This window comes from Staurois parvus, unplaced genomic scaffold (assembly GCF_062004578.1).
Source record: "Staurois parvus isolate SC_StPar_1 unplaced genomic scaffold, SC_StPar_1.0 ptg000375l, whole genome shotgun sequence".
NCBI classification, from domain to species: Eukaryota; Metazoa; Chordata; class Amphibia; order Anura; family Ranidae; genus Staurois; species Staurois parvus.
In genome coordinates, this window is record NW_028318171.1 from 534,040 (window position 1) to 822,397 (window position 288,358).

General features: G+C 42.6%; 3 protein-coding genes and 3 long non-coding RNA genes across 8 annotated transcripts; 2 read left to right on the plus strand and 4 right to left on the minus strand.

Moving 5' to 3' along the window:
• Positions 1 to 7,621: 7,621 nt before the first annotated feature.
• On the minus strand, positions 7,622 to 70,053 carry LOC149456119 (serine/threonine-protein kinase 38). 2 transcript variants are annotated; one of them, XM_089685412.1, is made up of 15 exons: positions 69,869 to 70,053; positions 51,525 to 51,603; positions 50,788 to 50,920; positions 47,855 to 47,906; positions 37,623 to 37,745; positions 35,534 to 35,617; positions 33,590 to 33,713; positions 32,311 to 32,465; positions 28,910 to 29,012; positions 25,597 to 25,658; positions 22,998 to 23,115; positions 18,812 to 18,935; positions 12,288 to 12,383; positions 10,983 to 11,077; positions 7,622 to 8,813 (listed from the first exon to the last, which is right to left on the minus strand). In XM_089685412.1, the coding sequence occupies exons 3-15, from the start codon at positions 50,916 to 50,918 to the stop codon at positions 8,686 to 8,688; spliced, it is 1,395 nt and encodes a 464-aa protein (XP_089541538.1). In that variant the 5' UTR covers positions 50,919 to 50,920; positions 51,525 to 51,603; positions 69,869 to 70,053; the 3' UTR covers positions 7,622 to 8,685. The 2 variants fall into 2 exon arrangements, with proteins under 2 accessions (XP_089541538.1, XP_089541537.1); XM_089685411.1 differs by having other exon boundaries at positions 50,788 to 50,923.
• LOC149456120 (uncharacterized) lies at positions 18,661 to 59,062 on the plus strand. The gene is made up of 2 exons (XR_016313957.1): positions 18,661 to 18,776; positions 58,486 to 59,062. It is a non-coding gene; the product is annotated as an uncharacterized LOC149456120 (long non-coding RNA).
• Positions 70,054 to 99,031: 28,978 nt separating the features above from the next.
• Positions 99,032 to 142,383, plus strand: LOC149456121 (uncharacterized). 2 transcript variants are annotated; one of them, XM_089685407.1, is made up of 4 exons: positions 99,032 to 99,413; positions 128,664 to 129,307; positions 137,994 to 138,161; positions 140,738 to 142,383. In XM_089685407.1, the coding sequence occupies exons 2-4, from the start codon at positions 128,674 to 128,676 to the stop codon at positions 140,947 to 140,949; spliced, it is 1,014 nt and encodes a 337-aa protein (XP_089541533.1). In that variant the 5' UTR covers positions 99,032 to 99,413; positions 128,664 to 128,673; the 3' UTR covers positions 140,950 to 142,383. The 2 variants fall into 2 exon arrangements, with proteins under 2 accessions (XP_089541533.1, XP_089541534.1); XM_089685408.1 differs by having other exon boundaries at positions 140,741 to 142,383.
• A 16,339-nt stretch (positions 142,384 to 158,722) lies between these two features.
• Positions 158,723 to 163,033, minus strand: LOC149456122 (uncharacterized). Its single transcript, XR_016313953.1, has 2 exons — positions 162,906 to 163,033; positions 158,723 to 161,084 (listed from the first exon to the last, which is right to left on the minus strand). It is a non-coding gene; the product is annotated as an uncharacterized LOC149456122 (long non-coding RNA).
• An 81-nt stretch (positions 163,034 to 163,114) lies between these two features.
• Positions 163,115 to 231,716, minus strand: LOC149456123 (synaptonemal complex protein 1-like). The gene is made up of 9 exons (XM_089685401.1): positions 231,678 to 231,716; positions 227,587 to 227,703; positions 225,140 to 225,250; positions 209,978 to 210,070; positions 186,968 to 187,042; positions 172,122 to 172,172; positions 171,852 to 172,043; positions 165,290 to 165,433; positions 163,115 to 163,120 (listed from the first exon to the last, which is right to left on the minus strand). The coding sequence occupies exons 1-9, from the start codon at positions 231,714 to 231,716 to the stop codon at positions 163,115 to 163,117; spliced, it is 828 nt and encodes a 275-aa protein (XP_089541527.1).
• A 9,932-nt stretch (positions 231,717 to 241,648) lies between these two features.
• On the minus strand, positions 241,649 to 254,695 carry LOC149456124 (uncharacterized). The gene is made up of 3 exons (XR_016313954.1): positions 254,631 to 254,695; positions 245,424 to 245,486; positions 241,649 to 241,715 (listed from the first exon to the last, which is right to left on the minus strand). It is a non-coding gene; the product is annotated as an uncharacterized LOC149456124 (long non-coding RNA).
• Positions 254,696 to 288,358: the final 33,663 nt, after the last annotated feature.

A 288,358-nucleotide genomic window follows, 5' to 3' on the forward strand; every position in this document is an offset into this window, starting at 1 on the left:
AGAAGTATATGAACGCTTTGGGAGGTGGGATGGAGATGAGGAGAGAATCTCTTCAGGCCCATGTGGTACTTATTCACAAGGAGGGAAAATATCCTTCTCAGTGCTCCAGCTATAGACCAATTTCATTATTGAACACTGATACCAAGTTGTACACAAAGGTTCTAGCAAATAGGTTGAAAGATCTAATGCCTGAATGGATTCATGGAGACCAGGTGGGTTTTGTCCCAGGGAGAGAGGGTAGAGATAACGGGCTGAGAACTCTGTTGCCTATCCAGAAAAGTAGAAAAGGGAAAGCCCCGGTGGTGCTCTTATCAATTGATGCCGAGAAAGCGTTTGATAGAGTGGACTGGGGCTTTATGAAGGACAACTTAGAAGCGCTGGGGATAGGAGAGAGAATGCGTGAGTGGATAGGCAAATTATATAGGGAGCCCACAACAATCATTACGGTAAATGGGGAGAGGTCGGAAACCATTGGGATGTCTAATGGAACAAGACAGGGCTGCCCATTGTCCCCTTTGTTGTATGTTTTGTCATTGGAACCCCTGTTGTCAATAATAAGGAATAGTGGTGCGGTAAAGGGAATTCAGAAAATATAGAACATAAAGTAGCGGCCTTTGCGGACGACCTATTGTTTTATGTGGGCAACCCCCGAATAACATTACCAAATATAATGAAGAGCCTGAAGGAGTATGGTGAACTATCAAACCTAAAAATTAATCCAACAAAAACAGAGATTCTGAATATTAATATATCAAAGAGCGAAAAAGAAAAGCTACAAAGGGAATTCCCCTTTATATGGAGAGAAAGAGATATAAAATACCTAGGCATAAAACTTACTGTCTCATATAAGCATTTATATAGATTAAACTATATTTCTTTCATAAATGAGATCAAGGAAGAATTAAAAACATTAGAAGGAGGAAATCCATCATGGATAGGACGTATAAACCTAGTTAAAATGGTAATTATACCTAAAATACTGTATAGATTTCAAATGGTTCCAATCAAACTCCCAGAGGTTTTTTTTAAGATAATAAAAAAAATGTTAACAAGATATATATGGAGGAATAAAAAAACAAGAATATCATACGAAACATTAAGTAGGACTAAAGAGAAAGGGGGAATGGGACTGCCTGATGTCAGGAGATACTATAAAGCAGTAATCTTAGCAAGAATTTATGATTGGACATTTAACCATAAGGGGAAAAGTTGGGTAGAAATTGAAAATGAACTTAGTGGAATTAGTTTGAGTAAGATGATATGGGTTCCAGCACATTATAGAAGAATTAAAGAGAGCACAAGTATCTACACTTTAAACGTTTTAAGAGTATGGGATAATTTACACAAAAATATGAAATGGGAATTCAATTCTATATTAATGCCTCTTGCAAACACTGAGTATTTCCCCCCAGGAAAGGATGAGAGATCAGGGAGATGGTTTAAAAAGGAAGATATCCAACTAAGAGACGTTCTGGTGGAGGGGGAATTGAGACCATTTAAAGACTTAAAAGAGAAGGGAGATATTTTTACTAGAATAGATGAGTGGAAATACCATCAATTAAAATGTTTCATTGGAAATCTCCCAAAACCCCTGAGATTAAAAGAGGAGTGGAATATGTTTGAAAGGTTGTTAGAGACACGTAGGGATGGGAAACACGGTATCGCTAAAATCTATAGAATACTCACAGAATTAGACACAAACACAAAGTTAACTTTTATAATGAAATGGGAAAGAGACATGGAAGTGGTGTTAGATGAGGATAAACAGAAAAAGATATTTAGATTGATACACGAGAATGTTAGTATGAGAGAGGTGGAGATTAATTATAAGTGTTTGACACAATGGCATATTACACCGAGTATTGAGCACAAGATGTGTGCGGAAAATTAAAAAATGTTTTGGAGAGGATGTGGGGGGATGGGCACGGTGTTTCACATATGGTGGGAATGTCCGAAAATTCAAACTTTTTGGAAGACAATAGTTAAATTGATTGAAATAATAACTGGAATTGACATAGGGTTAGACACAACGATGTGTCTCCTACATAATGTTGAGACATCAGTAAACAAATACAAAGAATCAGGCGTATGGTATTATTTAAACGTTGCAAAGGGTTTAATACCCAAGTTTTGGCAGAAGACAGAGGTGCCGGAGGAAGACTGGCTCAATAGAGTAAACCAGATTAGTAGAATGGAAAAATTTTACCATATGCAGGAAGATAGGATGGGAGTATATGAGATGGGGAAAAATGGGAAAAATCAGGATTGAAAGAGAAATACATAAAAATATAAACTAGGACGTTACCTATAGTTATTAGGCCCCGAGAGATTAGAGTGGGGGAGAGCTTGCAGAGGGGAGGGAGGGGAAAGGGGGGTGGGAAAGGGCTGGGGAGGGGCGGGAAAGAAAAGAGTTTTTAGAAGGGGAAATGTAGAAATGTAATGAACATGTATATGTGTTGTGTTTCCTTTCTTGGATTTTTTGTAATAACATGAAAAACTAATAAATATTTAAATTAAAAAAAAAAAAAAAAAAGAATCGAAAATAAAATAGATTAGAAAATAAGGGAATAGAATAGAACATAATAGAGCAAAATAGAAAAGAATATAGAGGCCTTACGAAACTCGAAACAAATAGAAAAAATAAAATAGAATAGAAAATAAAGGAATAGAATTAAAAAAGAATAGAATAGAATGAAATAGAAAGACTATAGCCATCTTCTGAAATTTTAATTTTAAAAAAGAATAGAATAAAACAGAATAGAAAATAAGGGAATAAAATAGAACATAAAATAGAATAGAATAGAACAGAACAGAAAAAATATAGCCGACTTCTGAAATTCAAATTTTGCAAATAGAATAGAAAATAAAGGAAAAGAATAAAAAAAAAAAAGAATAGATTAGAATAGAATAAAATAGAAAGAGTATAGCTGTCTTTTGAACTTTGAATAGAATAGAAGTAATATAGCCATTTTGAAAAGAATATAATAGAAATTAACACAGTAAAGCAGAACAGAAAATAAATCGAATGGAAAATAATGGAATACAATAGAACAGAATAGAAAAAATTAAAACAGAATAGGAAATAAAATAGAATATAAAAAAAATTAATTAGAATAGAAAGAATATAGCCATCTTCTGAAATTCAAATTTAGAAATGAATAGAATAGAAAATAAAAGGAATAACATAGGATAGTAGAAAATGGAAAGAATATAGCCATCTTCCAAAATTTGAATTTCAAAAATAATAGAATAGAATAAAAATAGAATAGAATAAAAACAAGAATATATAATAAAGGAGAAAAGAGAAAAAATAGAATTTCGAAAGGAATGGAACAGAATAGAAAAGAATAGCTAAACAGAATAGAAAAGAAAATAAAAGAATAAAAAAAAAAACGAATAGAATAGAAACATCTTCACAATGATTTTGGGTTGGATATTTTTCTAATTCACTGAAAAAATTTGAATTTGGTCGAAAGCGAATAAACAAAACAAATTTCATTACGAATGCAATTAAATTAAATTATTAACTTAACGACTTTATCCAAAATGAAAAAATGGTTTTCATTCTGCACATGTCTAGTAACCATGCAAAAAATATCCATACTTGGAATTTACTTTGAATGTTAACTTATAAACAAAAGAGATAAACTGTATATACACACACACATATAAATACCAAAAACAGATATAAAACAAGACTAAAGAGTATATGAGTTAAAAAAAAAAAAAACCTATTAAGCCACTGCTGCTTAAAAGTATACCAAAAATAGGGATTTGTTATGGCAATGCAGATGACCATTGGGATGTGCAAAGTTTAGTATTCTATGTATCCTTCACAGTACAAACATTACTACTAGTAGATGGTCACAGTCGACTTTTTTGAAGTTCCACTTGAATGTTACTAACTACTACTAGCTATACTATGACCTGGACAGAAAGAACCTTTGCAGACATAGCACTGAAAGATGAATTCTGACTGCTTCTATCAGTCACTTCACTTTCTGCTTTAGTAAATATGCCTAATGTTATGCATGTGATGCTGGGTTTTCGTCAAGTTCCAACAGGAAATCCAAAAGTGTATATTATACAACATACAAGACCATGAGCAGTTAATAATCAATTAAATCTACCAGAAAGGTAACTATAAAAAGTATTTTATTCTCATTTTTTATTATTTTTTAACTACATCTCAAAACCATGGAAAATATTCTTTGTCTGAGATCTGAAAGTGACCCCGTCAACCAAATTGCACATTGACAGGTGAATATAATATCAGTAAAGTATGAAAGTAGCACTTGCTCAAGTTCTTTATCCTGGTAATCAGTTTCCCAGTTTATGTGTAAACTGCTCTGAAGTTCTCTTCAACCTCCGACATTTCTGCAAGTTCCCATTTAGAGCAACAGCTAACCCAAACCTCCCTACTGGACCTTGTGCTCCTGTAATCTGCTGTAATCACAGTTCAGAGTCTGTGCGCCTGCCAGCGACAGCACAGATTAAACACATTCTAACAATAAATCCAGGCAGAGTTTGAGTGGTTTGGGTGCTAAACTGGAAACTCTGCTTGTGTTGAGATCAGCCACAGACTATGAAAGACAAGTCTTCAGGGACAGTGGCCAGCAGCACTGGTGATCCCAAGGTCATGGGGATTTAGATCAGTTGCTGTCCTCAGACACATCTGGAGATTAACCCTTTAATGTCTAACAGTCAGTGATTCCTAGATGCCCAAGTCAAATTTAGCAGTACCAGCATGCATCAGTTAACTAGACTTATTCTAGATTATTCTTTAATTATTTTGTATACCTAAAATAGTAAAACATTTTTAAAGGACATGCATATACATTTGATTTGGTTTACAGTTTAAAGTAATTTTAAAAGCTGAAAGTTTTACTTTCAATTCTATGCATGAAGAATAAAAAACCTTCAGTGTGCAGCTCCCCTAAATACTTGCCTGAGCCCCATCTCAATCCAGTGATGTGCATGCCAGCAATGGCTTCTCCCTGGTCTTTCGCCTCACTGGCTGAGACACAGCAGTGGAAGCTATTGACTCCCAATGCTGTCAATCACAGCCAGTGAAGAGGGAGCGGGTGGTAGGACTGAGCCACGCCCTGTGTGTCCCATAGACAGAGCCAGCTCCGGAGCACTTGCCCTAGGGACACTCAGAGAGGAGTGGGGCCATAAGTGCTAGCAGGGGAACCGAGCAGAGGATTGGGGCTGTTCTATGCAAAACCATTACACAGAGCAGGCAAGTATGTTTCCTTTAACCACTTGCCCTCCTGAGGATTTTACCCCCCTTCATAGCCAGGCTATTTTTTGCATTCCAGCACTGCATTAATTTTACTGACAATTGCGAGGTCATGCAACGCTGCACCCAAATTAAATATACGTTCTTTTTTCCCCACTAATTGAGTTGTTTCGGTGGTATTTGATCGCCTGTGCAGTTTTTATTTCTTGCGCTATAAGCAAAAAAAGACCGACAATATTGAAAAAAAAACCCCCAAAACAATATTTTGGACTTTTTGCTATTAACCACTAGCCTACAGGGCACTTATTTCCAGCTTTCAGCGCTGTCACATTTTGAATGACAATTGCACGGTCATACAACACTGTACCCATATGAAATTTTTATCATTTTTTTGTGACAGATAGAGCTTTATTTTGGTGGTATTTAATCACCGCTGGGTTTTTTTTTTTTCTTAAACAAACCAAAAACCACTGAAAATTTTGAAAAAAAAAACGTTTTTTCTTAGTTTTTGTTATAAAAGTTTGTAAATAAGTGATTTTTCTCCTTCACTGATATACGCTAATGAGGCTGCAGTGGTGGGCACCGATAGGCTGCACTGATGGACACTGATAGGTGGCACTGATGGGCTTTGACAGGCATCACTGATGCGCACTGATAGGTGGCACTGAAAGGCAGCTCAGATGGGCACTGATATGTGGCATTGATGGGCACTGGCAGGCACTGATATGTGGCAATGATGGGCACTGGCACTGACACAAGGCACTGATGGACACTGACAGGTGGCACTGCTGGGGCTACACTGATCATCAGGGCACACTGATCATCAGTGCCCTGATGATCTGTGAACGTGTCCCCTCCGCAGAAAGCTGATTACCAGCTCTCCTCTCCTCTCCTCTCGAGCTATCATCAAAGGAAAACTGCCCCAAAATAGTAAAACAAAAAAAAAACCCATTTTTTTTATTTAGCTGTGTGTTTCTTGTTACTACCATAACCTACCACCAAAGAACAACCCAAAATAAATTCTCCAGCTCATGATTATTGCAGCGATAGCATATATGTGTATGTTATTTGTTGTTTGTACCTGTAGTACAGCCCAGAAGCAATAGTGCATATTTTGTTTTTTTTTTTTACCTAAAACACATTGACACTGACACCGATTACCAATTTATTTATTTTTTTTTTTAATCCTGACCTTTGACCCTGACCCAAACACTAACCCTGGCACTGAACTAGATCAAACCTTGATCTAGGTATTTTTTCTTTTCTAATCTCTCTAACTCCTCTAATCCTGACCTTTGACCTTGACCCAAACATTAACCCTGGCACTGAACTAGATCAAACCTTGATCTAGGTATTTTTTCTTTTCTAATCTCTCTAACTCCTGGCAAAGAGGGGAAAAAATGTTTGTAATTAAAAAAAAAAAAAAAAAAAAAAAGATAAATATAAAAAATATTTATCTTTTTTTTTTTTTTTTTTTTTTTTTTAAATTACAAACATTTTTTCCCTCTTTGCCAGGAGTTAGAGAGATACAATGCATCTCTCTCCTCCATTCATAGAGAGAGAAAAAAAACAAGGGGGCCGGGCTGTAGTGACTGATCACTGTGATAGCCAATCAGAGGCTATCACAGCTATCATGTGACCCGGAATTAGGAGTCCCGATCGATTGAACGGGACCTGGTGCTCTCAGTGACACCGCGGCCTTTGACAAGTACGCAAATATGCGGCCCCATGTAAAAAAGCCCAGTTCTGTGAGGCCGCATATTTGTGTTACGTCGGCGTCAAGGTGTTAACTTGTGGCAGTTGGAGTGAATGAGCCCTAAAACATTCTAATCATATATTCAGCCTGCAATATATTATTTGGTGATAGCATCACCCTAGAGTTCGATCACAACAGCCCTGTTGATTTGCATTGCTCTACGGATAGACAAGGCAATTTGCATTATATCTTACTGCTTCAGTTCACACCAACATGCTGCATGGGTGTGTGCTGAAAAAAATAGGACATTTTTCTGTGCAGTGCATTCTGGTGTGCTATAATGCATAGCAATGTTCTGCTGTGCATAGATTTAATGCAGTGACAACAATGCATGCAGAAATGCACACCAGTGGGTATGCATTATATGTGCCCTAACACGCTCCTGCTGGTATGAATGAGCCCTAAAGTGTTTGTCTATATTTAACTTTAATTTTTTCTTGAGCCTACTGATTATTTAATGATTACAGTTGATAAAGAAATAATCCTTCGCTTTTTTTTTTTCACATTGTAGCCAAGCCTCTGCCAAGTTAATCTTTGCCCTGCATAGAATTGCGCATATCTGCTCAAGAAGAATGGCACAATTTCTGCCTACATCTCAATATTTTTATGAGCCGAAAACAGAATTCCAGGAGAACGAGTTTTATAATCACAAAAAACAGAGGACAAAGTGTACAGATCGAATGCTACTAACATCAGAACAAATGGATCCCTCATGCATGCTTTAATTTAAATCTGCTTACAGCTTCAATTGCTTAACAACATATACAATAAAGAGTGGTGGCTCAGGCACTTTTGTATTTTTTGGTAGAATCTGCAGTTTCCCCTTAATACCCAACCTCTCCGCACATGTAATAAATAGAGTAATATTCAATATGAAGTACTCTTACATGCTGATTTGTTCCATCGCACCTTTCATGAAAAAGGCAAAAAGTGCATACAATAGTTTAATGCTGTAAAAATACCAAATATAAAGCAGAGTTTGCCTCGGTGCTATTTTTAAAGCACTTGAAATTCCACAAAGCAAATTACAAATAGAAAAAGAAATGCAAGGTAAGAAAAATTCAAATTTTCTTCACGGTTATTTTACAAACATGTGTCCTAGAAATCAACATAGAAAAAAAGCTAAATAAATAGTTTGGGCTCCATGTTCTTGAAACAGTCTAGAGTTTGTCTTTTGGAATAACAAGTATGCCGATCCAAACTGGTGCAGACACAGTCTGATGTGGACAAAGTGCATGATGCTGCTGGTGCTGAGAGTGACTCTTAAAGCTGCAGAGGCCTTAGCGTCAGACAAATGTGAATCAAATATCTGGAGTACCAAAAGAATCTTCCATTGGGGAATAAATTTACACTGGACTGCAAAGAATAAGTAGAATACAAATGATACATCATTTTGTAAAGGTGACCAGGAATGGTAGAGGCAGTCACATGATCACAGATCACGTCTTGAATGTGAGACTAGATTAAAAACAAGTAGTTGTGCAAGACTAATCCCTTTGATGGTGAAATAAGAGTTTATGGCATTTTCCAGAGGATAAAGGCTAGGACATAAGAAGGCATGGAAGTAGAAAACTTTCCAGTGGTGCATACAGTCACGTTAGAAAAAGCACCAAAACAGGCCAGAGTCCTAAGGCAACCAAGTTAAAAATACTAATAGGTGAGCACTTGTGTCACAGTATAGAAAGATTTATTTCCGTGGTCTGATAAAGGTTGGAAGTGCCCCTCTAGCCGTTAGTCCTTCAAAGCGCTTGTATGTGTAGTTAATGAAGACCCAATCCTTGTTCTTGAAGTCGGACTCAGGATGGTTGCTTGCACCTGAGGAAAAGATGGTTGTGAGAGGTCAAAACAAACAATCATCCCCATTGCTGCTTAAACAAGAAATTGAACCAAGAGAATTTAATAGAAAAACAGTATAGCAAGAGTCTCTGAACTTTCTAAACAAAGGGCCAGTTTACGATCCTTCTGACTTAAGGGGGGGCAGACTGTGGCCATTGTGAATAGAAAGGGTCCTGACATCAGTGGGAATAAACTATGCCCCACCTTTGGTATCAATTGAAGGAATAGTACCCCATCATTAGTGTCAGTGGGAAGAATTGTGCCCCATTGTTGGTATTATTGAAAGGAACTGGGCCCCATTGTTGGTGTCATTGGGAGGATTTGTGCCCCATCTTTGGTGTCATTGGAAGGAATTATGCCTCTTCATTGGTGTCAGTGAGGGGAATTATGTCCCATTGTTGGTATCAGTGGATGAAAATAGTATCCCAAAGTCTGGATAAAAACATGCAAAGGGCCGCATATGGCCCCCAGGCCACAGTCTGGGGACTACTGCAGTATAGTAACTAGTAACTAATATTTAGATTTTTTTTGTCTTTTAACAAATTTGCTTACAAAGAAAATTAGACAGATTTGTTACTGAGAGAAATATGGAGGCTACAGTTGCTGACCTCCTAAAGATGCTAATTGCCTGCCTATCACTGGCTTCAGTCACAGACCAGGAGTATGCCTCCATTGAAATCAGAACTGTTAAGGTGACACTAAGGCAGCATGAAATTTTATCCAGTGCAATAAATATGCTCAAGAGTATTCCCTGGCTTTCCTGCACTGCAAAACTGTCCCTAACCCTTTGTTTGTTACTCAAAGAGAAGCAGCAGTGCAGAGAATATGAGAATCTCATGGTAAGCCATAAATACGGGAAACAAATCTTGCCTCGGGATTTGAATGGCCATGTCTACATAGGTGTGGAAAATTTAGTAGCATGAATACACAATCCCCCAGTATATCTTTACATAGTTAATAAGGTTGAACAAAGACACCAGTTCATCCAGTTCAACCTGTGTGGGTGTGGATGTGTGTTTATGTCAATATCATTTTCCATATCCCGGTTCATTGCGTTCACCAAGATGCCCATCTAAGAGTTTTTTTTAAAAACTATTGACAATTCCCTCTGAAATCACCAACTGTAGAAGCGAGTTCCACATCCTTACCATTCTGACAGTAAAGAACTCCCTACGCAGTTTAAGGTTGAACCGCTTCTCCTCCAAGTGGCCACGTGTCTTCTCAAGCTCCCTGAAATGGAATAGTTTTTTTCCCTATGCTAAAATAACCATTTATGGTATTTATATTTCACTATCATATATCCTCTCAAGCGTCTCTTCTCTAAGAAGAATTTGTTTAATGCTTGTAGTCATTCCTCGTAACTGAGGTCCCCAAGTCCCCTTATTATTTTTGTTGCCCTTCTCTGGACTCTCTCCCATTGCAGCACATCCTTCCTGAGGGCGGGTAACATGAACTGGATGGCATACTCAAGATGTGATTGGACCAGCAACTCTTCCAATATTTCCCATTTTAGTGAGCCAAGTTCACACCATGCATGTGGAGAAGATGAGGTACATGACTGAAGACACTGCACAGCAAAAATTACTGAAGACCTACATTGTAAAATGGTTGTAAACCTCAGACATGAAATCTGAACAAAGCACATCCTTCAATATTGTGTACTTGCCTCTCTACAAAACTACCAGTTTCATTTCTCTCTGCTTCCTGGTTCTTCTGTTATCAGCATGACTCTCATCTGACAGCTTTTCCTAAGTGATGGGGATGTGATATTCACAGCTGTGCTTGTTCTCTGTGTAGAGTGAGGAGGGCAGTGCATCACCGCTGTTCTATCAGGTTTAGGAGTTCTTCTCCCTTAGCTGTGCACTGTGTGAATTCAGATCCCAGCCTCCTGCTTTGTGCTGCTGAGTTGAGCTGCCAGATTTTGTGTTGTAGAAGAATATATATAACAAATGGCTGCAAATAGACAGGTACAACCTAAGTAGGAGGATTTGTTTCCTCTGTGTGTATCATCTGAGGCTAGTCACTTCACTGGGTATATGGAAGGGTTTAAACTACTTTAGGTACCTTCCGTTATAGAAAAATGGGGAAAAAGAGGCCCTAAAATTAATAACTGCACTACAAATTCACTTGAGATTATCTAAAACTTACCCATTGGTTTAAGAATATCTGAATCTGGAAATTCATCAAAATTTGAAGTGTCATCAATACTTTTTATTTCGATAGGAATAGCAGCAGGTCTCTCCCTGTAAATGAAATAGTAAAAAAATATTTAAAGAAAATAAACTATGTAACCATAACAGTTAAAAACAGAAAACCAATTACATATACATTTAACCACTTGGTAACAGCGCTATAGCTAAATGATGTCTACAGCGCGGTTACCCAGTTCTGGGAGGGCATCATATAATGTCCTCCCAAAATGCCCCCCCAGGGGTGCGCCCTCTGCGATCTCCATGATCGCTGTGTCCTACAGACACAGCTGATCACCTGATGAGGTACAAGGCCAATCACCACGTGATCAGCTGTGTCCAATTACTCAGCAGATCATGGAGTAAATACAGTTGCCAGTTATTGGCAGCACTTTCCTTACGCTGTCATAACCGGCAGCTGTCACAGAGCAGATTGGCACTGATCATCAGGGCACTGATAACCAGTGCCCTAAAGGGTTGCCCAGCAGTGTCTCCCATCAGTTGCACTCAGCAGTGCCGCCAGCCAGTGCCAAGTCAGTTCACCCCAGTGTCAGAATGCCTGCCACAGCCCCGCTATGAGTTGCTGATCGCCGCCACTACTAGTAAAAATGAAAAACAAAAACTTCCAGTATATATACCGCCATTTGTAAACGCTATAACTTTCATGCAAACCAATAATTTTACACATACTGTGATATTTTTTTTAGCAAAGATATGCAGCAGAATACATTTTGGCCTAAATTTATGAAGAAATTAGATTTTTTACTGGACATGTTTTTTTAATGGATTTTTAATGGACATGCAAAAAGTAAAAATAATTTTTTCTCAAAATTGTCAGTCTTTTTTTTTTTTTATAGCGCAAAAACTAAAAAACGCACAGGCGATCAAATACCACCGAAAGAAAGTTCAATTCATGGGCAAAAAAAAAGGTTGTAAATTTAATTTGCTGCAGCGTTGCATGACCGCACAATTGTCCATCAAACAAACGCAGCACCGTAACACAAAAAATGGACTTCTCAGGAAGGGGGGAAAATCCTCAGGAAGGCAAGTGGTTAAAGTAGTTGTTGTTGTTAATATTTATTTTTGCAACTTTATAATGCATAAAACATTTAACAGTGTCATGTCATGAGATAATTTACGAGGGCATGTTTAGGGGCGAAATTAGGGGCAAGGAATGGTAGGGGTTGGGTGGGGCAACAGGTGGCAAGTAACTCTTAAGGCCTTGCTAGTAGCTCAGGACTTGAAATTTTGAGCCCTGACTTACCTAATGTGTTCCCAGTCAACACCTTCAAAGAAAAGGTTAGATTTGATCTCTTCTACACCAGAAGCACCAATTCGTTGCTCTGACTCACAGCAGAAACTGGAAGAATACAACATAATGAAAACGTGCCATACAGAAATATTTCCTCATTCCATTATTAGACAAATACACAATATATATCGACATTCTAATTGCTATGAGTAGCCATGTTTTTTTCTTGCTTTTTTTCTTTAAATACCCTGCGCCACAAAACATTTATATAAAATGAATACATACCTTCTGACAGTTATATGTGGCAATGTTAACATTTTTTTGTCTTTGTGTGAACCCATTCATGGGGTGTTTTTTTTAATGAGCAACCTGCCAAAAATATATGGACAGCTCAAATTTTACTCTACAGGCACACTGCAGTGAGAACATTGTACAGTCCCATGACATAATACTATACTTACAGCGGGTAAAATAAGTACTGAACACATCACAATTTCTCTCTGTAAATATATTTCTAAAGGTGCTACTGGCATGAAGTGTTCACCGCATGTTGGCAACAACCCATGCAATCCATACATGTGAAGAAACCAAAACAAATAAGTTCAGAAATGATGTGTAATAAAATGGAATGACACAGGGAAAAAGTATTGAACACATGAAGAAAGGGAGGTGCAAAAAGGCATAGAAAGATAAGACACCAGCTGAAATCTATCAGTAATTAGAAAGTAATCCTGCCCCTTGTCATTGCAAATTAATATCAGCTGCTTCAATCTCAAATGATGGCCTATAAAAAGAGGTCTCATTACCAAGCTGTTAAGAAATATCTCATGATGGGTAAAAGCAAAGAGCTTTCTCAAGACCTTCGCAACCTTATTGTGTGTATAAAGCCTTGTAAAAAATTCCAAGCATATCCAGCGCTCAGATGATGATAGAATGTGGTATGAATGATGAACTTATAAACAGGTCCATATAAATAGTAACAATTGTAACCAAATACAATGTAGCCAAACTTGCAATTATGCAGAGGATATCATGTATGAAATGATCAGTCCTTCCAAATGGTTGTTGAATGAGGAAAGGTGTGGGCAATGAAGACTAAAACACACAATCACCAGAAGCTCCTTGCCAAGGATGGGGGATCACTCAGAAGACATGCAAAAGAAAACACATCAGGCAGCCAGGTCAGCATGAATGAAAACAGTAGAACTTTATTCAAGAGGCACTTACATGTAAATACTCTACAAGTCAGTATCCTGATTGATAAAGGAGGCGCAGCCTCGGAAACGCATTGCGGCCCGCCTACTGGTCATTCACGGCACCTGTCAGACACCACGGCCATTTGGCGGGAGCACATGGAGGGACGCCGTGTACCTCCACCTCCAGGGGGTCTCTCCCCACTCCCTACAGCGATTGTCGGCTCCAGCACTCTGAAGAGAGAGCTGTCTTTGCTAACTGCACTGAATCAGGATACTGACTGTAGAGTATTTACATGTATTTACATGTAAGTGCCTCTTGAATAAAGTTCTATTTTAATTCAGGCTGACCTGGCACCCCGCTGTGTTTCCTTTTGAAACATTATTGTGGCAAAACATACCGATGGCATTGGTTACAAAAGGACTTCTATATTTCTGAATGTTCCAGTGAGCACTACTGGGGTCATAATCCAGGAGTTGAAAGACCATAATTTCACCATAAATTGGCCATGCCTAAGTGCTCCTCACAAGATTTCTGACAGAGGAGTGAAAACAATTATTAGAAGAGTTGTCCAAAAGGAAAGGACCACTTGTGGAGAGCTTCAGAAAGACCAGGAAATGGCAGGTACAATTGTCTCAAAGAAAACAAGTAATGCACTCAACCGCCATGGCCTGTATGCACGCTCACCACGCAAGACTCCATTGTTGAAGAAAAAGCATGTTGAAGCTCGTTTAAAGTTTGCTGCACAACATTTAGACAAGTCTTTTAAATGACAGAATATAGTTTAGTCAGATGAGACCAAAACTGAACCCTTTGGATGCCATAATACACACCATGTTTGGAGGTCAAATGGCACTGCACATCTCCCCAAAAACACCATACGAACAGTGAAGTTTGGAGGTGGGAACATCATGGTGTAGGGCTGTTTTTCAGCATACGGTACTGGCAAACCTCATATCCTTGAAGGAAGAATGAATGGAAAAATGTACCAAGACGTTCTTGCTAAAAATCTACCGGGATGAAGAAGATGAAACAAGGATGGACATTTCAGCAGCACAATGATCCCAAACACCAAGGAAATTGTTTTCAAAGAAAGAAAATAAAGCTGCTAGAATGGCCCAGCCAATCACCTGACTTGAATCTAATAGAAAATCTATGGAAAAAAACTAAAAGATCAGAGTTCATAAAAGAGGCCAACGGAACCTGCAAGATTTGTAGACTGTGGAAGAGTGGGCCAAAATCAAACCTGAGCAATGCAATTGCAGCTGTCACTACCAACAAATGATTCTGTATAAAGTATTAAATACATTTCAGTTAGCGTGTTCAGTACTTTTTCCCTGTGTCATTCCATTTTATTACACAGAACTTAATTTCATGCAATGTATGGACCGCATGAGTTGTTTGACATGTGGTGAAAATTTCATGGCAAAAACACCTTTAGAAATATATTTACTGAGAAAAATGGTGATGTGTTTAATACTTATTTAACAAGCTGTATGCGTGTATTTATACTTAATAAGGTGTTTTTTTACATTAATGTATGAAATACACAGCATTATTGGTTTGTTATATTCATATTGTTTTTGTATTATAGTCACACATTATAGATGCCTTTTTCATTTTTGCATATTTTAGTGATTGCTGCTGAACTGTCAAGCGTCCTGAAGAAGCTAATAGAGAGAAATGCATTGAGTCATGAGGACTCTCGATCTAGCCACACAATTATCTGACAAATTATGTAATGGTATTATACTAATAGTGGCAATATTGAGCCAGTAGCTGTATTGCTCATGAAATTATGCACATAGTGTTTTAAATATATAGCTCAGCCTGAATGATAAGTGGTTTTAATATGGTTGTAAATAAACACTATATTCTATTTATTTATAAGTATCGTCAGATTCCCTCTTTCATTGTCAGTAGAGTCCATTATACAGTGGATATAAAAAGTCTACACACCCCTGTTAAAATGTCAGGTTTCTGTGATGTAAAAAAATGAGACAAAGATAAATCATTTCCTAACTTTTTCTACCTTTCATGTAACCTATAAACTGTACAACTCATTTTAAAAACAAACTGAAATCTTTTAGGGGGGGTAAACAAACTAAAATAATGTGGCACACCCTCCTGTAACTGGGGATGTAGCTGTGTACAGAATTCAGCACTCAAAGTCATGTTAAATAGGAGTCAGTACACACCTGCCATTTAAAGTGCCTCTGATTAACCCCAAATAACGTTCAGCTGTTCTAGTAGGCCTTTCCTGACATTTTCCTAGTCGCATCCTACAGCAAAAGCCATAGTCCGCAGAGAGCTTCCAAAGCATCAGAGGTATTTCATTGTTAAAAGGTATCAGTCAGCAGAAGTGTACAAAACGTTTTCAAGGCATTAGATATACCATGTAACACAGTGAAGACAGTCATCAAGTGGAGAAAATATGGCACAACAGTGACATTACCAAGAACTGGATGTCCCTCCAAAATTGATGAAAATATGAGAAGAAAACTGGTCAGGGAGGCTGCCAAGAGGCCTACAGCAAGATTAACGGAGCTGCAGGAATATCTGGCAAGTACTGGTTGTGTGGTACATACAGTGAGGAACAGAAGTATTTGAACACCCTGCAATTTTGCAAGTTCTCCCACTTAGAAATCATGGAGGGGTCTGAAATTCACATTGTAGGGGCATTCCCACTCAGAGACAGAATTAAAAAATCAGGAAATCACATTGTATGATTTTTAAAGAATTTATTTGTCTTGCACTGCTGAACATAAGTATTTTAACACCTAAGAAACAGCAAGAATTCTGGCTCTCAAAGACCTGTTACTGTGCCTTTAAGAAGTCCACCTCTACTCCACTCATTAATCTAACTTAGTAGCACCTGTCTGAGCTCTTTAAAGACACCTGTCCACCCCACTGTCAGTCAGACGCCAACTACTACCATGGGCAAGACCAAAGAGCTGTCAAAAGACACCAGAGACAAAATTGTGGACCTCCACAAGGCTGGAAAGGGCTACGGGGCAATTGCCAAGCAGCTTGGTGAAAATAGGTAAACTGTTGGAGCAATTGTTAGAAAATGGAAGAGGCTAAAGATGACTGTCAGTCTCCCTCGGACTGGGGCTTCATGCAAGATCTCACCTCGTGGGGTATCACTGATGATAAGAAAGGTGAGGAATCAGCCCAGAACTACAAGGGAGGAGCTGGTCAATGACATGAAGAGAGCTGGGACCACAGTTTCAAAGGTCACTGTCGGTAGAACACTACGCCGTCATGGTTTCAAATCATGCATTGCACGGAAGGTTCCCCTGCTCAAGTCATCACATGTCCAGGCCCGTCTGAAGTTTGCCAATGACCATCTGGATGATCCAGAGGAGGCATGGGAGAAAGTCATGTGGTCATATGAGACCAAAGTAGAACTTTTTCATCTAAACTTCACTCGTTGTGTTTGGAGGAAAAAGAAGGATGAGTTGCATCCCAAGAACACCATCCCTACTGTGAAGCATGGGGATGGTAACATCATGCTTTGGGGGTGCTTTTCTGCGAAGGGGACAGGACGACTGCACTGTATTAAGGAGAGGATGAATGGGGCCATTTATTGTGAGATTTTGAGCAACAACCTCCTTCCCTCAGTCAGAGCATTGAAGATGGGTCGTGGCTTGGTCTTCCAACATGACAACGACCCGAAGCACACGGCCAGGATAACCAAGGAGTGGCTCCATAAGAAGCATATCAAGGTTCTGGAGTGGCCTAGCCAGAATCCAGACCTAAATCCAATAGAACATCTTTGGAGGGAGCTGAAACTCCGTGTTGCTCAGCGACAGTCCGGAAACCTGACAGATCTAGAGATCTGTGTGGAGGAGTGGGCCAAAATCCCTGTTGCAGTGTGTGCAAACCTGGTCAAGAACTATAGGATACGTTTGATCTCTGTAATTGCAAACAAAGGCTTCTGTACCAAATATTAACACTGATTTTCTCAGGTGTTCAAATACTTCTGTTCAGCAGTGCAAGACAAATAAATTCTTTAAAAATCATACAATGTGATTTCCTCAATTTTTTTTTTAATTCGGTCTCTCAGAGTGGGAATGCATCTACGATGTGAATTTCAGACCCCTCCATGATTTCTAAGTGGGAGAACTTGCAAAATCGCAGGGTTTTCAAATACTTCTGTTCCTCACTGTATGACAATTATATTCTTCATATGTCTGGGCTATGGAGTAGAGTGGCAAGATGGAAGACTTTTCTTACAAAGAAAAACATCTAAGCCCGGCTAAATTTTGCAAAAGCACATAAGAAGTCTTCCAAGAGCATGTAGGAAAATGTGTTATGGTCTGATGAAACTGAGGTTGAACTTTTTGGCCATAATTCCAAAAGATATATTTGGCGCAAAAACAACACTGCACATCACCAAAAGAACACCGTACCCACAGTGAAGCATGGTGGTGGCAGCATCATGCTTTGGGGCTGTTTTTCTTCAGGTGAAACTGGGGCCTTACTCAAGGTAGAAGGAATTATGAACAGTTCCAAATACCAGTCAATATTGGCACCAAACCGTCAGGCTTCTGCTAGAAAGCTGAACATGAAGAGAAACTTTATCTTTCAGCATGACAATGACCCAAAGCATACATCCAAATCAACAAAGGAATGGCTTCACCAGAAGAAGATTAAGGTTTTGGAATGGCCCAGACCTGAATCCGATCGAAAATCTGTGGGGTGATCTGAACAGGGCTGTGCACAGGAGATGGCCTCGCAATCTGACAGATTTGGAGTGTTTTTGCAAGGAAGAGTGCCATGCTGATAGACTCATATACAAAAAGACTGAGCGCTGTAATAAAATCAAAAGGTGCTTCAACAAAGTATTAGTTTAAGGATGTGCACACTTATGCAACCGTATTATTTTAGTTTTTTTATTTTTACTTCCCTCCACCTAAAAGATTTCAGTTTGTTGTTCAACTGAGTTGTACAGTTTATAAGTCACATTACAAGTTGGAAAAAGTTCTGAAATTATTTATCCTTGTCTCTTTTTTACATCACAGAAACCTGACATTTTAACAGGGGTGTGTAGACTTTTTATATCCACTGTACATTTATTTTTTGGTTTCATGGTATTATCATTATTATGGATGTGGCAATTCAGCGGTATAGTTTATAAATTACACACACCTCTACTAATCAATTCCTGTTCAATTTTGTATTTACAGTGTGGAAACAGAAAGATCTAACTCTCACTTGGGAGAATAAATATAACAAAAAAAGGAATACCACTAGTTTTTACATAATCATGTAGTATTATCACATCTAAATTTCTAAATACAGGTAAGTAACAGTCATTGTTTCTCAGTATCAGTTACCGTAAGATGAGGTCCTTTGCTTTTTCTGATATGGGAACCTCTGGAGGAAATGTAAGAGTCTCTTTCCAGTTCATAACTTTCTTATAGGTCTCTTGGGGAGTCTCAGAGCAAAACGGAGGATATCCTTTAAAATAAAAGAGGATTCGTGTAAGCAAAGAAAACAACAAATTTAGTAGAGATCAAAGATGTACTGTGGAACTGTAAATGACAATTTGTAGCAGTTAAAAGGTTGGGGGGTATTTAAAGTAGACCTGTACTGGAAGAAATATGGTCTGTCAAAAGGTCTGCTCCTAAAAATTATAGACTAACTTCAATACTTTCTGAGTTAGTGATTCAGTGTGAATCACTGACTTCCACAAGATTTAGACAGCGCTGAAGCTGTTGGACAAGCATGACAACCAAGCAATCTTTATTTTCAAAGGAGAGGTCAGCAACAGCAGCATACATATTTTTCACAGGACAGGTTTGCTTCAAGTAGAAACAAAAAAAAATACATGGAACAAAATAATCAGCAGCTAAAGGGGATGTAAACCCAATCATTAAATAAATCATCTTTAATATGTTTTTTCAAATGCAATTTACAATCTTTTAAAACCAACAGCTTTCAATAAAATATTTAGGCATTTCACAATATCACATTCTTTGTGTGTTTAAAAGCAGACCACCACACGGCGCACAGAATTGTCATAGGAATGCTGCAAAATAGTAAACAATCTACTTGCTTCAGGCAAACGAAACAGTTTCCGAAACTCTTGCCCACCCTATTCACTGACCTGACCACTATCAAGTTTAGCAGCCCTTAATGAGTTTCAACTGCTAATACAAACTGGGTATTTCAAGAGGAAAGGCAAAGGTTGGCATGGAAGCCCAGTGAGAGAACTCCAAAACCTCCACCTAGATGCAGAGGTGTAATTAACTGAAAGAAAGCACAGGGCAGATTGACGGGCCCTAGAATAAATCTTACTGCAGAAAGGAGAGAACTCTCTGGTAGGGCCAGAAGTGTAGCAGAGGAAGCTCCAGCTAGGGTATACAGGTGCCAGGACATGCATGAATATGGCCAGTATCAGGTGATGGCAGCAGGACTCCTGACATCAGCAAGCATCCATTCCCACTGCCGGGCTACTCCCTCGACCTATTCATTTCAGTTTCCTATACACAATCTCACTTTAGAGGAGGTAGATAAACCAGCAGCCAGTGGTACTTGAAAATATGAATCCACTGCAGAAGGGGAGTTTCTGTTCTATAATGAACATTTAAGAAATAATTTCATCAAGAAATGTTTTGGATGCTCACATAGACAAAATGCTTACAATTAGCACTTACTGTAGAAAGTGACCAAGTGCTTAGGATAAATAATTTCAGAACTTTTTCCAACTGGTAATGTGACTTATAAACTGTACAACTCAGTTGAACAACAAACTGAAATCTTTTAGGTGGAGGGAAGTAAAAATAAAAAAACGAAAATAATACGGTTGCATAAGTGTGCACATCCAGTGTCTTAATAAATATAAAATAAAAATCACAGTGAATAACCATAAAAAGTGCCAAGTGCTTAAATAACAATTAATATACATATAGTATAATCATGTGCAAAAAACATGCTATCACTCTTCTGTGAAAAAAAAATTAAAACATTATATATAAAATATATATATATATATATATATATATATATATATATATATATATATATATATATATATATATATATATATATATATATATATATATATATAAAGTGCTTCTTCATTCAAATAGTGCTCAGACCAAATTGTCACTCCAGTGAATCAATCCTAAATATCCAGAGTGATCCTGAAGAAGCCACGTGACAGTGGTGTAACGCTTGGAGCTCATTGACGTCATTTCCAGGTGGAGCTCGGTGACGCACTTCCGGTGATGCACTTCCGATTTCCTATTATACCCATAGGATATGGGGGAACTGCTTGTATACTTCTAAGAGCATGTGAGTTTTCCATCTGTTTTTTCTTTATAATAAAACTACATATTGCGCTATGGAGATCTCTCTTTGTGCTTAAATCTTCCATGGTCCATGGACATATGGCTGAGGCATCATATATATTGAGATTTTGAATCGTGGGGCAAATTATATCCTGGTGTCGTTTTTGGAACATCATTTAAATAAATGATTTGTGACCTCTAGGGGTTGAATGTTGGAGGTGAGGAGGCACTCTGGATATTTAGGATTGATTCACTGGAGTGACACTTTGGTCTGAGCACTATTTGAATGAAGAAGCACATATATATATACATATTTTTTTTCACAGAAGAGTGATAGCATGTTTTTTGCACATGATTATACTATATGTATATTGATTGTTATTTAAACACTTGGCACTTTTTATGATTATTCACTGTGATTTTTATTTTAGATTTATTAAGACACTATTTATGTACCTAAGCACTTGGTCACTTTCTATTTTGTGTGTGCACATGTATAACCAGTTTTAGCTACTTGGGGGCAGACTGGTCTTATATGAATTTTTTTATATAATTTTAACACATATATTATTTAAGCACCAGTCACTTTTACATATGTGTATAAAATTTAGATTTTTGTATATAGCACTATTATAGCAGAGCGCTTCATCCAATATTTGATATTTATTTTGTGTGTCCCATGGTATAGGGTGTAGATGATAGCAGCTAGCTATATTTAAGGAGTCTGTGGAGCGCAGGTGGATATTTTTATTTAATTAGCACTTACTGACCCTGCCTTTGTAAGGCAATTTATTACAACTTTTGTCAGTAACAGCAAAGTCATTTTCTTCACTCTCTAATACTTTTGTTCAGCCTGCTCTGCCCCTTCCCTCCTGGTCCACCAAGATGCCAGGCTGCAGTCTATAAATCCTCCAACTCTTGTAAGAGATAGCTGGAAACAGGCTGGAGTTTTGTCTGCCTGTACCAAGCACCACAACTCTCTATGGTCACTGATAATGTGCAGGCTCCCACACACATTTTCAGGTGTTGAAAGTTTCAAATGAGGGCCAGTATGTGGTCTACTACAAACAGCCTCTGACACTTCCTAAAGTGTCAGTGGGTGAAGAAAACTACAGGGCGCTTAGTGACAAAAAATATAAATAACTGCTATAGGACGTGCAGCATCATTAAAGTGGTTTAAAGGCTCCCGGTTTTTTAACCTTCATGCATTCTATCTTGATCCAGCAATGTGCATGAGAATCTTAGCTCTACTCTACTGGGTTTCTTCCTCCTCAATGGTTGAGATAGTAGCGGAAGCCATTGGCTCCCACTACTGTCAATCACAGCTACTGAGTGTGGCTGCAGTGAGCCAGTGATGAGAGAGGGGGCTGAGCTGTGCTCTATATGGACAGACAGAGCAGCGGCTTGGGAGCAAGCCTGCATGGGTGCCCCCATAGGAAGTTGCTTGCTCTGGGGACACTTGGCAGGAAGGACGGGCCAGGAGCACCAGCGGGGGACCCTAGAAGAGGAGGATCGGGGCTGCTCTAGGCAATACCACTGCACAGAGCAGGTAAGTACAGACATGTTTGGTATTTTTTAAAAATCTACCTTTAATATCACTTTAAATGCTAATTTCAAGCATTCTATGATGGTGAGCAGACAGAAAAGTGTTACCTGATGGCAGTGCCTCTTTAAGAACACAGATTCAAAAAACATACAAACATTTATTAATCAACTGTTGACTAGATAAAGTTGTAAAATAAGCATTCATTTTAGACCTATTTAGTACAGCATCACTAAAGATACAGATTAGAGGGAACCAGTCAGGAATGAATATGGAAGCTGGCATAGCTGACATGTTCTGAACAGGGAGAACTCCAGTGCTGACAGATTTGTAGTTTATACCTTCCAAAACATGCCAGTAAGGGCTTCTCCCATATGCCCTTCTGGACCGGTTCCCTTTAATAAAAACAAAAGTGCAGTAAAAAAGGGTGACGCAAGCATCGGCCATAAATAATACATTAGACAATAGGAATGTTTATTAATTTTGCACCAGACTTTTGTTTATCCTGAACCAATTTAATGTGCACAATATGAGCTGAAAATAAATCCACAGATTTGCAGATTTTGCGGTTTACGAAAATACATTTACAAGTATAAAAGGTGACCATGACAGAAAAGGCTCTGGAAGATAAGTAAGACAATTACAATGCATTCCAGAAAAGGCAAATCAAAAAACATGTCTTACCGATCAACATCTCATACATTATGACTCCTAGTGACCACCAATCACACAATTTATTATAGCCAGTTTGCAAGAATACTTCTGGTGCTATATAATCTGGAGTACCCACAGTAGAGAATGCCTAAAAAACAAAACATAAAAATAAAAAACATAAAGGTAAATTATATTAAATAGACAATATTGTGTGGAATGGAAGCTATTAGGGCCAGTTCACACCATAAAAACGCACTCTGGATGCATTTTTTGCTCACAGTTCACACCACACTCCGTTCTTGCTCAGTTGTTATGCAGTTTGCTATGTTACAGTACAGTTCTGTGCAGAAAACAAATGCAGCATGTTCTATTTTTTTTTTCTGCACCGGAAAATGACTGGAGCTGACTGCACTGGTGTGAACTAGGACCGTTGGAATACATGGAAAACACTGTGCATACATTTTTAATGCTGAAAAAAAAAAAGCGCACTGGACTGCATCTAATTTGAACTAGCCCTTAGGGCACCAGATATATAATATATGTAACAGTGAAGACAGGCCACTGTGAAGTTCCTCTAATAATTCCATACACAGGGGGCTACTGCAATTTATATCATTGTGCTAGTAAAAATTTTGGAAGACCTAACCACTTGCCCTCCGGAAGAATCACCCCCCCTTTATTACCAGGCCATTTTTTGCTGTTCGGCACTGCACTATTTCAACTGGCAATTGCGCGGTTGTGAAATGCTGTACCCAAACAAAATTTATGTCCCTTTTTCACACAAATAGAGCTTTCCTTTGGTGGTATTTGATCCCCTCTGCGGTTTTTATTTTTTCCACTATAAACAGAAAAAAAAAAAAAGAAGACTGAAAATTTTGAAAAAACCCCCCGATATCTTTCACTTTTGGTTATAAAAAATATCCAATAAACTCAAAGTTAATCATAAATTTAGGTCAAAATGTATTCTGCTACATGTCTGGTAAAAAAAAAAATCCCAATAAGTGTATATTAATTGGTTTGTGTGAAAGATATAGCGTCTACAAACTATGGCATAAATATTGAAATTTCCCCAGCTTTTACTTTCTGCCTATCACATTTCTTGAGGTGCTAAAATGCCAGGGCAGAATAAACATCCCCCAAATGACCCCTTTTTGGAAACTAGAAACCCCAAGGATTTAGCAGAGGCATGTTGAGTCCATGGAACATTTTATTTTCTGGCACAAATTTTTCGAAAATTACAATTTTTTTTTTTGGTTTTTACACAAAGTTGTCACTTAAATGATATATTGCTCATGCATGCCATGGGTATATGTGTAATAACACCCCAAAACACATTCTGCTACTTCTCCCGAGTATGGGGATACCACGTGTGAGAGACTTTTTAGCAGCCTAGCTACATACAGACCCCCAAAATCCAATGACCACCTCCAGGCTTTCAACGGCATATTTCCTCATATCACTTCCCCACTACCTATCACAGTTTTGGAGGCACTAAAATGTCAGGATAGTACAAACACCCCCCTCAAATGACCCCTTTTTGGAAAGCAGGCACCCCATGGAATGTGACAAGAGGCATTGTGAGTATTTTACAGACATAATTTTTGTCACAGGGTTTTGAAAAATAAAAAAAGAAAAGAAAACTTTTTTTTTACTTTTGAACCTAACTCATTCATGAACTGTCCTGAATGAGTTAGGTTTTTGACAGCTCAAGATCGTGATCTGTGATTGGCTGGAGCTGGTCACATGGTACAGGGTGCTGTGATTGGCCCCATATATCATGTGACAGCGGTGGGCCAATCACAGCTCACTAGGAAGAGAAGCAGAGCTGTTGTGAACAAAATTGATTCATAGCAGCTTTGCTTACACTGTGATCATGTGATCGGACAGTGATCACAGATTCACCGGGATCTTCATTCCGCTGTGTCCGTTGGACAAAGCAGTCACGCAGCGCCCCCCTGTGTTAGTACAGCCACAGCGATGTACCCGTACGTTGCTTTGCCTGTAGCTGCCGCCCATCCACAGTATATTTCGGGCAGGTGGTCTGAAACGGTTAAACACAAAAGGACTGTCATATCTATTGGCACAGGCAGCATGGAGCAAACAAACATTACAAAGGAGGGGGTCAGGAGAGCTTAGTACACAGCTTGGTAAGCAAAAGAAAAGATGTTCATACAGGAAACAAAAAACTCTGCCAAATCCTGCTGAACCAAATGAAATCCGTTGCATGGATGACCCTGTTGGCACCACCTGGTTATGCAACTCGATTCTTTTACTTTTGTTGCAGGAGCTGGTTAGAAATTGTTTGTCTGGGCAGCTCTTGCATTCAAAAAACCTATGAAGCCACATGGTTTTGGTATCGGTGGATTTTGCTGGCTTTGTGACATTTTTGGTTCAAACGGTTATTTCTAAGCATTTGTCAAGTTGCCCTATGACGATCCTATATATTTTTATCATTGGCCATTTTGGGGGCCAAACTAGCTCTAAGAAAGAGTGGCAGACCTGTAACAGAATATGACTTTAGAAGACAAAACATTTTATTGTACATTTACAATATATGTTTTATATGTGTTCAAATTAGAAATAAAAGGAGCAGTTTGCAAAATATGAGTTCACATTGATGTCAACATACCAATTGTCGTCTAGTTCTCTTCCATGTCTCTGCTTTTCTCTTTGAATTCATATTTTGAAAATCTGCAATGATCAAAAAATTTACATTGTTATTGTTAAATAAGGTCATAAAAGCAAAGCATACAACAATCTTTTTTTTTTTTTTCTGTTTCAATATTTTTATTAAGAAAGTTTTATTTTAAGAACATAAACAAGCTCAAGACACACCCACACAGGGGCAGAGCAAAACAATAACACTTAAACAGATACATGCTGCTGACTTGTATTAGCCAAATAACAAAATGTCCAATGACATCAAGGAGGGACGGCAAAAAGCCGAACCAAATAATAGCAGCAGTAATCCAACATAGTACCGGAAAAAGAAGAGAAAAGAAAAAAGGTTAGAAGAAAGGATAAAGAACATAAAATGACCAAAAAAAAAAAAAAAAAAAAGGAATCAGAAAAAAAACATGGAGAAAAGAGAAACTAGAAGAATCGGATCCAGGGTTACAACAATCATTTTTATACATCACTTCTAGTGAAATTCGCCAGTTCAGTCATTCAAATTGGAAATACATATAGACATGCAAAGCTAAACTAGAACAAATGAAAGATGAGAAAGGCAATTTAAAATTAGGTCTTGTAATAATGTAGGGGTGGTCAGGATGAACCACAGTGGCTACTGGGGGATCCAAACTCCAAAACAACCCAAAGCATCAGAGCACAATAGCACTCCACAGATTTTCAAGACGGAAGTTTCAACACACCACTCACCAATGTTTGTTCACAAATTATCTCAACAGAAGAATACACTGCATCTTAATAGTGTACGAGTCTGCAATTAAACTTTAGTAAATCAGTCCACTGTAGGTGCCTATGAATGAAAATTATTAAAACCTTACCCTAAATACTGACGCAAATACTTCACCGGGGTCATCTCCCACCTTTTCAAACTCCCTGAGTCCTGGGACGGGCCTCTTTTGCCCAATGGATGGAATACGGGCAACTCTGTTCTTTCCTACGTACCTTTCCAACGCAGACCTGCTGACCAGAGATCCTACACCTCTAGAATCCTTGCCCCTTCAAGATCTTCCTCCCGAGCCCCCTTTCCGCACTATATCAGATCCTCCTCTCTACAGTCCACCCCGACCTCTCACCATACTCATCTAGATGGGTCGCTGATATTGATGCTCAGATATCTGATGAGGACTGGACGAAGTCATTTGCTCTTACTCATCATTTGTCTCTAGCCAGCAAATGCAGGAAACCAACGTTAAATTGCTCACTTGGTGGTACAGATGTCCCGCCCTACTCCACAGGATTTTCCCCTCCACCCCTGACCTCTGCTAGCATTGTCACACTGCCCCTTGTTCTTTGCTCCATGTTTGGTGGGAATGTCCTCCTATCCACGCCTACCTGGGATCTCATCCTGCGTGTTTACATCGTGGTTACAGATCAGACAGTCCCCAATATGCCACAGGTTGTTCTGCTTTCTGTTCTCTGTCTCTTTCAAAGATATTAAATGTGGGCTTTTATGTCATTGTCTGACTGCTGCCAGACTGACTATCTCTCGCCATTGGAGATCACACTGTGTTCCAACCCTTCTAGAGTAGGTCGAGGGAATGGATCATATTGAATGTATGGAGTCACTCCTGGCATAAGAATCGGGCACTTATGAATGCTGTCACCGGACCTGGCTCCCCTGGAATATGTACAGAGAATCTTCTGCTTTACCAGACCTCTTGGTCGCTTGAATGGGACTCTTCTTTTATCTCTGGTCCCTACTGGTTTGTTATTGCCCTGGGTGTCTTTTCTCGCGCGATGCTATTCTTGCTCCCCCATCCCTTCTAACCCGCCCCTTCAACCCCCCTTTTTTTTTTTTCTCTGGCATTGGACTGGATGGGACAATGCGATGGCTATTGCTAGTACATCCCGTCCTTTCTCCCCCTGGGCTGGTCTCTGTTTTCAGCATGGCAAAGCTTTTAACAGTTCTGATATTGATTTGTTGATCTCCTTGCCTTTGCTGTCTGTACCCCCTTTGGGCCTAGATTTGCCTATACTGTATAAGCCATGTTATATACGGCTGCGGGCTCTGTACTTGACGTTGATTATTGCCGTCATATAGCTCCATGGTGTTATTGTTTATTTGTGTTTACTTTTTTCGTATTATTTATTCATTTGTTTTCCCCTCTCTTTGTTTACTGTGGATATTGTGTTCTCCTTTTAATTCTTACCACCCAGACCTAATTCTGTATTTTCTGTTTTGTATTTTATTATTGTTACTGTCTTTGCTGATGGCTTTTACCTTTCTATATAAATTTTATAAAACTTCCATAAACCCAGATTGACCATAAATATAAAAAAACAACCTTGCCCCACAGCACCACACTTTTTACCATTCAACAAAAGCTCCAAAAGATAACATTTTCATATCCAACATCAAGTGAAAAAAGTTTAAAAAGCAAAAAAAAAACCAAAAAAACAAAATCGGAAAAACACACTAATGCAAAGCGAACTTATGAGCTGGTTATAGCTTGTAAAATAGGCAACAGTCAGGCGCCTCTGATACAGTACAAGGAGTACCTCTCTGTCTGCATACATTTTTCTGAGTACTTTCTTATGCAAACAGCAACCAGAATTTGTGTGGTTAGCTTTTGTCCACACTGTTTCTCCTATTGCGCACTAGAAGAATTTGCTTTCCAATTGGCTATTATAATAGGGCTCTTTGTGTGTTGGAGGTTTCACTGAACTTTGAAAAAAAAAAAAAAAAGTAACCAACGAAGCACAGATCAACCCACAGAACCACATTAAAGGCAATGTGCAGTCTATCTATCTATCTATCTATCTATCTATCTATATATTATTATTATTATTATTATTATTATTCAGTATTTATAAAGCGCCAATAGTTCGCTCAGCGCTGATATATATACATACATATATATATATATACATACAGACATCGTATTTCAACGGTATGAGTTTTTGCCCCCTCTAGTGGTTAAAGCGTAGTCAGCGGTTACAAAAAAACTAGCTGGTGACTTTAAAAAAACAACCATTCATCTGTCCTAGGGAGCTGGAGCGGAAGTGGGAGTAGGTACCTGTCAAAATCGGGTACCCATTTAAAAAATAACGGTTTTTAACAAAATTTTCATGCCTCTTTCTACTGATGGAAAGAAACAAACTTGAAAAAAAAAAAAAGAAATAAAGCAACTTTGCTAGGCAGCACATTTCTAGCTGTAAAAGCAAATTTGTTAAAATGAATAGACTGAACAGAGTGTACTAATGGGAATGTCAGCATAAAAATTAACACTTCAAGAAAAAACAATACTTACTAAAGTCATTTGGCAGGCTGTGGTTCAGATTTCTGTAAAAATCTGTCCGATGGGCCTTCTTAAGTCCTGTACATAATCCAAAGTCTGACAATTTTACATGTCCCTTAAATAACAAAAAAATAAAATCACCAAACATTTACTGTAACTATATATGACTTTAATAGAATAAATGATATAGAATTTATTTGTAAGTAAAGAAAACACAAACTGAACTAGTAAAAGGAACAAAAATATATTACTTTTGGCTAAAAGTTAAAACTAAATTATTCAAGGCAACTAAACTAAACATATATGTATTTATAATATTACTCAAAGGGAGCAAGGTGCTGCACATTTTATACAATAAATATGGCATAGCTGAAGGTGCTTAACTACTTGAGCTCTAGAAGGTTTTACCCCCTTCATGACCACAGCAATTCTTTTTCTACAAATTATGGTATATATACTGCAATTTATGCAGCTATGACGCAATACTTGTATTGGTGGTGATCAGCAACTTGTATACAGGGACTGTGATACTATGGTGGGCAATCTGGATCAATCTGACACTGGCTGGGAGGGACACTAACTGACATCAATACTGATATTAATACACTGGTCAGTGCTAATACTGTACACTGTACTGTACTAATGAAACTGACTGAAAAGGGGTTAACATCCAGGGGCAATCAAGGGGCTAATTGTGTGCCTAACAATATGTATTGTGTGCTGCCTTCACTTTACTATATGGCTGTTTTTAACAGCCACATCGCTGTTTCCTATACACAGAATAGGGTAAACAGAGAACTGTGTGTGTGATTGGACACAGCCAATCAGCTGACCCGGAAGTAGGCAGTCAATGTACTGTGATGGGAAGTGGTTTAAGATTGGAGAATGCAATCCTTTTTGTAGACTGTGTTAGAAGTATCCTGTACTCAAACAGTGGTTTACAAATATAATACTTTTGGGAAGGAATTAGCCAGAAAACAACCTCTGGATGTTCATTTCTCTCTTTTACCCCTTTACAGTCTGGCTTTCGCTAACTACACTCCACTGAAACTGCCCTACCAAAACTCACTAATGATCTACTAACTGCTAAAACTGATGGCCACTACTACGTACTCTTACTACTTGACCTCTCTGCGGATTTTGATACTGTTGACCATCCCCTCCTCCTCAAAAAACTCCACTCTCTTGGCCTCTGAGACTCTGCTCTCTCCTGGTTCTCCTCCTACCTATCGCAGCGCTCCTTCAGTGTTACCTATAACTCTGTCGCCTCCTCTCCACTCCCTCTTTCTGTAGGGGTCCCTCAAGGTTCCGTCCTTGGACCCCTTCTCTTCTCCATCTACACCTCCTCCTTTGGTCACTTGATAAACTCCCATGGCTTTAAGCACCATCCCTATGCTGATGACACACAAATCTATCTTTCAACTCCTCGCCTCACCCCTTCAGTCTCCTCTCGCATTACTAACCTACTTAGCGACATATCGGCATGGATGTCACTCCACTTTCTCAAACTAAATCTTTACAAAACAGAGCTCATACTATTCCCTCCAGCCCATGCCCCCTCCCCTGACTTCTCCATCAAGATCTATAACACAATCAGTCCATCCCCTCATGCCAGGGTACTAGGTGTAATCCTAGACTCCTATCTGTCCTTTCAGCCCCAAATTCAATCACTGTCCAAATCTTGTAGGAATTCACCTCCGTAACATCTCAAAGATACGGCTGTTCCGAACCTCGGAAACCACTAAGCAACTTATTCACTCCCTTGTTATATCTCGCCTTGACTATTGTAACTCCCTCCTCATTGGCCTACCTAATCCGCAGGCTATCCCCTCTTCAGTCTATCATGAATGCTTCTGCCAGACTCATCCACCTTACTAACTGTTCCATATCTGGATTTCCTCTCTGCCAATCCCTCCACTGGCTTCCCATTGCCCAATGGATAAAATTCAAAACATTAACAATAACATATAAAGCCATTTGTAACTCTGCCCCAAATCACATCACCAATCTGGTCTGCAAATATCACCCAAACCGTACTCTCCGTTCCTCCCACGACCTCCTGCTCTCTAGTTCCCTTGTCTCCTCTTCCCATGCTCGTCTCCAGGACTTCTCCAGAGCCTTCCCCATCCTCTGGAACTCTCTACCCAAATCTATCAGACTATCGCCTACTCTGCCCACTTTTAGGCAATCTCTGAAAACCCATCTCTTCAGGGACCTATCCCACCTTCAGCTATATAACAGAATCTTCCTTTCCTCCTACCAGTTCATCCCCCACATTTATTACCTTTTGTACCACCAGCCCCTCCCTCTTAGATTGGAAGCTCCAAGGACCCTCTTGTATTGCACTGTATCATTGCTGTATTGTCTCCCTTTATATTGTAAAGACCTGAGCAAACTGTTAGAGCTATATAAATTCTGTATAATAATAGTTATGAAGGGCTTGATTTCACTACTTTCTGGACTAGATAAGTATGTTACTAGGATAATTATAGATCTGTAAAACCACCTAAAAAAGGAAGACTTTCCACTTTTTGGTTTAAAACAATACAGGCTAACAGATACTTTTTTGCCAATATTTTCTTTAAAAAACCAAATTATTGAAAGAAATATTTACCCCAATAATGACACAACAAAATTATTCTATCCAATTTATGAAATTATTTTCAATTATTTGGAAAAATGCAATATCCTATAACAAAAACCCTTTGTATTACGCAAGGGAGAACAATTTTCTGGAGGATTGACAAATCGGGTAAGTATAGCCTTTATGGGTGCCCCTGGACAAAACTAGCAGTTAACCTATGCAGTGCAGGCACAGCCCCACTGCACGAGAGAACATTTTTTTCTTTAAGTGAAAAACACAATACACAAACACTGAACAAGACAGACTAATGCTTTGTGTACATCACCAGGATCACTAAACACTGCCTAACTTTAGATGGGCCATAGCTTTCTTATTCCAATCCCAGAGTGAAATGGGCCATAACTGGGTATGGAGTGGTTTATACTAAACTTTTCTTCCTTGTAGCTCAAAGGAGACATCTAGTCATTGTTTGGCAGGCTTACAAATCTTCTTACCAAAGTCATAGAAAGCCCATTAGACTTTTTGACTTTCCAAAAAAGTGTCTAAAAAACAGCAACAAAATGCTTACCAAACTGCTGAACATAGATGTATCAATTTGTACTTATGTACTGTATACATATCTACGGGTTTTCAATTTTAAGCATGCAAAGTATTATTTTAACATCAAGCTACACTATATTTATACAAAAAATAAAAATATTAAACTTAGAAATAAGATTCTGGCTATTCTGTTGATGATGCAACAGCAAATCATGAGTGATTTTGGTGAATATGACTTTATCTGTTTATGTCAGAGACAAAAATCGAGGACTGTATGGTATAGTATTACCTTGCTATCAAGTAAGAGGTTATCTGGCTTAATATCCCTATGTATGAAACCAAGCTGGTGGATTGAATCAATTGCAAGTACAGTTTCAGCAATATAAAATTGGGTTTCCTCTTCGGTCAAAGTATCTTTTTTCATCAGCAAGGTCATCATATCACCTAATATGGGAACAAAGAGCATTAAAATTACCTTTAAGGCCAACATATAATAATAATTTTAAAAAAATCAAATGTCATCGAATGTACAAGTTGAAATTTGAATTCACTTTTTTATTGGCTTACTTTCCAGGAATAGTTCATTAACATTCATAAGCATGTACAGGTGTGATTTTTTTTTTTTTTCAATCTAAGTCAATGGCAGCACATGTCTAGACTACTTTTTTTATAACGTTATGGAGGGAAAAAACTTCTTCAGGTTTTTATTTCTATCTGGGTGTCCTGTTAAACAGATAGACAAAAGCCTCCCTTGAAGGACAAAGACATCAAAAATCTGACAAATGTTTTAACTGTTACCAACTCTACTAAATAAAACCTGCTTTCATTGCCATCTGTCCTAATTGGAAATCCTCTCACTTTCTACCCCAAGCAGCACATAAGATGATATGATAAATACTTCAAAGCAAGGGCAAAGATGGTGATGTAAACCTCTCCCAGGACATTTCCATGTAATCAAAAACTTTAGAAAAGAAAGAAAAAGTTCTGCTTGGTTTGGAACTATAAATTGTATTTATATTTTTACCGGTTCAAATCTCAAACTTACTGGTCAAATATGTGAATAAAAGGCTGCACAATTTTAGTTTTTCTTGATTTGTATCCTGAAATCTTATATAAATAAAAAAATGTATAAATGTAATTATTATTATTTAAGGCCCCTTTCAGACATGGCAAACTACATCAAGCAGATCCGCCTGCTCAGCGGGGGATCTCACTGCTGATCCCTGCTGAGCGGGCAGATGACAGGTCTGTTTCTGCTCCTTTATGCAGACTGGACACAGACACAGCCCACTCTACTCTATGGGGTGGTAGGATAGAAACGGTTTGCCTGTCCGTTTCCATCCGACTGTCATCTGATCCGCCAGACGGATGGGGAATGGATCAGTTTTTAGCATATCGGATCGGAAGCCGGTCGATGTCAGTGGACACATGTCCGCAGACTCCCACCACTCCATAGAGAGCTATGGATGATCCAATCAGGTTGGCCTGAAAAACTGACAGGCGGACCCGAACGGACAGCCAGTGTAAAAGGGGCCTAACGGTTAACTATGATTATGTATCCAAAGTACCTCCAGGTAAGAACTCCATGATCAGGTAAAGGTTCAGTTTGTCTTGAAAGCTATAAAACATTTTTACCACCCATAGACTGTCTGCTTCTACCAAAATATCTCTTTCTGCACGAATGTGTCCAACCTAGAAGCAAAAATACAGAATAATATTTACTAAATAAAAATTGAGACTTAAAAAATAACATATCAAACCAGTTCATTATAGATTTCTTCCTCAAGAAGGTAGCACAATGACCAAACCCAAGTAGCAATTTGCCATATCCTGCAACAAAATGTCATTTTTGGTGAGATAATCCCAAAGGTAAATCATGTATAAAGGGATGCAGACCATGCCAATTTTCTCATTAGGGTCCTGCAGGTGCAGCAGCAGATTTATAATTATAAAACCACTCCCATACAGATTCACTCTGCACATGGACACAGGCAAACAGCTATATAAGTGGAGTTACTTTTTAAACAAACTAAAATACACAAATACACAAATACACATAAAATACACAAATGACAGATGCTGCTAAATCTAAACTGGCATTTACAGATCTCAATCATTTTTTGTAAGTTCCCTACAGTGAGTGTATCACTTGTTCTATAGTTGATTCGCTCTAAAACCCTTGGTGACCAATTGCTAATCTTTAGTACTATATTGCACTTGAAACGAGCAGCCAGCATTTTCCCTGTCCAGACATTCCTTATTCAGACATAATCCGCATATGACCCTAGTAGAATGAGAAGTGGTCCTGGACTGTGGCTTGGTGACGTAGTGAAAGTCTAGGACCACCCCTTCACTGTTCTCCAGGCCTTGAGCAAATGAGTAGGTCAGGGTACATGCCCTCTGTACCAGCATATGCGCACTGTTGCCCATCCAACAGTACCTGTATTCACAGAATTAGCTCAGGCTAATAAAGCAAAACTTCTAGACTGGCTTCTTAATAGTTTGGTTTGTTCATTTTATAATTTATCATCCTTTCTGTGATACTTCAATTTTCTTTTTCTCCGATTTCTTTTTTTAGAACATATATTGGTAATTGAACATAAAATGTGTGGATGGAAATTGTCATAGTGGGTATTGGGAGCACTGATCTGTAAAGGGACTATAAAGACAATGGCCTCCAAAAAGTCTTTTGCATCATGTTCATATTTTCAGTCTCTGACTGCCTTCTGCACACGTCTCTATTGTCAAACCACATTTGGACCTTTTTATTGGGCAAGGAAGCTCTGCATGACCCTGTTTTAGAGGGCAAGAACAAATAATACACGAGCAGCTAGCTCTCATTTTACCAACGGAAAAACAAAGGATTGCTTAGATTTACATTATGATTACATTATCAGATTGAGCTCAATCTTTAAATGTGTGTAACCAATTTTTTATACTAAGGACGTGGACTTGGGTGAACTATTTTGAATTTTATTTGGTACTATCTGAACATTTAAGCACCATATGCATTGGTTGACTGGTCAGTTGAACTGCCCCAGTGACAGCTTCCCTCAGACTGTTGGTGCTTAGGATTGCTATTCAGCAAACATCCAGGAAAATCTGTGCACCAATTTTCATTAACCATTGCACATATATGTATGTATATATTACAGAGTATATAGCAAAGAGAAACATTTTATATACCCATCTGAACACAAGTGGGAGAAATGTAGGTAAACAAAAAGGCAGGAAAAGGGTAGACTAAAGTAGTTAAGAGTTTAGCATAAACTAGTCTTTAAATGTAGGAAGGACATTTAAATACTCAACAGATGGTTGAGAAACTACATACATCATTACTGAGCAAAATACAAAAAGCAAAAGGTTTGCTGTTGCATTTGGCAAAAAAAACAAAAACACAGAATCTTCAGTAAATATATTGTCTATATTTTTAACACCAACATAACAAGTATACTTTTCAAATGTAAAAGGGAGAAAGGTTTCTAAAATACATAAAATTAGAAGAAGGCTACCTGTTCTTTCTCCAGCATGTCTGCCTTCCGCAAAATTTTCATTGCATATACATGGCCAGTGTCTTTCTTTTGAACTAGCCGAACCTAAAGGAAAATAAAAAACAGGGATTTTTATTTTTTTTTGTAGAGCATTATTTACCTAGAGTCAAGGTCAAAACAACTTATCCAACTCTTGCCTAATGTACTAAAAGACTGCTTTTATTGTCACCCATGTCCATGTTTTCCTCCCTCCCCACATGGCGACCACATAGGAAGTTTGTTTTTAGCTGCCAGTGCCACCGATCTTTACTTTGTTATGAAGGTACGGTGACTGAAAAAAACTTTTGCATGATCCCAGCTGCACAGTGTGATTCCTGCTGCCAGTTACTACATCATTACTGTAGTCCTGTAGTGATGAAGGGGCAAGGGAATGAAACCAAAGCACAAGGAGGAGAATCAGGCATCTGAATCTCCCAGAAGTACCAGATACTGAAGATTCTTCAGACACTGTAGCTCTGCAACAGAACAAACACCTGTGTTGCAGAAGCAGCAGAATAAGCAATCGTTTTCGCTATAGTGGGAAAACTGTTTTTGTTAACCATTAGCCGCCTGGCCAATGACCGTTTGGCGGCCGACAAAATCCTTCAGCATTCCGGGTGGACACCATATGGCGTCCTCCAGGGCATGTGCAGTTTGCGCGCCTGCAGAGCCGCACAACGGCACGATCTGTCACCGGCCGCGTACCTCGGACACAGCCGATGACAGATCTGAGTACCGGCCCCGTTGCCGGGACCATGTGACCTGCTGTGACCAATCACAGCAGGTCACATGACAGTTGTATACAATGGATGGCTTCATTCATGCCATCCATTGTATACTAGTGTGCCTAGCTGTGAATGGTCACAGCGATCACATGCACAAGCTTGGCCAATCACAGTCCAGCTGTGTCATGTGATTAGCCGTGGCCAAATCACAGCTAAGCACAAAAAAAAAAAAAAAAAAAAAAAAGCCCTGAATGAATCGATGTCATTCAGGTAAATGCTTGCTTATAGCAAAGTAATTCTTTGCTATGAGCAAACTGTGTAAAGACAAAAAAAAAAAAATGATCACTTCCCCAAAGTAGTACAATGTTACTATGGTAACATTGTACTACTTTGGTCAAAGTGAAATATGAAAAAAAATCTTAAAAAAATAAAAAAAGTAATAAAAAATTAAAAATAAAAAAAAATTTAAAAAAAAAAATTATTTTTTTTCATACTGTCACCAGTCAGTGTTCCTGATCACCGCCATGCCAGTTATATGATGATGCTGTACTGCACTGGTGACAGTATTTAATAAAAAATTGGGAAAATTACTGTCTACTTTGCAAAAAGGGGTCATTTGGGGGATATCTGTACTGTTCTGACATTCTTGGACCTCAAGAAATTAGATTGGCTGTCAGTACTTCAGGATTGATCAATTTTCAGATATATCCCATAGTTTGTGAACTCTATAACTTTCCTACAAACTAAAAAATACATCCTAATTTGGGTTATTTTCACCAAAGACATGTAGCAGAATACATTTTGGCCTAAATTTATGAACAATTATTTATTTGCAAACTTTTATAACAGAAACAAAGAAAAACTTGTTTTTTTTCCCAAAATTTTCGGTCTTTTTTTGTTAATTTAGCAAAAAATAAAAACCCCAGTGGTGATTAAATACCACCAAAAGAAAGCTCTAGTTGTGTGAATAAAATGATAAAATTTTACTTTGTTTACAGTGTTGCATGACCGCGCAATTGTCATTCAAAGTCTGAGAGCGCTGAGACCTGAAAAATGGTCTGGGAGGGAAGGGGGTAAAAGTGCCCTGTATGGAAATGGTTAACTGACGATAGAGTAACCTTAATGCAGAAGACAACTGAATCTTTTTTTTTGGCTATAGATTAGTGTTTCAAAGTGTCAGAAAAGAGGATTCCATTTGAGCCCGTATGCACAATCCAAAACTGTCCCCTCCATTCTGGTGACTTTCATCAACTGGGAGAGGAACTGAGCAGTAATGCCCCACAGGAACACTGACAGCAATACAGACTCTTTAGTTGTGTTTGGAAGGGTTAACTAACTAGCCTTACCTCTCCAAAAGCTCCTCTTCCAATTACTTTCAAAGATTCAAAGTCCTCTAACCCCAACCGCGTCCTTTTCAGTCGAAGAAATTCTGTTTCTTTTCGAGCATGTGCTGATCTTCTCATCTTTTTCTGTATGAAATAAAAAAATCAAAATGCAAATATGTATTTTTTTTTATTAAGGGGCAGTTAGGGAGCAACAGAATATTTTTTACTTAGCAAGTCTGAACCTTTCAGCAAAAGGTGGTTTTTAAAGTAGTATTAAACACTGCTTGGACACTTACAGGTAAGCTTATAATTACACTTACCTGAGTGTACAAGGAATATCTCCTAATCGTGCACCATTTAGGAGATATTCACTGTTTCTGCAGCCAGTGACATTATTGGTGCATATGTTCTGAAGGGATGGCATACTCATGCTGTCCCTTCAGAGCTCTATGCTGCAGCCTTGACTCCTATGTACATGTGTGGGAGTAATGTTATCATGGCTCAGCCATTCAAAAAGCTGGAGCACATAAACCCAAAAAGGAAAACCAGGTGAAGATGGAAGCCCTGTCACCGGTGACAGCATATCATTGCTGGGCTTTGTTTTAAGGCAAGTCTTTCATAATGTGTTATTATGCGATGCATACTATCACATTATGCTCTTATCTTGCAGGAGGAAATTGTTGTTTGTATGTTTTTTCTGAAAGTCAACATTTAAACATTTACATTTAGTCTAAAAATTGAAGGAACAGTTGAGCCTAGAATCAAAAAAATGGATCAAACGGTTAAGCTCAGGATCTAAGAATAGAACAAACATTTGAACCCAGGATTTAAAAATAGAACAAAACAGTTGAGCCTAGGATTTAAAAAAAAGATCGGTTGAGCCTGGGATCTAAAAATAGAACCAGCAGTTGAGCCCATGATTTAAAAATAGAACGAGCAGTTGAGCCCAGGATCTAAAAATAGAACGAGCAGTTGAGCCCAGGATCTAAAAATAGAACGAGCAGTTGAGCCCAGGATCTAAAAATAGAACGAGCAGTTGAACCCAGGATTTTAAATCTAAAATGAAATGTTGAGCCCAGGATCTAAAACTAGAACAAACATTTAAGCTCAGGATCTAAAACTAGAACAAATAGTTGAGCTCAGAATTTAAAAATAGGTCAAACAGTTGAGCCCAGGATTTTAAAGTAGAATGAACTGTTGAGCCCATTATTTAAAAATAGAAAGAACAGTTGAACCCAAGATTTAAAAATGGACCAAACAGTTGAGTACAGGATCAAAACATTGATCGAATAGTTGAGCCCTGGATAAAAAAAAAAAAAAAAAAAAAAAAAAAAAAAATCGATCAAACAGTTGAGCCCAGGATCAAAAAATAGCATGAACAGTTGAGCATAGGATTTAAAATTGATCATGCTATTGAACCCAGGAGGTCAAACAGTTGAGACCACGGGCTAAAAACAGTTTTGATTTTCAAGCATCTGCAAAACAATCAAAGATGCAGAAAAGAGGTCAAATGGGCTCAAAAATTATGCATTTTAGGCAGTTTTAATGGCCGCCATTTTATGACAAGGAATTTATATCTGTGGCTACCTACCACTTTGTATGATCCTTTTTGTGAAGTTAACAGGAGATGTGGGCCTATTACACCATTTAGTGTTTTCATTTGAGGAGGACTCATCCCTGTCTACTTTGGTGGGTCTGACAGCAATTCTTTTGACCACTGCTTTTATGGCTAGGCTGACTATGTGTATATTGCATCCTTGTTATACAGACTACTACTCCACCCCTGAATATTATTCCACATGTGATCTTCTGTCAAAATCTGACATATTATTGTGTCAACATTGTAGAGCACATAATTAAAGTAGATAGAATCTTATGTAGAGAAGCAGGAACCTTTGAGGAACATGTCAGCTATTGTACTACTGGTGCCCTAAAAGTCCCACAAATACCAATTTTAGTTTTTCTGCTTATAGAGTAGGTATAGAAAAGAACCACCCCCCTTTAAAACAATCATATTTTGTTGCTTTGCACCCTGAGATGAAGACAGACACAGTTTTCGTTTTATCCAGCTGTATTTACTGGACTTAATTCTAAAATTCCAGAGCCTCCATAGTAGGAGCACATGCAGGTGAAACTCAGAAAATTGGAATATCATGCAAAAGTTCATTTATTTCAGTAATGCAACTTAACCACTAGCTGCCCAGCCACTGTATAAAAACGGTGGCAGGGCGGCACGGCTGGGCAAAAGCACATTTTAAAACGTGCTGTTTCAAAACAGGTAGGGGCACGCGCGAGGCGCGCCGCCGCCCTACCTTCAGCGCCGATCTCAGCCACGGGTGTCAGTCGCCAGGTCACAGCCGGTTATTATCAGCTGTGTCCCGGCGATTAGCGGCAATCAGTGACAGAGAGCAGGGCTGCAGTAGCTCTGCTTTCTGTCAGTTCCCTGACAGTTCCTGACAAGCTGACCAGGCGAAAAGAGTTTCTCTGTCCCATCAGTTTGTCTCCCTGCAGTACACACCCTGCCCCCTAGTAAAACACTCCCCTCACACAGTTAACCCTTTCAGTTCAAAAAAAGTTAACCCCTTCCTCCCCAGTGCCAGTGTTTTTTTTTTTGCACTGATCACTGTATTGGTGTCACTGGGGATGTCAGTGACCCTAAGTCAGTTCCCCCCCAGTGTCAGAATGTCCGCCGCAGTCCTGCCATAAGTCGCTGATCGCCGCCATTATTAGTATAAAAAAAATTTAAAATCCGAGTATCTTTCCCGCCATTTGTAAACGATATGACTTTCACGTAAACCAATTAATTTACACGTATTGGGTTTTTTCTTAGCAAAGACATGTTGCAGAATGCATTTTGGCCGAAATTTATAACGAAATTTGATTTTTAAATTTTTTTTACTGGACATGTTTTATAGCAAAAAGTACAAAATATTGTTTTTTTTTCTCAAAATTGTCAGCCTTTTTTTTATAGTGCAAAAAATAAAAAATGCTCAGGCGATCAAATACCACAGAAAGAAAGCTCTATTTGTGTGAAAAAAGGACATAAATTTCATTTATGTACTGTATTGCATGACCGCGCAATTGTCCGTTAAACTAGCGCAGCACTGTATAGCAAAAATATGGCATAAATTGCAGTATCTATACCAGTGATGGCGAACCCGTGGCACGCGTGCCACAGCCGGCACGCCGAGCCTTATCTGTGGGCACGCCAGGAGAATCCAGCGGCACGCTGTCTTCCCGGCTGTAGTGTGCGTGACAGCCGGGTCCCAAGTGCGCATGCACAAGAAGCAGTGCTCTTTGTGAATGGTAAGGCGGTACCTGGGACACATGACAGATCCCAGAAGCCGCCGGACCAATCACAAAGCGCAGCGATTCTCGCGCATGCGCACTGGGCATCCGGCTGTCCGACGAGCGCCCACACTACAGAAGCCGGGAAGACAGCGCGCGGCTGGATAAAGGAACAGGTAAGATAAAAAAAAAACTCTGCGGAAGAGCGGGTACCTGTCAAATTCAGGTACCCGCTCCCCCTCCCTCCCCAAAGGTCAGCAGTCATCTCTGTGCTGTCCGCAGTCTCTGGTCATCCCTGTGCTGTCCGCAGTCTCTGGTCATCCCTGTGCTGTCCGCAGTCTCTGGTCATCCCTGTGCTGTCCGCAGTCTCTGGTCATCCCTGTGCTGTCCGCAGTCTCTGGTCATCCCTGTGCTGTCCGCAGTCTCTGGTCATCTCCTGTACTTTCCGCAGTCTCTGGTCATCCCTGTACTGTGTCCGCAGTCTCTGGTCATCCCTGTACTGTCCGCAGTCACTGGTCATCCCTGTACTGTGTCCGCAGTCTCTGGTCATCTCCTGTACTGTGTCCACAGTCTCTGGTCATCCCTGTACTGTCCGCAGTCTCTGGTCATCCCTGTACTGTTCGCAGTCTCTGGTCATCTCCTGTACTGTGCCCGCAGTCTCTGGTCATCCCTGTACTGTGTCCGCAGTCTCTGGTCATCCCTGTACTGTGTCCGCAGTCTCTGGTCATCTCCTGTACTGTGTCCGCAGTCTCTGGTCATCCCTGTACTGTGTCCGCAGTCTCTGGTCATCTCCTGTACTGTGTCCGCAGTCTCTGGTCATCCCTGTACTGTGTCCGCAGTCTCTGGTCATCCCTGTACTGTGTCCGCAGTCTCTGGTCATCCCTGTACTGTGTCCGCAGTCTCTGGTCATCCCTGTACTGTGTCCGCAGTCTCTGGTCATCCCTGTACTGTCCGCAGTCTCTGGTCATCTCCTGTACTGTGTCCGCAGTCTCTGGTCATCCCTGTACTGTGTCCGCAGTCTCTGGTCATCCCTGTACTGTGTCCGCAGTCTCTGGTCATCCCTGTACTGTGTCCGCAGTCTCTGGTCATCCCTGTACTGTGTCCGCAGTCTCTGGTCATCCCTGTACTGTTAATTAGTTTGCACTACTGTACGAGTTGTTTTTTCTAAACCAAAAGCTCGATATTCAGGTTTCATTGCAGTGTTGGCACTTTGAAAGAAATAAGTTGGTTTTGGGTTGCAGTTTGGGCACTCGGGCTCAAAAAGGTTCGCCATCACTGATCTATACCATAGTTTGTAGACGCTATAACGTTCACAAAAAGCAATCAATATACACTTATTGGGATTTTTTTACCAAAAACATGTAGCAGAATACATTTTGGCCTAAATTTATAACTAATTTTGAGTTTACTATATATTTTTTATAGCTGAAAGTAAAAAATATTGTTTTTCTTCAAAGTTTTTGGTCTTTTTTTGTTTATTGCGTGAAAAATAAAAAGCGGACAGGTGATCAAATACCACCGAGAGAAAGCTCCATTTGTGTGAAAAAAAGGACGTAAATTTTGTTTGGGTGCAGCATTGCATGACCACGCAATTATCAGTTGAATTAGTGCAGCGCCGAGTAGCAAAAAGAGGCCTGGTCAGGAAGGGGGGTAAATCCTCAGGAGGGCAAGTGGTTAACTACCTGCCGACCGCAGATAGCCGAATGACGGCTGCACTGCGGCCGGCCAGTTCTGGGTGGACGTCATATGACGTCCTCCCAGAACGCTCTCTCCTGCGCGCCCCAGGGGGCGTGCACCCGGCGATCTCCATGATCGCTGTGTCCTACGGACACAGCTGATCACGTGATGTGGTAAAAGGCCAATCACAGCGGCCTTTTACCACGTGATCAGCGGTGTCCAATGACACGCTGATCAGAGGAAAATGCAAGTGCCAGTTCTCGGCTGCACTTTCCTCACGCTGTCAGATCGTGAGGAAAGTACTGCCGAGAACCGGCAGTTGTCAGAGCGGGGATCGGCACCGATCATCAGGGCACTGATGATCGGTGCCCAGCAGTGCCACCCGCAAGCTCCGCCCACCTGTGCCCAGCAGTGCGCCCACTAGCTCCGCCCACCTGTGCCCAGCAGTGCGCCCACCTGTGCCCAGCAGTGCACCCACCTGTGCCACTCTGCAGTGTCACACACCTGTGCCCAGAAGTGCCACCCACCTGTGCCCAGCAGTGCCACCCACCTGTGCCCACCCACCAGTGCTGCCAGTCAGTGCCACCAGTCAGTGCTCAGGGGTTGTGCCAGTCAGTGCCGCCAGTCAGTGCCCAGCAGTGATGCCAGACAGTGCCGTCTATCAGTACCCATCATCAGTGTCACCTATCAGTGCCGCCTATCAGTGCTGCATATTAGTGCCGCCTATCCGTGACACCTCATTAGTGCTGTCTATCAGTGCCGCCTATCCGTGCCACCTCATTAGTACTGCCTATCAGTGCCCTTTAGTGCTGCCTATCAGTGCCCATCAGTGCTGCCTCATCAACGCACATCAGTGAAGGAGAAAAACTACCTGTTTGAAAAATTTTCTAATAGAAACAAAGAAACTTTTTTTTTTTTTTCAAATTTTTTGCAGTTTTTGTATTTATAGCGCAAAAATTAAAGCGCCCAGTGGCGATTAAATACCACCAAAAGAAAGCTCTATTTGTGAGAAAAAAATGATCAAAATTTCATATGGGTACAATGTTGCATGACCGCGCAATTGTCAATCAAAGTTGCGGCAGCGCTGAAAGCTGAAAATTGGCCTGGTACATAAGGGGGTATAAGTGCCTGGTAGGCAAGTGGTTAAAAGGTGAAACTAATATATGAGATAGACTCATTACATGCAAAGCAAGATAGTTCAAGCCGTGATTTGTCATAATTGTGATGATTATGGCTTACAGCTCATGAAAACCCCAAATCCACAATCTCAGAAAATTAGAATATAACATGCAATCAATAAAACAAGGATTATACATAGAACAATATCGGACCTCTGAAAAGTATAAGCATGCATATGTACTCAGTACTTGGTTTGGGCCCCTAATGAGTCTCATATATTAGTTTCACCTTTTAAGTTGCATTACTGAAATAAATGAACTTTCGCACGATATTCTAACTTTTCGAGTTTCACCTATATATCAATTGATAGGTTAAGGGCAGCTGCGTCTGGATGAGTCCATCCCCTCTTAGAGGTACAGAGACACACGACACCCAACTATAATAAAATTACAGCAAAGGCCTTCAGTGCGACCCTGCATCCAAATTAGCCATCTGCACAAAAAATGGCAACCATCCCACCCTTTAACCAGCCTTAGCATTTTTTTAATCATGATTCACACAAACATTCATGTGTCGCACATAGAACAGCTCATTCACTTGAATGGGCTGCCCTATGCGCATCTGTCGTGCTAAAGAAGCCCCTGCACCAGTTTGGGCTATGAGCTTCGTGTACGTTTTTCCATGATTCCTGTATGTTTTTGTTGCGTGACAATAACCGTAAGATCGCATCGCATTTGGAGTGCCATTAAAGTGTTACTAAACCCAGGACCCTGCATTCACTATATCTAGTCTCCCACAGTACACACAACATGGAAATGCAATTATTTTAGCAAATATAAACTGCAAAATACCTTTTCTCATCAGCAGTTAGAGCAGTCTTGTGACTTCTATCAGTGTTCAGCAGAGCACCTGTTAAAGCTTGTAAGAGGAGTTTTGTTTCTGCTCTAGAAAAATGCAAAACCTCTGACCTTTGCACAGGCAGTGCTGATTGGCCCTGTGTTAATCACATGCACTCTCCAAAAAAAAAAAAAAAAACCTCTCTAGCAATACACACTAAACTGAGCATGTGCAGAATGGCTATGGTTCAGTCTGTCGTATCAGGAGAGAAGACGTGGAAATTTGAACAAGAGGAGGTGCAGAGAAGTCAGGATCAAACAGCCTTTTTACACAATGTAGAGGATTAACCTCTTAGGTTCCACAGTGAGTATAACAAGCATGCTTTACTGCATATACAGACTGATTTTACCATTGTGGGTTTAGTAGCACTTTAAGCATGAATGGCACCCAAACACGCATTTCATGTTTTGCCACACGATTTGGAAACAAGGGCAGCATTGTGACAATTCTGCCTGCAATTCCAAATCGCTGAGTGTGAATGCAGTCTAATCTTTACTGAAAATAAAGTTTGGGGTTCCCCCTTATTATTCATACCAGACCCTCATCCACAATTATGGTTTGCTATGAATATAAAGGGTAACACAGCCGCAAAACTAAATTTTGGCGTTTCCCCCAATATCCACACCAGGCCCTCATCCAGAATTTGGGTGTTATTATTATTAAAGGGAACGCAAAATCAACAATTAAAAGCTATGTAGGGTTCTCCTTTAATATCATAACAGTCCTTATCCAGGAATAGGATTTCTTGAAAATAAAGGATAACTCCACCGTAAAAGTAAAATTTGGGGTTCTCCTTTAATATCCATACCAGACCCTCCAACAAAAGTACAGTCTGCTAGGATTATAAAAGGGAACTACGTAGCAAAAAAATAAAAGCCGTGTAGAGCCCCCCCCTTAAAATAATAACAGGCGCTCATCCAAGAATAGGGTATCATATGAATATAAAGGATAACTCCATGAAAAACTAAAGTGTGGTGTTCCTTTTTATATCCATAGCTTACCCTCATCCAGGATTAATGTCTGCTAGGACTATAAAGGGAAACCCCGCCACAAGACTAAAGTGTGGAGTTTTCCCCCAAAATCCACACCAGATCCTCATCAGTATTCGGTTTGATATGAACATAATGGGTAACTCTGCCACAAAGCTAAAAAGTGTGGTCTTCCCCTTTAATATCAATACCAGACCATCATACAGGATTAGGGTCTGCAATGATTATAAAAGGAAACTCCATGACTAAAATTAAAAGTGGAGTTCCCTTTTAATATCCCAGCCCTCACCCAGGATTGTTACTTGCTATGATTCTAAAGGGTAACTTTACTGTAAAAGTAAAGTGTGGTGCTCCCCTTTAATATCCATGCCAGACCCTCCTCCAGGATTACAGTCTGATATGAATATTAAGGGTAACTCAGCAGTTTACACAAAAAAGTAGGTTCCCTCTTAATGTTCATACCTGACCCTCATCTAGGATTATGGTCTGCTATGATTATAAAAAGGGAACTCAGCGGCAAAAAATTCAAAGCTGCATGGGGTTCCTTTTTAATCTCATATCAGACCCTCATCCAGGAATAGGGTCTAATATGAATATAAAGGGTAACCCTGCCACAGAACTAAAGTGTTCCATCCCCTTTAATATCCATACCAGACCCTCATCCAGAATTATGGTCTGGTCAGGTATCGTCATAAAGGGAAACTCCACCACAAAACTAAAGTGTGGTGTTTCCCTTTAATATCCATACCAGACCATCATCCAGCATCAGAGTCTGATGTGAATGTAACGGGGAACCCCACACCAAAAATAAAACAAAATCTGGTTCCCCTTAATAACAGGCTCTCCTCTAAAATTAGGTTCTGATATGAATATAAAGGACTAGTCTGCAGGAAACATTAAAAAATAAGGATGGGCTTTGCTGACATTCATACCAGACCATAATCCCAGCATGCACTGTCAGGCCAGAATGGGGAGGCTGGCAGCATGTGAGCAGTCTTAGTCTGTGTACCCTTTATGTCTGTGATTGCACATTTCCTGTCTAGGATTTTATCTATTTATTTCAGGTACTTATATAGTGCCATCAATTTACGCAGCGCTTTACATATATATGGTATACTCACATCAGTCCCTAACCCTCAAGAGGAGTACAATCTAAAGTCCCTAACTCACATTCATACATACACATATTAGGGACAATTTAGACAGGATCCAATTCACCTACCAGAATGTCTTTGGAGTGTGGAAGGAAACCGCAGGAAATCCACGCAGGCACAGGGAGAACATGCAAACTCCAGGCAGGTGGTGCCGTGGTTGGAATTCGAAGCAACGACCCTAATACTGCCAGGCGGAAGTGCTAACCATTTAGCCACTGTGCTGCCCATGGTTTGCAAAGCTAGAGTCCCTGCTAAACAGCAAACTACTCACTGCAGAGAGGGATGGACTGTGGGTGGTGATAACAGAATTCTATTATTTCACCACCTGTGTGAAGTTCCAGAAACGCCCACAGTAACCCTAAAACTCAAACACATCAACTCCTAGAACTGGTACAAGTGACTCCCAGAGCCCGCCCTGAAATCACAAAGGTTCAAAGGATCCTGGGATATGTAGTTTCAGGGCTGGCAAAGAAAGGAAGCAGGAAGTCAGATCACTTTGAATTGTAGCCATGAGGAGGAGTGACATCACAGACACAAAAACCTGCTGTATACAGCTAAAGCAGGTAAGTTACACACAAACTGACAGTGTGGTTGTGATTCATTCACATGCATAAAGAATCTGTTGTTTCGGAGAGGAAAACCTGGAAATCATCTTTAATTGCTTCTTGTGCTTAGTGAGGGAAGTTGGCACAGATTACGGACCTCTACAATTCAGTCTGCTTAAAGCAGAAGTCTATGAGAATCACCAGCAGAGTGTGCTGCCAACATACCTGCTGAAGAGAAATGGCACACTACCCTAATTTTACACAATAAAATTGCTTTGCAAAATTAAAATGCAGTATGAATATTATTCACTGCCCCAGAAATGGTATGTGGCCTGGGGTCTTACCCTGGCAGTCTTCACCTGACGGTACTCACACAGTTATTTTACTTTACAAGAGATTTAGAAGAATTTTTACTTTTTCTTTCAACCAATAAAAAGGAGCGGATGGGCAGACCTTCTTGTTCAGCAGTGAGCACGGTAACAAGATTTTGTCAGACAGGAGAGAAGGAGATACTGTCATTTGATCCAGAGATGTTTATTTATAATTAATTCAAGTAATTACTGTAGGTATATCATTTTCTTTACCTCTTCATCCCGAAGGCCCTCCTCCTCCATCACTTTTTCCAGCCTCTTCTGTCTAAAAACAGAAAAGAGAAATCGGAGACATTAATATAAGCTGTTACTGTACACTGGTGTTCAATTCAATTTCACTATACCATGAAAGAGCTTATTATATGGCATGGTCAGCTTTTCTTCCGAGCTCACATAAATGACCTGAGACAGCAAGGAATACCTGTGTCTTACACCCAGTCTAGCTCAATACTACTGCATATGGTATAAAATGCATTACAAGTATTATGTAGAGAACAAGACAAATGAGACGTTATCTGGTAACAATATTTACTTCGCTATAAAAGACAGTAAAGAATTATGATGATACTGCAATAAAATAGGAGGGTCATGGCTGGCTGTGATGATCACTGCATCATACTAGATAATAAAAAAGATGTTCCTTCTATTGCCAAAAGGAATTCTGTGCATGGACATGCAGAAAATCATAGACAAAACTTTTTATAACCTTTCAGAAAGTCATTTGTTTAGCCATGTAGAAAACAATTAAAGGGAAATACAGTGTATTTAGTGAATACTTACTGTTTCTCTGCCAGTAAAGTGTAATGTACTTTAGACAAGTTACTTTTTGCTGATCCTTAGTGTTAAAGTGATACTAAAACACACACTATTTACATTATCCCTTCTCTTTCTATGGAAGATGGCACTAAAATAAGCCATACACAGCTTTCACATGACCAAACTCTTTCTGGGCCTATCTGCAGGGAAACAGTGGCAATAGGGGCTTACAGTCCTCTGCTGTTGGTCACAAGGTCAAAAAAGAAAAAAAAAGCTTTTGGAATACAGAGTAAAAATAATCAATAAACTCTTTTAAATTGTCATTAATATATATATTTGAAATCAAATCTTTATGATTTTTCACAATAACATGGTGTGGGCAGATTTCTCCAGCCTGTGTCTATTGTGTGTATGTGCTTAGAAAACAGGGAGTAATATCCCACCCCTACTGTGTTATGCTGGTTAGTGGGCATGGGGAAAGAGGGACGGAGTGAGGTGTTATTTATCTGGAGTGTAGATCCCCACATGTGTGACTTTATAGTCACATGGGATGCTCATATGTGATCATGGAAAGAATGCTTAGTATAGAAACTCACTGAAAACCGAGCATGTGCACTAGTTGGCAACACTCTTCTGCAAAATCCCCAGTTGCATTGGGGACGTTGACAGGAGGGAGCAAGAGAATGTCACCAGCACATTAGATTGTGTGATCACTGCATAAAAGCTTTGGACCAATTCTGGAAATTAGTGGTGTGCTGGTGACATTCTCTTGCCCTGATTACCGTCAGTTCCAGCCAATTGTTGCTGCAGCACCCAACCCCAACACCTGCTGCCACTTTGCAGGAACGTGAGCGCTGGAAATGGTGTGTTTGAATGGACAAGAGGGAGGAATAGTGAAAAGCAGAATTAAAGTTTTTTGCAGAATACAGAAAATGACCATAGTCACCAAGCGAGTATGAATAACATGTAATACAACAATTTAATAAGTTTTAAATAATGCGGGTTTAATTACATTGATTGCATTTAATATAAAGATTTGTAGACTAGACTCTGGCAGTTATCTGTGTGTCAAAGACTCCTCACAGCAATGCTACATAAGTAGTTGCCTAGAATTTGAACTGTTCAGCCAAGCTCGATACATGCCCACCAACACAAAGGAAAAGTAAACACTTTACACAGCTTGATAAGGCCTCACTGAAGACCTCTACCAAGAACCAATTGGCTACAGGACTTGCTGTTGAAGGTGACAGAAAAATCAGGTAGATGGTCCTGGTAGATGCCACGAAGAGATTTACTGCATAGTGGATGCGCAAGTCAGTTGAAAAATAATGAAGTCATTAAATCATGCTTTCATATAAAGAAGTTTGTGTCCAAGCACTTTCATGCCTAGCATATATCAGTATTGTTTCATTTTCTGTCACTGTTACAGTGGAATGAATCTGGTAGAGATTGATCCTGATGCTTTAGAGGTCTGGAGAGCTGATGGCTGAGTTAAAGCTGTTAGTTTCCAAGAAATTGTGACACAGTTTCAAAAGACCGCCTAAGTCGGGTAGGCCTCTTGTTGCAAACTTGAAAAAGATCTAGATACAGGTGCAGAGACCAGTGATAGTAAGGTCATGCTCCAATGCCAGTAAAGCATTGTCACTCTTGAGTGTTGAACTGGCCATCAGCAGAGCAAATGTTTACCTGATGTTTTGTCATGACTCGCTTTTGCCAGGTTTCCACCATTGCTACGGATGAGGGTATTACCCTATGAAATACTCACAGAGTAGGGTGAGGAAATAGGGTAAGCATGTTCTGGAAGGATAGTGCAGCAAACCAGGTGTAGACCATCCTGTAGCAAGTTCTTGTGCCAACAGGGCGAGAGGAAGCACCCGAGTACCTTATAAGGGCTCTATATGGAAGTGCCAGCAAAGTGTGCAACCAGTGGTGCAATGTAAAACTTGAGACCACCAAGTTTGGCATGTTTACACATGGTGTAAATTTTTCAAACACAGACCCGGTTTCCTGAGAAACACGGAGCCTGAATCAGCAAAAGGTTATAAAACCAAAAACCCAGTAATACATCTAGATTGTAAGCTCCAAGGAGCAGGGCCCCCGAACCCCTCGTGTATTGCATTGTATTGTTATTGTACTGTCATATGTTCTGTCTCCCTTTGTAATGTACAGCGCTGAGCGAACTGTTGGCGCTTTATAAATACTGTATAATAATAATACTACAAGCAGCAAATCTAGACCTGCAAAACTACTGCTTTGTGCTATTCTACCCTCCCCGGTTTTTTTTTTTATAAGGCCAGTCTCAAGACACCTCTAAGCGCTAAGTATACAGCCTTAGTTAGTATAGAATGCTTGGGTTTGAGACCCCATCCATAAGAGAGATATAGACTTACCTTAGTTCTCTCTCCTCATGCTGTGCAATGAGGTTACTGTAGAAGTTTTCCAACGTCATCTTCGTCATGGTGACACGCTCTTTTGTGTGGTTGCTCATTGGAAAACATGGTGTTTGTTCAGTCATCGCCATTGCTGCTGTTAAGTATAAAACAATCAGATGCTAAAATTCAAAAAGCTTTTAAATAATTTCATAGAATGAACGATTTTTTTGCATAGTCTGCACAACATCATATTATCCTTACTGCAACAAGAAAACTGCTTAAAGAAAACTTGTGCTTTCCTCAAACAGGCAAAGCAACAGTTCTGCTTTAAAGCTTGATCCCCTAGCAGCACCTACTTAAAACATTTTTGCTCTACCTGCTTATTCATAGAAATACTTGTAATTTTTGGTTATGGCACAGCAAATGACTCACTCATGTCACAGCATTGGTGTTTGGTGATCAGTCCAGCCTAGTCACATGGAGGCAAGTAGATAGTCAGCCTTGTGTAAGCTCCAGCTGCAAATCCAACTTAAACTTTACAAAAGGGATGTTTTAACAGGCATTTGAACCAAGGAGCAGTGGAGTGCAAGAAGACAAGCATATAATGATAGGGATGGGGTGGGCATAAAGTAAAGCTGTTGCTTTGTCCTGCACACTCAAGGTTCTCTTTAAACCAGAACTCCAAGCTTACATATAATAAATATCCATGTAATGCTCATTTTACAGGGGGATGATCAAATGCAGGTACTGCTTACCCTAATCCAGGATCCCACTGCAGTTGACAGTCTGTTCCTCCACTCTCCTGTGGGCAGGCACTCCCATACAAACCAGAACCTGTGGTGGCAACAACATATTTTATGTAGAGAGAGTAAGGCTTGGTAGCCACAAAGGAGATATTATATATAGCAAGTGAGGCTATTGAAAACCATGATTATACAATGGATCTTTTTTAACCAAATATGATGCTGCCCAGGTAACAGGTCAGAGCAAACGTAGGAGGTAAAACACTACTAGCTCTGATATCAATAACATCTTTACTGTACAATTTAAGTAGCTAACTTTTTCCAAACTACACCATCACCATGAATAACTAGCAAAAGGAAACTATAACCGGCTTACCATTTTATATTTTGTATTTAGAAACAAATTTTTTTTTATATTTTTCATTATTTGTTTACACTTTTCAAAATATTTATTATTCACTAATAATAACTAGTAAAGAGAAACTATAAAAAGGTACCATAGACACCTTTGCATTTTTTAGGCAATCCCTGAAAATGTTTCTCTACAGAGAAGCCTACCCTGTTTCCACGTAATAACTGTACATGTATTTTCTCCATCAACTTATCCCTCAAAGTTATTACCTTTTGTATCACTTGACCCTCCCCTTTTAGATTGTGAGCTCTAATGAGCAGGGCCCTCTGACGACTCCTGTATTGAAATTGTACTGTTTGACCTCAAATTTTAAAGCGCTTCAAACTGTTGGCACTGATGATCAGTCAATAGATGCCCTCCTAGAACTGAATAACCATGCTGTAGCCTTCTTTAGGCTATAGCACGGTTGGCAAGTGGGAGGCGTATGCAGATGGCTGACAAAAGCCCAGGCGCCAGGAAGCAATTACTAGTCGCCATGGCGACCTGGCTCCTGGGATTTGTCGAGCCCTGGCTTAGATCACCCTGTATCCTCACATTTATCACCTGCTGGCTGCAAGTAAATATTGAATTCTGTAGTCCTTATTATATTAATAAGGAAAAAATATACAAGAGTACTATAAATTTTCTGAGGAATTTTCTACTTGCAGCAAAATGCATAACAATACGGAACTAATGTGCGTTATGGTGCACATTGACATCAAATACAAAGTTCATGGCAATGCACCTTAACACCCTTTTACATGCTGTTTGATGCACTGAAAGGGAAATAAAAAAAGAAAAAAAAAAAATCACGTGTGATATGTCTCTTAAAGTGAAATTCCAGGGTCAACTTTACTAATCTTAAAACACACACACACTTACTAAGCTGAACAATGTATACACTTACTCATTTTCTGACCACTCCATTCTGGCCACGTGATTCTGCACTCCTGTGTCAGCCAGCACAATTTCAGGGGAGAGGAGAAAGTGCCAGTGAATGGGCATTGACATCTATAGGTGACATCATCACTGCAGTTCTAACCAACCAATGTCAGAGCACTCTCTCCTCTTCCCTGCAGCCACTGGCTGACATAGGGGAGAACACATGACTGGACCGGAGTAGGCTGAAAATAGGTAAGTATGTACATCTTTCTTACACAGGTTAGTAAGCATGGGCGTTAGGAGGAGGGAGGGAACAGTTTTAAGAGTATGCAGGGTTATCCCGGAAACTCCACTAAGTTTGGAAGGCAGCGAAATCAATCGGCTGTGGCCAATTAATATAATACAATACAATAGCCAGCAGATGACATTCCTCTAGCCACACTGTGGATAGGGAAATCAATAGATTTCTCTTGTTCGGCCTGTGGGCCCAGCATAGACAGGCTGATGAAAAAGCCGACCAGCTTTAAAACTTGTCCCAGGTCTACAGCACATATATCAGAGATGTCGAGGATTCCATTCCCAGATTAGATACCAGCTGCAGTGACAGCAGCTTCCTCCATCTTCATTAAGCTTCATCCCAAGCCAGTGGCCAAGGCTGGTGGTTCTCTGGTCCCCCCTTGGACATTTCTGGTTCCCAAGTGAACCTTTATGGTAAACCCTGCACATGCGTACTTTTTGTGAGTGCTTTCCAATTTTTAATATATTGTGATTTATTTTTTAATGCTACACTATGGACTTGTGCTGTTTCTTTTGTTTTCTTCCAGTAGTTGGAAAGTGAGAACTTTCTCTGGTCTTCCAGCTGCAGCTCCTAGTTTTAGCTATGTTTAGCACTCTGGGCTCTCTTACGCAAACCTTTTAATACTGTTGGCACATATCATAGTATTGTCATTTACCAATCATTATTTTCCTCAATTTTCACCCCTTATTTCTTATTTGGTACTTTGTAGTTTTTTTACCCATTTTGTATGATCCATCCATTTGGTAGATTTATTACAAATTACAATCTACGTTATGTCTGGTTTATCAGACCGAGAGCTGTAGTTTGTCTGGGCTTGACAAGCTCATTCATTCACATATTTATTACTCATTTAGAATACTGTGTTTAGTCCTGGAGACCTCGCATACAAAAAGATACTGATAAGATAGAACTAGTCCAGAGATGGGTAAAAAAAAATGGTGAAAGGTCTGAGGGATAAAAACATATCAGGAGATACTTCAGGAACTTTATACAGTGAAGTATTTGATCCCCTGCTGATTTTGAATGTTTGCCCACTCACAGAGAAATGATCAGTCTAAAAATTTAAGGGTAGGTGTATTGTAACACAGAGGCAGAATAGCAACAACAAATTCAAAAGAAATGCATGTCTAACAAATTATGCACTGATTTGCATGTTCATGAGGGAAATAAGTACTTGATCCCCTTCACAAAACATGACTTAGTACTTGGTGAAAAATCCCCTGTTGGCAATCACAGAGGTCAGACATTTCCTGTAGTTGGCCACCAGGTTTGGCCCACTTCTCTTGGCAGATCCTCTTCAAGTCATTAAGGTTTGGTGGCTGACGTTTGGCAACTCGAACTTTCAGTTCCCTCCACAGATTTTCAATCGGATTAAGGTCTGGAGACTGGCTAGGCCACTCCAGGACCTTAATGTGCTTCTTCTTAAGCCACTCCTTTGTTGCCTTGGCCATGTGGTTTGGGTCATTGTCATGCTGGAACACCCATCCACGACCCATTTTCAATGTCCTTGGTGAGGGAAGAAGGTTCTCACCCAAGATTTGATGGTACATTGCCCCATTTGATGCGGTGCAGTTGTCCTGTCCCCTTAGCAGAAAAACACCCCAAAAGCAGAATGTTTCCACCACCATGCTTGACAGTTGGGATGGTGTTCTTGGGGTCATAGGCAGCATTCCTCCTCCTCCAAACTCGGCGAGTTTGATTGCTCCTGTGGACAGGTGTTTTTTTTACAGGTAACAAAATGAGATTAACAGCACTCCCTTTAAGAGACTGCTTCTAATCTCAGCTTGTTACTTGTATGAAAGACACCTGTTAGGCAGAAATCCTGCTGATTGATAGGGGATCAAATAGTTATTTCCCTCATGAACATGCAAATCAGTGCATAATTTGTTAGACATGCATTTCTTTAGAATTTTTTGTTGCTGTTCTGTCTCTCAGTGTTACAATACACCTACCATTCGATTTTTAGACTGATCATTTCTTTGTTAATGGGCAAACATTCAAAAACAGCAGGGGATCAAATACTTATTTCCTTCACTGTATGTACATTCTGGAGGAAAGAAGGGAAAGGGGAGACTTGAAACCTTTAATACTTGGAATAGACTTCCAGCAAAGGTAGTGAGTCAGTAGTATGTTGACTCAAACATGCTTGGGACAAACCAAGATCTATACTCAGACAAAAAAAATGCTGCTCCTAGTGGAGTTTAGCGTTTTGCCTGTAGTCCATGCCTATGCGTCCATGCACATTAGGCAGAAAAAAACCAAATACTTTTGTTTCGTGCTTTTGCAAGCGTTTTTTTGGCAGAAAAAAAAAACACTAAACAATGCAAGAATCGCTCAAAATTAGCAGTTTTCTTTTTGTTTCTGCCAAGAGCACTGACGGTTTCTTAAGCTAGTGTGCATAGAACCATATAGAAAATTGTTTGCTTCCCCCCTACCCTCAAAGGTCCCAGAGGGTTGGCTTAAGTATATATGAAAAAGGAAAAAGAAAAAAAATCCCATATACGATACCCCAAAAAGCCAGAAATATGAATAAATAGACCTCCATATGATACCAGTCTAGCCCCCTCTGTATAGACATACCTAAGGATATAGGTCTCTCCAGGCTCACTCCACCAGACAAAATGCCAACTCCCAGGGTCCAAAGGGTACAACAATCTATTTTTATACTGCCCAATAATGAGATAAAAAGAGCCCCAAGCTGGGTCCCCTTGTCCCCCACACCCCGCTGGCATGACGATGCACCATGTGGTGCATCAATGTCAGCGGCACGACCTGCGCAGATGATGGCACTTCCGGCACAACGTGTGTGTAACGTCATGATGCACACGGAATCACGCCCGACAGTATAGAAAGAGCCCGGAACTCCAGGATGGTGAAAGGCACAAAGTGCCCAAGAAGGGGAAAGATCTCAGCAATGAAACAAAACATGCAAAAAATACAAAAAATGTCCAACAACAATAAAGGGGGCCAGACCAAATAACACTAAAGTAAATAAAACAATAACATATCTATATAACCATGCAGACATGGCTCGCCACATGCCAGCCAACCCTCCACTGAGTGACAAAAAAAATAATAAATTATTATTATCATACAGGATTTATATAGTGCCAACAGTTTGCTCATCGCTTTACAATATAATGGGAGACAATACAGCAACAATACAGTTCAATACAAGAGGGATAGGAGGACCCTGCTCCTTGGAGCTTACAATCTAGGAGGGAATAATGAATATTTATATTTAAAAAATCTCTCCAAAGTCTACCAATTGAATCATAAGTATATACAAACACAACACAATCCTGACCAATTTGATAAATCCAGACATATCTTTAATTTCCCAAACAAAGCAGATCATACCTGCCACATTAACCAGAATACTATTGATGTTATAAATAAACCTAGTACTGACAAGAATGGATAAACAGAGACCTAAAATAGATGGACTCTAGGGGTAGCAATCCTCACCTAATTTACAATAATTTATAATATAATTTACCCCACAAAAAAGGGGGAAAAGTACATTATATCAAAGCCTATATCTCATAAGAATATTTACATTTATTTCATAAAAAAGGGGAAAAGCTTATTTTTTCATTGAGCCCTGGTCTCTTAAAAGCTTTTAGCATGAAAATGCTGTCGGATGGGGGTGAATTCTCTCCAAAAGCTCTGAACCATATTCCTTTTGGACTAGAATTGTGGTGCTGAGCAAAGTGTCTAGCTACTGGGCTTACTAAATCACCCCCTTTGATGTCATTAACATGGTAGCGTATACCAGGGCTTGACAAATTGGCTTTGAATCTAGGAGACAGCTAAAGAAATTAGGAGCAAGTTTTTTTTAACCACTTGTCTACTGGTTACTTTCACCCCCTTGATGCCAAAGCCAATTTTCAATTTTCAGCACTGTCACTTTAAGCCCTGGTACACATCTGTGCGGCCTTGATTTGCACGGGCACAAGAGCCCATTCATTCACTGATGGGGCACTGATGAGGCTGCACTGATGGGGGCACTGATAAACGGCCACACTGGCTGTCACACCGCCGGTTTCTGCTCCAAGGTGAGGCTGAGAGTCTATCCAGAGCAGTAGGTGTCACGGAGAGCCACACAGGGGACACTTCATGCCAGCTCTGCTCCTCCTGTGACCGGCCCTTCCTAGTAATGTATAGCCCCGCATCTCCCCTAACCCACTCTTCACATTCCCGCTGCTCTCCTCCATTAACCCACCCTCACAGCGCCTCTCCTCCCTACCCCCTGGCCTCACACATGTGGCACCTGCAGGCTGCCAACAATGTTGCGCCCAACTGTGCTCCCCTATGCTGCACCACTGGGGCTGACAAGGCACCAGGCTGTATTTTCTAGTCACCATGGTGACCTGGCACCCGGTATTTGTCAAGCCCTGTGTATACATTTCCAAAATTTACATTTAGTCTTCCGCACATAAAAACAATTACAGGGGCATGTCAACATATAACCAGTCCCAAAAGTTTGACAACAAAATGTCTCATATGGAGAGCTTTTCCTTTTGGTAAAATACATTGTGGCTTTTGATCAATAAATTTACAGAAATTGCAATTCCCACATGGAAACGTGCCATGAGGAAAATCAAAAGAAGGATCAATACCTCCATCCAATCCATAATGACTAGAAACAATCATATCTCTGATTGACGTATTCCCGCAAAATGTATTTTTAGGTGTTGTATCAACCAGTTCCCCCAATATTTTGTCGTCTGTCAAGATATGCCAATCTTTTTTTTTAAAGATATCCAAAATGTATTCTGATTGGGCATTAAAGTAGTGATAAATCTAATTTCTGTGAGGGAGCAGGTGTTTCTCCCTGAAAAAGAAATAACTCCCTTGGGCTACTTCTTGCCCTTTGATAGGCTCATTTGAGAGATTTTTTACTATATCCTTTCTTGAGAAATCTATCTTTCAATTTGGAAGCTTCAATTTCAAACACAGCCTGGTCCGAATTCTCTGAATTCTGGCATATTGGTCTGTAGGTACACCCTTCACCAGATGACGAGGATGCGTGCTGTTAAAATGCAGTAGCACATTACTGGCCCATTTTCTAATTCCACAAGTATTGTCAACATTTTATAGTCTTTCCTCACAAAGTCCCGCCACTCCTTTAATAAACCTCCTAGTGGGGCTTGTATAATTTTGGGTGCCTATCTATAAGATTTAAAATTTAAACTCTGATTAAAAAGGTTGAGGTCCTTGCCTACCTCAAATTTGTCTAAATCCTTACTGGGGCAAAAGTTCAGACCAAGTCTTAATATCATTTGCTCATCTTTAGATAGAGGATATTGAGATAAATTGATTATTTTGAAATCTTCTCCCCTTGATTTCTGACCGAATAGATCCAATGTGGAATTTTTTTATGTCTCCTATCATTACAGTTTCTCCCATCTAAGATGTCTGTTCTAGATCTAAAAAAGCAATGTTCTCATGTTTTGGAGTGGCCCCCAAGTTAGACGGGCCTACCTGTTGTGAGGTACCAGAGAGTGCAAAACCACCACCAAGATTGTGAACAGCAGAGGGAGCCTCTACTTCATTACTAATGGATGTACTGCAACTTTGATAGCTTGTGAAATGTGAGATCCCTGATCAAGGTTACCATCACCACCTGTGATAAGGCACTCATCTTTTTTTCCAAAAAATATTTTTCTCTTCTCTCCACTGTTTTCATTAATTTTGAATTGACATATATTGTATTTTCCTTTCTGTAATGTCAATGATATCATGTATAAAATTAAGTTTTAATCTGTATAGTTTGTGAATGGCGGGGATCCTGATGAAGCAATGTGAGCGAAACGCGTTGATCCTGCACACTTATTTTTATTTATGATCAGCACAGAGATACTACTACATTACATGTATTAATTCTCATCAAATTTGTCCAATGACATATTATATGCTTCTCTATAGACTATAGTTTTAAGTATTGTTGTTTTGTAATAAAGCTTTGTAGATTTATCAGTTGTGTTTTAGTTGATATATTCTGACTAGTGGTGCAATGAAATGAGAATTCTGGTGCCGATACCAAAAACTTAGAATGCACGTGGTCGAAAATCGAAACTGAAATGTCTGCATATGTGCAGGTGGGGAGGCTCAAATTTATTTATTTTTTTTTAACTTTAATGTGTATTTTTATTGCATTTTTTTTTAATTTATGACTTTATTGACATCACATAGGGGACCAATAGTCCCCTATGTGATAGCTTATGAGTGAAAAGTCCTCTTTTTAGGGAAGGGGATTGGGAGGCAGTGTGCGCAAGGAGGGGGCAGGAGAGAAGCAGTTTATATAGTGAGGGAGAAGTGTATACACTCAGGCCTCCTCACTGGCTGCACCTATGTCACTGCCGGTTTTTAAATGCAATCACCGGCTTTTTATTCCCTTCACTATAGCTCCGAGAAGGAGCTGTCAGTCTACTCTCCACTAAGGGAAACTAAGGAGTGGGGTCACCCAGTGACATTACCCAGACATTAGTGTCCTTTAGTGGAGGGGAGAATGACAGCTCCTTCCCGAAGCTATAGTGAAGGGAAAAAAAAAGCCAGTTACTGCATTTAAAAACCAGCAGTGACATTTAGCTGTATCTCACTATATACACTGCTCCTCTCCTGCCATTCTCTGCCCCCTCCATGAGCAGTACACACAGCCTATCAGTACCTGTATCGGCTAAAATTTTCCTATGGGCAAATTGCCGCCGAGTTTTGTTGCATCCCTAATTTTGACACATTTAAAGTCCCGTTTTTCATTTCTTCTCCTCCCTGTATAGGGAGAGGGAATCATTTTGTGTAATATATTGTTCATGAGGATGGTGCCTATATGCAGCTAAGATCTTATCCACATACATTTTTCTCAAAATACCTTCAGCCTTTAGGACATTAACTACAGTGAAGCTCAGGTAAGGATTTGTAAATACATACATTTTTGAGTAGCTCTACAGCTGCAAATACTCGAACACATTTTATGTGCAAGTGTAATTGCCACAACAAGTCAGCCTAAACAACCTGATGACAAAGCCTGCTTGAAGAAATAATAGCATCTAATAAAATGTAAACTGACTTGCCTTCCATAAGGTGCATGAGACATCAGAGGATAGTTGGACGCGCAGACATAATCCAATGAAAGACGTTTTTAACTCCAGCTTTAGGTACAAACATAATACATGCATTACTCAAGTATTCATGCTTCCACCATGAAGCAGAGAGGGCAGGACATGCAGCCGCAAGTCTGTTTACATGCCATACTGCTGAGCCATTATACTTAGGGCCTGTTCCCAACATATGAGTTGGGCAGCCTTGCAAAAGATAGAATAGGTAATCTGCCTGGAGTCCTATGCATCAGTTCACACTACTACATTGCCGTGATGCATGCTGAAAAAATGTAGGGCAAGGCAGTATTTATTTCAGCGTACAAAGTGCAATACATTGCAGCCCATCACAGTACATAAAAATGAATGAAATTTATAAAAACAGTGCAATGCATCATTTATGACGCTCCAAAACCACTCCCTTTAGAGTGCACACCAGCCACCACAGTAGATTGTACTTACTGGTGTGACGGGGCTCTCAGGGCAGTAGCAGTGAAAGTGTTAACATACATGCACAAGTACTATAGACCTATGATCTTATCTTTTACTTAACCTACGAGCTCTGTATCAGGTTCTGTACATAGTTATTACTACAAGCAGAAAATAACAGCGAAGACTGACTGCAGTATGGAAAGACCAATACGTGAAACTTAAAAGACAATTCAATTAATATGCATACGGTATATTGCCATGTTGTCTATTTGTATACTGTCATATTGTATAATGTACAGCATATACCGTACTTCAGGAGTCAAAAGATACAACAGAACATGCTCAACAAAAAATACTGGAAAAACACACACACAAACAAACAGAATGAACCTTAAAAAAACCATGCAAAAAAAAAAAAAATATATATATATAAAGAAAAGGACTACCATAAATCTGGCCATACACAGCTCAAATTTTGGATGATTCCTGCTGAATTGGACACAATTTGGGATATGGATGGTTTGATTGACAAAAGTTGATATGAAAATCAAAAGGAGCAAGTTGGAAAATTGTCAGCCGATGCAGTCACTGATCGGGGTATTCAGACAGCCACAGGTGTTGCAGCTGTCTGAATACAATAGCTAGCAGTGTAGCACCCACACTGTTTAAAGTGGATGGGATAACATATTGATTGCCCAAGACAAAGTGTGTATAACTAGCCTAACAATATGGCATTTAAAGTGTTACTAAACCCAGGATCCTGCATTCACTATATCTGGTCTCTCACAGTACACACAACATGGAAGTGTAATTAGTTTAGTAAATATAAACTGCTAAATACCTTTTCTCATCAGTAGTTAGAGCAGGCTTGTGACTTCTATCAGTGTCCAGAAGAACAGGTTAAAGCTTGTAGGAGGAGTTTTCATTTTGCTCCAGGAGGATGCAGGAACCCTGACCTCTGTCTGGACTGTGCCGATTGGCCCTGTGCTGATCACATGCAACCTCCCAAAAAAAAAAAAAAAAACCTCCTCACTGATATGTCTTATCAGGAGATAAGAGGGGGACCCTGGAAGAAGGGGAGGATCAGAGAAGTCAGGATCAAACAGCATTTTTACACAATGTGGATTAACCCATTAGGTGCCACAGTGAGTATAACAAGCATGCTTTACTGCATATACAGACTGATTTTACTGTTGTGGGTTTAGTAACACTTTAAAGTATACACATTTTTTTATTGCAACAATCCCCTTCTTGAGTTGCCTAATTCATACACTTCTCAATGCACTATATGCATATCAGAGACATATTTGTAAAGAGACCCTAGAAAACAAAGTTTGCATATCTAAATATCCCTAAATTAGTGGTACCAACAAGAACACATTCCAAAGAAGTCTTCAACTATTAAAGTAAATGTTAGAACCTAGCAACATCTCTACTACACTTGTTAATGATTGCTAGAAAGATGAGGCTTATCCTTTCCTTCACGACAGCACCTCAGTGAAACTGTGTCCTCCTACGTCCTCCCTCATACTCCTTTACCTTCACATTATTCCAAATAACCCAAAGGAAACTAAAAAGAAATGCATGAACAGCTTAAGATCGGAGAAGTCCTAAATATATTTTTGTTGTTGCAAATCTGGAAGTTCCTAATTTTCTGCTTGCTTGGGGTCTTGAGGTTCTCTCTCTGAAAGACTCCTCTTCCTAGAGTTTTGGTTTGTCCAAGACTTTTAGTGCAGTAAAGGTCAATGCAATAGGATAAGGTTTTTGTTTCATAAAGGATCTTATGCCATCCTAGATTTTGAAGAATTGGGATTCTTTCACCTTCCTGTTGATCACGACTCCAAAAAGATCATAAAGTCTCTTCTTAGAAGTACATGTGCTGTCTGTTCTTCACAAACTACATTCAATTCTCTGTTATTTGAGAGCGATATTTGATCTCCTCGCCAGCATTTGCAGAAATATTGTTTCACAACATGACCTCGATTTTTAAGACAGGCAGCTGCCTCCACCATAATCTCTGTGAAAAATTGGGGCCCACAACAGCTCCAAAGGGTAGCATTCTAAATTGATGACAATTGACACTGTTAAAATAAACTGGCATTTACAGATATTTTGGAGGATGAATGGTACATGGTAGTAAGTATCCTTTAAAGTGGTTGTAAACCTCAGACATGAAATATGAACAAAGCACAACCATCTATTGTGTTTACTTGTCCCCATTAAGAACATTAAGAGTCATTTCTGTCTGCCGCTTCATTTCTCTGCTTTCAGCAAGTCACTTCTGAAACGCTCTGAGCTGTGTGGAGGGGGGGGTCCCTTCCCTCCAATCAGCTCTCAGAGCTCTGCTCATTGAGCTCTGCAGAGTGTAACTTCTGCTCTTCGCCCCCTTTTTTCTGAACTCTCTGACAAGCTTTAAAAATTCAGTATTCTGAATGGCTGTGGAGAAGAGAATGTTGCAAATAAATAGGTACAACGTATGTAGGAGGATTTCACTCATTTCTCTGTATCACCTGAGGCTAGTCACTTCACTAGGTATATGTAAAGGTTTACAACCACTTTAAAAAATAATTATACTTTTAATCTACCTTAGCATAAAAACCCCTGCACACACAATCCTGTGTGTATACAGCTGAGTGACCAGATGCATAAACTGCAGTCTGTAATGGCCACACTCCTGTTCTGCTCTAAGACAGCAGAGTAATGCAATACTGTGAATGTATGGCCTGTTTTCCACAGCACTTAAGGGAAAAACCACCACCCTGGAGGCATGCAAGTATATCAGAGAATCTCTCTGCAACCCACCATAGCATGATTATTTAAGGGACACTTTTGTAAGACCTGGCTTAGTTCCTTATATGCCACCTTGTCCAAAACTATATCTGTATCAAAGGGGATACTACAAAGTCCTACTTTAGGGTCTATACCTAAACCAGCACACATAGGGGACATACTGTAAAGATACTCATGACCAATCTGTATCTAATACGTAATCTACAGATCCCTAACTATACAGTACACCCTCTAATAAAAGTTAGGAAGACATCTAGATAACTTGCAGGTATGTCTACTAGAGACGCAGCAGGCCATTGGCCCCTCAAGTAGATTTGGTCCAAAAGGTAAAGGCTTTGAGACCCTACAAAAAATGGTGGACATCAGGTGGTTACCTGTGAGTTAGGGAGGGGATAAGAGACCCTGGAAACAAAAAGATTAGGTCCAGGGTAAAACACTTGTCCCTAACTCCAAGTAATTGCAAGGTATGCAGATACAAGCGAACAGATGCAGCACTTGTCAGCCTGTCATTGCCTTGTACAGACTTTCCAGCTGCAACCGTTCGCACACACCTATGACTCTTACACAGAAATCTGCTGTATGCCCTAATCGACCGTGTGAATGTAGTTTTAAAGCAGGGGTCTCCAAACAGTGGCCCTTTGCTTGCCTTTATCCAGCCCTTGGGACACCATTCTTTCCATTCATACAAGGCGCTATTCTTTTCACTGACACCAAAGATGGGCAACTAACTCTCCCAGTGACACCAATGGTGGGGCACTATTTCTCCAATTGTAAAGAAATGGCAAACCCAAATACTCCTGCACTTAGGCATGGACTCCAAAAGGATGGGACCACATCAAGAATTTCTTTGAATATGCATGACTTCTTGCCCTCAAATGACCGGGGAAGTCCAAATATACTGAATAGAGAAAAACAAAATGAGGGCGCACCGACCTAGTGCATTACTTTAAAAAATGTATTTATTAAATGATAAAAGTAGGTACTGTACTCACAAAATGACAAAACAGTCAAAGGTACATCGTATAGGAACAGCTTGGTCCGATTCGCACTAAGTGTGCATCCGTGATGGGGACTCTGGTTCTCCAACAGGCAGATGCGTTTCAAGGACTTGCCTCTTCCTCAGAGCCAACTAATTTCTCCAATCATTTAATTTTTTTTCTACTTACACTGACCAAGGAAGCCTCTGGCATTGTTTATTTCCTCCATCTCCAGGGCATTTTCTACTCCCACTGGCCAAAGTCTGGCCCCCTTAAATTTGAAGGCCATTAAACTGGCCCTTTGTTTCAAAAGTCTGGAGACCCCTGCTTTACATATCTGCATTCCTGTGGTGCGCGTTCTGTGCGGGCATGAGCACCCATTCATTTGAATGAACTCCCGTGCCCCGCAGGGAAGAAGTCCCCGCACTTCTTCTGAAAACGCAGCCCACACGGGAACCTCAGTTCCCAGTATGGTTGCAATTTCCAACGCGGGCAGCATGCCATTAGAATTAATGGCACCCGCCTGCGGGTCTGCTCTCCTCTGTGTGGGTGGTGCAGCTGCACGGATTTTTGTGTGGATCTGCAGCGGCACCACCCGCACAGATGTGAACCTAGCCTTAGAGCACCACTGTCTTCCTGTCTAGTTGAGGTCAATGAATCCCCATTTCTTCTACTGGTGTCACAGGGGCAATAAGTAGGGGAAAATCTTCCCAGTGGGGACACAAAAAGCAGTAAATCCTCAACTCATGAGCAGCACAGTGGCTAAATGGTTAGCACTTGCGCCTGGCAGTACTAGGGTCGTTGGTTCGAATCCCAGCCACGGCACCACCTGCCTGCAGTTTGCATGTTCTCCTCGGGGTACTCCAGGTTCCTCCCACATTCCAAAGATATGCTGGTAGGTTAATTGGATCCTGTCTAAATTGGTCCTAGTATGTGTATGTATGAATGTAAGTTAGGGACCTTATATTGTACACCCCTTGAGGGTTAGGGACTGATGTGAATGTACAATATATATGTAAAGCGCTGCATAAAATGACGGCGCTATATAAGCACATGAAATAAACACGTTTTGACTTTCTCGCTAAGCATAATAAGGAAAAAAAAAACCCTGTGTCTGGAGTGGGGCTTTGGAATTCACAAGTCACTCAGGTGCTCAGTACAACAACATTCCCTCCTTAGCTTATTTACAAACACGTTTCCTTTTTGGCACGGCCTTTAACAATAAACTCTCAAAGGATCTCTCCCACAGGACAATTCAAAAGAGAACAAAATCTCCACTGCAAATGTTAAAGCAGACCTTTATATAACGATCACCCCCTCCTTCAAAGCAGCTCCCCCACCCAATAAACTGCCAGCACTAAGTAATGTACATATGGTGTAAAACCACTTACCCATCCCTCTTTAGGCTAGTTATTACTCAATCAGCTTGGTTTGTAACCCATTGCCCAAAGCCAGAGCCATCATTTTATATACATTTGTCATCTGTGGCCAGCTCCTTTAGCTTTGTCCCATATGCAGGCCGTAGACGGGTCGTTTATCGGCCGAAAAACGAAAAATCGGTCGTTCTGTTGCCACAAATGCTTATAAAAATTGGCCATTTTTTGTAGATTTTCCAGCATGACCGATAAAAGAAACGAGAAGGAAAGAAAATCAGCCGACGAAATTGCCCCACTAACGGTGTGAATATCGGCTGATTATTCTTTCGGACGAAAATTCGGCTGATAAACAACCAGTCTATGGCCTGCATTAGACCAGCTCAGCAATGAAGTCCTAGTTAGATAAGTGCTTTTAAAGATTTGGTGGGATGTGTTTTTATCATGGTTGCCATGGCTTTAGCAATGAGAGCATCATTATGCCACTCTTTGTTGCTGAAACCATGGCAAAGTATTAACATCTCTGGATGGCTTCAAAGTCTCTGGTGGTCCAGGTGTGGAGGAGGCAAGCATGCGATTGTGGATGACAATGCCATAGAAAGGCAGCAGTGCTGGACTGGTCACATGGATGAAAGAAGCCAGCTGGAGCCAGGAATAAGTTAAAGCAAAACTTTACCTAAAAAGGTAAGTTTTGCTTTTTTTCGTCTTCCTCTCCATCTCTTCTACTATTATTGACTGTTTTTTGCTTTCTTTCCTGGAGCAGGATATCCATTTCTGACAAGTACCCACTCCACTTCAGCTTGGATCGCCTAGGCCAGGGGTGGGCAACCTGCGGCTCTCTAGCTGTTGTGGAACTACATTTCCCATGAGGCATTGCAACATTACACAACTCACAGTTACAAGTGTGACTTGCAGAGGCATGATGGAACTTGTAGTCCTGCAACAGCTGGAGAGCTGCGAGTTTGCCTAGGCAATGCAAGTGGAAGTTCGCTCCCTCTAGCCCCCCTGCAACCTCCTGAGACATAGTACAGGTCCCAGGAGGCTGTTGGTCCATTGAGAAAGCACAGTACTACTCACGCATGTGCAGTGCACTGAGAAGCCAGTTGTGAAGCACCAGGAAGTCACTGCTGGCTTCCCACATCAAAGATGGCAGCGCAGGGGATCCGAAGACTGGTAAAGAACCAGGACAGCACTGGCTCCTTGGACCGGTAAGTGCATATTTATTAAAAGTCAACAGCTACAGTATTTGTAGCTGCTGACAATTTTTTTCCAGGGTGAAGCTCCTATTTAAGTATTACACCTTATCCCTGTATCCCCTATACTTAAAGGGGTATCTTGTTCAGTTTTCAGCGTAAAGTTTTAATTTTTAAGCATGCCATCACAAACAACACAGGGCTATTAACCCTGCATTGTTTGTGGATGAGACAAGCGTGCAACCCTGGTTGAGGACAGCGTAAAGAGTAGCACTGGACCAGCTACATGGATAGAGGATGCTTGCTTCAGTGAGGAATAAGGTATTACTCCCTATCCCTGTAACCCCTAGATTTAATAGGCATTTAGCCATTGCAGTATGGGGGCCCCCACTGCAATGGTATTATATTTTCCAGCCTCTGGTTGAGCTTCCACTGTACAATCTTTATTGTTAAACATAAAAACACACACAGGGGAGGGTTCTAAGTGCAGCACTAAAACATTTATTAGTTATTCTAGGTATTTATATAGCGCCGTCAATTTACGCAGCGCTTTACATATATATATTGCATATTCACATCAGTCCATAACCCTCAAGGGGCAAACAATCTAAGGTCCCTAACTTACATACATACACATACTAGGGACAATTTAGACAGGATCCAATGAACCTACCAGCATGTCTTTGGAGTGTGGGAGGAAACCGGAGTACCCTGAGGAAACCCACGCAGGCACAGGGAGAACATGCAAACTCCAGGCAGGTGGTGCCGTGGCTGGGATTTGAACCAACGACCCTAGTACTGCCAGGTGGAAGTGCAAACCATTTAGCCACTGTGCTGCCCTATTGTATTATTATTATTGTATGATAAAAACAAATTGGCAACTCACATAAATTAACTTTGTTAAGGCCAGGAAGGCAAAGAAAGCTCAGAGCACTTAGTGGTCAAGAGGAGACACCAGAAAAACCTTGAGGCTTGACAAAGAGTCAGGAACACCTTGAAATGCATAGCCACACTCCCAGGATGTCCTCTGCCATCATTCCTTGGGCTCCTCTGGAGTCTCCTCTTGACCGGAAAGTGCTCTGAACTTCCTATGCCCACCTGGTTGGCAATAGTGCTGCACAATCCTGCAAGTTGATGCCTCTGCTACAGGGTTCTCTGGATGTCCTGATGTTCAACAGGCCATCACAAACTTACTTCATGTGAGCTGACAATTTGTTTTTATCATACAATAAAATTTTTAATGATGCACTTAGATGGTGCCCTCCGCTGTGTGCAATTTTATGTTTTGAGTCAGAGATTTCTTCCGTCTCTCTAGAAGTGCTGCATCTTGTGAAAGGAAGCTTACGGGAGTCATCCACTAACATACCTGATAAAGACAGGTAAATAGGGCCTGCTTTATTAAATCTCCCTTTGTTTTCCAAGCCGCCCCAATCTCTACTTCCATATTTCATCCCTAGGTGAGACTGATGTAGCCTGTACTGAAAGCAGGCTCCTAAGATATGAAAGTAACAAAAGTCTTCAGGCAACCCCAAGAGCAGCAGGAGCCCACTCACTGCCAATTCTGCGCATGTGCACACAGTGCTCTATCTGGGGAATCATAATGTTTACACATTGTAGATACTATGGCAACATATACATAGAACAAATCCCTGCTAATGCACTGGGTATGCATGTGTGCGATATTGCTGCAAATCAACAAAGCAGGTGGCACGGAGATTTAGAATTTTAAAAATGAATACACTGCCCTTAGGCCTTAGACACCTGGACAAATAACGACATATTACTGCACCTGGGAGAAACAGCTTCACTGTACATCGGCCCACAGTAGGGAATGGCTGTGTGCTAGTATACACTGTGCTTGTGGAAATGGGGCATGGAAAAGACTTGGTGCATCCAGCAATCTATGCCTGTGTATAAGTTTACACAAGCACAGCGTATACCCAAGTACAGCCATTCATTACTATGGACAGGTATACACTACAGCGGTCTCTCCTAGAAAAACGCATGTACTGTAAGGCCCGTATGGGCCGGTCTGCACTGTACGGCCCGTATGGGCCGGTCTGCACTGTACGGCCCGTATGGGCCGGTCTGCACTGTACGGCCCGCATGTGCCAGTCTGCACTGTACAGTCCGTACTGTACAGTCTGTACTGTACAGTCTGTATGTGATCTGTATGTGCGATTATGTACTGTACAGTCTGTATGTACCATTATATACTATACAGTGTGTATGTGCTGGCCTGTACTGTACAGTGTGTATGTTATGGTCTGTATATGATGGTGTGTACTGTACAGTGTGTATGTGATGGTCTGTATGTACCATTATATACTGTACAGTGTGTATGTGATGGTCTGTATGTGCTGGCCTGTACTGTACAGTCTGTATGTGATGGTCTGTATGTGCCATTATGTACTGTACAGTGTGTATGTGCTGGCCTGTACTGTACAGTGTGTATGTTATGGTCTGTATATGATGGTGTGTACTATACAGTGTGTATGTGATGGCCTGCATGTGCCATTATGTACTGTACGGCAGTCATCTCATTGCATTATTTCCACTGTCCTTGTTTTCCTCATTTCACTGAAGTTCCTCTTTAGCTGCTGAATGTACAGAAGTCCATGTCCAGCACTTTCCTGACTCTGACCTAGTCAGGCTACATATTAGAACAGGGGGCCTGCCATATCTAAGCACAAAACCCACACAACCAACTCTGCCATTCTCCACAATGACAGTCCAGGAGGCCCATAATGAAGAGAAAACCTGCTATACACTCTGCACTCCCCCCCTATCACCCGCTTACTTTGGACTGCTCCATACGGCATTATCATAGCTCTAGAACAAACCATAATGAATAATGGGGGATAACGAAGGGGAAGAGGTTTAACTAGGTGTATGTAAAAAGCTGATAATCTGGGCTCACCTCCCCTCCTCGTCGTCAGCCGGCTGTTCGGAGAAATCCGCCAGGGCACTTCGTACTGGAGCCAGAAGTAGCGGACAGTTAACGCCGGCCGCTAAACCCCTAACATACACTCCGAACGAGACTCTCAGAAGTTACTTTACGGTAGAGAATAGAGGGGCCTGGAGGTGGACGGGACGTGATGTCATGACACGTGACAGAAAAGAGTGGGCGTGGCCTCGAGTGTATACAAAGGAGTTTTTACTGGTCTTGGCAGAGGGAGGGTAGAGTGACGGCAAGAGTGCAGTGAGACGGGTTGAGGGCTGATGTGTATGAGAGACTACTATGATACTCTGTACTAGGGTCTGCACTGTAATACGGGGTCTGGGCAATGTGAATAGCGGTTCCAAAAGAGGTTGGACTCCCACATTTGTGTTTTACTCTGTGGGGAAGGAAGCTGCACATTATTTCACCAAGGCCAAAGACTCCGTTCCTCCTGGGAATGTACCTCACATTGGCTTGTGCTCTCAGGCACACTGTCAAACCATCAAGTGGCTGGAGTCATAACTGATCACGTGCAGCATAATGGCAGTTGCAGATCAAACAGGCTAAGATGGCAGCTTCCTTAGCTGAAAATGTTAAGGCGGTTTAGTGCCGTTTTAAAAGTGGTCAGTGTCTGTAGAGCTGAGGATGGTGTCAGGGCAAAGGTTGGTGTCAGTAGTAATAAAGGGTGCACCGACTTAGTGCATTACCAAAAACATCATTTATTAATCACTTAAGAGGCGATCCATTGCAGATATACTGCTACAGGGCAGCTCCACTGCAAAATCACGTAATTATACACATGATTTTGCATTTCTGGGTAGGGGGCGCACGTGCGCCACCCTACCCGTGCCACTATTGGCTACTGGATATGTCAATCACCGGGTCCTGACCAGCGATTCCTGGCCGGGACTCGGTGAACGTCGCCAGGGCTGAGAGGGGAGAGATCTGTGTGTAAATGACAGATCTCTCTCCTATCAGCATGAATATGCTGCTTTGTTTCTCTGCATAGCAGAGAGATACAAAGTATGTCTCCCAAGTAAAACACACACAGCACACTGTTAACCTTTTGATCACCCCAGATGTTAACCCCTTCCTGCCCAGTGTCATTAGTACAGTGTTAGTGCTTTTTATTAGCACTGATCACTGTATTAGTGTCACTGGAGATGTCAGTGGCAGTCAGTTCCCCCCAGTGTCAGAATGCCCGCCGCATTCCCGCTATAAGTCGCTGATCGCCGCTATTACTAGTATAAAACAAAATTCCAGTATATATGCCACCATTTGTAGACGCTATAACGTTCACGTAAACCAATTAATTTACACGTATTGGGATTTTTTTTTTAGCAAAGACATGTCGCAGAATACATTTTGGCTTAAATTTATGACGAAATTTGATTTTTTAATGGATGTTTTATAGCAAAATACTGGAACTTTTTTTCTATACTAGTAATGGCAGTGATCAGCGACTTATAGCAGGACTGTGGAACTTCTGAAACTGAGGGGGGGGACTGACTAACTGCCACTGACATCCCAATGACACTAATACAGTGATCAGTGCTAATAAAAAGCACTGACACTGTACTAATGGCACTGGGCAGGAAGGGGTTAACATCTGGGGCGATCAAAGGGTTAATTGTGTGATGTTTTACTAAGTGTGCTGTGTGTGTTTTACTTGGGAAACATACTGCTGTATATTTCTCTGCGGTGCAGAGAAATACACAGCAGCATGTAACTGCTGGCAGGAGAGAGACCTGTGTTGTTTATACACAGGTCTCTCCCCTGTCAGTGATACTCCGTGATCACTGGGTGCCGGCGGAGAATCTCCGGCTGGGACCTGGTGATCAACATCGGTACCCACCCCCTACCTGGAAATGCAGAATTACGTATATACAGGGGCGGACTGGCCATTTGGAAACTCGGGCACTGCCCGAGGGCCCGGGGTCAGTAGGGGGCCCCATGAGATGCCCCTGGTACCTTTTTCATAGGCTTTTTTGAGTTTGGGCAAGGACACAGGGGCCCCATGATCCCCTATTGCCCGGGGGCCCCATGAGTTGTCAGTCCGCCCCTGCGTATATATATATGTGATTTTGTGCAGCCCTGCCTCCCTGTACCAGTATTTCTGCTATATGGCAGTCGGCAAGCAGTTAAAGTGATTGTAAACCCTCACCTTTTAAAACCACCCTTTCAGTTTAATATTCAGGACAACACATTGTGTATAGGTATGAAAAAACATCATATACACTTTTTTTTGTCCTTTTTCATAAGTGATTACTCTTTCCTCTGCATAAGAGCCAGGGGAGGAGAAACAGCAATACACCCATCTTCCCAGTGAAAAGCCCGGGGGGGGGGGGGGGTGTCAGCAGAAGTCTCATCATTGGAGGAGTTCCCGGCACAGAGGATTGACCACGCTTTTCTCTGATGCCTGGCATGCTTCACTTTTATAAGAAAAGCAGAGGCACTGGCAGGAAAATCAGGTATTTAATCCAAAGGAAACAAGACAAAGAGAACAAGATGCTTTGTCATACAAGTGCATTGTACAGCAAGCACATATCAAGAATATGAAATGTTGGGTTTACATCTTATTTAAAGAGTTACATATGCTGATCGCTAGTAACTAGATGAGTGGGTTAATTCCTATCAATTGGCATCAAATAGTTGCAATGTAGGAAAGTTGGGACAGAATGTGATTGAAAATGTCACAGCTGCCTGCCATTAAAACAGAGGATTGTTCAATGTTTCTCATCAGAAGAAGCCTAATAAATCCCATGACAATATTTCTGCTGTCTCTAGGTAATGGGCAGAATGGACAGAATGCTGGATATCAGGTGTCCAGTGAAGATATTATTTTCTATCATTCTGCTGTAGAAAAAGTATACTGTATAGTCCAGAAACCACTGTACAGTGTCAGCGTGGATATGAAAGTGGAGCGTAATGTTACCAAAGGACGAAAGCAGGGGCAGACTGACAACTCATGGGGCCCCCGGGCAATAGGGGATCATGGGGCCCAGGTGTCCTTGACCCTACTGACCCCGGGCCCTCGGGCAGTGCCCAAGTTTCCAGATGGTCAGTCCGCCCCTGGACGAAAGTCCAGAGACAGGAAAACCACCGTAGAAGAGATTATTTCAGCCCAGGAAAACTTGAATGTTAGGATACAATGCTACGATGTGAACCACACCATTGCCAGATAGTTTGGTGAGCAGTATTCTTTGCACACCTTTCCTGATGGGAGGGCCTTTGCCAAAGGCCAACAATGTATTGGAGGTGCTGCCTTCTAAAGTGATGGATGGGCCTATACATGACATCAGGAATTTAAGGAGAAAATCTGATGTTGATGACAAATTGCTATGTTATAGGATGATGGTCTTGGAGTGAAAACAGAAGACACCCCAGGACTGACAACACCCCTTTACTTTTAGCGGTGACTGGACTCTATCCCTACAAGCATGGATCCCAGGATAGGGGAGCCAAAAATGTACCCAGAAGTACACTGCTAGAAAACATGAAATGCATTCCAACGTCTGGTACATTCCTTTTGCAAGGGGAATAGTGCTATGGACTATTCCATGTTGCTTCACATTTCAGGGAGCACATACTACTTTACATCAGGACATTCCCTAGGACAAAAAGTGGCAGTTATTTCCATGACCATGGATGGTACTCACTTTGGCAAAATAAGGCAATGCTGCTTTAGTTAGGAATGTTCAGCCACATTGCTTAGAAATGCATACTGTTTAGCTGTTCTGCCATAGGTGTTCTTGTACTGTTGCTCAAATGATTGTTTTATTGTCATATAATGTACATTGTATATTTATTGCACATAAGTATGTTCCAAATAAGCATCCGGTCACCCAACATTTATGGAATCCCATGCTCGCACTCTGGACCTGATTTACTAAAGTGAAGTGAGTTAAAACTGGGGCTGATTTACCAAAGTAATAAGTGACATTAAAGCGTTATTAAACGCAAAATGTTTTTATTGAATAATAAACATGTTACACTCACCTGTGTGCATAGGGAGAAGAGTTCCCCAAAAAAGATAGTTTCATGTGGAACCATGCAGCTTTATCAAACGGCTTTGTTAGAAAATACAAAACAAATGTGCATTGCACAAGTATACACAGAGAAGCTGAGCACATCACCACCATAACATCACCAAACTTTAGTTCTTGACCACATCTTTGAGTCGTTTCACACTTGATTATTTGTGGGTCAGCAGGAAAGGTATCTATTTACTTTCATTATTGCAGGCACAGTTTTTATTTAAACTGTCAGTTTAGCATAGGAGTCACATTATATTGACTATTGACGGGCGTTCTTTTTAAACACTGCATTTGCTATTCAAATGCAATACGTTTGAATAGCAAAAGCAGGGTTTGACAAGAATAGGCTGCTTTAAAAGTGAAACTATACTTATTAAAAAAAAAAAATGAGCAGGCAGCTCTTGTCTGTTTCTTCTGTAATAACACTTACCTGCCTGGTCCTAATCGTCTATAGAATGCACATTGAGCTGCACATGCGCAGCTCAGCAAGCATTCCCAGCACACTCTTGCTGGAATGACTGATTCCCGTGCACATATAACATCATTCCACCACTGACCAATCTAGAGGTTGAAAATGTAGTTGGGGAGAAGATGACAGCGGCCAGCAAGGGATGTTATCGTGGCATTATTGGAAGGTGGAAATAAGTATTTCTGGAGGTTTAGTACTGCATTTACCTGCTGTTTGCAGTTCAAATGCTTCTCTGTAGAACATGCTGCATCCAAAGAAATGCAGCACAACACAAAGCAGGTCAAACACAACTTCTGATCTCAAATGTGTGCTTCTCAATTAAAGTCAAAAGGGATTTTCCTGACCTGCATTTGGTGTGCATTCTAAAACAAAAGATATCAGCACCCATTGACATGAACAAATACTCTGACATGTATACCTCACCTCTAGAGAGCTCCTGACAAAAAACAGACCAGTAAACAAATACATACCGATTTATTATTTTGTAACTACTGTATATCTATTATATATCTATATTTTTTAATACAGCAATACATTTTGTTTTATTTTGTAACTACTGTATATCTATTATATATCTATATTTTTTAATACAGCAATACATTTTGTTTTATTTTGTAACTACTGTATATCTATTATATATCTATATTTTTTAATACAGCAATACATTTTTTTTATTTTGTAACTACTGTATAGCTATTATATATCTATATTTTTTAATACAGCAATAAGGAACAGATATTAGTAATAACCGTATAATTAGAGATGAGCGAAGTATTCAAAAATTCGATTCGGCTTATTCGGCGAATTCGAGGAATAAATTCGATTCGATGCGAATATATTCGCTGCGAATTTAACTTATAAAAAGGGTGTTTCTAGGCTTCAGAGAGCCTTTATATTAGTGCAGAACACTGTACCCTTAATTTAAATGCCCTTGGAGTCTGCTGGGGAAGAGAAATAATACTGTCAGTCAGTATGACATGCAGATGAGTGCTGTCGATCTTAGAATCACCGCACACTTCACTCATTTGGGCAGTCACGGGGCCAAAACCAGAGTGTGGAGCCACAGTGTGGCGGTGGAGGCAGCAGCAATGGGAGGCCATACAGCACCCTATGACAAAATGGAACCCACCAGCAGTGTGAGGAGACCTGAAAGTGGCACATGGCAGAGTGTGGCGATGGAGACAGCAGCAATGGGAGGCCATACAGGGACCCATGACACACTCTGGACCTGGCAGCAGCATGAGGAGGCGGTACAGGGGCCCATGACAGATTACGGGCCTGGCAGCAGCATGAGGAGTCGGTACGGGGGCCCATGGCAGATTACGGGCCTGGCAGCAGCAATGGGAGGCCCGTAATCTGCCAGCACCCTATGACAAAATGGAACCCACCAGCAGTGTGAGGAGGCCTGAAAGTGGCACATGGCAGAGTGTGGCGATGGAGACAGCAGCAATGGGAGGCCGTACAGGGACCCATGAGACACTCTGGACCTGGCAGCAGCATGAGGAGGCAGTACAGGGGCCCATGGCAGATTACGGGCCTGGCAGCAGCAATGGGAGGCCCGTAATCTGCCAGCACCCTATGACAAAATGGAACCCACCAGCAGTGTGAGGAGACCTGAAAGTGGCACATGGCAGAGTGTGGCGATGGAGACAGCAGCAATGGGAGGCCGTACAGGGACCCATGAGAGACTCTGGACCTGGCAGCAGCATGAGGAGGCGGTACAGGGGCCCATGACAGATTACGGGCCTGGCAGCAGCAATGGGAGGCCCGTAATCTGCCAGTACCCTATGACAAAATGGAACACACCAGCAGTGTGAGGAGACCTGAAAGTGGCACATGGCAGAGTGTGGCGATGGAGACAGCAGCAATGGGAGGCCGTACAGGGACCCATGACAGATTACGGGCCTGGCAGCAGCATGAGGAGGCGGTACAGGGGCCCATGACAGATTACAGGCCTGGCAGCAGCAATGGGAGGCCCGTAATCTGCCAGCACCCTATGACAAAATGGAACCCACCAGCAGTGTGAGGAGACCTGAAAGTGGCACATGGCAGAGTGTGGCGATGGAGACAGCAGCAATGGGAGGCCGTACAGGGACCCATGACAGATTACGGGCCTGGAAGCAGCATGAGGAGGCGGTACAGGGGCCCATGACAGATTACGGGCCTGGCAGCAGCAATGGGAGGCCCGTAATCTGCCAGCACCCTATGACAAAATGGAACCCACCAGCAGTGTGAGGAGACCTGAAAGTGGCACATGGCAGAGTGTGGCGATGGAGACAGCAGCAATGGGAGGCCGTACAGGGACCCATGAGAGACTCTGGACCTGGCAGCAGCATGAGGAGGCGGTACGGGGGCCCATGGCAGATTACGGGCCTGGCAGCAGCAATGGGAGGCCCGTAATCTGCCAGCACCCTATGACAAAATGGAACCCACCAGCAGTGTGAGGAGACCTGAAAGTGGCACATGGCAGAGTGTGGCGATGGAGACAGCAGCAATGGGAGGCCGTACAGGGACCCATGAGAGACTCTGGACCTGGCAGCAGCATGAGGAGGCGGTACGGGGGCCCATGGCAGATTACGGGCCTGGCAGCAGCAATGGGAGGCCCATAATCTGCCAGCACCCTATGACAAAATGGAACCCACCAGCAGTGTGAGGAGAACTGAAAGTGGCACATGGCAGAGTGTGGCGATGGAGACAGCAGTAATGGGAGGCCGTACAGGGACCCATGAGAGACTCTGGACCTGGCAGCAGCATGAGGAGGCGGTACGGGGGCCCATGGCAGATTACGGGCCTGGCAGCAGCAATGGGAGGCCCGTAATCTGCCAGCACCCTATGACAAAATGGAACCCACCAGCAGTGTGAGGAGACCTGAAAGTGGCACATGGCAGAGTGTGGCGATGGAGACAGCAGCAATGGGAGGCCGTACAGGGACCCATGAGAGACTCTGGACCTGGCAGCAGCATGAGGAGGCGGTACGGGGGCCCATGGCAGATTACGGGCCTGGCAGCAGCAATGGGAGGCCCGTAATCTGCCAGCACCCTATGACAAAATGGAACCCACCAGCAGTGTGAGGAGAACTGAAAGTGGCACATGGCAGAGTGTGGCGATGGAGACAGCAGCAATGGGAGGCCGTACAGGGACCCATGAGAGACTCTGGACCTGGCAGCAGCATGAGGAGGTGGTACGAGGGCCCATGGCAGATTACGGGCCTGGCAGCAGCAATGGGAGGCCCGTAATCTGCCAGCACCCTATGACAAAATGGAACCCACCAGCAGTGTGAGGAGACTTGAAAGTGGCACATGGCAGAGTTAACATGTTTGGGGCATGATTCATGGCGGATTTAGTCAGTTGTGTCAGGAACTGGTGGTTTGAAATCCAGACTAATCCACGCCTGATTCATTTTCACAAACGTGAGTCTCTCCACACTTTGGGTGGACAGTCGTGTCCTCCGCGGAGTTACAATACCTCCTGCCGCACTAAACACGCGCTCCGATGCCACGCTACTGGCCGGGCATGACAGCCTTTCAAAGGCAAATTCAGCTAGTTGGGGCCAAAGGTCAAGTTTCGTTGCCCAGTAGTCAAGGGGATTGTCTACCTCGGTTGGCAGGGTGCTGTCCAAGTAGGCCCAAGCCTGTTGTTTGAGGTCCTGCTCCAGGTCCACCTGATGCTGCTGCTGCTGCTGCGGCTGGTTAGTAGTTTCCTCACTGCGCTGGTGAAGAAAGCTACTCATCATCGACTGCAGACTGAGGCAGCCGCTGCTGGTGGAGCTGCCACTGTTCCTACCACCCCACCCCTCCCCTGCTGCCATGGCAGCGGAACGCGAGCTCACAGGGCCCACAGTGTCTGAGGATGGACGTTGGCGCAGAAAGGCAGAGACCAACTGACTACATAGGTGGTTTTTATAGTACGTTATTTTGGCCTCCCTCTCAGCAGGTGTGAAAAAGGCCACCATTTTTGAACGGTAGCGAGGGTCCAACAAGGTGGACAGCCAAAAGTCATCCCTCTGTCTGATGGTTATTATTCGGCTGTCGCTACGCAAGCAACCGAGCATGCTATGGGCCATTTGTGCCAAGGAATGCGAGGGACTCCCTGCCACCATCTCCACAGCATACTGCCACGGTGCGTCTGGGTCCTCTGTCTCCTCCTCCTCCTCCTCTACCAGATGCTCCTGCTCCTCCACTCCTGTCCGCTGAGTGGAAAAACCACCCATTTCACTCAATAATTCCTGAGCACCAATGTCCTCCTCTACCTCCTCCTCTTCTTCCTGTCCTGCCCCCACAGGGGTCATGTGGCGTTGAGATCTGTGCGCCACGTCTACCGCACCCTGACCAGCCATTGTTAACAGCATTTGTTCCAGGACGTGCAACAGAGGAATGACGTCGTTCATCCCATAGTCCTGCCGACTCACGAATAGCGTGGCCTCCTCAAAGGGCCTGAGCAAGCGGCAGGTGTCATGCATGAGCTGCCAATGGCTGACATCTAAGTTACACAGGGGAGTACCTTTATCCGCTTGTAACATCAGGAAATCGGTGATGGCCTTTCGCTGTTTGTAAAGGCGGTTAACATATGTAGGGTTGAATTCCACCTTGTTGCAACGTCACAGCATGAGGAGTCGGTACGGGGGCCCATGGCAGATTACGGGCCTGGCAGCAGCAATGGGAGGCCCGTAATCTGCCAGCACCCTATGACAAAATGGAACACACCAGCAGTGTGAGGAGACCTGAAAGTGGCACATGGCAGAGTGTGGCGATGGAGACAGCAGCAATGGGAGGCCGTACAGGGACCCATGAGAGACTCTGGACCTGGCAGCAGCATGAGGAGGCGGTACAGGGGCCCATGGCAGATTACGGGCCTGGCAGCAGCAATGGGAGGCCCGTAATCTGCCAGCACCCTATGACAAAATGGAACCCACCAGCAGTGTGAGGAGACCTGAAAGTGGCACATGGCAGAGTGTGGCGATGGAGACAGCAGCAATGGGAGGCCGTACAGGGACCCATGAGACACTCTGGACCTGGCAGCAGCATGAGGAGGCGGTACAGGGGCCCATGACAGATTACGGGTCTGGCAGCAGCAATGGGAGGCCCGTAATCTGCCAGCACCCTATGACAAAATGGAACACACCAGCAGTGTGAGGAGACCTGAAAGTGGCACATGGCAGAGTGTGGCGATGGAGACAGCAGCAATGGGAGGCCGTACAGGGACCCATGAGACACTCTGGACCTGGCAGCAGCATGAGGAGGCGGTACAGGGGCCCATGGCAGATTACGGGCCTGGCAGCAGCAATGGGAGGCCCGTAATCTGCCAGCACCCTATGACAAAATGGAACACACCAGCAGTGTGAGGAGACCTGAAAGTGGCACATGGCAGAGTGTGGCGATGGAGACAGCAGCAATGGGAGGCCGTACAGGGACCCATGAGAGACTCTGGACCTGGCAGCAGCATGAGGAGGCGGTACAGGGGCCCATGACAGATTACGGGTCTGGCAGCAGCAATGGGAGGCCCGTAATCTGCCAGCACCCTATGACAAAATGGAACACACCAGCAGTGTGAGGAGACCTGAAAGTGGCACATGGCAGAGTGTGGCGATGGAGACAGCAGCAATGGGAGGCCGTACAGGGACCCATGAGACACTCTGGACCTGGCAGCAGCATGAGGAGGCGGTACAGGGGCCCATGGCAGATTACAGGCCTGGCAGCAGCAATGGGAGGCCCGTAATCTGCCAGCACCCTATGACAAAATGGAACCCACCAGCAGTGTGAGGAGACCTGAAAGTGGCACATGGCAGAGTGTGGCGATGGAGACAGCAGCAATGGGAGGCCGTACAGGGACCCATGAGAGACTCTGGACCTGGCAGCAGCATGAGGAGGCGGTACAGGGGCCCATGACAGATTACGGGTCTGGCAGCAGCAATGGGAGGCCCGTAATCTGCCAGCACCCTATGACAAAATGGAACACACCAGCAGTGTGAGGAGACCTGAAAGTGGCACATGGCAGAGTGTGGCGATGGAGACATGGGCCACGCTTGACTTTCTGGCCCCATAGTCAACATACGGCTACGTTTACTTCCTCGGGCGGCTTGACGAAAAATTGCCACACCGCCGAGTAGGAAACTTTGCCCCCGCTACTCCTCACTGGCTGACTGCTACTTCCTCCGTGCACACCGGCACCACTACTGGCCGTGGTGGTAGGCTGCAGTGGAGCTGGTGCTCTACTCCGTGGCCGTTTGCCTCCACTGACACTGCTGCGACCCTGCTGCCTCCTGGGCAACCCACCGACTGTTTTGCTCGCTGCCAAGCTGGCACCCTCTTCTCCTGATGATGCGGAAGCAATAGCCTGATGACGACGAGGCTGCCAAGTGCGATCAGCCTAATCATCATCAATTAGGGTCTCCGCCTCACTACTAGCCCCCTCGGCTGCGTGTGGGTCAGGAGACAGACCTGTCTCTAGACCGGCTACCGAGCCACTCTCCTCGCCACTACTTCTTCGCCTGGCTGCTGAAGAGGCGGATGTCTCCCCCCGTTCCTGACCGCCCTCTGTTAGCTCTTCCTCACTGTACAGTGGGGCTGAGCCCACAGCATGCGATACTTCGCTTGGTGAGGGAACACCAAAGGACAGGGGCAGGTCGAGGACACGTGATTTCAGTGGGCTTGCTCCCGGGCCATGCCAACTAACGGTTGTGTCTGACGTACCCACCGACCGTTGGCTGTAGGTGTCAGAGGTGACCTGGGAAGAGGAAGACGACCGAGCCAACCAATCGATGACGGCAGGGTTGTCGGTGGAGACACGACCGCTGGATGACACCGGGAGCACTGGCCTCTGGCTGCGACTAGTGCTGCCTCGACCCCTTCCTCTGCTGCCACGTCTGCTCGCTCCTAAAACATGGCCTCCTCTGACACTCCTCTGCGTGTTGTCTGACATACTCTTTAATTCAACGATTCTGTGTCCTTGAGTAACGATTCTGTGTCCCTGAGTAACAGTTCTGTGTCCCTGAGTAACAGTTCTGTGTCCCTCAGTAACAATTCTGTGTCCCTCAGTAACAATTCTGTGTCTGTCCCTGAGTAACAATTCTGTGTCCCTGAGTGACAATTCTGTGTCCCTGAGTAACAATTCTGTGTCCCTCAGTAACAATTCTGTGTCCCTCAGTAACAATTCTGTGTCTGTCCCTGAGTAACAATTCTGTGTCCCTCAGTAACAATTCTGTGTCCCTCAGTAACAATTCTGTGTCCCTCAGTAACAATTCTGTGTCTGTCCCTGAGTAACAATTCTGTGTCCCTGAGTAACAGTTCTGTGTCCCTGAGTAACAATTCTGTGTCCCTGAGTAACAGTTCTGTGTCCCTGAGTAACAATTCTGTGTCCCTGAGTAGCAATTCTGTGTCCCTCAGTAACAATTCTGTGTCCCTCAGTAACAATTCTGTGTCCCTCAGTAACAATTCTGTCTGTCCCTGAGTAACAATTCTGTGTCCCTCAGTAACAATTCTGTGTCCCTCAGTAACAATTCTGTGTCTGTCCCTGAGTAACAATTCTGTGTCCCTCAGTAACAATTCTGTGTCCCTCAGTAACAATTCTGTGTCTGTCCCTCAATAACAATTCTGTGTCCCTGAGTAACAGTTCTGTGTCCCTGAGTAACAATTCTGTGTCCCTGAGTAACAATTCTGTGTCCCTGAGTAACAGTTCTGTGTCCCTGAGTAACAATTCTGTGTCCCTGAGTAACAGTTCTGTGTCCCTGAGTAACAATTCTGTGTCCCTGAGTAACAGTTCTGTGTCCCTGAGTAACAATTCTGTGTCCCTGAGTAACAATTCTGTGTCCCTGAGTAACAATTCTGTGTCCCTCAGTAACAATTCTGTGTCCCTCAGTAACAATTCTGTGTCTGTCCCTGAGTAACAATTCTGTGTCCCTCAGTAACAATTCTGTGTCCCTCAGTAACAATTCTGTGTCTGTCCCTGAGTAACAGTTCTGTGTCCCTGAGTAACAATTCTGTGTCCCTGAGTAACAGTTCTGTGTCCCTGAGTAACAATTCTGTGTCCCTGAGTAACAATTCTGTGTCCCTGAGTAACAATTCTGTGTCCCTCAGTAACAATTCTGTGTCTGTCCCTGAGTAACAATTCTGTGTCCCTGAGTAACATTTCTGTGTCCCTGAGTAACAATTCTGTGTCCCTGAGTAACAGTTCTGTGTCCCTGAGTAACAATTCTGTGTCCCTCAGTAACAATTCTGTGTCCCTCAGTAACAATTCTGTGTCCCTCAGTAACAATTCTGTGTCTGTCCCTCAGTAACAATTCTGTGTCCCTCAGTAACAATTCTGTATCCCTCAGTAACAATTCTGTGTCTGTCCCTGAGTAACAATTCTGTGTCCCTGAGTAACAGTTCTGTGTCCCTGAGTAACAATTCTGTGTCCCTGAGTAACAGTTCTGTGTCCCTGAGTAACAATTCTGTGTCCCTGAGTAGCAATTCTGTGTCCCTGAGTAACAATTCTGTGTCCCTCAGTAACAATTCTGTGTCCCTCAGTAACAATTCTGTGTCCCTCAGTAACAATTCTGTGTCTGTCCCTGAGTAACAATTCTGTGTCCCTCAGTAACAATTCTGTGTCCCTCAGTAACAATTCTGTGTCTGTCCCTGAGTAACAATTCTGTGTCCCTGAGTAACAGTTCTGTGTCCCTGAGTAACAATTCTGTGTCCCTGAGTAACAATTCTGTGTCCCTGAGTAACAATTCTGTGTCCCTGAGTAACAATTCTGTGTCCCTCAGTAACAATTCTTTGTCCCTCAGTAACAATTCTGTGTCCCTCAGTAACAATTCTGTGTCTGTCCCTGAGTAACAATTCTGTGTCCCTGAGTAACAATTCTGTGTCCCTCAGTAACAATTCTTTGTCCCTCAGTAACAATTCTGTGTCCCTCAGTAACAATTCTGTGTCTGTCCCTGAGTAACAATTCTGTGTCCCTCAGTAACAATTCTGTGTCCCTCAGTAACACTTCTGTGTCCCTCAGTAACAATTCTGTGTCTGTCCCTCAGTAACAATTCTGTGTCCCTGAGTAACAGTTCTGTGTCCCTGAGTAACAGTTCTGTGTCCCTGAGTAACAGTTCTGTGTCCCTCAGTAACAATTCTGTGTCTGTCCCTGAGTAACAATTCTGTGTCCCTCAGTAACAATTCTGTGTCCCTCAATAACAATTCTGTGTCTGTCCCTGAGTAACAGTTCTGTGTCCCTGAGTAACAGTTCTGTGTCCCTGAGTAACAGTTCTGTGTCCCTGAGTATCAATTCTGTGTCCCTCAGTAACAATTCTGTGTCCCTCAGTAACAATTCTGTGTCTGTCCCTGAGTAACAATTCTGTGTCCCTCAGTAACAATTCTGTGTCCCTCAGTAACAATTCTGTGTCCCTCAGTAACAATTCTATGTCTGTCCCTGAGTAACAATTCTGTGTCCCTGAGTAACAGTTCTGTGTCCCTGAGTAACAATTCTGTGTCCCTGAGTATCAATTCTGTGTCCCTCAGTAACAATTCTGTGTCCCTCAGTAACAATTCTGTGTCCCTCAGTAACAATTCTGTGTCTGTCCCTGAGTAACAGTTCTGTGTCCCTGAGTAACAGTTTTGTGTCCCTGAGTAACAATTCTGTGTCCCTAAGTAACGATTCTGTGTCCCTAAAGTATCTGTGGCCCTAACTCTGTCCCTACTACAGAGAGGTCTGTCTCTCTTGAATGACCGGAGGCAAATGGAGAATTGTAAGATGGCCGCAATTTATAGCTCCACCATTACACAGTGCTGGCTGGCTGCTGATTGGCTAATGCGATCACATGTCATGAATGAATGCATTATGGGTCAGCGCGCCTTGTCTGCGCGCCTTCCCAGAGATCCCCGCTCCATCGCCACACATGTCGCCGCCATTTTTGGAAAAATTTCGATTCGCGCATCTGAAGTATGCTAATTTTCGGATTCGGCGCGAATCGAATTTTTCCTAATATTCGAAACTTATTCCACTTCGCCAAGTTCGATTCGCTCATCCCTACGTATAATGTAAAAATGATAAGACATTAGAATCACAGTAGAGTTTAGAATGGATGTATTGGGGTTTATTTACTAAAACTGGAAAGTGCAAAATCTGGTGCAACTCTGCATAGAAATCATCTTAAAGGTTTTATTGTTAAATCTTAACTGAACAAGGTGAAGTTAGAAGCTGATTGGCTACCATGCACAGTTGCACCAGATTTTAGTAAATCTACTCCATTGCGTGAAAAAAGTATTACCTTTGCTCTATTAGCCATGTAGTATTCTACAAGGTAACCTACAGATGGCACTGTATACTACTGTACAACAAACAATTATGTAATACAAATATTCTTTTGCTCTTTAGTTAGCAAAATCACCCATAATATATCTCATCTCATAACTTACAGCCATAATATATTATCATACAGATATAGATATACTGTACTAAAAGAACTATGACCACACTTAGATATTATGGAATTGTGTTAAAGTTACTTTTGCTCATACTTTGTAAACATTACTGCTGAAGCTGACGTCAGGAAAAGCAGCTTTGTCTGTGGGACGCCTGACTTCCCATATTCTCATTGCAATTTAAATATATTCTCTTCATGTGAACAATGCAAGTTTCCAGGGCAGTAAAGAAAGGAATAAAAGAGGAAGGCTTCTGGCTTCCAAAATAAACAAAAGAAGGAATTACTAAAAGTATGCCTATTGTAAGGGCCTGGTTTATCAAAATGGGGTAAAATTTAATCTGTAGTAAGGTGAAAGTAATGTGTTTAATAGACACATTGTGAACAAGAAGCATTTTTTTAAATCCGCCTGCATTTCATTTCGCCTCACTTGACAATGTCATAAATCAGACCCATTACATTATAATATTGGCCAAATCCAGATGGGGTGTACCTTTTATAAGATGTCAACCGGTGTGACCACACAAGCTGGATACAACTTAGGAAAGATAGTTGAATCTGCTCAGTTCAAGACTGTAGGGGGTGAATCCTGCTGCTAAATTATGGCCAATTGTTTTGCAAGGTGCAGGGAGCTAGGCACTCTAATATAGACATATATGACATTTAAGAAACTTTTCTAAAAATACCATACAGCAGGGAAAGGGTCTTTTTATTACAATTTCAATGGGGGACATGGAAAAAGCACCAATCCTTTAAATTACATGCTTGGGTGATGCCTCTAAGCTGTAAAATTGGTTTGGAACACTACAATTCTCAGGGGCTCCACAATCTGATTCCTTTCAACTTACAAAAAAATGATCTTTTTAGGTAGCATTGGCCACAACACCTGATTTTATTGAACGGTAATATGTCTGAATTGACTTGTGGAAATAGTAGCCACTACAAATCTAAAAGTTATAGGAAAGTTTACTTTTACAAAAAATAAAGCTAAAGCCCCCAACTTAGTCCAATTTAGCCAGTAGCAAAAATATTTATTAGTATAGTTTGTGAGGTTTTTTTTTTGGAGAACTACAGTGCATTGTCTTCATGACGTTTAATAAAACGTAATTCCCCAAATCTCCTCCCGTCCCCATATCCCTGATTATTCCCAAAATATTCAAGATATACACTTGAGGTATGCTTTTGGAGGAAACTACGGTACCTAACTTCAGCACAGTACAGAAGCATCTGAATAAACAACAAATAGATAAAGACAAGGCAGGTGTTATCTTGCAATAAAAATTAAAGTGTGTTATTTATGAGATTATAGCCTGAAATATTGCACAGTAATTGACAATATGTAAGCAGCTTGGTAGCGCCGCAACAAAGAAGTGAGAGACAAGGCAGGTTTTATTTTGAAATAAACATTGGCATGTATTGTGAAACAATAGCCACAAATATACCTTGGCTGGACAATAAGTAAGCAACTTAGCTAAACTGTAATATAAGGTGAAGAGATGAGGCAGGTTTTATCATGAATATAGTGTATTATTTCAGAGAAATGTTTTGGTTAGAGTTTAGTTAGGCCAAAGGGTCAGGGGACAAAGTAGGTTTTGTCTTAACACAAACATTAGAGTGTATTATCTGAAAAAAAATAATTACCACAAATATTTTGAGTGCCAGAGCACTGAAATTCTCCTTAATCTTTGAGGTGCAATGCAGGATATACCCTATAGCAAGCATTAGAAATTTGGTCCAGCTGCAGGAATACTGTGTGGCATCTTTACAGTGCCAGAGTTTTGGATTAATCCAGGAGAGGTGGCAGGTGTAATGGTCGTGCGTGCCAAGTATACGAAAAACTGTGTGTGGCAGCCATGTTGTTCAGGTCCCAGGTCACCCATGCCATATTGTCAGGATAGGAGACATAACAGCAGTGACCTTCCCTCCTTCGGTTTATACAATCAACAAACTTTTAGCTGCCCGCCAAACACCCCTTGTCAGTTCTATCATAGGATTAGCAGAATCTAACACCAAAACACATCTCAGTGCCCTCATAAAACTTGCAAGCTTGAGTGACTAGAATTTTAACAAATACACTATATTGCCAAAAGTATTGGGCCAGCCCTCCAAAACATTGGATTCAGGTGTTCCAATCACCTCCATGGCCACAGGTGTATAAAATAAAGCACCTAGGCATGCAGACTGCTTCTACAAACATTTGTGAAAGAATGGGTCAATCTCAGGAGCTCAGTGAATACAAGCGTCGTACCGTGATAGGTTGCCACTTGTGCAATAAGTCTACCCGTGAAATTTCCTTGCAACTAAATATTCCATGGTCAACTGTTTGTGGTATTATAACAAAGAGGAAGCAACTGTGAACAACAGCAACTCAGCTACAAAGTGGTAGGCCAGGTAACATAACAGAGCGAGGTCAGCGCATGCTGAAGCGCATAGTGTGCAGAAGTCACCAACTGTCTGCACAGTCAATAGCTAAAGACCTCCAAACTTTGTGTGGCCTTCAGATTAGCACAACAACAATGTAAAGAGCTTCATGGAATAGGTTTCCATGGCCGAGCAGCTGCATCCAAGCCTTACATCACCAAGTGCAATGCAAAGCATCAGATGCAATGGTGTAAAGCATTCCACCACTGGACTCTAGAGCAGTGGAGAGGTGTTCTCTGGAGTGACGAATCATGCTTCTCTGTCTGGCAATCCGATGGACGTGTCTGGGTTTGGCGGTTGCCAGGAGAACGGTACTTGCCTGACTGCATTGTGCCAAGTGTAAAGTTTGGTGGAGGGGGGATTATGGTGTGGGGTTGTTTTTCAGGGGTTGGGCTTGGCCCCTTAGTTCCAGTGAATGGAACTCTTAAGGCATCAGCGTACCAAGACATTTTGGACAACTTCATGCTCCCAACTTTGTGGGAACAGTTTGGGGATGGCCCCTTCCCAGGGGTGGACTGACAACTCATGGGGTTCCCGGGCAATAGGGGATCATGGGGCCCCTGTGTCCTTGCACAAACTCAAAAAAGCCTATGAAAAAGGTACCAGGGGCATCTCATGGGGCCCCTACTGACCCTGGCCCTCGGGCAGTGCCGGAGTTTCCAAATGGTCAATCGGCCCCTGCCCCTTCCTGTTCCAACATGACTGCACACAAGTGCACAAAGCAAGGTCCATAAAGACATGGATGAGCGAGTTTGGGGTGGAGGAACTTGACTGGCCTGCACTGAGTCCTGACTTCATCTTGATAGAACACCTTTGGGATGAATTAGAGCAGAGACTGCAAGCCAGGCCTTCTCATCCGACATCAGTGCCTGACCTCACAAATGCACTTCTGGAAGAATGGTCAAACATTCCCATAAACACACTCCTAAACCTTGTGGACAACCTTCCCAGAAGAGCTGAAGGTGTTATAGCTGCAAAGGGTGGGCCAACTCAATATTGAATCCTACAGACTAAGATTGGGTTGCCATTAAAGTTCATGTGCATGTAAAGGCAGGCGTCCCAATACTCTTGGCATATAGTGTACCTGCCCTGGTCTCAGATGTATTAGTCGTTTATCAGTCATAATCAGCTCAGCTGGTGGAATAGTCAGTATGCAATCCTAACTGACTGGTTATTAACCAAGACTCGAAAACTTCAGTGTATTTCATAACTTCTGAAATAGTAACAGTACAGCCAGAATAAGGATATACAGTATTTACCTTTAGTTAATTGGCAGCATTTTGAGCCCAAACACCACATGCTAGAAGGTACCAGAGTGGATTAGGCCCCCACCCCCCTCCTGAGAGAAATATACATCCGATACCCCCCTTTATTTATATCCATTCATTAGGTAATTTTGCGCTGGACAGTAGTAATATGCAAGTTATCAGACTGCAACCTGTAGGTATTCAAAGATATTAATACCTATAGAAAACTGGATCTGTGGCATGATTGTAAACACAGTGACATCTCATGGTCACTCCTGAGCCTCTTAACTAGTTGCCGACCGCAGATACCAAATGACGGCTGCACTGCGGCCGGCCAGTTCTGGGTGGACATCACATGATCGGTGCCCAGCAGTGCCACCCACAAGTTCCGCCCACCTGTGCCCAGCAGTGCGCCCACTAGCTCCGCCCACCTGTGCCCAGCAGATCACCCACCTGTGCCCAGCAATGCACCCACCTGTGCCACTCTGCAGTGTCACACACCTGTGCCCAGAAGTGCCACCTACCTGTGCCCAGCAGTGCCACCCAACTGTGCCCACCCACCTGTGCCCACCAGTGCCACCCACCTGTGCCCACCCACCAGTGCTGCCCACCAGTGCCACCCATCAGTGCAGCCCAGCAGTGCTGCCAGTCAGTGCCACCAGTCAGTGCCCAGCGGTTGTGCCAGTCAGTGCCGCCAGTCAGTGCCCAGCAGTGATGCCAGTCAGTGCCGTCTATCAGTACCCATCATCAGTGCCGCCTATCAGTGCTGCATATTAGTGCCGCCTATCCGTGACACCTCATTAGTGCTGCCTATCAGTGCCGCCTATCCGTGCCACCTCATTAGTACTGCCTATCAGTGCCCTTTAGTGCTGCCTATCAGTGCCCATCAGTGCCGCCTATCAGTGCCCATCAGTGCTGCCTCATCAACACACATCAGTGAAGGAGAAAAATTACCTGTTTGAAAAATTTTATAATAGAAACAAAGAAACTTTTTTTTTTTTTTTTAATTTTTTGCAATTTTATTGTTTATAGCGCAAAACGTAAAGCGCCCAGTGGCGATTAAATACCACCAAAAAAAAGCTCTATTTGTGAGAAAAAAATTATCAAAATTTCATATGGGTACAATGTTGCATGACCGCGCAATTGTCAATCAAAGTGCGGCAGCGCTGAAAGCTGAACATTGGCCTGGTAAATAAGGGGGTATAAGTGCCTGGTAGGCAAGTGGTTAATAAGTCAGATAATTTCTGTCAACACCCCCTCATGGACAAGAGAAGAGGAGCTGCCCTGCACTTGACAGATCTCGTTTTACTATCAAAAGAAGGAACATTTGTCTACTTGTGAGAGCCATTGTACCATCTTGCTTATTCACTGGACTCTGCAAACAAAGGCTTGATAAGTATTTACATTTTTCAACCCTTTTGTTTTGCTTTTGCATTGTTATCTCTTTGTAACCTTTGTAATACCCTTTTCTGTAAATATTTTATTTGCACCATTTTCTACCTTTTCATTATAAACAATATTTTGAAAATTACTAAAATTGTCTCTAATGCCCTAACGCAAAGCTTAAAGAATACCTGTCACTTGTAGAGATCTACTACATGGTAAATCTCTGGATATACAGTATCTGTCTGTGGTGACAGTGTGTGTACAGACGTTTGTTTAACCACTTGTTGACGGAACTATAGCTGAATGACGGCTGCAGCGCGTTTATCCAATTCTGGGAGGGCATCTACTGACGCCCTCCCAGAACCGCACACCTGGCGCTCTCTGTGATTGCTCTGTCTTTCAAACATAGCTGATCAAAAATCACAGTAAAGGGCCAATCATAGTGGCCCTTTACCACATGTCCAGCTGTGTTCAGTCACAGCTGATCACTATGTAAACACACTTGCCAGTTATTTGCAGTACTTTCCTCACGCTGTCACAGCATAAGGAAGGTACTGCTGATAACCGGCAAGTGTGAAAGGGGAGATCTACACTGATAATCAGGGCACTTATTATCAGTGCCCTGCTCATCAGTGCAGCCCCAACAGTTCCCATTAGTGCTGCCTATCAATGCCATTCAGTGTACATTAGTGATGCCAATCAATCTCCGTCAGTGCTGCCAATCAAGGTCAATCAGTAATTCCAGTCAGTTCCAACTTTCAGTGCCCTTCAGTGTTTTCTATAAATGCCCTTCAGTGCTGCCTATCAGTGCCCATCAGTGCCACATATCAGCACAGCCTCATTAGTGCCTCCTCAACAGTGCCCATCACTGCTGCCTATCGTTACTGCCACATCAGTGCACATCAGTGAAGGAGAAAATGTACGTTTGCAAAAATGTTTAATAGAAACTAAGAAAAACTTTTTTTTCAAAATGTTTTCATTTGTTTAGCAAAAAATAAAACAGCCAGTGCATGCGCAGTAAGAGCCGCGGGCGCGCCTCAGGCATCCAATGACAGCCGGGGGCGCCTCCTGGCCGGCCAATGACAGTGCAGGGCGCACTATTTAACCATTAGCCGCCCGGCCAATGGCCGTTTGGCGGCTTCAAATGTGTCCCTGCATTCCGGGTGCACGCCATTTGGCGTGCTCCTGCACATGCGCCGTTTGCGCTAATGCAGAGCGGCGCAGCAGTGCAATCTTTCACCGGCCGTGCACCTCGGACACAGCCGATGACAGATCCGAGTACTGGCTCCCGTTGCTGGTACCATGTGACCTGCTGTGACCAATCACAGCAGGTCACATGACAGTTGTATACAATGGATGGCTTCATTCATGATGCCATCCATTGTATACTAGTGCCTAGCTGTGAATGGTCACAGCTAATCACATGCACATGTCATGTGATTAGCTGTGACCAAATCACAGCTAAGCACAAAAAAAAAAAAAAAAAAAAAGCTGAATGAATCGATTTCATTCAGGTAAATGCTTGCTTATAGCAAAGTAATTCTTTGCTATAAGCAAATTGTGTAAAAAAAAAAAAATACTGATCACATTACTATGGTAACATTGTACTACTTTGGTCATAGTAAAATATGAAAAGCAAATCTTAAAAAAAATTAAAAAAAATTTAATAAAAAATTAAATATAATAAAAAAAAATATATATATATATATATATTTTTTTTTCATACTGTCACCAGTCAGTGTCCCTGTTCACCGCCATGCCAGTTATATGAAGATGCTGTACTGCACTGGTGACAGTATGTAAAAAAAAAAATAGTGAAAATAATTTTTTTAATTTTTTAATTTTCCGAAAAATTATGACAAAAAAATACAACTTCAAAAAACTCGCCATGCCTCTTATGAATTACGTCGGGCTGTCTACTCTGCAAAAAGGGGTCATTTGGGGATATCTGTACTATTCTGACATTCTTGGACCTCAAGAAATTAGATTGGCCGTCAGTACTTCAGGATTGATCAATAATCAGATCTATACCATAGTTTGTGAACTCTATAACTTTCCTACAAACTAAAAAATACATCCTAATTTGGGTTATTTTCACCAAAGACATGTAGCAGAATACATCTTGGCCTAAATTTATGAAGAACAATTATTTATTTGTAAACATTTATAACAGAAACAAAGAAAAATGTGTTTTTTTTTCAAAATTTTTGGTCTTTTTTTGTTAATTTAGAAAAAAATAAAAACCCCAGCGGTGATTAAATACCACCAAAAGAAAGCTCTAGTTGTGTGAAGAAAATGATAAAATTTTAGTTTGGGTACAATGTTGTATGACTGCGCAATTGTCATTCAAAGTGTGAGAGCACTGAAACCTGAAAAATGGCCTGGGCATGAAGGTGTAAAATTGCACGGTATTGAAACGGTTAAAGATGCCCTGCACTGTCACAGATTGCCGCAAGGTCTATCTGTGATCCTGAGTTCCTGTACCTGTTTAAGTGACCCTGATTGACCCTGACTACGCTGCCTTCTCCTGTGATTTGACCTGGATTGCCCTGACTACGCTGCCTGCTCCTGTGATTTGACCCGGATTGCCCTGACTACTCTGCCTTCTCCTACTCTGACCCCCGGCTTGTCTGACCATTCTGCGGACTGACGTACCCTGCTGACCCTGCGTGTGACCTGACTACTCTTCGCCTGCCAATTCGGTACCCCGCTTACCCCCACGGGACCACGGCCCGTGACCATCCTGCTAGGTCCCGCCATCCTCTTCACATCTGGCTCTCCCAATACCTGCATACGTCCCCGGAGGCTTCCTCTGCCACTGGTGGGCCTGCTCGGAGGTCGTGACCTGGCCCGGGTCTGTTACAAGTCCATCGCCACCATCAGGGGCCCTGGTGAAAGCACAGACCGGGCTTAGACTCCACGCTCTGGGTAGGTCTGTCAGTTGGCATCCTGAGGCACCACCTGGCGGATCCTAACAAAGAGTATGACACAACTACAAACCTACCAAGACATTACTGTTCACCTAAACTGACAGGCTGGCAAGGAGAGCATTAATCAGAGAAGCAGCCAAGAGGTCCATGGTAACTCTGGAGGATCTGCAGAGATCCACAGCTTAGGTGGGAGAATCTGTCCACAGGACAACTATTAGTCGTGCACTTTACAAATCTGTCCTTTATGGAAGAGTGACAAGAAGAAAGCCATTGTTGAAAGAAAGCCAAAAGAAGTCCCATTTACAGTTTGCGAGAAGCCATGTTGGGGATACAGCAAACATATGGAAGAAGTTGTTCTGGTCAGATGAGGCCAAAATTGAACTTTTTGGCCTAAAAGCAAAATGTACAGACTCCCTCAGTACAGGCCAATATAGATCCCCCTCCCAGTCTAAACCCTCACTACCAGTCCCCCCAGGACAGACCCCCCCCCCCCAGCACAGATGCCAATTTCCAGCCTAACCCTTCAGCCCTTCTGCACAGACCCTCACTACAATCCCCCCTACCTTCCTAACTACTCAATATAGAGCCCCCAAATATCTCAGTACAGACCCCTACCAGCCTAACCCCTCAGTACAAGCTCCTCCAGTACAAACTCCCAAAAGCCTAACCCCTCAGTACAGGCCCCCTTCCCAACCTAACCAATAAGTACAACCCCCTCCCCAACAGCTGCCCCCAGCAATCCTAACCCCTCAGTACAGACACCCCCAGTGCAACCCCCCTCCTGTTCAGACATGCCCCATACAAACACCTCCAGTACTGCCCTTTCCTCCCAGGCTAACCCCTCAACACAAATCCCCTCAGTACAGATCCCCCACAGTACACAACCCGGTGTACAGACACTCCCAGAACTGATCCCCATCCTAGTACTGACCCCCTAACCCATCATTACAGACTCTTTCAGTGCAGGGTCACCCAGTAAAGACTCCCAGTATAAATACCCCGCAGTGCAAACATCTCCCAGTACAGACATCCCCAGTGCAGAACCCCTAGTACAGACACCCCCCCCATACACACACCTCCAGTACTGACCCTCCTCCCAGGCTAACCCCTCAATAAAAATCTTTTCAGTACAGTTCCCCCCTGTACACACCCTACAGTACAGACCCCAGTACTGACCCCCCTCCCAGTACGGACCCATCATTACAGAATTTCTCAGTACAGTGCAGAGGACTCTAATGACCCTGATGTAATGTGGAGGGACTCTGGGGACCCTGATGTGTAATGTGGGGAACATTTAACAGTGTAATTTCATGAGATAATTTTGGAGGGCGTGTTTAGAGGTGGAATTAGAGGCAGGGCAAAGAAGGGGTTGGGTGGGGCAACTGGTGGCAAGTAACTCTTCTTAAGGGCTTGCTAGTAGTTAAGGACTTAGAATTTTGAGCCCTGACAGTAACATCTGCTCTGAGTCTAAGGGGGGAGGGGGGAAGGTTGAAGCAGTCAATGCTGGTTTAGGCACAGATACCCCAAATCTGTATTCTGGTCCTTCAGTTCAGAGAGTCTGTGTGTTTTGGGGAGGCATGGACTTGAATCCAAAGTAAAACTACTCCAAAAGGTTCCTCATGCACACACCTCTCAAAGATTAGAGCCCACCCAGATGAAAGGGAACATAGTAGGCAAGAGGCTAGCCTGCAGTTTCCTCCAAAGCCCCTGTCCTGGTTGAGTCTGTTACATCTCTCCCCCCTCAAAAGTAGACTAACCAGGTCCCAGACTTCCACCTGGTTTGAACATGGCAGAATTAACCCACATACTCAGTCCACACAATCTCCATTCTTGGCCGTAAGGAAGAGTTGTTGTCGGCTGTAAAGGTTGTGGACCCTTTGTACAGTTGCTAGTTCTTCAGCGTGGAGTTCTCTACCTTTCCAGGGCTCAGTCTGTTGCTGGCGAGAGGGGTCGACTGCCCCAACTTCCTGGAGCAGTGAAGACACGGTAGGTGGTAGGCAAAAGATCAGTGGCACTCTGCCCGGTTGCCAGTGCTTCAGCTGGGAACCCCACATCCTCCATTCTGGCTGACTGTTGGGGAGGAAGGATGACCACCTCCTCTCCTGGACTGTGGGTCTGCCGCTGGGGAAGAAGGGAGACCACCTCCTCTCTCGGCCTGTGGAACTGCCGCTGGGGAGGTGAGCCAGTTGCTCCATCTCCCGTACCCTCACCTGGCTGCTGGGGCGACACTTCTCTGGTACTGTCTCCCTGGTGCATTGATCCTTGCAGGGGACCCCACATCCTCCACTCTGGCTGACTGTTGCAGAGGGAGGATGACCACCTCCTCTCTTGTACTTTGGAACTGCTACTGGGGAGGGAGGACAACCACCTCCTCTCCTGGACTGTGGAACTGCCGCAGGGGAGGAAGGATGACCACCTACTCTTCCTGGTCTTTGGCTTGCCGCTGGGGAGTGAGGACAATCACCTCCTCTCCCAGATTGTGGAATTGCTGCTGGGAGATGAAACGCTGACTACTTCTCCCTAAGGTTTCCATGTTGCTGTAGGTGTTGGGCAGAATTAGTAGACCCTCTGTCCTGTTGCCAGCGCTTCTGCTGGGGCTGTATATGGGCAGAGGCTTGCAGTATTCTGCTCCTCTGCCAGCACTTCAGCTGGGGATAGGAGTTCCACTGAATCAGCCTGCTACCTGGGAGAAGAGCTGCCCGCTCTGGAGCTCTGGAAGTGCTGTGGGTGCTGGGCAGAGGTTAGTGGTGATCTGCCCTGATTCCAGCTCTTCCTCTGGGAAGTAAAATGAAAATGTTGTGGCCTTGCACAAATCCTCCAGGGCCGCCAATTGTTGTAGGCAGAAGTCAGCAGTACTCTGCCTCAATGCCAGTTTTTCTGCTGGAGGCTCACTGTTTGTTCCTCCTCAGCAGAAAGGTCTATTAAATCCCAAGTCTGTGGAGCTGGTGGCTGAAGATAGTTTCACTATCTCCTGTCCCTGGAATCCAGGAGATGTTACCGGTACTGGGCAGAGGCTTGCAGAGCTCTGCTCTGTTGCCAGTACGTTCGTTGGAAGCTCAGTAAATGTTACATCCTCCAATGAAAAGTCAATTAAATCCATGCTTTCTGGGATCTGTGGCAGGGGAGTTAGGGCAGCTTCCTTCTCTCCTGGGTCCTTGAACTGACACTGGGGAGATGAGCCAGCTGCTCCATCTCATGTACCCTCATCTGGCTGCTGGATAGATGCATTCCTCCATCCAAGCTCATCCTGTGCAGAAACAGGTTTGTCAATGTCAACACTTGCTGCATTGCCATAAGAGCTCTGCTTCCACCTCTGCTGGAGGTGAGGTGAGCTACTAATTTAAGGGATATCTATACGAAAGTATGGTTATCCTTTTAGGGTTATGTTCTGTTATCACGCATGCCTGGTCCTTTGCAAGCTGAATGTATGCCTAAAGGCAAAACCTTTTTTTTAATAATTTTGGATATAGTGGAGATGAGTTAGAACATCTGTCAGCTTTTTATTGCTTTGCCATGTTTACCATTAAAGTGTTACTAAACCCACCACAGTAAAATCAGTCTGTATATGCTTGTTGTACTCACTGTGGAACGTAAGGGGTTAAACCTCTGCATTATGTAAAAAGCATGTTTGACCCTGTATTCTCTGATCCTCCCCTTCTTCCACTGTCCCCGACTTATCTCCTGATAGAACAGAGGCTTGGGGGCAAACCGCACATGTGATCAGCACAGGGCCAACCAGCGCTGTCCAGATAGATGTCAAGGGTCCTGCAGTCTCATAGGACAGTGAGAGAATGAAAACTCCTCCTGCAAGCTTTAACCAATGCCCTGCTGGACACTGATAGAAGTTACAAGACTGCTGTAACTCCCGATGAGAAAAAGGTATTTATCAGTTAATAGATACTAAAATAATTGCATTTCCATGTTTGTGTGTAGCACCCTCCTAGGTAAGTAGGGGGAGCTAGTTCAGGTTTTCAGCTAGGAAGGCTGAGTAGCAGCCTGGACTGAGGCAGAGTATTTATTTTAGGTCAGGGCTCTGCAGGTCAGTTCCTTGACACCTCCCCCTGCTCTAGAATCTTGGAGAAGATACCAGCCAGGATAAATTCACCTTTGGAACATGTTACATGTTCCACCTGCAAACAAATGTGCATTTATTATTTTTGTCCAAAAGGTGAACTTATCCTATAAGGCTATTTGGTTGTTTGCAGATTTGATTGTTTCAATCGCATTGCACAAAGACCGGAAAAAATTTTAATGTATGACTACCATAAGTCTTAAAGCAGAGTTCCACCCAAAAGTGGAAGCACTTGTTTGCCTCCCCTCCACTGCAATATTTGGCACCTTTTAGGGGGGAGGGGGTACCTGGTTTTGACAGGTAGCTACTCCCACTTCCGGTTCAGTTTGCCGTGGCGAAGTGAACTGGAAGTTCAGCCCCCTCCTTCCTCCTGCAGTCTCCTTACAGGTCCCAGAAGACTGCTGGATCAATTACGATGCATAGCGCGGCTTGCACATGTGAAGTGGGCACCCGGCTGTGAAGCCGCAAGCTGTTACAGCCTGGTGCCCACACTGAAGATGCCAGCGCCGTGGAGAGAAGAGAGAGAAAAGGGACGGCGTGGGTGAGCACATCACTGGACCCTGTGACAGGTAAGTGTGTGTTTATTAAAAGTCAGCAGCTACAGTTTTTGTAGCTGCTTTTAACCACTTGTTGACCACAGATAACCAAATGACGTCTTCACTGCAGCCGGCCAGTTCTGGGAGGGCGTCATATGATGTCCTCCAAAAACGTGCCCTCCCATGCGTCCACCTGGTGATCTCCGTGATCGCTGTGTCCTACGGACACAGATCATCATGTGATGTGGTAAAAGGCCAATCACAGCGGCCCTTTACCACGTGATCAGCCATGTTCAGTGACACAGCAGATCACCGGTAAATGCAGTTGCCGGTTATCGGCTGCACTTTCTCCACGCTGTCACATTGGCACCGATCATCAGGGCACTGATGATCAGTGCCCAGCAGTGCCACCCACCAGTTCCCCCCGTCTGTGCCCAGTAGTGCCACCCACCTGTGCCCATCAGTGCCACCCACCTGTGCCCAGCAGTGCCACCCAGCAGTGCCACCAGTCAGTGTCACCCATCAGTGCTGCCTATCAGTGCCCATCATTGTTGCATATCAGTGCTGCCTATCATTGCCCATCAGTGCTGCCTATCAAAGCAGCACTGATGAAAAATTACCTGTTTGCAAAATATTATAATAGAAACAAAGAAAAACTTTTTTTTTTTAATTTTTGCTCTTTTTTTGTTTATCGTGCCAAAAATAAAACACCCAGCAGTGAGTACATACCACCAAAAGAAAGCTCTATTTGTGTGAAAAAAATGATAAAAATGTCATATGGGTACAGTGTTGCATGACCGCGCAATTGTCATTCAAAGTGTGACAGCACTGAAAGCTGAAAATTGGCCTGGGCAGGAAGGGGGTATAAGTGCCTGGTTGGCAAGTGGTTAATAAACACAAAAAAGGCTGGAACTCCACTTTAAGCTTAGTACACACGATGATAAAATTGGATGAATAATATCACTTTCGGAGTGATCGTCTGATAATCTGATCGTTAGTACACAGCTTTTGAGAGTCGAGCACAACAGTTCATGCGAAATTATCCGAAGGGACAAGCACGAACATTTTTCTTGTATGATACAAGAACGATTTTCATTTAATCAGTGAGGTATTAATCTGAAAAAAAAAATGGCTGACCAAGACCGCGCATGCTCAGAAATGAAAGAGTATATTACAAAACAATACATCACTTCCAAAGTTGTATTCTGTCGTACTGTAAATTTAGTAACCTATTATTTTCGATATAAGACCAGCATGCAAAAAAAACAGAGATCATTCATCCGATATTCTCATTGCGTATACAAGCCTTTAATCAACCAATGAGAATGTTTTCCTGCAGTACATCAAAAGCACCACCTTTAATGTACTGTACTTCAGCATAAATTGTTATGTACTTACAGAAGACATGCAAAACAGGTTCAGCTTGTATGCAAAATAATTCCGCTCTAATCTCAAAGTAAAAAGTGATCCGGGCACATTGGTATGGGCTTTCCAAAAGGAAGATTTTCCTTTTAACCCCGGAAGACGGCTAACTCTCATACGTACGTAAGTCAGCCACTTTATTAGAAAAAAGGCATTTTGTCTAGTTAGGCAGGTGACTTTTACAGACAGGTGTGCCCAAGGCCTATTGTAAAAGCACCCTCTGTAATCTCTAAACACTGGTTAAACTTTCAGTCGTTTCCATAGAGATATTACCATGGCTCATTCAGCCCTCCAGGGAGATTATTACAAAGGCTTCTGCCAAACACAAAACCTGTTGTGACCCAGAACAGCTGCCTGCAGGTACAATATGTCAACAGCTTTATATTTGGGATGTCTACAAACTTTTACATTAAAGCGCGCAAATCAAGAAACGGATAGCTGGGATCTTTAGCCGTACACACATCAGCGGTCTCGGGTGTGAAAAGAACTGCACAATCAGTGTCACACCCGGAAGTGACAACTCTTTTAACTGCGTTACAAAGCAATAAACTTCCAGACAGTCTTTTTGAGACTCAAGTCGTAACCGTGAAATATAGAACCTTTCAGGATTCTTACAGGTAAGGTAATCCTAACTTACTATCCTTTCTTTAAAAGACATTTTCTCTTTTTTTTAAATTCGGGCCATTCACATAACAATTGTATTACCTGTATTAACACTTGCGATCTCAGTAAATCACAGATCAACATTGTTTCCAAATACAAAGAAAAAATGTGTCCTATTTAAATATATTATTAGTTTGGTTTAACTCAGCCATGTGTACGATTAGATGAATGTAATCAGGTTGTGCGCCTAGAAATATATAGGTCTTGCCCAGGGGTCTAAGGACTCCGGAAACATATTACTAAAACCCTTCTTCCCAGATGCTTTCTTCCTAACTCTTCTATAATTTGGGAATGAAGGTAATGAAACCATATCAGACTTAGCCCTGGTTCACATATACGCGGCCGTGTGAGCCGCGTTTTGCGTGGGCACGAGAGACCATTCATTTGAATGGATTCCCGTACCCGTGACACGCATGGAAGAAGTACCTGCACTTCTTCTGAAAACGCAGCCCACATGAGAACCTCGGTTCCCAGTACGGTTGCGTTTTCCAGTGCGTGCGGCGTGCCATTAAAACTAATGGCACCTACCCGCGGGTCCGTATTTCTCTGTGCGGGTCGGCTGCACGGATTTTCGTGCAGATTCGCAGCGGCACCACCTGCACATATGTGAACCTAGCCTTAACATATGGCATTAGTCTTTCTTGATAGCTCTTCTCAACATTTTATTGGTGGTGTGGGTTCCAGGGGCGGACTGACTATTTGGAAACTCGGGCACTGCCCAAGGGCCCGGGGTCAGTAGGGGGCCCCATGAGATGTCCCTGGTACCTTTTTTCATAGGCTTTTTTGAGTTTGGGCAAGAACACTGGGGCCCCATGATCTCCTATTGCCCGGGGGCCCCATGAGTTGTCAGTCCGCCCCTGGTGAGTTCATCATAGGGTTAGCAGGTGTAGAAAATATAATCAAGTTATCAATAACGATGGATTGCTAATAGGCAAAAAAAACCTTTAACATTTCTAGTCCAAACTAATTTTTTAGTATTGGATAGCATGCCGAAAATCTAGAACCCTGTTGAGCTTTAGGTTCCATGCACACTGGGTGCTTTCATAATGCTGGTAACCTGAGCTGTGTAAAATCATAAAGTCACATTATAGACACATAGACTGTAATCAACGTTTTTTGGCAGGGACGTTTTTTGGCTGGAAAAAAAACCCTGGACTAGAGTTTTTTAGCTGTAAAATGCTTTAACGCTGAAAAACGTGGTAAATTGGTGCAAATTGATGTTTTTGGACTTATTTTGACCAAACGAAAGGCTCCATGCACACTGGGTGTTTTGATAACGCTGGTAACGTTAGCCGTGTAAAGTCACATTGCCAAATGCATTATTGTATTAGCATTTAACAACGTTTTCCCGCGTTTTTCCGCGTTTGCGTTTTTTAGCATTTCTTTGACCCAAAAAAAATTTTTGTCCTCATGCACACTGGACGTTTTTACAGCTGCTGTTTTTGGCTTTTGACATTTTTTTAACGTTTTTTTCCTACAGCCAGTAAACTCCCCAGCATGTTATCCTATGTGTCCATTCACACACAGACTGTAATCAACGTTTTTTGGCAGGGACGTTTTTTGGCTGGAAAAACGCCCCAGAACTAATAGGTTTCTAGAGGAGTTTTTTAGCTGTAAAAACGCACTAATGCTGAAAAACACGGTAAAACGTTACATTTTTTGGAATCCCCCCCCCCCCATTTTTTTTTTGTTGGTCAAAAAAATGCTAAAAGAACCCAAACCCAAAAACACGTCACTAAATGCAGCAAAACGCCTCTAAATGCTAATGCGAAAAACGCTAAAAAAAGCAGAAAAACTCAAATTTTTAACATGACTAATAGCTAACGTTACCAGCGTTATCAAAACACCCAGTGTGCATGGAGCCTTTTGTTTGGTAAAAAAAAGTCCAAAAATGCCAGTTTGCGTCATATTACAGTGTTAGAGCATTTTTACAGCTGGGTTTTTTTTCCAGACAAAAACGTTGAACACAGTCTGCCTTCAGCTGCCATTGTGATGTTGCTGGGCGTCCCATGCGTCCCTGTGCCTTTAAGTAGGGGTGGGCTCCCTCCAGGCAAACCTGCCTTTAATCTATCCACTGCTGTATGTGCTCCAACTTAGTGACTCTGAAACTATACAGCTAGGACCGCAGTACACGGAGGAGCCTTGACATAGGCACTGTGGCTTACGCATGTATTTGCAAATGTGTTCAAACAAAACCCTTTGGTTGGGAACAGAGGAGGAGGAGAGCAGAGGAGATCTGTGATTCAGACACAAAAACGCATGCCCAAACCAGCACATGTGTCACGTGTGTACAGTCACTGAAGTCTATGGGGTCAAAATAATGTAACAAAGCTCCAGAAAAGTACCTTCCCGACCTTCGTGCATCTGAGTGTAGAGATGTGAACAGTCACTAATGAAATGAAGGGGATTTTTGAGAATGAGCATTGTAACGTGAAGGGAAATATGCAAAAACGTCCAACAAAACTCCCAGATGTGAATGTGAGCTGACAAGGCCCATTTACACCATAGCCATCAGTTGTGGTGCATTTTAACGTGCGCATATTAATATGCATTGTCATTTGTATGAGCTGCCAGCACACCACAAGGATCAATTAATGGAGGTGTTTGACTCTTAAGCCATATAAGCTAGGAGTCCATTAAATCTGGTGAGTGTGGACCATACCGGAAGGTGATCACGGATGGTGTGGGCACATTGAATTTCCTTTGGCACTGTTTCTTTGATTGGAGCACTCTTATATTTTGTTATTATTATTATTATACAGGATTTATATAGCGGCAACAGTTTGCGCAGCGCTTTACAATATAAGGGAGACAGTACAATTACAATACATTTCAGTACAGAAGGAATAGGAGGGCCCTGCTCGACATTTTTTTTATCACTGATGGTATTTTATTATGTGTTTAAATGTTTGCGCTGTGGTATTATTTTTATGTTTTGACGGTTTTCATCTATGAACAGCAGCATTAATTAATTAATTGACTGATTTTAGGCGCGGGTTTATTTTACACATTTTGATGGAGGTGTGTTGGGGTGCACCACAGTAATCAATGCACGTGTGGTGTTTTACCTCACATTGCTGTGATGCTTGTTTTACCACACATTACCACGTCACGCTGGAGAGATCTTTCTAATGAAGTCCTATTTCATTTTCATTAAATCAGCACAAGGGATGGATACATGCAATGCAATGTGTCCCTTGTGCTGCTAGCTGATGTGGTAATTGAAATCTGGAGTCCTCTGACACCCCACCCCCTTTACCCCTGCAGCTGTAAACTTCTCAGGCTTCAAATACACAGGCATTGACACTCATCGGCCACTTTATTGGGTACACCTGTTCAATTGCTTGGTAACAGAAATTGCCGATCAGCCAATCACATGGCAGCAACTCAATGCATTTAGGCATGTAGATGATGGTGAATACAACTTGCTGAAGCTTACACCGAGCATCAGATTGGGGACGAAAGGGGATTTAAGTGACCTTGAACGTGGCATGGTTGTTGGTGCCAGAAGGGCTGGTCTGAGTATTTAAAAAACTGCTGATCTACTGGGATTTTCACACACAACCATCTCTAGGGTTTACAGAGAATGGTTCGAAAAAGAGAAAATATCCAGTGAGGGGCAGTTGTGTTGATGAAAATGCCTTGTTGATGTCAGAGGACAGAGGAGAATGGGCAGACTGGTTACTGCAACATTCAGATGGTAGGGTCAGAATTTGGCGTAAACAACATGAAAGCATGGATCCATCCTGCCTTGTATCAACGGTGAACTTCAGGTTGTTGTTGGTGGTGTAATAGTGTGAGAAAATTTTCTTGGCACTAGCAAGGTGTTCCTAATAAAGTGACCGAGAAGTGAATATTACAAGTATTTGGAACAAAGAGCAAGAGGTTAACAGTCTATCTTCACACATATGTGCACACAAGGCTGCTAATAGAAACCACGGGGCCCCATACAGCCAACCTGACAGGGTCCCCCCCAAAAAAACCCACAGTTTACTACGCTTCAGTTATGAATGAACACAAAGAGTGATCAGTATTGATCGCTCATTGTGTTGATTCAGGAAAGGAAGGGAATGGTAAATGTGACATATTTCCTAGACCTTTCCCCCACTACATCCTGACCGATCCTATCATGTGATTGCAGCTGCCGGTGGCAAGGAGAGTAGGGAAGCCAACAGCACTGGGGCACACAGGGGCAAACATAGGGTTCACAGGGAGGGTGTTGGGTGTGGCGGGGGCAATTACTGGAACTGATCCTCTGTATGCTTCTCTCTGCAGCAGATGGAAGCCAGTGGGAGGGAGAGGAGAAAAAGCCAGCTACTGCAAAAAGAGTCATAGAGGGGATCAGTTCTAGAAATTCACCCAGCTGCCTGGGCCCCCCTTGCTGGCCTGGGCCCCATACAGGAGGCCTGGTGGTAACCCCTTATCCACAGCCCTGCATGCACATGATGGCACACTTACTTCTGGGTGTGCTTTCCTCGAGTGATACAAGATCAGGAGCTCCCCGCCTTAACACAGCAGCCATCTTCTTACAGGTCCAGCATTTTCTTGCTTTGTGGATCAGGCAGCTGCTATTGATGAAACTCCTGTGCCTCCAGTTAATTAAATTATCCAAACACCCCCTCCATTCTGGGCATCTTACACATTCAGAGATTGGACCATAACTGTGCACTGTACTGTGCATGTGCCACAAGTTTTGCAGAATAGATGTATAAATTTAGTTTAGCTTTCCAAACAATCAGTTTCCGTTTCAAGTCTGGTTGCTTGTTGGGCATTGGGCCCAAAATAGGTATTCAACCTAAAGTGGAACTCCAGACTAACAGATAAATACACACCTGAATTACAGTACTGTATTTGATATGGATTATTTGTCACAGAACTCGTAATGATCCTCAGTCTTGTCCTTTACCTCACTCATGTACCTGTCGCCTCTATTTTCAGGTTCACCCAGGGGCGGACTGACCATTTGGAAATGCGGGCACTGCCCGAGAGCCCGGGGTCAGTAGGGGGCCTCATAAGATGCCCCTGATACCTTTTTCATAGGCCTTTTTGAATTTGGGCAAGGACACAGGGGCCCCATGATCCCCTATTGCCTGGGGGGCCCATGAGTTGTCAGTCCGCCCCTGGGTTCAGCTTTTTAACTTTCAGGGTCACCTGTTTACCATCGGACTATTGATTAGAAAAGGAATCAATATCTTCACTTTGCTGATTCCTTGTTAATTGTAAATCACCCAGGTTATAAAATTGCCAATTAATATCCCCGCCGGGATACTTGTTTAAGAATTTATTATTAGAATTATTATACAGGATTTATATAGCGCCAACAGTTTGCTCAGCACTTTACAAAATGAAGGTAGACATTACAGTTACAATACAATTTGGTACAAGAGGAAACAGAGGGCCCTGCTCATTACAGCTTACAATCTAGGAGGAAGGGTTGAGTGGTACAAAAGGTAATATCTGTGGGGGATGAGCTGATGGAGGAAATAAATGGCGGTTTACTAGGTAGAAGCAGGATAGGCTTTTGTAAAGAGAAAGGTTTTCAGGGATCGTCTAAAGGTAAATAGATTAGGAGACAGCCAAACAGATTGGGGTAGGGAGTTTTATAGGATGGGAGAAGCTTGGGAGAAGTCCTGGAGGCGAGTATGGGAGGAGGTGACACGGGAACTAGAGAGCAGAAGGTCTTGGGAGGATCACAGAGAGCGGTTTGGTTGATATTTTGAGACCAGTTTGGTGATGTAGTTGGGGACAGAGTTGTGGATGGCTTTGTAAGTTGTTAGTATTTTGAATTTTATTCGTTGGGCGAGTGGAAGCCAGTGGAGGGATTGGCAGAGAGGGGTAGCAGACACTGAACGGTTGGTAAGGTGGATGAGCGTGGCAGCAGTATTCATGATGGACTGAATGTCATTCAGTATATTTGTTTTCACTTCATATGCCTTCATGTATATTTTTTTCTACATTCACACAAAGGCCAAATTTGGCACACACTATATCATTGCCAGGGCTGCTTACAATGTTCACCTTTTATTCCAATGGTTTAACTCTACTTTTCTCTGAAAAAAATGTTGCTATAGCTGTTCAGTCATATTTGCCAGTGTTAGGCCTCATGTACACACTGCTTCTCCTGACATGAGAAAATCAGCGCTAAAAACTCACCTAAGCTGCGGATTTCAAACTAGTTTAGGCAATTTTAGCAATGTTTTGGTGTTTGGGCATTTATTTTATTGGCCAGAGTTTTAATTCATTCAGGCCACTGAAATGAATAAATACTGAAGTGCTAAACTTGTTTAGCAGTGTTCAGTGTTTTTTTGTAGTCAAAATTCCTTCTCCTGAACGGAATTTTAGGGCATTCAGAAAACATCTTCTAAATTCCCCTGCTAGTAAACTGCTGTAAATGTCTATCTATGCATGGACACGTAGGATAACAGAGGAGAGTTCATGCAAACTGCTGTTCCTAAACTCATGTTTTTGGAGCTTTTGGCATTTTTCTTCCTAAGTTGCTGAACACACCTCAATAAATCCTAGGTGTGCTTGCAAACACAGGATTTTATGAGAGTTTAGGAGCAGCAGCGTTTAGAGACAGTAAAATGCTCCTCTCCTGAACAAGATTCTTCTGAGTTTAGGCAGAAAAATGCTTGACTTGGCAAAAATACATGTATACATGTGTAAGCGTGCATTACAGTGTTACTAAACCCGGGACCCTGCCTTCACCACATCTGGTCACAATACACGCAACATGGAAGTGCAATTATTTTAGTAAATATAAACTACTAAATACATTTTCTCATTAGCAGTTAGATCAGTCTTGTGACTTCTATTAGTGTCCAGCAGAGTACTGGTTAAAGCTTGTAGCAGGAGTTTTTGTTGTGCTGTAGGAGGATGCAGATCCCCTGACCTGTCTGTACAGAGCTGATTGGTCCTGTGCTGATCACATGCACTCTCCCAAGGAAAAAAAAACAACTCTCTAGCCATACACACCAAACTGAGCATGTGCAGCTTGTCCCTAGCATCTGTTCTATCAGGAGATATTTGGGAGACACTGGAAGAAGGGAAGGATCAGGGCATTAAACATCCTTTTTACACATGGGGGGGATTAACCCCTTAGTTTCCACAGTGAGTATAACAAGCATGCTTTACTGCATATACAGACTGATTTTACTGTTGTGGGCAGGGGCGTATCCACCGCGAGGCAAACAAGGCATTTGCCTAGGGCGGCAATTTTTAGGGGGGCGGCACTGCCCCCCCTCCCCCCGAAGAAAGGACTTTTTGAACAGCAGGAGGTATGATGTGGGGGAGGGCAGTTGCAGAACGACGATCGTGCACCTCTCCCTCCAGCAGCTGCTGAACCAGGACCAGGGGAATGCCTGGAGCAGGGAGAGAAGCGATGAAAGAGCCCAGAGGAGGTGAGCTGTGTTGTCTTCTGTGGGCTCTCCCTCCTGTCATCCTTCCAGCAGATTACACTGACACTGACCACTGACAGATCATATGGGACTGCACACACCTCCCCCCCACTTCCTGCTGCACAGAGATCAGCAGCCCTTGGAGAGGGGGGAGGGGTGGGTGTGTGTGTGGTCCCATAGGATCTGAGGGGGGGGGGAGGGAAGAGGGAGAGGGAGGGAGGGAAGAGAGAGAGAGAGGGAGGAAAGAGAGAGAGGGAGGGGGAAGAGAGGGGAGAGTGGGATAAAGAGAGAGAGGGAAGAGAGGGGGGGAGAGAGAGAGGGGGGGGAGGGGAGAGGGAGAGAGGGAGGAAGAAAGAGAAAGAAAAAGAGGAAGGGAGAAAGAGGGAGGGAGAGAAAGAGAGAAGGGGAGACAGGGAGAGAAAGAGAAGCGGGAGGGGGGGGAGAGGGGGAGAGAGGGGGGAGAAAGAGGGGGAGATAGAGAGAGGGGGGAGAAAGAGAGAGGGAGAGAGAAAGGGAAGGGGGGGAGAGAGAGAGAACAGAAAAAAGGGAGAGAGAATCATATATACATACACACTTATTGAACTCTCTTATTGGGGAGGGGGGGCGCAACATTTTTGTGTTGCCTAGGGCAGCACAAAATCTAAATACACTACTGGTTGTGGGTTTAGTAACACTTTAAAGCTAGGCTAGTTTAGTGCTTGAGCATTAATTCATTCAATGGCCGGAATAAATTATTATTCGGGCTAATTAAATGAATTAGCACCCAATGGTTGATTCGGCTAAACCCGGCTTAACACGATACATGCATTTACAATTATCAAGCATTTTTCTGCTGCCAGGAGAAAGACATCTAGGAAGTTGGTTTAAAGCGTCCAGTGTCCATGAAGCCTTCTAATTGTCCCAGTCCCTGTCACTGACACATTCGCTGGACAGTTTGGTCTTCATGTAAAGAAATGTGAATTAAGTAAAAAAAATCATGATATACTGAACATCAATTCATTTACTGAATCAAATTTTTAGCTTACGTGTTGCCCTTTAAATGCAATGCTTTGTTTAAAAGCAATTTAGAATAAAGCTGTGCATGTAAAGACATATACACCTAAATTACAGATATTACATGAGCAGAAACATGTGCTTTATAACTCCTCCTTTAAATGATCTAATAATCCATTTTTGTACCTGAGAGTTGTGGAACATGTTTCTCTGTCATAGCTGTAAATGATTAAGCCATGAGCTATAAAAGCCACATTCATGAGAGGTAAATATGTCACTGAACACACCACTAGGGAATGAACTAGCAGACTAGTAAAAAGAATTCCACATACGTTTGATTATACAATTTGGATGGATTGGGTAGAGACCCCTGCAACGACCCACCCTTTTCTCTTACTGTGGTTATGTGACCCCAAAGACAAGTGGATATACCAATGTACAGTATATCTAGTACCAAAACTAAAAAGTCACAAATAGACTGGCAACATGTTGGAACCCCTGTTAGGTCTGTATTGCTCTCTGTGTCCCCTAGAAGATTTACTCTCTCCTGTTGTTCTAGTGATCATTGATCATTGGGACAGAAAGTGATGGGAAATCTTACATTTTTTAGTTGTCACTGGAAGTTCTAGTCTGGAGCAATTAGGAAACCTCCCGGAAACAACACACTTGTGCTGGTTCATAAATATGCGAATTGGATGCGGTTTGGACCGCATTCAATCCACATGACATATGAAAAAACATTGCTTCCAATGGTGCCTGTTCACATATGTCCGGTGCACTGGTAGTGCGGATTCAGTGCGGTTTGAAAGAGTCCTGTATGATTTCTGAGCAGTGCGGTCCAGTTCAGGTGCGGATTACGGGCTATTGACCTCTATGGGACCGTTTCTAAACCACACATGTGTGAACAGGATAATCCTGAGCAGTAATCCTGTCCTGAACCTGATGTAAACCTGACATGAACCATTGAACAGCTACTGTGTCAATTAACTGTGAAACCTGCGCTTCAATCCTCACCACACATGTGTGAATCAGCTGTAAAAGGAGATTATATTACGGGGTCTGTAAAAGTTGGATTTTCACCTTTTCAGAAAGAATTCCAAGTAGAGATATTTTTACTTCTTCCAGCTTGGACCAATGTAACTATGCATATACCTGTTGGATCCCTCTAGAAGCTGGAAACAACTGTAGTAGACACCCCTACTATAGTGATTTCCACTAGCTTCTGGGTCCTGTGCCAGGCAGCTCCTCTGTTGCATTGTGAACACAGAAGGTCATCTGCTTGACACGAGTGCCATTCAGATTATGCATTCCGGTTTCTTAATTAATGCAAATAATTCTCTGATTGGACAAGGTACAGAGCATGACAACACTTCGCCACCTCTCCACCTCATCCAATCAGAGAGCCCTGTGAATTCGATGAGAAAATGCAAAGCAAACTCTGCACCCATGCAAGTGGCTAACCTCCTGTGTCTATAATGCAGCAGAAGAGCTGCCTGGTACAGGACCAGAAGCTAGTGGAGATCACTGTAATAGTGGTGATTTCCAGCTAATAGAGAGATCCCTCAGGTATGGTATATGCATAGTTATATATTGATCCAAGCTGGACCAGTGTAACTTTTTTAAAATATTCATGTCTGAAACTTTTCTTTAACCGTTTATAAATGGCCATGTAACAGAAGCAGTAGGTGTACTACGAGTAACCCTCTTAAAATTCTCCATAGGGGTGCCCCCAACCATCCTTCTTCACTTTGTAAAAAACACCTTACCACCCTTGAAACTTGTTCTGTGTACAAGGTTCATTTACTTGGTGGTAGATTCGAGCTGGTCACAAGCAGAATGAATAAATCACCATCTTGGTCAAAGACCACCATAACCTAAGGTTGGCTGTACATAGATATGCTTCGCTTACAACTGTGTTTATTGTCCTAAGCTGGTCATACATGGATAGAAATTCTGCTGGTTCAGCTGAGATTTGATCCATCTATGGGGCAGGCTGATTGTACCCAAGGTGATCCATTGATCGACTTGGGTACAACCAGCCTGTCTGATTTTTCTACATGCGAATAGCCAGCGGTCCGCACCCCCCCCCCCCAAACCCACCACCAGCAGAAGCATTCGCCCATCAACACTGACTGTGGTGGAAAGGAAGAATTTCAAATAATCTGCAGGATGCCTTACTGGAAATATTTCAAAGTAATTCAGTAAAATATTGCTTTTCAGACAATGAGTATTAATTTAAGTAATGCTGTGGTTCCTACATGAAAATATCTGTCCTTGCCATGTTTCGATGTCAAGTAGTGTACCCTGGGGAGGCTATTACAAGGTTTTTTTTTATATGCATCAGGCTTGTAATTCTCTGACGCAACACCGTCTACTGTAACAAATCGTTATTGTTATTCCACTGTTCCTACAGATGAGATGTGTAAGGTGCCAATTAATGATTAAAATGCATACTACGTGTAATTCAATTGCTTTGTGTTAGACATGAAAATTGATTTCTTGTATTTGCATCACGCGATATAAATAAATAATAAAAGGCGGGGAAACACTAGATTAAATAGTATTAGTGAGTAATAGGCACATACAACAATAATAAAGACAAATTAGCATAAATCACCAAGGGCAGTGCTGGGTATGCAGCATACAAAAATGTCAGAATGTATACTCTGAAAAATTATGTGTAATGCAGAAATGGAAGCATATGTTTAATAAGATCTGTTCTCACTTGGCTTAAATTTATTATTATTTTTTTTTTGATCCCCTGAATATTTTCAACTCTAAACACACGGCAAGCTGACAGCTATTTCTTACCATTAGTATCTGTTAGCCTCAATTTATGTTAACCACTTGCTCTCCAGAGGATTTACCCCCCCCCCCCTTCCTGACCAGGCCATTTTATGCGTTACAGCGCTACGTTACTTTAACTGACAATTGTGCGGTCATGCAACGCTGCACCCAAATGAAATGTATGTCCTTTTTTTCCTACAAATAGAGCTTTCTTTTGGTGGTATTTGATTGCCTGTGTGTTTTTTAATTTTTTGCGCTGTAATAAAAAAAAAGACCGACAATTTTGAGAAAAAAACAATATTTTATACTTTTTGCCATTAAACATATCCAATAAAAAAATTAAAAAATCAAATTTCGTCATACATTTAGGCCAAAATGTATTCTGCTACATGCTACATGCCTTTGCTAAAAAAAATCCCAATATGTGTAAATTAATTGGTTTACGTTAAAGTTAAAGTGTTTAGAAATTGCGGTATGTATACTGGGATTTTTTTTTTAAATCTTTACTTGTAATGGTGGCGATCAGCGGGACTGCGGTGGGCATTCTGACACTGGGGGGGAACTGACTTGGTGTCACTGACATCCCCAGTGAAACCAATACAATGATCAGTTCTAATGAAAAGCACTGACACTGTACTAATGGACTAATGGCACTGGGCAGGAAGGGGTTAACGTGGGGTGATAAAAGGGTTAACTGTGTGCCATTTTACATAGTGGGCTGTGCTTGTGCTTCACTGTAAGCACACTGCTTTGCATGGCTGTGCTATGCACAGTCATGCAAAGCCGTGTGCTGGAGCTAAAGGGGAGAGAACTGCTTTGTTTACAAACAGTTCTCCCCCCTGTTGGAGATGCTCGACAATCACCGGGTGCCAGTGAGTAATCACCGGCCGGGACCCTGTGATTGACAGCTCAGGCCACAAATGCGGTGCGGGTAGGAAGCGTGCCACCTACCCGGAAATGCAAAATCACATATATATATATATATATACACACATGTGATTTTGCACACCCGTGCTACCCTGTAGCAGTACTTCTGCTATAGGACGGACAAGAAGTGGTTAACCAAGAAATAACAACTAGAAAAAAACATTGCTATAGCTCATATATTTGGCTTCCATCCCATAGATTTCTATCAGGATGGAGCCAACTAAAACAAAGAACACCGTCACAAGGAAGGAACGGCATATTGCCACGTAAACCACCTACTTCTTAAAGGACTCCCTAATATTTAGATAGCTCTCCTGACACTAATCTGAAATGCTGAGCAGAAACAAAAGAGTATTCAGCTATTTTGTTTTATACCCAGGGTTGTTATGTACCAAAACTTTTGTATTATTTAAAAACTAGCAAATGTGCCCATTCATGATCGGGGTCATTTTTGGAGTCAGTGCAAGTTATTGATTGTGGTAATTTTGTGAATGTGAAATTTCTAATTCATGTATGTACAGTATCTCCCAGAAGTGAGTACACTCCTCACATTTTTGTAAATATTTTATTCTATCTTTTCATGTGACAACACTGAAGAAATTACACTTTGCTGCAATGTAAGGCAGTGAGTGTACAGCTTGTATAACGGTGTAAATTTGCTGTCCCCTCAAAATAACTCAATACACAGCCATTAATGTCTAAACCGCTGGCAACAAAAGTGAAAATGTCCAAATTGGGCCCAATTAGCCATTTTCCCTCCCCGGTGTCATGTGACTCGTTAGTTTTACAAGCTTTCAGGTGTGAATGGGGAGCAGGTGTGTTAAATTTGGTGTTATCGCTCTCACTCTCTCATACTGGTCACTGGAAGTTCAACATTGCACCTCATGGCAAAGAACTCTCTGAGGATCTGAAAAAAAGAATTGTTGCTCTACATAAAGATGGCCTAGGCTATAAGAAGATTGCCAAGACCCTGAAACTGAGCTGCAGCACAGTGGCCAAGACCATACAGCGGTTTAACAGGACAGGTTCCACTCAGAACAGACCTCACCATGGTCGACCAAAGAAGTTGAGTGCACGTGCTCAGCGTCATATCCAGTGGTTGTCTTTGGGAAAAAGACGTATGAGTGCTGCCAGCATTGCTGCAGAGTTTGAAGGGGTGGGGGGTCAGCCTGTCAGTGCTCAGACCATATGCCGCACACTGCATCAAATTGGTCTGCATGGCTGTCGTCCCAGAAGGAAGCCTCTTCTAAAGATGATGCACAAAAAAGCCTGCAAACAGTTTGCTGAAGACAAGCAGACTAAGGGCATGGATTACTGGAACCATGTCCTGCGGTCTGATGAGACCAAGATAAACTTATTTGGTTCAGATGGTGTTAAGCGTGTGTGGCGGCAACCAGGTGAGGAGTACAAAGACAAGTGTGTCTTGCCTACAGTCAAGCATGGTGGTGGGAGTGTCATGGTCTGGGGCTGTATGAGTGCTGCCGGCACTGGGGAAGCTACAGTTCATTGAGGGAACCATGAATGCCAACATATACAGTGACATACTGAAGCAGAACATGATCCCCTCCCTTTGGAAACTGGGCCGCAGGGCAGTTATTCCAACATAACGACCCTAAACACACCTCCAAGAAGACCACTGCCTTGCTAAAGAAGCTGAGGGTAAAGGTGATGGACTGGCCAAGCATGTTTCCACACCTAAACCCTATTGAGCATCTGTGGGGCAACCTCAAACGGAAGGTGGAGGAGCGCAAGGTCTCTAACATCCACCAGCTCTGTGATGTCGTCATGGAGGAGTGGAAGAGGACTCCATTGGCAACCTTTGAAGCTCTGGTGAACTTCATGCCCAAGAGGGTTAAGGCAGTGCTGGAAAATAATGGTGGCCACACAAAATATTGACACTTTGGGCCCAATTTGGACATTTTCACTTAGGGGTGTACTCACTTTTGTTGCCAGCAGTTTAGACAGTAATGGCTGTGTGATGAGTTATTTTGAGGGGACAGCAAATTTACACTGTTATACAAGCTGTACACTCACTACTTTACATTGTAGCAAAGTGTCATTTCTTCAGTGTTCTCACATGGAAAGATATAATAAAATATTTACAAAAATGTGAGGGGTGTACTCACTTCTGGGAGATACTGTATGTGTTATGGAATAAAGTGGGCAAAGAAGGGATCGGGGCAGTAAATATCCAATACATGTGGCACGGAATGTCATTATATAAGATAAAAACAGCACTGAAAGTATAAAACCGCAAAAAAATGGATAGAAAATAATTCTTATTGGGTACTCTTTATATTTTGCATATTTTGGCATTTTTGAGCTTTAAAAAAAAAGGAAACATGCAGAGATCCTTTGGATAAATGGTGACTGATCTTCTGTGGCCAAATGGGAATACTTCTGCTGCTTGGTGACAAATTATATACAGTGATGGTTGTGAGATATTATTAGCACGTTATGTTCAGTGAGAACAGACAACCATGACCATTGGTGGGAGATTCTGAACAGTGAGTGATGTCATTATGTGATAGATTTAGATACAAAAATACAGCCACTGGTGAGAGCAGACTGTCTTGATTGAGTGGAAGACCTATGAGATAATGGTATACATAGTATGGAGCATTAGACAAAATAGGGCACACAGAAACTCACTCGATTCCACATGGCAAAGCTCACACTCTCCCGCTACACACAATACAGCTCAACAGAATCTCACATACAAACTATCCTCCCCTCCTCCTGTCCCATTGGGGAGATTTACTTTCACTTCCTGTCCCATAGCCAAAACAAAAAACCCTGCAAATTAAGGGAATCCATTACGGCCCCCCAGGCCACTGGAACTAAATTTGGGATTTTCTTTTACTTTCAATTTTAATAATAGTAGTTAGCACTTCCACCTGTCAGTACTAGGTTCGTTGGTTTGAATACCAACCATGGCACCACCAACCTGGAGTTTTCATGTTCTCCCTGTGCCTGTGTGGGTTTCCTCCGGGTACTCTGGTTTCCTCCCACACTCCAAAGACATGCTGGTAGGCTAATTGGCTCCTGTCTAAATTGTCCCTAGTATGTGTATGTATGAATGTGAGTTAGGGACCTTAGATTGTATGCCCCTTGAGGGTTAGGGACTGATGTGAATGTAAAATATACAGTGAAGGAAATAAGTATTTGATCCCCTGCTGACCTTGAATGTCTGCCCACTCACAAAGAAATGATCAGTCTAAAAATTGAATGGTAGGTGTATTGTAACACTGAGAGACAGAATAGCAACAAAAAATTCAAAAGAAATGCATGTCTAACAAATTATGCACTGATTTGCATGTTCATGAGGGAAATAAGTATTTGATGCCCTTCACAAAACATGACTTAGTACTTTGGTGGCAAATGCCTTGTTGGCAATCACAGAGGTCAGACGTTTCCTGAAATTGGCCACCAGGTTTGCACACATCTCAGGAGGGATTTTGGCCCACTCCTCTTGGCAGATCCTCTCCAAGTCCTTAAGGTTTGGTGGCTGACGTTTGGCAACTCGAACTTTCAGATCCCTCCACAGATTTTCAATCGGATTAAAGTCTGGAGACTGGCTAGGCCACTCTAGGACCTTAACGTCCTTCTTCTTGAGCCACTCCTTTGTTAGCTTGGCCGTGTGTTTTGGGTCATTGTCATGTTGGAACACCCATCCACGACCCATTTTCAATGCCCTGGCTGAGGGAAAAAGTTTCTCACCCAAGATTTGATGGTACATTGCCCTGTCCATCATCCCTTTGATGCGGTGCAGTTGTCCTGTCCCGCTAGCAGAAAAACACCCCCAAAGCAGAATGTTTCCACCACCATGTTTGACAGTTGGGATGGTGTTCTTGTGATCATAGGCAGCATTCCTCCTCCTTCAAACACGGCGAGTTGAGTTGATGCCAAAGAGCTCAATTTTGGTCTCATCTGACCTCAACACTTTCAACCAGTCCTCCTCTACATCATTCAGATGTTCAGTGGCAAACTTCAGATGGGCCTGGACATGTGCTTTCTTGAGCAGAGCGACCTTGCGGGCACTGCAGGATTTCAGTCCTTGTCGGCGTAGTGTGTTACCAATTGTTTTCTTGGTGACTGTGGTCCCAGCTGCCTGGAGATCATTGACAAGATCCTTACGTGTAGTTCTGGGATGATTCCTCACTGTTCTCATGATCATTGACACTCCACGAGGTGAGATCTTGCATGGTGCACCAGACCTAGGGAGACTGACAGTTGTTTTGTGTTTCTTCCATTTGCGAATGATTGCACCAACTGTTGTTACCTTCTCACCAAGCTGCTTGGCGATAGTTTGGTAGCCCAGTCCAGCCTTGTGTAGGTCTACAATCTTGTCCCTGACATCCTTGGACAGCTCTTTGGTCTTTGCCATGGTGGAGAGTTTGGAATCTGATTGTTTGATTGCTCCTGTGGACAGGTGTCTTTTATATAGGTAACAAAATGAGATTAGCAGCACTCCCTTTAAGAGACTGCTTCTAATCTCAGCTTGTTTCCTGTATGAAAGACCCCTGGTAGCCAGAAATCGTGCTGAATGATAGGGGATCAAATACCTATTTCCCTCATGAACATGCAAATCAGTGCATAATTTCTTAGACATGCATTTCTTTAAAATTTTTTGTTGCTATTCTGTCTCTCAGTGTTACAGTACACCTGCCATTCTGATCTCTGGTCATCTCCTGTACTATGTCCGCAGTCTCTGGTCATCTCCTGTACTATGTCCACAGTCTCTGGTCATCTCCTCTACTAAGTCTTCAGTCTCTGGTCATCTCCTGTGCTATGTCTGCAGTCTCTGGTCATCTCCAGTCTCTGGTCATCTCCTCTACTAAGTCTTCAGTCTCTGGTCATCTCCTGTACTGTGTCTGAAGTCTCTGGTCATCTCCTGTACTGTGTCCGCAGTCTCTGGTCATCTCCTGTACTGTGTCCGCAGTCTCTGGTCATCTCCTGTACTATGTCCGTAGTCTCTGGTCATCTCCGGTACTATATCCGCAGTCTCTGGTCATCTCCTGTAGTATGTCCGCAGTCTCTGGTCATCTCCTGTACTATGTCCGCAGTCTCTGGTCATCTCCTGTACTATGTCCGCAGTCTCTGGTCATCTCCTGTACTGTGTCCGCAGTCTCTGGTCATCTCCTGTGCTATGTCTGCAGTCTCTGGTCATCTCCAGTCTCTGGTTATCTCCTCTACTATGTCTTCAGTCTCTGGTCATCTCCTGTACTGTGTCTGAAGTCTCTGGTCATCTCCTGTACTGTGTCCACAGTCTCTGGTCATCTCCTGTACTGTGTCTGAAGTCTCTGGTCATCTCCTGTACTGTGTCCGCAGTCTCTGGTCATCTCCTGTACTGTGTCCGCAGTCTCTGGTCATCTCCTGTACTGTGTCCGCAGTCTCTGGTCATCTCCTGTACTGTGTCCGCAGTCTCTGGTCATTTCCTGTACTGTGTCCGCAGTCTCTGGTCATCTCCTGTACTGTGTCCGCAGTCTCTGGTCATCTCCTGTACTATGTCCGCAGTCTCTGGTCCATCTCCTGTACTGTGTCCGCAGTCTCTGGTCATCTCCTGTACTATGTCTGCAGTCTCTGGTCATCTCCTGTACTACGTCCGCAGTCTCTGGTCCATCTCCTGTACTATGTCTGCAGTCTCTGGTCATCTCCTGTACTGTGTCTGCAGTCTCTGGTCATCTCTTGTACTGTGTCCGCAGTCTCTGATCATCTCCTGTATTATGTCCACAGTCTCTGGTCAGCTCCTGTACTGTGTCCGCAGTCTCTGGTCATCCCCTGTCCTGTGTCCGCAGTCTCTGGTCATTTCCTGTACTGTGTCCGCAGTCTCTGGTCATTTCCTGTACTGTGTCTGCAGTCCATTGGTTCAAAATATTTTTTTCTTGTTTTTTTCCTCTAAAACCTAGGTGCGTCTTATGGTCAGGTGCGTCTTATTGAGCAAAAAATACAGTACATGCACCTTTTTTTTTCTTTTTTTTTAGAGTTGACGTTTTGTACCATGCTATCCAGTGCAGGCAAACCGCACTGTGATTGTGAAGCATTTGCGGTGACACCCACAGTGGATTGCAAACACAGTGTAATTGCAATGTATTGTGGGAAATGCGCAGGGATCACTGCATATCCCGCACCGCATTTGTGTGAACCAGAACTAAAGTGATTTTAAACGTTTCAATTTTAGTTTTTAAAAATAACAAACATGTCAAACGTACCTGCTGTGTGTAGTGGTTTTGCACAGTGCAGCCTGGATCCTTCTCTTCCTAGGTCTCCTGCTGGCACTCCTGGCCCCTCCTCTCCACCGAGTGCCCATCATATCAAGCTCCGAGCCAGCTTTGTGTGCCCATAAGACACATAGAAAGAGGCTTGGCCCCATCCTCGCTCCCTCCTCACTGGCTGTGACTGACAGCTAAAGGAGCCACTGGTTTCTGCTGCTGTGTTTGTTGTATGAGGATGCAGAGAGCTGAGAGAGCCTCTGCTTTTGTACACATCGCTGGATCGAGATCAGGCTCAAGTATGTATAAAGGGGAGCTGGTGGGGGAGCTGCACACTGCAGGCTTTTTATCTTAATGCAAAAAATGCATTACAGTACAAAAAAAAATTTACGGGCCAGTTCACATTATAGGAACACAGTCCAGATGCGTTCCGGATGCGTTTCTCCATGCACGTTTTGGCGTGTTCCGGGGCATTTTTGATGCATTTTTGACGCTTTCCAGTGCATTCTTGATACGTTCCAGTTCATTTTTCCCCCGCTCTTTTTCTTCAATTTAAATAGGGACATGGGCATTCCGGTGCGTTTTTGATGCATTTTACCATTTTCCTGTACAGTTCCATGCAGGAAAAATGCAGCATGTTCTACTATTTTTTCTGAATCCGGAACGCACTGGAACTTCAAGCACTGATGTGAACTATGACATTGACAACCATATAACCTACTTTCTGTGCATTTTGGATGCAGAAAAAGAGCAACTGAAACACACGTAGTGTGAACTGGCCTTAAGGCCCCATTCACACTTGGCAATTTGGAATAGCTGTGATTCTGCCTGCAATTCCAAACCACGTGGCAGTCACCGCAAAACGCACAATTGGGAGCCATTCATTCTAAATAACACCCCAAACATGGTGCAATTCTGCCACGATTGTCACGCGAAAGAATCAAGCAGCAATTGCAACACAACAAGCCTTTAAAAATCGCCCAAACTTGTCGCCCAAAAAAGGAGCAGGATCTTCTTTTGGGTGACAAATGCACATAGGGCAGCCCATGGAAGTGAATGTGCTGCCCTACGCACGACACACAGAATCATGTGAAAATCGCCCACACAAAATCAAGAGCAAGAACGTGAGTTCCTGCTACACAAAGTGTGAATGGGGCCTTACAAATATTGATGGAAGGAGGGGGAAAAAAGCGGGCACAAAGAGAGAGGGGCAAAAGAGGTGAGATGGGGGGAGAGAGAAAGTGAGAGAGAATATAATTGAACAAGTACAAATTTTTATTAGTGCTGCCCTTAACATGTTAGATAGCTCTCTGAGGCCATCTAGTGGCACTTAGCAGTGCTACTATTTTTTACACATTTAATATTTATATTTAATATTTATATTTTGGGTTTCATCGGAGTTTATAAAAAAAGAATGATTAAGTATGAATTTACAATGCTTATGTACTGATTTCTTAAGATGTTAGGTATTGCTGTAGCTATATCATTTTTGTAACACATGAAACATTTAAAGTGTTACTAAACCCAGTATCCTGCATTCACTATATCTGGTCTCCCACAGTACACAGAACATGGAAGTGCAATTATTTTAGTAAATATAAACTGCTAAATACCTTTTCTTATCAGCAATTACAGCACTCTTGTGACATTTATCAGTGTCCAGCAGAGCACATATTAAAGCTTGTAGGAGGAGTTTTCATTCTGCTCTAGGAAGATGAAGGACCCCTGACCTCTGTTTGAACAGTGCTGATTGGACCTATGCTGATGACATGCACGCTCCCAAGAAAAAAAAAACCTTTCTAGCAATACACACAAAACTGAGCATGTGTAGAGTGACTCCACACGATATGTTATATCAGGAGATAAGAGGGGGGCACTGGAAGAAGGAGAGGATCAGAGAAGACAGCATCAAACATCCTTTTTACGCAATGTAGAGGATTATCCCCTTAGGTTCCACAGTGAGTATAACAAGCATGCTTTACTGCATATACAGACTGATTTTACTGTTGTGGGTTTAGTAACACTTTAACTAAAACTGGAGCACTCAGAATCTGGTGTAGCTGTGCATGGCAGCCAATCAGCTTCTAACTTCAGCTTGTTCAATTAAGTTTTGACACTAAAACCTGGAAGCTGATTGGTTTCTATGCAGAGTCGCACCAGATTTTTCACCATTAAGTGTTTAGTAAATAACCCTCACTATTCTTTAGCTATGGAGGAGAAGCGTTGTCATTTTAGGACAGGAGTACAGCTCCCCCTTTTCTCTTCTCTAAAACATATTGGTGGGGGTGCATTTTGCAGTCCATAGAGATAGCTGGGAACACTGGAATTGATAAAAGTTCAGTAAGGCAGGAGAATGAGTTGTTATGAGCTCACGAGATTTTGGCCGCTTATCAAACAAATATAAAAAAAAACACTTTCAATGGTATTTTTTAAGACACCAAAAAGAAAGGAGCAGATAAGGAAAGTTTATTCTCAGGTCTTTCATACACTTTCACATAAAAGTGCCTGTCTTTTCACTGCATAGCTGCACACATATAGTGGCATTATTACATTGTTCAGATGAGCATTTACATACTTGAGATGAAAAATTGACAGTGTGTATTCAGTGTGCCTGCAGGACTTCACAAAAGATCAACAATTGGAGTAGAGGAAGAGGCAGACCAGAGATTATTTTATGCCTAGACCTAGCTGGTAGGCTTAAAAAAATATGATCCTGACTTGAATGCATACATATTCAGCCTAATGCTTGCTTGCAATGAACTGATCCCTTCTAAGATCATATTAAATAAGGAAATCCATCTTGTTTTGGCCACTTTTTTTTAAAGTTTAGACATTTTAAAGCAAAGTTTTCAAATCTCTTTTTATATATAGGCAGCATGGTGGCTAAATGGTTAGCACATCCGCCTCGCAGTACTAAGATCATTGGTTCAATTCCCAACTATGGCACCACCTCCTTGGAGTTTGCATGTTCTGTCTGTGTGGGTTTCCTCTGGGTACTCTGGTTTCCTCCCACACTCCAAAGACATGCTGGTAGGTTAATTAGCTCCTGTCTAAATTGTACCAGTATGTGTATGTATGAATGTGAGTTAGGGACCTTAGATTGTACACCCCTTGAGAGTTAGGGACTGATGTGAATGTAAAATATATATGTAAAGCGCTGCGTAAATTGACAGCTCTATATAAGTACCTGAAGTAATTAATTAAAATATATAGTGTACAATCTTTGGATTCCTAGAACACTACAAGTTTTCCACTGAAAGAGCCCAGCAGCATTTTCAGACACTGTTTTTGATTGAAGACTAAAGGGAAAGGGCGAGGGAGAGATTGGGGGGTGTGGAGTTTTTTACTGCTCAACCTGTGTCTGCTTGTCCTAATGTGCAGGAATATCTCACCAGTAGGTAAGGAGAAAACAGAAAACATGAAAGGAGCCATTAGAGTCATCTTGCTACAGGGCTCCATATATAGTGTATATGTATATAATGCACACTATATTGCCAAGAGTATTGGAACACCTGCCTTTACACACACATGAACTTTAATGGCATCCCAGTCTTAGTCCGTAGGGTTCAATATTGAGTTGGCCCACCCTTTGCAGCTATAACAGCTTCAACAGATCAGCACTGATGTTGGATGAGAAGGCCTGGCTCGCAGTTTCCACTCTAATTCATCCCAAAGGTGTTCTATCGGGTTGAAGTCAGGACTCTGTGTAGGCCAGTCAAGTTCATCCAGCCCAAACTTGCTCATCCATGTCTTTATGGACCTTGCTTTGTACACTGGTGTGCAGTCATGTTGGAACAGGACGGGGCCATCCCCTACAGTTGTTCCCACAAAGTTGGGAGCATGAAATTGCCCAAAATGTCTTGGTATGCTGATGCCTTAAGAGTTCCCTTCACTGGAACTAAGGGGCCAAGGCCAACCCCTGAAAAACAACCCCACACCGTAATTCCTTCCACTAAACTTTACACTTGGCACAATGCAGTCAGACAAGTACCGTTCTTTTGGCAATCGCCAAACCCAGACACGTCCATTGGATTGCCAGACAGAGAAGCGTGATTCATCACTCCAGAGAACATGTCTCCACTGCTCTAGAGTCTAGTGGCGGCGTGCTTTACACCACTGCATCCAATGCTTTGCTTTGCGCTTGGTGATGTAAGGCTTGGATGCAGCTGCTTGGTCATGGAAACCCATTCCATGAAGCTCTCTATGCACTGTTGTTGTGCTAATCTGAAGGCCACACCAAGTTTGGAGGTCTTTAGCTATTGACTCTACATGCACTGACCCTGCTCTGTCATTTTTCGTGGCTGAGTTGCTGTTGTTCCCAGTTTCTTCCACTTTGTTATAATACCACTAACAGTTGACTGTGGACTATTTATTAGAAAGGAAATTTCAAGGATGGATTTATTGCACAGGTGGCAACCTATTACGGTACTACGCTGAAATTCATTGAGCTCCTGAGAGTGACCCATTCTTTCACAAATGTTTGCAGAAGCATTCACACTAATGCTGTGTGGTTCCTGTGCGATTCACATGCCGTTCTGTGCAGTGTGATTTCAGCCCCATTCATTTTGAATGGGCTGAAACTGCACTGCACCAAAAATACTGCATGCAATGCACAGTTTCTGGATTGCTTGGTACTTTTATACCATGCTATCCTGTGTGAGTAAACACACTGTGTTTTGGAAAACAGCATACAGGGTACACACGGCTCAAGGCTAACCTGCCAGAGATCCCATGCTGGTGAATGTGTCTGTGTGCCATGCTGGTGAATGTGTCCGCAACCAGGATGAGTGAACATGAGGAAGTAGCGGCACTCCCAGGGGCGGACTGACCATTTGGAAACTCAGGCACTGCCCGGGGTCAGTAGGGGGCCCCATGAGATGCACCTGGTACCTTTTTCATAGGCTTTTTTGAGTTTTGGGCAAGGACACAGGGGCCCCATTATCCCCTATTGCCCGGGGGCCCCATGAGCTGTCAGTCCGCCCCTGCACTCCAAGATACAGACAGCGGACTTCTTTAATATTCAATCCATGAAGATAAAAAGACAGCTCTGGGAACATCAGTAGATGCGTTTCATACTCCTTTAGTGCTTATTCATTACATTCATTAGTGGAATGAATAAGCACTAAGTCTAGGTTTACACCTATGCATTTTCTCCTGCACTTTGTGTTTTTCAGAAACGTACAGCAGTCCATTTAACATAATTTCCTATGAGACAGGTTCACATCTCTGCGTTTTCACCCGGTGCATTTTTTAGAAAGGGTCAAGGACTTTTTTAAACGCCAAACATTGTGTTTTTTGTTCTATAGACTTCAATGGAGATGCTGCAGAAAAACATGTAGTATGTTTTTGATGCGTTTTTAATGCATTTTGCATTTTATTCTGCCCAGCAATAAATTAAAAAAAAAAAAAGCAAAACGCATCAACGCGGCAAACACGCATGTGCAAAAAATGCAAACACAAACTGCATAGGTGTGAACCTAGCCTAAAGGCATGTGAAACGCATCTACTGATGTTCCCAGAGCCGTGTATTGCTGTCTTTTTATTTTCATGGATTGAATAATAAAGAAGTCAGCTGTTTGTATATTGGAGTGCCGCTACTTCTTTTCCTCGTGTACACTGCATTTGGGGCTTTGTTAACTTTGCACTTTGCCCTCTGCAAGGGCAGTGCGATTGAAATGCTTTGCAGGAAGATGCATGAGACTGCTGCTTTCCTGCACTGTATTCTAGTGTGAATTAGGGGGCCCTTAGAATTAGGGAGGAGTACAAATATGTAAGCACCAGAGGCAGACTGACCATTTGGAAACTCTGGCACTGCCCGAGGGCCTGGGGTCAGCAGGGGACCCCATGAGATGCCCCTGGTACCTTTTTCATAGGCTTTTTTGAGCTTGGGCAAGGACACAGGGGCCCCATGATCCCCTATTGAGGGCCCGGGGTCAGTAGGGGGCCCCATGAGATGCCCCTGGTACCTTTTTAATAGGTTTTTTGAGTTTGGGCAAGGACACAGGGGCCCCATGATCCCCTATTGCCCGGGGGACCCATGAGTTGTCAGTCCGCCCCTGGTAAGCACTGATTTATAAAGGGGCTCTAGTAGCAGTGATCTCTAGCATTCTCATATGTGTTTCCAGGGAATGACTGTCTCTTACAGCAGGGCTCCAATCTCTAGCAACTTCAATAGTGTGCTTGCCATCTCTGACCACCTCCTGAAGAAGCAATCAGCATGTTTGCACTCACTGTCTTAGAGTGTACTCAGGCTGAGCATGTTTGATCTGAACTGTTCCAGAATATGATTGTCTCCCCTGGTCTGTGCTCACAATGTGCTTGAAAGTAAGTATTCCCGCACATGCTTGCATCATCACCTCTGCCATCTAGTACACAGCAATCCCTTCTTCTGTGCTCAGGCATGAATTGAGCTCACGCTGAAGACAACTGTATGGGACTCCAAGTGAACCAAACCTTAGACTACCTTTTCTAAGCAGTTCTGGACATAATACCCCTAACCATATCTGGGCATGATTCAGGGCACTCATGCTACCTGGGCTGCTGTTAGAAACCATGGGGCCCCATACAGCCAACCTGACAGGGCCCCCCTTAAACAACCACAGTTTACTATGCTTCATGAACACCATGAGTGATCGGTACCAATCACTTATTGTGGTCATTCAGAAAAGGAAGGGGCTGTTAAATGTGACATATTTAGAGGACCCTTCCCCAACTCTCCATCCTGAAGGATCCTATTGTGTGCTTGCAGCTGCTGGTGGGAAAGAGGGGAGGGAATCTGGCAGCACTGTGGGGGTGGGGGGCACACAGGGGGGCTTGGGCAGCAGGGGGAAATGTATGATGCACAGGGAGGGTAATAGGTGCACCAGGAGGACAATTACTGGAACCGGTCCCCTGTATGGCTCCTACTGCAGCAGCTGAAAGCCAATAGGAGGGAGAGGAGAAGAAGCCAGCTATCAGCTGCTGCAGAGGGAGCCATACAGGGGATCGGTTCCAGTAATTATTGCCCCCCCCCCGCCATGCTGATCACCCTCCCTGCCCACATCCAATTCACCCAGCTGCTTGGGCCCCCCTGCTGGCCTGGGCCCCATACAGGAGGACTGGTGGTACCCCCTTATCCACAGCCCTGGTTGCTACACAAATGAACCAGACCAAGACCTTGATCTGTGTGCGGATATGATTAAACTGACACTACATTATATCATTTTCCTCCAATAATACATAGCTCCCAACTGTCCCTGATTTTGACGGACTGACCCTGATTTGGAATAAAGTTCCTTTTTTCCTTTTTCCTCCTTCTTTGTCCCTCATTTTGGTCTGATCTATATAGTCATATATAAAATACACTATTTATCTTTCAAAAGTGTTTTACAATGCTAAACCCTTAATTCAATTTCTAAATTGTTTAATTTTAAAATTTCAGAAACCAGTATAAAAGAATAGTAAAAAAAAGCACTCGTGGGTTTAACTCATCTTTTTTTTTTATAATTCTTGTTTCAGAAAGCGTTCTGGGGGGTGTGTCCTATGCCTACATACACTACTCTATTCACACTACAAATCCCATATTTTTTTAAGTCCCTAGTTCATATCATTCCCTCTTAGATTGTAAGCTCCAAGGAGCAGGGCCCTCCTCTCCCTCTTGTATTGAACTGTATTGTTGCTATATTGTCTCACGTTATATTGTAATGCGCTGAGCAAACTCTTGGCGCTATATAAATCCTGTATAATAATAATATCAGGAGAGAGCAAGTCAGGTTGGCTATGTTCCTACATACAGTGGGATGATGGAGGACAAATGTAGCCACCTTCTAACAGGAAATCACATAACAGTAGCAAATACATTGACTTTAGAGATCTGGAAAAATCGGAGAGCAATAGAAGGGACTTTTTAAATTAAGAAAGCATACTTGAATAGAATAATAAAAAAAAAAAAAACATAGTTTAGTGTCACTATAAAACTGTGGATACACCCATAGGCCTCCTGAATGTCTAGGTTATATATAAACATATAAAGCATATAAAAGAAAATATCTATGCTGGATCTTTCTGCCAACACTGTTAATTTTGACATCAAATTTGAATTAGTTTTAGTCATAGCCTTTTGACTAAAAAGCCATCTTAGTTTTAGTTGACTAAAATCTCCAGAACATTTTAGTTGACTAAGCCCTGGTTCACATCTATGCGGTCGTGCGGGCCGTGATTTGTGCGGGCACAAGAGCCCATTCTTTTGAATGGACTCCCATGCTCCAAGACACGCATGGAAGAAGTCCCTGCACTACTTTGGAAATCGCAGCTCGCACGGGAACCTCGGTTCCCAGTATGGTTGCGATTTCCAGTGCAGGCGGCATGCCATTAGAATTAATGGCGCCCACCCACAGGTCCCGCATTCCTCTGTGTGGGTGGTGTGACTGCAGGTATTTGTGCGGGTCCCGCAGCGGCACCACCCGCACAGATGTGAACCGAGGGAAATCTCCAGTATCATAAACAAACAAAAATATTGCTGTTTATAATGAAAACAAGTATCAAGTGACATCTTTATAAATAAAACCAAATCTTGCAAACAAACAAGAATATTGCTTTTTGACCACTTTTAATTTTTGACGTCAAATTTCGATTTTGTTTTAGTCATAGTCTTTTGACTAAAATGCTGTTTTAGCTTTAGTTGCATTTTAGTCATCTGAATTGAGGCTGAATTTTATTTTTGTTTATTTTTCTTCACTGAAAACATGCAGCTGACAAAAACTAGAACAATATTTTCATTGATGAAATTAACACTGTCTGCCAGGAGATGGCAGTAAAATCAAGCGTAAAAATGCTCATATCAGCAGGTATATTGCATACAGAAGCGTATGAGTGTAAAGTCATACTGCTGGCCACAACATTCATTTATTCTAGCCACTACAATAAATTTATGCACATGAATATATTTATTACAGGTGTTTATATAGCACCATCAATTTATGCAGCACTTTATATATATATATGGTACATTCACATCAGTCCCTGACCCTCAAGGGGTGTACAATCTAAGGTCCCTAACCACATTCATACATACACATACTAGGGCCAATTTGGACAGGATCCCATTAACCTACCAGCATGTCTTTGGAGTGTAGGAGGAAACCCACACAGGCACAGGGAGAACATGCAAGCTCCAAGCAGGTGGTGCTGTGGCTCGTAATTGAACCAATGACCTTAGTACTGCGAGGCGGATGTGCTAATCATTTAGCCACTGTGCTGCCTATATATAAAAAGAGATTTGAAAACTTTGCTTTAAAATGTCTAAACTTTTTAAAAAAGGGGCCAAAACAAGATGGTTTTCCTTTAACAAAATGATCTTAGAAGGGATCAGTTCATTGCAAGCAAGCATTAGGCTGAATATGTATGCATTCAAGTCAGGATCATATTTTTTTAAGCCTACTAGCTAGGTCTAGGCATAAAATAATCTCTGGTCTGCCTCTTCCTCTACTCCAATTGTTGATCTTTTGTGAAGTCCTGCAGGCACACTGAGTACACACTGTCAATTTTTCATCTCAAGTATGTAAATGCTCATCTGAACAATGTAATAATGCCACTATATGTGTGCAGCTATGCAGTGAAAAGACAGGCACTTTTATGTTAAAGTGTATGAAAGACCTGAGAATAAACTTTCCTTATCTGCTCCTTTTTTTTTGGTCTCTTAAAAAATACAATTGAAAGAGTTTTTTTATATTTCTTCGATAAGCGGCCAAAATCTTGTGAGCTTATAACAACTCATTCCCTCTGCCTTACTGAACTTTTATCAATTCCAGTGTTCCCAGCTATCTCTATGGACTGCAAAATGCACCCCCACTAATATGTTTTAGAGAAGAGAAAAGGGGGAGCTGTTCTGTACTCCTGTCCTAAAATGAAAACGCTTCTCCGCCATAGCTAAAGAATACTGAGGGTTATTTAATAAACAATGGTGAAAAATTGGGTGCAGCTCTGCATAGAAACCAATCAGCTTCCAGGTTTTAGTGTCAAAACTTAATTGAACAAGCTGAAGTTAGAAACTGATTGGCTACCATGCACAGCTACACCAGATTCTGAGTTTACAAGTTTAATTAAAGTGTTACTAAACCCACAACAGTAAAATCAGTCTGTATATGCAGTAAAGCATGCTTGTTATACTCACTGTGGAACCTAAGGGGTTAATCCTCTGCATTGTGTAAAAAGGATGTTTGATTCTGTCTGTGATGTATGCATTAAAGTCAAGATCATATTTTTTAAGCCTACTAGCTAGGTCTAGGCATAAAATAATCTCTGGTCTGCCTCTACTCCAATCGTTGATCTTTTGTGAAGTCCTGTAGGCACACTGAGTACACACTGGCAATTTTTCATCTCATCTCTTCCATCTCAAACTCCAAGTAGGTGGTGCCGTGGTTGGGATTCAAACCAACAACCCTAGAACTTCCAGGCGGAATGCGTGCTTAGGTGTTTCATGCACAAATGATGCTCATAAGCTCCTCTCTGAATGCAGCTTTGGGGCATTTTGCCTCTGAATGCTACTCTTCAAATATGGATCTAAATGGCTCACATGCATGGGCACATAGGCTAACATTGAACTTCTTTTAGAGGCATAAAATATATGGTGGATGTCTGTAAAAGCAGTGTTTTGTATGCTTGAGGTCGTGCACACCTTGTGTTGCTAATCTGCAGTCTCTGACACCTTTCTGTAGCATTGCATTCACTGAATATTATTTACGGCCCTTTGGTAACATTAGGGGACTGCACTTCAAAACCCCTATATCAAAAAGTTGACACCACTGTCAAAATAGATAAAGAAATCTGTAAAATATATCTCTCTACATTTGTAATGTGTCATTAAAGCAAGTAATCTTCACTAAAATGTGTTTTTATTTTTGTGTTGCAGGGGTAATGATATGCTGGATATAATGGCCACAAGAACAGTGTTTGCAGTTTTGGGTATCACTGTTTGCTTCATCCTGGTTTGTAATGCCAACCTCGTGACAGTTGAAGTGACACCAACTTGGAATCATTCTGAGACTTTGTTAAATACAGAGAATTCACTAGTTAGCACTTCTACGCATACTGCAGAAACAACTCTCTCTCCTGCTTCGGATGTAACCAATACAACTTTCAGCAATACAAGTACCACAACAATGAATGCTTCAAAGCCATCACAGTTTTCTACATCCACAGCTGCTGCCACCACTCAGAGTACTGTGAATGTGTCTGGACCTTCAACTCTAAAAGACACCACAACATCATCTTCATCTTCCTCTACCTCTACCACTGCGCCTCTGACTGGACCTTCTTCCAGCACCAATAATCAAACATATAGCACAGCAACATCTGTTGTAACACGTGTCATATCAACATCACCTCCAACCCAGACTAAACCAACTCCCCAAAGCAATAATCAAACATATAGCACAGCAACATCTGTTGTAACACGTGTCATATCAACATCACCTCCAAGCCAGACTAACCCAACTCCCCAAAGCAATGGAACGGAAAGAACTCCCAATGGTAATGCCACAACAGCGTTGTCAGGTAGGCTTGTTATCTTTATCACATTGTCACTTTTATCGTATTTACAGAGTGGGGCCATTACATTTGAGGCTCTGTGTTATATAGTGATGTTGGGGCAAACAAATATTAGAATTGATCACACAGTCTTTAAATGGCAGTCAGTATTTGTGGTAGACCATCTATACTGTTTGGAAAACGCTGGCAAATGTAAGACATGATTGCACCAAAAATCAGAAAAACACAAACAGTAGGAATTTTATTCTGATGTACATTCTCTATTTCTATATGGGCCTGCTGATATACTCACATTGTGCTAACTTGTTCTAAAGTGTCTGTTCTGCCTCATGTTACCAAAAATGAAGGGTAAGGTGTCCATTGCAGCACCATTCATTTTAAATGGACTCCAGACATTGCATATTGGTGACCAATGGACAATGCACTGCAGCTCACCACAACACACATTACCGTTTTCTAAAAAAAAAAGATGTATGTTCAACTTTTATTCATTAAGGTATACTGCCAACACACCTTAAAGTGTTACTAAACCCACATTAAAATCAGTCTGTATATTCAGTAAAGCATGCTTGTTATACTCACTGTGGAACCTAAGGGGTTAATCCTCTACATTATGTAAAAAGGCAGTTTGATCCTTTCTTCTCTGTTCCTCTCCTTTTTCAAGTGACCACCTCTTATCTCCTTATAAGACACAGAACCGTAGGCATTTTGCACATGCTCAGTTTGGTGTGTATTGCTAGAGAGGGTTTTTTTTTTCTTGGGAGAGTGCATGTGATCAGCACAGGGCTAATCAGCGCTGGGCAAACAGAGGTCAGGGGTTTTGCATCCTCCTAGAGCAGAAAGAAAACTCCTACAAGCTTTAGCTAGTGCTGGGTTGGACACTGATAGAAGCCACAAGACTGCTCTAATATCTGATAAGAAAAGGTATTTAGCAGTTTATATTTACTAAAATAATTGCATTTCCATGTTGTGTGTACTGTGGGAGACCAGATAGAGTGAATGCAGGGTCCTGGGTTTAGTAACACTTTAACACAGCACACTTTAATACGCTGTAATGTACATAATGTGAAGATGCATAAAGTATTTCTAGATTTTTTATTTTATTATTAGAAAACTAGAGGTATGTATGACCTTTGTAAAATAAACAAAAGTTGAAAGAATAATACTAAAAATAGCTGGATTGAGTATAGTAAAGGACAAGGAAAGCTGAGTCTTCTAATATCTGCTTACCAATAACTAATTGCTGTTTTTGTCTTCATCCCTGCTAAAAATAAACCATGTTTTGGGTATTACCTAAGTGAATAAAGAACTATAGAAAAGATTGGATTTGGGTGAAAAATCAAAAATCACTTGACCTATGTAAAGATCCAATTACAGAAGTCAGCTTGAGGCCCCATTCACACCAAAGCATCTTGTAGCCTGAAGCTGCAAAACACTGAAAATTGAAAATGCCATTGTTTTCCAAATTTTTATTATTGTTCATATAATACACCACAGTGTTGAAACAATGTTATCATGAAACTTATAAAGATTCTGTACATATACATAGGAAAATAAAAAAAATAAAGAGAAGTCAGGAAAGTACTAGAAGGTCGTTTTGAACATTCCATTGTTTTTAATGACATCTGTTCAAACCTGAGCTCTCAAGAGCCTGTCGGTAGACTCTTTTCATTCTAAAGTACAGGAGTTTTTTTCAGGCAGATTTAGGTGTTTTTAGCCCCAAATACTTCAATGGGAGCGCTTGAAAAACACATGAAAATCTGTGTCTTTCAGGCACCCACAAAACAAGTCTATTGGGCCAAGAACATCCTATGATCCTACTCCAGAGAAGAAGCTATCTTATGATGTGTTGCTCTAAAAACGTGAAAAAAAGCACCTAAAATTGCCAAAAAAAAAGACAGAAAATGCTGACTCTTGGGTGTAAACAGAACCTTAGAGTAAACAAAATACTTATTTTACCACTTATTGTGCAAATTTACATTATGCTACAAATGTATTACATTAATGAAACCAGAAACTTTAGGGTCACCGTATGCTTTGGGTTGTGTTGTTTGATATATCCCCAATGATTATACAGCAGAAGAGCAATGAATTTAAATTATGGATGTTCAAATATTGCATTGCAAAACATAGAATTGCGCTAGCCAAAGTACAGCTCTACTTTTTATCAGCACAACATGAATAAATGCTGGCCACAGCAATGCAACACAATGTTTAAAAGGGAAACAGAAAAGTTCATTTAATTTAATTAAGTGAAAAAAGCATCACATGTAAAAATGAACTGAAACACATGTTGAAACACAATGCAACAGAAAGAATTATAAAAATGCATGTCATTGCCTACCAATGTGTTAATGCTAGCATTGTGGTGTGAACAGGCTCTTAATTGTTTTCTATATCTTGGTTTAATAATAGTCCATTTCATTTATTTTGAAAACTGCGGGTAATAGAAATATTTTCATTAAAGAAGTATATTTAAAAGAAAAGTTCTGGTGAAAAAAAACAGTTCATACTAACTTAGGTGGATGCAGCATCGGTCCACTGCTAAGACTGAGAACTGCGTGATCAAAGACCACTGATTGCTCGCTTCTCAGCCTTCAATGAATAGCGAGTCACTCACCAACTCTCTGCTCTTCCCCTCAAAGTGCTCACTGGAGTGCTGGGTTGTGAGGGGGACTGAGAAACTGAGCCAGCTGCCAGTCCAGGCATCTGAGTGGATCTCGAATTTAAAGCCTGGACCTTTATGTAGAAATCTTCACTGCAGGGTGCTCTGTCTTCTTTTTGCTGAATTTCTGGCAATGTAGGGGTTAACCGTTTCAGGTCTTCAGGGTCAGCTGCACTAAATAATTACATTTTTATAAAATGTTGCAAAACGTGATTGGTATAAATAAGGTACACAAATCAGTAGTAAACAAAGCGCTGTGCAAACTGTATAATAATAATAATAATAATAATATTAGGGTCCAGATACTGGGTGTACTGGAGGAAAATGGAAAATTTTCTATCAAATACTTACAGTAATTTTCCTTTTCTGATGGACTCTATGGCAGCATACATATGGGTTAGTCCTGCTCTCTCCTCTCCTATAGGACCCCACTCCCATAAATGTTTGCTCCTCGCCAGGGGACATGTTCCATAACTAGCCTACTCATGGCATTGGGAGGGTACTGCTGCCATAGAGTCCATCAGGAAAGGAAAATTACAATAAGTAATTGATAGGAAATTTTCCGTTTTTCATTTTCCTGATGGACTCCATGGCAGTGTACGTATGGGAAATAACTAGCTGCACACACATGGGTGGGCAGTTACTCAAAGACTTTAATTTGCCCCATCAACCGACAGGACTTTCAAACCAAAATTAACAGAAGATAAGGAAGCAGGCTCTACACAGTAATGAGCCATAAAAGTGTTGATTGATGACCATGAGGCCGCTATGCAGATCATCTCAGGGGTGACATGCCGGGAAGCTGCCCAGGACGTAGCCACACTTCTGGTTGAGTGTGCGGTCACCACCTCTGGAGCCATCAAGCCCTGAGCTCTGTAGGCCATTTGAATGACCTGGACAATCCAGGTTGCGATTGACTTGGGAGAAGCCCAGTCTCCTTTACTCTTCCCATGGAACAGGATGAATAGATAGTATGGCCTACAGAAGGATGCTGTGACCTGAAAGTACAGCTTTAAGGTCTCACCTACATCCAGGGGGTGAACGTCATGTTCTCCAGAGGCTCTAAACGTTGGCAGGACAATCTACTGGTTTTCGTGGAAGACCAAGGTCACTTTAGGATTAGAACCTAGCATAGGGATGAGAACCACTCGATCCGGCAAAAATTTAAAAAACGGTTCTTTGCAGCCAAGATTTCAGAGACTCTTTTTCCGATGTAACCTTGATGGAGAGCTCCCTCACTATGGTTGAACCAGCGGATTCCGGGACGACTCCAGAGAAGATGTCGAGGACAAGCAGGAGATCCCATTTAGGGAACCTTGGTTTTCTCTGGGGCCTCAACCTTACCGCTCCCTTGAAGAATTGCTGGACAAAAGAGGCTGAGATGGCTAACACTTGAACCCTGAGGGTGCTGACTGACAGGGGCAGGTCCAGGCCTGACTGTGGGAAACCCAGGTAATCCTGAACCCTCGGATTACTATAGGATCCGCCCATGACCGAGATATAGTCCACAAACTTAGACCAGACTCTTCCATAGACCCTCTTGGTACTTGGTCTCCTGGCATTCATCAGGGTAGGGATGACCTCAACCGGACAGCCTAAGGCCTCCAGCCTCTCCCTCTCCCTCTCAAAAACTAGGCCATTAGATGAAGCAGGGCTTGGCAAGGGTGAAGAATGGCCCCCTGTGACATCAGGTCTTGCTTGAGAGAGAGAGGAACCGGATCCCGAAAGCTGAGCTGTGCCAGTAAGGGAAACCATGTTCTGCTTGGCCAGTACGGAATTACGGCCACTACCTCCACAGCTGGGGAACGCAGGAATTGATGTGGGGACGCATCTGCACAACTCCGCCAGAACCACATCCATCTACAGCGTCCAATACACAGCCATTAGCTGGTGACCCCTGGAACTGATAAGCGGCGTGTCACCTCGCATCTCCCGAAGAGGCTCATCAGGCCTTTGTCGCAGGACCATCTTGTATACAGGAACAAGATAAGACTTGCATGCACTAGGTCCATAGGAGGAGAACAAAAAAGAAACAGCCTCTGGCGAGGAGCAAAGATTTATGGGATTGGGGTCCTATAGGAGAGGAGAGGGTGGAATCAACCCATACATATGCTGACATGGAGTCTGTCAGGAAAATAGATTTAACCTCCACAATCAGAAAGGCTTCTTCACAGTAAGAGCTGGGAAAATGTAGAATAGACTCTCTGAAGAACTAGTTCTGGCCAGCTCAGTAGATTATTTTAAAAAAGAGCAGGATGCATTGCTAAAAGCAGACAATTTAACAGGATATTAACATTTATAGGTAATAATACCGGAGATTGTTGATACAGGAAATATTTGATTGCCTATGGGGAATAAAGAAGGAACTTTTATTTCCCTCACTGGAGTGAATTGGGTCATGCTTTATTGGGAATATTTGTCTTCCTCTGGATCAACTGTGGGTATAGGGTTCTGTATATAGAGATTTTCAATGTTTTATTGGTTGAAATAGATTGAAGACTAGTGTCTTTTTTAAACCTGAATACCTATGTAACCTTACACCTATTACACTGTTCAACAAATTTTTATTTTTTGCCAGTTTTGGAAACAAAAGGATCCATTTCTTAATGAATTTCACATTCTGAGTTCAAATATAACAATGAAATTTGTCAATTGGCTCTAGTTTTTCTGTAAACGGAAAGTTTTCTACTATAGGCGTAATGACTACATAATGCACAATAATTATATAGATAGATGTCTTTCCACAAATATAAAGCAAGTGATATTGACTACATAACAAAGCCTAAATGGCATAATATATTGCATAGGATTACCAAGAAAAATTATAGCCATAAGCTAAGTTGAATCATTTTAATACTTAGGATTCTCACTAGTTTTGTCTTCAGTTTGTGTCGGTTTTGCTTCTCTTGGCTTTTCTCTTGTATTCGAGGAAAGGGCTATCTCTTACAACTGCACGTGACTACACGCTTCAGGTTCTTCCTCACTTGACTCAACCACGAAGGATTCTGGTGCTTTAGGAATTGGTAGCCCCTCTCCATGAGGAACTGGACGTATTGCCGATGGAATATTTGGATAGTGCACAGATAACTTTTTCTTCTTATTTAGCCCTTTTACAATTGGAGGCACCATACAAAAGTAACAATTACTAACATGATCTGTTGGCTCTCTCCAAATCATTGGCACAGCGAAAGGCATAGATGCCTTTTTTCCATTCAACCATTGCTCCAGTGCCGTCCCACAAGAATTGCAGCATATATGTGGTGCCCAGCTCTTGTCCTGGTCTCCTATCTTGCAGCCAAAATACAAGTTGTAGGCTTTCTTAATCATTCCTGTTATCCTCCTTTTTTGTGAGATAAAAGTTATTTCACCGCAGATATAGCAGAAATTATCTGCTTTATTCACACAAGTTCGAGGCATTACTGAGTAGCCTATATAAGCATAAAACGAAATGTAAAGACGCTGTCCAACTACAATCAGCTACAGATACTGCAGCTTTTATGCAGTGAAGTGATGCAATTAAAGGCTAATATTGCATCATCTCAGTATACATGCAATTTTCTATTGGTCACCAGTATCAATTGCGCAATATGCAGCTGAAGTTGCATCATAATTTTGAATGGCTTACGTCATTAGATGGGTGAATATATCATGGAAACTAGAGCCAATCAACATTTTTTAGGGCCATTTTCGTTTTCAGCACCCCAAAATTATGTAAGATTAGCTAATTTTATGCCCAAAACTTTTTACCTGTTGAACAGTGTTATCAAGACAAATGTAAATGAAGCTAATTTAAGTGTATCTACATTATAGGAAACCTTGTATAATTCCCATGCACAGGTAATATCCCTTTCTCCCACATTTGCAAACTAAATAATAAACAAGAACTACAGCATAGGAAAAAGCAAAATCGTTAGATAGTTAAGCCAAAACTTTTTTTTAATTTTGGAGAGTGCTGGAGAATTAAAACCCGTCAGGATTTAGTTGCTATCTGTATCCCCAGTGGGAAGGTTTTCCTCTCACTTTCTGTACTAGTGAGATGACATTTTCCATGGAAATTTCCATCAGGGATATAGACAACAATATAAGGCTGATGGATGATCTAGTTTTTTTCAGTTCCACTAGAAAAAAACAATGTTTGGAAGGTTTACTTTCAATTCCTGCCACCTTGTACAAGAAGTGAAGGAAAAGCTCTTCAACTGGGTCACAGAAAGCAAAAAGGAAATGAACCAACGTTTAACCATTCACCCCTCTAACCAACACAAAAATATTTTTTGACTGGACCTACAGTGGGGATTGAAAGTTTGGGCACCCCAGCTAAAAATTTGTATTAATGTGCATAAAGAAGCCAAGGAAAGATGGAAAAATCTCCAAAAGGCATCAAATTACAGATTAGACATTCTTATAATATGTCAACAAAAGTTAGATTTTATTTCCATCATTTACACTTTCAAAATAACAGAAAACAAAAAAATGGCGTCTGCAAAAATTTAGGCACCCTGCAGAATTTATAGCATGCACTGCCCCCTTTGCCAAGCTGAGACCTGCCAGTGTCATGGATTGTTCTCAATCATCGTCTGGGAAGACCAGGTGATGTCAGTCTCAAAGGTTTTAAATGCCCAGACTCATCTGACCTTGCCCCAACAATCAGCACCATGGGTTCTTCTAAGCAGTTGTCTAGAAAACTGAAACTGAAAATAGTTGACGCTCACAAAGCTGGAGAAGGCTATAAGAAGATAGCAAAGCGTATTCAGATGTCAATATCCTCTGTTCGGAATGTAATTAAGAAATGGCAGTCATCAGGAACAGTGGAAGTTAAAGCAAGATCTGGAAGACCAAGAAAAATATCAGACAGAACAGCTCGCAGGATTGTGAGAAAAACAATTCAAAACCCACGTTTGACTGCACAATCCCTCCAGAAAGATCTGGCAGACACTGGAGTTGTGGTACACTATTCCACTATAAAGAGATACTTGTACAAATATGGTCTTCATGGAAGAGTCATCAGAAGAAAACCTCTTCTACGTCCTCACCACAAAAATCATCGTTTGAACTTTGCAAATGAACATATAGACAAGCCTGATGCATTTTGGAAACAAGTTCTGTAGACCGATGAGGTTAAAATTGAACTTTTTGGCCGGAATGAGCAAAGGTACATTTGGAGAAGAAGGGGCACAGAATTTAAAGAAAAGAACCTCTGTCCAACTGTTAAGCATGGGGTTGGATCAATCATGCTTTGGGGTTATGTTGCAGCCAGTGGCACAGGGAACATCTCACGAGTAGAAGGAAAAATGGATTCAATAAAATTTCAGCAAATTTTGGATGGTAACTTGATGCCATCTGTGAAAAAGCTGAAGTTAAAGAGAGGATGGCTTCTACAAATGGATAATGATCCTAAACACACCTCGAAATCCACGGGGGATTACATCAAGAGGCGTAAACTGAAGGTTTTGCCATGGCCTTCACAATCTCCTGACCTCAACATAATTGAAAATCTATGGATAGACCTTAAAAGAGCAGTGCGTGACAGACAGCCCAGAAATCTCAAAGAACTGGAAGACTTTTGTAAGGAAGAATGGGCAAAGATACCTCAAACAAGAATTGAAAGACTCTTGGCTGGCTACAAAAAGCTACAAGACTCTTGGCTGGCTACAAGCTGTGATACTTGCCAAAGGGGGCAGTACAAGATATTAACTCTGCAGGGTGCCCAAACTTTTGCAGACGCCATTTTTTTGTTTTCTGTTATTTTGAAAGTGTAAATGATGGAAATAAAATCTAACTTTTGTTGAAATATTATAAGAATGTCTAATCTGTAATTTGATACCTTTTGGAGATTTTTCCATCTTTCCTTGGCTTCTTTATGCACATTAATACAAATTGTTAGCTGGGGTGCCCAAACTTTCGATCCCCACTGTACATACTCCTGACAGATTTAGTCCCTGCACCCATATATTCCTGGAAATTGCTTTCAGTTTTACAAGCCACAATTGTGTTAAATTTACTCTCTGATATTGTTCTGATCTTTTACAGATACAGAAAAATACAGTATGCACTATTCTGAGATCATCTTGACGTCTATCTTCAGCACTATCTTGGTTGTAGTTGTTTTAGTAATACTCGCATTTGGTTTCAAAAGATGCCTGAGGGGTAGATCTCAATATTCTCATCATCCTCTCCATGAAACTTCATATGAACCAGGTAATGTCTATAAAGTGGTTATGCAGTGGACAGCTATAAAGATAATGTATCCTAGTTTTTCTCACTCTATTGCTGTCCAGATTAATGTAATGTAATGCCAAATTCACTGTTGAAGATCTTGTTGTGTCATTATTTGCAATGTTTAGGCACAGAGAAGTGTAAGGGCCAGTTCCCACAGAGAATCACACAGAAAGGCTCTGTGCATTCCTGTGCGATTCACATGCAGTTCAGTGCAGTGCAATTTCAGCCCATTTATTTTGAATTGTCTGAAATCGCACTGCACCATACCAAAAGTAGTGCATGCAATACTTTTGGAAACTCACTGCAACCAGAACGCATAGTACTTCTACAGACAAACACACCATGTTTGCGACTCACATTTGGGGTGTCATTAACCTAACGCCGATACCTCCTGCAGATTGAAACTGCAGTGCAGTTTGAACGCAGTGCAGGAAACGTGCACAGGATGCAGGTTTCCTGCACTGCATTCTGGTGTGAACAGGCCCTGAAGCTGAAGTTTACAGTGTTCATATTTTGCCTTCCGTAGTACCTTCTTTTCCCTTTCAACATGCTAATGAAATTTTTAAATAATACCTTTCCAATTTCACTACACACCTTATTTGCAGACAGATCATGACTGGTGGGAGGACTCTTTAGTGTCCTCAGTCCTGTTATAATAAGCTGGTTCTTGGGAAGAGTTGCAGTATGCAAATATGAAAATGATCATGCATAGATGATGCAATTTTCTTTCCTGCAACCACGGGTTGCAGAAAAGAAATTTGATAATTTCCCCATCAACACAGTCGGTGTTGATGGGGGAATCCCTCCCACAGCAGTATTGTGGTCTGCCTGCAGGGAGCCTACCCTGCCGGAAGAATAAAATGACCACTGCTGGGGGCTATAGCCGTCGGCAGTGATCGCACAAAAAAACAGGCTGGATGTACTTATTTTGATCAATTAATCCAATTTTGGCTGGTCCCTGCTGAACCACCTGAGATTCAATCCATCTATGGCCAGATTAAGGTTGGTGGATGTCAGACTGGAGGAGTGGGTGTTCCTAGGCAGGTTGCTTTTGCATGTACAGTATATACCCCTAGTATCACCCATGTGTGATGCTGAGCCTTCATGATTTAAAAATAATAAAATCCCTGTCAGTTGGGAATCCCCAGCTGACAGCTGAACTTGTGGGGTCAGGGATGAATCACTGTTTGGATGCCGCCAGGCAGCCAGGAAGAAGCTGTCACAGTAACAGTGGTAATAATGTTTCGCTTCACACTGCAGCTGGAGGTTTTCTTGCAACCGAATACCCATTTGTTTGGCCATTTGCACAGGAATTACCTTTGACTGTACACAGTGCAGAATTCGCCCATCATTATTTCCCCTGCTGGTCTAATGTTCGTAGTCTATATTGTTCACTTTTCTGAACATATTACAAGTTACTCCCATACTTAGGTTGTCATAGGTTACATGTTCTGCGTCCACCCTCTCTCCTCCCAACCCCCCCCCGTGACAGCGGGTGGAGTATCCTCTCCCTGCACCTGCTGTCACAATTTGAAAACAGCATGCACATGTGGGGCTCTGCCCACACGGATACATCATGCATTCACAGAGTTCTGTGAATGAATGAACTACGACTACTCTAAGTCATTGGGGCTGATGGCTTGTAGTTCTCAATGAACTACGAGGATGCTGGTGAGCACCCTTGTAGTGCTTTGGTCTTCCTGCTCTCAGGTAACTGCCTGCCCATATGGAAGGTACAGCCAGACAGCTATCATGAGCGTCTACAGAAGCCTCACATTGCACCTGCGATCTGTTGATCATGGATGCAATGCTTTATAGGATCCTTAGAAAAAAAGATAATACATGCACATTTTTTTACCACATTTAATACTAGGTGAACTTATCCTTCAACATCATTGATTATTTTGGTGTACTTTATGTAGTGCTGATTGTATGGTCTACAGCTTAAACAGACCAGTAAATTTATATTTTCTATTCCTTAACTCATTGACTATAAAGTTTATGTACACTCAGCTGTTATGGATGGATACTGGCCTATTTGATCCATTTGCCAGCCTAATAAAACTTCCAGAGGACATTCTTCTTCAAACTCATCCTTTTTCTGGTGTAGCACGAAAGGGACTGTCTGACATTTGCTCAAAACCATGTAAAACCATGTAATGGGGTGGCACAGTGGCTAAATGGTTAGCACTTCTGCCTGGCAGTACTAGGGTTGCTGGTTCAAATCCCAGCCATGGCTCCACCTGCCTGGAGTTTGCATGTTCTTCCTGTGCCTGTGTGGGTTTCCTCTGGGTACTCTGGTTTCCTTCCACACTCCAAAGACATGCTGGTAGGTTCATTGGATCCTGTCTAAATTGTCCCTAGTATGTGTAGGAATGTAAGTTAGGGACCTTAGATTGTACACCTCCTGAGGGTTAGGGACTGATGTGAATGTACAATATATATATATATGTAAAGCGCTGTGTAAATTGACAGCATTATAAGTACCTTAAATAATCAATCCAGAGTATTTTAACATATGCCATGTTACATTTTTGTTTTGTTCTTCCCCTCAGCAGATAGCTATTCACCACCTGATGACACATTGGTGATCTCTGGTGGATTATATGATGCACCAAGGATATATAATCCCAACATGACAGTTTTAGATGAAGAGGAGTCTCAAAATGATTATGCATCTTTAGACTCAAGACCAGGACAATTCAGACTTGAGTTCTTACCTGGAGATAAGGACATGGATCCCATGTCACAAAGAAGAAATCTCTGATGCTGGAATGCCTCATTTAGCTCAGTTATCATTTTGAGATATTGGTTTATTTTGTAAACGTAGTTTTACCACCTACGTGGATTTATTGAGTATTTACCATCGTTAAAATAATGTTGCACAATACATTGAGGGCAATTGGTCAAGCAAAGTCCAGACCTAATTTAATCAGTAAATCTGTATTTTATCAGATAATTTGTAATAGTGCAACAGCTGTCATTACAGTTGCACCAAATGTATCACTACTCTTTCATCTTTTCATATACAACCACAATTCTAAAAAAGTTGGGACACACAAACATGGGAAAAAAAACCTGGCAAAGTATGTGGTACTAACAAGGAAGAGCTGGAAGGACATTTTGCAACGAATTAGGTTAGTTAGCAACATGACTGGGTATAAAAAGGATATCTTAGAGAGTCAGAGTGTCTCAAACGTAAAAATGGGCACAAGACTTTAATTATATCATCATCTACAGTATATAATGTCAAAAGATTACAAGAATCTGGAGAAATCTCTGTGTGCAAGGGACAAGACCGAAATGCAATACTGGATGCCCGTGATCTTGGGGACCTCAGATAGCACGGCATTAAAAACAGGCATGGTTCTGTGATGGACATCACTGCAAGGGTTCAGGAATACTTCCAAAAATCACTGTCTGTGAACACAGTTTGTTGTGCCACCCAAAAATGCAAGGTAAAACTCTATCATGCAATGAAAAAGCCAAATCTGAGCATGATCCAGAAATGCTGATGTCTTCTTTGGGCCAAAGCTCATTTAAAACAGTCTGTTGCAAAGTGAGAAAGTGTTCTTCGGTCAGAAAAATCACAATTTGACATTCTTTTTGGCAACCATGGGTTCTGCATCCTCTGGACTAAAGAGGAGAGGGACCTTCTGCATTGTTATCAACGCTCAATTCAAAAGCTTGCATCTCTGATGATATGGAAGAGCATTAGTATGATTAGGGCTGCTTGCTCATCTGGAAAGGCACCATTTTTGCTGAAAGATATATCTGGGTTTTAGAACAGCATATGCCCCTATCCAGGTGACATCTTTTTTAGGGAAAGCCTTGCATATTTCAGCAGGACAATGCTAAACCACATACCACATCTATGACAACAGCATGGCTTTGTAGTAGAAAAGTCTGGGTGCTTAACAGGTCTGCTTGCAGTCCAGACCTTTCATCAGTTGAAATATTTGGCATATTTTGAAAAGAAAAATACAACAAAGAAGAGCCAGTAATGTTGAGCAGTTAGAATCCTATGAACCAAATGCGATATCTCCTGCGCTCCGGGACCCAGACCGGTGGTGAGTAGATGGAATCAAACTCCAAAAAGGAAGGAACCAACGGAATAGACAAGGTCGTGCAGCTCCACACCAAGGCTGGGGAAGCCCAAACAAAACTGTGAAGAAGAACAACAAAAAGAAGCGCACCAACCTTGCGCATTACCTCAGTAACCAAAATTTATTAAGTAAAAGAATGGTACTCACAAACAGCGAATAAAAACAAGCATGTAAGTCCTCAAAGGGACTTTAGAGGCAAGATGCCAATGCGAATCCCATCATGGAGGAAGCCACTCAGTACAGCTGACGCGTTTCGAAGGACAGGCCCTCTTCCTCAGAGCTCTGAGGAAGAGGACATGTCCTTCGAAACGCGTCAGCTGTACTGAGTGGCTTCCTCCATGATGGGATTTGCATTGGCATCTTGCCTCTAAAGTCCCTTTGAGGACTTACATGCTTGTTTTTATTTGCTGTTTGTGAGTACCATTTTTTTACTTAATAAATTTTGGTTACTGAGGTAATGCGCAAGGTTGGTGCGCTTCTTTTTGTTGTTCTTCTTCACAGTTAGAATCCTATATCAGACAAGAATGGAACAACATTCCTCTCCCAAAACTCCAGCAACTGGTCTCCTCAGTTCTCAGACAGGGTGTTGTTAAAAAAAGCTATGCTAAACCATGGTGAACATGGCCCTGTCCCAACTTTTTGAGATGTATCACTGCCATCAATTTGAAAATTACCTTTTATTTTTTTTTTTTTTTTAATGGTACATTTTCACAGTTTAAACAGTTGATATGCGTACCAACTTTTTTTTTAAATTGGGGTTGTACAGCAGATATACACATCAGAAGTGTTTAGGAGCTAAACTGATAACAAGCAGAGATAATGAACAATTTGATTGCATTATATTGTCATAGTGAAATTATTTAAATAATATAAATGATGATTCTCTTCTGCTGTGATTCTATGTGCACTATTGATAATAAATCCTTTCATTGTACTTTAATTAATAACATAACAAAGATCAGTTAAGAGTATTATCCAGCGAAGATTAACCGCAGTTCATCTTTCAGGAGTTTAGAAAGTCTGAGCAGTGATATGATCTCTGAGATGTTACTGGTTACTGCACATATTAAAAAAACAAACACTTTTTGAGAAATTCTGCAGGAAAAATATTTAGTGCCTTCTCTATTTCCAGAATATATCAAGTGCCTAACTTTCTAATATATACATTACACAATCGAGCATAATAGTGATTTTTGTTATTTAAAAAAAAGGCTTTTTAAAGATATATTTACAAACCAATCATCCTTTGCACAGTTTATTTAATACAGACTGTTTACATCCAGTAATTTAATTGGACTGTGGGACACCACTGATACAAGCCTTCATTGACACAAAAAGCAGTCCAACCAACTAGCTGCATAACTTTAGTGACTTGGGTTGAGATGTTTATTAAAATATATGTAAAGCCAAACAATAATTTTAAAATATTTTTTTTCATTGCTGTTTTGAAATGTTTTGATAAGTACCCGTTGATCCTGCCAGATTCTCCTCCAACTGTGGTCTTCCTGAGATAGGGTCACAACACAATTTTGAATGCTATGGCAACTTTGTCACTCTCACATGCGTACTTCTGCATTGGGACAACAGGATGTCGCGCCCACGTGTTCCTGTTCTCAGCCTATGACATAACAGGCAACCAAGCCTCCTGCTTTGCCCCATAAAGAAAACATCTCAACAATTTTACGAGACTTTTTAACTAGCGCTGCAATTGCTGCCAAATCACTTGAGAATTGTAGCACTAATGAGCCACTGCCACTTTAACCTCTCCTACAGCCCTGGACTTGTAGGTCAGAAGAAAGAAGTTTAGTGGTCATATGACTGCTGAATAAATGGATTATTAGTATTTAAAGGATAAGTTCACCTTTTGATCAAAAATAATAAAGCAGATTTTTTTTCAGGTAAAAAAATGTGCATTTCTTATTTTTGGTTGCAGGAGCCTGTAAAGCATCTGCTGATCGCTGGTGCCATGCAGGTCTCCTGCAGATCTGTCAGTATATCTGTTTGCCTGTACAGGACGGACAGACAAGCAGATATACTGACAGGAAGAATCAATGAACTATCATGGAGCTCCACAGCACCATGGTAGCTCATTGTAAACTACAAGCCCACAGCCACTAAGGGAGAATGAATGACGCAGCCGCGTGGGCGGAGCAGTAGCTTATTGGGCAGCATTGGGAACATGGTTCATGGTACCCTAAAAGCGGGTGGAATGTGTAACATGTTCCCAAAGGTAAACTTCTCCTTTAACAATAATTTTTAGCATTAAAAGTAGCTGTGATTTATATAACATGCACACACTGCAGCCTACATGCTGCAATACAGATGGATTCAAATGTATTTTAATGCTGAAGTTAAAGAGGAACTTCACTTTTAAAACAAAACAGTCAGTAGCTATGAATATTGTTGCTGCTGAATTTTAAGAAACGGACATATATCAGTCCATGGAGCCTGTCTGTCCAGCAGTCGATTCTTCACTGGACTTCCTCTCCTGCAGCGCCATCTTGGATTTGTGAGTCGGCAGTGATTTCTTGATGTCTCACAGCTGGCTTCCCACTGTACATGTATAAGGCACAGTGGCGCTGTGGGACTGCCTCCTCGGATGTGTGGCCTGTGCAGGGAAAGGGTTGCCCAAGTGGACATCAATCTAACCTAGGCAAGAAAGAAGTGGGAAGAGGTACCTATCAAAAAAAGTACCCACCCCCAAAAAAAACCCCTGCAAATGTGTTAGAGGATGTGGAGGATTAGTGGTACTTTTGTGTTTCAGTGAAGGTCCAATTTAACCAATTACAAATTTTGGGGCCAGCCTTAAGGAGCTTTAGATATAATGTGCAACTATGCTCAGAATTTTTGCACATGAGGGCAGACTTCCCATGCAAAGTGCCCTTCCCCAGTTATGTGACATCCATGATCTCCAACTTCTACAAAAAAATTGCTGACAGGCAGAGAAGAACCATTTATAATAGAAGAGACATTCTCAATCTCCTCTGTTATAGAAAAGCCAGCTTTCAGAATTTTTTTTATGTATTTCCCCTTACAATGTAATAAAACTGCTGCTTAGCACATTGTTTTCCCCTTTTATTGATCTTACTTATGAACCATGCACTTTAATGAACTTACATCCAGCTCATTGCATAAGAAAGATAAAATATACCATTTCTCTTGTAGACTTTGAAAGAGAGAGTCCAGCCACAAATGGACAATTCAAGAAGCTGAAAAAACTGTACATAAATCTCAATTTAGTTCACATTTTTGATTTAGCACTTTAATGTAGACTATGTAACTGAAGCTTTTTTCTTAAGGCTGGAAAAACAATATTTCATGTTTCTTTTTGTATACCATTTCCACTGATTATTTCCTGTTGTCTCATACTACTGTTTTGTATGTGCTTGTAGTTCAATAAATACTAGGGATGGTATTATTAAGTAATTGTACAACTTCTCTCTCAGCAGATGTAGCTTTTTGAACAAAATGCTAACATACACTTTATATATCATTTTTTTATTATATTAAAGAGCTTATCTCCTTTAACATATGCGTCACCTTTAATCATTTTAAATGAGATTTGGATCTAAAATCCTATTTAAACATTACATAGCTTCTATCCACTTTCAACTTAAGGTCAGACTTTCCAATAAGGTAGTGCACAGAGCAATAAAACATCCACAGCTAATTATATTTCTGATTACTATGGTCAGATCTGAGAAACATTGATTCTGATTATTTGCATTGACATAATGGGGTTGAGTAATGCATTTTCAATTTCAAAGTGAACATTTTCTCTACAAAGTGATTTTTCTCTTAGTTTATTGAAAGAGGTAACATTTTACTGACTTCAATCACCCAATCATTTGTAAGCAAAATTCCTGTTTTTTAAATTGTCCCTTCACATGGAGTAATATGTGTAAAGAACTTGTTATCTTTGTTTTACCTCATTCACTAAGTCAAAACACACTTTGCAAAATTAAAAATTAAACATACTCTACTCCCCTACACAAAATTAAAAAATAAACTAAACATGTTATACTCCCCTAGTAAATTTGGGTCACTGTACTTTTCACGTGGCTGTTCTTTTTTTTTCTTCAAGTGTTACTAAACCCACAACAGTAAAATCACTCTGTATATACAGTAAAGCATGCGTGTTATAATCACAGTAGAATCTAAGGGGTTAATCCTCTGCATTGTGTTAAAAGGCCGTTTGAACTGATAAGACAGACTGACTTCGTAGTCACATGCACATGCTCAGTTTAGTGTGTAGAGAGGTCTTTTTTTCTTTAGAGAGTGCATGTGAACAGTACAGGGCCAATCAGCACTGTCCAGACAGATGTCAGGGGTTCTGCATCCTCCTAGAGCAGAAAGAAAACTCTTCCTACAAGCTTTACCATGTGCTCTGCTGAAGTCACAAGACTGCTAATATTTACTAAAATAATTGCATTTCCATGTTCTGTTTACTGTGGGAGGCCAGATATAGTGTATGCAGGGTCCTGGGTTTAGTAACACTTTAAGGCAAAATGCAGTATCCTATTTTAATAAATCAGAATTTGTATTTCATGACTGCTGAGAAGCATAGTTTCTCCCCAGTGTCAGTTAGTGTCAGATTGCCTTCCGCACTCCCGTTATAAGTTGCTGATCACCACCATTAGTATTATATAAAAAAAAAGTTCCAGTATACACTCACTGGCCACTTTATTACGTACACCTCTTCAATTCAAACAGAGGTGCGGTGCTACTACCTGATCAGATTTATTAGGCTTAAAGCATATAACCTCACTGTGCCTGACTAGCATCCTCCATCTGCTTGTGTATACATATCCAATTCAAAAAACGTCAGCGACAGCTAAATGCAAAGACATCTTCTTTATTGCTTTAAGAAGTAAAAATATTCCATGGCACAGTAACACACCTTTCAGTTTAAAAACAAATCATATTCATATCTATGAAGCGTTACTGTGCCATGGAATATTTTTACTCCTAAATGCAATAAAGAAGATTTCTTTGTAATCAAATGTTGCCGACATTTTTTGAATTGGATACCTCTTCATTGGCTTGGTAACAAATTGCTAATCAGCCAATCACATGGCAGCAACTTAATGCCTTTAGGCATCTAGATGTGGTGAAGACAACTTGCTGAATTTCAAACCAAGCATCAGAATGGGGAAGAAAGGGGATTTAAGTGACTTTGAATGTGGCATGGTTGAACTTGTTGGTACCAGACAGACTGGCATTTCAAAAACTGCTCATCTACTGGGATTTTCACGCACAGCCATCTCTAGGATTTACAGAGAATGGTTTGAAGAAGAGAAAATACCCAGTGAGCAGCAGTTGTGTGGATAAAAATGGCTTGTTGATGTCAGAGGACAGAGGAGAATGGGCAGGTTCAAGATGATAGAAAGTCAACAGTAACTCAAATAACCACTCGTTTCAACCAAGGTAAGCAGAATACCATCTCTGAACGCACAACACATTGAACCTTGAAGCAGATGGGCTACAGCAGCAGAAGACCACACCAGGTGCCACTCCTGTCAGTTAAGAACAGGAAACGGAGGCTTCAATTCGCACAGGCTTACCAAAATTGGATAATAGAAGAATGGAAAAATGTTGCCTGGTCTGATGAGTCTTGATATTACCTGCAACATTCAGATGGTAGGGTCAGAATTTGACATAAACAACATGAAAGCATAGATCCATCCTGCCTTGTATCGGCAGTTCGTGGATGTGCAGTTGAGAAATCTGCAGCAACTGTGTGATGCTATCATGTCAATCAGGACCAAAATCTTCCAACACCTTGTTGAATTTATGCCATGAAGAATTAAGGCAGTTCTGAAGACAAAAGGGGGTCCAATCTGGTACTAGCAAGGTATACCTTATATAAAGTGGCCAGTGAGTATATATATGCCATAATTTGTAGATGCTATAACTTTCAATAGTGATGTCACTACTAGCTCGGTCCAATTGCTTACGTCTGACCGGCAACTGTCAGACCTGTCATCTACAAATGAGCGGAGCTAGAAGTGACGTCACCAAGATGTCACCGATAGCTCCGCTCAATTGTTTACATCTGACCCATGATTGACGATAGATTACAACGATGGAACCATTTTTCTGGCTTTTTTTTTTGTCAAAAACTGTTGTTTTTTTGTACAAATGATTTTTTCCAAAGTCTTTCATTTTTTTCCAATTTAACCCTTTACTGAATGGCTAGGGATACCCCTTACTCACAGGGTGGAGGGGGCAGCATCAGGGTACCTTGATGCTAATGAGGTCCCCTGCTCGCAGACTCCCACAATCCAGGGCCAATGCCGAGGGTTCATGGCCTAGTAAGCCACTGGAGGGGAGGGGGCGCTCGTTTTTCCCCCCCTTTCCTACCCTGCCAGGCCTGTGCTTGGGTCAAGGGTCTGGTAGAAATTTAAGGGGACCCCATGTTTTTCTTCTCTCATATTTTGGGGGTGGGGTTCCCTTTAAAAGTCCTACCAGGCCTAAAGGGCCTGATATGGCTTTTAGAGGGAACACCATGCACTTTTTTTTTTTTTTAAAAAAAACTTACTGTGGGGTTCCTCCTAACCTTTCTACCAGACCTAAAGGGTCTGGTACGGATTGGTGGGACCTCACGCTGTTTTTTTTTGTCATAAAAATGTAATCTTTTAAAAAAATGTCAGTCCTGCTGCTGTCCTACGGACACAGCTGATCACGTGATAAGGTAAAAGGCCAATCACAGCGGCCTTTTACTACGTGATCAGCTGTGTCCAATAACACAGCAGATCACGGAGTAAACACAGTTGCCAGTTATCGGCAGCACTTTCCTCAAGCTGTCACACTGTGAGGAAAGTGCTGTCGATAACCGGCAGCTGTCACAGAGTAGATCAGCACTAATCATCAGGGTACTGATTTGCAGTGCTGCCCAGCAGTGCCTCCCACCAGTGCCCAGCAGTGCCCCACAGCAGTGCCACACATCAGTGCTGCCCATCAGTGCCGCCAATCAGTGCTGGCTATCAGTGACCATATTTGCTGCATATCAGTGCACCATCTTCAGTGCCTCCTCATCAATACCCACCAGTGCCACCTTATCAGTGCTGCCTACCCATGCCACCTCATCAGTGCCCATCAGTGCAGACTCATCAACGCACATCAGTGAAGAAGAAAAATTATCTCTTTTTGTTTGTAGTAGAAAAAATAAAAACCCCAGTGGCGATTAAATACCACCAAAAGAAAGCTCTATGTGTGTGGGAAAAAAATGCTAAAAATTTTCATGACCGCACAATTGTCATTCAAAGTGCATCAGCACTGAAAGCTGAAAATCGGCCTGGGCACGAAGGGGGTATAAGTGCCCAGTAGGCAAGTGGTTAAGCGGACCCCCCCAGGCATGATATTTAAAGGATTTTTTTTTGTTTTTTACTTTAACCCCCCTGGCGGTATTCCCGAGTGTAGCTTGGGGTAAAGTTTCAGTACCAAAAGCGGTAACCCCGAGCTACACTCGGGAATACACTGCGGCGCTGCTCCGGGATCCCTCGATCACTTACCTTGTCCTGCGCTCCACGATGTCCCTCCTGCAGTGTCCCCTGTAATGTCCTCCGGCAGATGCCGGCATCTGTCATCTGGGTTCCGTCCCCTGTGAGCGTCGGGACGTACGGAGGACGGAACGGCGGGAAATTTGAAAATGACAAAAAGTGACATCACTAAAATCACATAGTAAAACATTACTGTATCAAACCATTTCACATACATTTTGTCCCTAGTGCTTTGTTCTGTGCCCTTCCTACATTTTTACCATTCTTTCTGCCTGGAAACTGAGAAACGTAAATGGCGTCCGAAAAATGTCCCTTTAGGTCAAAATCGGTTTTAGACCAGCTAGAGAACAGCGATAGTAAATTAGAACTACTTGCAGAATTGAGTGATAATGATCCATGGGGAAATTCGTCATCAGACACTGAAAACTATTCTGCGACTTGTGATGTACGAACTTGGCACTACATTTCAAATTTCAGTGCTTTTGGTTTGATTATATTATTGAATTAAATTTATTATTTTTTTATGATTATTTATTAAATTATAATTATTGATTTCGTGTTTCAAATTTTAACATACTGGGGATGTTTACTAGACTCTTGCTCGGACAGATTTCAGTGAGTTATTCCTAAAAATTACAGGCCTACAATAAAAAAAAATACATATTTCCATGCAAAAAAAGTACCACTTTGAGCACAGAAATATGGACATAATCAGACCGCTAGGGAGTATAAGCAATGAAAAATGAATGCCCCTTTGAAAACGGTACTTTTTAAAAATTGTTTATTCACTGATTCCTGTCCCTCGGGGCAGTACCCGAGTCCTCAAATATAAGTGTAACTCAGGAGAGGCACACAGGCGGCCAATCACCGGCGAGGAGGTGGAGCTTGGAGAGGAGGAGCCGAGCGGCAGAGCGCGCAGATCGAAGAAGATCGAGGGAGCTGCAGGACCGAGTGAAGAGGAGAGAGGCCAGAGAAGGAAGACAGCTGACAGGTAAGTGCAAATTTTGCTTCTGCAGGCTGTAGATGGGAGAGGGAGAGAGCGAGCCCAGGCTGGAGCAGGGGTCAGCAAGGTAAGTATCATTGGTGTCAGTGGGAGGAATAGTGCCCCATCATTTGTGTCACTAATACCAACGATGGGGCACTATTCCTCCCCCCACTGACACCAACGATGGGGCACTATTCCTCCCCCCACTGACACCAATGATAGGCACTATTCCTCCCCCCACTGACACCAACGATGGGGAACTATTCCTCCCACTGACACCAACGATGGGGCACTATTCCTCCCCCCACTGACACCAACGATGGGGCACTATTCCTCCCCCCACTGACACCAACATGGGGCACTATTCCTCCCCCCACTGACACCAACGATGGGGCACTATTCCTCCCCCCACTGACACCAACGATGGGGCACTATTCCTCCCCCCACTGACACCAACGATGGGGCACTATTCCTCCCCCCACTGACACCAACGATGGGGCACTATTCCTCCCCCCACTGACACCAACGATGGGGCACTATTCCTCCCCCCACTGACACCAATGATAGGCACTATTCCTCCCCCCACTGACACCAACGATGCGGCACTATTCCTCCCACTGACACCAACGATGGGGCACTATTCCTCCCACTGGCACCAATGATAGGCACTATTCCTCCCCCTACTGACACCAATGATAGGCACTATTCCTCCCCCCACTGACACCAATGATAGGCACTATTCCTCCCCCCACTGACACCAACGATGGGGCACTATTCCTCCCCCCACTGACACCAACGATGGGGCACTATTCCTCCCCCCACTGACACCAACAATGGGGCACTATTCCTCCCCCCACTGACACCAACGATGGGGCACTATTCCTCCCCCCACTGACACCAACGATGGGGCACTATTCCTCCCCCCACTGACACCAACGATGGGGCATTATTCCTCCCCCCACTGACACCAACGATGGGGCACTATTCCTCCCCCCACTGACACCAATGATAGGCACTATTCCTCCCCCCACTGACACCAACGATGGGGCACTATTCCTCCCCCCACTGACACCAATGATAGGCACTATTCCTCCCACTGACACCAATGATGAGGCACTATTCCTCCCACTGATACCAATAATGGGGCACTATTCCTCCCACTGACACCAATGATGGGGCACTATTCCTCCCACTGACACCAATGATGGGGCACTATTCCTCCCACTGACACCAATGATGGGGCACTATTCCTCCCACTGACACCAATGATGGGGCACTATTCCTCCCACTGACACCAATGATGGGACACTATTCCTCCCACTGACACCAATGATGGGACACTATTCCTCCCACTGACACCAATGATGGGACACTATTCCTCCCACTGATACCAATGATGGGGCACTATTCCTCCCACTGACACCAATGATGGGACACTATTCCTCCCACTGACACCAATGATGGAGCACTATTCCCCCCACTGACACCAATGATGGGGCACTATTTCTCCCACTGACACCAATGATGGGGCACTATTCCTCCCACTGATACCAACGATGGGGCACTATTCCTCCCACTGATACCAACGATGGGACACTATTCCTCCCACTGACATCAGTGATGGGGCGCTAGTCCTCCCACTGATACCAATGATGGGGCACTATTCCTCCCACTGATACCAATGATGGGGCACTATTCCTCCCACTGACACCAATGGCGGGACACTATTCCTCCCACTGATACCAACGATGGGACACTATTCCTCCCACTGACATCAGTGATGGGGCACTATTCCTCCCACTGATACCAACGATGGGACACTATTCCTCCCACTGATACCAATGATGGGGCGCTAGTCCTCCCACTGATACCAATGATGGGGCACTATTCCTCCCACTGCAAAATTACAGTTCTGAAGTAGCAATGAAAATAATTTTATGGTTGGGGGTCACCACAACATGAGGAACTGTATTAAGGGGTCGCGGCGTTAGAAAGGTTGAGAACCACTGCTCTAGGGCCACTGATGCAGGCAGAGGTCAGCAGCACTATGCCTTGATGCCAGCTTTTCTGCTGAAGGCTCACTGGGTTGTTCCTCCTCTGCAGAAAAGTGTTTTAAATCCCCAGTCTCTGGAGCTGGTGGCAGTGGATAAAGGTCCACTATCTCCTCTCCCTGGATCCCCGAATCTGCTGGGCAGAGGTTGGCAACGCTATGCTCCGATGCCAGTGCTTCTGCTGGGGACCCCACATCCTCCACTCTGGCTGACTGTTGGTGCGGGAGAACGATTTCCTCTTCTCCCTGCTGATCCAAAATTGCTGAAAATCCAGGTCACGTGCTGGCGGCACTCAGACCCAGTGCCAGCGCTTCAACAGGTGACTCATTATCCATAGCATCTATGGGTGCTGGGGCATACTGCTGAGCTTTGTTGAACAGTATTTTTTATGCTGGTTCCTTATCCCATTTTTGTGTGACTATAAAGTCCAAGTCACTACTCAATCCAAGCACACTGAAAAGTTCCAACTTTCTAAAATCTCGGATGACCTCCCATCTCCATTCTGCTGCATTAACAAACTATGGATCTTCGTGAAGCACTTCAAATATCAATCCCGGGACACCGAAGTCATAGCCTTTATGGGATTGCTGTTCTCCAGCCACGGACACACTTGAGTGGTATACCATTGCAGCGCCCTACACCCATCGTCCACCACCGTTTCCATCTAGACCAGCCTATCCAGCTCTGTCAGACATTCCTCCCAAGGATGCTCTGCTTGAAACAGTATAAGCAAGTCCAGCTGCAGCCAGTACGTATCCATGGTCATAGGGAGAACCTTTTCATAACAGTCTTTCTCCACTTGGAAAGCCTCCCTCCAGAGCTCCCAGAAGATTGTGTCTCTCAATTCCAGCACGTCCTGGGCAGAGCCAGGCTCTCCATACTGGACAAATGTATCTTGCATTCACCACTGGAACTCTGCCTCCATGGTGACCAGATCCTGAAACACTTCTCTGATATCACCCAACACTTGTTCTCAGCAGGTAGTGGTTTGGAACTGCTACGTAGGGAGAAAGCATATCCCACTGCTGCTAATCAAATGTGATGGAATCCCACCTTGGTGCTTCTGTCAGAGAACTACTTCCTCACCACTGAAACACAGGAACAAGATGTTATAGCTGGTTATTGCACCCAAGAACTAGACAAAACTAGCTCAGGTGCAAACAGAAATTTAAGGTTATTGAAAAATCACACTGAATTTATACTACACAAAATCAGATAAGAGCTTGATCACATTATCCTAAACAATGCAAACTTCAAACAGTAATATCATCAGTACATCTAATGAACATCTAGCAGCTAACAGTAACCTATTTAAACAGTGATCTAATTAACAATAAGCTAATCAACAACCAGGCACCCAGACCAGTCAGGGAGCCCACCTGACAAGTCAGGGACCCCACCCCAGACAGACTGGCAACCACAACCCTGAATACACAAAGTAAATAATACATGCTGTCTTTCAAATGTTTGGCTTTCACTTCTGTAATCTGTCCACTAGAAAATTCATCATAAGACAAAATTCATACAATATTTCAACTGTCTGAAAAAGTGGAATTATTTATAGTCATAGATTTCTTGAGGGAGATTGTTGATAAATATTTCTGTCCCAAGTGGAGGAGCTTCTCCAACCAAGTCTGCAGGAGGGCCACCATATTTCCTCTGATCATTAACATGTACAAGATTAATATTACACCTTTCCATCCACTCCAGATGGGAAGCTTTATTTTCTTTATTCAGATAATTAATCCAAGCCTCACTCTCAGCATTCATCACGTTGTTGTCCATCATCAGAGAATGATCTGCTCTCTCCATGGGATGTGAGGCTGAACTGAACTCTTTTCCATGCTCTGACTGGGAGAAGCAGACAAAATCCCTGGTCTCCTCCATGGGCCATAATCAGTGGGTAGAAAGCTAGTCCCCTCCAAAAGCCCGTGTCGGTTGGGTCTGTCACAATAATATATTAGGATTATTAATTATTGTATAACATTATACTGATAGGAAGCTGGATAATTTATTAATATTAATTTTGGAGAAGGAGTGGGATTTAATAAGCTGGTACTTCTTCCCACTCCTTTTCAGATATGTAAATTAAATTTTTTCTTCTTTAGTTTTATGTTTTATTTTGTAACCAGTTTTTTGTATCTGCCTGTAGCACTACCCTCTTAGGGGATGCTGAGTTATGGGCCCTCCTATAGTTCTGCAGTCAGGCAACACGCATTTTCTTCCTCCACACTTGCACACTGAAGACAGTAACCAGTCCTTAGACTTGTTTTTGTATTTTAATGAAGGGGTATTGAACTTGGATAGGGTTGAGGAATGCATGGGATGCCCTGTGAATTGCAAAACAACACCGTAGTAACTATCTACAGGTCTATGGACAATTATAAAAAAGACTGTCTCTTCTCTGAGAGCCCTCCAGCTTTTGGGTATACCTCCTCAGACCCCAGATGAATCCTCCTCTTCACCTTTCTGTACTGATAGTATTTCCTGGGCAAGGGAACCCATAAACTTCAACAGTCCCACCTGAGGAGCTAGTTGGGTTCTCCAGCTGACTGCCCTCTCCCCCTATCTGGTCCAAGGGGTGTAGGGTTACTTGCACTGTCCTTCCTGATAGCTTAATGGGTTGGTGGCTGCCTTCAGGCCTTACACTGGGATGTCCTTCCTGGTAGATGGTGGTACAGTGAGATCCCCTTCTCCAGCACCTGCTTGTAGGTAGGCCCTTTCCCTGGGCCCCCTCCCAGGCTCCAAGCTCCAGCCTCTCACTCCATCTTCCACCCGACACTGAACTCACACTCCCAGGCTTTGTGATTCTTAAGGGTTGCCTTGGTCACCATGCCCAGCTTCCTGCTAGGGGATTGGCCAAGGTCCGCAGGCATGCAGATCAGAGCTTTCTCCCCTCCTCCATCCCTATTCCAGAAAGCTTTCAGGTTTCTGGAGAGGTGGGAGGGCTCCAAAAGGTCTGACCTTCAGAACCTCCCTAGCCTGTTCTGAGGTAACCTCTCATTCACAGGCTGACTCATCCCAGGCTGCTACTCAGATTCTAACACCAAATTAGCTAGCTAACCTGGAGGGCATTACATGTCTATTACTGTATGATTACTTTTTTTTTTTTTTCATGTTCAGAATAAACCACTACTACTAGATTATAACCCTGTGTGGTGTTACGCCCCTCTATATATTTGTGCCTGCCTTCGGTGGTGTACATCAGACTGGACCTGGATGACTCGATCCTCTCTTCTCTTTGCTGAACAAATGCATTCAGAATCTGGTTTATCTGTGCAAGGTAGCTAGTCAGTTTCTAACGTCAGCTTGTTCAATTAAGCTATGGCTTTGTATACTTATATCAGCTGTGAGAAGCCATGTCCAATGTAGTATCACATGCTTAGCCTGCTTGTTATACTACATTCTTTGTATTGTATTTTGGGTATTCTAATGTTTGTTCTTTTATTACCAGCACAATAAGTGCTCCTGGTGAAGATTTCTAAGTGAAACGCTTAGATATTCTATTGCCTTCTAGTCTACATCTTTGTGTGTTCCATCATTTTAAATTTAATGTAATTTGGAGATGATATTGTTATATATTGTTGTCATCATTCATATTGGGCTGAAGGCTATATGGGGTAGATTTACTAAAAGCGGTGCACTCAGAATCTGGTTTATCTGTGCAAGGTAGCTAATCAGTTTCTAACTTTCTAAAACTTGAAAGTTGATTGTTTTTTCTGCAGAGCTGCACTCTCCAGTTTTAGCAAAATAATCCCCTATAGTTATATATACAAAGTTTTTATATATATGAGTGCAGTGAAAGCACTTTTGATGCTTAGTGGCAATTTAGTTTTTGGAGTTATTTGCACAATTATTACTATAGATTGTTTTCATAAATTTATGCATAGGACACTCACTGGGGTCCACCTTCATAGGAAGCCCAGTTTGGTAGTTTTTTTTTATCCTGAAAAAGCAAACCGCTGGATGGGTGCTACCGCAATGTGACACTCATGTTTAAAGAGACATGTGGTGTACCACTTATCATGATTTTCAGTAAACAGCCAGCAGATGCCTTTCTTGGATACCGCTGGCGCTCTCACAATTGACTGAAAGGAAGTAGACCTATGTGGGCACATTAGTAAAAAAACAAAAAACTGTCATCTTGATGGTCAAATGTAGCTTCCTTTGCACTGTCTTTTTTAATGAAACTGTTTGTAGTATTGGAAACAGCATTACTTTAATACCTGTTGGGAATTACAAGTCCATGTAATTGCAGAGAGAGCCACAGCAAGTGCAATGCCTGCAATGTAAAACTGATCTGGCTGCCTCCACAATGCATTTGTCAGGAGCAGTAGTTAAACTACAAATAAATTAGTTACAACTCTTCTGAAGGCTGAATTTCCGCATCAGTGAGATGCCTCAGTGTAGTCTTTTTTTAGAGTTAAAGCTCTGCCCATTCACCTCAAGGCCTTGTAGTCAATCCTTAAGGAGTCACTTAACCTCCCTGCGTTAGGCCAACACCCACGCTATAGCCATGCTTCCACCAGTCAAGGCTCCCTCTCCCTGAGGGGTTTCAGGGGCCTTCATCTTTTTTACAGTTTTGCTAGTGTAATATACAGTATAATCCCACTAATTCATATAGGCAATAATACTGCTGTTTGCACCACTTATTACATGGGGTTGATTTGCTAAAGGCAAATAGGCTGTTCACTTTGCAAGGATTTTTCCCATAGCTTAGTAAATGTGGTGAATTTTCAGTTTACAAAGAATAGCCAATCACATGCAAGGAAAATAGAAAAACAAAATTTTTGCTTGCAAATGATTGGAAGATGGAAGTCAACAGCGTTTCACCCCTTTACTAAGCTCTGGGGGAAATGCAAAGTGCAACTTTCTTTGCAATGTGAACAGCACATTTTCCTTTAGTAAATCAGCCAGAAATGGTGTTATTGAATCCTAGCCTGGGTGAAAAGGCCCAGATGTCTAATTTAAAGTAACAACACACTAGGACGCTACTCCTTTAACCGCTTCCCCGCTGCCCTATAGCAGGGAGGCAGGGGTGCACAAAATCGTGCACAGCACAGCCATCCAGAGCAGTGCGATTTCAGTGAATCACACACATCCTGCCCCCTAGTAAAACACTACACATAGTTAACCCTTTGATCACCCCCTCATATTAACGCCTTCCTGTACAGTGTCAGTGCTTTTTTTTAGTACTGAGCAATGTATTGGTGTCACTGGGGAATGTCAGTGACACCAAGTTAGTTCCCCCCCAGTGTCAGAATGTCCGTTGCAGTCCTGCAGTCCCGCTAAAAGTCGCTGCCAATTTTCTAACATTTTTGCTTTGATTAATTGAATTATGTCACCATTGTACAAGGGTACACATGCTCTGTGAGAACAAAAATATGTATGGTTAGTACATCAATATGAGATAAGCTTTGCAGGTTTGTTCCAGATGGGCAGGTGTGCTTACCTATTTTTCAAAATGATGGCATCTTTTTTATAAATACTTTCATTTAGCTCTAAGTTCAGTCACCAATTTTCCTGCACACCTAGCTGTTTTTGAACCATCAAAAATGTGGCAGAAAACAGCTGGTGTGGTGGCTTCCCAAAATTGGGTATGAGAAAATGCCACTGATATTTCAGCATCCTACTTCTCCATAAATATTCATCATCCATTTTACTTCTGTTTTTTTCAACGTTTGCTTTGTATTTTGACAAAATATGATACAATTGTATTGGACATTTTCGATAATTTCATGTGTATTCAAATGGATGACCAAGTTATTGTGCGCTAAATCACATATTGCTAACTTCTGAACATAATTCAAACATGCAGATCTTATTTGTGACTTTTTGCAACTCACAGTTTCAAAATATTATTTATAATCTGATAAAAAAAATCATACTTGGACACTCAAGTTGAAACTAATTTATTAGTTTTAATTGCAAACTAACTTAGAGGGTCACATCAAACATACAAGCTTGCAGACCTGCCAAATAAAGTGAGGAACAGTAAAATATGTAACTGCTATCTAAATAAACCTATAGGTATTGTTAGTGATCCATAGTTATTAAGACTTGGCCTAAAATATTACAGTTCTGAAGTGCAGGCACCTATGTCTGTAGATCTGCTGTGAATCTCAGGCCCAGGATATACAGTAGACGGGGCCTGCTTCAGTTCAGATTAAAGTTTCATTACAGGCTGTGCTTTGTCAATGGCAAAGCAAACAGAGGGGGCAGAGACAATAATTGGAACTAGTGTCTGTTATAGAAGCCTCTCTGATGTGTTGGAGAGTCAGAGGTACTTTTCAATGCTCTTTCTGGAGAACTTAAAAACAGCGTTTATAAGAATTTTCACGAAAGCACAAGGAAAGTTCATTAAGGGAAAAGTACACAAGTTTTAAGGTGTCTCAAAATATAAAAATGAAGGTGCCCAGTATTGGGTTTTAAGCTCTGCCTTTTCCTGGAGCTATGCCCCATTACCTTGTCACATAATTCCACAGCTTCTACTACCCACTTAAGTTCTGCCATTGAAAGTTACATAACAGGGGCAGAGTTTTGTGCTGGGAGGAGGAGGTTCATCTAGACTTGGGCACAGATTGAGGCTCCATGTACATCCTGGGCCTGGGATCCAAGGAGACTCAGATTTACTTAAAGACCAAAAAGGGTACTTACAGTTCATCACTATTGCTTTCTTGGAATATTTTAGGCCAGGTTTAAAACCAAAAGACCAATCAATGAAAAATTGCCAACAACTAGCTAGGATATGCAGGAAAGTATTGATAACTGTTTGGATCAAATATTAAGGTTATGTTAGTCATTTTGGGTGATGTGCATGTATATAGAACATACGGATACCATAATGATGTGCATAGCAATTTGAAAAGAACAGCAATCAGTCATATATCAGCTTTGGTAGTTTTGAGTGTCATAAAAAACAAACTTGTGACGGACTGCTATGAGTTACTGCACATCATTACTCTCTGTATTAATTCCATACTGACTGGTGTTATGAAAGTGACACTTTGAAAATATATTCAACCACATTTAAGAAGTGTGAATATCAGTGATTTGTGGTCAAGTGCAAAACTACAAATGGACTTAATTTGCTAATGAAAAGTGAGGTTAGTTGTAAACGTATTCACTTCCAATCATGTGCAGAAGATTTTAAAAATACTTCTTCACATGATAGAATGTTGGAAGTGTACACAGGCTCACCTATACTTACTTAACATTTCATGCCCTTCCCACTTTAGTAAATCAGGAACATAGTGGCTGTTTTTAGTAGTTTAATGAGAACCGCAATGGAAAATTCGAAATAGGAGAAAACATTCAGAAAAGTAGAGCAGTAGCCCATAGTAATCCAGCAGGTTTCTTGCCTCATTTGCCCAGTGACAGACAGATAAAACCTGATCTATATTCATTTGCTTCACTTTCCTTGCCTTAGGTTGAACAGCAGCTGTAGCACTGTTTGTATGTTTAAGGGCCAATTCACCCCAGTGCTGCTGTAAAACGCAGATCAGCGGAAGGACATCTGAAAAACAATATTTTCCACTGTCTCCTATTCACAACATAACATTGCGTTGCGCTAAAGTGCAAAATGTATGTCAACGGACATCAAAATGCATGGAAAGGTACATACATTTTAGCGCAAGTCAGTGTGAATTGGCTCTAAAGGAGCTCCAGTGTGCCTTAACATATAACTAGCAACTTGCACAATTGCTTTTACAATTTTTTAAGATATTTAAGGAACACCATAAAAATGGGAAGAATATGGGTATATTAAAACTATATTATTCACTAGAATCTCAAACTTTAAGTAAAAATAATTAACTTTCTTCAAACACAGGGAAACCATTATGCATGCTATAAATACAGAGTGTACCTAAAACATAGATTAGTCATACGATGATACTCATTTTTTTCTATGGGACAAGAAGCACTATTCCCATTCCTGGCAAGATTAGGCTCAGTTAAGGCTCACACATTTTTAACTGCCTTAAAAAATCTTTTAACAATCCCCTCTTTAATGACCGTATACATTCAAAGAAATGCCCCTAAATAAAAACTATTATAAACATTAAACAAATGTAACAATCTTTAAAAATTAAAATCATAAAAAATGAAACTGGGCAGGTTCTGCAAATTTCACTGAAATATTATTAAGCAGCTTTCATTTTTCGTCTTCGATCTACTTTGGGAAATGCAGCCCAGCCAGCTTGCATATTTTTTATATTTGAGACAATACGGGGCTTGATAGATGATTCAGTGAGAGTCTAAAAAAATGAGGAAACACATAAATCATAAATCGTAAATTGTATTTGTTGGGGTTTAACCCACGCACAAAGGTAGAACTACTGTAAATGATGTTTAATACACTCAATTTATGTGAATTGTATGGTGCTGTAAACTGGTTGTCCAAAATGTTCAGAACGGGCTGTATGGCTTTAGGTCGAAGGAGCTAGTTTCTTTATATTGCTTATAGCTCTCTTTTACACACAATGCATCATTTCTTAATACTTGCATTTTGTGGCCAATTCATAATATATAAAAATATAAAATATAGGCCACTGTGTTGAGTTACCTCTATTAAAGGGCCTGTGTTAATGGGTTTTGGGACTGTGTTGATGGTATCAGCGTGACACAGATTTTGATTGGGATTTCAAAACCCATTTGAAGCAAGTCAATCTTGTCGACACAGGCACTAACACAGCAGAGAGAATTCCTTGACTAGAGGAGAGCAAGTCATGGGACTTTGCCAGGTCACAAAACCAGGCTCACTTCTCAATTTTTATCTTCCCCTTTATTTGATAGTGTTTCACCAGCTTAGATTTGTTAAGCACACAGCTTTTGTCCTAAAGCAGTGATAGAGCTGCACTACTGCCATACCACTGCTTTTTACATAGATCCCAATGTCCCAAAAGTATTAAAGTGTTACTAAACCCAAGACCCTGCATTCACTATATGTAGTCTCCCACAGTACACAGAATATGGAAATGCAATTATTTTTGTAAACATAAAAAGCTAAATATCTATTCTCATCAGCAGTTAGAGCAGTCTTGTGACTTCTATCAGTGTTCAGCCGAGCACTGGTTAAAGCTTGTAGGAGGAGGTTTCATTCTCTCCTGATAGTCCTATGAGGCTGCATGACCCCTGGCCCTCTGTCAGGACAGTTCTGATTGGCCCTGTGCTGATCACATGCACTCTCCCAAAGAAAAAATGAAAAACTCTCTAGCAATACACATCAAACTGAGCATTTTCAAGAGTGCCTCCTAGAGCTCTGTACTATCACAGATGGATTGGGGACAGTGGAAGAACGGGAGGATTAGAGAAGACAGGATCAAACATCCTTTTTTATACAATGTGGAGGATTAACCCGTTAGATTCCACAGTGAGTATAACAAGCATGCTTTACTGCATATACAGACTGATTTTACTGTTGTGGGGTTAGTAACACTTTACATCTTTCATATCGTTGTTTAAGTCCGGTTAATGATAAAATCTTAGCATTAGAACTTGAGAATGTACTGTTGAAAATGTAATATATTGCTGCTTGCCAATCATTAGATGATGAGGCTGCATTAGTTTTCTTTTTTAGGCTTTTTTCCTTCTGTTTTCACCTAGTGATCTAGTCAGTAACACACCTCCTGTAACTGAGTGCATAGGGGGCACATTTGGAATGTAGCATTGTCAATTTGGGGGGGGGGGGGGGGGAGTGTTTAAATGTACTAGCAGGTTTAGATACACTTACAAACTTCAGCTCACACTTTATAAGCAGTTACAGCAAACATTTTTTTTTCCTTTTGGGATAAATATTTTACATAAATAAATAAATTCTGATCATTGTAAGCACCCCTGTCCGTTTTAAATAGTTTTTTCTCCACACTGTAACTGATACATCTGCAAAAGAGCTTGTTAATTGAAAAACAACAGACTTACTGGCAAAATCACCAGATGAAAATAGAAGAAAGAAATTCTAAAAAAGTAATTACATCAAAGAATTGGTACAATCTACAATACAATAAATGTTTTCTTTTGGGTTTGATGTCACTTTAAGTTTTAATATCAACTGAACAAAACTGACAATACAGGTGTACCTTTCTTGGAGTATAGGGGACTAGGGTGTCATGTGATGCCTCATGTACACTTTTGAAAATCACATCATTTTTATATAATCCCTATAATAACATGATAGAAAAAAGTGGTTCAGTACAACAGTTATATATTTACAATTTTAACACCTTGCATTAAAAACCTTTACAACTAGTCATTTCATATCTAAATGATGATCCTATTATTCTTCTGCCTATACCTGCACATAGAGGTTAATGGAAATAAGAGTCAGATGCAGATCGTTTCAACTGACCTGGCAGTGTGAATTGAGTACACATTAGTCTGAGTGTAAGCGGACTAATGCAGCCCATAGATGAGTTGGGTTTTTTTCCCTCACACCAGTGGGGTTGAAAAAAATTTCTCAGTTCCCTCATCCGCACATTTGATTTGGATGTGGGAATCACTCCCACTGAACTATTGTACTCTGACAGAGGGGTGACTTCCGACCAGCTGAATTTTGATCCATCTAGTCTGGTGACTGGAATAACAAGTACACAGGGAGGCTGGGACTGAAGCAGTTTGTTCAAAACACACAGAGCTGTGCAACAATTAACCAGGAGGCTGTAACATTTTTACTCTGTGTTGTGATGGAATTACCCTGTGCATGGAAAGATCATCTGTTATCAGCCTTCCATAATGAATAAAACTGGTCTGGAAGTTTCAAATAGAATATCTACATTTACCTGAACTGAACAGTTTGGAATCCAGAGATACTTAATTAGACAAATTCATATGATGCAATGAGCACAGAAGTAATGATAATTACAGTACCTTGAAAAAGTACTGATACCCCTTGAAATTTTCCACATTTTGTCATGTTACAACCAAAAACTTAAATGTATTTTATTGGATTTTATGTGATAGACCAACACAAAGTGGCACATAATTGTGAAGTGGAAGGAAAATTATAAATGTTTTTAAACATTTTTTACAAATACATATCTGACAATTGTGGCGCGCATTTGTATTCAGCCCCCCTGAGTCAGTACTTTGTAGAACCACCTTTTACTGCAACTGCAGCTGCAAGTCTTTTCGGGCATGTCTCTACCAACTTTGCACATCTAGAGAGTGACATTTTTGCCCATTCTTCTTTGCAAAATAGCTCAAGCTCTGTCAGATTGGATGGAGAGCATCTGTGAACAACAATTTTCAAGTCTTACCAGATTCTCAATTGGATTTAGGTCTGGACTTTGACTGGGCCATTCTAATACATGAATATGCTTTGATTTAAACCATTCCATTATGGCTCTGGCTGTATGTTTAGGGTCGTTGATCTATTGGAAGGTGAACTTCCACCTCAGTCTCAAGTCTTTTGCAGACTCTAACAGGTTTTCTTCTAAGATTGCCCTGTATTTGGCTCCATCCATCTTCCCATCAACTCTGACCAGCTTCCCTGTCCCTGCTGAAGAACAGCATCCCCACAACATGATGTTGCCACCACCATGTTTCACGGTGGGGATGGTATGTTCAGGGTGATGTGCAGTGTTAGTTTTCCGCCACACATAGCATATTGCTTTTAGGCCAAAAAGTACCATTTTGGTCTCATCTGACCAACTGTGGTGTGCATTTGTATTCAGCCCCCTTTACTCTGATACCCCTAACTAAAATCTAGTGTAACCAATTGCTTTCAGAATTCACCTAAATAGATTCCACCTCTGTGTAATTTAATCTCAGTATAAATACAGTTGTTCTGTGAAGACTGGGACAGAGGTTCACCTTCCAGCAGGACAATGACCCTAAACATACAGCCAGAGCCACAATGGAATGGTTTAGATCAAAGCATATTCATGATTAGAATGACCCAGTCAAAGTCCAGACCTAAATCCAATTGAGAATCTGTGGCAAGACTTGAAAATTGCTGTTCACAGACACTCTCCATCAAATCTGACAGAGCTTGAGCTATTTTGCAAAGAAGAATGGACAGAAATTTCACTCTCTAAATGTGCAAAACTAGTAGAGACATGCCCAAAAAGACTTGCAGCTGTAATTGCAGTGAAAAGTGGTTCTACAAAGTACCGACTCAGGGGGGCTGAATACAAATGCAACACTTTTCAGATATTTATTTGTAAAAAATGTTTAAAAATCTTCTTTTTCATCAACATTTACATAAGTGTACTATACGTTTTTGTACATAAATTTCTAATATTGGTATATGAACAAATGTGTGTTCCAGATAATGACTTCTTACATTCCTTAGTAGGCAAATAAAGTTCTTTTACAAACTCAGAGAAAGAAACTTTAGAACTCTCTAATTGAAAGTCAGAAAGAAAGCACCTGTATTTCCTAAGGATAATGTTTGAAAATGCACTAATATTTATAAGTACTAACAAAACTGATAAGATATATTTTGTTGAATAAAATATTTTACCAGAATGTCTGTGCTTTCGGAGCTATCAGAATGGAATTCAAAATCAACAGAAACTTTTCTTTTCTTCTTTGCTGGATCATCAAGACATGCATTAAAACGGTCAGGTAAATTGGCAAACTTTGGTGGGGTCTTCACAGAATATGTCTGAAAAACCAACATATTTAATTAAATATGTATAAATATGGCATACTGATTGCAAACAAAGTATGTTGTACCTTTTAACTAATGTATTGTGAAATCAAGGACTTTATACTATGTCCAGATAATAAATGTACACAATTTGTGACAGTGGGCAGGTCATATTTTTTTTTAGAACTGAGATAGCATTCTGTGGTCTAATATTTGTAAGCATGTGATCTATAAATTATCTCTTGGGGTAACCGAATAATGTGGGATTTAAGAACCATGCAATTAAAAGTACAACCCCTGGCAAAAAGTATGGAATCACAACTCTCGGAAAATGTTCATTCAATTGTTTAATTGTCTAGAAAAAAAAACTAATCACAGACATGCCTCAAAACTATTTTCATTTAACATTTCAACCTTCTGGCTTTAAGAAACACTTAAAAAATAAAAGTGTAGTCAATTGCAAACTGTATTGCAGATCAAGCAGAGGAAAAAAGTAAGAATTACTCAATTCTGAGGAAAATATTATGGAATTATCATGTACCTTGCAGTTCTAAAACAAACATCTGCATCAGATTACATCTGCTAATTAGTCTGCAGTTAAAAAAGAGTGCTTGCACACCTTGGTGAGCTACTGCACCAAGCTGATTGACATGAATCATTGCTCCAACATGAGAGATGTCAGTTGAAACAAAGGAGAGGATTATAAAACTTCTTCAAGAATGTAAACCATCACAGAATGTTGCAAAAGATGTTGGTTGTTCCCAGTCAGCGGTGTCTAAAATCTGGACCAAGTACAAATCAAATGGAAAGGTTGTAAAAGGGAAGCGTACTGACAGACCAAGGAAGACATCAAAGCATCAAGACAGAAAAATTAAAGCAATATGCCTTGAAAACAGAAAATGCACAACAAAATAAGTGAGGAACAAATGGGCAGAAAATGGAGTCAAAGTCTGTGACTAAACTATAAGACATCACCTAAAGGTAATGGGATTTATATACAGAAAAGCCAAACGAAAACCATTATTAACACCTAAACAGAAAAAAACAAGGTTACACTGGCCTAAAGAAAAGCAATCATGGACTGTGGATGACTGGATGAAAGTGATATTCAGTGATGAATCACAAATCTACATTGGGCAGGGTGATCATGCTGGAACTGCCTGAAGAAAACATGCAAATTTCCACAATCATTGGTGATATAGGGTTGCATGTCAGGTAAAGGTACGGGGAGATGACAGCCATTAAATCTTCAATAAATGCACAAGTTTCTATTGAGAATTTGGACGCTTTTTTCTTACTGCATCAATTGAAAGGATGTTTGGTGATGACCATATCATTTTTCAGGATGATATAGCATCTTGCCATATGGCAAAAGCCGTGAAAACTTTGCTTCAAGAAAGACAGACATATAGGGGTTTATTTACTAAAGCTGGAGAGTGCAAAATCAGTCTCACTTCTGCGCAGAAACCAATCAGCTTCTAACCTCAGCTTGTTCAATTAAGTTTTGGCAATAAAAACTAGAAGCTGACTGGTCTCTGTGCAGAAATGAGTCAGTTTGTGCTCTCTCCAGCTTTGCCAAATAAACCTCATAATGTCAATAGCATGGCCTGCAAATAGTCTGGACCTCAATCCAATTGAAAAACTATGATGGAAATGAAAGAAAATGGTCCATGACAAGGCTCCAACCTGGAAAGCTGATCTGGCAAGTGCAATAACAGAAAGTTGGAGCCAGATTGATGAAGAATACTGTTTGTTGATAGTTAAATCCATGTCTCAGAGAATTCAAGCTGTTCTAAAAGCCAGAGGTGGTGCAACAAAGTACTAGTGGTGTACTGTAGTGTTTTTTTCATGATTCCATAATATTTTCCTCAGAATTGAGTGATTCCATATTTTTTCCTCTGCTTGATCTGCAAATCAGTTGCAACTGACAGAAGTCAGAAGGTTGGAATGTTAAATGAAAATAGTTTTGAGGCATGTCTGTGATTAGTTTTTTTTCTACACAATTAAACAATTGAATGAACATTTTCCAAGAATGGTGATTCCATACTTTTTGCCAGGGGTTGTATATCTGAAAAGCAGCAATGCTTGATAACTACGCAAACATACTACAACATCTAACCCTAGGTTCACACCTGAGCGTTTTCCGCAGTGTTTTGCATTTTGCAGAAACGCACTACAGACCATTTAACATGATTTCTTATGGGACACGTTCACATCCGTGTTTTCACCAGGTGCATTTTTTGGAAAGGGTCAGGGACTTTTTTGAACGCAAAAAGTTGCGTTTTTGGTTCTATTGACTTCAATGCTGCAGAAAAGCATGTAGTGTGTTTTTGCTGCATTTTGTGTTTTTAATCTGCCTAGCAACAAGAAAAAAAAAGCAAAACACATCAAAAACACATGTGTAAAACGCAAGCGCACTGCAAAAAGCACTACAGAAACGGATCAAACATAACCTGCATAGGGGTGAACCTAGCCTAAGCCCAAACTCAATAAGAGTATATTTCTGTGACTGTATTTAGCAATGCTCAGTGTTAGCTGTGCTGAAGAGAAAAGCATCAGATGAGGAGGAAAATTAGGAGGTTCTGACGGACTTCTCATTGCAAGTTGTTCTCAGCCATAGATCTGTACATGCAAGTGATGAATACATACTATGTTCAAGAATCACCTAAAATGACAGGTGGTAAAAAATATTAAAATAAATAAACAGTTCATTGGAGCACAAATTGTGTACGGGCCAACCTAAAAGTAACAACCAAGGAGTTAATTGCAGTTCAAATCTACCAAAGGAATGTTTAAGATAAAATAGCAAAAAAGAGCACAAATACCTCTTTAATTATAACAGAGACTCAAAAAATGGGATCAGAGTAACAATACACAATCGTATAGTTCACTCCTGGAGCTGACAGGTTGCTTAATACAGTAGAGATGGGAAATCTTTACACATCCATGAACTTTGAGGCAGGGCTGAGAAAAACACATAGTGCAGCTCACCAATGTAATATCAAACAGTGACAACTTTATGAAAAAGCAGTGTACACTCACATTAAAAACTTGTGACATTCAAAAATAGTGCTAGGAACCAAACTGTCGGTCCCTGTTCTGTGGCCAGTGGTGGTATATGTATTCGTATAATAGCCACAAAAGCAGTCAGTGCTAGAAAATGATCTATCCAGGCAACTTTAGTGTCCCCTGAATACGTGTATTTGCACTAACTGCACTGGGAGGAGCTATACGTGCTGACGTCACACCGCTGCTTCCGGTACTGGGATCGGCAGTCATATTAGTAAGTGCAATTCCCATACTGTGGCTTGCTCTTTGGCTGTGATGAAAAACTCTGCTTTGTAATTTTAATATATGGATGTTAATGCATTTTATGAATAAATTACTACACTATGGGGTTTATTTACTAACGCTGGAGAGTGCAAAATCAGGCTCACTTCTACATAGAAACCAATCAGCTTCCAGGTTTTATTGCCAAAGCTTAATTGAACAAGCTGAGGTTAGAAGCTGATTGGTTTCTATGCAGAAATTAGCCTGATTTTGCACTCTCCAGCTTTATTAAATAAACTCCTAAATGCAATTTCTTGTAGCTCCATGTGATGAGGGTCCCTCCCAGGCTCATTACATCAGTGGTGTGGTGGCCCCCTGCTGGAGAGGAGTACTATAACAAGAGGTTGCTTTTCCACATTGTAAAGTCTTCTGTTTATTCATGTGCTGTTTGCTGCTTTCTCTATGCAGCTTAAAAGCTGGTGAATGTGCACAGGCTATGGTATATGATGCACATGGTGCCGCACTTTACTGGCAGAAGATTGCAATACATTAAAATGTTACTTACTGTTATGAAGATTCAGCTTTATTTACTTGTTGTAATGAAGATTCACCTTTACAGTGGAATGCTGGTTGGTGCACATTTTTCTTATTAATTTTTTATTAATATTTATTATTTTTGCAGTTTATATACATGAATTGTTTGTTCTATTAATTTATATTAATTGTTATATTAATTTCATGTATTTGTATACCATTAGCTGAATTGTTAAAATGTTCTAATGGAGTTGTATCTAATCAATAAATCAAGTGCCAAGATCTTTCTTTCCCCTTTCCCCTACAAGAGTACTATAAAGTACTATAAAATGCCAACATCAGTCCCCTCTTAATAGGCTTGATAAAATGGATTGCAACCTCACAATGCATTGCATAGGAAATTGTACCTGGAAATAGATGCATTGCTTGAGCTAAGAAGCCACTCAGTAGCAAGGACGCTGGCTGTTTTAATCTCTGGGTGGGTCCTGTTTCATCTCTCACAGCTGGCCATGAAACAAGCACACTTTTAAGCCATATTGGCCCGGAAAAGTAATAGGGCACACCGGGCATTTGCCTGGTGGGCTGGGGCCGCCTGGATAGGAAGGCGGGCGGGCGGCACATAGAGGAACCAGACTGTGCATTTCTCTCCTGCCACCACTGAATGCCTACTTCTCTGCTACTGGCGGCAGGAGAGAAATGCAGTCCAGTTCCTTTATGTGCCGCCCAGCTGCCCCTTCTATCATCTCCTGCTGCCGTGAGCTTCTGTATGCTCCCCCTGCGGCCACCCACCCCCTCATCTTCTGTAGTGTTGCCGTTGGGTTCCCCCCTCCCTGCAGATGCTGTGGGGGACCTGTCAGGATAGACTTCCCCCAGTGCTGACAGTTCCCCATCCACCACAGACAGGAGAGGAGAGAGAAATCTGGTTCTGCCCCTCCTCCTCCCGCCCTCTCCTCCTGTGTCTGCCTTGCCCACACTTCCTGGCAGTCTTGTGTCTTCTCTCTTTCTCCTTCTTTCTCTTTTTTTCTCTCTCTCTCTTCCTTCCTTCTCTCTCAATCTGTCTTCTCTTTCTTTCCTTCCTTTTTTCTCTAATTCTTCTTTCTCTCTCTGTTTTTCTCTCTCTCTCTCTCTCTCTCTCTCTCTGTCTTCTCTTTCTTTCTCTCCTTTCTTTCTCTCTCTGTTTCCCCTTCATTCATTCCTTCTCTCTCTTTTCTCTCCCTCTTCCTTCCTTCTCTTTCTTTTTTTTTCTCTTTCCATCTTTCTTTCCGTCCTTCTTTCTCACTCCTTCTCTAATTCTCTCTCTGTCTTCTATTTTTCTCCTCCCTTCTTTCTTTGTCTCTCTCTGTCTCCCCTTCCTTCCTTCTCTTTCTTATATATTTTTTTTCTCTCTCTTTCCTTCCTTCCGGTCTTGTCCTCTCACCAAAGCCCCCCAAATGTTAAAAAATAACAAAGGTCACTCTTGCAACCGGGCCCTGGCGTTTCACCACCGGGCTCCAAGGAAAGTGTCTCTGGGCTTGGGGCTGCTCAGTCTAAAATGCCCCAGGTCTATTTTTTCTCCCAGTTCGGGCCTATGGCCATATATGGTTTGAATCTTGGCTGGCACAGCAGGATCTAGCCACTAGCAATAATCACTGTATTCTCCCGGTGGGGATGGCTTCCCCTGCCAGGAGAACAAAAAAGGCTCCACAGGAGGGATTCCCCTGTCAACACTTTCATGAATTGCAGGAAAGAAATTAGCTCCATCTATGGCCTTCCTTATGTCTATCTGCGCTGGTTTCCACAACTACTTCTGAAAATCACTTCCAAGTATTTAATGTGAGTGGACTGCTTTTAATTAAGTTGTCATAGTTTGAAATTACATTGGTGCACTGTGATTTTCTCATCCCTGCCTCAGAGTTTGTGGATGTGTAAAGATCTGCCATCTCTGTATCAATCAGTGTGCCAGGTCTGGGAGTGAAGTATACTATTGAGCTTATTGTCCTTCCTGTGACAGACTCATAGGACCTGGATTTTAAGGACTTTGATCTTATATATTTTAGCATTTGTTCTTAAGAAGGTATTACTACTCTTTTTACTATTTTTCCTTTGGTAAAAAATATTCCACTCTTTTTTTTTCAGAAACAGCTGAACGGTTTTTCTGCCCACACAAGCATGGCGGATAGAGTATTCCTCCCCACTGAGTTATTGTATTCTGACAGTGTGGACTTCTCCGCTGTCAGAATATTCTGATCAGTGCTGCAGCTGAATGGCTGCAGTACTGATCGAATTCCAACAAGCCAGTTAAATCAACTTCTCTGGAACAGGAATGTCCATAGATGGATTCAATTTTGGATGCTCCCTGCTGAACTGGGCAAAAATTGATCCATCTATGACCAGCTCCAGCACAACTTTAGACTCACATGAAATGCACATGTACTGAGGGGATCATTTCTGTACCATGGAAAAAAGGTAACAAATGCCTTTTCAACATAATGCTCACAAATGCTCATTTTCTCTTGGGTTTTATCACAATCAAGTCCTGACTGACTCCAGAAATGCTTACATTGATTACAACTTGTCAAAACAAGCATGTCCATGGCTCTTGTATATGCGTTCCTGTAGCTGGTTGAAAAGCACAGAAAAAGATTTGTACCTTTGGAGCTGCATAATTGCAGATCTTAGAAGTGGTCCATGGAGATGTAACCTTGTTAACAGACTTTTTGTCAGGCTCCCCTTGTGATGCTATTTTTGCAAGAACTGATCTCCTTGAAAAAGAGGAGGAGGTCTGTACACTTCCTATTTTGGCTGACTGCTTTGGAGTTTCTGGAAACATGGTCTGGACCTGCTATATGAGAAACAGAAATACTTTAAAACTTTGGACTGAACATATTTTACTTTCATTTAAGTTCAGAAATATATTTACCTTGTGCTTCATAGTTGTCTTTAATTGTATTTTCTCCATTTCAATTTTTTCCTAAAAAAATATTTGATATATTAGGAAATATACACATGCGCCATGAAACTAGACAATGTAAAACAAGTCAATATACAAAAATAACAATACTTTGGAGTAAAATAAAAATTACAAGACAGGCCTGGAAACCAACATTTCACACCTACTAATTAACTATCTCTTTTTTGCAATGAATACAATAATATCAAATATGACTATGCAATATGAATTTCTACATTTTGCATACCTTGTACTGAAGGCAGAAATTAATTCAATTCAAGCAAACCATGAGAAATGTTGTCAGAGGAATGGCTGTGAATCTAGTTAATTTGGTACCTGAAAGATGACTATTGGCTTAATTTTCAAATGATCTAGTGCAGGGGTGGGCAAACTTTTTGACTTGAGGGCCGCAATGGGTTCATATATTGGACCCGGGGGCCGGACCAAGAGTAGATGAATGATGTGTATGTGTCATCCATAGTAAGTATAGTAATATTCCCCCATAGTAAGCATAGTAATTAATCCCCCATATAGTAATTCATCCCCCATAGTAATTCATCCCCCATATAGTAATTCATCCCCCATATAGTAATTCATCCCCCATAGTAATTCATCCCCCATATAGTAATTCATCCCCCATAGTAATTCATCCCCCATATAGTAATTCATCCCCCATATAGTAATTCAACCCCCATAGTAATTCATCCCCCATATAGTAATTCATCCCCCATAGTAATTCATCCCCCATATAGTAATTCATCCCCCATAGTAATTCATCCCCCATAGTAATTCATCCCCCATATAGTAATTCATCCCCCATATAGTAATTCATCCCCCATAGTAATTCATCCCCCATATAGTAATTCATCCCCCATATTAATTCATCCCCCATATTAAGTCCCCAAGTCCCCCCTGTGTCAATTCACTTACCTTTGCTCCGCGCGCTCCTCTTGCCGTGTTCCCGCGCCGTTCCGGTGTAGCATGAAAATCTGTCTCCTATGAGCATCTGTCCCCCTCGACGTATCTGCGCATGTGCCAGTTTCAGGCATTAGCAGCCGATCGGCGATCTCCGGCACATGCGCAGATACGTTGAGGGGGACAGATCCTCATAGGAGACAGATTTTCATGCTACACCGGTCTTCAGGGCGGACTGTGAGAGGAGCCTAGCGGGAGCCTAGCTCCGCGGGCCGGATTAAAAGGTCCGCCGGGCCGTATACGGCCCGCGGGCCGTAGTTTGCCCATTGCTGATCTAGTGCAAGGGTATTTAAATTAAAATTCAAGGAGGAAAATTTCTTCTGGATCTCAAGTTTGTGCTATGACTCAGAATGATTGTAGTCACTGTACGTCTATCAAAAAACGAGAAATGTACAATTTCCATAGCATTTGCCACCATCAGAGTACCCCCTTATATCAGGTGTCCCCATCAGAGTGTCCCCTTAAGTAAGGTGCCCCATCAGAGTGCCCACTTACATCACGTTTCTGTATAAGAAGGCCCCCTTACATCTGGTGTCTCCCATCAGCGTGTGCCCTTACATCAGTTATCCCCATCAGAGTGCTCCATTATATGAGGTTCCCTCATCACAATGACCCCTCACATAGGGTGTCACCATCACATCAGGTGTGTCAGAGTGCTCCTCTATATCAGGTGTGTATCCAAAGAACAAAGGTATACTGCTCAGGCAAACAATCCAGATCAATCCACGACAGGTGCAGGCTCTGGCTCGCCACCACACACGATGCAATAGGAAGAAGGGTCAGCCGCACACCGGAGGATAGATGAATATAGTGTGTATTTATTGATCCATAGGGCACACAAAGCACCAGGACATGAATACAGGACCTGTTCACACGTTTCACACAATCTCGTGCTTAATCATAACCTATGCTTATGATTAAGCGCAAGATCATGTGAAACGTGTTAACAGGTCCTGTATTCATGTCCTGGTGCTTTGTGTGCCCTATGGATCAATAAATACACACTATATTCATCTATCCTCTGGTGTGCGGCTGACCCTTCTTCCTTCTACATCAGGTGTGCCCATTAGAGTTCCCCTTTACATCAGTTGTCCCCATCAGAGTGGCTCTTTACATCAGGTATCCCCATCAGAGTGCCCCTTTACATCAGGTCTCCCCATCACAGTGCCACCTTCCATCAGGTATTTCCATCAGAGTGCCCCTTTACATCAGGTGTCACTATCAGAGTGCCCACTTACATCAGGTTTCTGCAGCATAAGGCCCTCTTACATCTGGTGTTTCCCATCATTGTGTCCCCTTACATCAGTTGTCCCCATCAGAGTGCCCCTTTACATAGGGTGTCTCCATCAGAGTGCCCCCTTATATCAGGTGTCCCCATCACATCAGGTGTGCCCATAAGAGTGCCCCTTTACATCAGTTATCCCTATCAGAGTGCCCCTTGCCATAGTATGTGCCCATCAGAGTGCCCCTTTCCATCACATGTGCCCATCAGAGTGCCCCTTTCCAAAATGTGTGCCCTTCAGAGTGCCCCTTAACATAATATGTGTCCATCAGCATGTCACTTAACATATGTGCCTATCAGCATGCCACTTAACATAAAATATGCTCATCAGAGTGCTCCTTAACATAAAATGTGCCCATCAGCATGATCCTTATTTTATGTGAAGGGGCACTCTGATGGATACATTTAATGTTAAGGGGCATGCTGATGGACACATTTTATGTTAAGGGGCACTCTGATGAGCAAATTTTATGTTGTGCCCATCAACTTGCCCCTTAACATAAAATGTGCCCATCAGTGTGTCCCTAACATAAAATGTGCCCATCAGCAAGCCCCTTAACATAAAAAAAGGGGCATGCTGATGGTCACATTTTATGTTAACGGACACTCATAAAATGTGTTCATCAGAAAGCCCCTTGAAATAAAATGTGCCCATCAGCATGGCCCTGTAAATCTCTTTGAAGTACACATACACCATACTTTGAGGGCAGGCAGGGAGCGGGAGTCAGCAGAGGTAGCGAGCTGGGGGGGAGAGCTGCAGCGAGAAGGGGGTGGGACACACACATGACATTTAGACTGGCGGGCTGACGGTCTGCACAGGAGCATGGTTTGCTCCATGTTCGGACCACGGTCTGCCATTTAATGACAGCTGATCTAGGGCAATAAGTAATGTTCTTTCAAGCCCATCTGTTGGCATACAAATGTACACTATATTGCCAACAGTATTGGGACACCCCTCCAAATCATTGGATTCAGGTGTTCCAATAACTTCCATGGCCACAGGTGTATAAAATCAAGCACCTAGGCCTGCAGACTGCTTCTACAAACATTTGTGAATGAACGGGTCACTCTTAGGAGCTCAGTGAATTTAAGCGTAGTAACGTGATAGGTTGCCATCTGTGCAATAAGTCCATCCATGAAATTTCCTTGCTACTAAATATTCAACTGTTAGTGGTATTATAACAAAGTGGAAGCAGCTGGGAACAACAGCAACTCAGACACGAAGTGGTAGGCCACGTAAGATGACAGAGCAGGGTCAGCACATGCTGAAGAGCACAGTGCGCAGAAGTCGCCAACTATCTGCAGAGTCCATAGCTAAAAGATCTCCAAACTTCATGTGGCCTTCAGATTAGCACTACAGTGTGTAGAGAGCTTCATGGAATGGGTTTCCATGGCCAAGCAGCTGCATCCAAGCCTTACATCACCAGTGCAATGCAAAGCGTCAAATGCAGTGGTGTAAGGCACGCCACCATGGGATTCTATAGCAGTGGAGACGTGTTCTCTGGGGTGACTAATCATGATTGTCTGTCTGGGTTTGGCGGTTGCCAGAATGGTACTTGCCTGACTTCACTGTGCCAAGTGTTAAGTTTGGTGAAGGGGGGATTATGGTGTGGGGTTGTTTTTCAGGGGTTGGACTTGGCCCCTTAGTTCCAGTGAAGGGAACTCTTAAGGAGTCAGCATACCAAGACATTTTGGATAATTTCATGCTCCCAACTTTGTGGAAACAGTTTGAAGATGGCCCCTTCCTGTTCCAACATTCTATGCACCAGTGCACAAAGCAAGGTCCATAAAGACCTGGATGAGTTAGTTTGGTGTGGAGGAATTTGCCTGGCCTGCACAGAGTCCTGACCTTAACCAGATAGAATACCTTTGTGATGAATTACAGCGGAGACTGCGAACCAGGCCTTCTCGTCCGACATCAGTGCCTGACCTCACAAATGCGCTTCTGGAAGAATGGTCAAACATTCCCATAGACACATTCCTAACCTTATGGACATCCTTCCCAGAAGAGATGAAGCTAATATAGCTGCAAAGAGTGAGCCAACTCAGTATTGAACCCTACGGACTAAGACTGGGATGCCATTAAAGTTGATATACGTATAAAGGCAGGCATCCCAATACTTTTGGCAATATAGTGTATGTTGGCATTCATTTGTCCCCCTACCACCCACTCTAATTAAAATAAAACCCTTTTAACCACTTGCCGACCGCAGATAGCTGATTGACGTCCTCCCAGAACGTGCTTTCCTGCGCGCCCCCAGGGTGCGCACCTGGCGATCTCCGTGATCGCTGTGTCCTACAGACACAGCTGATCACGTGATGTGGTAAAAGGTCAGCCGTGTCCAATGACACGCTGATCACCGGGAAATGCAATTGCCGGTTCTCGGCTGCACTTTCCTCACGCTGTCAGAGCGTGATGAAAGTACTGCTGAGAACCGGCAGTTGTGAGAGCAGGGATCGGCATCGATCATCAGGGGACTGATGATCAGTGCCCAGCAGTGCCACCCACCAGTTCCGCCCACAAGTGCCAGCAGTGCTGCCCACCAATTCCGCCCACCTGTGCCTAGCAGTGCACCCACCTGTGCCCAGCAGTGCCACTCACCTGTGCCCACCAGTACCACCCACCTGTGCCCACCAGTGCCACCCACCAGTGCCCATCAGTGCTGCCAGTCAGTGTCACCAGTCAGTGCCCAGCGGTTGTGCCAGTCAGTGCCCAGCAGTTGCGCCAGTCAATGCCTAGCATTGCCGCCAGTCAGTGCCCACCAGTGATGCCAGTCAGTGCCACCTATCAGTGCTGTCTATCAGTACCCATCATCAGTGCCGCCTATCAGTGCCGCCTATTAGTGACACCGCATTAGTGCTGCCTATCAGTGCCGCCTAGCTGTGCCACCTCATTAGTGCTGCCTATCAGTGCCCTTCAGTGCTGCCTATCAGTGCCCATCAGTGCCGCCTATCAGTGCTGCCTCATCAACATCAGTGAAGGAGAAAAATTACCTGTTTGAAAAATTTTATAAAACAAACAAAGAAACTTTTTTTTTTTCAAAATTTTTGCAGTTTTTTTGTTTATAGCACAAAAAATAAAGCGCCCAGCGGCGATCAAATACCACCAAAAGAAAGCTCTATTTGTGAGAAAAAAATTATAAAAATTTCATATGGGTACAATCTTGCATGACTGCGCAATTGTCAATCAAAGTGCGACAGCGCTGAAAGATGAAAATTGGCCTGGTAAAAAAGGGGGTATAAGTGCCCGATAGGCAAGTAGTTAAGCTGAGCACACACACAGATCAAAATATTTTTCGCTCAAAACAGTATTTTCGATCTGTGTCATCAGATCAGCTTCTGTCAAACAGTTCTGCAGGAACATTGTAATTTTATCATTGGCTGCAGCACTGATCAGTGTACTATGACAGTGAGAGGTCCTTGCTGTCAAATTGCAATGTCCTAGTAGGGGGGATTCCTGCATCCACCTCAGAAATCTGTTTGGGTTTTTTCTCATGCAACCCATGTATCCAGCTTAGGAGCCTGAACCCACTGTCACTTGATCCCTCTATGATTTAGCGCTGGCATGCAAGCTCCCCACCAACTTATCTTGATGCTATCCCTCTTCATGACATCATTGAACCACTGCAGTCTTTAGGACTTGAAAGTTAGGAAGTTTCCGTGTCACTCAGGTGCTCAAAAAAAGGACCCTCCTCTGTATCAAGATAAAAGACTCTGGAGCGTTACATGACCACAGATTCAGGTAAGTATAGGGGTCTTTAGTTCAGTTAATAAATTTTTTGTTTACATAACCAGAACAGGTAAGCAACATATAACGTTTGATAATAAGTTACAGGTGTCAACAAGTTGCAATTAACACCAACAACACATTGGAAACAAACATTTTACAACCTCAGCAAATATTGTTACATCTATAGTTTCTAGGTTTTGCATGTCCACAAATGGTGAAATAATCATATCTAATAAACAATGAAAGACAATAGACAAATGCTTTTTTAATGACAATAATATTTAATAGCCTTGAGGGCTGGTTCACATCAGATGCAGTGGGACTATGATGGGAGGCTATTCCAGCACAGTCCCACATGGACATGCAAAATGCCTCGTCTCCTATGTGCTCAGTTCACACCACTGTGTTGCGGTGGTTTGCGGGCACAGTGTGTTGAGAAAATGTACTGCATGCAGTACTTTTTTTCAGCACGATGAAAGGCGATCCAATATCTTACTTAAAAACAGTGAAAATCTGCGCTAGGGCTTAAATAAAACAAGAAAAGCTGCTGACACTATGCTCTGAAACAAAGTATAAACCAAATGAAAGATACTGAGAACAGTGCTTTAAAAAATACCTAAATAAATACTAATATCCTTCAAAACAATTCATCTGCAATTAGCAGTCTCTATATATATAACAATCATCCTAAAATTAACAACAAATATGCTATTATGTAAAACAATGTGCAATATGTATGGCCAATTTCATATGCACATGAGATGAGCGATGATGAGCCATGGCCATCTTGGTTAATGGCTGTGTGGAGGTTCTGAGATGTTATAAGCGCTGTCTGCTCTGCAATATACTGTAAGTGCATTTTCAAAATAAAACTTCTTTCTTATGTGGATTCACTGGGAGAGAGTAGTGTTGGGGCTTGATGTTCCAGTTGAATGCAAGTTCCATATATGTTCGCCGAACACATGAACTTACGGGCAACTTACAGTGCCAGTAAAGGATTCTCAACAAAATATTAAATATGAACATTTTATTTATGTTTATATTCAATTGTACAATTATTTTTGGTCCGTTGAAAAAGGGGGGATGGTCAAATCATGGAAATCTCCCTCCTTAAGCATAGTAGCAGTAAAGCACAAAATCACACAGGCCATGATCCACGCCAAAGTGGAAGCCACAATCTTGGACACTATCCCCAAGTTTCTGGGAATATGGAACCCATGGGTGGAATGCTTCCTTCCGTCAAACTCTGACGATTCACTCTTCCTTCCCTGACATACCCATACCTATTGTTCAGATTTGATTCTTAGTTAACCACCAAAGCAATATAATTTAATCCTCACACTACCATCTTTGGAGTCATACCCCCCTCCCCGTCCTCCCATCCCTCCTCCAATACTCCCCACTCCCCCCCCCCCCCACTTGACCGCCTACCCCCTGACCTTCCCACACTGGTTTAAGTTCATCTTCCCCGATCCCCTTACCAGCTTCTGGGGAGCTCACCTCTATATTCACAACGTATCTCGATCATATTTGCCTCTGTGTGACTCTGTTTTCCCTCCATTTCTCAAAATGTTATACTTGTGTACCTGTGTTTTTCTCCCCACCTTTATAAGGACACCATTCCTACAGTAACCAACACCTCTGTTTACCTTTTTATGGATTGCCCAATTTATCTGTTTCCAACCCCGTCAAGAACCAATAAAATTATTTGAACAAGAAAAAGGGGGGATGGCTACCCTTAAGAGCTGTCATTCCTAAACCCTCAAATTAAACCTGAGAGTGTGTACTTTCAGCCCATATCCATTATATACAGTAACTATAGCTTGAATATGTTTTGGTAAAAACCTGAAAAAATCTAAAATTGTGCCTGTGTCCAAATATACATGGACCTAACTGTAATTCTGGTAAGTTTAGAAAGGGAGGGGGTGTGACACATGAAGCCTGGGAGCTGAACTTTTTCTCACTGGTATCCACTGATTTAAAGGGAACTATACTTTTGTTTTTCTTCTACATTGGGACTATTATGTGATCATTTCAGTTGGGGTGGGACTAATGTCATTTATACCCCTAGTGTGAACTCATTCACATTTAGGATTTGCACTTTTGCACATTCTTTTTACATTACCATATTTTTGCATGTTTATGATTTTTTTGCATATTTGCACACTATTTAGACTTTGCAAGAAATTGGCCAATTTAATCAATGTCGTACATATTGTACAATCCAATACCTCATACCGCGCAGCAGGAAATTTAATTTCATGAGATGTCTTTGTGACATCTCAATAAAGAAGTGTAATCCGTAAGCTCAGTGCATCATCACTGTGCTGAGCTCAGCCAGACAGCTCTCTACACCAGCCGCTCTCCTGCTATGTGACCAAGCCCTGAGTTTAAAGGGGTTTTATAAGAAGGAAGCAAGGGAAGGGAAAGAGAAAGAAAGGAAAAAAAGCACTGAGGCAATGCATTGAGTCTTTCCATTGAAGGACATATGGTGAATATTAACCATTTGCCATCCACCCAATAGCAGGTATACTGCTACGCTGTGCACAATCACATATACAGTCAGGTCCATAAATATTGGGACATGGACACAATTCTAACATTTTTGACTCTATACACCACCACAATGGATTTGAAATGAAACAAACAAGATGTGCTTTAACTGCAGACTGTTAGCTTTAATTTGAGGGTATTTACATCCACATCAGGTGAACGGTGAAGGAAGTACAACAGTTTGCATATGTGCCTCCCACTTGTTATGGGACCAAAAGTAATGGGACAGAATAATAATCATAAATCAAACTTTCACTTTTTAATACTTGGTTGCAAATCCTTTGCAGTCAATTACAGCCTGAATTCTGGAACGCATAGACATCACCAGATGCTGGGTTTCATCCCTGGTGATGCTCTGCCAGGCCTCTACTGCAACCGTCTTCAGTTTCTGCTTGTTCTTGGGGCATTTTCCCTTCAGTTTTGTCTTCAGCAAGTGAAATGCATGCTCAATCGGATTCAGGGCAGGTGATTGACTTGGTCATTGCCTAACATTCCACTTCTTTCCCTTAAAAAAACTCTTTGGTTGCTTTTGCAGTATGCTTTGGGTCATTGTCCATCTGCACTGTGAAGCAGCGTCCAATGAGTTCTGAAGCATTTGGCTGAATATGAGCAGATAATATTGCCCGAAACACTTCAGAATTCATGCTGCTGCTTTTGTCAGCAGTCACATCATCAATAAATACAAGAGAAGCAGTTCCATTGGCAGCCATACATGCCCACGCCATGACACTACCACCACCATGCTTCACTGATGAGGTGGTATGCTTAGGATCATGAGCAGTTCCTTTCCTTCTCCATACTCTTCTCTTCCCATCACTCTGGTACAAGTTGATCTTGGTCTCATCTGTCCATAGGATGTTGTTCCAGAACTGTGAAGGCTTTTTTAGATGTCGTTTGGCAAACTCTAATCTGGCCTTCCTGTTTTTGAGGCTCACCAATGGTTTACATCTTGTGGTGAACCCTCTGTATTCACTCTGGTGAAGTCTTCTCTTTATTGTTGACTTTGACTCGCATACACCTACCTCCTAGAGAGTGTTCTTGATCTGGCCAACTGTTGTGAAGGGTGTTTTCTTCACCAGGGAAAGAATTCTTCGGTCATCCACCACAGTTGTTTTCCGTGGTCTTCCGGGTCTTTTGGTGTTGCTGAGCTGACCGGTGTGTTCCTTCTTTTTAAGAATGTTCCAAACAGTTGTTTTGGCCACGCCTAATGTTTTTGCTATCTCTCTGATGGGTTTGTTTTTCTTTTTTCAGCCTAATGATGGCTTGCTTCACTGATAGTGACAGCTCTTTGGATCTCATCTTGAGAGTTGACAGCAACAGATTCCAAATGCAAATAGCAAGCTTGAAATGAACTCTGGACCTTTTATCTGCTCATTGTAATTGGGAAAATGAGGGAATAACACACACCTGGCCATGGAACAGCTGGGAAGCCAATTGTCCCATTAATTTTGGTCCCTTAACAAGTGGGAGGCACATATGCAAACTGTTGTAATTCCTACACCGTTCACCTGATTTGGATGTAAATACCCTCAAATTAAAGCTGACAGTCTGCAGTTAAAGCAAATCTTGTTTGTTTCATTTCAAATCCATTGTGGTGGTGTATAGAGCCAAAAATGTTAGAATTGTGTAGATGTCCCAATATTTATGGACCTGACTGTATAAATGCAATTCTGCACTTCCTGGTCTTGGGTGCATGCATGCACTGCCGGCGTGCCGCTTCTGCTGTGATATGTCACAGCAGAAGTCGATCAGCGAGTTCTGGCCAATGGATGAGCGCTGCCATGCACTAATCGTCTAGGAGACTGACAGAACACAGCTTTGCCTATGTAAACAAGGCAAAGCTGTGCCCTGTCAGCGGCAATGTGCTGGATTTTCTTTCCCTGCAGAACAGGGTATAGAATCTAGAACATTACCTAGTGAAAACAGCACATACAGTGCCCATTACACTTGCTAGGCACACAGGTAACCTCTTTACTCTAGATGTTTAACCCCTTCCTAGCCAGTGTCATTAGTACAGTGTCAGTGCATATTTTTAGCACTGGTTCCCACAAAGTGTCAGTTAGTGTCCGGTTGTCCACCGCAATATTGCAGTCCCACTATAAGTCGCTGATTGCTACCATTACTAGTATTTAAAAAAAAAAAAATCCAGTATATATACCATAGTTTATAGATGCAATAATCTTTGCGCAAACCAATCAATATACAGTTATTGTGATTTTTTTTACCAAAAATATGTAGCAGAATACATATTGGCCTAAATTTATAAAGTAATTTGATTTTTTACTTTTTTTATTGGATATGTTTCATGACAGAAAGTAGAAAATATTGGTTTTTTTAAAAAAAAATTTGTTTTTTTTTGTTTATAGTCCCAAAAAAATAAAAACCAGAGGTGATCAAATACCACCAAAAGAAAGCTCTATTTGTGGGGAAAAATGACATAAATTTAATTTATGTACAGCATTTAATGACCGCGCAATTGTCAGTTAAAATAACACAGTCTCATGTCGCAAAAAATAGCCTGGTCAGGAAGGGGGTAAATCTTCTGGAGGTCAAGTGGTTAAACCTCCTCCTAAAATAAAACTATTCTTGTAGTACTTCAAATATTAAAGCACATCTAAATCCTTAAAAACCCACAAAAAATGGAATATATCACAGCTTACTAGTCCTTTTGTACTTTTGTAAGTATAGAGTAGCAGCATTGTCACCATAAGACAGGACTAAAAACATCTCCATAACATAGACAGGAGGGGTTCTGTAGTCCTCAGAGTTAGCTGGGAGCAATGTAATTGATAAGACTGTAGCACAGGTAAATAGCACAGGAAGGTATCATAATACATGATATCTGGCAGGATCGACAGGTATTTTTGTACTTCTCAAACCAATATAATGAAAAATGTTCAATGGTATATTTAACAGAAGGGCCCAAATAAGTAAAGTTATTTGATAGGGTTTACATATCCCTTAATAGTTACAGTCAGGTCCATAAATATTGGGACATCTACACAATTCTAACATTTTTGGCTCTATACACCACCACAATGGATTTGAAATGAAACAAACAAGATTTGCTTTAACTGCAGACTGTCAGCTTTAATTTGAGGGTATTTACATCCAAATCAGGTGAACGGTGTAGGAATTACAACAGTTTGCATATGTGCCTCCCACTTGTTAAGGGACCAAAATTAATGGGACAATTGGCTTCCCAGCTGTTCCATGGCCAGGTGTGTGTTATTCCCTCATTTTCCCAATTACAATGAGCAGATAAAAGGTCCAGAGTTCATTTCAAGCTTGCTATTTGCATTTGGAATCTGTTGCTGTCAACTCTCAAGATGAGATCCAAAGAGCTGTCACTATCAGTGAAGCAAGCCATCATTAGGCTGAAAAAAGAAAAACAAACCCATCAGAGAGATAGCAAAAACATTAGGCGTGGCCAAAACAACTGTTTGGAACATTCTTAAAAAGAAGGAACACACCGGTCAGCTCAGCAACACCAAAAGACCCGGAAGACCACGGAAAACAACTGTGGTGGATGACCGAAGAATTCTTTCCCTGGTGAAGAAAACACCCTTCACAACAGTTGGCCAGATCAAGAACACTCTCCAGGAGCTAGGTGTACGTGTGTCAAAGTCAACAATCAAGAGAAGACTTCACCAGAGTGAATACAGAGGGTTCACCACAAGATGTAAACCATTGGTGAGCCTCAAAAACAGGAAGGCCAGATTAGAGTTTGCCAAACGACATCTAAAAAAGCCTGCACAGTTCTGGAACAACATCCTATGGACAGATGAGACCAAGATCAACTTGTACCAGAGTGATGGGAAGAGAAGAGTATGGAGAAGGAAAGGAACTGCTCATGATCCTAAGCATACCACCTCATCAGTGAAGCATGGTGGTGGTAGTGTCATGGCGTGGGCATGTATGGCTGCCAATGGAACTGCTTCTCTTGTATTTATTGATGATGTGACTGCTGACAAAAGCAGCAGCAGGAATTCTGAAGTGTTTTGGGCAATATTATCTGCTCATATTCAGCCAAATGCTTCAGAACTCATTGGACGCCGCTTCACAGTGCAGATGGACAATGACCCAAAGCATACTGCAAAAGCAACCAAAGAGTTTTTTTAAGGGAAAGAAGTGGAATGTTCTGCAATGGCCAAGTCAATCACCTGCCCTGAATCCGATTGAGCATGCATTTCACTTGCTGAAGACAAAACTGAAGGGAAAATGCCCCAAGAACAAGCAGAAACTGAAGACGGTTGCAGTAGAGGCCTGGCAGAGCATCACCAGGGTTGAAACCCAGCATCTGGTGATGTCTATGCGTTCCAGAATTCAGGCTGTAATTGACTGCAAAGGATTTGCAACCAAGTATTAAAAAGTGAAAGTTTGATTTATGATTATTATTCTGTCCCATTACTTTTGGTCCCATAACAAGTGGGAGGCACATATGCAAACTGTTGTACTTCCTACACCGTTCACCTGATGTGGATGTAAATACCTTCAAATTAAAGCTAACATTCTGCAGTTAAAGCACATCTTGTTTGTTTCATTTCAAATCCATTGTGGTGATGTATAGAGCCAAAAATGTTAGAATTGTGTCCATGTCCCAATATTTATGGACCTGACTGTACAAGCCTACTAAGCCTTTAACACTTCAAGTCTGGACACTTTCACCCCCTTCCAGTCGAGGCCAATTTTCAGCTTTCAGTGCTATCACACTTTGAATAACAATTGCGCGGTCATGCAACACTGTACCCATATGAATTTGTTAGCATTTTTTTGAGACAGATAAAACTTTATTTTGGTGGTATTTATTCACCATTGGGATTTTTATTTTATAATAAATAACAAATAAATAATCTTTCTTCATAAATCCAGGCCAAAATGTATTCATCTATCTTTTTAGTAAAAAAAAAATAAAACACCAAAAAACCTAAATTAGTTCATAACCAAAAATATAATTTTTCAAAACATTTATTTACGTTTATTTTTTTTAAATATTATTTTTATGTTTTCTTTTTTTAACATACTGTCACCTTAGCAGTACAGTGTCACCATAGTGACAGTGTACTACTTGTGGGGAGTGAAGATTTTTTTTTACACTGATTGTTTTTACACCCATAAAGGCTGTAAAAGCAATCATTTTGCCTTCTCTCTGGCTGCATTCCTGCAGCCATTGAGAAATACTGTGCGAGCTGTGATTGGTCACAGCTTGTCATATGGTACAAGGCTGTTGTGAATAGCCTTGTACCATGTGACCTCTGTGATCATTCACAGATTTCACAAGTAGTAAGCAACTATGTCAGGAAGTGACATCTTGTTTACTACTATTCATGTGATCACTGATTGGCCAATCAGTGATCACATGAATCGTGACCTCACACAGAGGTGTCCTGTACAGAGATCTGTGTTCTGCTGTGTCCCAGGGAGCGCGCACAGGCAATAGATGCGGGGGGACGTTTAGAAATGTCCACCCGCATCCGTAGCGCTCCCGTTCGGCCACTTATTGACATGGGCCCATGAGCCGGACAGGAAGAGGTTAACAAAGAGATACCTTCCTTCCTTACTACTCCATATCTGTCATAAATGTCAGGTAAAATAGGATGAAGTATTTGCCTCTGCTGCTGGTGTAAACCATCTCTATAACCCATCCTTTTGCATGTGAACAGAGCACAGGAAGTTATCAACGTACAAGATTTCTGACAAGATCAAAATATATTGTTTGCGCTTACTGAACAAATATAACAAACATATTAATGCCATATTTTGCAAACCAGAAGGGAACATGTAAGAGAAGTTAATTGTCAAGGTTTACATACAATTTAGGGATCATGCACAGGGCTTAAAAAGGTGGGAGATAGAAAACAACAGACATATGGTAGGCAAACTTAGCTGAAGCCAGTATATCAGAAATAATGGGGTTATAGCATGAATATCTCAATATAGGTTATGAAGACAAAAAGTATTCAGACAAGCTCAAAAATGGGATAACGCTCAGGCATACCAGCAGATGGACTACTTGTAACCAAATAAAAAACAATTTTCATTCATTGCAATGGCCAGGATAATTAAAATGTTCATTCATTGCAATGCCCAGGATAAATTAATATTCTGGCCAATGGAATCCATAAACGCTCAAACTCTTGATGCACTTAAAAGTGCCTAAACCACTGTGCAATACGCGGCTTTAGGTGCATTTTCCTGCCAGGAGTATAAGGTATTCAGAGGAGAAATTCAAACACCCTGTGTGCATGGGGCCTTAACCATATGATAATGCATTACCTTTTTTTCCTTTTCATTCTGAATCTCTGTTTTAAACTTGCTTATTTCATTATTTTTGTTGGATAGCTCCTTTTCCTTGGGAGACAAAAAAAGGTATAGTTAATGAAAAAGAAACTGACCAAAAACAAATTTGACCAGTGAAGTCAATGCATTGGGCCAGTTTAATCACTTGACCTTTGGAATGTTTTACCCCTTTCATGACCAGACCATTTTTTTTGCTATTCAGCACTGTGCTACTTGAACTGGCAATTGCTCGGTCATTCAAGACTGTACACAAATTAAGTTTATATAATTTTTTTCACAAAAATAGAGCTTTCCTTTGGAGGTATTTGATCACCACTGGGTTTATTTTTTATTATATAAATGAAAAAAACATTTTCTACAGTACTTTCTATGAAAAAACATATTCAATAAATCAACTTTTGAAACAAAAGAGGTGTCTTTTTGCTAAAATCAAATTTCTTCATAAATGTAGGCCAAAATGTATTCTTCTACATGTCTTTGGTAAAAAAAAATCCCAATAAGTGTACATTAAATGGTTTGTGTAAAAGTTATAGCTTCTATAAAGTATGGTATATATACTGGAATTTTTATTTTACTACTAATGGTGGTAACTAGGGACTTATATATACTGGAATTTACGTAACTTTACGTAAAGCTGCTATAACTTTCTGACTGCCTATTACATTTCTTGAGGCGCTAAAATGCCAAGACAGTACAAACACCCCCCAACTGATCTCTTTGTGGAAAGAAGACACGCCAGGGTATTTGCTGAGAGGCATGTTGAGTCCATGGAAGATTTTATTTTTTTGTCACAAGTTTTTAGAAAATGCCCCCAAAAATTATTTTTTTTTATTACACAAAGGGGCATTTTAGGGCCTCTAAAAACAATACGTGTATGGCCAGCATTAGGACTTTCTGCCACACTCCTAGAACTGGGCATACATGTTTTGTTCAGCCTGTGGGCTGAATTAAAAATAGAACCTAACAGATCCCTTCATTCACATTGATCAATGTAGATGAAGAAACCTCTGCCAGAAAAAGTGTATGCTCAACATTAGCCTTATATAATCAAAACATTACCTCACCTGGACTCCATAACCTTACATGCTATGTAGGGTCATATAAGGCTTGTGTCCACCTCAGTGGACATACAGTCATGGCCGAAATTGTTGGCACCCTTGATATTTTTCCTGAAAATCAAGTATTTCACACAAAAAAGGTATTGCATTAACACATGTTTTGCTATACACATGTTTATTCCCTTTGTATGTATTGGAACAAATATAAAACAGAGGCAGAAAAGCAAATATGACATAATGTCACACAAAACCCCAAAAATGGGCTGGACAAAAGTATTGGCACCCTTAACTTAATATTTGGTTGCACACCCTTTGGAAAACATAACTGAAATCAGTCGCTTCCTATAACCATCAATAAGCTTCTGACACCTCTCACCCGGAATTTTGGACCACTCTTCCTTTGCAAACAGCTCCAGGTCTCTCTTATTGGAAGGACACCTTTTCCCAACAGCAATTTTAAGATCTCTCCACAGGTGTTCAATGGGATTTAGATCTGGGCTCATTGCTGGCCACTTCAGAACTCTCCAGCGCTTCTTTGCCATCCATTTCTGAGTGCTTTTTGACGTATGTTTGGGGTCATTGTCCTGCTGGAAGACCCAGGATCTTGGACGCAAACCCAGCTTTCTGACACTGGGCCCTACAGTGCGACCCAAAATCCTTTGGTAATCCTCAGATTTCATGATGCCTTGCACACAGTCAAGGCACCCAGTGCCAGAGGCAGCAAAACAACCCCAAAACATCATTGAACCTCCACCATATTTTACCGTAGGTACTGTGTTTTGTTCTTTGTAGGCCTCATTCCATTTTCGGTAAACAGTAGAATGATGTGCTTTACCGAAAAGCTCTATCTTGGTCTCATCTGTCCACAAGACGTTTTCCCAGAAGGCTTTTGGCTTACTCAAGTACATTTTGGCAAACTGTAGTCTTGCTTTTTTATGTCTCTGTGTCAGCAGTGGGGTCCTCCTGGGTCTCCTGCCATAGCGTTTCATTTCATTTAAATGTCGACGGATAGTTCGCGCTGACACTGATGCTCCCTGAGCCTGCAGGACAGCTTGAATGTCTTTGGAACATGTTTGGGGCTGCTTATCCACCATCCGGACTATTCTGCGTTGCAATCTTTCATCAATTTTCCTCATCCGTCCACGACCAGGGAGATTAGCTACAGTGCCATGGGTTGCAAACTTCTTGATAATGTTGCGCACTGTGGACAAAGGCAAATCTAGTTCTCTGGAGATGGACTTGTAACCTTGAGATTGTTGATATTTTGCCACAATTTTGGTTCTCAGGTCCTCAGACAGTTCTTGTCTCCTCTTTCTGTTGTCCATGCTTAGTGTGGCACAGACAGACACACAATGCAAAGGTTAAGTGAACGTCTCTCCTTTTTATCTGCTTTCAGGTGTGATTTCTATATTGCCCACACCTGTTACTTGCCCCAGGTGAGTTTACAGGAGCATCACATGCTTGTAACATTCTTATTTATCCGCAGTTGTGAAAGGGTGCCAATACTTTTGTCCAGCCCATTTTTGGAGGTTTGTGTGACATTATGTCGAATTTGCTTTCTTTCCTCCCTTTTTTTGTTTTGTCCCAATACACACAAAGGGAATAAACATGTGTATAGCAAAACATGTGTTAATGCAATACGTTTCGTGAGAAATACATGATTTCCTGGAGAAATATCAAGGGTGCCAACAATTTCGGCCATGACTGTATATTATCTCTGTAGCCTCTGTGGTGGCTGTCCCTGGTGGTAATTCCTCTTCCTGAGCACTGGTTGTAAACCAATTTCTCCTCTGGATACTGCCCCTTTAAAGCACTCTCCAGCGCTCTCCTCCGCTCAGCAACACATAGGAAAAAAACATTACATAGCACTTTATCCGTATGAATTTTTCATTCACTCACATCTCAATATACAAAATAACACTTTGAGCTGCACCAAAGATAACCAACCAGCATGTATAAATATAATCCTCCTCTTACACAATTGCAGTTCTCCTATGTTGTTTTACCAATCCTCCTCTTTTCCTGAATGTGTCATGACATCATCCAGCAACCCCCCCCCTATGTTTTCACCACAGGGTCACATGACTTCATCAGGGGGAATCTGGCTGGATGACATATCGCTCGCTCTCATATAGGTCAGGTCGGGCACCATTTTGTTGTGGAATTCCCCGTTTTGTTATAGCCTTGTACATTACACTGTACGGGCACGAATTTGTTGTAGATATTTGATTGCCGCTATGTTTGTGTGGATTACTGATCTTTATTCTAATAGCGGCCGCCATTAAATTGATGAATTGGACTTAATTGAATTGGAATGAATTGGATGTTAAAGGAGAAGAACAGTCAAAGCTTGTTTGGCTGTACTGCTCCTGTGGATCACAGACGTGCAGTTTGTTCTGCACTCCTCTGACCTGTTTTCAGCCGACAGTGGGCTAAAGCCCGCTATCAGCTGATGTCACTGAGCCAGTCCAGGCTGGGGAAAGATTGTGTTTATATGGTTGGGATCCACCCACTAGCCTGGACAGCCACCTGGCTCAGCCTCTCAGCGATCAGTATAGAGCCTGAACCCAAACCTGTTCACCATAAATTGACATTAAACACCATCAATAATATAAATAAGTGTCCACAAAATAATTGTGTCATAAATTAATAAAATGAAAATAAATGAAACGTCCTTCTTCCCAAAGGTGTATAATGAACAAACAAATCTTCTCCCAAAGAAATTGTGCTTCCACCATCCACCAGTGAAAAATCAACATCAACCGCACTCATCAGATAATGGTGAGTAATGCACCTTTTAGGATTTTAGGGATCCTATGCCCCTCTAAATTTTCCAGAACTCCTTATCCATCTTGACTGATGCTCTCCTCCTCCTCACTCCTTCAAGAGCTCCCCAGCAGTGCAAGAAAAAGGAATACCATATTGTAATACTGCCAGTAACATTCAATATAATAATAATAATACCAGGCCACAAACATGTTCGAGGAAAGTTAAAAGCATTGGTTTAATAGCCTCATCGGCTCACACAGATCCGCATGTCCACAATAATAACAGGAACCTTACAGCCTTGCGGTTTGCAGAGAATAACAATGTTATCAATGCAAGCTTGAGAATGCCCTGTGGGTGGGGCGAAACACGTCCGGTCTGCCGTCAATACGTTCTACATCACTTCCGATGAGTGGAACGCACGCTGAGAGGTGCGTTCCAAGCGGCCATCTTTGATGTTGGATTACTTTGTTATTCTCTGCAAACCGCAAGGCTGTGAGGTGCCTGTTATTATTGTGGACATGAGGATCTGTGTGAGCCGATGAGGCTATTAAGCAAATGCTTTTAACTTTCCTTGAACATATGAGTGGCCTGGTATTATTATTATATTGAATGTTACTGGCAGTATTACACTATGGTATTCCTTTTTCTTGCACTGCTGGGGAGCTCTTGAAGGAGTGAGGAGGAGGAGAAAGGTGGATAAAGAGTTCTGGAGAATTTAGAGGGGGCATAGGATCCCTAAAATCCTAAAAGGCGCATTACTCACCATTATCTGGTGAGTGCGGTTGATGTTGATTTTTCACTAATGGATGGTGGAAGAACAATTTCTTTGGGAGAAGATTTGTTTGTTCATTATACACCTTTGGGAAGAAGGATGTTTCATTTATATTCATTTTATTAATTTATGACACAATGACACCACCTCCGAAAAAAAAAAATATTAAAAGTCAGCAGCTGAAAATACTGTAGCTGCTGACTTTTAATATTTGGGCACTTACCTGTCCATGCATCCAGCGATGTCCTCACCCCGAGCCGTATCTTCAATCGGCTGTCGGGTGCTGATGGTACCATCTTGACAAAGGGAAACTGGCAGTGAGTTTTGTACTGCACATGTGTGAAGCGCACTTTGCTCGTTAATAGGCTGCAGTCCTCTGAGACCTTAGAAGTGTCCCACAGAGCTGGGGGGGTGCGACCTTCTGGCTCAGTTTGCTGGTTTTGACAGGTACCCGCATCCCCTTCCCCCCAAAAGGTGCCAAATGCAGCAGAACTCCACTTTAACTATTTTAAATAATTTTATATAATGTATAGAAAATCGGTTTTAGAAAGGAATTAAAAAAATAAATATAATCATTTTTACACTTTTTTGAAATCATCCATTTTAATTAATGTATGTGTTTATTAGCACCTAATGGTACAAGATGCACTTGCAAATGTCTGTTTTTTAATGTAAATCTGCATATAAGGTTAATATAGTAATAAGAAGCAGCAGGAGAAATATGGGTCAATATAATAGGAAGTCCAATTTAATTTAATGACGACCGCTATTAGGATAAAGATCGGTAAGCTACAAAAACATGATCAAATATCTACAACAAATTGGTGCCTGACTGGACCTATATGATAGTCATCCAATCAGATTCCTCCTGACACATGACCCTGTGACAAAATGCGTAGGGGTTGCTGGATAAAATCGCGATGCTTGGAAAAAGTATAAGACTGGTAAAATAACATAGGAGAACTGCAATTATGTAAAAGGAGGATTATATTTATACATGCTGGCTATCTTTGGTGCAGTCCAGCACCCATGTACTGTGAGTGTTATTCTGTATATATGGGAGTGAGTGAATAAAACAACTATAAGGATAAAGCACTTTGTAGTGTTTTTTTCCTTATGTGTTGCTGAGTGGAGGAGAGAGCTGGAGAATGCTTTAAAAACTTCCCCAGGATTCCCCCCCCCCTTCCTGACCAGGCCATTTTTTGCGTTACGGCGCTGTGTTACTTTACTGACAATTGCGCAGTCATGCAACACTGCACCCAAATTAAATTTATGCCCCTTTTCCCCATGAATTGAGCTTTTTTCGGTGGTATTTGATCGCCAGTGCATTTTTTATTTTTTGCGCTATAAAAAAAAAACATGACCAACAATTTGAAGAAAAAAACAATATTTTGGACTTTTTGCTATTAAACATGTCCAATAAAAATTAAAAAAAAAAAACAAATTACGTCATAAATTTAGGCCAAAATGTAATCTGAGACGTATTTGCTAAAAAAAAATCCCAATACGTGTAAATTAAGTGGTTTACGTGAAAGTTATAACGTTTACAAATGGCGGTATAGATACTGGAATTTTTTTTTCTACTAGTAACATGAGAGGTGATCAAAGGGTTAACTATATGTAGGGAGTATTCTACTAGGGGGCAGGGGGTGTGCTTCACTAATTCAACTGATAATTGCGCGGTCATGCAATGCTGTACCCAAACGAACTTTGTCATTTTTTTCACACAAATAGAGCTTTCTTTTGGTGGTATTTAATCACCTGTGCGCTTTTTATTTTTCGCACTATAAACAAAAAAAGACCGAAAATTTTAAAGAAAAATGATATCTTTTACTTTCAGCTATAAACAATATATAGTAAACTGAAAGTTAGTTATAAATTTAGACCAAAATGTATTCTGCTACATGTTTTTGGTAAAAAAAAATCCCAAAGTGTATATTGATTGCTTTGTGTGAAAGTTATAGCGTCTACAAACTATGGTATAGATACTGCAATTTATGCCATTTTTTTGCTATAGAGCGCTGCACTCGTTTAACTGACAATTGCGTGGTCATGCAACATGGTACATAAATTAAATTTATGTCCTTTTTTCACACAAATAGAGCTTTCTTTTGGTGGTATTTGATCTCCTGTGCGCTTTTTATTTTTGGCGTTATAAACAAAAACAGTTTTGAGAAAACTATTTTTTTTTAAATAAACAATATTTTCTCATTTCTGTCATAAAAAATATCCAGAAAAACTTTCGTCATATATATAGGCCAAAATGTATTCTGCTACATGTTTTTGGTTAAAAAATCCCAATAAGTGTATATTGGTTGCTTTGTGTGAAAGTTATAGCATCTACAAACTATGGTATAGATAATGGAATTTACACAGCTTTTACTTTCTGACTGCTTATCACATTTCTTGAGGTGCTAAAATACCAGGATAATGTGAACACCCCCAAATGACCCCTTTTTGGAAAGTAGACACCCTAAGCTATCTGCTGAGATGCATATTGAGTCCATGGAAGATTAATTTTTTTTCCACAAGTTTCTGGAAAATGACAAAAACTTTTTTTTTTTTTTTTTACACAAAGTTGTCATTTAAATTATAGATTTCTCACACAAGCCATGGGTATATGTGGAATTACACCCTAAAATACATTATGCTACTTCTACCGAGTATGGGGATACCACATGTGTGAGACTTTTTGGGAGCCTAGTTACATACAGGAGCCTGAAATCCAATGACCACTTTGATAGCCTGAAGGTGCGGAACTTCCTCATTTCACTTCTTCACTACCTATCACAGTTTCGAACGCCCTAAAATGCCAGGATAGCACCAACCCCCCCCCCCCAATGATCCCTTTTTGGAAAGTAGACACCCCAAGGAATTTAAAAAAACCATGGTGAGTATTTTGCAATCACATTTTTTCTCACAAGGTTTTGAAATATAAAAAAAGAAAAGAAAAAATATGTTTTTGGTTTTTTTCTTCATTTTCCAAAAACTTGTGGCAGCAAACGAGATCTGCAAAATACTCACCGAGCTTTTTATCAAATTCCTTGGGGTGTCTTTCCAAAAAGGGGTCATTTGAGGGGGTTTGGTGCTGTCCTGGCATTTCAGGGCCTCTGAAAATGTGATAGGTAGTCAGGAATTGTAATGAGGAAATAAAACCCTTTAAAAGCCTGAAGATGCTTATTGGATTTTGGGGTCCTGTACTTGGCTAGAATGCCAAAACGTCTCTCACATGTGGTGTCCCCATACTCGGGAGAAGTAGCAGAATGTATTTTGGGGAGTAATTCCACATATACCAATGGCATGTGTGAGCAGTAAATCATTTAACCACTTCATGTCTGGACACTTTCACCCCCTTCCTGTCCAGACCAATTTTCAGCTTTCAGCGCTCTCACATTGTGAATGACAATTACTCAGGCATACAAGGCTGTATCCAAATGAAATTATTATCATTTTTTTCAAACAAATAGAGCTTTCATTTGTTGGTATTTAATCACCACTGTGGTTTTTATTTTTTGCTAGAAAAATGAAAAAAGACTGAAAATTTTGAAAAACCAAGCATGTTTTTCTTAGTTTTTGTTACAAAATTTTGCAAATAAATATACTTGCTTCATAAATTTAGGCCAAAATCCATTGTGCTACATTTTGTTTGGTAGAAATAACCCAAATCAGTGTGTATTATTTAGTCATTGTGAAAGTTATAGAGTCCACAGGCCACGGTATATATATTTGAAAATGTAGCAATCCTGATGTACTGACTACCTATATAATTTCTTGGGGTCCTAAAATGCCAGGACAGTACAAATACCTCCCAAATTACTCCTTTTTGGAAAGTAGACAGTCTGGGGTATTTAATGAGAGGCATGTGGAGTTTTTGAAGTAATTTTTTGCCAATTTTTTAGGGAAATGATGAAAGTAAATATTTTTTTCCCCACAAAGTTGTCATTTAACAAGTTCTTTCTCACATACATAAATGTATTTTTTTACGCAAAGTTGTCAATCTATGAGATATTTCTATTACACAGCATAGGCATACTTAAAATTACACCTCAAAATGCATTCTTTAACTCCTGCTGAATATGTCAATACCAAATGTGTGAGACTTTTTCACAGTCTGGCCACATAGAGGGGCTCCACATCCAAAAAGCACCTGTTAGCGTTCTAAGGGCAAAAATTACACATCTAATTTCTTGGGCCACTTGTGTGGCGATCAGGAACACTGCTGGCCACTGCAGGGATCAGGGACACTGCTGGGCCACTTGTGTGGCAATCAGGGACACTGCGGTGATCAGGGACACTGCTGGACCACTTGTGCGGCGATCAGGGCCACTGCTGGGCCACTTGTGTGGCGATCAGGGACACTGCTGGGCCACTTGTGGGGCAATCAGGGACACTGCTTGTCCACTGCGGCGATCAGGGACACTGCTGGGCCACTTGTGTGGCGATCGGGAACACTGCTGGGCCACTGCGGTGATCAGGCCCACTTCTGTGACGATTAGGGACACTGCTGGGCCACTGCGGCAATCAGGGACACTGCGGTGATCAGGGACACTGCTGGATCACTTGTGCAGCGATCAGGGACACTGCTGAGCCACTTGTGTGGTGATCTGGGACACTGCTTGGCCACTGCGGCGATCAGGGACACTGTTGGGCCACTTGTGTGGCGATCAGGGACACTGCTGGGCCACTTGGGCGGCGATCAGGGACACTGCTGGGCCACTTGTGTGGCGATCGGGAACACTGCTGGGCCACTGCGGTGATCAGGGACACTTCTGGGCCACTTGTGTGGCGATTAGGGCCACTGCGGCAATCAGGGACACTGCGGCGATCAGGGACACTGCTGGATCACTTGTGCAGCGATCAGGGACACTGCTGAGCCACTTGTGTGGTGATCTGGGACACTGCTGGGCCACTGCGGCGATCAGGGACACTGTTGGGCCACTTGTGTGGCAATCAGGGACACTGCTGGGCCACTTAGGCGGCGATCAGGGACACTGCTGGGCCACTTGTGTGGCGATCGGGAACACTGCTGGGCCACTGCGGTGATCAGGGACACTTCTGGGATACTTGTGTGGCGATCAGGGACACTGCTGGGCCACTGCGGCAATCAGGAACACTGTTGGGCCACTTGTGTGGCGATCAGGGACACTGCTGGGCCACTGTGGCAATCAGGGACACTGCTGGACCACTGGGCGGCGATCAGGGACACTGCGGCGATCAGGGACACTGCTGGGCCACTTGTGTGGTGATCAGGGACACTGCTTGGCCACTGTGGCAATCAGGGACACTGCTGGGCCACTTGTGTGGCAATCAGGGACACTGCTGGGCCACTTTGGCAATCAGGGACACTGCGGTGCCACTTGTGTGGCGATCAGGGCCACTGCGGCAATCAGGGCCACTGCTGGACCACTTGTGCGGCGATCAGGGACACTGCTGGACCACTTGGGCGGCGATTAGGGACACTGCGGCGAACAGGGACACTGCTAGACCACTTGTGTGGTGATCAGGGACACTGATTGGCCACTGCGGCGATCAGGGACACTGCTGGGCCACTTGTGTGGCGATCAGGGACACTGCTGGGCCACTTGTGTGGCAATCGGGAACACTGCTGGGCCACTGCGGTGATCAGGGCCACTTCTGTGGCGATTAGGGACACTGCGGTGATCAGGGACACTGCTGGATCACTTGTGCAGCGATCAGGGACACTGCTGAGCCACTTGTGTGGTGATCTGGGACACTGCTTGGCCACTGCGGCGATCAGGGACACTGTTGGGCCACTTGTGTGGCGATCAGGGACACTGCTGGGCCACTTGGGCGGCAATCGGGAACACTGCTGGGCCACTGCGGTGATCAGGGACACTTCTGGGCCACATGTGTGGCGATTAGGGACATTGCTGGGCCACTGCGGCAATCAGGGACACTGCGGTGATCAGGGACACTGCTGGGCCACTTGTGTGGCGATCTGGGACACTGCTGGGCCACTGCGGCAATCAGGGAGACTGCTGGACCACTTGTGCGGCGATCAGGGACACTGCTGGGCCACTTGTGTGGCGATCTGGGACACTGCTTGGCCACTGCGGCGATCAGGGACACTGTTGGGCCACTTGTGTGGCGATCAGGGACACTGCTGGGCCACTGCGGCAATCAGGGACACTGCTGGACCACTTGTGCGGCAATCAGGGACACTGCTGGGCCACTTGGGCGGCGATCAGGGACACTGCGGCAATCAGGGACACTGCTGGGCCACTTGTGTGGTGATCAGGGACACTGCTTGGCCACTGTGGCAATCAGGGACACTGCTGGGCCACTTGTGTGGCAATCAGAGACACTGCTGGGCCACTTTGGCAATCAGGGACACTGCGGTGCCACTTGTGTGGCGATCAGGGCCACTGCTGGGCCACTGCGGCAATCAGGGACACTGCTGGACCACTTGTGCGGCGATCAGGGACACTGCTGGACCACTTGGGTGGCGATTAGGGACATTGCGGCGATCAGGGACATTGCTAGACCACTTGTATGGTGATCAGGGACACTGATTGGCCACTGCGGCGATCAGGGACACTGCTGGGCCACTTGTGTGGCAATCAGGAACACTGCTGGGCCACTGCAGCAAACAGGGACACTGCTGGGCCACTTGTACGGCAATCAGGGACACTCCTGGGCCACTTGTGTGGCGATCAGGGACACTGCTGGGCCACTGCAGAGATCTGGGACACTGCTGGGCCACTATGTGGTGATCAGAGACACTGTGACAATCAGGGACACTGCTGGGCCACTTGTGCAGCAATCAGGGCCACTTGTGGGGCAATCAGGGCCACTTGTGGGATGATAAGGTGTGACTGAGGTGGAGGGCAGTTTGTTCTCTACTACATCATTTTATTTGCTCCTTCTCCTCTCACAGACAGAACTCTGTGTGAGGAGAAGGAGGCGGAAGCCGCACCATGCGGCTTTTGTTTAGACTTAGACTGTGTCCTTATTGGACACAGCTGATCACATGGTATAGGACCGATTTCATTGGTCCTGTACCATGTCATGTGACCCGATGAACCACCTGAAGACCAAGCCTTTTCTGACACTTTGTGTTCACATAAACAAATCAGTATTTTTTGCTAGGAAATTAATTTAAACCCCCAAACATTATATATTTTGTTAAAGCAGATACCCTAGTGCGGGTGACGGCAACCCGCGGCTCTTTTTCATCTTTGCTGCGGCTCCGGAGCACACTGCCCACCAGGTGACAGGCAATAGGGTTTCAGTGGTCGGCAAGCCGCGGATCGCAAGCCACATGCGGCTCTTCTGTGTGCCGGGCGCCCGCTCCCCTCCCTCCTCTCGGGCGGCCGCCTCAAAAGTCAGGACTCTTTTAATCCGGCCCGCGGAGCGTGGAACATTAGCTGTCAGGATGTAGGCGGGGCAGCCAGGATGTAGGCGGGGCAGCGTGACGAACTCCTCTCACAGTCCGCCCTGAAGACCGGAACACAGCGCGGGAACACAGCGAGAGGAACGCGCGGAGCAAAGGTAAGTGAATTGAGACAATATGGGGAATTAATTACTATAGGGGGGATGAATTACTATGGGGGATGAATTATTATATGGAGGATTAATTACTATGGGGGATGAATTACTATGGAGGATGAATTACTATATGGGGGATGAATTACTATGGAGGATGAATTACTATATGGGGGATGAATTACTATATGGGGGATGAATTACTATGGGGGATGAATTACTATAGGGAGATGAATTACTATAGGGGGATGAATTACTATAGAGGGGATGAATTACTATGGGGGATGAATTACTATATGGGGGATGAAGCTAACTGCACGATCCTGTATATAGCATTAAGGTAAGAAACAATATATGCAGTGTCGGATTTGTTTTAAATGTTGCAATGGTTTTGCGGCTCCCAGTCTTTTTTTTCCCTTCGGAAACAGGTCCAAGTGGCTCTTTATGTCTTAAAAGTTGCAGACCCCTGCTCTAGTGAATAAAATGGTGAATGCTGAAATTTTTTATGTCACATAGTACTCGTGCAGCAATTTTTCAAACACAATTTAAAAAAAAACAAAAAACACTTTTTTTACTTTTAATGCACAAAAACACAATATATTGGCCAATTATTTGGTAAAATATAAACGATCATGTTATGCCGAGTAAATAGATACCAAACATTACATGCTTTAAATCTGTGCACGCCCCGTGCAATGGCGACAAACTGCATACATTTTTAATATCTATAGGCAACGTTTAAAAAGCCTTTACAAGCTACCATTTTAGATTTACAGAGGAGGTCTAGTCTTAGAATTACTTACCTTGATCTGATGTTCGTGGCGATACCTCACATGCATGGTGCAACTGCTGTTTCCATACTGGCACAGGATCAACGCTCACAAACGCAGGTGTGCGTGTACGAGGGGGGCCAGGGTACTTTTTTTTTAAGTTATTTTGATTTTTTTAATTATTATTACACTGTCATATATTCTTTTTTGAGAAATCTGGGTTCTATCAGATCCTAGAAATCTCCTCTGCCCTTACATTATCTAATCAAACTAAGATCGGTGTGATCAGATGCTTTCCTAATTTACAAATGGCGAATGTTTATATCCTGTGAAACTGAAGTGATGAAATGCTCGAAGCTTCTGATTTCATAGGCCATAGAGATGATTGGCACCAATCTGGTCTCCAATCAGCTCTATGGTCAGCTGGCAGAAACACCGGCTGCATTCTCAGGTTCCCCCAATGGCACAGGACTGCCCTAGAAGGCCGTGGAAGGCAGTGGGGGAGGGGTCATTGTCTCCCGCTGCTTGTAAAAGCAATCCTGCAGCTAATTTGCCACTAGGATTGCTTTTACATGAAAGCCGATCACCAGCTGAAAACAATTATACCACAATGATACCTGCAGCTGTAGGCATCATCCCGGTATAACCATTCAAAGTCCAGTGATGTACCAGTACGTCGCTGGTCCTTGTTGGGTATATGCTATGTTCTATTTTTTTTGTATGCAGCCTGTGGACTGAATGAAAAAAAGAGAAGAAATATCTGACAAAAAAAAATGTGTGGTATGCCCACCATTAAAATATACCGCCCTGCATCCACCCACTTCTAATGGTGGGCACACATTAGGTCACACTTTGCCACATGTGCCAGTTCCAGACAATACTTGTGCCTGCCACCGCACCAGCTTGTACTGCACTTATGGGACTTGGCACGTCACCAAGTGATACTGCAGTGCTGGTATTATTATTATTATACAGGATTTATATAGCGCCAACCATTTGCTCAGCACTTTACAAAATAATGGGAGACAATATAGTTCAATACAAGAGGGTTAGGAGGGCCTGCTCCTGGGATCTTACAATCTAAGAGGTATGAGAAAGACCAGGATGTATTAGACCACTGGTGCTCGCCAGCTCACCAAAAGGTAGCGCGGCACTAGTACTGGCACTCTGCTGCATATGAGAGTCATCAAAATTTACCGGCAAGTGCTAACAGAGATCAGGCCTGATTCTCCCAACACTGCGGTTTTGTGTGCAATGTATCAAGTGGCAGTGACCTACTGACACAGCACCTGCTGGGGGAGAAGAGGGGGGGGTAAGCGTAGGGGCTAAATGCAGGTGCTGGAAGGTGCCGGAGCTGATCCCGATAACGCTGCAATTTTGGGGACGCTATACTAATGTGAACGCTGGTATAGTGCTGATCTGATCAAAGACATTGATCCGTTCAGACACTATACTACCAATGGAGGTTTATTGTGTATGAGCGTCTTCCTGGAAATCAAGGGGTTAAATGTGATTACTGGTGTACTGAAGGGCAATCTGACACCATCTGGGAAGGGCGTGAAAACCACAGAAGCGTGAATCACGTATATATATGTGATTTTGCGGAACTGTGCTACCCTGTAGCAGTATTTCTGCTGTAGGGCGGTCAGGAAGCGGTTACATAAGCGGTTTGTGTTATGGTGCTACGTTATTTAACTGACAATTGCATGGTCATGCAACGCTGCACCAATATGAAATTTACATCCTTTTTTCCCCAAGAATTGGGCTTTCTTTTGGTGGTATTTGATCGCCTGTGCGGTTTTTATTTTTTGCGCTATAAAAAAGAGGCCGACAATTTTGAGAAAAAAAACATTTTGGACTTGCTATAAGAAATGTCTAGTAAAAAAAATGTAAAAATCAAATTTCGTCATAAATTTAGGCCAAAATGTATTCTGCAACATGTCTGTGCTAAAAAAAAAAATCCCAATATGTGTAAATTAATTACCGTATTTTTCGCACCATAAGAAGCACTTTTTTCCCCCCAAAAAAGGGGGGGAAATGTCAGTGCGTCTTATGGAGCGAATATGGAGTGGCCGGTCCGGTATTTCCACTGCCGCCGTGTCAGAATACCGGGCCGGCCGCTCAGCTCTACAGCGGGACCTTATAGAGATGACTGCTGACCTTTGGGGAGGGGGGGGGGAGCGGGTACCTGAATTTGACAGATACCCGCTCCCACTTCCGTGGAGTTGTTCTTTCATCTTACCCGTTCCTCTATCTAGCGGCGCGGTCTTCCCGGCTTCTGTAGTGTGGGCATGACAGCCGGGTGCCAAGTGCGCATGCGCAGGAAGCGGTGCTTTTTGTGAATGGTAAGGCGGCACCTGGGACACATGACAGATCCCAGAAGCCGCCGGACCAATCACAAAGCGCAAGTGCTTCTCGCTCATGCGCACTGGGCACCCGGCTGTCATGCCGAGCGCCATTACAGAAGCCGGGAAGACAGCGCGCGGCTGGATCGAGGAACAGGTAAGATGAAAGAACAACTCCGCGGAAGTGGGAGCGGGTATCTGTCAAATTCAGGTACCCGCTCCCCACCTCCCCAAAGGTCAGCAGTCATCTCCTGTACTATCCACAGTCTCTGGTGATCCCTGTGCTGTCCGCAGTCTCTGGTCATCCCTGTGCTGTCCGCAGTCTCTGGTCATCCCTGTACTGTGTCCGCAGTCTCTGGTCATCCCTGTACTGTGTCCGCAGTCTCTGGTCATCCCCTGCACTGTGTCCGCAGTCTCTGGTCATCTCCTGCACTGTGTCCGCAGTCTCTGGTCATCTCCTGTACTGTGTTCGCAGTCTCTGGTCATCTCCTGTACTGTGGCCGCAGTCTCTGGTCATCCCCTGAACTGTGTCCGCAGTCTCTGGTCATCTCCTGTACTATGTCCGCAGTCTCTGGTCATCTCCTGTACTGTGTCTGCAGTCCATTAGTTCAGAATTTTTTTTTCCTGTTTTCTGCCTCTAAAACCTAGGTGCGTCTTATGGTCAGGTGCGTCTTATGGAGCGAAAAATACGGTAGTTTACGTGAAAGTTATAGAGTTTACAAATGGCGGTATAGACATTGGATTTTTTTTTTTAACACAAATAGTGGCGATCAGCGACTTATGGCGGAAATCAGCGACTTATGGCGGCGATCAGCGACTTATGGCGGCGATCAGCAACTTATGGCGGGACTGCGGCGGACATTATGACACTGGGGGGGAAATGATTTGGGGTCACCGACATCCCCAGTGACACCAATACAGTGATCAGTGCAAAACAAATAACACGACACTGTAATAATGGCACTGGGGAGGAAGGGGTTAACCTTTAGAGACAATCAAAGGGTTAACTGTGTGAGGGAAGTGTTTTATTAGGGGGCGGGGGTGTGTACCTCTCTGTTACACACTGCTCCGGGAGCTGAGCTCAGTGATCCCGAAACAGTGTGCTGAAAGCTGAAAGGGAGGAGATCTCCATTTTAAACAATACAGCCTTCCTCCCCGTCTGTGTTTTCCGGCAATCGCCGGCTTCTGGCGGGTAATCACCGGCCGAGACCCGTTGATTGACACAGGTGATCGGTGCCTCAGGTAGGGCAGTCACGCGCCTCCTACCCCGGAATGCAGGATCACGTTTATATACGTGATCCTGCGCACAGGGGCCACCTTGTAGCAGTATATGTAATGCGGACGGTCCCCTAGTGGTTAAGCACTGATCGCGATGTGTGGTATTAAGATAATGTTTTGAATATATGTATGAAAGTGTAAGTAAAAAGCGCTATACCACTTGGTATTTTGTTTCACAAGCACATACATATGAGAGTGTGATAAGGTGGAAGCTGCTTTGATGCTCTTTGTGTTTTTATTGTTTGTACTCATAGCACCTCACAAGACACAGCTTAATCTGTGCATGCCCAACATTAGAAGTGTCAGCCACACATCCACCGCACACTTCTAATGTTGGGCATACATGTGATGCTCTTTTTTTCGTTCAGCCTGCAGGCTGAACAAAAAAAAGAACCTAACAGATTCTTCCAGGTACACTGATTGATGTGGTTGAAGAAATCTCTGCAGGAAAAAAAGTGAAAAAAGTATATGCTGAGCATAGAAGCCACCTGACCACCTCATGCTCCTAATACTGGACATACACATTCTTTTTTTTAATGGCGAATGGAGAAATCTCCCCCTGCATCGCTGCAGGCACTTACGTACAGTATGTATTCTGAGAGCAACACCCTGCTGCTGTCAGAATACACAGATCAGTGCTGCAGCTGACTGGCATTCCTGCAAAGCAAACAGCAGCAGATTACAATAACACATAGTAGCAATATAACATTAACTCATTAAAACAGCTTTTCTTTTTCTGTAACTTAACTTTTCAGAACAATAACCTTTCCAGCCTTTGATTTTAAAATTCTCAACATAAACAGTTTTCTGACTACATAACATCTTCAGAGACCCTTTTTTGTGCAGAACTGTGTGGACCCCCTATACTGTACTGTACCCTAGACTAATAGTTCACTATGGTGTGGTAGCGGCAGAAGCAGTCCTTGATGCAGAGGCCAGGTTGGTCAAGACAAAAGGGACAGAAAAAAAAAGGGTGTCACGCTTTATTCCGCATTAACAACAGACACATCTTTTTTGGGGTGACCTTTATGTAGGAGTAGGTTGGAAGACATCTGGAAAATGCCTCTCATGCAGCTGATTATCTGGCTCTGGGCTTTGGGCCACAGGGCCTTCTGGATACAAAACGGCTGAGATGATTGTTTCCTGAAATTTTAGGAAGGATCCAGTTTTTCCACTAGCTTTGTAAATTACAAATCGCATAAAGCCGATTGAAATAAATATATGTACCATTGTCTAACTCTGCAGAAGGCTAAATACGGCTTTGTCATGTGGTCGTTGAAGTTTACGACTCCCATATTTAGATTATAGTTGTGGATGTAGAGAGGCTTTTCAATGACACAAGATGCTGTGTGAATTTGGACAGTTGTGTCTGGGTGAATGGAAGAGAGGAGGAATACATCACGTTTGTCCTTTTATTTTTAAAATGTTTTATTTCATGTACAGCCTGTGGCCCTCTCACAGAGCTTATACATGTCTATGCAGATGTTTTGTTGGGGCAAATACACATCTGCAAATTTCTGGAACAGGTAATTTATGATGGACCAAATTTTGTGGAGCCGATCATAGTCAGGGTCACCCTGGGGACAACAGAGGTTATTGCCACTGAAATGAATAAAACGCATTATTATCTCTTATCTTTTCCTGGCCACTGCAGCAAAGAACATGGGCAAATGTTGAATCGGGTCTGTGGACCAATATGACAGCAATTCATTATTTTTTGTAATGCCCTAGTTTAGGGTTGGGATCAAAAAAGTTTTAAATTCAGAAACCGTGATAGGTTTCCACTCGAACAGCCTGGCAAGGTATGAGTTTGGCTTGGTGGAAATGTACTGCAGGGCATAAACTTTACTGTGGTCCAAAAACAAGATATAGAGGTATTCGATGAAACACAGCTCAAAAAAGTCAAGGGGTGTTGTTAAAGCAGAGGGCCAGCCTGAATAAAAAAAAAGTCAGCAGCTTCAAAAACCATAGATGCTGACTTAAAAAATGGTCAATCACCTGTCCCTTGATTCCTCAACTCCGGCATCTTCAGTGTGGGCACCCAACTGTGACAGCTTGTGGCTTCACAGCTGGGTGCCCACTGCACATGCGTGAGTAGTGCTGCGCTTTGTGAATGGTCCCGTAGTCTTCTGGGACCCGTCACATGTCCCAGAAGACTACAGGAAGGGAGGGGGCAACTTCCGCTTCCGATCGCCTAGGTGATTACAGTCGAAGTGGGAGCAGGTACCTGTCAAATGTGGGTACCTTCTCTCCCCCCCTGCTCCGCAAAGGTGCCAATCCTTAACGGGGAGCCAGAGAAAAAGCCTTAAAGTGGAACTTCTGCTTTTGGGTGGAGCTCTGCTTTACATTGGCTGTTTCCACCTGAACCCTGGGCTGGGCTGTGAATAGGGGACCAATGGGTGCTGCTGAATCTTGGGGCAGCCAACTAGAGTTTGCAAGCACTTCTGGAAGGCTATTATGGGCTCAGTGGGCCTGTGCTCAAATTCTACTAGTGCTAACTCACTAGCTTGAATTGCACTGCTAGTGCTAGCCACTTCACCATGAAATACTGCAGTACTGGTGTCTAAAAGGCCAGTATGTACTACGCTGTTGGTGCTTGTCAGATCACCAAAAAGTAGTGCAGTACTAGTACTTGTGCCCTGCTGTATCTGAGCATAATCATGTGCTTCTAGCACTTCAGCAACATGGGGTCGGGTATGCCTGATTTGTCTGAGCTAGCTGTCAGCTGTGGCACCACTGCTTTCTACAGGTTCATAGTCTGAGCCCGATCCTGACAGTGAGGCGTCCCCATTGCTCACTAGTGTACCTTTTTTTAAACATTTTGGGTGCTAACTTTATATGTACCTACTGGCGACTATGGGAAAAAGTGCTCCTGGCTAGCAATCAGGAACTGCTTTTGCGCTAGAAATAAAATGAACAACTAGTGCTAGCAGAGATCCGGCCTGATCTTGCTAACACTTTTGCAGAAAATGTATCTCAGGTTGGCAGTAATCAGAAACATTATATTGACGCTGCACTTTTTTGGGAGGAGCCTAAACACAAATGTTGGCAGTGATCGGGGCTGACCCTGTTAGCATGGTATTTTTGGGGACATTATACTGTTCGTGACACTAGTATAGTTTGTGACCACGATACTGATACATACATTACACTAGTAATGGCGGTCATCTGTGATTGTGTGGTGGGAAATCAGGGACTGGCGCTAGCTGACACTGGCTGGGAGGGACACTAACTGACTCTAATTGACACTGACTGTGATAATACTGTACACTGCCCCTGTACTTATAACAGTGGCTGAATGACAGGTCTAATAGGGAGGGCCACAGTCATCAGCAGGTTCACAGCCAAAATCATTGCTTGGCAGCCCCTGTAAAATGCAGACCAGGAGATACTATATATGCAACTTTTGGACTGTATTTTTCATTGAGGAGTATTTGAGCCTGTGATCTCACAAGATCATGGGTTCAAATCTCACTTCTATTACACATTGTGACCATTCACCACGAATTTCATTCACTTCTCTTCTCAGAAAAGAGAAGTGCAAAGTGCATTATGCGTGGTGAAGAGCTGTGATATGTAATGGGGGCCATATTGTAGGTTAATAAATGTACGCCTATGTACAGATGTGTGAAAAAAATTGATCAATATACATAGTAAAGATGGTTGCCTAGAATATACATTGCTCAAAAAAAAATAAAGGATCACTTTTTAATCAAAGTATAGCATCAAGTCAATTAAACTTCTTGGATATTGGTCAGTTAAGTAGCAGAGGGGGTTGTTAATCAGTTTCAGCTGCTTTTGTGTTAATGAAATTAACAACAGGTGCACTAGATGGGCAACAATGAGACGACTCCCCAAAACAGGAATGGGTTTACAGGTGGAGGCCACTTACATTTTTTTCCCTACTCATCTTTTCTGATTGTTTTTCACTAGTTTTGCATTTGGCTAGGGTCAGTGTCACTACTGGTAGCATGAGGCGATACCTGGACCCTACAGAGGTTGCGCAGGCAGTCCAACTCCTACAGGATGGCACATCAATATGTGCCATTGCCAGGTTTGCTGTGTCTCCCAACACAGTCTCAAGAGCATGGAGGAGATTCCAGGAGACAGGCAGTTACTCTAGGAAAGCTGGACAGGGCCGTAGAAGGTCCTTAACCCATCTGCAGGATCGGTATTTGCTCCTTTGTGCAAGGAGGAATAGGATGAGCACTGCCAGAGCCCTACAAAATGACCTCCAGCAGGCCACTGGTGTAAATGTCTCAGACCAAACAATCAGAAACAGACTTCATGAGGGTGGTGTGAGGGCCTGACATCCTCTAGTGGGCCCTGTGCTCACTGCCCATCACCATAGAGTTCGATTGGCATCTGCCATTGAACACCAGAATTTGTAGGTCCGCCACTGGTGCCCTGTGCTTTTCACAGATGAGAGCAGGATCACCCTGAGCACATGGAACAGACATCAAAGGGTCTGGAGAAGCTGAGTAGAACGTTATGCTGCCTGTAACATCGTTCAGCATGACCATTTTGGTGGTGGGTCAGTGATGGTCTGGGGAGGCATATCCATGAAGGGACGCACAGACCTCTACAGGCTACACGATGGCACCCTGACTGCCATTAGGTATCGGAATGAAATCCTTGGACCCACTGTCAGACCCTAAGCTGGTGCAGTGGGTCCTGGGTTCCTCCTGGTGCACGACAATGCCAGGCCTCATGTGGTGAGAGTATGCAGGCAGTTCCTGGAGGATGAAGGAATTGAAACCACTAAACAGATCCCATGCTTGCCTGACCTTAATCCAATAGAACACCTCTGGGATATCATGTTTCAGTCCATCTGACACCGCGAGGTTGCACCTCAGACTGTCCAGGAGCTCAGAGATGCCCTGGTCCAGATCTGGGAGGAAATACCTCAGGATGTTGTCAGGCATGCATACAAGCACGTGGGGGCCATACAAACTACTGAGTACCATTTTGAGTTGATGCAATCAAATTTCAGCAAAATGGACCAGCCTGCTGCATATTTTTTTCACTTTGATTTTCGGCATGTCTTTGAATTCAGTCCTCTATAGGTTGATAATTTTCATTTCCATCAAACGATGGGGAATCCTTACGTTCCTAACACATTACCCAGTCCATATCAGTATAGATATCCAGAATGATATTTTTCCCCATTGAGATCTGATGTGTTTTCAAAGTGTTCATTTAATTTTTCTTGAGCAGTGTAGTTACAATACTCTTCAGTTTTCTACAAAAATGTGTTTTTACAAATCTGGATAGAGTAGGGAATGATAAAAATCCTGACAGGTTCATTTTTTGCCTTCTATGTTTAATTGCAGATATTCCCTTGATTTCCTGTCCTTTAGACATAATAGGAATTTGTGAGAGAAATTCCCTCTTATACAGTTGTCATGGGAACATGTGACCCCTTTTGAAGATTTCGCCTCTATTGCTTTTATGGTGGCACCTTAAAACTTTGGATTTTCTCTCACTTCCAGTCCCAGTGACAGTGGCACCAGGACAAATAGAGAGGGTGAGGCTCCTAAGTGGGAATACACACTATAAAATCCTGGCATGGGAACTGACACTTCACCACTCTATCCAGACAAACTTTAAGACAGAAAGGTTTGATTTTTGTAGCCTACAGTCAGGAATATATGAACTTGAAATTTTTGGTAAATAAAACCATAATACTTCCATTGCTATGACCATTGAACACACCAGCAGCACCATTTACAGCATGGATTACTACAGAGAAGCAAAACAGTGATGATTAAATAAAAACGTCAATTTAGTTAAGATATAGTTGTGTTGTGACTATTGCCACTCTCTTTTGGACCTAAACAGGGTTTGTTAGTTTTTGATCCACCCAAATGTTTCCATGTAGATCACATAACTTCGGATTCTAGACAAAGTGATGCATGCATTATTCTCTGTAGATAAGATAAATGTTCATACATTTATCAAGGAAAATCTAAAAAATTTGCAAATCATCAACTGCCTCACAATGCTAGTTGCATGACTTTCTCTGGCTTAAATGTTTTTCACAATCAACTGTGAATGGTATCTGAAAATCATCTGCATTCTCTTTAAACTTGACCAGTGCCCACTTACAGTTTCTTGTAAAGTTTTTACACTTGTAGTCTCTTTGCAACAGTCTACCTCAGTCTATTGTAATAGAGCAGTGGTAAATGGTTTTGACCATAATTGTTGGTACAAATTCCACATTATAGATGGACTGTGATAAAAAGTAGGTTCCAAAACTAGTTGTGCGTGGTCTGTAGGTCTACAGAAATATACTTCAACAGACCCCATTAACCAGTAATCTCCCACAAAGTATCCCACACCGAAAAAGGGATGAACAATGCTGAAGAAAAATATTTAACATACTTGATCCTGGTTATTGTTTTTTTTTCAAATATCTTTTGTCCCTGAATATTGATCATCACTAGTTTAACCCGTTATTCGAAATATTAATATATTTATCTCTTTACCAGTAAAGCTCTTGAACAAAGAGTTTCCTGTTCTTTTGCGCTGAGTTGACACAATTCTGCATCCTTCTCTTCAATCAGTTTATCATACTGGTGCTAACAGAAAAAGGATAAAACATATTCATAATAATCTACCAAACATCCATCTCTAGCATTAGAACTTGCTAAAATTAACCTAATTAATATTCATATTTTCGCTTTTGTTTAGAGAATATAATTTTTTTTTCATATCTGTCTCTTGTTTTGTCACACAAGCTGTGATGTGGTCACCGGGAGAAGAACACCACCTTCTATGCAATGATTACATAGAGGGAATAGAAGGAAAAGGAGCCTGGAATTAAGCTTTAATGACAAGGAGCCAACCAGATGTCCTGGACAGGGAGATGGCAGGTGGTGGAGCTTAACTGTAAAGTTAGTGAACCCAAACCCAGAAGGTCACCTTAGAGGCATTTCCTGTCTAATAAAAGTAATATATAACTTTATAACTTTGCAAAGTACAAATTCACTTTAAGTATTCATTACTCAAGTGTATTTTTATAGCTGCACAGTAGAAAGAGGGAAAAGCAAGTCTTCCCAAGATTGGATGCCCTCACCTCTTCTGGACCTTGAGTGTAGGAAATATGCCATAAAAACTTTGACAAAGTTCTTAGGGTGGACTCCCTACTTTATGCTCCTTTTCCCCCTCCTTTTCTTGTTGTCATAAATACTCAGGGCCCATTCACACTTCCATAGTGTGGAACTTTAATGCACCCATTACAGCAATACAGGTTAATGCATATTATGTGCATTACTGGGTGAAGGTGCCATTCTTTTAAAACCAATGCAGTAATCCAATGTACTTTGGATGCACATACGTCGCAGTGCACCACAATGAATGTAACACACTACTGTGAATTGTGGTGTGTTGCATCAGAAAAAATGGTGCATGGCTAATTTTTTGTGCCATCTTGGTACATTGCCAGCCTATTAAAATAATTGGGCTGCCTTAATGCAATATGCAATATTGTGAATGTGTTAACACAATGCACCAAGGCAGACCATTGTGAATAAATCATTAAAGAACTGTTTTTTTTTTAATTTACTTTGTTCTATATTTTTAATTGCTAAATTAAAACAATTGTTTAAAAGTTAACAAAAACATTTTTTTAAGAAATTGACATGCATACATCCCCACCTCTAACTGTCATCACAAAAACTAGATAAACAATATCCCATGGGGACAACATTTTTAGACGTAGGAGAAACTGCAACACTTAAGAGGTTCATCAACAAACAGATAAAGAGGTTTAATAAGAAAGGAATTAAAAGAGGTAGCAGAGATAGATAAGGATAGTTTGGTGCCCAGTCTGAATGGCCCACTCACAGAAATGAGTCTTTAGAGACGGAGCAAGAGAAAGGTGAATAGTAAAAGCTCTGGACCTGGAAAGTGCTCTGCAGCTAACTCAGTCAGAATCAGTTTGGAAAGTGCCCAAGCGGTGCCCATTGCCCAAGACAGCTTCCAGATGCACCCTGCAATGTCCAATTTAATTAGGTCCCGGCACAGTAAAACCAGAAGTTGAGACTGTGACATGTAGTTGCAAGAAAGCAAAGAGACTCCTGCTGCTACACAGAGATAAATATGGATTAAAGAGAAAAAAGGTATTAGAAAACGACAGTTTGTTTGACAGTGTCCAATTCTCTGGTAGGTGGCAGTATAAACCGAAGGCTTAAGACTTCCTGTGTTCCTCAATGGACTAAAAGGAAAACAGGAATTTTGACTTACCTGTAAAAACCATATCTTGAAGTACAGTACAGGATCCAGGTAACTTACTCATACACCATAGGTTATAGGGGTGAAACCTCCAAGTTATTGGACACTGGCAAGCTTTTGAGGACACCTTCCCAATAATCGTACTGCACTCTGTAAGGCAGTTTTGTAGCAAGCAGTGCAGAGTAACAAGGACGGTTTAGTGAGGGTGTCCTGTGTGCTGTACTGTAGACCAAGATATGAAATTTAAAGGTAAGTAAAAGTCCCTCTTATCTTATTCTTATAGCACAGGACACAGGAAAATTATTCATACATCATGGAACGTCCACAAGCAATGAAGACAAGGGTGGGCAACAACTGGGCAAATGGAATTGTGCCAGTAAACAATACGGGTCAAAGGAACCACATTCAGAGTGCTGCTGCAGAAGAAAGGACATCCCCACATAATCAAACTTTGAGAAATTATTAACAGAAGACCAGGTGGTGGCCTTATAGAGTTGGGCAACTGAGGCTTTGTGTCTAAAGGCCCAAGATACTCATATAAATCTGGTGGAGTGGGAACACAACAGCATAGGAGGAGGTTTCTGCCAAATAGCATAAGATCTTGTATGGACAATGGTGGATTTTGGAGCCAGGTACCACTTGCAAGGTTCCGAGGGAAGGACAAACAGAGAATCTGTTTGTCTAATGGAGGCAGAAACTTTCAGTTACATTCTCATGGCTCTGACTATGTCCCTATGTTCAGGCAATGTAGAGAGAATTCCTTTGGGTGCTTAGGAGCAGGGCACAAGATTGACATGGAGGGAGTGCGAGGGCCAGAGGTCTTTAAAAAAGGATGGATAAGGCCAATACTTTTCCTTTTAGACGGCTTTAAGCTAGATTCTGTTCAAGACCTGTTTGTAGGAATGTGAGAATAGTCTGTGGGACTGAATGAATTGCTCTCAGTGGTGTACTTATCACATTTGGCACCAGGGCTAATATTTTTTTCACCCCTGCCCCCCACAAAAAAAATTGACAAAAAAATATAAAGAGGTGCGCTTTGTGTGCCATGCCAAATTGTGGGTGTAGCCAAGTTAAGCTAGCAATGGGAGGGGCTTAAAGGGGCATAGTCAAATAAAAAAAAACAGGGAAGAGAACCTAACGGTGTAGTAAGTAAGTTTTTTTGTATAAAGAATAAAATAAAATCATTTGCACTCACAAATGTAGACTTGGTAAGAGCCTTTCACAGAGGATGTCAGTCTGAGGCATGATTGGATGAATGAGCCACATCTGGAAGGAATCACCTCTAAAAAGGATGCTGGTATATGTTTCAGGAGGATGCAGTGCTTCTTTCATCAATGCTGATGAAGAAAGCAATGTCTTCTGAAACACATACCGACATCCTATGCGGCACACATTGGAGGTGATTTCCTTCAAAAGGGGCAATCCACCGTGGGGCAGCATTCCTCATCCAAGCAGCTTTTGGTTCTCTAACTTTGGGAACAGCTCTAGTGGTTGACCTTCCCAGAGCTACATCAAGCCGGCTCATCCATCCAGCTGTGACTCATACTGACAACCTACAGTATATGCCGGTGTAGTGCCACTCTGTGTAATATATGCCAGCCGTCGTCTTTGTTTTAATCACACTAGTAACCTTATTTAATGGTATATAAATATTTAGTACGATATATGTCAGTCCACTGTTACTAGTTAGCTTGGACTGTAAGCATGTACTGTCACTGTCCACCTCCTTGTCAACAGTTACCGACTATCCTGCCACTTCCCAGCCCTTTTCTCCTATTTAAAGGTTGCTCATCAATGTGAAGCTTGGTCTTGAAGAAGAAGCCGTTTGCGCATGCTCCGAAATGTGTCACTGCCCCTTTCCTGACGTCACTTCCGGTACATGAGTTCTAAGAGCACGACATGTGTTCCACGGTGGTTTCGAAATAGCGGCAGTCATATTGACCTGTGCTCCCACCTCCCCCTGCAGCTGCTGGTCAGAAAGTGAGAGGAGAGACAGTGACAGGAGCTGTGAATAATTGTTGATGAGCCCTATGTACTTTACTATACTGTAAGTGTTTTTAACTGGATAATTTAATAAATTGCTGAATACTACTGCGCCTTCTTGCCTTCTCCTTTACCAAAGCCTGCTTCTACTCTCTGAAATGCTACCCTAGTGCTTTATTCTCAGGTAATTACACAGCGGCTACCAATCTCAGTAGAAGAAGGTCCTTTCACACAGATGAGCCCTATGACCCTGTATCTGTCCATATGAATGCCTTTTGTCCGTACATGCTGAGAGGTATGGATAGGAAATTAATTCTTGGACTGGTAATGCTGTGTCTTGGTGTCTAACAGCAGATCCAGGGGGGATGGGGAGGGGTCCAGTGTAAGGTCACCTTACAGAGTTTTTGTAAAGGTAGGAATCACAGAGTTGGAAATGTCTCCATTCCTTAACACCTGGGTTTCAACAGCCATACCATTAAAACCAGGGACTGCAAAGGGGTGGGATAGAGGGCCCTTGAGATGGAAGGTCTGGCCTGCTGGGTAGAGGTCAAGGATCATCTGCTATAAGTTTTAAGTATGTCTATGTACCAGGTTCTGCTAAGTCAGTTCGGAGCAAGTAGAAACATCAAGCAAATAGGGGAAGAGTGAAATCTATAATTTCCAAAATAACCATAAAATTACTTTTGATGGGAACACCATCCATTAGCAAACCAAGAAATGTTACCTACATAAAAAAGGATTCTGTATGTGATACCAGGAAAACAGAGACCGGCCATATACGCCAAATTACTTTGTGATAAAACATTTATTTTACAAATATCATAAAAACTCAGAGGTCAACTATACACAAACATATAAAAAATGTATACAATATACATTTACAAATCATATGGATTGGCACCCTGTCTGTCTATCAATGCTTGTCGTGGTTTGCCATTTCTTCAGAACTAGGGCATAAGAATCACATATATACGATTATTGTATTATCGGGCTATATTTTATATATATATAAATATATATACACACAGTATCTTACAAAAGTGTGTACACCCCTCACATTTTTGTAAATATTATATGTTTTCATGTGACAACACTGAAGAAATGACACTTTGCTACAATGTAAAGTAGTGAGTGGACAGCTTGTATAACAGTGTAAATTTGCTGTCCCCTCAAAATAACTCAGAACACAGCCATTAATGTCTAAACTGCTGGCAACAAAAGTGAGTACACCCCTAAGTGAAAATGTTCAAATTGGGCCCAAAGTGTCAATATTTTGTGTGGCCACCATTATTTTCCTGCACTGCCTTAACTCTCTTGGGCATGGAGTTTACCAGAGCTTCACAGGTTGCCTCTGGAGTCCTCTTCCACTCCTCCATGATGACATCACAGAGCTGGTGGATGTTAGAGATCTTGCACTCCTCCACCTTCCATTTGGTTTAGGTCTGGAGACATGTTTGGCCAGTCCATCACCTTTACCCTCAGCAAGACAGTGGTCAACTTGGAGGTGTGTTTGGGGTCGTTATCATGTTGGAATACTGCCCTGTGGCCCAATCTCCGAAGGTAGGGGATCATGCTCTGCTTCAGTATGTCACAGCACATGTTGGCATTCATGGTTCCCTCAATGAACTGTAGCTGCCCAGTGCCGGCAGCACTCATGCAGCCCCAGACCATGACACTCCCACCATCATGCTTGACTGTAGGCAAGACACACTTGTCTTTGTACTCTTCACCTGGTTGCCGCCACACACACTTGACACCATCTGTACCAAATCAGTTTATCTTGGTCTCATCAGATCACAGGACATGGTTCCAGTAATCCATGTCTTTAGTCTGTGTCAGGAAAGGCCTGCCCATAGTGCAGGTGAAGTTCAGCGGCGTACAAATATGCGCATTCGCAGAGTACTTACGAGCCAAACAGATGTGCAGGCACTTGGACATAGGCGCGGATACAGCCATGCATCTGTCACTAATGCTGGCGCCAAAAGGGCTATTTAAACTGGCTGCAGTAGTTGTCCCATTGCCGTATGATCTTATCCCTGCTTGTGTTCCCTGATTCCTGTGATCGTCTCCTGATACCAAACCAGCTTGTTCCGCTTGACCGCTACCTGCCCTGACCTCGGCTTGCCTTGGATTATCCTTCTGTCTCCGCTCCTATCTGATTTATCCTCCGTTGCTGACCTGGCCTGTGACCCGACTACTCTTCCTCCTGCCGCTTTAAGCCTGATCTGCCTGACCAATACCGAACCCAGCTCATCTGACCCTGCATCCTCAGCACGCTGCTCTCGGGTATCCATCCATCCAGCATGGCTGCATCAGAACCCTGCTCCCTGCCTACAACTCATCAGCTTACCAGCTATTACTGGACTGATCACAGGCACTCATACCCCACTGTGCCCCTGCGACAGCTGTCTCACCATCAGTGGTCCTTGAGCCGTAGTTGTACAGGAGGCCTGCCTCTTCAAATCAGGAGCACTATCCAGGTACGTGACAGTCTGCTTCTCTTCAGAAAACTGTTTGCGGGCTTTCTTGTGCATCATCTTTAGAAGAGGCTTCCTTCTGGGATGACAGCCATGCAGACCAATTTAATGCAGTGTGCAGCGTATGGCCTGAGCACTGACAGGCTGACCCACCACCCCTTCAACCTCTTGCAGCACTCATACGTCTATTTCCCAAAGACAACCTGTCAGGAATGGACTGGCCAGCAATGGTGGGACTCACCTGCCTTATGAGCTGCAGTACCAGGGCTGGCCAGCGGGTGCTCCCAGCAATCAGAGACTCAACCTTGCAGCCAGTCAAACACCTGGAACTGATTATACTGGTGTATTTAAGGGATGGCCAGACCTGCAGACTCTGCCTTGGTGTGTGTTTTTCCTGGGCCCTGCATCCTGTTCCTGTCTTGTTGCTGACCCTGCCTGATCTGACCTCTGCTGACTTCTCCTGCTCTGACCCCGGCTCGTTCCTGACCATCCCTCTGCCTGACCCTCTGTACCACGCTGCCCGCTACCTGCTGAACCTGGCTTGTGACCCCGACCATTCTCCACTTGCTCCCCTTGTACCTACCTGCCCGATTGATATTGACCCGGCCTGCCTGACGACGCTTGCATTGTATGTACTGTTATCTGTGGGTGGTTTGGTTTGGTTCGTTTGCACTGTGTTATGTTTTAGTATTGCACTGCGTTTATGTTTGTATTGTTAGTGTCAATAAATTATATTGTTTATAACATATCTGAAGTCTGCGTTTCCCTGCGTCAGTCACACACCTCTGGTCATACCCGGGAGCCCTGACACAACCTCTGGATATGATGCTGAGCATGTGCACTCAACTTCTTTGGTCGACCATGGCAAGGTCTGTTCTGAGTGGAACCTGTCCTGTTAAACTGCCGTATGGTCTTGGCCACCGTGCTGCAGCTCAGTTTCAGGGTCTTGGCAATCTTCTTATAGCCTAGGCCATCTTTATGTAGAGCAACAATTCTTTTTTTCAGATCTTCAGAGTTCTTTGTCATGAGGTGCCATGTTGAACTTCCAGTGACCAGTATGAGAGAGTGAGAGCGATAACACCAAATTTAACACACCTGCTCCCCATTCACACCTGAGACCTTGTAACACTAATGAGTCACATGACACCGGGGAGGGAAAATGGCTACTTGGACCCAATCCGGACATTTCCACTTAGGGGTGTACTCACTTTTGTTGCCAGCAGTTTAGACAGTAATGGCTGTGTGTTGAGTTATTTTGAGGGGACAGCAAATTTACACTGTTATACAAGCTGTACACTCACTACTTTACATTGTAGCAAAGTGTAATTTCTACAGTGTTGTCACATGAAAAGATATAATGAAATATTTACAAAAATGTGAGGGGTGTACTCACTTCTGTGAGATACTGTGTATATATATATTATATATATACATACACACACTCACCGCTACCTTATTAGGTACACCTATTCATTTACTTGGTAACTCAAATTGCTAATCAGCCAATGACATGGCAGCAACTCAATGCATCTAGACATGGTGCAGACCACTTGCAGAAGTTCAAACTGAGCATCAGAATGGGGAAGGGAATTTAAGTGACTTTGATCGTGGCATAGTTGTTGGTGCCAGATGGCCTGGTCTAAGTATTTCAAAAACTGCTGATCTCCTGGGATTTTCACGCACAACCATCTCTAGGGTTTACAGAGAAAATATCTAGTGAGCGATAGTTGTGAAGACAAACTTACCTTGCTGATCTCCGAGGTCTGAAGAGAATCGGCAGATTGTTTCCAGATGATAGAAAGGCAAGAGTACTTCAAATAGCCACTCGTTACAACCAAGGAATAGAGAAAACCATCTCTGAATGCACAATACGTCGAACCTTGAAGCAGATGGGCTACAGCAGTAGACCACACCGGGTGCCACTCCTGTCAGGTAAGAACAGGAAATGCAGGCTCACCAAAATTGGACAATAGAAGATTAGAAAAATGTTGCCTGGTCTGATGAGTCTCTCATTTCAGCTGTGACATTCAGATGGTAGGGTAAGCATTTGGCACAAACAACATGAAAGCATGGATCCATCCTGTCTTGTATGAGCGGTTCACACTGGTGGTGGTGGTGTGATGGTGTGGGGGATATTTTCTTGGCAAGGTGTACCTAATAGAGTTGCCGGTGAGTCGTCTTCACCACATCTAGGTGCATAAATGAACTGAGTTGCTGCCGTGTGATTGGCTGATTAGCAATTTTTATCACCAAGCAGTTAAACAGGTGTACCTAATAAAGTGGCCAGTGAGTGTATGTATGTATGCATGTATATATATATATATATATATATATATATACACATATACACATACACACAGTGGGGAAAATAATTATTTGATCCCCTGCAAATTTTGTAAGTTTGCCAACTTACAAAGAAATGAAGGGTCTATAGTTTTTATCATAGGTGTATTTTAAATGATAAAAACAGATTATCAACCAAAAATCCAGAAAAAACACATGATACAAATGTTATAAGTAGAGTTGCATTTTAGTGAGTAAAATACCGTATTTTTCGCTCCATAAGACGCACCGGACCATAAGACGCGCCTAGGTTTTAGAGGTGAAAAACAAGAAAAAAAATATTCTGAAACAATGGACTGCAGACATAGTACTGAACATAACCAGAGACTGCAGACACAGTACAGGAGATGACCAGAGACTGCAGACCTACTACAGGAGATGACCAGAGACTGCGAACATAGTACAGGAGATGATCAAAGACTGCGGACAAAGTACAGGAGATGACCAGAGACTGCAGACCTACTACAGGAGATGACCAGACTGCGGACATAGTACAGCAGATGATCAGAGACTGCGGACGTAGTACTGGAGATGACCAGAGACTGCGGACATAGTACAGGAGATGACCAGAGACTGCGGACACAGTACAGGGGATGACCAGAGACTGCGGACACAGTACAGGGGATGACCAGAGACTGCAGACACAGTACAGGACATGACCAGAGACTGCGGACATAGTACAGGAGATGACCAGAGACTGCGGACATAGTACAGGAGATGATCAGAGACTGCGGACATTGTACAGGAGATGATCAGAGACTGCGGACATAGTACAGGAGATGACCAGAGACTGCGGACATAGTACAGGAGATGACCAGAGACTGCGGACACAGTACAGGGGATGACCAGAGACTGAGACAGTACAGGGGATGACCAAGAGACTGCAGACAGTACAGGGGATGACCAGAGACTGCAGACAGTACAAGGGATGACCAAGAGACTGCAGACAGTACAGGGGATGACCAAGAGACTGCGGACCTTTGGGGAGGGAGGGGGACCGGGTACCTGAATTTGACAGGTACCCGCTCCTACTTCCGAGGACATAGTACAGGAGATAACCAGAGACTGCGGACATAGTACAGGGGATGACCAGAGACTGTGGACATAGTACAGGAGATGAGCAGAGACTGCGGACATAGTACAGGAGATGACCAGAAACTGCGGACGCAGTACAGGGGATGACCAGAGACTGCAGACAGTACAGGGGATGACCAGAGACTGCAGACAGTACAGGGGATGACCAAAGACTGCAGACAGTACAGGGGATGACCAAGAGACTGCAGACAGTACAGGGGATGACCAAGAGACTGCGGACCTTTGGGGAGGGAGGGGGACCGGGTACCTGAATTTGACAGGTACCCGCTCCCACTTCCGTAGACCTTACCTAAGGTCCTGCTGCAGAGAAGAGCTGAGTGGCCAGCCCGGTATTCTGACAAGGTGGCGGCAGCGGAAATACCAGACCGGCCTCTCCATAAGACGCACTGACATTTTCCCCCCTTTTTTGGGGGGCGGAAAAAGTGCATCTTATGGAGCGAAAAATATGGTAAGTATTTGATCTTCTACCAACCAACAATGATTCTGGCTCCCACAAACTGGCTATGTGCTCATGCGGTACACAGATTAGACTGTCAATTTAAGAAGTTGCTCGTTATGTGTATAAAAGACACCTGTCCACAGAATTTTTTTTTTCCATTCAAATGCCTATTCCATCGTGGGCAAGACCAAAGAGCTGTCAAAGGACGTCAGGGACAAGATTGTAGACCTGCACAAGGCTGGAATGGGCTACAAGACCATCAGTAAGAAGCTTGGTGAGAAGGAGACAACTGTTGGGGTGGTTATTCACAAATAAAAGAAATACAAAATAATAATCAATAACCCTAGGTCTGGAGCTTCAAGCAAGATTTCCCCTGATGGGGTAAGGATGATCAAGAGAAAAGTGAGGGATCTGCCCAGAACTACATGGGAGGAGCTTGTGAATGATCTCAAGGCAGTTGGGACCACAGTCACCAAACAAACCACTGGTAACAGAATACGCCGCCAAGGACTGAAATTCCTCAATGCCCTCTTCAAGAAGGGCAATAAGCATCTAAAATGATTCAGAGAAGGATTCGGAGAAAGTGCTGTGCTTAGATAAGCCCAAAATTGAGTTCTTTAGCAGTAACTCGACTTGCTGTATTTGGAGTAAGAAAAATGCTGACTATGACCCTAAGAACACCATCCCAACAGTCAAGCACAGGGTTGGAAACATTATGCTTTGGGGCTGTTTCTCTGCTAAAAGTACAGGCCAACTTTGATGCATTGAGGGGCCAATGGACAGGGCAATGTATTGTAAAATCTTGGATGAGAACCTTTTTCCCTCAGCCAGAACACTGAAGATGATATATGGCAAAGTAGCAACTCATTTCCTCATCATAACGACTTTACTGGCACACAGTGGAAAATATGGAATCCACAAAAGCCGATGTGTTTCGGCCACAGCCCTTCTCAAAGCTTTGTCATATATCTTGGATTTAAAAAACAGCCTGAGCACCAGCACCCCACTCACATCTTTCTGATGAGCAGTAGAGCTTGGGTGAGTCGTTGTCTGAACACTGAAGATGGGTCGTGGATGGGCCTTCCAGCATGACAATGACCCAAAACATACCGCCAAGGCAACAAAGGAGTGGCTCAAGAAGAAGCACATTAAGGTCATGCAGTGACCTTATTCCTATAGAAAATGTATGGAGGGAGTTGAAAAATCTGTAAAGAGTGGACCAAAATCCCTCCTGAGATGTGTGCAAACCTGGTAACCAACTACAAGAACAACCAACTACATCTTACCTCTGTGCTTGCAAACAAGGGTTTTCCAGCAAAGTACTAAATCATGTTTTGCTTGGGTATCAAATACTTATTTTACTCACTAAACTGCAACTCAATTTATAACATTTGTATCGTGTTTTTTTTTCTGACTTTTTGGTGGATATTCTGTCTCTATCATTTAAAATACATCTATGATGAAAATAATAGACCCTTCATTTCTTTGTAAGTGGGCAGATTTACAAAATCTGAAGGGGATCAAATAATTATTTTCCCCACTGTATGTAGTTTGTATTATTTCAGTGTTATTTCTTTTATAGATGGATTAAATCCTACTGGAATGAGACACTCCATATATGCCCTAGTCCTGAATAAGCGGTAAAACTGAGCAACACACCAATATAATAACAGCCGCCAATACTTATGAGTTGTAGTTGTATACCATATACATTTTTTATTTGTTTTATAGGTCGCTGATCTCTGTTATGAGATATTTATATATTTATAAAATAAAACTATAAAAACTTTTTATCCGAAAGAAAAATTTGGTGTATTTTCCTGGTAGCACATCTGGAGTCCTTATTTATTATGTAGGTTCAATTAGCCAGTAGAATCATCATTTTCCTTTCTTGCTCTATTTTTCAGCACAAGTGAGATAGAATCGTCAGTGCAGGAAGGGCATAAATTATCCTGCACAGAGATTAGGTAATAATTAAAGCATCCAAGGGCCAGAGCTATAGGATCCCTGGTTCTGGGAACAAACAGAATAGCTTGTTGTTGTGTCTGGAGGCCAGGATCTCCATATCCAGCATCTCCTCCACCTTTTACATATCAAATTGAACACAATTGGATGAAGAAACCATTCTTCTGGGTCCAAAAGGTGGTGGCTGGGGTAATCCACCTGTCAGTTGTTCATTCCAGGGATCTGGACTGCAGAGATTACTAAGTATTGTGTTCCTGTCTATGAAAGAATCTGGTTTGCTACCTTCAAGGCAGCCAGCTTTCTTGTGCCCCTTTGATGAATGACATATGCCAATATGCCACAGTGGTGGAATTGTTTGACTGTATCCAAATTCGGTGTCTCCCAAGAACCCCCGTTAAGTGCAATCGAACTGCCCTGAGCTCCAAAATGTTGATGGGGAGTTTGTATTTGACCATGGTCCCTGAACTGTCAAGGATTGGAAGACCCCTCCTTAGTCTGACAGACTTGTGTCTGTTAAAAGAGCTTTGCAATTGGCTAAAAAAAGGCTAAACTTAAGTTTTGAAGTTGAATCCTGATTAGAGCGCATATATACATGTTTTGAGGAGTAAGGAGCACCTGAGGAGGGAGGTTTTGGTACCTTCTTTTGAGGAAGTAAAACTTTCCTACTTGTGACCTCTTTGATGAAATGATTAAGTGCCTCACCAAACAGACATCTTCTTCCTCACAGGCATATGTGTGAGGTACCTCTTACAGGCAGCTTCTGTTATTCAAGCCTACAGCCATAGGATTCTGTGCACATGAATGGAGATTAAATCTATTCTGAAGATTTGTCTTTTATTACATATTCCAGGGCGTTTACACAAAACAGAAGAGCAGAAGGCAATTGCTATACATGCTCTGAAATAAACGGTCCTGTTGGTTATTTCAGCATTACCTATAACGCTACCACCTCCCCCTCTCTGTTGGGGTCCCCCAAGGCTCTGTCCTCGGGCCCCTTCTCTTCTCCATCTATACCTCCTCCTTTGGCAAACTGATACACTCCCACGGCTTCAACTATCACCTCTATGCCAATGACACGCAAATATACCTCTCCATACCTCACCTCACCCCTTCAGTCTCCGCCCGTATCACCCACCTGCTGAACGACATAGCAGACTGGATGTCGCTCCATTTCCTCAAATTGAACCTTTCCAAAACCAAGCTCCTAATCTTCCCCCCAGCCCGCGCCCCCCCCCCACCCTCTCCATCACAACAAACAACGCCACCATCAGTCCCACCCAGCAAGCCAAAGTCCTAGGTGTCACTCTAAACTCAAACCTGTCCTTCCAACTCCATGTCCAATCGTTGACAAACTCATGCAGGCTCCACCTCCGCAACATCTCCAAAATACGTACGTTCCTAACCCCAGACACTACTAAATAACTCATTCACTCCCTCATTATTTCACGACTTGACTATTGCAATTCCCTTCTCACCGGCCTACCTCATCACAGACTATCCCCGCTTCAGTCTATCCTGAACTCAGCGGCCAGACTCATCCACCTTACCAACCACTCCTCTTCTGCCCCTCTGTCATTCCCTCCACTGGCTCCCGATTGCCCAACGCATTAAATTCAAACTACTAACACGGGCATACAAAGCCATTCACAACGCTGCTCCAAACTACCTCACCGACCTGATACCCAAATACCACCCAACCGGTAATCTTCGCTCCTCACAAGACCTCCTACTTTCTAGCTCCCTGGTCCCCACCTCCCACACCCGACTGCAGGATTTCTCCAGGACTTCCCCCATCCTCTGGAACTCACTACCCCAATCCATTAGACTGTCACCTACCCTCCTCAGCTTTAGGCGCACCCTGAAAACCCATCTCTTCAGGGAAGCCTACACCACCCCCACCTAACAGCCGATCTCCTCCACTCTTCCTGCCACTCCATCCCCCAGAGCCACTTCCTTCTGTACCACTTTCCCCTCCCTCCTAGATTGTAAGTTCGAAAGAGCAGGGCCCCTCGAACCCCTCGTGTTTTGTTTTGTTACTGTATTGTCTCATGTTCTGTCCCCCACTATAATGTACAGCGCTGAGCAAACCTTTCTGGCGCTATATAAATACTGTATAATAATAATAATATAATAATTTATAGTTCTAATTCAGTTAGCTACAGTTTGGCATACAGAATAGCAACAAGAGCTTGTTGCAGTGCTGGTCATACCAGATTAAAGAGAGCTTTTAGGAGTGTCTCAGATTTTCTATCTGCAGAATCCTTGAAGGATGGAACATCTTCAATAGGTACAGTGAGTTGTTTGTTTAAGACAGAGATTAAGATCCACCACAAAGAGTAGAATTACTTTTTGAACCTCTTTTGCCTAACCTCAGCTATAGTTACAAGGGAGGGTATTCCCCTGTGGGGTACTGAGGAAGTAGAGTGAGATAGGCTACAAATGTCCAGAAGTAATATGTGGTTACCCAGGTTTAGACCCACCTGCAACGAATCCTCATAATGAAATGGCAGGAGGAAGCACCTGAGTACATTATAAGGGATTCTAGGGGGGTAATGGTGTTAAAGAATGTAATCCTTGGTGTAGTGTGGTGTGATATAACACCTTGCCATCCATCTGACACTGAGCTCTGAGTTGATGAATTTCAGCGTCAGGTTTGAAGTATTTACACTGTAAAAGGGATACATTTTTACACTGTAATAATAAATATATAGGGTGACTCTGCTTTACCTGTCCACAATGCTAGTCTGTAGATAAAGTCCAGGCTTCGCCTATTAAGGCAGGCATACCCCCAAAGGAGTCTTCCGGGTCTGGGTTCCATAGCAATGGACCACAGCCCTGGACATGTATAACTGAACATGTTGCACTAAGTGCCAAGGTGAGCACCTCATGCAGGATCCAATGTCTGAAGCAATATTAAAGAACAGAACCTGGGGTCTAGGTATGGTGCTCAAGATTTTTCTGAGGTTGCACTAAACTAGATGTACTATTTCTGTAAGCATTAGAAGACAGAAGGGGTAGATTTTTTTAAAGAAAAAAATCAAAGAAAATAAGGAGCTACTGCAGTGGTGGATTGATAACTCATGGGGCCACCTGGCAATTCCCTTTAAGTTTACCTTATGCTTTTCCATCAGTGCCACCATTTCGGTAATTTTATGCTGACATTTAACATCTGTTTCTTTTTGCAGCTTTATTGCTTCATCAGATGCTAACTTTAATTTTTGAACCTTAAAGTAAAAAAATGAAAAACAAATACATTTAGCCTGATACAAAATATTTTAGCAGAAAATAACATTAAATGTTGACACATGGCAAGAAATATGTCCATCTGCAATGTCAATGTAAAAAAAAAGCTCCTCAATCATCTAAACTTTTATACAGGTACTATCTATTTATATATTCTTAACAAGCTGTTAGACACACTTCAGACATTAAGGCTGGCCATACATTATATAATTTTCTTGAGTATTTTGCTTTAGATTGACCAAAAACCATATAATATGAGGTCAAACCTAAACAACACTTTCAATTGTATCCAATTAGGCAGGTCCTTGCTCTACATAGCTGAAGGTAAATCTAAAGCAAATTGGGCAGAAAATTGTATAGTGTATGGCCAGCCTTAGTCTATGAATGAGAATTAATTCTGCACAGAAGTTTTGAGGTGGACCTCAATCCCCAAATTCCTGAGATCCCACAAAACAGCTTTAATACCTGCTTGAAAGGCACAGGTGACTTAGCCTTCCCAGGAGGCAGCTAAGGACAGGCAGAAATGTAAAAAAAAAAAATTAAATTTATTGTTAATGAAAATAAATGATTGGCAATGTGAAGTGCACTTCATTGTGTAGTGGAGCTACATGCAAATCTGCCTTTTTTCCTTAATTGGAGTGAACGGTTCACTTTAAGAATGCTAACATACTAGTACTGTTCTTTACTAGGTTTTATGTATTTCTCATCAAACTGCAGACTAACTCACAGACTTATTTGGCACTAGAGCAACTGTTTTCATTTTTTGCACACATGTAAAAAAATATTCATTTTGGCCCATAAAACTACATAAGCCCCCAGAACATTGTATATTTTCTGAAAGCAGAGCCCATTTAGAATAAAAAGAAGATAGTTGCAATTTTTTGTCACATATTTGTGCAACACTTTATCAAATGCAAATTTTTAGCAAAAATATATTAAAATGAATTTTAGTGCAAACACACACCATATATTACCCATTTTAGATATCAAACATGTCTTGTTTGGTATACATACACGTGCACACGCTGGGTTCACTTTTGCCTTTACGGGTGTGTGCGTGCAATGGGAGTTACTTTTTAATATATTTATTTTAACTTTATACCCTAACTTTTTTCTTTTTTTACTTTACTTTATTGCTATCACAAAGGTTAATAGACCCCCATGTGATAGCATTGGACAGGTGACAGGTACTCTTTATGGAGACATTAGGCATCTAACAAACTCCAATGTCTTCCTCTGCCCTTCACAGTATCTAACTGAACTCAGATCTGCTCTATTAGATGCTCTCCTGGCTGTAGTAGGATCTGAAACCTGAAGTGACAAAACCATCTTCAATTCCGGTTTCTTTCAGTACAGGCGACATCGAGGCACAGATGTGCCACAGGCTGTCCCCCCTCTCCATCCTGAAGTTAGTGATTGTGGTCCCAAGATAACAGTATGAGCGGAAGAGCTCCAGAACCACAGGAGAGTGGCAGGGGCACTGCACCGCCCGCACTGTGAAAGTGATCGGCAGCTATACAGCCACCGGATCACTTTTGCTTTCAAACCGGGAGCTAAATGAACAAAACTGGCACAGGCTGATGGATGAAGCCACCAGCTTGTGTTTAAGGGTTCAATCTTACTGAGTACATCCAAAGAGCTGAACTAATTTAATTGGAACTACACAGCACCTGAGCACCACAAAGCAAAAATGCTATTTAATTCATTTTTAATATTCAAAGCAAACTCCCTCATCCATCCATGTCTTTATGCTTTATTTAGCTGAGACATCACTTTGAAAAACACCCCATAGTATTTCTGGCCGTGATCATCATGATTAACGGCAGATGATTCATGTAGCATTGACTTCCTGGAATCCATCTGCCCTTAGTTCAGGCATACAAGCAGGAGGGAGTGCTTAGCTAAGAAAACCACTCCTTCCCTCCAGAACAGTTGTGGGATGTATGACGCCATTTGCCTAGGCAAGAAGCCAGGAAAAAACTGAAGAAACAAAAAAAAGTTTTAAAAAAGTAAATATGATATGCTTTCCTATCTATTTACTAATGATAGCATCATAAAGATTAAAAATAGTCAATGTTGACTAAGAGAGTGAAGTTTCACTTTAGGCAACAACAAAGATTTGCAAAAACAGTTACAGTATATGCAACCATCAGTTTTCCATTTTCTAAAGTCTGACGACGGAACTTTTGGTTGCGTTGCAGTTTTCATTTTTGTACATTACCCTTTCTCTAGTTAAATAAACCTTTGGTGAATAAACCTCTCTCATGTCCTCCATTAAAGAAATAACTGCTAGCTGAAGTATAAAGTAATAACATACCTCTCCACACAGCGTTTCTTCTTTAGCTCTTGCATTTGCAATCTCCACTTGTATATTGTTGATTGTTTCTTCATGCTGCATTTTATCATTTTTGATCTGTGCATGTAATCCATTTACCTTTACAAATAAGCATAATTGACACATGGGAGGAAACACAATACATTTGAAAATTCAACTGGTGTTTACCTAAAAATAAAAGTGAATTTACATGATATTTAAGTGATTAAAAATTTTTAGAATTACAGTTGTCCAGGAAACATATATAAACTTATCAAAACGCCCCCTCCCATAAGGAACAAAACTAAGAATAAAAGTGGATTTTCGTTGTTCATGTCCTTCCACTGATCACTCTTTTTTATATTCTTAGTTCAAATACAACCAACATCTTCCAACGTCCTAATCACTTAACATGCAAATCCACGGTTAATCAAAAATTGTTTGCAGCGTTGGTGTCATCAACCTGCTGTTTACACTTTTCATATGCGATTCTGTATTTTGGAACTCAATACATTTTTGCATTGGGTGATAACTAAAGACAATTAAAAAAATTACATAAAAATACATTATTTTAGTTTTACAAAAACCTAATTATAAAAATTAAGAAAAACAAGTTAATTAAGAATACAAGTGAAGGCTTAAAATCCATCCCAATGACTAAAACAATATACTGTATATAAAGCACATATAGCTACTCAATGAATCACAGGGTGTAGGTATTATCTTATAAGAGTGTGTCAAAAAACATTTATACCAGGGTTACCATATACAGTATAATGAAACAAAGCATATTAAACAGAGCATAACTATGTATAAGCCAGTTTTCCTTTTGTCAGTGCGTAAAGTATCTATCTAGAGTCTAGTTCTTAAAATTCAACACAGGTCTTCACAGTATAGTTGAACAAACAGTAGATAGACAAACACCCATCATCAAAGATGTCACATAGTGATGAATCTCATTTGTGAACAGTGCACACTTCTCAATTTTCTATCCCAGCAAAAAGCTAGGTGCCTTTTTTAACTACCTGCCGACCGCAGATAGCCGAATGACAGCTGCACTGCGGCCGGACAGTTCTGAGTGGACGTCATATGACGTCCTCCCAGAACGCGCTCTCCTGCGCGCCCCAGGGCGATCTCCGGCGATCTCCGTGATCGCTGTGTCCTACGGACACAGCTGATCACGTGATGTGGTAAAAGGCCAATCACAGCGGCCTTTTACCACGTGATCAGCGGTATCCAATGACACGCTGATCAGAGGGAAATGCAAGTGCCGGTTCTCGGCTGCACTTTCCTCACGCTGTCAGATCGTGAGGAAAGTACTGCCGAGAACCGGCAGTTGTCAGAGCGGGGATCGGCACCGATCATCAGGGCACTGATGATCAGTGCCCTGATGATCGGTGCCCAGCAGTGCCACCCGCAAGTTCCGCCCACCTGTGCCCAGCAGTGCGCCCACTAGCTCCGCCCACCTGTGCCCAGCAGATCACCCACCTGTGCCCAGCAGAGCACCCACCGGTGCCACTCTGCAGTGTCACACACCTGTGCCCAGAAGTGCCACCTACCTGTGCCCAGCAGTGCCACCCACCTGTGCCCACCCACCTGTGCCCACCAGTGCCACCCACCTGTGCCCACCCACCAGTGCTGCCCACCAGTGCCACCCACCAGTGCAGCCCAGCAGTGCTGCCAGTCAGTGCCACCAGTCAGTGCCCAGGGGTTGTGCCAGTCAGTGCCGCCAGTCAGTGCCCAGCAGTGATGCCAGTCAGTGCCATCTATCAGTACCCATCATCAGTGTCACCTATCAGTGCCGCCTATCAGTGCTGCACATTAGTGCTGCCTATCCGTGCCACCTCATTAGTACTGCCTATCAGTGCCATTTAGTGCTGCCTATCAGTGCCCATCAGTGCCGCCTATCAGTGCCCATCAGTGCTGCCTCATCAACGCACATCAGTGAAGGAGAAAAAATACCTGTTTGAAAAACTTTATAATAGAAACAAAGAAACTTTTTTTTTTTTTCAAATTTTTTGCACTTTTTTTATTTATAGCGCAAAAAGTAAAGCGCCCAGTGGCGATTAAATACCACCAAAAGAAAGCTCTATTTGTGATAAAAAAAATGATCAAAATTTCATATGGGTACAATGTTGCATGACCGCGCAATTGTCAATCAAAGTGCGGCAGCGCTGAAAGCTGAAAATTGGCCTGGTAAATAAGGGGGTATAAGTGCCTGGTAGGCAAGTGGTTAATGTATATATTTGATCACAGGCCTGAATTAAATAGACCTTAACAGAATTTATGACTATAATTATAATAGCTGGTAACATAAAATTCTGTCTCTATTTTGGCTGCAGTCCACAGTTTTTGTACACTGTACTGTAATTCTGAAATCATTTATCTTTCTGTCTTTGCTGAAGAACTGGGCCACTACAAGAACATCACCCTTGTATTCTTACATAGCTCTGTGTACGTTCTTTTATTAGCAAAGGGTGTGTCTCATTTCAGCAACACAGAAACATGTTAAACACATCATTAGTTATACCACACGTAAAGCAGAACTTTGGCTAGGCTATAAATATTCAAATATTTACATATCCTTCAAGTACAACTAAATTATGGTGACCAGACACTCCAAATTTAAGGAGTCTGTACAACTGTATCTGTTTAACAGAACCATGAACTGTATCTCCGGATGTATCCTCGATTTTAAAAATGAGTTCCTGACTCTGGATGGAGTGTTTGTAAACAATAGTTAGCCACTGCCTGAAGAGTGGTAGGGGAAAAGGGAGGAGAGGAGTGGTGAGGACTGAGGTGCAGGAATTTAGTGCCTGGATGGGATGGAAGTGGACAGAGCTTGCAGCCAGCGTGCCTGGACTGGAGGTGGGCTGCAACAGTTGGACTCTGTGTATATGTGGGAGATCTACTCCTTCTGATCCTGCTGTTGGTGTATCCCTCCTCAGTGAACATAGACAAGTGACGGCAGAAAAAGACTTGAGTGGTCCATCGAGTCTGCCTGGTTTTCTTTTTTCAATCAAGGTTTCAGTCATGTCTCCCCTTCCCTTTTTTCCTCCAGATTGTACAGTTCCTGAAGTCGTTCTTGATATGTTTTATCCCCCAGACCTTTCACCATTTTTGTTACCTGTCTCTGGACTCGTAAACAGACAGCACATTACTGCTTCTATCCTGTGAGCAGCACTTTCCTCCGCAACATTGTGACACAGCAGTTTCTCCATTGCTTGGCATAGTCCCTGTACATGATTATTATTATTCTTCAGGATTTATATAGTTCCAACAGTTTGCTCAACGCTTTACAATATAACGGGAGACAATACAGCAACAATACAGTTTAATACAAGAGGGTTAGGAGGGCCCTGCTCCTTGGAGCTTGCAATCTAAGAGATCTTTCTGGCAATTACTATGTCAGACTTGCATGGGCCATTTTATACTGTCTTTGCTCTTCTTGCCTACAGTGCCACCATCTATAAAGATGGAAAAGGATATGAAAAGATATTGAAAGCCTTGAATATGCCAGTCAGTACTGTTCAATCACTTATAAAGAAGTAGAAAATTTGGGGATCTCTTGAAACCAAGCCAAGGTCAGGTAAACCAAAATTGCAGCCACAACTGCCAGAAGAATTGTCTGAGATACAAAGAAAAACCCACAGGTAACCTCAGAAGAAATACAGGCTGTTCTCGAAAAAGACAGTGTGTATGTTTCAAGGAGAACTATACAATGGTACTTGAGCAAAAATGAGCTGCATGGTCCAGTTGCCAAAAAGAAGTCTTTACTGAGCCAATACCACAAAAAAGCCCATTTACAATAGGCCTGACAACACCTTGACACACCTCACAGCTTCTGGCACACTGTAATCTGGAACTTGATGGTCACAACCAATGTCAATGTAAATGTCTTGTGAAATTTGATGGCAAGATGAATGCAGCATGTTATCAGAATATACTTTGCATTCTTCTTCACGAAAGTTGCGCATGGTACGCTCTTGAACTTTCCAGCATGACAATGGCCCTAACCACAAGGCGAAGTTGACTCTCCAGTGGTTACAGCAGAAAAGTTGAAGGTTCTGGAGTGACCATCACAGTTTCCTGACCTTAATATCATCAAGCCACTCTGGCGAGATCTCAGTCATGGCGTTTGTTCAAGACGACCAAAGACTTTGCATGACCTGGAGACATTTTGCCAAGACAAATGGGAAGCTATACCACCTGCAAGAATTTGGAGCCTCATAGACAATAACTGCAAAAGATTGCACACATTATGCAAAAGACCGCACACAATGCTAAAGGGGGCAATACACAGTATTAAGAACTAAGGGTATGGAGACTTTTGAACAGGGCTCATTTCATTTGTTTACCTGTTACCATGTTTTGTTTTATGATTGTGCTATTCTGGTATGACCTACAGTTGAAAATGATTCCCATAAGAAATAAATGTGTTCTGCCTGCTCACTCATGCTTTCTTTAAAAATGGAACATATTGTATATTACCAATTCGCAATGGGTATGCAAACTTTTGAGCACAACTGTATTACGTAAAGAATGCCAGGGATGGGTCCTGGCCAGGAGATATGTGTCCCTATGTCTCCAATCCTGACCACAGGAACTTTGGTCCAGAAAGGGTTAACCCACCTGTGACAGAGGGCTGAATAGGAACAGGAAGGAGCCAGCACCTGTCTGAGGTGAAGTGTGAGGCAGGTCACAGTTGTGAGAAAGTGTGGACTGTCTGGCAACTGAGAGAGTGTTTGCAGAGCTTCTACGGCCTTTGTGGCACCCTGAAACAGATGAGAACCCTAAACCCTAGTGTGGGACTGTATACTGGAAGAGAGCCATCATGTTGTTTTTCATTATGCCATAACTGTTTTTATTTTTAAAAGTGGCTGGCTGATGATCCCAGCCTCTCCATATTGTAAAGTCTGATTTTCAAACTTACATGGTAATTTATGAGTTTCAAAACAACAAAGTTTAGTTTTTCTGAAAGGAAAATATGTTGAAAATGCTATTGTTAGATCACGCATGTGTTTACACAAGACCAATTGTGTTGTTCTTTAAAACCAAAAGTAATGACAGAAAAAGTATACATTTTTCAACTGTTCATATTGTTTAAAGGAGCTCTTGGTTAAAGACTGGACCCAAGCTTTGTCAATAAAATTAATAATAGTTTGACCTTTGGACATAGCTAAGCATAGCTGGTATTTATGCTACTGCGCTGTCATTTAGAATTTGCAGGCAGAAATGCATTCATCATAGAAACTGACATACAGAGGAAGTGGCTATGTCCATATAGGAAGAACTATAAACATTCAAGATAAAAAGACTTACACCACAAGCTGAAAGGGGGACTTCAGTATGGGGCAACACTAATTCTGGATTACAAGAGAGAGGCAAGATCAAGAACCCATTTTACCCACATTCACTTACATAACTGAAGTCCTGTTCGATAAGGAAATCGAGGACCCGCTATAACGGAAGCTAAATTACTTTTGGTGTATCTCATTCCATAAGGACTATTGCATTTGCTAGGAAAGTGTAGATAAGTGTGCATATGTGTATGTATGCATATTTATAGTACTCTTGCATTTATGTATATGTGTACTGTATATCTTGCATTTGTTTCTCTATAACTATGAGTAGTTTATACATGCAGCCTTCTTGTTTAGTAAAAGTACATTAATATACTTCTGGTTGGGTTTGCTTACTTTAATGCAAGAATTAGACATAACCGAAAAGATAAAGAAAAAAAATACTGAAAGGGGCTCCACAGAGAACAATGCTAGTAATTCAGAAACCCTTCTGGCTGAAGTGAAGGACAAGAGAAGCTACCTTACAGGATAACAACATCAAAGAAATGTCTCAGATAGGTTCTAATGAGGCTCTTTGTAACACCAATAATACAAGATTTAAATCCCAAGGTTGGAGTAGACACCTAACAGACGAAGAAAAGTGTGTAACCCACTTTATAAAAGTACAAATCGGCGAATGATTAGCATTAATATGTTGAAAAAGAATGGACAGTTTAGATTCCTGACCTTTACAGAGGCTAAGTGTTGTTTTACCCCCAAATGCAGAAAAGAAAAAAAAGTCTTATCAAAAAAGAAAATGGAGAAACCCTCAGAGACTGACACCAGTGAAAACAAGGCTTCAACGTTTGATGATAAATTTTTTGGGAAGAAGATTTCTGAGCTTTTAACATGGCCGGATTACATTTTTTGAAATGTTACTGTCCTTCAGAACCTGGGTTTTAACAGCCAAGCTGTCAAAGCCAGCGACTGAGAAGCAGGACGGAAGATCAGTCATTGAGATAACCATCACCTTATCTTTCTGTTGAATGTAGATCTTAAGTTATTTACTAAAATCCTGGTGACCAGATTACTCCAACTTATTCATCAGGACCAATTTGGTTTAGTAACCCAAAGAGAGGCTAAAGACGACACTGCGGGGCCATCAATGCCATTCAATGGGCACATACTCAGAAACAACATACCATGCTACTCTCAAATGATGCTGAGAAGGATTTTGACTGGATAGACTGGACCTATATGAATGTGGTCATTGGCATTCTTTGTCTAGGCACAAAATATCTCAAGTGTATTGATGCTATCTATTCCCATCCAATTGAATTTATTAGAATAAATAGCACACTATCCAAATACTTTAAGCTGAATAACGGCATTAGACAGGGTTGCTCGCTGTCCCCTCTGATTTTCATACTCTATTTAGAACCGTTGTTTTATCGAATTAGAGCAAATCCTAGCATTAAAAGAATTCATAATAAAATTGGAGAATTCATAATAAAATTGGAGAACACAAAGTGGCAGGTTATGTCGATGATTTGCTGTTTTTCTTGACCCAGCCTCTGACTTCTCTTCCCAATCTCCTGGCAGAATTTCAACAATACAACCAGATTTCCAACTTTAACATTTGCAAAAGCCTGAAGCAATGAATGCTAAACTACCACCCAAAATCTTCCATTAATTACAAGCTCATTTTCTATTTAAATGCACCTCACACTGTCTTGAAATATCTAGGAATTTTTCTCACGCCTAATGTTGGTGATATATTCTTGGCCAATTTTCCGCCATTCCTCACGCAGCTCAGAAGGGGCTTTTCTCTCCTGCTCTTTTGGTTTGGAAGGAGTAACATGATTAAAATGAACATTCTCCCTCGCCTTCTAAATCTGTCAAACCCTTCCAATAAAGATCCTGGGTCCGTTCCTGAAACAGCTCAGGAGTGAGTTTGGGAATATTCAAAGTATGTTTGAACCCCCTCTCCCCTTTTGGAAAGCATTGCAAGTATGACATTGTCAAAATCATAATTGGGGTAGGTCTGTGTCACAATCTACTCCAAAATAGTTTGAGAAACTCTGCCTATTAGAGGAACCAACTTTACATGGCGTGTCACAGTCTTACTGGATATTGATATGCTTAGTGCACTCATCGCCCCCTAAAAATTTAGAAAAATGGGAACGGGACTTAAATACCACATTTGCTGAACAGCAAAAAGATAGAACAATTCAAATGACTCACAAGGCCTCCATTGCCTGCAAGGTACAGGAAACAGGCTATAAGATACCTGCAAGGTGGTATAAATTACTTACGAACTCTGCTCACTCTTAGGCGATCTCTGAAAACCTATCTCTTCAGGGAAGCCTATCCTGCCCTCAGCTAATAATGGAATCTTCTACTCCTCCTACCAGTCCATCCCCCACAGTTACTACCTTTTGTACCACTAGCCCCTCCCTCCTAGATTGTAAGCTCCAAGGAGCAGGGCCCTCCTAACCCTCTTGTATTGAACTGTATTGTTGCTGTATTGTCTCCCATTATATTGTAAAGCGGTGAGAAAACTGTTGGTGCTATATAAATCCTGTACAATAATAATATTAAATGATTCCCTCCAAGTTCCTCTTTGTGCTAATGATGCCGGGAGGGGGAAGGATCACTATTCAAAAAAGAAAAAGTGCCATAAATAGGAGTGTGTCCACCCATCAATAAGTATTTCCCCATCTCACCATAATTGAGGTGTGGATTCTAAACCAAAAAGCTTATAAGATAATGTTAGCAGCTATATATTACAAATCCCATGCGGAGTAAAAATTCACTATTATTAGTGGATACAAATATTTTATTGAGATCAACTAGATCATGAAAAGGTAGACATTGGAATTGATTGATTGACAATGTGTTCACCATGATACCAATGTCTACCTTTTCATGATCTAATTGATCTCAATAAAATATTTGCATCCACTAATAGTGAATTTTTACTCCGCATTGGATTCGTAATATACCGTCTTTTTTGGGCAGGTCTGCTCTTGTCAGCTGCTAACATTATCTTGGAAGGATCACTATTACATATTGCTGGGCTCAGGGCAAATGATGGACATTCAAATTAACAGATATTCATATGCCAGAGAATGTGGCGGCATTTCTCCTCCATTTAGACACCATGTCAATGAAACAATATAAACATTTCCTGCTTCTATACCTACTGAATTCTACAAAAGCTTGCATTCTGTTTTACTGGAAGCAAGCAGTGACCCCCCTTATCAGTTTATGGTTTTCTAAAATTAATTAAACTAACTTGATGGAAGGAATCATGGCATCAGCAGATCTTAGGGAAGATCATTTCTGTAAAACGTGGTTCTCCTGGAATGTGTTTACCTGCTCCCCAGGGTACCATGCTGAAATAGGATCTCAAGCATTCACTCACTGAACCATCTGCTCATGTCAGCCTAACACACTGAAAGATCTTTCATATGCTCCTGAGCAAAATCTAGTAAGTGCTCACTATAGGTTGTACACATACCACACCCCTCGCCTACTCTGTCACGCTTCTTTACTCAATCTTATCTTTTTATTCCTTGCCTCTAGCCACTTCCTTGCACCAAGATGAGCTATCTACTCTTCTGGGATCTCCACAAAATGAATGGCCATCTCAAGAGTTGGATTAACCTATACTTCCATTCCTCTCCCTATATCCACTCTATATGACCTGGCCTCCCAGGAAACAACCCCATTTCTCATGTTCTAGCATGCCGGTTGGGGAATGACATCACAATGTTTATGTTTAAGATTTCTGTACACTGAATCTATAGAAATCTTGGTTTAACTACCCTGCTTAGGTCCGTTTTAGACAATTTCTGTTTAATGGTGTCTTGAGCCCTGTGTATTGTATGCAATTTTGGTTTCTGAACTATTCCTGAATGTCCTGGAAATCAAAAATAAAGAATGAAAAAAAACAAGTTCAATGCGGTAATTTGGTCAAGGCAATCAATAAATTGAGCGTTCACTCCAGCAGGCACCAGATCCCTGCTAAGCAATTTGGACAAGTCAGCTGGGAAATAAGTTTTGGAGTCAAGCATGGGCTGAAGGGCAGTTCCCGCTAAGTAGAAGATGCATAGAGAAACTTAAAGCTTATCAGTAGGGTCTTTAAAAGAGTAACAGTGTCAACTCTAGGAATAGAATGTCAAACTCTAGGAATATTCAGAGCATTGGTAAGAGGAAACACTGTTGGGCCAACTGCAAAAAGAGCAGTCCATTTTGTGACTAAATCCTCCACAAAGCATAAAAAGCAAGGAACCATTTAGGGGGAGGAATTGCTTTCTGGGAGTTTACAATTATTGTAAATAAAGTCATCCAAAAGAGGATGATGAAGAAACACCTTGGCAGAACATTTAGGTCTATAAGAACTGACCCCAGAAACTGTAGCAGAGTAAGTAATGGTGGAATCTTTTAAAGTGGAATGCACAGTCTCAATTACAAAAAGACAGTTTCCTTCTGTTTTGGTGAAACAACAGCTGACTGAAATTAAGCTGGTGGGATCTCCTCCACCTCTAGAGAAGAGAGAGACTCAGCACCTGACAACAAATTTTTTAGAGGATCCCAGACTGAATCAGACATATTAGGCATCACTGCATCAGACTGCCCTAGGAAATGGTGGTGGTGGGTGTTTTAAGCACTTGCGATAAGGAGTTACACATCCTTGCAAAAAAGAAGTAAATATTGTAAGACAGGAGGAGCAATGAGCACCCAAAGAGGAAGAGAGGAAACTGCTAGTGCCAAACAGATTTCATTCCAAATCTTTTGAGGGCATATGAAGGTGTTGAGAGCCTTAAAATTAAGGGCGGGACAAAGTCTTCCTTCCTGAAAGACTGTAAAAAGATCCATTCAATGTTACTGAGACAAAATAAGATACAAAGCAAAAAGTCAAGGTGGAGGATGGTGGTGAAATTATTTTAAAACCTTTGGATATTACCTCCCACACCCATGTGTTATATATGCAAGCTTCCCAAATATTTAGGAATACCAAGACATCCCCCAACCTGAGATGGAGCTGGTGGGGGGTCATATTTTCATACTGAGGCAGATTTATCAGTAGGTTTGGAGCTCTTGGACTGCTGATGGTCTTTTGAGGTCCCGGAGCCTGAGGAGGTAGAAGGTAGACTTGAAGGAACAAAAAGAACATTTGGATACAGAATACGAAAATGTTAACCGGTGCTTTTGATCCTTATGTTTGCATAGCTGGAATAAGCAAGCCAAGCTTGCACATTGGGTCTAGAAAGAAAAATCATCAAATGTAAATTTACAATATATACTGTATGTAAAGAGCTGTGTAAATTGTCTGTGATATATAAGTACCTAAAATAAATAGTTAATGAGTTTCTTTTTGATGGTGTTTTTAGTGATACACACATACACAAGTTTGCGAGGTATCTTTATTTGTAATGAGCACATTATAACTTTGAATATATGCAACATTAGCATTGATATATGAGTTTTTGATTGTAGGTCGGTAGTGACGTTTCTTTTTCATTGATTTGTCCATTTGGTACATGCAGCTTTGGTTTCTTCATTTGTGTCTCACATTTTCCCTTCCAGGCACTGCATCGCAAAGTGGGAAGGTTTCAGCAGCAGATACAGTGCTGTCAATCCAGAGAGCAGCAGCAAACAGGTCTAAGTGTGGCCTGATTGATAAGTTACTGGCTGTGAATTACCAGTAACAATGCTGAGAGAAACAAGCCCCATAACAATTTCTTCATCCCACTGTAAAGCAAACTGGTATGGCCTACGTGGAAGTGGTAGCTCTTCTCTGAACTCTGGAGCAATGTGGAATCATTGCCACACCCTCACAGGAGGCTGCATTAGGTGGATTTCACTGTCAGGATCAGCAGGTATTTGTGGGACTTTTGTGGGCGTGGCCTACTTGATGTGGACGTTAGAGAGCCTTGCTGTTTTGTGCTGTATGGGACAGATCCACGGTGAGCGGTAATTGTATCTCACCTTTTTTTAGGATTGAAGCTGGTGTCTGTTGGACACCTTGTTTGTGAGTTTCCTTATACCTTTTTTATTAAAGAGATAAATGAAAAAAACGTATTGCACCATTATGTTTTCTTTTTTTGTCCGAGTGTACTGTATGCTCTCATGGAGATATGAGAAAGAGTGGAGAAGTTCATCACAAGAGCTTGGTCTGCAAAGTTGTTTGTCTGTGATTATTATTATCCGAAAGTGTCTGAAACATCACCATATCTATTTGGACATCGGGTTCATTGCTCCCAGAGCACAAGTGCTGTTGCTGGTTTATAATCTGACCAGCCATTAGCTCTGGTGAGTTCATTTAATCTCCTTTGGTGGTGGATTTTTCACAATTGGTTCAAGTCACTGAACATATATATATAATTTTTTTGGACACTAATTTATGTTTGGACACTATAATTATTTATTTAAAACACTAAATGTTTTTTTGGATGATGATATACACCTTTGTATAAGTTTGTTATTAGCGCATACCTTTTAATTAGGATTTGTGGGACTTTGCAGAAGGACCAAGAGAAAACAGAAAATGCAGATGCACTTATAAGTGGTGTGGTCCATTCATTTAATAGTGGACTATATTCCTACTTTAACAAGAAGTGAAAAAAATGCAAAGCAAGCTCACACTGACATCTGTAGCTACAAGTATTGTGGTGTAATCCTCATCTTTGATATTTGCAGCAGATGTTTCTCAGTTTTATTTTTGCTTTCTCTTGTGGCCCAGCTCCCCCCTGGCAACAATGAATTATCAGTCTACTAACCTTCTAAGTTAAACAAAAACCAAAGGCACAGAAAAGGGGAGATAGAATCCTTTGAACTGACTTGAATGACTTCCGTGCTTTTACTGCATTTAGAACAAATTACTCTTCAGCAACTATAACCTCAAAGGTCAGTGTTATTTTAAAGATAACTTACTGCTTGTGAAAAATACATAAACATTTGAATGTCCATAGCCCCGCTACAGCTATATGTTATGCAAACTCAACAATGGTGTACTTAAATATGTGTGTAAAAATAGTGTGCAAACCATTGAAAGTTCATAACAAGCACCTCCATGCACTTGAATGTCAGGTCTGTTATCTATTTTAATGCCCTGAAGGCACTCAACTTACCATGAATGAAGTCTTGCCCTTTCACTTTCTACCTCTGATACCTAACTACTACCCAGTAATATTGCTAATGAAAGTGACGGGCTACTATTTAACCACTTCCAGACCAGACACTTTTACCCCCTTCCTGACCAGGGCAATTTTCAGCTTTCAGCGCTGTCACACTTTAAATGACAATTGAGCGGTCATGCAACACTGTACCCAAATTAATTTTTTATCATTTTTTTGAGACAGATAAAGCTTTATTTTGGTGGTATTTATTCACCGCTGGGATTTTTATTTTTTTTGCTATGTAAATAGAAAAGTCCCAACATTTTGAAAAAAAGTGTTTTTTTTATAACATTTTGCAAATAAATAATATTTCATCATAAATCTTGGCCAAAATGTATTCCGTTATCTTTTAGTAAAAAAAAAAAAAATCCAAATTAGTTTATAACCAAAAATTATAATTTTTAAACATTTTTTTTTACATTTTTATTTTATTTTTTTATATTATTTTTTTTTTTTTATTTATTTATTTTTACATACTGTCACCCTAGCAGTACAGTGTCACCATGGTGACACTGTATTACTTGTGGGGGGTGATGAAGATTTTTTTTTTTTTTTTTACACTGATTGCTTTTACACCCATATAGGATGTAAAAGCAATCATTTCTCTTTCTCTCTGTGTGCATTATTGCACTCATTGAGAAGTACTGAGTGAGCTGTGATTGGTCACAGCTTGTCACATGGTACAAGGCTGTTGTGAATAGCCTTGTACCATGTGACCTCTGTGATCATTCACAGATTTCACACGTAGTAAGCAATGATGTCACAAGTGACATCTTGCTTACTACTTTGCATGTGATCACTGATTGGCCAATCAGTGATCACATGATCGGGACCTCGTACAGAGGTCCCGTCCGAGGATCGGTGTTTCACTGTGTCCGGAGGACACAGCGGGCACCAGATCGCGGTGCTGCGCGCTCCCAGGGAGCGCGCACAAGCAGGGTGCGGGGAGGCCGTTTATAAACGGCCACCTGACCCTGCAGTGCCACCGTCTGGCCGTTTATATACAACGGCCGGTCGGGAAGTGGTTAAAGCCAATTAAACTCGACATTTCAATCTTCTAACTACACTTCAGTTACAGCAAGAGAAAATGCATGCAAAGTCACAGTTTTTTTTTATTTAGAAAATAGCCACATCCTAAGTAGAAGAGTATGCTGCCAGCAGCTGCAGAATGGGACCCTAGATCTCTTTGTGGGAAGCAGATTTCCAAATAGGTAGTATGTAGATTGATCCAGTAGAGAGTGTGCTAAAATATTGCAATGAGATCACTACTTCCCCACAGAAAGCATGGGTCCCACTCTGCAGATGCTGGCAGAGGACAGGCTTTTTTACTCAGGCTGTGGGTGCATTAGAACAAATAAAACAGACATTGAAGACATTTTGTTTTGATGTAATTGGAATGTAGTTAGCTAATTTAAACTTTAAAGTTTCAGTTGGGTTTTAAGGCTTAGTGATGTGTTATACTAAAGTGGGTAATGAATCCGAGTTGCCTAGCATGTGCTGCAAATGATAGAATAGGGACTGTTTTTTAACTGTATGATCACTATAAAACAATTACATTTGTGACTTTTAAGAATAAGAAACCAATAATAACATACAATACCTCAGCTTCCAGGACACTACATTGTTTGCATCCTTCATTAATTTTCTTCTTTAAAGACTTGTTCTAAAAAATATATAATTGTAAATCGAATTTGCATAACCTATATGATCATTTTAAGCATTACCCTTGTGTTAAAGTAAATGAAATTTTAACCACTTGCTTACCGGGCACTTTTACCCCCTTCCTGCCCAAGCTAATTTTCAGCTTTCGGCACTGTCGCACTTTGAATAACAATTGTGAGGTCATGCAACATGCAAACCATATTACATTTTTATCATTTTTTTTTCACAAAAATAGAGCTTTCTTTTGGTGGTATTTAATAATACTGGGTTTTTTTTTTTTTGCACTATAATGAAAAAAGAGCAAACATTTTGAAAAATAAAAGGTTATCTTTGTTTCTATTATAAAATTTTGCACACAGGTAATTTTCTCCATCACTGATACAGTGAAGGAAATAAGTATTTGACCCCCTGCTGATTTTGAATGTTTGCCCACTCACAAAGAAATGATCAGTCTAAAAATCGAATGGTAGGTGTATTGTAACAATGAGAGACAGAATAGCAACAAAAAATTCAAAAGAAATGCATGTCTAACAAATTATGCACTGATTTAAATGTTCATGAGGGAAATAAGTATATGTTCCCCTTCACAAAACATGACTTAGTACTTGGTGGCAAATACCTTGTTGGCAATCACAGAAGTCAAACATTTCCTGTAGTTGGCCACCAGGTTTGCACACATCTCAGGAGGGATTTAGGCCCACTCCTCTTGGCAGATCCTCTCCAAATCATTAAAGTTTGGTGGCTGACATTTGTCAACTCGAACTTTCAGCTCCCACCACAGATTTTTAATTGAAATAAGGTCTGGAGACTGGCTAGGCCACTCCAGGACCTTAATGTGCTTCTTCTTGAGCCACTCCTTTGTTGCCTTGGTTGTGTGTTTTGGGTCATTGTCATGCTGAAACACCCATCCACAACCCATTTTCAATGCCTTACTGAGGGAAGAAGGTTCTCACCAAAGATTTGACGGTACATTGCCCTGTCCATCGTCCCTTTGATGCGGTACAGTTGTCCTGTCCCCTTAACAGAAAAACACCCCCAAAGCAGAATGTTTCCACCACCATGTCTGACAGTTGGGATGGTGTTCTTGGGGTCATAGGCAGCATTCCTCCTCCTCCAAACTCGGCGAGTTGAGTTGATGCCAAAGAGCTTGATTTTGGTCTCATCTGACCACAACACTTTCAACCATCCCTCCTCCGCATCATTCAGATGTTCAGTGGTAAACTTCAGACGGGCCTGGACATGTGCTTTCTTGAGCACAGCAACCTAGCGGGCACTGCAAGATTTCCATCCTTGTCGGCATAGTGTGTTACAAATTGTTTTCTTGGTGACTGTGGTCCCAGCTGCCTGGAGATCATTGAAAATATCCTCACGTGCAGTTCTGGGATGATTCCTCACTGTTCTCATGATCATTGACACTCCACGAGGTGAGATCTTGCATGGTGCACCAGACTTAGGGAGACTGACAGTTGTTTGTGTTTCTTCCATTTGCGAATGACTGCACCAACTGTTGTCACCTTCTCACCAAGCTGCTTGGTGATAGTTTGGTAGATAAGTCCAGCCTTGTGTAGGTCTACAATCTTGTCCCTGACATCCTTGGACAGCTCTTTGGTCTTTGCCATGGTGGAGAGTTTGGAATCTGATTGTTTGATTGCTCCTGTGGACAGGTATCTTTTATTCAGATAACAAAATGGCATTAGCAGCACTCCCTTTAAGAGACTGCTTCTAATCTCAGCTTGTTACCAGTATGAAAGACACCTGGTAGTCAAAAATTCTGCTTAATGATAGGGGATCAAAGAAAGGGGTTAACATTTGGGTCGATCAAAAGGTTAACTGTGTGCTGTTTCACATTATGTGCTGTGTGTGCTTTCAACTGTAAGCACACTGCTTTGTATGGTTCTGCTATGCAGAGCCATAAAAAGCAGTGTGCAGGAGTTGACAGGGGAGAGAACTGTATTGTTTACATACAGTTCTCTCCCGTGTCGGTAATACTCAGCGATCACCGTGTGACAGAGAGTAATCATTGGCCGGGATCCGGTGATTGACAGCCGAGGCCGCGAATAGCGGTGCGGGTAGGGCACACGTGCGGCTCACAGGCAGCCCCTACCCGGAACAGCAAAATCATGTATAAATACGTGATTTTGCGCACCTGTGCCGCCCTGTAGCAGTATTAAAGATAATATTTATTTATCTAAGAAAAGGTTGGGGAAGGAGTGTGGACTTATCCTTTAAGAATGTATTTTAGGAGTTAGATCCTCTATGCACTGCTAAAGCTCATCATGAGCCAAAACTTTTATTTTTTTAAAGAAATGGAATGACTTGTTTTGTCTGTTAAATTTCTATATTTGCCTGTTTTCCAAATATTGATTTTCCCTCACCTGCTATCCACCCAAAATAGGGAAAAGAAAAAGCATTTGGATGAGTTTTAGCACTGCAATATACTACAGATGATTAACTGCCAATTAGTTTCATATTTTCCAAGCAATATTAAAGTACACTATATAATTGTTACAAAATCACATTTTTAAAGTTGTTTGATCTTCAAAACTTAGTATGTGCCTAATACTTACCTCCCAACACAGTCCAGGATTATGCTGTCTTGCAAATGCTTTGCCCCTGTAGACCATGCCCACATCTCATTTAAATCATCATGTGGTTTGCATATGGATGAACCATCATGGGAATAAGTCAACCTTGGGATTTGCATATGAATGAACTTTACCAACTCATTCATATGAAAATTACCCTGAAACTCATTCATATGGCAAGCTAAGGTAAGGCTTCAGTCAAGGGAAGGACTCTCTGTTGCTGCTGTGTCTGGAGGGGCATTCTGTACTGGTGGGGATAGTAGGTCTATACTGGAGGGGGCCTGTATTGGAGGGGGATTCTATACTGGTGTGAAGGGCTGAGGTCTGTACTGATATGGGGGGTATGTGCTTTACAGGTGGTGTTTACTAGGGGATTGGGAAGGGGAGACTGTGCTGTGAGGGTGATCTGTGCTGAGAAGGGGCTAGGAGGGTGGTCTGTACTAAGGGAGATTTCGGACTGTGGTGGGAGATCTGAATGAGAGGAGGGGATATGGGTTTGGGGGGAATTTGTACTGGAAGGAAAGGCTAATTCTAGGTTCTACACTGGTATTTGCATTATGCACTCTTAACCCCTATATTCTTTGCGTTACACACTCCTGAGCCCAACATACTAGACACTATGGTGTACATTTGTTGGTGTTTATCACTGGTATTATCTGCATGAGCTGTTGGGTTGACACACTATAAGCAGACTATACTAAATATTGTAAGTAGCTAAACGAATACATAAATAATTGTATTAATGAACAATACTGTATTATGATAAATATTCCAGTGCCAATTGGGATTCTTATCAATGCTACTGCAGGAATATCTGTAAAACACACCCACATAGCCATGCATACACTTTTGGCCACACTCACTTTTCATTGTGGTGCTTTACGCATGCCCAAGTCTGCCCCCAACTCTTTGTCAAGTTCAAAAGTTAGGAGGTATGCTAATATAAGTTCCTGAACATAAGTGGCACAAAAAAATCACAGATTTACATGTTAAATCAAACAGATCAGGAGTTCTGATACTTAAAATCATTGCCTCAAATCCAAGAGACTTTGTAGAACCTTATCTTGTTATTTGCTCCATTTTCATTGCCCAAAATATTTATTAAATAACTTTAAAATACATACTTCCTGTTGTAGCTCTTCTATAGCCTTATTTTTATTTTCGATTTGTTTCTTCAAAGTACACAACTAAAAACGAGAGATGAGAAATTAGTTAAGCATGTATACTACATGAGTAATTATTATCAGACCACCAAATATTTTAAAGTAAGTGTTCATGATCATTTTTGTTAAATATTAAAAGTATCAAAGAATTTACTATTATCTGGCTTTCTCATACATTGCAAAAAAGAGGGTCTAAAAAATATATATACAGGTGAAACTCGAAAAATTAGAATATCGTGCAAAAGTTCATTTATTTCAGTAATGCAACTTAAAAGGTGAAACTAATATATGAGATAGACTCATTACATGCAAAGCAAGATAGTTCAAGCCGTGATTTGTCATAATTGTGATGATTATGGCTTACAGCTCATGAAAACCCCAAATCCACAATCTCAGAAAATTAGAATATTACAAGCAATCAATAAAACAAGGATTGTACATAGCACAATATCGGACCTCTGAAAAGTATAAGCATGCATATGTACTCAGTACTTGGTTTGGGCCCCTTTTGCAGCAATTACTGCCTCAATGCGGCGTGGCACGGAAGCTATCAGGCTGTGGCACTGCTGAAGTATTATGGAAGACCTGGATGCTTCAATAGCGGCCTTCAGCTCTTCTGCATTGTTCAGTCTCATGTCTCTCATCTTTCTCTTGGCAATGCCCCATAGATTCTCTATGGGGTTCAGGTCAGGCGAGTTTGCTGGCCAATCTAGCACAGTAATCCCACGGTCATTGAACCAGGTTTTGGTGCTTTTGGCAGTGTGGACAGGTGCCAAGTCCTGCTGGAAAATGAAGTCAGCATCCCCATAAAGCTCCTCTGTGGAAGGAAGCATGAAGTGCTCCAAAATCTCCTGGTAGACAGCTGTGTTGACCCTGGACTTAATGAAGCACAGTGGACCAACACCAGCAGATGACATGGCTCCCCAAATCAACACAGACTGGAAACTTCACACTGGACTTCAAGCATCTTGCAGTGTGTGCCTCTCCATTCTTCCTCCATACTCTGGGTCCTTGGTTTCCAAATGAGATGCAAAAGTTGCTCTCATCAGAATAGAGGACTTTGGACCACTGAGCAACAGACCAGGTCTGTTTTTCTTTAGCCTTGGTAAGACGCTTGTGATGTTGTTTGTTGTTCAGGAGCATCTTGACAAGAGGAATACGACATTTGAAGCCCATGTCCAGGATCTGTGTGTGGTGGCTCTTGATGCACTGACTCCAGCCTCAGTTCACTCCTTGTGAATGTCCCCAACACTTCTGCATGGCCTTTTCCTGACAAACCTCTCCAGGCTGCGGTCATCCCTGCTGCTTGTGCACCTTTTTCTTCCACACTTTTCCCTTCCACATAACTTTCTATTAATGTGCTTTGATACAGCACTTTGGGAACATCCAACTTCTTTTGCAATTACCTTTTGAGGCTTTCCCTCCTTATGGAGGGTGTCAATGATGGTGTCAGGGACCCTGGGCTTCGCGGCGATATGCCGGGCGGCGCATGCGCAGAACGCCAACGCGCACTAGCAGGCGGGCAGCAGGACCTGGGTGACCGCAGCAACAGCGACGTCTGCGCATGCGCCTGGCACCAATGACAGCGCAGGGTGAGCTATTTAAACGAGATAGAGGGTATGTACATTGCCATTTGGTCTTGATAATCTGTCCCTGTGTTCTGCCTGTGAAGCTTCCCTGTTGCCAACCTCTGCTTGATCCTGACCCTGCTGACTGTCTCCTGCTTGATCCCTGGCTCGTACTGACCACTTTCCTGCCTGCCCCTTACGATTGATCTCCCATTGCTGAACTTGGCTTGACCTGACCATTCTCTGTCTGCTCCTCTGGAACCTCGCTGCCCACAAGTTACCGACCTGGTCCGCCTGACTACGCCATACCTCACAGTATCCATCCATCCCGCACAGATCAGTCCCTGCTGCCAGGCCTGCCAGCCTCTTCACATCAGGCCCCATTCCTCGCACACCTCTGACGGTACCCTCTACCATAGCTGGACGTACTCAGGGGTCGCGACCTGGTCTCAGTCTGCTCCAAGTCCATCCCCACCATCAGGGGCCCTGGTGAACATGCAGATTGGGACTTAGACTCCGCGCCCTGAGGAACCCAGCACTGTGGGCAGCTAGAGATACCGCCAGGCGATGGCTGACAGGTGGTTTTCTGCACAACTGTCAGGTCAGCAGTCTTTCCCATGATTGTAATTCCTTTTGAACCAGACTGAGAGACCATTTAAAGGCTCAGGAACCCTTTGCAGGTGTTATGGCTTAATTAGCTGATTAGAGTGGGACACTTTGAGCCTAGAATATTGCACCTTTTCACAATATTCTAATTTTCTGAGATTGTGGATTTGGGGTTTTCATGAGCTGTAAACCATAATCATCACAATTATGACAAATCACAGCTTGAACTATCTTGCTTTGCATGTAATGAGCCTATCTCATATATTAGTTTCACCTTTTAAGTTGCATTACTGAAATAAATGAACTTTTGCATGATATTCTAATTTTTCGAGTTTCACCTGTATATAATATGGCCTTTATGTTTGTGAATAGACTTTCTGTATAGAAAGTTATTTGCTAAAATGAAAAACTAAAGAGTTGCAGAATTTTTTTTTTTTTTATAGGGGGGGGGGGAGAAATGAGATAAAAATGTGCTATCAACAGAATTTTTAATGATGCTTCTAAGCTACTTCCATGAGCAGGCTTGGACCTGTGTGTAATAGAAGTGTTACTGACTGGCTGATCTAGCAGTGGCAGCCAATCAGTATAACTGCTGCAGTTGCCTGCTTCTATTTGTTTCTGTGGTAGAGCGCCATAAGTAACAATGTGATTGGGCCAAGGGAGGCTGATTTCTGAAATATAGACAAGAAAAGTAAATGGTTAGAAAATTGAACGGGTTTTGGTCCACTTTTGAATTCCCATACCAGACTCACTGTTAGGATCTGTTTGGGGGAAGCATAAAAAGAACAAATGTGAGCATACTGACACATCAGGCACAATGTACACTGCTCAAAAAAATTAAAGGAACACTTTGAAAAAACATCAGATCTGGGAAAAAATATCATGCTGGATATCTATACTGATAGGAAAGTAAGGATACCCCATCATTTGATAGAAATGAAAATTATCAACCTACAAAGGACTGAATTCAAAGACACCCTGAAAATCAGAGTGAAAAAATGATGCAGCAGGCTAGTCCATTTTGCTGAAATTTCATTGCAGCAGGTCAAAATGGTACTCAGTAGTTTGTATGGCCCCACATGGATGTATGCATGCCTGACGTTGGGGCATGCTCTTAATCAGACGACAGGAGGAACCCAGGACCCACTGCACCAGCGTAGGGTCTGACAATGGGTCCAAGGATTTCATCCCGATACCTAAAGGAAGTCAGGGTGCCATTATCTAGCCTGTAGTGGTCTGTGCATCCCTGCATGGATATGCCTCCCCAGACCATCACTGATCCACCACCAAAACGCTGAACGATGTTACAGGCAGCATAATGTTCTCCATGGTTTCTCCAGACCCTTTCATGTCTGTCACATGTGCTCAGGGTGAACCTACTCTCATTTGTGAAAAGCACAGGGTGCCAGTGGCGGACCTGTCAATTCTGGTGTTCAATGGCAAATGCCAATTGAGCTCTGTGGTGCCGGGCAGTGAGCACAGGGCCCACTTGAGGACGTCGGGCCCTCAGGTCATGCTCATGAAGCCTGTTTCTGATTGTTGGGTAAGAGACATTCACACCAGTGGCCTGCTGGATGGATTAAGGACCTTCTATGGCCCTGTCCAGCTCTCCTAGAGTAACTGCCTGTCTCCTGGAATCTCCTGCATGCTCTTGAGACTGTGATGGGAGACACAGCAAACCTTCTGGCAATGGCATGTATTGATGTGCCATCCTGGAGGAGTTGGACTGCCTGTGCAACCTCTGTAGAGTCCAGGTATTGCCTCATGCTACCAGTAGTGACACTGACCCTAGCCAAATGCAAAACTAGTGAAAAACAGTCAGAAAAGATGAGTAGGGAAAAAAATGTCAGTGGCCTCCACCTGTAAAACCATTCCTGTTTTGGGGGTTGTCTCATTGTTGCCATCTAGTGCACCTGTTAATTTCCGTACATCAAAGCAGCTGAAACTGATTAACAACCCCCTCTGCTACTTAACTGACCAGATCAATATCCCAGGAGTTTAATTGACTTGATGCTATACTCTGATTAAAAAGTGTTCCTTTACTTTTTTTTAGCAGTGTATTATTTCTTGCCTTAGGCTATCTAGTGGGAATAAAGTAAGCAAGCTAGGCTTACACTTTATGTATGAGCTCTCAAACATGAACCAAGATACCTTTGAAATCCTGGAAAAAAAAAATCCCATGTCCTTCAAGCTATGTCCTCCACTTATTCTCTGGATTTCCAACTACCCCCATGCCTCCCTTCTGAAGCCACTGGTTCTGAATAGATGCTCTAACCCTACTCCAGTTGGTTCTCCTCAAGTAACTCCCTCCCAGGAATATGAGGTCCAGCAAATTTTAGATTATAAGATCTCCACAGCAAAGTTGTATTAGCTGTTGGATTGGTAAGACTTTGGTCCAGAAAAAAACACCCCTGTATCTTGGGGTCAGATGTTTTTGCTTCTCCCCTTGTAGAGAAATGTATTCCCCCTTTTCCCTCTGAAACCAGGCCTTCAACTAATGAGACCCCTTGAAAGGGCATGAGGGAGGGGTAATATCATAGTTGCTTAACTCCCATGATTTAGCACTGGCACCTCTATTCTTCCATGTAGCCATGAACACTTTCTGGTTGTAGCTGTGCGCTGGATCTGATATTTAAACTTGAGCAGGATACATACAATATTTTTGGTTTGAGCAATAAGTTTCCACACTCCCTTGAGCTCCTTACTTTCTGTAGGCCACAGCTGTAGTGCCTGCTAGACATGTGCAGAATGGAAAAATTTGTTTTGTTTCGGATAAATTTATCTTACTAATTTTGTTTCATAGATTCGATCTAGAATTCATTTAGTTTTGTTTATTCATTTTCTAATGAATTCCAAATTTTCAAAATGATTTGAATTTGAATCAGTCTAAAAGTTATCGACCAATCCGAATTCTGTGTGGAGAAGATAGCCGCTGCATCCTTAACAACCAATGACTTATCAGCTGTCAACGGTTTCCCCACTGACAGCTGAATGTAAGAAAACGAATTACCGGGAATGAAAAATAAATTAAAATTCTGCGTGGGGTCCCCCTCAAAATCCATACCAGACCCTTATCTGAAAATGCAGCCCAGCAGGACAGGAATGGGGGGGGGACGACAAGCGAGCTCTCCCTCTCCTGAACCATACCAGGCCATATGTCCTCAACATGGGTGGTACTTTGGGGTAAGGGCCTATTCTCCCCCAAAGTACCTTGTCCCCATATTGATGGGGACAAGGGCCTCTTCCCCACAACCCTGGGGTGTAGTTGTGGGGGTCTGTGGGCAGGAGGCTTATCAGAATCTGGAAGCCCCCTTTAAGAAGGGAGCCCCAAGAACCCGGCTCTCCCCCCATACACAGTACCCCAACTCAATCACCAAAAAAGTGAACACCACTTTTTGATAAATTCTTTAGTAGAAAATAAAAAATAAATAGCCCTCCAAGTAGATCCAACGTCAACTTCCGCACTCGACAAAGGCTCCCGCCGCCTCACAGCTCTGCCGCCTGTTTTCAAAAAACAAAGGGGTGGGGCTACCCGATGCTGTCACCGAGTGACCCGTCCCCTTGTGATGTCATTGACCAAGCATGCCTCGGATGATTTTGGCCTGCTATAGATTCATTTCGAGCAATTATTTTTTTTACATTCAGCTGTCAGTGGGGAAAACACTGACAGCTGATGAGTCATTGGTTTTTAAGGACGCAGCAGCTTCCCAGTCCTATCCTTAACAACCAGCTATTCTTCTCACAGAAATCGGATCAGTCAATATATTTTAGACTGATTCGAATTTGAATGGTTCCGAAAATTTGGAATTTGCTAGAAACCAAGAAACTAAACAAATTGTAACAAAATTCGTTACCATTGTTATTCGGAAATTCAGATGCATTCGAATCTCTGAATAACCAACAATTTGTCCAAGTCTAAATTCTGAATGAAACGAATTGCACATGTCCAGTGCCTGCTGTACTTCTTCTGCACCCACAGTCTCTGCTGCATCTACAGTCACAGCCACAAATACTTCGCTCAGAAAATTGTTGCGATTACAAATGTTTAGGCATTGCCACCAGTAGCATCCTTGATGATGTTGTCACAAGTTGGTCTTAAAAGACTTTATCGCTTGAAGACCATGCAAATAAAAATCTTGTTACATAACGCTTCCACAGTCCACATTTTAGCCAGTTACCTATGCACATTAATTGACTGTAGTTGGCTGGAAATCCCCTACGTTCAGAATGATGCACACTGCATAAATAAGAGCCCAAACTTTTCATTCGGAAATAATAGCTTTAGACTGCAACCCCTCAGGGGAAGGTCATCAGTTAAGGAGAAGTTAAAGCAGCTGATGCCTCTGAAGCCACTAAGTCTGTAGGCAAATCAGATACAGAAGCTGCAGGAGACAGTGCTAGGCTAAATTTGTGGCCTCTGCAATCAGTCAAAGATAACTGTAAAAAAAAGTAAAATAACCGAATAAAATCCTTTATGACTAAGGTAAAAACCTGAGCCCGGGTGGGGTGTCCAGCCACACTTTATGGAGTTAAGGAGTACTCTGGTCACAGAATACATTCTAAAGTCAGAAGACAAAAGGATTCCAGCCTGCAGACATAAACAACATCATAAGGCATGCTGCAAGTAGCCCCAGAACGTGAGCTCGTGGTACCCCAGAGGGATTGTCTAGCCACCCACCCCTCACCCTGTGAGTACTCACAAAACCTGGAAAGCTAGTGGCAGGTGAGGGTCAGATGACCAGAGGTGATCACTCAGCAGGCAACAGAAACAGATCAAAGATTGAACTACCAAGTGTTAAACGTTTTTAACCAGATCGTTAGTGTCCTCAATCAGCTGCTAGAATGCACAATAACACCCCCTGGTGAATGTAAATATGGAAATTCAAATTGTTTGGGCACCCCAGCTAAAAATTTGTATTAATGTGCATAAAGAAGCCAAGGAAAGATGGAAAAATCTCCAAAAGGCATCAAATTACAGATTAGACATTCTTATAATATGTCAACAAAAGTTAAGATTTTATTTCCATCATTTACACTTTCAAAATAACAGAAAACAAAAAAATGGCGTCTGCAAAAGTTTGGGCACCCTGCAGAATTTATAGCATGCACTGCCCCCTTTCACAAAGGGAGTGACATTGAGTTTCAAGAGGATTTGAATACGTGGGGTGGTCCACAGGAGGAAGAGGAGATTTGGATTGATGGGCGTGATTATTTTTTTCTGTTTGGTAATGATTCAGACAAAAGTCACTGATCACTGGAGGTTACACATGCATGATGGTATGCACACGTGAGCACATGAGTGAAAGAGATACAATGGAGAGATTGTGAAGAGGTTTAACCACTTCACGCTGATGTAACACAAATATGCGGCCTCACAGAATTGGGCTTTTTTCCGTGGGGCAGCATATTTGCGTACCTGTCTTTGTGCTCGGAACGCGCCCAACAGCATGCTCCCAGCACAAAGACTGGGGTGTCACTGAGAGTCCCAAGTCCTGTTCTAATGATCGGAACCCGGGACTCCTGATTACAGGCCACATGATCACTGTGATAGCCTCTGATTGGCTATCACAGTGATCAGTCACTGTACAACCTGCCCCCCCAGTTTTTTTTTCTCTCTGAATGGAGGAGAGAGATACATTGTACCAAAAAAAACAACTGTTTGTTAAAAAAAGAAAAAAAAAAGATAAATATTTCAAACTACAATAAAAAATACCTAGATCAAGGTTTGATCTAGTTCAGTGCCAGGGTTAGTGTTTGGGTCAAGGTCAGAGTCAAAGGCCATGATTTTATTTATTTAAAGTGGTATCAGTGTCAGTTAGTGTCAGTGTGTTTTAGGTAAAAAACAAAAACAAAATGCGCGCTATTGTTTCTGGGCTGTAGTTACAGGTACAAACATCAAATAACATATACATATATGGTATCGCTGCAATCATCAAGAGCTGAAAAATTTATTTTGGGTTGTTCTTTGGTGGTAGGTTATAGTAGTAACAAGAAACACAGCTAAATTCAAAAAAAGTATTTTTTTGTTTACTATTTTTGGCCAGTTTTCCTTTGATAATAAAAAACAATCAGGAGATATCCATTACCATTTACCACCAAATGAAAGCCCAATTTGTCCAGAAAAAAACAAGGTATAATTAACCTGGATGCACAAAGTAGTTGTGATGATATGTACGGTTTTACTAACACATGTCAAAGTTGCAAAATTTGCAAAAGATTTGTTTTACATTTAGGTTAGGTGAAGGGGTTAAGGAAGACACAGAGAGATTGGAGTGGGAAAAAAAAGCTTTATTAGACCCACTGGTGTATGGGTCAGAAAATCTGGTAAGAATCTTTGGGGGCTGAACCTACTGGATATACTTACCTTTTGATTGATTGAAGAAACAGCTGCATATATTTAAGCGATGAACATTTTGAATTTACATGAAGTTTCACCTGTCTCTTTTCAAACCAGAGCAACAGTGCAAGACACTCAACTCAAGAAGATAAAGTCAGAGCTCAGTCCCAGGTCATTAACCCTTTTACAGCAAAACTAGCAGGAGCTGGGGACAATAGGATCCAGGGACCTAATTAATTAAGGCCAGGGCAGGTGCTAAGGTAATACCAGCAGCTCTGGACATGGAAAGTGCTCCACAGCTAACTTTTACCAGAATGTGATCTGTAAAGCAGGTATCCTGTGTCCCTCAATGGATGAGAAAAAATCACAGCAACCAAAACATTGCAGAATGTGATCTGTAAAACAGGTAGCCTGTGTCCCTCAATGGATGAGAAAAAATCACAGCAACAAAAACATTGCAGATACCCAACTATGTTCTCTTAAAATATATAGTATATTTGTATGTTGGTGAATTTTCAGTCGCTATAAAGTGTCAATATTTTGTTACCCTGTTAAAACTTTCTCAACTGTCCACATTAGAGTCTCATTAAGGCTACCATTTAAATATTTGCAATGCAGTCACATCTATTTTATTTTATATCCTTTAGAAAACCCTACCTTATTTTCCAGAGTTTTTTGCTGTTTATCTTTTCTGGAAAATTCATTTGCAAGAATTCTTTTCTATAAAAGAAAGACACAATGATTTAGGACATTGCAAAAAGAAACACATTATTAAAGCATATCTAAGCCCAAAAATAAAATTCAGTATATTTAAATTTACCACCCTTTGCATGATGTGGATTCATTTTTTTTTCTCTTTGTACCCAGTAATCCAGCAGATAACACAGTTTCAGTATCTGTGTGGCTACCTTCAATCTTCCATTGTATTTATTTTGGGAGCCATGGTTGTCACGCTAGCCTGGACATCAAACATGTTTGCCTTTGTTTGCCTCCATTGACGATGATGAGATTAATCATTTACACACAAAGATAATATTGCTTTCTGCTTCCAGTTCATTGTACAAGAAATGACAAGGACACTGCATTTCTGCCAAGATCAACAGGTATTTTCTGTACTTTCTGTACATTTAAGAACTGGTAAGCTGCAATATTATACCTTTTTCCTTCTTGGGTTTGGAAACACTTGAAATAAAAACTCCAGGAAGGTAATTATAACTAAACTGTTCCCTTAAAGCAGTATTAAGCAAAAAATAAACAATGCAATATTTTGCAGTTTACCAATCCTAAAATGCAGTGGCTGCATCAGCTTTCTTTTTTTTTAAGGCTTTTTCCCTTTATCTTCACTCAGATGTCCACCTGGTAGAACTTTAAAATGGTATAAACAGAGGACCAGATGACTGCCTTACCAAACCTAACATGGGCGTCATATTGCCTATATGCAATAATCACTTGCTGTCAGGAAGATACTTGCCATAGTACGGCTGAAGTCTCTGGACTTACACAGAAGTGCAGGTGCAGATGTGCGAGGGCCCGGTCTGTTGTGTATTGTCATGTGCATTTGCGTAAGCACAAACCCACGACTGCCTGTTGCTAATGTTGGTGCGAATTAAGACTATTTAAACTCAGCAGTACTCTTAGCCTGTGCTGTCTGATCTGCAGCTCCCCCTCCTGTATTCCTGTGCCTGTTCCTGTGAGTGATACCTTACTTCTTGGACTCCGCCTCTGCCTTTTGTTTCTGCTTGATCTGCTCTCACCATTACTGACCTTGGCCTCTGACCCGACTATTCTTTTCCCTGCTGTTTATGCCTGATCTGTTTATCTGTTACCAACGGACCCTGCATACATTGTGCTAGCCTGCTCTGCAACCAACCTGTCCTGCTGTGACATCTGCCTGCTACCAGCCTGCTCAGTTGCCAGCCTACTCTGCTGCCAGTCTGCCCCTCTGTGACGTCTGCCTGCTACCAGCCTGCTCTGCTGCCAACAGGTCCAGCTGTCTCATCTGCCAGCGAAGTACCAACAATCCCTGCACAGACTACAGGACTGACCAGGCACTCATACTCTGCCGTGCTCTTGTGGTTGCTGTTCTACCTTCAGTGGCCCTTGAGCCAGCTGTATGAGAGGCCTTCCTCTGCCATCAGGCTCACAAGCATGGTATGTGCTCCAGAGGATTTAATCCAACGCTGCGTTAGTTTAACTAACAATTGTGCTGTGTGTGTTTTTATCAAGATCCTACCTTTCCTCAGGGCTTGTGCTGCTCCATGTGCTGGCATCCATCTTAGGTCTGCAAAGCATTGTGGGATCCTTTATGCTTTCAGCCCTCTGCGGCTCCTCCCAGGAGGTAGCAGCTTATCACATTCAAGTCTGCTGTTTGCAGCTGTCCATTGCATTCGTGTCCTGTCTGTTGCACAGCAGCAAGTTCCTGTTCAGTTAACTCTTTGCTCTCCCGGATACCGACTCGGCTTTGGCTAAGACTCCTCCTGGCTTCTGACCCCGGCTCTGGCGACCATTCTTCCTGGCTTCTGACCCCAGCTTTGGCTACGATTCCCGCTGGCTCTCGACTTGATTATCCTGGAAGACGACCTCGGCAGGAGAACTTCTGTCCTACCAAGTCATCCGCTGTTGCTGTCGGACTTGCATAGACTCTTGCCTTGTTTCTGTGTAAATAAACCTACCTTTAATTGCACCTCCTTGTGTGTCTGGCTCCTCGCTCCTTGACAGTTTTACTAGGGAAACATGCTGCTTTGTATCTATTTGCTGTGCATACAATGCAGCACATCCTTGCTGGCAGGAGAAAGACCTGTGTTATTTACACACGTCTTTCCCGTCAGCTTTCCCAGACGATCGCTAGGTGCCGGCGGGGAATCTCCGGTTGGGACCTGGTGATTGACATCGCTAGCCACCAATGACGACATGGGTAGGGCGGCACAAGCACCCTCTACCCAGAAATGCACACCACGTATATATACGTGATTTTGCGCAGCCCTGTCGCCCTATAGCAGTAGTTCTACTATAGGATGATGGGTTAAAGTCAAACTCCTGCTCACCCTTTTTAGTTACAGCAACAGTTTTTTTCCTTTGGTGACAAAGGCTTCACATTAATGAATGAAAGCTGACAATTGTAAGCAACCATCTGACACTTTTCCTGGACAGCTTGGTCTGTAAAAGGAAGTTGAAATATAACAGACTTACTGACAGGATCAACGTGTGAAAATAAAGGAAGAAAACAAAAAATAATAAAGCAGCTAACACATCTAAGAATTTTTAAGCTACAATATAGTACATATTTGTTTTTGGATCTAAAACTGCTGTCCAGAATAGGACAGCTACACCCTTGCATTCAGCAAATCCGACTGTCCTTAGGTAGTTTTTGCTTGAATTGAAAGAAGAAAGCAGAGGGGGTGGGGAGGGGGGGGGGGTTTGATTTCTATATTGTACCCCTTTGAAACAACTGACAGAACCCACAGGTCTGGGATATCTTGGACCCAGAGAGAGGCAAATTATAACAGATGTCCCCCCACTCTTAGGAGTGAGCGTGCCCCTTCACTGGGAAGAGGGCTTTGAGGAAAACTTGTTGGGCTCTGTGGGCCAAGTTTTGAGCCAAAAGGAAGGACTCCTGAGGGAGTTTTGGGATCTTCAGCTGTGGAAATAAAACCTTCCCTCCTGTGACACCTCTGATGAATTGCTTAAGTGCCTCCACAAAAAAAAAGACATCTGCCTTGGAAGTTCATACTAAGGAATCCAAAAGATTCTGCTCATAGAGCCATTCTGGAAACTTGTCTCATCACAAGTTCTAGGACATCCACACAACATAAACATAGCAGAAGGTAACTGCTCAGTTAAAATATGGTCCTGGAATACAGGATCATGTTAGTGGTTCATTACCCTAGTCCAGTTAGCTGCAGCTTGACATACTGAAATTGTAGCAAGTGCTGGTTGTAGGGCTGGGCCTGCCAAAGTAAAGAAAACCTTTAAGAGCATTTCACACTTTCTAGTTGCAGAAACTTGGAAAGAAGGAACATCTTCAGTAGGCACAGTATGATGTTTGCTTAATACTGTCAGGGAACGAGCATACTTATGCGCAGGCATCCTGTAAGCCCTGCTCGTGGGTGTGTGTGCACGCACATGAGTGTGCATGAGGGCGCATTGGCACCAGGCGGGCTATTTAAACTGTACTAGTTTCTTGTGTCAGTGCTGTTTGGTCTATATCTTTCCTAGTATCCATGCATCTGTTCCTGTATTGCTCTCTAGTTGCCGACCTGATCTGCTCCTGACTCTGCCTGAATGCTGACCGCATCGACCCCTGGCTTGCCTTCGGACTTCTCTTCTGCCTACAACTTCTGCTCATCTTCTTTGTCTTTACCAATCCTGGTCTGACTACTCTTCTGCCTGCTGTTTATGCTGCCTGCTGTTTATGTATGATACGCCTGCTAGTTGCTGACCTGGACTCTCTGACCTTGCCTTAATCCTTCTCCCTGTACCTGAACCAGCTGAGCCCCGCCTGTATCCAGCTCCTGCTCTTCTGCAAGCATGCCATCCGCCAGCTGCTCCCGCATACTTAGATGCACATCAGCATCCACCAGCAGAAGTCTTATCAGGCACTCTTGCCACTCTGTGCTCTGGCGCTCCCTGTTACTTTACCAGGGCTCCTGAGCCAGAGCTGTAAGAGAGGCCTTCCTCTGCTCTTCAGGCTACATCACCAAGTACGTTACAGTACCAAGCGGCCAGATCAGAGCCTGAAAGAGGGGTCTCCCCACTTAACAAGATCTGCCAGTACATTGCCTCACTGACTCAGGCTATCAGTAAGAGGGATATACACATCTCAAGCCCTGACGGCAACCGTAACTTCTGCAACTAAAAGCTCCACGGTCTCCTCCTCAGCTCGTTCTGCATCCCAACTCCTGCTACACCTATAGTCATGATGCTTCCTGCTGAGTTCCCATGCCAGAAAGATTTTTCAGTGATTGGACTCAGTTTTGTGCATGCTGCAATGCATGTCAGCTATATTTTGCATTGTAACCCAGCACATTCTCACTGGAAGCCACCAGGGTGGGATTTGTTATCTCTCTGCTACAAGGGGAATCCCAGACCTGGGCTCATTGTCTCCTGGAGAGAGAAGATGCCAAGCTCTCTACCCTTAAAAGCTTCTTTGACACCATGGCTCAACTATACAATGATGTGCGGCATTCAGATTCTTCAGAGGCAGCTCTCCATTCTCTCCAGCAAGGCCGCCGAGTGCTTGAGGACTATTTGACTGAGTTCAGATGCTGTAATTCTGATACCAGCTGGAATGACACTGCCCTGCATTATCAGTTTGGCTTGGGACTTTCTGAACCCCTAAAGGATAAACTGGCCAGGGTAGGGGTGCCAAGCTCATTGGAAGGACTGATTGATTTATCAATTCAGATTAACCGGTGGCTCAGGGAGCAACTACTTGAGAGATCCACTGGCCAAGCCCATCCTGTGTGGATGATGCCCCAGGTGCTATCTTCAGCCATTCCAGCGCCCTCAGCTGCACCTGCACCCAGTGAGCTTAAACCTATAGAGTTAGGCCTACTACATCCCTCACTTATACCAGAAAAACGCCAACGTCAGCAACAGAACAACTTAAGCCTCTACTGGGGAGAAGCCGGCCACTACGTGCAGAATTGCCAGCAAAACTACATAAAGTCCCTGTCCATCTCTTCTACTAGTAAACCACCTGCGCTGTCTGCATCAGCTAAAAAAGTGTTCCCATTTCCTTTCAGCTTCCAGGAAGTGTCCTTCTGGTGTCCGCTATTACTGATTCGGGGGCCTGCAGCTGCTTAATAGACCTCTCTTTTGTGGCACAGCACCAGATTCCCCTGCAACCCAAAGTCCAAGGGAATGAATGGAAGATGGCCTTCCGCACACGATTCGGTCATTTTGAATACCTAGGGATGGCCTTTAGGCTGTGCAATGCTCAAGCCACTTTCCAATACTTTGTGAATTACATTTTCAAGGACTTTCAGGACATTTTTGCCTTGATGATATACTGATCGATCTTATCACTTTACTTTGTTCATGTTAAAAAACTCCTGGGTCGGCTCCGGCAACACAGGTTATACACCAAATCAGAGAAATGTGAATTTGACCAGCAGAGCATTCAGTTCCTGGGGCTAATCATCTCTACAGAAGGGTGTCCGCCATTTTAGACTGGCCTGCCCCAACAGATAGAAAAGGAATTCAGTGCTTCATCAGCTTCATGAACTTCTATCAGAAGTTCATCAAGGGGTTTTCTGCTACGATTATGTGGGTAACCATCAAAGCACACATTTCTGGTGGTCTTCAGAGGCGTAGCAGACCATCACTTCACCCAAGCTTGATGATCTTTTCTCCTGAGGGATGCCTCACCATCTACCTGCTGTTTAACACTCCATTTGATGGTTATTTATATGCGCATTTCCTATGCGCGGTCGGTGAGTGCGCATTTCTGCCATTTTCCTGTCACAAGCTTTTATGAAATATCTGCAGCTGTGGAAGATTTTATTGGTGCTATATATGAGTTTTTATTGATTACACGAACTTTTAGACAAACTTTTATCCATTTGTTATATTTCAGTTTTAGCGCTGCACTTTATTTATTTACTATTAGTGTGTGAGGTTATTGTGATTTCCTCAGGTGTTCTAGCTGCTATTTCTTTTAGGAGTGCTCGCTTTACCTTTCTTTATTTGTCAGAGTTCCAGTACATATTTCACTATGAAAAGTTATTATTATTGAGCATGACCAAACAGCAGTCAGGTGCTAAAGTCAGATACATAAAAAGGTAATAATGGAAACAAAAAGTATGAAGAAAGAATAAGGGAGGAAATGAGAAAAAAAGAATAAGAAAAAGAGTGAAGTAAAAGAGGGTCAGCCATGGTCCCGCTAAGGGACGGAAAGATACTGAATCCACGGATCCCAAGTTCTGTCGAATTTCAACGTATTGTTATTGAGAATGCAGGAGAGTTTGTCATTAACCATCCAATTCAGTTTACTTTTTACATAGTCAAGTGGTATCATCGATCGGGTGGACTATTTAAACTGAGCTATTTTCTTGTGTCAGTGCCCTTTGGCCTACTATGCATTTTCCGCAGCTCCCTCCAATACTGCCCTAATGTCCTCTTCCTTCCCTTCTATGTCTGCCTTGTCTAAGGCAGTCATATCAAGATCAGGCTCAAGTAGAGTTATGGGAGTAGAAGAGGTGTGGTGTTTTTGAGCCCTGGGCAAATATGGCTGTACTAAAGTCAGTATTTATCTGAGGAATTGTGACATACATGCAGAAAGTTCTGTTTTTGTCAGGTAATGCAGGCCATTTTATTTGCATGCATTTTCTGAGTTTATTTAGTGCTGGCTGTATGTAATATTAGCGCTGCACCATTTATATTATATTTTTGTTTTGTGGTATTCATTGTTACACAGTAGGTGCTAGCAGCTTTATATTAGTTAGGGCAATCTAAGCGCAGGGGCTTTTTTACACTATTTTTAATGCAGGCCATAGACGGCTCGAAAACCGCACGTTTTTTCAAACGATAAACGAAAAATCATCGTTCATTAAACCGACGTTACCACCAACGATTACAAAAATCGGTCGACCAAGTCATAAAGTTCACCCCATATAACAGCCAAAACTTCTGATACTTACAGGTCACAGCTCATGAGCATATTTTTTTTGTTAAAACGATCGTACGATTTGGCCATCATTGCCGCGAAAATTGGTAGTTTTCCACGAATTTTCCAACATGACCGATAATCCAAAAGTGCAAAAAAAAACAAAAACCGGCCGACCAATTAACCCACTAACAGTGCGAAAATCAGCAGATTAATCTTTCGGACGATTTTCGAACCGTCTATGGCCGGCATTAGTCACTCGTTGAGTGCCTGAAATAGATCTAGAATCAAATGCAGAGACTGGTGTTAGACTCAGCTCTTATTCTGGTGCAAGGGACTCATTGTCACTCTGAGAATGAGTGCTGTGTGCACCTTCGGCAGAGAGAATAGTCGCATGCAATTTTTCAATGGCTCCCTTTCGCCTGGTCTCCGCCATAGCTATGTTTGAGGGTATTCCCCTGTGGAGTACTCACAGAGTAGGTTGTGAAATACAGGGTAGGTGTGTTCAGAGGTGGAAATCCAGTTGTAGATCATCCTGTAGTGAATCATCTTGGCTAAGGGGCGGGAGTAAGCACCAATACCTTCCAAGGTCTCTAGGCAGCAGTGATGGTAAAGTTTGCAATTGCAACCAATGATGTGATGTAACACCTGGTCATCCACTAAAGACTAAGTTCTCAGTAGTTGGGCTTTAGTGCCGGTTCACATATATGCAGATTGGATGCGGTTTGAATCGCATCCAATCTGCATGACATGTGAAAGAACATTGCTTCCTATGGTGCCTGTTCACATATGTCCAGTGCACTGGTGGTGCAGATTCAGTCATGTACAATTTTTGAGCAGTGCAGTCCAATTCAGGTATGGATTACAGGCTATTGACTTTTATGGGAACCGTTTCTAAACTGCATATGTGTGAACAGGATAGTCCTGAGAGCTAATCCTGCCCTGAACCCGATGTAAACCTGACATGAACCAGTGAACAACTACTGTAGCAATTAGCTGTAAAACATGAGCTTCAGTCTGCACTGCACATGTGTGAATCAGCTCCAAGTGCCAAATTTAAAAAGTTTACACTGTAGTGAATACAATTCAAATATAGCCCTAGTCTTTTACAGTAATGGTCAAAAGCATACAGAGTGACCCTGTCTTACCTGTCCAAAATGTTGGACTGTATATAAAGTTCAGGCTTTGCCTGTCTTGGAGGGCATATCTCTGAAGGAGTCTTCTGGCGGGGGCTGGGGGGGACCATCCCTGCCAGGAGAACACAGTGGCTCCACAGGAGGGATTTCCCAATCAGCACTGACTGTGTTGATGGGGGAATTGGGCAATTTTCTTTCCTGTGGTTCTAGGAAAGAAAATCGTTCCATCTATTGCCAAATTTAGCCATTTGATGTTAATTAGCGATAGTAATTAGCCAGTGATCTCACAAGTCACAACCATAATTTATGAGAGTTCGAAGTGCCTGTTACTGCATGCAGAAGTTTTTCAACTTGTCCTAGAAAAAACAGGCATTTGGACAATCACAGGCTGATATTTCCGCACCCTTATTCTTTGTAAGAGATATAGACATGCCTGGAATCTTTAGTCTCCTACTTTGGCTACAATAGACAACATCTCATCCAAATGTCAAACATGTCACAGAATAAATCATAATAATCTACATTAACCCTGGTGGATTTTTATAATGACTATACTGAAATAAAGATTACAAGCATGAAAGTATGTAAGAAACATTTTGTGAAGATAGTAGTTGTGACGGGAGTGACTTTTGGGGGTGGGGGGACCGCTTGGTCAGCTCATGTCCCCCTCATTATGTTTAACCCACCCTGTGCCTGTTAAGGGGTACAGGGTGTGAATGTGAATGTCCCAGTATTGTGTATAGTGTGTGTTCCTTTGTCCCTGCCATGTGCTCCCCCCCATGGTGCTGTGTCTTCCTGTCCAGCCAACTATTATGGGATGTACTGTTTGTGTATTGGTGTGGGGGTTGATCAATGTCCTTTGCCACATGGTTGCATCCCATTGTTCTGTGTCTGGTTGGATGGGGAGGGGTGATGAGGTGTTTCCTGCCTATACTGTAGCCCTTCCCACTGAGAGGGTGGGCTGATGATGTATGTCCTGTTCCTGGATGTGTTTCCCCGCCCTATGTATAAAACATGTTGTTTGTGAAAAATAAAGAGTTGTTGGCTTCCTGTTTTAGTAAGAGCTGGGTATTGTCTATTTTCCTGAGGGATTTCAAGGGTGTGGTCCGTGGATGGTGTTCGGACAGGGGAAGCTGCAGTATAACGGAAAAACTCAGTGCGGTCTGGGTTCCGGTTCCGTTACAGTAGTAATTGTAAATTGCATATGTACACAATTGTATGGTAAATACACAGTACATTTTTATGTTTATTGAAGAATTAGCCCATACTGTGCACCCAAAGAATGATTTCCAAGATCCGCATTGAGAAAAATTTTCATTCCACAAACACAGTAACATCTCTAATGGATTGTTCCATAAAACCATAAAGGTCAATTTATTAGTAACAAGATTGTTAATGGGTGCTGGAAGGGATATGCATGAGAAGTGGGACTTATTAAGATATACAGTTAGGTCCATATATATTTGGACACAGGCACAATTTTAGTTTTTTTCAGGTATTTACCAAAACATATTCAAGCTATAGTTATATAACGGATATGGGCTGAAAGTACACACTCTCAGGTTTAATTTGAGGGTATGTACATTCAAATTGGAGGAAGGGTTTAGGAATTAGAGTTCTTAAGAGTGGCCATCCCAACTTTTTCAAGGGACCAAAGGTAATTTGACAATTGAATATAATCATAAATAAAATGCTCATTTTGTAATATTTTGTTGAGAATCCTTTACTGGCAATGACTACCTGAAGTCTGGAACCCATGGACATTACCAAAGACTAGGTTTCCTCCTTTCTGATGCTTTGCCAGGCTCTAACTGCAGCTGTCTTCAGTTGTTCTTTGCTTGAGGGCCTTTCTGCCTTTAGTTTTGCCTTCAGCAAGTGAAATGCATGCTCAGTTGGGTTGAGATCAGGTGATTGACTCGACCATTGCAGAATATCCCACTTCTTTTCCTTCAAAAGCTCCTCGGTTGCTTTTGCAGTGTGTTTTGGATCATTGTCCATCTGTATTGTGAAGCGCTGTCCAATCAACTTTGCTGCATTTGGCTGAATCTGGGCTGAAAGTTTATCTCTAAACACTGCAGAATTCATCCGGCTGCTTCTGTCACATCATCAATAAAGACCAGTGACCCAGTGCCACTGGAAGCCATGCATGCCCATGCCATCACACTGCCTCCACCATGTTTTACAGATGATATTGTGTGCTTTGGATCATGAGCTGTTCCAAGCCTTCTCCACACTTTTTTCTTCCCATCATTCTGGTACAGATTAATCTTAGTTTCCTCCATCCAAAGAATGCTTTTCCAGAACTGGTCTGGCTTTTTAGATGTTTTTTGGCAAAATCTAATCTGGCTTTTCTATTCTTCAGGTTTATGAATGGTCTGCATCTTGTGGTGAACCCTCTGTATTTGCTCTTGTGAAGTCTTCTCTTGATTGTAGACTTTGTCAATGAAACACCCACCTCCTGGAGAGTGTCCTTCACTTGTCTGGATGTTGTGAATGGATTTTTCTTTACAATACAGAGGACCCTTTGATCATCCACCACTGTTGTCTTCTGTGGATGTCCATGCCTTTTTAGGTTGCTGAGCTCACCAGTGCATTCTGCTTTCCTCAAAATGTACCAAACTGTTGATTTCGCCACTCCTAATGTTGCTGCTTTCTCTCTGATGGATAGTTTTTGAAGCCTTAAAATGGCCTGTTTCACTTGCATGGACAACTCCTTTGAATGCACGATGTAGGTTCACAGCAATAGATTCCAAATGCAAATACCACACTTAAAATCAACTCCAGACCTTTTACCTGCTTAATCGATGAGGAAATAACGAATGAGTAGCACACACCTGGCCATGAAACAGCTTTTGATTCAACTGTCCAACTACTTTTGGTCCCTTGAAAAAGGGGGGGTGGTTACACTTAAGAGCTGTAATTCCTAAACCCTTCCTCCAATTTGAATGTACATACCCTCAAATTAAACCAGAGTGTGTGCACTTTCAGCCCATATCCATTATATAACTATAGCTTGAATATGTTTTGGTCAATACCTGAAAAAAACTAAAATTGTGCCTGTGTCCAGATATATATGGACCTAACTGTATGTTATTGTCAGCAGTGAAACCTCTAAGTATATTTTAATTTAATATTAATAAAGATCATTTTTGATTTTGTATGTTGTGCTGTGTCGGTTCCAAAACAGTTTGCTATGTTGTTTACTTTCTGTATAGTAATCTACATTTAACTGCTTATCGACTGCCAGCAATACATTTACTGCTGATGTACCCGTACGTTACAGTTAACTTCCTGGATTAGAGGCACGTGTGTCCCCTGCTGATCTGTGCTGTGATTGGATACAGCATGAGTTTGTCAGCAGGTTACAGTCAATGATTTTGGCTGTATACCTGCTGATCGACTGTGGATACTCACACCACAGAGATCTGCATGTTTGTAAACACAATATACAGATTCTAGCTGAATTTCTCCCTGCTTAGTTACCGTTCAGAACTGAAAGCAAGGAGAGATCCAGTCAGATCTGTAAGTAAAAGCAGCACACATACACTTGCATACACTTGTTAGACACACAGTTAACCCTTTGATTGCCCTCCTGATCACTCCTGTCACCCAGCCAGTCATTAGTACAGTGTACAGTATTATCACTGATTTGACAGTATCTCTGATCTTACAGTGTTATCATTGTATTAGTGTCACTAGTGACATCAGTGTCAGTCAGTTAGTGTCTCTTCCAGCAAGTGTCAGTTAGAGCCTGATTGTCTGCCACACTATTACAGTCACGCTATAAATCGCTGATTGCTGCCATTACAAGTATACAAGTATAATGTCTGTACGGATCAGTAACTTGATCATGATCAGAACTATACTAGTGTCCCCAATAGTATAGTGTCTTCAAAAACGCAAAGACATGTAGCATAATACATTCTGGCCTGCATTTATGAAGAAAATGATTTTATTGGATATGTTGTATAGCAGCATTTTTGGTCTTTTTTTGTTTATATAGTAAAAAAAATAATAAAAAAAACAATGGTGATCAAATACCTTTTTTTTGTGTGAAAAATTCTATAATTTTCATTTGGGTACAGTGTTGCATGACCGAGCAATTGCCAGTTAAAGTAGCACAGTGCTGAATAGCAAACAAATGCCCTAGTCATCAAGGGTTTAAAACCTTCCAGAGGTCAAGTGGTTAAAGACAGATGAATATACAGTTGTAGGTTTTCATTTTCATGGAAAGATGGTTCCCCCATATACTGTTACTTTGGATTTCAGCCTGATAACAACATAAGGCGATATAAGCAGGGCCATCATTTTAATAAGGATATAAAAAATACCTCATCTTCACATTCATTGTGTAGGTTCCTAATTTGTTTGTCTTTTTCTTTCAGTTGCTCCTTTAAAGTCCCATTTTCTTTTCTAAATAGATTAAATTAAAAAAATGAATATTACTAAATCACACCTAGACAACTTAGCATACAACATACTGTATTCCATAAGCACCAAATATTATACTTTCACACTTTGGACAATTTTTTTGCATAAAAATAAAATTAAAAGAAGATAACATTTAGTGTCACTGTAAAAGCAATTCACAATGAAATTACATTACTATTCCACACTTTATACTTATAAAACAATCATCACCTACACATTTACAACATCAAATAACACAAATCTATATAGCTGCTTTCATTTAATTCCTGCATTAATAGCCTTAACAGTCCAGAAAAAGGAGCTCTTTTTTAATCTATTTGTCCTCGCTCTAAAGCGTCTCCCATACGGCAACAGTTCAAAAAAGTGACAGCAAGAATGGGTCTGGTCTCTCACTATCCTTTCTGCTCTGCAGAGGCAACGAGTCTCATAGATTTCATCTAGAGAAACAAGATTATTACCCACAATTTTCTGCGCTGCATGAACAACTCTCTCAATATCAGGCACTTTCACCCCATCACCAAAAGTGTGCACACCCTCAAACTAATACTTTGTTGAAGCACCTTTTGATTTTATTACAGCACTCAGTCTCTTTGGGTATGAGTCTATCAGCATAGCACATCTTGACTTGGCAATATTTGCCCACTCTTCCTTGCAAAAACACTCCAAATCTGTCAGATTGCGAGGGCATCTCCTGTGCACAGCCCTCTTCAGATCACCCAAAAGATTTTCGATCGGATTCAGGTCTGGGCTCTGGCTGGGCCATTCCAAAACTTCAATCTTCTTCTGGTGAAGCCATTCTTTTGTTGATTTTGATGTATGCTTTGGGTCATTGTCATTTTGAAAGATGAAGTTCCTCTTCATGTTCAGCTTCCTAACTAAGAAAATGTCAGGAAAGACCTACTAGAACAGCTGAACTTTATTTGGCGTTAATCAGAGGCACTTTAAATGATGGCAGGTGTCTATTGACTCCTATTTAACATGATTGTGATTGCTTAATTCTGAACACAGCTACATTCCCAGTTATAAGAGGGTGTGCACACTTATGCAACCACATTATTTTAGTTTTTTTATGTTTACTTCCCCCCCTAAAAGATTTCAGTTAGTTTTTTAATTGAGTTGTACAGTTTATACGTCACAAAGGTGGAAAAAGTTCTGAAATGATTTATCTTTAATTTATCATTTAAACAGGGGTGTGTAGACTTTTTATATCCACTGTAGCAGAATACATTTTGGGCTAAATGTATGAAGAAATTAGATTTTTAATTTTTTTTATTGCATATGTTTTATAAAAGAAAGTAAAAAATATTGTTTTGTTGTTTTTTTTTTATAAATTTTGGTCTTTTTTCGTTTATAGTGCCGCAGCACAAAACAGAAGTTAAGGCTCTTTAACACCTGGCTTTTAAATAATGATTAGTGCAAATCTGCTGAACACCAATTTCATGTGACATATTGGGTGATGAATCCCCACCAGGATGATGCCCATTGTGAAGAAACATTGGACGGAGCTTAGTGGTGATGTCATCATGCCCGCTTACTGAGCAGAGCTGCTATTGTATACGTGTCTTTTATTGGCATTATGTGAGTACCTTTCTTGTTTTAAATAATATTAGATTTTATAACATCATGGAGTTCCCCTTCTTTTCCCTATATGTTGGAAGTAACTGGCTCTAATGGAGCGATGCAGTTCCTGAGTGAGAGAGAACTACCTGGGTTATCAGTATTATGCTCTGATGTTAATGGCCACTACTCAGTCCTTCTACTCCTCAATGTCAGGGATCCCCGAAGCTCGGCGGTGCGCGCATGCGCAGATCGCCGACTCATCCTAGTGCACATCCGGCGAGCACTGAGTCTTAGGCGATCGCGGCGGCAGCCGCGCATGCGCACTCGCGATCGCACCAATGAGAGCACAGGGCACTCGTTTTAAACCAGCCCTGTCCATCTCCAAATCGCCTTATGGTCTTGTTCCCTGTTCCTGATTACTCCTGTGTTCCTGATTACCTTGTTGCCGACCCAGCCTGTTCCTGATACTGCTGTCTTCTCCTGCTCCTGCCCCTGGCTTGTCCTGACTACTCTCTGCCTGATCCTGATTGCCTGACCTCCTGTTACTGAACCCGGCTTGTGACCTGTTATTCCTTTGCCTACGAACCCGGCCTGTCTGACCACGCATACCTCTTCACATCTGGCTCTTACCTGCTCCACGCCATTGGCATCCGTCTCTATCACAGCTGGTGTTCAGGGGTCGCGACCTGGTCTCAGGCTGCTTCAAGTCCATCCCCACCATCAGGGGCTCTGGTGAACCAGCAGACTGAGGCTTAGACTCCGCACCCTGAGGGACTTCGGCCAGTGGACTGCTAGAGGCTACCGCCAGTCGGCTGCTGACACTCGACCTCTCCACGGCCTTCGACACAGTTGACCACCCCCTCTTCCTTAATAAACTACACTCCCTTGGCATCAGAGACTCTGCTCTCTCCTGGCTCTCCTCCTATCTATCCCAACGCTCCTTCAGCGTCACCTATAACACTATCACTTCCCCCTCTCTCCCCCTCTGTTGGGGTCCCCAAAGGCTCTGTCCTTGGGCCCCTTCTCTTCTCCATCTATACCTCCTCCCTCGGTAAACTGATACACTCACTCGGCTTCAACTATCACCTGTACGCTGATGACACACAAATTTACCTCTCCACCCCTCACCTCACCCCTTCAGTCTCCGCCCATATCGCCCACCTACTGAATGACATATCAGACTGGATGTCGCTCCATTTCCTCAAATTGAACCTTTCCAAAACCGAGCTCCTAATTTTCCCCCCAACCCGCAAGCCCCCCCTCCCACCCTCTCCATCACGAGCAACAATGCCACCATCAGTCCCACCCCGCAAGCCAAAGTCCTAGGTGTCACTCTAGACTCAAACCTGTCCTTCCAACCCCATGTCCAATCATTGGCAAACTCATGCAGACTCCACCTCCGCAACATCTCCAAAATACGTACGTTCCTAACCCCAGACACTACTAAACAACTCGTTCACTCCCTTATTATCTCACATCTGGACTACTGCAACTCCCTTCGCACCAGCATACCCCAACACAGACTATCCCCGCTTCAGTCTATCCTGAACTCAGCGGCCAGACTCATCCACCTTACCAACCGCTCCGCTTCTGCCACCCCCCTCTGTCATTCCCTCCACTGGCTTCCGATTGCCCAATGCATTAAATTCAAAATACTAACACGGACATACAAAGCCATTCATAACGCTGCCCCAAACTACCTCACCGACCTGATACATAAATACCACCCAACCCGTACTCTTCGCTCCTCACAAGACCTCCTACTTTCTAGCTTCCTGGTCTCCTCCTCCCACGCCCGACTGCAGGACTTCTCCAGGACTTCCCCCATCCTCTGGAACTCACTACCCCAATCCATCAGACTGTCACCTACCCTCCTCACCTTTAGGCGCACCCTGAAAACCTGTCTCTTCAGGGAAGTCTACACCACCCTCACTTGACAGCCAATCTCCTCCACTCCTCCTACTACTCCATCCCCCACAGCCACTTCCTCCTGTACCACTATCCCCTACCTCCTAGATAGTAAGCTCGAATGAGCAGCGCCCTCGAACCCCTCGTGGATTGTTTTGTTACTGTATTGTGTCATGTTCTGTCTCCCACTATAATGTACAGCGCTGAGCAAACCTTTTGGCGCTATATAAATACTGTATTATAATAATAATAAAAATAGTAATTAAGCGCTACTAGGCCTCCAATGCTTTGGTATGCTTTGGATAGAATGTGTGAGAAGGTGGTGGGACACTGAAGCTTTTACACAGAAGGAAATTGCTGCTTTTTAATTTGTGGACTTTGTTTGATTACATCATAATTGATCACATTTTTATGCACAATATTGTATAATCTGTTTGTCATTTTGTAAATAGTCATATGTAATTGGTGTTCAGCAGTTTTGCTCTATAATTTGCACTTGTGATGATTACTGATTAAAGGGACAGCTCAACACATTTTACACTTTTATGTCTAAGATATTTAGTATTCCAATATCAGTGAGCGCTGCAGTTTGCACAATTTAATTTCATGAGTATGCACTAAGCGTAGTTTTTGTCACATTGGATTTTAAATGTTGCCGCCCCCCACCCATCACACTGCATAAAATTAAGTATACATTAAGCATACATTCTGTGATGTACAGCTGGTGGAAGGAAAACTCTTCCACTGCAACAAGCAATGGAGTGGAGGGCAGTGGGTGATGTCAGGTCCAAATGCTTTTACGATATCACTTAGCCCGGGTGAGACATTTTATGGCATGCCATGTACTCCTAATTGGTTTAATTACCCTGAGGCTCCAAGCATGACAGAATTTAAATGTTTTACAGTTCTACGATAGCTATTATTATTATTCAGTATTTATATAGCGCCAGTTTGCTCAGCGCTGTACATTACAATGGGAGACAGTACACGAGACAGTACAGTAACAATACAATTCAATACACAAGGGTTCGAGGGCCCTGCTCCTTGGAGCTTACAATCTAGGAGGAAGGGGAGAGTGGCACAGGAGGAAATAGCTGTGGGGGATGGAGTGGTAGGAAGAGTGGGGGAGAGCAGCAATTAGCTGAGAGCCGGTAGGCTTCCCTGAAGAGATGGGTTTTCAGGGTGTGTCTAAAGGTGAAGAGAGTAGGCGATAGTCTGATGGATTGGGGTAGGGAGCTCCAGAGGATGGGGGAAGCCCTGGAGACAGGCATGGGAGGAGGAGACCAGGGAACTAGAGAGTAGGAGGTCTTGTGAGGAGCGGAAGGTACGTTTTGGGTGGTATTTGGATATCAGATCAATGATGTAGCTTGGGGCAGTGTTATGAACAGCTTTGTACATCAATGTTAGCATTTTGAATTTTATCCGTTGGGCAATCGGAAGCCAGTAGAGGGATTGGCTGAGGGGGGTGGCGGATACGGAGCAGTTAGCCGGTGAGGAGGGAGTTACAGTAGTCAAGTCGTGATATAATAAGGGAGTTAATGAGTTGCTTAGTAGTTTCCGGGGTTAGGAACGGACGTATTTTGGAGATGGAGTCTACATGAGTTTGTCAGCGATTGGACCTGGGGCTGAAAGGACAGATTGGTGTCTAGGATGACACCTAGTACTCAGGCTTGCAGGGTGGGACTGATGGTGGCGTTGTTGGTCGTGATGGAGAAGTCAGGAGGGGGGGGCGTGGGCTGGGGGGAAAACTAGGAGCTCGGTTTTGGAAAGGTTTAATTTGAGGAAGTGGAGTGACATCCAATCCGATATGTCGTTCAGTAGGCTAGTGATTCGGGCGGAGACTGAAGGGGTGAGACGAGGGGTAGAGAGATAGATTTGCGTGTCATCGGCATACAGATGGTAGTGGAAGCCGTGAGAGTGTATCAGTTGCCCAAGGGAGAAGGTGTAGATGGAGAAGAGAAGGGCCCTGAGGACAGAACCTCGAGGGACCCCAACAGAGAGAGGGAGTGAAGGGGAGGTGGCAGCATTATAGATAACACTGAAGGAGCGCTGTGATAGATAGGAAGAGAGCCAGGAGAGAGCAGAGTCTCTGTGGACAAGAGAGTGTAGTTTTTTGAGGAGGAGGGGGTGGTCAACCATGTCGAAAGTCGCGGAGAGGTCGAGGAGTAGGAGCACTGAATAGTGGCCATTAGCTTTGGCGGTTAGCAGGTCGTTGGTGAGTTTGAGTAGGGCAGTTTCGGTGGAGTGTAGGGGACTGAAGCCAGACTGTAGGGGATCAAGGAGGTTGTTGTCGGTGAGGTGGGAACTCAGGCAATTATAGACTAAGCGCTCAAGGAGTTTGAATGTAAATGTCAGCAGGGAGATGGGTCTAAGGTTGTTCAGGTCGGTGGGATCCAGGGAGGGTTTTTTAAGTATGGGAGTGATGTGCGCGAGCTTCAGAGGAGAGGGAATGCGCCAGTAGAGATGGAGAGATTAAAGATGCGAGTGAGGGAGCATAGTATGGAGGAGGAGGGTGATCGTAGGAGTTGTGAGGGGACAGGGTCAAGGGGGCAGGTGGTGAGGCAGGCTTCAGAGAAGACCTTAGTGACCTCTTCAGTGGTAGCAAGGTCGAAGGAGTGGAGTGTTGAGGGGGTTTTTGTGTGAGGAATGTTAGGTGGGGTGGAGGTCTGGACAGTGGCGAGGTCGAAGGAGAGGGGTGTTGAGGGGTTTTCGTGTGAGGGATGCTAGGAGGGGTGGAAGTCTGAGCAGTGGCGATGTCCCTACGAATTGCGTTAACCTTGTTTTTGAAGTGGTTGGCAATCTCGTGGGCGGTGAGTGAGGTACTGGGTGGAGGTGGGGAGAGAGTGGAGAGTTAAAAGTAGAGAAGAGCCGGCGGGGACTGGAGGAGAGGGTATTGATGAGGTTCACAAAGTAGGCTTGCTTGGCAGCGTGGAGGGAGGTAGTGTAGGTGAGGAAAGCAGCTATTAGAGTTAGACTGACATAATATTGCCACGTTTATTGTTATTATTCTAAGAGTAATGGAACACAAGAAAAGATAGACAGCAATGTGTAGTCGCTGACTACTCCAGCTAAGTTATTTACGATGGTGGGCTGATGAGAGAATATCTGCTAAGTAATGGCCAGCAGATTGGTTTCTGTTTTCCTTAAATTGAGATAAAAGGTTCTTTGAAATTCCAGACCATTGTAGAAATGTGACTTAAGTTAAAAGGCTGTGGGGTGCACTCCTAGGAATTTACTGCTGCAATATATCCCTGACATTGTTAGAAAAACCACTAGTCCAGCTGCCATTACATGGCATGTTTTATGTTGCTAATTGTTTGTGGGTGAAGCTATAAAAATATCTGACATAACTGGAAGTTCATCTGCATATATACTTGCCTTAACTGAGCATGCATTAGCTCCAAATTTTCCATTTTCTTAATGGTCTGATCTTTCTGTTTACTTGCCTATAAGTTCCAACAAAAATAAATAAATCAAAGCCATATATAACACCCAAGAAAACATAAATATTTAATATATTATTATTATTTATTACATTTACTGATGCTACGAAAGATATGGAAACTGTAACAAGTCAATAACTGTTAGTTAAACTGTTAGTTAAAATGAAATGAACGCAAAATTGGACATTCTGGAATCAGGAATGCCCATCTTCCCATAATAAGCCAGCAAAGACATGGAGAGTCTGATCACAGTTGAGGCGCTGGACATGACCATTTCCTCCGCTAAATCAGGAAAGATCCGGGCCCTGAAGGTACGTATATCTTTAAGCTACTACAAAACATTTTGAGATTTATTTTCTCCATACTTCATTAATGCCTGTGCACTAGTGCAACTCCATCCCGTTGGATATGCTGAGGACTCATTTAATGGATATAACAAAACCAGAGTAGGACCATTGTGATAAGTATAGACCAATTGCCCTTTTTAAAGTAGATCTAAAACTCTTCTCAAAAGTCATGGGTAACAGATTGCTCCCACATATCCCTCAGTTTATCCATGAAGACCAGGTGGGTTTTGTCCCACAGAGAGACTAGGGAGCTAGGGACAATACCACGAAGGCCATTGGCTTGATACACCCCTCATACTTTTGTTAAGTGATGCATAAAAAGCCTGTGAATGGGTGGGATTGGCAGTTTCTGCAGTCCACTCTGTTATACTGTAGATAGGCCTGGGCCACCACATGATGGCGTGGGTCAGATAGGATGGCATGGACCTCCAGCTGTCATAATAAATTTATATATAAAATTATTTTTATATACCATATTTGACGGCATATAAGACGACTGGGCGTATAAGACGACCCCCTACTTTTCCTGCTAAAATGTAGTGTTTGGGCTATACTCGCCGTATAAGACTACCCCTCTTCCAATGCAAAACAGTGGGAGGAATAGTGCCCCATCATCGGTGTCAGTGGGAGGAATAGTGCCCCATCATTGGTATTAGTGGGAGGAATAGTGCCCCATCATTGGTATCAGTGGGGGGAATAGTGCCCCATCATTGGTATCAGTGGGGGAATAGTGCTCCATCATTGGTATCAGTGGCAGGAATAATGCCCCATCATTAGTATCAGTGGGGGGAATAGTGCCCCATCATCGGTGTCAGTGGCAGAAATAGTGCCCCATCATTGGTATCAGTGGGAGGAATAGTGCCCCATCATTGGTGTCAGTGGGAGGAATAGTGCCCCATCATTGGTATTAGTGGGGGGAATAGTGCCCCATCATTAGTATCAGTGGCAGGAATAGTGCCCCATCATCAGTGTCAGTGGCAGGAATAGTGCCCCATCATTGGTATCAGTGGGAGGAATAGTGTCCCAACATTGGTGTCAGTGGGAGGAATGGTGTTCCATCATTGGTGTCAGTGGGGGGTGGAATAGTGCCCCATCATTGGTGTCAGTGGGGGGGGGGGAATAGTGCCCCATCGTTGGTGTCAGTGGGGGGGAGTAATAGTGCCCCATCGTTGGTGTCAGTGGGAGGAATAGTGCCCCATCGTTGGTGTCAGTGGGAGGAATAATGCCCCATCATTGGTATCAGTGACACCAATGATGGGGCACTATTCCTCCCACTGACACCAATTACACTTGCTGACCCTGTTCTAGTATGGTGCTGCTGCAGCCAGCATATGTGGTTGCAGCAGCACCTCTACACTGAACACTTACCTGCTGCTCCTGCACTCGATTTTCGCGGGGCCGCTCGGCTCCGCCCCCTCGCCGGTGATTGGCCGCCTGTGTGCCTTTCCTGAGCTACAGTTCTGGCGGCCAATCACCGGTGAGGAGGCGGAGCCGAGCAGCCGCCCGAACATCCAGTGACGGAACTGAAGGAGCAGCCGCGCTTCCTGGATCGGATCGTCGTGGGACCGGAGCCAGGTAAGAGACAGCCCCTGCCCACCCCTGTACTTAGTGTCCCTTCTGTTGGAAGAGGGGGGGGGGGCGGCGGCCCCCTAAAAAGTGTCAGAATGCCGTATACCGGCGTATAAGACGACCCCCGACTTCAGAGAAGATTTTCAAGGGGTAAAAAGTCGTCTTATACGCCGGCAAATATGGTATATATACATATATATATATATACATATATATATATATATATGAGATCAAATACACTAATACACTCATAAACACACCCACAAAAAGTATAAGACTTTCAAGAGCCTCGTAGGGCTTAAACTATTCCAAAGATACTATTGTTTAGTTGTATATGCTGTTATAAATAAATGACAAAAAATTGCTCACCATGACATAGTAAAAAACAATGCCATTGTTCTGCAATGAAAAAAGTGGCCCTACATGCATATGGATTGTATTCCCCTAGGTTATATGCTGACATTTTATATTTCCACAAATTGGCATGCTTTGTCAATAAAAAAAAAAATTAAAAAACACACCTTGAGATTCTTTTGTGAATTTTTCAAATTCTTGTCAGTTAAATCAAGGATTTTGAATGCTTCGTTTTCTTTGGCTAATTTTTCATGAACTGTTTTAAGTTCTGCATATTTTAACCTGTAATTAAAGCACAATACAACACAATTACTTAACACAGCATCTACCTCACTCTGCTTTCATTCATTTATTTGTGGGTGGGTACCCCCACACCCAGCAACCCCAAACCCTTCACAAGTCTCACATTTGCCTGTCTACATTCCAAAAAGATTTGCGCTGTGCGCCCCCTGGGAGCTGCACAGGTTATCAGTGGAAAATACTAGAGGGCTTTGTTTAGTAACATTTTGTCCCAGATTAAGTACAGTGCATGTGTTCTATATCAAGTTGCCCTGATGATGCATGCATGCGGTCAGGACATCATTGGTGAGCTGGCACAGAACAAGTAGAAGCCGGCCACCAATAATGTCACCTTTTGATAGTAACAGATGAAAGGGGGGTTAATTTTATCTGGGAAAGCTGTCATCCATAAGTCTATTAGTTTGACAGCCTTTTCATAAGAATGAATGGGGATTCTTCTGCACATAGAAGAATCTCCATAGATTACTATCTCATGTCTCTTGGGGACTTCAGTAGCACGATCACACTAACCTGACTGTGACTAAAAGTCATGCAAACTGCAGCTTACAGCTTCTGTACAGCAAGGCACTCGGATGGCTAACACTGAGATCAAAACCATAGATACTGTAATTTAATGTATAGAAAACCTAATTTAATTTTATAGCAAGATTTTTTTTATTTTTTGGGGGGATGAAAATATGTAATCTGTGAATAAAACAGGATTTTTGTACTCACTGTAAAATCCTATTCATAATATCTCTTGAGGGACATAGCTCTATGGTAATAGCTAACCATAGGTTGTACTGCTGCCTACTGGAGAAATAGACACCAGGCACATAGAAACTAGGGCCAACTCCCCTAAAGTCTATAAGCTTTCCCACCTTACACCTGCTCAAGTGTAGGAAGCGTTCCAAAGAGGAAACCTACACATGAGGGAGCTGTGCCCTCAATGAACTCCATGAAATTGGCAAGTACAGTATTTTTTGTTAATCTGAGACAATTGGGTTATGCTGTTGCCTACAAGAGGAATTGGGAATCAGCAAACAAATAAAGCCGATGGACAGCCAGATAGAACTCCTCCTACTTCCGGTATGTTTCAGTTCTGTAGAAAAGCAGTATTTTGTAGCTGATTACAAAAACAGAAGGATGGGATCTGTGTCCCTTAATTTATTTCAGAAAATGGATTAAAGTACAAAAATCCAGTTTTCTTTATTGTTCATTATGGGCCACAGGGCACACTAAATCTGATGCAATCTGGAAATCCAAAAGCAGTTCAAGTGAAGGGTGGGCAGCAACACATAAAAACACATTAACAGGGCCACAAACAGAATAAAACTAGAGGCCAGTTGCCCAATGTCTTAATGCACTCACCGATCTGGTCGAGAGTGCCTTGACAGAAAAAGTTGGAACTTTGTCCTTAAAGCGATTGTAAATCTTTGAGTTTTTTTTTAATTAAAATAAAAAACATGTTATACTTTGCACAGAGCAGCCCCGATCCTCCTCTTATTGGGTCCCCTGCTGGCGCTCCTCCCCCTGCCAAGTGCCCACCATAGGAATCCTCTCACTCACTCACAGGCTCACTCCTGAGACCTTCTGTGTTCATCCATAAAACACACAGAGTGGGGTTTACCCCCTCCCTTGTCACTGGCTCTGAGATTGGACTCAGGTATGTATTTGGTGGGGGAGCTACATGCAGAAGGTTTTTTGCCTTACTGCAGGGGTGGCCCTCCAGCTGTTGGTGAACTACAAGTCCCACCATGCCTCTGCCTTTGGGAGTCATGCTTGTAACTGTCAGTTTTGCAATGCCTCATTGGACTTGTAGCTCTACAACAGCCAGAGGGCCACAGTTGCCCACCCCTGCCTTACTGCATAGAATACAGTAAAGTAAAATAAAACCTTTTGCATTTATAACCACTTTAAAACCAGAAACCTAAACAATGATCTGTGTGAGCCATCGAGGAACGGTGCAGCGAGAAGCTCGTTCCCCTTTATAGGGTCCATTAGGAATGGCAAGAAGAGATTCACGCTTTCAAACAGAAGTAGTGTCTGAGAGTTAAACCCTCAGAGTACAAACTACATTTAGGCAGTGAAAGAAAATGTCTTTCTGATGTTGGGGAAGAGGACAAAAAGATGGAAGAATAATGTCCTGGTTAAGGCCAAAGCCACCTTAGGAAGGAGACCCTACTACTTTATCGTTGTGCAATACCAAATGGAGTTCTTTACACGATAATGACCCCAGCTCAGACACACATCTTGGGGAGGTGATGGTAACAAGGAATTACTGACTCAGAGTGGATGTCAGGGATCTCCTCGATCCCTGCCGCGATGGTCCCGGCGCAGGCGCACTGCTCCGCCCTGTACACGGGCACTAGGTCCGGGCCGGCCGCGGCGTTCGAGTTCGTGCATGAGCAGTAGAAGCCGCGGCCGCCCGCTGGGCACCAATGGCAGCGCAGGGCGGGATATTTAAAGGTCCCTGAGCTGTCATTTCGTTGCCTTCTGGTCTTACCTGCTTCCTGTGATTCTGTACCTGTGCCTAGTAAGTTTATTGACCCGGATTGTTTCTTGACCTGCTGATTTCTCCGGCCCAGACCCTTGCTTGCCTGACCTCTCTCCCTGGATGCCCCTCATTAGATCTGACCTCCTGTTGCTGACCTGGCGTGTGACCCGACGATTCTCTGCCTGCTCCCTTGTACCCTACCGTCCTCTACGTTACCGACTCGGCCTGTCTGACTACGCACTTGCTCAGCCATCCATCCATCCATCCCATCAGGGTCACCCGACCTCCTCACATCTGGCTCTCCCTGGTTGGAGCCCCTGGCGAACACCCCTACCACTGACAGGTGTGCTCAGTAGAGGCGACCTGGTCTCGGGGTACTACAAGTCCATCCCCACCATCAGGGGCCCTGGTGAACAAGTACCCTGGGGCTTAGACTCCGCGCTCTGGGCACGCCTGACCAGTGGAGTGCTAGTGGTGCCGCTCGGTGGTCCCTCACAGTACCAGAAGGCCATGACTGAGCCTCGAGGAGGGCTCTCCCCGTTGGACGAGGTTTGCAGGCACCTGGCTACCCTGACGCAAGCAGTAAACACATTACAGGACAGATGTCTGCAGATCGAGAATCGGTTTCAGGCCTGCACCATATCTGTTCCTGTTTCACAGGCCCCGGCTCCTGCACCGCCGGTCGCAGCAGCCCACGAGCCGGCTCCTGGGCCTTCCACATCACTCCCTATGGCAGAACCCCGAGTACCCTTACCCGAGCGCTTCCACGGGGATCGCACACGCTTTCGGTCATTCCGTGACTCCTGTCTGCTCTATTTTGAACTGCAGCCACGGACCTTTTTGACAGAATCGGTGAAAGTGGGGTTTGTTGTCTCCCTGTTGCAGGGTGAACCCCAAGACTGGGCCCACCGACTAAGGGGAAACAATGATTCTCACCTGGTTACGGTCGACAGCTTCTTTAACGCTATGGCCATCTTATACGATGACCCACAACGGGCGGCCTCGGCCGAGGCCACATTATACGCACTCCGACAAGGTCGGCGGGCGGCTGAGGAATACGCCTCTGACTTTAGGCGCTGGATGGGTGACACTTGTTGGAACGAGTTCGCACTTTTGCACCAGTTCCGTATGGGCCTTTCTGAGGCTCTGAAAGACGAGCTCGCCCGGGTGGAGGTGCCCGAGACATTAGAGGACTTGATTGCACTCACCATTAAAATTGACCGTAGGCTACGGGAGCGCAGATTGGAGAGGTCTGGTCAGGGTCGCGGAAATACCTGGGGGTCATTCCAAGGATCCGGTCAACATACTAGGCCAAACATCCAGAACCTGCCGTCTGAAGATGCTCCCGAACCCATGCAGCTAGGCCTGGCACGGCCTAAACTATCGCCTGAGGAACGCCAGCGCAGACGCTCCCAGAATCTGTGTCTGTACTGCGGCGAAGCTGGTCACATGGTGCGTTCCTGCCCGCAGAAACTGAGTAAGTTCACCTCATCTTCGTTATCTGTTGGCAATATGAATCCGTCCCAGTACTTAGTTGTTCCCCTCTCCTTTCAGCTTTCAGAAAGGACCGTGGAGGTGACGGCCATAGTTGATTCGGGGGCATGCAGCTGTTTTGTGGATATCAATTTTGCTCACCAGCAGGGTATCCCCCTCCGCCCAAAGGAGAAGGGGTTTCACATCTTTTTGGCTGATGGTTCCCGGATAAAGTCAGGGGTAGTTAACCAGGAGACCCCTTCCATTGTGACTTCCATTGCCGGTCAGCACCGGGAACTCCTCCGCCTGGATGCTATTGCATCACCCCTTTTCCCAGTCATTCTGGGGCTCCCTTGGTTGCGGGCCCATAACCCCCAAATTGACTGGGAAACTGGGGTTGTCTCGTTCCCTTCCCCATACTGTCGGGAACTGTGTCGAACTTCGGGCCCGGAGGTCCCCCAGGTCCTCCTGTGCTCTGAAGGGGATGACAGTCTAAAACAAGTGATTCCTGCAGCCTATCATAAGTTTCTTGATGTGTTCAGTGAACGGGGAGCAGATGCTCTACCCCCCCACCGCCCATATGACTGTCCTATTGATCTGTTACCCGGTTCTGAAATTCCGTTCGGGCGAATTTTTCCCCTTTCTGAGCTAGAATTAGGGGCCCTGAAGGACTATATTGAGGACAGCCTTCGAAAGGGATTCATCCGTCCCTCCACTTCCCCAGCAGGTGCAGGGATCTTCTTTGTAGAAAAGAAGGACAAGACTTTGAGGCCATGTATTGACTATCGGGAGCTGAATAGGGTCACAATTAAAAATCGTTACCCATTACCACTGGTACCTGAATTATTCCAGAGCTTAAAAGCTGCAGTAGTATTTACCAAACTGGACTTAAGGGGAGCCTACAATTTGGTTCGCATAAGGGAGGGGGATGAGTGGAAGACGGCCTTCCGCACCCGTTTCGGCCATTTCGAATACCTGGTCATGCCTTTCGGGTTGTGCAATGCGCCAGCCACCTTCCAGCACTTTGTAAACGACATCTTTAGGGACTTCCTGGACATCTTTGTCATCGTCTACTTAGACGACATTTTGATTTTCTCATCCTCCCTGGGGGAGCACAGGGTACATGTAACAAAGGTGTTGGAGCGGTTGCGGCAGCACGGGTTGTACGCTAAAGCAGAGAAATGCTGCTTTGAACAGGCTAGCGTTACATTTCTGGGTCTGATTATCTCCACCACGGGGGTCGCAATGGACCCTCAGAAGGTCTCTGCGATCCTAGATTGGCCTGAACCCACGGACAGGAAAAGCGTCAAACGTTTCATTGGGTTCGCAAACTTCTACCGGAAGTTCATCAAGAACTTCTCGGGTCTGGTCTCCCCCATCACTCAGTTAACCAAGCTTGGGACGCGATTCAGATGGACGCCAGAGGCACAAGAAGCTTTTGAAGCACTAAAAAAGTTATTTACCTCGGCACCCATTCTGGGTCATCCCGACGCCTCCCTGCCCTATATCTTAGAAGTAGATGCGTCAGAAAATGCGGTTGGCTCCATCCTTTCCCAGCGGAAGGGCGCCAAGGAATTACTTCACCCAGTAGCATTCTTTTCACGGAAACTTACCCCTGCGGAGAGGAACTACGACATTGGGGATCGCGAACTACTGGCTATCAAAACCGCATTAGAAGAATGGAGGTACCTGCTGGAAGGTGCCTCCCATCCCATCCTGATATTCACGGACCACAAGAACCTGGAATATCTGAGGACGGCCAAACGTCTGCGCCCACGACAAGCAAGATGGGCATTGTTTTTCTCGAGGTTCCAGTTCCACATCACATACAGGCCCGGCTCGAAAAACACGAAGCCTGACGCGTTGTCGCGCATGTACGAGGACACCAAGGAGACCCCAGTACCCGACACTATTCTTCCTGCAGGAAATTTCTTGGCCCTCCAGACGAACCTTCGCTCCGAGATCCTGAGAGCGTCCACAGCGATGTCTACCTCCGATGGGGCGCCCCTCCAGAACAAGGAGGGACTCCTATGGAGGGAGGACTGGATTGTGGTGCCGGAGGATGCCCGAACCTTAGTCTTGGGTCATTGCCATGACCACCCAATGGCAGGACATTTTGGGCCGGTCAAGACCCTGGAACTTCTCCGACGTTCCTTCTGGTGGCCGGACATGGCCAAGGATTGTAAGAATTACGTGGGCTCCTGTGCCATCTGCCAGCGGAACAAGCCTTCAAGAAATAAGGCGTGGGGCCTGCTACGTCCATTACCCATCCCTGAACGGCCCTGGCAGAAAATCTCTATGGACTTCATAGTCGAGCTTCCACCTTCACTGGACCACACAGCAATTCTCGTGGTCGTGGACCGCTTATCCAAGATGGCCCATTTCATTCCTTTACGGAAGACTCCATCAGCAGCCGAGACGGCGCAAGTCTTTATTCGAGAGATCGTTAGACTGCATGGGGTTCCCGAAGACATCGCCTCGGACCGAGGGGTGCAGTTTACCTCGCGGTTTTGGAGGGCATTGTGCAAAGCCCTGGATATCAAGCTGTCCCTTTCCTCGGCATTTCACCCTCAGACCAATGGTCAGACCGAAAGGACCAATCAGACCCTGGAGCAATACCTGCGATGCTACACATCATTCTCTCAGGACGACTGGGTGCCACTTCTCCCTTTGGCGGAATTCGCGTACAACAACGCTTGCCATTCAGCAACTGGGCAGTCCCCGTTCTTCTCCAACTATGGGTTTCATCCTGTCTTCCTCCCGGACTTAGTCCCGGAATGCCCGATTCCAGCGACACAGGATGCACTGACCTTCTTCACTTCCAACAATAAAAAACTACAGGAAGCCATTCGTCAAGCCCAAGAAGACTACAAGAGGGCTTTTAATAGGAAGCGAAGAGGGGACCTGGTGTTGCAGCCCGGAGAGAAGGTTTGGCTGGCTACGTCAAACTTGAAGATGCTCTGCCCGTCAAAAAAGTTGGGACCTAAATTTATAGGCCCTTTTTGCATCAAACGGATGGTCAATGAAGTGGCCTATGAACTTGTTCTCCCTGAGACACTCAAGATTGACCCTGTCTTCCACGTGTCCCTGTTGAAACCAGTAGTCCCTGATGCCTTCCCGGAACGGGAATCCAGGCCCCCGGAGGCCGTAACGGTTGAAGAGGAAGAAGAATTCGAGGTGGAGGCAATCCTGAAGTGCCGACGAAGGGGGGGCCAGACCCAATTTCTCATCAAGTGGAAGGGCTACGGCCCTGAGGACAATTCGTGGGAACCAGCCCATAATGTCCATGCACCTAGACTTGTCCGGAGGTTTCTTTGTGTTCACCCGTGGTGGAGGGATCGGGTGGGCATCCGGAGGTTGCCCGTAGGGGGGGGGCAATGTCAGGGATCTCCTCGATCCCTGCCGCGATGGTCCCGGCGCAGGCGCACTGCTCCGCCCTGTACACGGGCACTAGGTCCGGGCCGGCCGCGGCGTTCGAGTTCGCGCATGCGCAGTAGAAGCCGCGGCCGCCCGCTGGGCACCAATGGCAGCGCAGGGCGGGATGTTTAAAGGTCCCTGAGCTGTCATTTCGTTGCCTTCTGGTCTTACCTGCTTCCTGTGATTCTGTACCTGTGCCTAGTAAGTTTATTGACCCGGATTGTTTCTTGACCTGCTGATTTCTCCTGCCCAGACCCTTGCTTGCCTGACCTCTCTCCCTGGATGCCCCTCATTAGATCTGACCTCCTGTTGCTGACCTGGCGTGTGACCCAACGATTCTCTGCCTGCTCCCTTGTACCCTACCGTCCTCTACGTTACCGACTCGGCCTGTCTGACTACGCACTTGCTCAGCCATCTATCCATCCATCCCATCCGACCTCCTCACATCTGGCTCTCCCTGGTTAGAGCCCCTGGCGAACACCCCTACCACTGACAGGTGTGCTCAGTAGAGGCGACCTGGTCTCGGGGTACTACAAGTCCATCCCCACCATCAGGGGCCCTGGTGAACAAGTACCCTGGGGCTTAGACTCCGCGCTCTGGGCCCGCCTGACCAGTGGAGTGCTAGTGGTGCCGCTCGGCGGTCCCTCACAGTGGACAACCATAAAGCAGGATGGTAGACCGGTCCTTGAGATAGGAGATCCAATCAATCTGGAAGAGTCCACTGGATCTTTTATCAGAAAGGAGTGCCAGACCAAAACCGGTTAAAAAAGTCCAAGATAATTTTAATTGTCAGTAAAAAATTAATATAAAAAGAGCCAACATGCTTCCGGGAAGGCACCAATCCCACTTCATCAGGGTTCAACACAGGAGAAAAACTTGGATGGACTCAGAGAAAACAGTGACTTTACAGATCTATATTAGAGCCAGTATTAAACTCCCCACATGGAGGAACAACTTGACACCAGTTGCAACCAAGACAATACTGGTTCTAATATAGATCTGTGAGGTTACTGTTTTCTCTTGAGTTTTCTTAAGTCAAAGGAGTAATTAGATACTTATTATCGTTGAATTTAAAATATATCTTTCTCTCTCAATTTACATTTAATTACTTGGTAATATTAACTTGGGTAAATAGGAATTTTTTTTACCATAAAGCAGCATTTCAGTGTGGCTCAGGGTTCATTGTTCAACACATTTCTTGAATAATTAGCTTTAGTTTTTACTGCATTTTAACCCCTTCACGCCTAAGGGTAAAACAAATCTAAATGCCTAAGTACAATTGTGCAACGTTGACATGTTAGTAAAACCGTACATATCGTCACAACTACTTTGTACATCCAGGTGGATTATACCTTGTTTTTTTCAGGACAAATTGGGCTTTCATTTGGTGGTAAATGGTCATGGATAGCTCCTAATTTTTTTTTATTATTAAAGGAAAACTGGGCCAAAATAGTAAAAAAAATCATTTTTTTAAATTTAACTGTGTGTTTCTTGTTACGACCATAACCTACCACCAAAGAACAACCCAAAATACATTCTCCAGTTCTTGACGATCGCAGCGATACCATATATGTGTATGTTATTTGTTGTTTGTACCCGTAGTACAGCCCAGAAACAACAGTGCGCATTTTGTTTTTGTCTTTTTTTTTATTTTATTTTTTTTACATAAAACACACTGTCACTGACATTGACATTAACACTAACTGACACTGATACCAATTTTTTTTTTTAATCCTGACCTTTGCCCTTGACCCTGACCTTTGACCCAAACACTAACCCTGGTACTGAACTAGATCAAACCTTGATCTAGGTATTTTTCTTTATTTTTTAATATTTATTTATCTTTTTTTTTTTTTTTTACAAACTTTTTTTTTCTCTTTCTATGTCAGGAGTTGGAGAGATACAATGTATCTCTCTTCTCCATTCATAGAGAGAGAGAAAACAAGGGGGCCGGGCTGCACAGTGATTGATCACTGTGATAGCCAATCAGAGGCTATCACAGCGATCACGTGACCCGGAATCGGGAGTCCCGGGTCCCGATCGTTAGAACGGGACCCGGGGCTCTCAGTGACACCGCGGTCTTGGTGCTGGGAGCGCGCCGAGCGGCGCGCTCCCAGCACAAAGACAGGTACGCAAATATGCGGCCCCACGGAAAAAAGCCCAGGTCCGTGAGGCCGCATATTTGTGTTACGTCGGCGTCAAGGGGTTAAGCGTTAGCAAGCTCCTTGAATAAAAACAAAAGTGTGGCTCTTAAGTGGTTTAAGTCATAATGTGCTAGTATGCACTGTATACTAGCACATTATAACAGACTTACCTTAAAAAGGAGCCCTCCAGCAACACGTGGTCACCGCTGCCTCCACTGACAAAGCTTCCATTTTTACGTGGTCTTCCTTCCAGGTTCGCGGCTCCAGATGTTTAAATGGCCATGCTGCGAAAATGTCACTCCTCCATGTGGGAGCCACGGCTGCAGACCAGCGCTCTGAATTGATGGCATACTCAGTGTGGATACACCGGTGACATCAGCGGCTGCTTCCAGTCTGTAAACTCCACAAGTTTAGGGAATATTCACTGTACCTACAGGTAAGCCTTATTATAGGTTTACCTGTAGGTACAAGTTCAAAAGCGGAGTTTAATACCGTTTTAACTGTTAAACATCATACTCACTCATTTGTGCTTATAACTGTCTTCAGTTCTTCAATTTGTCTAGATAGACAATCTATATCCACAACTGAAACATTTATTTGAGTTTTCAAAACATCAATTTCTTCCTAGAGGAACAGATCAAGAAATGAAACAAAATAAATACAAGCTCATTCTTGACCTTGTCACTAACATGAGGGAACATCATATGATTATTTTTTTCACAGACTAAAAGTAACACAAACGAATGCTCTTGGTCCATGCAAATGTATACTTCACAAAAGAATCTGCTGAGGTTCTATATTACACAACACTACTGCACAGGGTTGTGTGCTTCAGTTTCAAGATGCCTATATACTTCATATTCCTGTAGCACTATCTCCGCAAGAGTCACTTGGTATTTTGGGTTCTCTGCTCTGCACCTCAATTTCAGCAACATCCCCAGCCCCTCTGAAACTTGTGGTTGAATAAAAGTTACTGCAAGCATTTACAAGTAGGGATGCACCGATAGTATTTTTTTTTTAAGTACCCGCCAATACCAATTACCGGTATCTTTTGCCTTGAAAAGGTAAGTGGAAAAGGAGCTATGGGTAAGAGGTGGGGAAATCAAGCTATGGTTGGGGGGGATTGGGATAGAGAGCGAGGGGTGGGGGGGGGGGGGAGCTTGGCGTGGGATGTTTGAGATGAGTGACTGTGGGATGGTATAGATAGACAGGGCTGGAAGCTAATATGACTGCTGGGGGCAGGGGGGATGAGAAGGTTGGAAAGTTGCTAGGTGGCAGAAGGGGAACTTTAAACTGTACAGTGGGGTAGCAAAGGAAGGAGGAATGGGACTAAACTAGGAGTAGGATAGATGGTAGTGATAGCTGATAGGAGAGCTGAGAGCAGGGCAACCATCAGACATTTTGGGGCCCCTTACACAGCTTTACACCTGAGCCTCACCGCCAACATTTTCCAGGGCCCATCCTACCAAATCTGCTCACTGGTTATCCTACCATGTCCTCCTCCTCCATCCAATTTTGTTTATGCCATGTCCTCCTCCATCCCATGTCCTCCTCCTCCTCCAGTCCCATCTCCTCCATCCCATGTCCTCCTCCTCTAGTCCCATCTCCTCCATCCCATGTCCTCCTCCTCCAGTCCCATCTCCTCCAACCAATGTCCTCCTACTCCAGTCTCATCTCCCCCATCCCAAGTCCTCCTCCATCCCATGTCCTTCTAATCTTCCAATCCCATCTCCTCCAGCCCTCCTTCTCCTTTATCGAATGTTCTCCTACATCCCATGTCCTCCTCCTCTAGTCCCATCTTCTCCATCCATAATCTGCTCCTCCTCCAGTCCCATCTCCTCCATACCATGTCCTCTTTCTCCATCCATCATTCTCCTCCTCCAGTCCCATCTCCTTCAACCCATGTCCTCCTCCTCCATCCCATGTTCTCCTCCTCCAGTCCCATCTCCTCCATCTAATGTCCTCCTCCTCTAGTCCCATCTCCTCCATCCCATGTCCTGCTCCTCCTCCAGTCCCATCTCCTCCTCCTCCATCCATCATTCTCCTCCTCCATCCCATGTCCTCCTCCTTCTCCTCCATCCAATGGTCTCCTCCTCCAGTCCCATCTCCTCCATCCTATGTCCTCCTCCTCCAGTCCCATCTCCTCCATCCCATGTCCTGCTCCTCCTCCAGTCCCATCTCCTCCATCCCATGTCCTCCTCTTCCATCCATCATTCTCCTC

What these genes read in the sequence shown, in the direction of transcription:
- LOC149456119 (XM_089685412.1), bottom strand. Translation starts at nt 50,918, where the DNA reads ATGGCGATGACTGAACAAACACCATGTTTTCCAATGAGCAACCACACA. An exon ending in AGGGCCTTCGGGATGAAGAG is followed by an intron (nt 37,746 to 47,854) that starts GTAAAGAAAATG and finishes TATTTCATACAG; the next exon opens with AAAAAGATGAGAAGATCAGC. An exon ending in ACCTCTTACTTGATAGCAAG is followed by an intron (nt 29,013 to 32,310) that starts GTAATACTATAC and finishes TTGTTATTTAAG; the next exon opens with GGACATGTAAAATTGTCAGA.
- LOC149456121 (XM_089685407.1), top strand. Translation starts at nt 128,674, where the DNA reads ATGCTGGATATAATGGCCACAAGAACAGTGTTTGCAGTTTTGGGTATC. An exon ending in TGCCACAACAGCGTTGTCAG is followed by an intron (nt 129,308 to 137,993) that starts GTAGGCTTGTTA and finishes GATCTTTTACAG; the next exon opens with ATACAGAAAAATACAGTATG. An exon ending in TGAAACTTCATATGAACCAG is followed by an intron (nt 138,162 to 140,737) that starts GTAATGTCTATA and finishes TCTTCCCCTCAG; the next exon opens with CAGATAGCTATTCACCACCT.
- LOC149456123 (XM_089685401.1), bottom strand. Translation starts at nt 231,716, where the DNA reads ATGACTGAGATCTCGCCAGAGTGGCTTGATGATATTAAG. An exon ending in AAGAAACGCTGTGTGGAGAG is followed by an intron (nt 225,251 to 227,586) that starts GTATGTTATTAC and finishes TTTTACTTTAAG; the next exon opens with GTTCAAAAATTAAAGTTAGC. An exon ending in TTTGTTCAAGAGCTTTACTG is followed by an intron (nt 187,043 to 209,977) that starts GTAAAGAGATAA and finishes TTGTCTCCCAAG; the next exon opens with GAAAAGGAGCTATCCAACAA.